Source organism: Argopecten irradians, chromosome 9, assembly GCF_041381155.1.
Source record: "Argopecten irradians isolate NY chromosome 9, Ai_NY, whole genome shotgun sequence".
Taxonomy (NCBI): domain Eukaryota; kingdom Metazoa; phylum Mollusca; class Bivalvia; order Pectinida; family Pectinidae; genus Argopecten; species Argopecten irradians.
The window spans coordinates 10,539,938-10,774,464 of record NC_091142.1 but is presented as its reverse complement, the minus strand read 5'-3'; the positions used below and the strand labels follow the sequence as shown (position 1 = coordinate 10,774,464).

General features: G+C 35.7%; 11 protein-coding genes and 1 pseudogene across 15 annotated transcripts in view; 8 read left to right on the top strand and 4 right to left on the bottom strand.

The window, feature by feature from the left end:
- Window positions 1-34,705: 34,705 nt before the first annotated feature.
- LOC138331424 (notchless protein homolog 1-like) lies at window positions 34,706-123,567 on the bottom strand. The gene is made up of 14 exons (XM_069279028.1): window positions 123,467-123,567; window positions 122,355-122,514; window positions 121,764-121,984; window positions 120,962-121,041; window positions 120,190-120,266; window positions 119,201-119,298; window positions 118,661-118,697; window positions 118,193-118,348; window positions 115,506-115,641; window positions 74,221-74,267; window positions 73,553-73,755; window positions 73,035-73,194; window positions 72,652-72,722; window positions 34,706-34,882 (listed from the first exon to the last, which is right to left on the bottom strand). The coding sequence occupies exons 1-14, from the start codon at window positions 123,469-123,471 to the stop codon at window positions 34,870-34,872; spliced, it is 1,464 nt and encodes a 487-aa protein (XP_069135129.1). The 5' UTR covers window positions 123,472-123,567; the 3' UTR covers window positions 34,706-34,869.
- On the top strand, window positions 77,546-85,849 carry LOC138331423 (uncharacterized). Of its 4 annotated transcripts, none has more exons than XM_069279024.1 (2): window positions 77,546-77,840; window positions 81,546-85,849. In XM_069279024.1, exon 2 carries the CDS (start codon window positions 81,797-81,799, stop codon window positions 83,072-83,074), a length of 1,278 nt encoding a protein of 425 aa, XP_069135125.1. In that variant the 5' UTR covers window positions 77,546-77,840; window positions 81,546-81,796; the 3' UTR covers window positions 83,075-85,849. The 4 variants fall into 4 exon arrangements, with proteins under 4 accessions (XP_069135125.1, XP_069135128.1, XP_069135127.1 ...); XM_069279027.1 differs by lacking the exon at window positions 77,546-77,840 and adding an exon at window positions 78,207-78,354; XM_069279026.1 differs by lacking the exon at window positions 77,546-77,840 and adding an exon at window positions 78,377-79,265.
- LOC138331422 (uncharacterized) lies at window positions 88,755-92,825 on the top strand (annotated as a pseudogene).
- Window positions 94,076-97,582, top strand: LOC138331420 (uncharacterized). The gene is made up of 2 exons (XM_069279022.1): window positions 94,076-94,544; window positions 95,556-97,582. Exon 2 carries the CDS (start codon window positions 95,610-95,612, stop codon window positions 96,810-96,812), a length of 1,203 nt encoding a protein of 400 aa, XP_069135123.1. The 5' UTR covers window positions 94,076-94,544; window positions 95,556-95,609; the 3' UTR covers window positions 96,813-97,582.
- Window positions 99,082-103,813, top strand: LOC138331425 (uncharacterized). The gene is made up of 2 exons (XM_069279029.1): window positions 99,082-99,406; window positions 100,150-103,813. The coding sequence occupies exon 2, from the start codon at window positions 100,230-100,232 to the stop codon at window positions 101,406-101,408; it is 1,179 nt and encodes a 392-aa protein (XP_069135130.1). The 5' UTR covers window positions 99,082-99,406; window positions 100,150-100,229; the 3' UTR covers window positions 101,409-103,813.
- On the top strand, window positions 110,121-114,729 carry LOC138331419 (uncharacterized). Its single transcript, XM_069279021.1, has 2 exons — window positions 110,121-110,495; window positions 112,100-114,729. Exon 2 carries the CDS (start codon window positions 112,131-112,133, stop codon window positions 113,709-113,711), a length of 1,581 nt encoding a protein of 526 aa, XP_069135122.1. The 5' UTR covers window positions 110,121-110,495; window positions 112,100-112,130; the 3' UTR covers window positions 113,712-114,729.
- A 166-nt stretch (window positions 123,568-123,733) lies between the features above and the next one.
- On the top strand, window positions 123,734-130,945 carry LOC138331426 (large ribosomal subunit protein uL18m-like). Its single transcript, XM_069279030.1, has 6 exons — window positions 123,734-123,892; window positions 126,122-126,206; window positions 126,531-126,608; window positions 127,721-127,834; window positions 128,409-128,529; window positions 130,740-130,945. The coding sequence occupies exons 1-6, from the start codon at window positions 123,820-123,822 to the stop codon at window positions 130,890-130,892; spliced, it is 624 nt and encodes a 207-aa protein (XP_069135131.1). The 5' UTR covers window positions 123,734-123,819; the 3' UTR covers window positions 130,893-130,945.
- Window positions 130,946-132,517: 1,572 nt separating this feature from the next.
- LOC138331417 (mitogen-activated protein kinase 7-like) lies at window positions 132,518-150,562 on the bottom strand. Of its 2 annotated transcripts, XM_069279019.1 has the most exons (10): window positions 150,490-150,562; window positions 147,689-148,346; window positions 146,491-146,676; window positions 144,255-144,362; window positions 142,508-142,719; window positions 141,735-142,227; window positions 140,916-141,047; window positions 134,005-135,589; window positions 133,354-133,469; window positions 132,518-133,232 (listed from the first exon to the last, which is right to left on the bottom strand). In XM_069279019.1, exons 2-10 carry the CDS (start codon window positions 148,230-148,232, stop codon window positions 133,189-133,191), a joined length of 3,420 nt encoding a protein of 1,139 aa, XP_069135120.1. In that variant the 5' UTR covers window positions 148,233-148,346; window positions 150,490-150,562; the 3' UTR covers window positions 132,518-133,188. The 2 variants fall into 2 exon arrangements, with proteins under 2 accessions (XP_069135120.1, XP_069135119.1); XM_069279018.1 differs by lacking the exons at window positions 132,518-133,232; window positions 150,490-150,562 and adding an exon at window positions 150,175-150,358 and having other exon boundaries at window positions 133,240-133,469.
- A 4,133-nt stretch (window positions 150,563-154,695) lies between these two features.
- On the bottom strand, window positions 154,696-158,162 carry LOC138331416 (transcription elongation factor SPT4-like). The gene is made up of 4 exons (XM_069279017.1): window positions 158,035-158,162; window positions 157,121-157,227; window positions 156,202-156,257; window positions 154,696-155,510 (listed from the first exon to the last, which is right to left on the bottom strand). The coding sequence occupies exons 1-4, from the start codon at window positions 158,104-158,106 to the stop codon at window positions 155,383-155,385; spliced, it is 363 nt and encodes a 120-aa protein (XP_069135118.1). The 5' UTR covers window positions 158,107-158,162; the 3' UTR covers window positions 154,696-155,382.
- Window positions 158,163-158,380: 218 nt separating this feature from the next.
- Window positions 158,381-206,107, top strand: LOC138330520 (ATP-binding cassette sub-family C member 9-like). The gene is made up of 34 exons (XM_069278088.1): window positions 158,381-159,367; window positions 160,028-160,207; window positions 160,651-160,707; window positions 161,179-161,445; window positions 161,989-162,144; window positions 162,570-162,725; window positions 163,286-163,420; window positions 163,947-164,109; window positions 164,444-164,484; window positions 165,036-165,287; window positions 165,798-166,011; window positions 166,499-166,699; window positions 167,777-167,882; window positions 168,494-168,589; window positions 169,756-169,840; window positions 170,941-171,021; window positions 171,688-171,825; window positions 172,228-172,355; window positions 175,841-175,958; window positions 176,348-176,501; window positions 177,778-178,025; window positions 178,563-178,723; window positions 179,501-179,570; window positions 180,268-180,425; window positions 181,145-181,237; window positions 182,430-182,532; window positions 183,146-183,259; window positions 187,234-187,354; window positions 187,815-187,854; window positions 193,355-193,654; window positions 194,997-195,100; window positions 196,995-197,044; window positions 198,418-198,564; window positions 199,037-206,107. Exons 1-34 carry the CDS (start codon window positions 158,804-158,806, stop codon window positions 199,175-199,177), a joined length of 5,142 nt encoding a protein of 1,713 aa, XP_069134189.1. The 5' UTR covers window positions 158,381-158,803; the 3' UTR covers window positions 199,178-206,107.
- A 1,772-nt stretch (window positions 206,108-207,879) lies between these two features.
- On the bottom strand, window positions 207,880-211,294 carry LOC138330519 (sex peptide receptor-related protein 2-like). Its single transcript, XM_069278087.1, has 2 exons — window positions 211,268-211,294; window positions 207,880-209,268 (listed from the first exon to the last, which is right to left on the bottom strand). Exons 1-2 carry the CDS (start codon window positions 211,292-211,294, stop codon window positions 207,880-207,882), a joined length of 1,416 nt encoding a protein of 471 aa, XP_069134188.1.
- A 2,528-nt stretch (window positions 211,295-213,822) lies between these two features.
- The window catches only part of LOC138331415 (protein HIRA-like), a 22,160-nt gene continuing 1,455 nt past the window's right edge, over window positions 213,823-234,527 (top strand). Inside the window, exons 1-27 of the mRNA XM_069279016.1 lie at window positions 213,823-213,972; window positions 215,662-215,724; window positions 216,244-216,354; window positions 216,840-216,930; window positions 217,048-217,136; window positions 217,481-217,576; window positions 217,806-217,888; window positions 218,475-218,552; window positions 219,528-219,695; window positions 220,386-220,436; window positions 220,603-220,659; window positions 221,026-221,096; window positions 221,506-221,611; window positions 222,297-222,530; window positions 222,877-222,968; window positions 223,351-223,606; window positions 224,137-224,222; window positions 224,534-224,687; window positions 225,249-225,344; window positions 225,883-226,043; window positions 226,729-226,890; window positions 227,387-227,445; window positions 228,071-228,173; window positions 228,856-228,978; window positions 232,010-232,173; window positions 232,996-233,087; window positions 233,856-234,527. The exon at window positions 233,856-234,527 is cut by the window's right edge and continues 1,455 nt beyond it. Coding sequence (XP_069135117.1) covers window positions 213,936-213,972; window positions 215,662-215,724; window positions 216,244-216,354; window positions 216,840-216,930; window positions 217,048-217,136; window positions 217,481-217,576; window positions 217,806-217,888; window positions 218,475-218,552; window positions 219,528-219,695; window positions 220,386-220,436; window positions 220,603-220,659; window positions 221,026-221,096; window positions 221,506-221,611; window positions 222,297-222,530; window positions 222,877-222,968; window positions 223,351-223,606; window positions 224,137-224,222; window positions 224,534-224,687; window positions 225,249-225,344; window positions 225,883-226,043; window positions 226,729-226,890; window positions 227,387-227,445; window positions 228,071-228,173; window positions 228,856-228,978; window positions 232,010-232,173; window positions 232,996-233,087; window positions 233,856-233,969 — 2,997 coding nt within the window. The 5' untranslated portion in view covers window positions 213,823-213,935 and the 3' untranslated portion in view covers window positions 233,970-234,527. The remainder of the gene's footprint in view (window positions 213,973-215,661; window positions 215,725-216,243; window positions 216,355-216,839; window positions 216,931-217,047; window positions 217,137-217,480; window positions 217,577-217,805; window positions 217,889-218,474; window positions 218,553-219,527; window positions 219,696-220,385; window positions 220,437-220,602; window positions 220,660-221,025; window positions 221,097-221,505; window positions 221,612-222,296; window positions 222,531-222,876; window positions 222,969-223,350; window positions 223,607-224,136; window positions 224,223-224,533; window positions 224,688-225,248; window positions 225,345-225,882; window positions 226,044-226,728; window positions 226,891-227,386; window positions 227,446-228,070; window positions 228,174-228,855; window positions 228,979-232,009; window positions 232,174-232,995; window positions 233,088-233,855) is intronic.

Below are 234,527 nucleotides of genomic sequence, written 5' to 3'. Positions count from 1 at the left end.
CACCCGCCTTTGTCTATAACTTCATACACCGATCCCCTTCAAACAAAAAACTGCATACGATCAGTCATTTCGATGTATTGCTCCAATTTGAATTAAATAAAGCTCGGCTATTTATGTAAATTAATTACAGCTAAATATAACAACAGGAAAAAAGCAAATGCATAAAAAGTGTTGATGAACACATGTATAAATAAATAAACTAAAAATAAAATAGTTAAACAAATGTAATAAGCTCTCGTTAGTGACGACCAGAAACCTATTTACATAGAGATTGGCTATTTTTACAACCTATCAAAGCTATTCTTTTATATTCAACTAAATGTATTTAAGAGTTTATCTAAGTAAAACCTAAGCACATACAGAGGTACATCCTCCAATTTTACGATCGGCAGATGTACCTCTTTATGTGCTTAGGTGTTGTTGTTTTTTTAGATAAACTCATAAATAGTTGAATATAAAAGAATAACTTTGATATGATGCTAAAATTCAATTACTGTACCAATTAATTATAAACTTTAATTGCCAATTGACGAAGAACGGTAAGTTCTCTACATGTTCAGTGACAAAAGAACATCGTTTGACTTTTTGCATTTACAAAGAACGAAACAGCTCTATAATAGTTTAATTGGACAATTAGCTTTCTTTATTGGTGGAAATATAGCAAAGAATGAAAAACGAAAATAATTGTTCATTACATGGGTGCCGGAAGGTTCAGTTCAGTGATGTAAAGACCATAAACTCTGTTCCATGAAGGAGAGACAGCAGAGTATCTTCTCTGACAGATACAGATACAAAGTTTTGAAAATTGACGAAACACTAATCTTTTTACCAAATTAGGGAACTAAAAAGAGGGCACGGTAAGATTTCTGGAGTCATGGAAGGACAGCTAAATCTCTTAAAGATACTTTGCCGTGCTCTTTCCTCTCTCGGCCATCTTTCTCCGTAGATGCGTCAATTTTCATGTCTCAGCCAATGAAGAGAGTTTTTTTCATGTTTCTTCGTCCTTCACGAGTGCTTGAATGACGAAAGAAAAGAAAATAGTCTTCATTAGCGAAAGGACGAAAAGCTCTAAAATGCCATTGATGACGAGGCGTTTAACTCCCTCAGAAGGACGTCGAGTTATCTGTCATATAGTTTATTAAGTGTACAGAGATAGATATAAACTCTCTGGCGAATCTGAAAATAAAATTCGCCATCACGCTCCAATCCTCACGCGGATGTTTTAATGACTAGTCAGTCCTATTGACGTTCATTGACGGAGAAACATCGGCGGTGACCGATGACAGCGGGATGGAGTGGACCGCCATACACCAATATTGAGCTGCCTCGGATCTCCTGCTGCGAACCCCGCATTATATCTAGACCTGATCTATAAATATGAAATACATTTTTTTCGCTTGAAATGTTGTGCAATATCCTAGTTATTCGAGAGCTATAAACAAATTATAACACATTTGGATAGTTATGATTACAAATAGCAATTCAACCATGAGGCGATGTTCTACAAGGAGACGTCTTGGCAATAGCGTGATTTATAGTAAGAAATATGTATATTCCTCGTAACCACGTGTCATGGACTGGTGACCATGGCGTGAATATATGAAACGTAGCTAGTATGATAGGTGAATAAGAAGGTCAAAATTTTCAAACGAGAAAAAATGGAATTGTAGTGGTTTCAATTATCACCATCTGGCTTTCTGGGTATATATGATTCAGGGTAAGCATTTTCAAATTTTCGCAGATTAAGTTTCCGCGATTGTACCAATTTCTCTTGAAATCGCAAAAATATCTTTGTGGAAAGAACTTGCTACGATATTTCTTACAAGTATTTGTAGTGCTGTATGGGGGAAAAATTTAAGCAACCGACAATCCAGCTGTCTGCACAAGAAATCTAAATCGAAGGGCTTGACGCGATGCTACAGCTCATGCAAATATGCATACTAGAAAAAACCTCTACATCCTACAAGAATATTGATCAATTCTGGTCAATCGAACATGATGTGCAACTCCGATTTAGATTATTGCCAATCTGACATATTCAAAAGATATTTAACGTTGGAGAAATTGTACAAGAGTAACCTGTGGTAAAAGGCGACTAAATTTGAAATCTTGTGTTGACGTCCTATTTTTCCGAACGTCTCTAGCCTTTTGACATCGTCGTACTCTTTGATGAACGTTCACCAATCTGAGGATGGCTTTTATTGAATGGTTGACCATGGTTAAATATTACATCTTAGAAGAAACATTCTTTTTGTGTATTTCAAGATCATGGACTTTAAACTCCTTCTTGCCTTTTTCCGTCAACGAGCTGGCCTTTTTTTTTACCTCGAATTTGTTATTTTGTAAGTTACAGCTGACGTAGAGATAGTGTTTCGACTGGTTAATTAAAATACATCTTCAATGGTGATAGTCATTGTCCCAAAGATGAGCCATTCCAAAGATGGACTGGTTTTTAGAGTTGTAAAAAGGGCAACAGTTCCACTATACAAGAAGACTCAACTCGAATATACCACAGTCTCTCAAAACACACACCCGCACGTGATACACGTAGGCAGTTCATAATCATGGGTGTTAATAGGACGTTAATTTAATCAAACAAACAAGAGTTGACCGATATGCTTAGAGTTGTTTTAACCCAAATGACAAAAGCATGGCAATATGTATTAACGTATTTTACAGATGACGACTCATCCACGGCGATTTAAATACCCGTTATTGTCTTTCTATATGTATGCTTAATCGTTTTTGCGGTGATTAATATCCGTGATTCTTAAATTTAACATCCACGAAAATAATTAAGTTGGTTTATAATATTTCAACGTAAAGATAGAAAACACGAAAATACAATGATTTCACACATTAGAGTTACGGAATTGCTCGTTGTAAACACAGTTGATCGAACTGGAGACAGGTGTACAGAAGACTCGAATCTCGAGTTATAACGTAAACAATCAACACAGTAATCAAGCCAGAGAAGCCGTAATTAGCAATGTACTATTCACAAGATTAGTCGTTTAATGACGTACATGCAAAACATGTGTAAATAAATGTAGTGACTGCTCTTGAATCTGTGCACCTGTTCTTGGAGCTTAAATCTATTACTTGTGATTGAAGACGAACTTTGGCGGAGTTTGTTTAAGTTGTTGCGATATCGAGTGCCATGTGCTTGTTGATCACATTGCGTCATCACGATGCAAACCAAGCAAGCCCTTGAAGACTAATTTCAGGACGGGCCTTTATCGGCTGTCCGCTAATAGAATAGCTAATTGTGTTTTTTCAAGTTTCTTGTTTGTCACAAGTTATTATAAAGAGTCTGATGGACACACATTTGTGTGTTCGGGAAACATATGTATCAATATTAGCCGTAGGCCGCGCGGTCGAAGTGGCCCGCAAGTAAACGATAACGAGGCGACAAGCGGAATGAAGATGTGTACTAAATCAATGGTCCCTTTAGATGAAGACCTTGGGCTGGAAAGCGTGACAAAGCGGGCAACAAAAGCCTTTGACTGGTCTTTTCAGGCTCGCTGTTATTATTCAATAGGGTTAGCAAACCTGCATGTTTGCATAGTGATTATGACTGTGCCATATTCGCGTGTGCCGAGGGATGGATCGATGCCGTCGCATGTGTGTTTGCACGCGCAAAACTAAATCTCTCACACCTCTTATTTAGGAGGAATGTTGTCTTAATCGTGTCTACGATCTAGAAGCAATACATCCGAAATCGTCAGAAATCTTTGGAGACACTTAAGAAAAATTCCAGCCAAAATCTTCTATTAGAACTGTCTTACTATCTGCTCGTATCTGCATAGAAAGAGCTTCTCTCGACAATCAGGCATTTCTCATTTTAAGCAAGGACTGTTGTAAGCAATATATTACGAGAATAGAGAGAATCTAGAAACCAGAAAGAATTAAGTGTAGTAAGGTTAAAAAGCATTCACCAAGCGACAAGGCCATCATAGATTGCATGTCAAAAATCTTCTTTTTTTCCCCTCATTGGCAATAAGAAAAGAAGAAATACATACATGTACGATCATGTAATTGCAAATTTAAACGACACAGTATTTTAAGTGAGTACAATGTGACTTGGTGAGGCGTAATGTTCGATATCTATGGAAGTATGCTTATTGAACCAGCAAAATATAAAGTAGACAACAGTTACTTTTGGTGTAAGGGGAGACAATGCAATCGTTCCACAGTATTCCAAAAAAACACACAATGTATTCTGTGTGAACATCAGTGTTTTTGAGAGACCGCGGTATATTCGTGTTGCCTTCTTGTTGGATTATTTTCCTTTTATCGTACTGTCTCATGAAGCACATCGATAGAGGCACCGAAAACGGACAACGAACTAACCAGTCGTTTCGCTCCGTCTTTTCTGAGCGTTAGGTAGGAGCAGAAACTACCACGTTTAGACTCGGCCAGGAACAGTACTCAGAGCCTTCCTCACAAAGGCGAACACTCAACTCAAGGTCAAAGAGAGGCGATGTCAAGGGAGACATATGAAAGAAAAGATAAGATTCCAAATTTCGTCGCCTTATACGATCAATTCAAATGAGACAGCAGCTACAATTTATAGAAGAAAGCCACAAAATCGAAGAAGATATGCACAGATGTGACGCGCTGAAATTCATCGTACACGCACAAGTTATCATTTCAATAGGACGGAACTAAACGAAAACACCTAGTCCACTATTTTAGAGATGTTTCGCTTCTTTGAGTAATGATAATGAAACAGTAACATCAATATTACCTTGGAAAGAGCTCAGCTCCTCTGCACATATGGCATTATAAAATGCGACTGAATTTGGGATTTGACCTTTTCTACTCTTCTATGACTTACCTTCTGTTATCAGAGAAGGCGACTAAATTTAGGATTTGATCCTTTCTACTCTTCTATAACTTACCTTCTTTTATCAGAGAAGGCGACTAAATTTGGGATTTGACCATCCTATTTTCCTGAACGACTTTCCTCTGCCTGGGTTTGTTATCTGCCAGACACATAGTTGTCTCTGTAATGACATGTGTGCGAGGAAGTGCTTGGTGCATATTTTGGGAGACTGCGGTATTTTTGTGTTGCGAGTTCTTGTAATAAAGGAACTCTTGCCTTTTTTATAGTGCTTTATCACTAAAGCATGCCGCCGAAGACACCGAGCAACACACTCCACACGGTAACAGTATACGGACAGGCAAACCACTTGTCCCACTTATTTTATAGTGAGCGATAATCAAGAGCAGAAACTACTACTTTTATTGACTATGGCTTGTCTCGGCCACAGAATTCATTCTAGCCCCTGAAGCATCGAGATTGTTGCCAGGGGATAGAAACAAAAGCATTCCTCACAGTGGCGAGCGTTCAACTGGAGGCCAAAAGTGAGATGGCGAGGGAGACGTTAGGAAGAAGGGAAAAGATAAGATCCTAAATTTAGTCGCCTTTTACGTCAAGTAATGGGGGCAGCAGGTACAATTCTAACGCCTTACTTGCAAAGGTGTGTCGTTCGGTGTCTTTATACAGTATGAACTTCGGCGAGATTGTGCTTGAAACAGGACAGTAGTGCCACTATCATAAGGAGACACAACGCGAACTTACCACAGTATTTGGGGACGATGTACTTGATACATGCACTTTGCATACGCGGGAAGTCAGTGCACGGTGAAAAGTAAATGCAAAAAAACATCATTGAGTAAGGATAATCCAGGTGAACTGTCTATACTTGCGTTATATCTCGGGGAATTCCCAAGGGGTTTCCTTTTATCCGGGTAATGAATTTAACTGTTGCCACAATAACACAAATAACCACGAGGCAAATTGATAATACTGATCATTTTATGACCTCTCCCATAGGAACCCTTTCCTTGACGTTAATATACATTAATCTGGCTATAACAAACAGATTGTGATTAATTCTTAATAAGAATATAATCAACTTATGAAATAGAAGCAGATCAACTTATGAAATAGAAGCAGATCGCCGCTAAGGTGTTGGCATTTGGCACTCCCAAGGGAGGAGCTCCAGAAGGTGTCAGTTGGAGGTCTCATTTCTCCATAACGGATTCTTTGCTTTATTTGTGTAATGACGTCAACTGTACACACACCTTTTCATCTAGATTTAGACATTACGTGTGATAATGCTTGATTTTCAAATCCTACATAAAGGAAGTACATGTAGCTTAATTATTTTCCAAATGCATACAACAGACAATCTGCATTATAACAAATGTAATCTACCATATCAGTTGTCTATATACACGCGTCGTTATAATTATTTTTCTCCTAACAATGGATATGGCCTGTATTGTATACCAGAAAGTTTTCGTTGTTGCTGTTGTCGCCATTCGAAAAAACATTGTTAAAACGATTGCATAACAATTAAAATTCTGCTTCATTAAATATGAACATCGATATATCTATCTGTCAAAGCTGTAGTATGGATTCTCTGAGACCTTGATATAGATTATCCGGATATGACGTCATAGTTCCACGTGTTGTGATTGATCCAGATCGAAGTGAACGATGCTACTTATTTGCACTCTGGTTTCTCCTCACGGAGGGCTCCTCTCGCACTTCCGACAAGTCCAATAACGCGAGCAATGTCTCGCAATTGTATTGTCAATATCTAAAAACATTTGATTAATTAGAGAAGGAATTAGAGTACATCAGCGAAGCTACTGACCAAAAGAAGCAGCCAAGGAATCGAATACATTTTTTTTCTGACCGGAATGAAAGGAGAATGAAGGCGTGTGTGTGTGAGCAGTTATTAATATAAACTAAAATAATATTTCAAATAATTAATTGAATTTTATACACCACTATGGAGAATTTTGGTATAGGCTTAACCTGTTATCTAATCCATTTAAATGTATTTGCATATAATAAAATTTGTTGAAATGAAAATAGCAACAGAACACGACTTTCATAACATGCAATCGCAATATCCCGAGAGAAATTTTTGACAATCTTTGGAAATTACTACAATAATTAAAAAAAAGTCTGGACATTTCTCCAGATATTGCGATTGTCCATGGCCACATACAATACCGTCATCGCATTGTCGAACATTTCAATATCTAAGATACTATATCAATTGATATACAGAATATGTATCCTTTTGCTTTATTAAGTTTAACGTTCAACAAGTAGCCAGGATAATGACGTCCCATGTGTGCAATACGTTGCGGTATATGTACTTTTTGAAATGAAACAAAAAATAGCTTCTTTTCGGATAATTCGAACTGGTCCATCAATATTTATCTAATTTTGTTCGAACTAACCGAAGATTAACCGTAAACTAGATTTGATCAACATTAGAATTCGCAATTTCCATTTCGAGTACGCACCAAGTCATGTTCTCAAAATGACGTTCGCTATTGTAAACTCCTCGACATTTCTTTGTGTTTCTAAACGCCTTTATTTCAAAATATTCACTTGTTAACACATTTACCTGACAAGATAGACTAATGCTTAGCTAATTAATTTTAAAATAATACCAATAATATAAGTACAGGCTCGTATAAGCACTATCACTAAGATCAAATAAGACACGGAGAAGGGGTTGTTTTTATAGATTCAAGTCAAGCTAAAACCTAATATGATCAAACTAAATCCGTCTTTCGTTAATTAAGGATATTTCTGGATTGCTATTTCTGGTTATTAATGCCATTCGCCGCAGCGTTTTCCTTCTCAGAAACCACTGCAGACATGCGCAGAACTTGCCATGCGTTGTAGATTGATAGTATTAACCTTTCAGCGTCTATGGCTGCGAATTCATCTGAATTCAAGAAACGCTGTTAATTAGATTCGGGAGTTTCCAATTAATTTTTCATCCAAAAAAGGAACAGAATGTGTTTCATTAGATTTTGGTTTCGATGAAATTCGATTTGGCCATGTGTAAAATATATTTTCAATTTTTCAGCTGATATTAAAGTGAGCTGTTTTTCATTGGTACCACTACAATTGTATTCGAATTCCTGATTTTCAGCACATAACTCCATTTCCTTTGATCAATTTTATGAATTTAATGGTGCTTCTGCCTAAATTTTCGAGATGTACAACATTATAATCAAAAATAGAAACAATATTACATCGAACATTTGTCTAGTTGGACGTTAGAATTGTACCTGCTGCACTTTTTGCCCCTCCCCCTCCCCAGGGGGCTGTGGGAGGGGCCAAAAAGGGTAAAATTGACTAAAATTTTAAAAATCTTCTTCTCAACTCACAGTTGTGGTAGAATCAAATACTCTTGGTCACAAAGGCGACTTAATTTAGGATTTTATATGTTCTCTTCTACTTTTTTTCTTCTTGCCATTGCCTCATTTTTTGTTTTGAGTTGATCGCTCGCCACTGCGAGGAAGGCTCTGGATTCTGTTTCGTTCAAAAAGTCTATTCTTTACGTGATTTGGAAGGCCCTGCGGGTAGGACGTTATAATTTGTCCTGCTGCCGCTATTGCACAATCGTAAAAGGCGACTTTTCTCTTCTTTCTAACTACTTTTGTTCTTTTATTCTAACGTTTCCCTTGACACCGCTTCACGTTTGGCCTTCTGTTGAGCGCTCGCCACGTGCACTGTGAGATAGACTCTTTGTTCTGTCTCCTGGCAGAAACACACCAAAGTCTATACAAGTGGTAGTTTCTGCTCCAGTAGGACGACACGTTGGCACGTTGTCGGTATAATGTGACCAGGTCGTGTTGCTTGATATACATGTAGCAATATTAAAAGAGTTCCGCTTTGTATGCCACAGTTTCCCAAAACACTACTACAAACTACACACACGCTTCACACCGTATACACGGGAGACCGTCCTTACACGATAGGATGTTAATTTAATCAAACAAACAAGTGCTATGACAATAACATACACTGTATGAAGACATCCAGCAACTTGATGTGGTTTTATTTTATTTTTCAATCACAGACGTTCTCAGTTTTCTCTTTATCTATTACTATTTCCATCTTCCCTTCCCCGATATTGCTTTACTTCTTTTTTCCACATTCAAGTTCTATTCGGTTCCACTATTCAATAGCTAACTTTCGTTTATCGTAAATGTACTTGACTTCGCTATCCATTCCTTGTAGTCTCCCTCCAGTAAAACCCTAGTCGTTAATTATATTTTCTCATCCACCGACAATTGGTTCTAAGTTATTATTGTTACAGATGTATTCATTGTGTTAATTTCGGGCTATCGAAGCTACTTACTTGAATCATATTTTTTTTTATTTCCTTGGGAACTCCACAGTTAATGGCCTGGTGCACGTGTTTGGAGACACTTAGTCCCATTGATGGACCCATGGACATGCGCGTGTCTTAAAGAGGACGGATAAAGACTCACAATATGTTATGCATTCCAACAAGATAAGAAATTTGCATAATTTGAACGTGATGATAGACGTTAACATGACTAAATGGTATGAGGACAACGGACGAAATCTCGTATCGTAGTGAAGATCTCGCGGTCATAGGGAGAAGTCGTTCGTCATTCATCGGTAAAAGTCGGAGATAAGATCGTTGTTGATGCTAATGGTGTAACTCGCGGTAATGGAGATGGACCTGTATTGTTAAATTTTCCTTTACAAATTACAGCTTGTAATTTACTCACGAGATATCGTTCTAATCTTGTTCTCAGGAAAGTTTGATAGTTCTAATCATGTTGCCGAGAAAGCTTGAATGACGAATATTTCCATCAGGGTTTTCCTTTGTAATCCTTTTGTCAGCAACAGAGTGTCTCAGAGGATCAACTAATTCCGGGTTTGTAGGAATTCGCTGATATGGTATCTCGATATCGACTTTCATGTTACTAACTGAAGCTTACACAAATGTATACTCAATGTAGCTGGCAAATTCAGAGTGTTAGTTTCAAACAGTTCCATGTATCTTTACGTACATTCCTGAATAATACCGAATCAAATAATGATGAATCGAATACATGTAAACAGATTTTACGCAGCAAGAATTCGTAACATCAATGGGACTCATTATGTTATATTTATATATATATATTATAATTATAGTGCAATTACATAACCCTAAGCTTAAGGCGAAAGAATTGTACCTGCTGCCCCTATTGCATGATCGTAAAAGGCAACCAAATTTTGGATATTGTCTTTTCTTTCTAGCTTACCTTCTTATTTTTTCGCCTTCTGGTTGAGCGCTCGCCCCAGTGAGGAAAGTTTTGGGTTCTGTCCCCTGGCTGAGACAAACCATAGTCTATAAAAATCAAACAAACAAAGCGTTTTAGACTTGGACCTGCTGCCCCGAATTCTTGATCGTAAAAGGCGACTAAATTTAAGATAATACCATTCCTATTCTGTATACAACTTTCTTCCTAACTTCTCCCCTGATACAGCCTCCCTTTTATCCTTCAGTTGAGCACCCCTGTGAGGCAGACTCTGGGTTCTGTCCCCTGGCAGAGACACCTCATTGTCTATACAATAAATAGATTTGCTTAGCGCTTACCCTAAACGGAGTGGGACGACTGATGTGTCTATTGGGTCATGTACTTCAGTGAAATATCACTACAAAAAGACAAAATTCAAAGAGTCAAAACACATTCATACTGAAGTCTGCAATATTGGACGAGACTTAGCAAGGCAGTCTTAGAATATTAACAGGTCTAGACCAAGATAAAACTTTTTGAATGCTGGGCCAAGACGAGAAGTTGAAAATTTCCATCGGTTGTCAGTGTTCTAGTGCAGTAATTTTACGTGCAAAATTCTGTGTTTTTTCAGCTGCTTTTATGATACCGTTTCCAACGAGCGCGATTTTGAGCTCCTATATTCGATGATATTGCAACCCTTGAATGGTGTATAAAAACGGTCTTTCCAGGAGATGGCCTCGTAAATTAGGACTTAATCAATGAAATAGATTCTTCATCCCTGACAGGGGCGACATCACCATGGGATGCTTCAATTAATTACCAGCCAGTAAAAATCTCAACATTTAATTTGTTGCCGTCGTAAAGCTCTCGTCAGAATGTGAAATACTGTCGGATTGTTGGTTATAATGCCTGTTTGGCCATAAATGGACAGTGCAACCAAGATTTAATGCTCGAATACATCAACACGCAGACCTTCGCCCGCGAATATAGGACTTTCGCCATATCTCTTTATTATATGTAAACATGTTCCAAATTATCACTGGTAAAAACACGAGACGTGTACAAGAATCATCAAATTCAACCGGAAGTGTGGACGATTATCTCAAGAGGGTGATCATAGGGAACTAAAGATGCTTTCCTTTTTCTAGCAGTTGCGGAACAAATGGTACACGGTTTTTGCAATGCAGCAGCGACGTATATCGATTTCACAAATACATTTCTAGTGTCAGAAGGAGATGGTAGGTCAGCGTACACTCGGGCATGTGGCGACATTAAATGTAATGTGCTGCGAAATACTCGTTTACGGAAAGTACCGAAGGTTCTCGATTGCGAAACAAACAGAGATGACGTTGCTGCGATAACGAAGCTCTACACGACAGACGGTTGTCATGTCGAGCGTGGAGTTTCCTCTTTGCTTTATTAAGTTTGGGTGCAATGCCCTTTAGATTGGTACCTTTGTACAACCACGGACTAGCTATATAGCCATTAATGCCTGTATACAAAATCCGTCCATCAACAATTAATTTAATTCTTCATAAATCTTTAGATTTTTTTATAACTATTTTCTTTATAAAATGTACCTTTAATGATCATTGAATTCTTTGTAGAATTTTGAAAAAAAAGGATATTAACAATGCACACATTTTTTGTGGGATTTCCTTTAACATTCATAAATGATTAATTTACACCATTTCTGATACATACGAAAGGAGGCAAATTTCCTTTAAAACATGCCTCCATATGATCTACCATTATATTTACAGTCTCATCACTATAATAGTGTTCATCCACCGAAAGTAGTTATAGTGATATGCGTATTTAGGGATATATACCCGTGTTTTGTAACAAGACACTCCCCTGGAGTAATGTACCGTGAGAGAGTACGGCTACATAGATGTAAACATACCCAAGGAGATATAGACTTGAATTTGTCGGTCAATTACGGCCGGACAATACCCTTTTGTCTGGGTATGTATATTGTTATACCTATCTTTACGTGGCATACATAGGCTCCAGTTATACAGATAGCGAAACATATCAGCAATATTTTCTTTGTTTTTTTTTTTTTTTTTTTACTGTACGTATAATACTTTATGTTATGATAATGTAATATTATGATAATGTTTTTACTTATAAAAATGTTAAATGTGTCAGATATTCTGCAATCATGTAGTCCGCTTCGTACTGTTTCCAAATACAATGACATGGATACAGTCTTTCCTTTTGTGACGTCATACCGAAGAATATGACACGATTAGAGGGATAGCAGGTACTATCCCTCATCCTGTTTGGTCCCCACTTGACTTCAATTGTCATATGTGTACTATTAACTAACATATTCTCATAGAACACATATACCCTAAAATCTTGGTTTCAGGCTTATTTTCAAGCCCGTTCTATTTTCGAATTCATTAACCCTGTAAGGCGTGCACATGAGACCATTCATGGGTATGATATTAACTACACGTTAGATAACGCCCGGCTTATTCTTTAGATAAATTTCAAATTTACAAATAATCCGAGGTAATTATTTTCAGCCTTATAGAGATTTTAGGGTATCTTTGTTTTCGCGGTTTTCAGACTGAAAGTGTCCTACTTTTTGAGGGGTTCTGGTTCTAGTTTTTTTCTTCATATGTTTCCTCCGGTATTGCCCAAACAATAGTTTCCAATTAGATCGCAAAATAACGAAACAACTTGCCCTTTTATACATTACTTTCATCTCGTTTAAGCGGTATTCAATGCGACGTCTTTAGAACAATATGGCGGCACCCACATGAAAGATACGCTTCGAATTCAAAATTTAAAATTATTTTCTATCTTGATAGCATAACGGATATACAAAAGCAACACTAAAAAGTTCCAAATTCATTTGAATATATAATGTATCAAATTTCAATTAATATCATGAATCTATTATGTCCTGTTTTCATCAAAAAAGAACAAAAATATTCTAATGATAAATGCAATGCATCGGATCGCCATCTTGGATCCAAGTGGTTCGCTTGAAGAAACAAACCACTTGTACCGGTTCGTTCTATTGGCCCATCGCGTTTCATAACAGATAGAGAGGATCAGTACCAGTGTAACTGGTACAAACCTGCAAATGGAACCCGCGGTTAATTATTTTCCAAACAATTGAACGTTTGCGCCGAGGTGATGCCATCAGTCCTCACGTTAGTACGGTTGTTTTTCTTTTGTGACACTATAAATCTCTAGTAAATGCCAAAGGTCTAACAATTATTCTTTTAAACCATCAAAGGTGTTTGCCAAGGACATATCTTTGGCCCTCGCATTTTCTCTGTTTTTTTTATTACAAAAATAAATCCCTACTAAATAATTTCACTTCCGCTTCCTAGAAAGTGCCATTTAGCCAATGGAAAACATTTTGATTATCTGAAATCTGTTTTAGCGTAAAATGTTTAGTACATTCAAACAACATATGTTGGATATCAATTCTTTTTTCATGAATACGTGTTCGGATAATTGATCGCTGTCCTGTTTATAATAAAAAAAAATTAAATAGATCCGGAGTTCGTTTTATATCAAACAAAACGATTGTTTTTCAATAAAGCACATTAAGCATTCCATTTGATTCATAAATAATTGAAATTTGAATATTTTAATGAATCTGATATGTTCTACACATATCACTAGCACTTTAGCTACATAAAAAGTACATTAAGTTTGCATAAATATCAGAAATATTATTGATAAGCTATCAAATGTACACGTCACATGTTGGGCCATGACAGATGGCCAATGAAAAAACAATGTATCCCTATGTAAATTTTGTTAAGCGAGGTCGTCTACCTTGAAAACAATACCTTCATGTGGTGCAAACGAACTTTAATCAAATTTCTATTTTAGAAACTTACATTAGTTTTGTGGTTTTATAGATCAAAAGCAGTCAACAATTTTATGAAAGACCAAATGAGTGAAATTTCGGAAAATGGTAACCGATACTGGTAGACCGGAAATTAAAAGTATTATATAATAAAGGAACGAGAAAGTCGATGATCTCACCAAGTCCGGATTGAATATGGAAATCACACCCGCACTTTTTCTAATGACATTCCAATGCTATTATCAAACACACTGAGGTTTAATTACAAGAATCGTGATCGTGACGGCTTTTCACTCCCTGTGTGTACTCATTTCTTATGAATGGCTTCAATTTCAGTCCGGCGAGCGTTGACCATTCAAAGTAAACAGGTGACCACGGTACAATCAAGATACCTACAATGTACAAACCGAATCACTGAATAGATTTTATGCAGACCGGTGGTATTTTGTTTCTGAACTTTTAGCACGGATACGTTCCAACGTGTAATACAGAAAGAAAACGTAGGTGAGTTGTCCAAAATTCTTCCCGCGCAAATATCTGTATGCGATTGATTCCCGGATTAGAAATTAATGCAAGTTGAAAATGTTAATTGTTGTTTTCGAAATAAATATTGGATGTAGAATACACGTGTATCCATCAAGTTTTCATGAATATTTTCTGTAATGCAATTTTTCCAAGATGGTATGTTCTCAATCACATTGTCTAGATTGGCCACGAGTCCCAAAGTTATTGATAAGATTTTCTCAGCAAAATTCTTATACTGAAGATTACCTAGTTTCAAACGTAGAAATCAGACATGACGCAGAGACAGAATCATAATTTATAGTGGCGGTTTTTGATATTCTAGAGACTGGTGACCACGGGGCCAGTCTACATTAAGGCCTAGTGACTCTGCTAAATCTACGAAACCAGATCCATTCCAAACGATTGTTTAATTTGTTTATCGGCCCAATATGGACAGTGTCATTTTGGACACCATTCAAAAAGAAACGATCCAAAGTAATTTCTCTTTACATACGACGATAGAAGAATTGCTCCATCAGGTATACTGTGAAATGGAAATAATTCAATTTTGCGTGTTATGAGCATTTTCATTGGCATAAAAATTTTATCAGCCCATAAAGGAAAAAATGGTGTCGCCGTTTGTAACGTTTCTTCTGATTGGCTGAGATGACAGCGTAATGATTTCATAGACAAAAGAGTCCCAAAATGAATTTTGAATGTTGAAGAGATTATCTTTAGTAAATTGAATTATAAGGATTAATTTGAATATATTTTCTATGTTATGGAGATACAACACAAAAATCTGAGTATGCTCTCATCATAAACCACTTCGCGGTTTATTTAGAGTACACTCAGATTTTTGTGTTATGTCTCCATAACGTAAAGATCTATTCAAGTTAATCCTTAAATATTTTAGTGATACAGAAGCTCTTTGGTAACAGTTGAACTTGCTTTGCGACCAAATCAACTTGTTTCTTACTTTGGTCTACCGAAAGCATGACGGTGACATTTTGGCTCTCTGCATGCTCATCCTTGTATCAGTGCCTTGCTATGTTGATCTGTTCTTATTTTATGGGAGGTTTATATACAGGGTTTGGCGTATAGTGCTGCTATATGTGTTGAGTTCCTGGGGATATATTGGATCCAGATCAAAACTGAAATTTGCTGAATTGTGCCGGTATCAAAACATCACAATGAGAATAGAACCAGGAGCTCCGGAATATCAAACGCTATTTAATCATTAGACGACGCCAGCCATATAACTAAGGTCCGCATAAAGATCCAAACAAAATTCCTAATCATTGAACAACAGAATTTTGTATATAACAAGGTGAAGACGAACTTAAAAAATATTTTATTATACCTTTGCAACGGAATCCCATTCGACATTGCAATATAAAACGAATGATTACGAAGTCTCTGTCACCGCTCAACCATTAGTACACAGTCTATTGTGATTGCGTTGCCCCAGCAAACTAAACCATATCTATTATGTATTCTGTAATACCACAACACCGAGAGGTCGTGTAAGTTTATACTCTTGAAGTGTGGACTTGTTCCGTCGGGTGAAATTGGACCTTGAATGCTTGGTTGATTCCATCAAAATCCGGATTTTCATGTCCTATCGCGCGCCAGATCTTACAAGGAACAACCGTTACGCTGCACGGCAAACAAAAGGCACAAAGGGTTGCACAACTTAAGAAACAAGTGGGCCTTTGAACCTGCCACGCCTTCCTAGCGCCAAACCTTCGCCCTGTCTGCTGTATGCTGTGCTATCAAAGCCAAAACTATCCAAAGACGCTCTTTGCCTAGTAAGACCATTGTTATGCTGTAGCTATTTTCATGGATGTTTGACCTATGTTTTTGATTTTTTTTTTTCGTTGTGTTAAATGCTTTTTAGATCGGAGCAGTGTAATTCTGGCCCGCGGTGTCTGCAGTTTGAGGGGCGTAACAAGAGTAATATGAAACTTCAGACAATCTCTTTGTATCGTGGTATTACGAAATATTGACTTATTTTGGTTTGATTGATCGATCGTACTCCCTTAGAAGTTGGCGTAATCGCGTAGTTATCATTTCAGATGTCAAAAATAAAATATTTCATTCACAAATAGGCATTTCTAATGATGGTTTTACGTTTTCAGTCAAAATTATTTATCTTACTTCCACATTCTCCATATATCATCTTGTGTCTGCGTGCGTCTTCTGATAAGCAATTGAACGTCTGCATGTAAAACATGATATTTCTAATGATACATGTAGTTGTTTTTCAATCAAAATTATCTATCTTCCTTCTACCTCATGCATCGCGTCATTTTAGGATACAATTTCTGATAAACAATTGAACGTCTGCATGCTAAACATGATACTCTCCAGCTGATTCACAAACCCTCGTATCAAATCTCGTGATGTCCGTGTTTTGACACACGATACGTGCCTGCGGCCGGAAGTACTTGTCAGTGATGTTTTAGACGGTATCGCCACGTGTGGAGCTTCGGCTTTATCACGAAATCAGTTTTGAATTCTTCCAACGAATGGAGTCTGGTCTCAAACCCCTAACACGTACGTGGCGCTCCTCACCGTCATCTACGTACACGTCACGGAGCGTCACAAGATTATGTTACACGTGCTCCTGGCGAGCAGCACGTGATGTTCTGGTTCCCCCAATGACCACAAGAGATCAGCGCGTGATGCTCGGAATCGCTAATCGCATACGACGTCTCAAGGGAAGTTTGCCTCGTCCAAACTCTCTAGACTATATCATGGCCTTTCAGCATGTTTTTGGATTCAACTTCTTCGCTAAGACCTGAGTATTATTTGCGTGATTTGAATGATGTATATTTTTTAAAAAGAAAATATTCTTTTGAGGGAACAGATATACAATTCATGCATAGATGCTTCTCTTATTTATGAGAAACACATGGTCTAAAGATACTTATTACAGATTTGTATCATTTCTTGGATTATATCATTGCGAAAGCCAGTTAGAGACGTCTCTCTGTATAAAAGGGTATTGTACGGCTAACGCGAAAGCGCTTATACAATTATGTTTTGATACATGCTACAAGTATATGATTACCCTGTTGTTTTGAAAACACCAGACATTACCTGTAACAGTTTATATGTCTTGATTGATGCAATTGTTGATATATTGACATTAGATATTTTGTAAAGAAATAAAGCCTGTTATAAACAACTATGTGTTAAGCGTCCAGGTATGTAATTGTGTATTAGAGTGTACATGTTGTACCGATCTTCTATATACACTACAAAGTGAAACAGTTCGTGTCACAGCAAACATTATCCTTACCACATCGTGGCCTGTGACATAACCCGGACCGACAGCGGCCCACCCTGACCTTACCCGTCAATCTAACTGTACATACCACCCTGGTCGCCGGCACAAGTCAAACGAAGCACGAATATCGCGCTAATGGCACGAATGTGGCGGTGATTGCAGCGTACCGCATCATTCAGGCACGAAACATCACACTTATGTGACAGTTCAGCGCCAGCTATTGGTGGAAGGTTGTTAATTACTGTGTACAACCATCTGTTTTCAAGTTTCATATTTCAAACAAAAAAAGTAATGGCGTCATCTTCAGATAATGTCAGTCCTGCAACAGGGAAAATCTGTCTTTTGTAAACAATAGTCTTATTAAAGGCAAGGAACTACTATTCTTAGGAAACAATATACCATTCCAGTAGCAAGGAAGTACTTTCTTAAAAAAAGTTATCTTTTGATGAGGAGACACCGCCTTTAGGAAGCAACAGAGCAATGATACGAGGAAGCGCCATCTTTAAGAAAAAAGCAATGATAAGGTGACGCCATCTTAAGGAAACAACAGAACGATGGTTAGGTGACGCCATATTTAGGAAACAACAAAACAATGGTAAGGTGGCGCCATCTTTAGGAAACAACAAAACAATGATAAGGTGGCGCCATCTTTAGGAAACAACAAAACAATGATAAGGTGGCGCCATCTTTAGGAAACAACAAAACAATGATAAGGTGGCGCCATCTTTAGGAAACAACAGAACAATGATATGGTGGTGCCATCTTTAGGAAACAACAGAGCAATGGTAAGGTGACGCCATATTTAGGAAACAACAAAACAATGATAAGGTGACACAATCTTCAGGTAACAACAGATCAAAGATAAGGTGGCGCCATTTTAGGAAACAACAGAGCAAAGAAAATACGTCACTTCTAGGAAACAACAGAACAATGATATGGTGGCGCCATCTTTAGGAGACAAGAGAGCAACGAAATGAATGTTGCACACAAACATTTATGCCATGCAATGCACTGTCCTCAAAGTTGTTGTTGTCTGAACGCGCGTAAAGGGTTCAAGTAGAAAGAGCACTTTATCAAACGGGTACCTTATCACTAAGAAGAATATTTGTTTACAAAGGACATTTCACAAGCCTTTCGGCAGAATTTTATTAATAAAAGTTGCTGAATTGTAATATATCTTCTCGATTGGATAAGTCGTTTTTTCCTTCCATGAATTAATATGAAATGTCTTCTTTACTATGATCGACCGAAATGTAGTTACAGTCGATTTTAAGCATATTTTTACCCATAATTTCCGCAGACGTCACTTTAAAAACGAATACATGAGAGTCTGGTGTTGTGGCGTGGACCAAACATGGTATCCAACGCCACACTGGGACCAAAGGAATAAAGAGCCCGTTAGTAGGGTTTAATAACCGTCCATGTGATATTTATTAACATTTGATAGGGCTGAATAACGACAACTTACATAGATCTATGGGCGACACCTGTCGGGGACGGGTACCCGCTACATCCGGGCCTCAGCACGTGAGGTGGGCGTGGCGACCAGATACCTAAAGAGGCCATCGACTTTCTTATCGGGTAAATTATAATACGATGTTTCAATTGAAGCTTTATTACCTAAATTATCGCATCTTAAGACAGGTATTTCAGCCTAGGACTTTCAAAGTCAGTGTAATGTTATTTATGGGCGAGCGACCGCTTAGGGCCCTGGGACGGACGGAGAACCAGCCATTTGAAACGTCCCCTTTCAAGTGAAAAGGAGCGCTACATTTAAAGGTAATAAATGGTGTTTATTTCCACATAAAACGAGAAACGGCATGCGTAATTCTTTGATCAAGGTTCGGCAATCTCCGGTTGTTAAATTTATCCCCGGTTAGAGGCCTGAGGAGGAACACCTCGTTCTCGACACCGGATGCCAGTATCAGCTATTGAATAAGCAAGTGACAGAAATCGATCGATAAAAGAAACGCAGATTGAAATTGAAAGAAAAAAACTCTACATGTTTTCGATTGTTTTGCAGAGGCGGACATACCTAAACGGATATCATCTTGATCGAATCGGCGTTAATAGTAACAGTAATAAGAATTGTTATTTACGCAAAATAAGTAATTCTGGATACTGCTGAACGAATAGTGGAATCATACCATAGCCACCATGCTTTCATGATCAGGAAGACATAATGTCTTTATCCACAAACCTACATCTGCAATCATAGGGCGTGTTTTTGTCTTTAATATTATAAACTTATTTGATAACGTGGTGTTTTTTTTTGCAATATTATTGCATATTATGATTTTCCATCGTTGCTTTTGAAGGCCTTGAAATACTCAATAGTAGATATGAAATCTTCTCTATTTTATTCAACACGAATGATTGTATGTTTCTCTACGCATATCATTATGCAAAGAGTATTAAAATGAATTTGGATTTGAAGATTGTAGCGCTACAGAAAAGTGGTTAGAGCGAAACCAAAAACACAATTGGCTGAAGTTCTTGCGATTTAAACTATTTACGAACGACCCGTTCGACGTCTATGAAGCCGCTGCCGTCATCAAGCGTTCGCATGGACGATATCGCCTAACATGGGGGAAGCGGGTCATAACCCAACAACCTGACAGCGGCTATAGTTCACAACGTTCGCAAGAGAAAGTGTAAGGTATTTTCTAATTGTAGTGATTTGTTGTGTTGTGGGTAATTTGTTAGCCTGTGATCTCTGACGGAAGCTGAACGTAATCGGTGGGATGAGTGGCTGTCGGTACAGGGACTGGATATCACCTCTCGTCATCCTTCCTTTCATCTTCTAATCAGCACAGAACTGTATCGTCATAACTGAAATAAGCGAGGTCTAATTGTGACAGGCGAATGTCACTCTACCAGGCCGAGATTCTTTTGAAAGCATACTGGTAAAATCGGGTCACAGCCATGATAGGATGTGGTAAACGCAAATGTTATCAATCAACTTACGGTTTTACCGGTTACGTGTAGTCTGTAGTCGTAGTTATAACTGTACAGAATGGTGCATGAACGATGAAAATCAAAATCATGATACTAATTAAAGATTGGACGAACACGTAGATGTCTTTATAAAGTCAAACCACACGACAGTTTACTAGATATCATTTGGCGCCATGCTTCAATGAGCACATTTAAAAGGACAAGAGGATACGTTAGCGTATACTAAACAATACTCGTAGTACTTGACATTTCTTTGATATTACAGTATCGTCGGTTATTTCCACGGTATGAAAATTTCGCGATTTTGCTGTAGTTATTTATATTCCATCCGTTATTCAATTTGTTGCGGGTTTTTTTTCGCGACCATAGCCAATGCATCGCGAAACAACATATACTGTATCACGCACAGAATATTTATTTTTAATACATGTTATAAATTGTACAGACAGAAAAGATTCTTGAATTTATTTTAATTAGATATGGTTCAACTCCAAATCTTACTCCAAGAGTCATTGCATCAATGGCATGTTTCTGCATCTTAAATATTCAGCGAAAGAACTCAAACAATATATATAGTAAGTATTCGAATACGCCATGCTTTGAAACACGAGGTGAAGTATTTTTATACAAAAATTTTTTTTTTTTTAAAGTTAGATACTCTTGAAACCTTCAAATACGATATCCCTTTAAAATAATTAGCTTTGTAGATTTTTACTTTGAGACATTAAGGGTGAATATTTGTGTGACGTAATATATCTAGCAGGTGTACAGATGAACATTCCTTCTAAGTTGTCTAATTAGTTAAAGGAAGATGTTATCAGATATAGACTATTTGTTCCTAGACCGCATGAATCCTGTTGCAACACTGCTGTGATACAGGTGAGGAGATGAGTGAAGTACAAAAGAAAAAATGACTAACCACAAACTCCTCAGATCTACAGACGCTGACGAGGAAAAAACCCGAGGAATCTTTTGACTCTAGGCTGAGCCGACAACTAGTAAACCACAAAGACGATTGGATCTATGATAAAAGTGATAATCCTGTTTGAAAGTGTCCGACACAAGCTGACTCGTAATCGGCAAAAACTGGTGAAAAAAATGTTTGGATTCCGAGAAGAACTGATAAAAAGATCTAAGCATATCTACATGCATCAAAAAGGTCAATATTAAAATCACCAGACTAAACATCCTGGATCACATCGATTACATTAGGGCTTGGTTACAGCGAAAATATGCAAAATTTGTATTGTATTCTTAACACATAGTTTTTAACGATAGTGAAAGCAAGCACGTATAGAAATATGACTGCTTCGAACAGCTGTTTCGTTCTTCCTGTGACGCTAATTATAGATATAAAGAATAAGACGAGACTAAAAGCGTACATCGGTCAAACAAAAAATCACCATTCAGTATAGATAAGAAATGCCCTTAGCGAGAAATGTTTGATTTCTCACTTCCTTAAGGAAAAACATACCAAAGAAATCAAAACGTTTATAATATAATTTTGCATATTGTCATTGAATACATTCAGCAGTGGTCATGTAAAAGGATAAAAAAGAATATTGCAATACTTACCTTTCTGTTTACAGGAAGTTATTAACATTAAAACTGACGTCTTATTCTTTCAGGAGTCCTTGAATAAACAAAATACGTCCTGAATAAGACATTTTTGTACATTCCTTTTTGTTTATAAGCTGACTCGGATTTAACCTATACAATGTATTTCTATAGCGAGTATCATCGCCGAAGCAAAAAGTAGACACTTAAACCTCCGGAATATCTGAATTCGTTTTGCTGCTAATCTAAATTGATTTCTGTGCATGTGTATGTATAATTTTAAAATGATATTTTTCTGTGTTAAATTAATGTTCGGTGTCGTGTCGGTACTACGTATAGCAAAAATAACACACATTTCTAAAACACATTTGTTAAATAATTTGTATGATTCTACATTTACTTTGTTTTAATTCATTTGGGTACACTATTTGCTAATTTTGACTGCAAGATGACATCAGCCATCAAAACAAAAAATATAATTCAGCCTTTGTGAAAAAAGATATAGTCATTGACTTGGGCAACTATGACTAAATAAGTAGTGTAGATTTGTCCGCCTATCTGACACCTGTTACTGCATAGATTGTCACAATTGCCGACCCGAGGCTTTTCAAATCAAATGATATCCATAGTACTTTCCTACCAACAAATATAGTAATATTTCAAAGGGATTTGGTCTTGTCGCATCCGCAATCTTATCGTAAATATAGCTCGAACACTTTTCACAGCTATCCGCGGTATGACAAACTCGCTTTCATCTCCTTCATCCCAAAAGGAAACACTTGTAATTTTAGCACATCCTTAAACAATAAGAATAAGCAAGCTGTCGATTACTTATATTTCAAAGGATTTTTTTAAAGTTACAAACGGAAATTTCTGTGTGTTAAAAAGACACTAGTTTTTGTGTTAATGAAATACAAAGTATCATATCCTTTCTTATAAATGTAAAATATTTGTATATGAATATCATGTACATTTCAAAGGATTTTTGTTTCAAAAGTTACAAGCGGAACTTTCTGGATGTTAAAATGACACTCGTTTTGTATAATAATGTACATAGCATCATCTCCTTTCTTATAAGTGTAAAATACCTTTATATGATTGTTATTCGACCTTCTGCTGATAGATATGATACTGTTGTGTGTTTTTTTATGATTTCGGTATACATGTCATTTCATCCTGTCAACAATTAATTGTTTTTGTTAATTCAAGAACTGAAACATTCCACACACCAGTAGAGTAATACATGTCGCTTAAATTTCGCTCAAGTCTAAAATCAACTGGACATTAAAATGTGGCATAATTAAATATATTCCGGAAAATATGTCGTTACACTAATGTAAGTATGTATCGTGGCCCCGTCAACTTCATATTAATCATGATCTGGCTTAAATAACATCCCTTCACTTATAATGCTCCATAAGAAAGCATTACAGAAGTTAATGGATGGTTTTTTTCCAGCAAGAACATACCACAGTCTCCCAAAACATGCACATACCTCATACACGCAAGGTACCACACACACACACACACACACACCCTCACACACACGTGTCTCTATACTTATTAAAAGTAATCTAATCAACAAATCAACTAACCTATCACCAGGTGGATATTTTTTTCTTTATTTCGCGTTTTCTTCTACATTGTCATAGCCCAATTTCATTAACATTCCTTAATTTATTGAAATTCATTAAAGACAATTCAGTGAGGCTAATTCTGTTACTTAAGCACGAAGCAAAATATGACATGAATGTATCGTTGTATATTTCTTATGAAACATATAACAAGAAATATTGACAAATCGCACGATATTATTAAGTATTTTGATTGATATCGATGAAATTCCAAATCGTTGATCAATACGATTAAACATGCTTTACCCATACCCGAGCCAAAGTCACGTACGTTAAACAAATGCAATACATAACCACTGAGGAGTTGATGAAGTTATATTTAGACAGAAACATGCACCAACATGCACCTAATAACGTAAACACACTACTTCAAGCGCGATTTGAGTAGTTCTATACAAATTATTTTAACTACACTGGCAATGATCAGGGATCGGCATACAAGGCATCTGACCACTATGTGTAATGGCGGGCAGCAAGCGAGTTTGAACACCACTTCACAAACATTTCACTACAGTGGGCTTATCTGGCATATCACAGTAAAATCAACTAATCTAATTTAGAACTGGTTTGTTTCCGATATACAAAAATGTATATGCAAATTTTAATGTACTCTAAGACTGAATTGTCCTTTTAACTTAAAATGTTCCTCACGAACAGAAGATAATAAAAGTTCCTTGAAATCTCTCTTAACTAATGTTATGCTTTCTCATGAAAAAAATGAAAAGGTTTAAGTGAAGAACTTTCGTTAAGGGATGTCTGCGTTCCAGTCCTGCAAAAACAAATCACTTCTGGACTAGTACCTAAAATACTCCACCAATGACATCTAAACCTCCACACACTCGACATGTTCCCATGCTATATTCATCAAGTGGATCTTCCTTCCTCGATTGTTTTGGCGCCGTCCACTACAATCTTCAAAGGTGCGGCGACAAAGAGCTCAAAACCACACGACTATTCACTGATCACGAATTTACTTCATATGTAATTATGGAATGATTTTGCAGAAAATAAGTCGATTGTATACTGCACTTTTTAATAGGCATCGTCTGACATTAAAGGTTTTATTGTTTCTCTGCCTTGATAATTTTTGTCTCTGCGACATATCTGATCTTAAGTTTCAAACTAGGGGAAGATATTTAAGTATTTGAATTTTGTTGAGAAAATATAATCAAATAATCACAAATTCACTTTGTATGTCACTGTGGAATTATCATGCACAAAAGTCGATTGTATACTGTATTTAACAATCAAAGGATTGTTAGATTGCATTAATTGGAGATATACATATTGTAAATTCAATCTGCCACTCAGAATGCATTTATATCTCCAATAAATGCAATCTAATAATCCTTTAATTCTTATATTTACATTTTACTTTTTAGATCAAAGTTAAACATAATTTAGATGCAAGTGAACATTTGAATTTCCCGCTTCAGCCATTTAACCTGAACAGCCAAGTTCAATGTGTTAAAAATATTCCATATAAAAAATTAAAAAGATAACAAAATTTCAATGTTTTTCGATAGCTTTTCAGTTTACTTTCTAATATAATAATATACAGACATTAAAAAAATCATAAGTTTCATAACCAAAATGGTTCATTCAACTACAATGTCAATTTTCCCGCGCGGACTCATGGTGTCAGTAAACAAGACTTACATCCATTTATGTAGATATTACTACACCACGTCTAGGCTGCATTTATTGGCTCATAATGCAAATCAAGATAAACCATTAGTGTAATGGGAGTCGCAGTGGCAAAATGTAAATATTTTCTAATAGTCTTCATTTCACTTGAAGATTTTCATGTTGACGGAGCCCTTCCCGGAACCAGTTGGGTGACTTCTAGGAACAATTACTCAGCTATCTGCTAATATATGCATTGAAACACACTTGATATTTAGTAAAGGTTGAACGTTCATTTACAAAAATTCCCATGTGTTGAAATTTCCACATATTGTCCTCAGTCCCAAAAATCACTTTGAAACAGTCTCTGCTTCTCTACATGAAATACTCACACGAACAACAATTCCAAAGTTCTTTACAATTTACATACCTCTGACTGCCCAAAGGAATATGGACATCCATCCTCGACTGGAACATATTTGTAGTATATGATCTATGATTCAGCTTAGGCGTCATGAATCTTTTTCATGACTCCTTCATTCTGTCAAGCAGTCTTTTTTAGGAAACAAGACCAATTAGAAATGTCTGTTTTTTCTGTGAGAAACCACTACCATCATCCAAGATGCTTCCAGTTCCCAGAAGTCCAAATTCTTCGACGCCTAATCAAAAACATCGCGTAGTAGTCCAGAAATATGACAAATTAAGACCTTGTCTTTTCACCTCTTAGGTTTTTCTATGATGATGATTTTGACGAAGATGTTCCCTTCTATGACATCCATGAAGACATATATATGTATATATAAATCCTGTCTTGACATTACGTAACCTCCTTGACTCTTTCCAAAATGGCTCGCTTGTACCAAAGGTGGCAGTTTTATTTTTCTTCTCTGCCAATTCCATGTATTGAAAATAGTTAGTTTGGGCAATAAATACATCATAGGCAGATTTCAAGTGAATGGCAATACTGTGGTTCGATGACCATGGTCCAGTTTCACGAACATTCCTTTACTTATGCAAACCATGATTTTATACTCTTCATAGCACATTATGCAGAGATTATCAATTTTGTTTTTATATAAGCCATGAAATTGCAGTCTTTTGCTTCCACGTGGTTACTGACGTTCCGATCACTTGGCGACGTAAAATTGTTTTTAGTCGATAATTATTCTGTTGGTATTTTTTTTAAAGATTCGCTTAGCTTTTCGTGTAGTTGGTTAGCAATGAATGTATATCGTTGTTTCTGTTATAATTTCATTGTAATTCTACTGAACGTGCATTTATATTATGTAATAATCTGCGATATTAATTGCCGCTTTTAAAGCAACTATATCTTGTAGATCAACAACTTAATATTGTAAAATTTGTAATATGATGGAAACGCTGTTTTTATATCCAACGATCTATCTTGTCTTAATATTTATAACAATGATTATTAATCAATTTAACCATATAATCAATTTTAACTTCTTCGCTCAATTGTAATAAATGAATTATACATAAATATAAAAGTCTTAGTATTAACAAAATAAACTTTAATATGTAGATATATTCATATCATTGGCTTTCAACAGAGATTTTAATAGTTAAATTAAATGATCTATGTCTCTGATTTCACTAAATCAATATCATTTTTTAATCTACTTAAAATGCACTTAATAAAACCAATTCCTATGAATTATATATAAACATTAATATTAACACCATAAAAAAACTGTAGATAGATTCATGTAATTGGATTTAATAAATACTTAAATCCATTTCATATCTTGAATTTCAAATAACCCGTTCTTGTTGTGATCAATTTCTTGCTTGTTTACTCGTTTGGTGTAAAATATAAGTATCTGATAACCCATTTTATCCGTTTACGTTATTAGAATACATTCTTCATTCACAATGAACTTAGAAATACGTAGCAAAGTCAATAGTTCTCCGATTGGCTTTAATGTATGCGAATGCTAACACTCTTTGAAGCTTTAAAGCGAAGTGCGTTCGGAACACAGATAGAAGCTTTTAAAGCTATCAGACAAGAGATCTTTATTATTAGGGAGATTAATGCAAATCGAATGTTAGCTTTCCGAACAAAATAGATGTTTTAATGGATTGTAACATTAAAAGATATTTTAGTGAAAGGCATTTATTTAGACTTTGAAATAAAACGTAAAAAAATCTTAACTGTGACTACTTGATGATAGCAGCAATTTAATAATACGATTAAGTAGTTATTAAAGTAAAATAATTTTCAAGTTCATACCTTGTTAGTTTTCATAAAGATTAAAAGATATACCTTGTATTTATAGATAAAGCAAACACCCCTGTGATGCAGTAATGAACTCTCCCTGTCTTTGATAAAGGAAGAGTCCAAATATGTTTAGGGTGGGTTGGTAAATGCACTAACGGTTCGGGAATAACCCCGTACCTAAAGCACTAATGTCAAAGATATTATCAAATTTGTGATAATATAGTCAATAATAAGTATCTACAGGATGTTTAAAATACCTTTTGGATGAGAGTAGTAAAAATACAAATGTCATTCAAGTACAAAGGGAAATCCTGAATTCCATTGCGTCCTTGAAAATTGTATTTGAGAATAAGGTGGTCAATGAGGAAACTTGAAAACATCCAATAAGAGATGCTTAAGATTGAACGTTTCTTACAAAAGGGAAAGATTAATACTAGGGAATTTAAAGGTATATGTGCCAAAACCGGGCGATAAGTTTTGACATGTATTTTTTCTTCAGTAATCTATTGAAAACCATTATGTTCTATGAATTAAGCTATGAAAATCATTTAACTGAACAGACAAATATGTATAATACCTTATAAACATAAACTACATCACATATTTTATTGAAAAAATATTTATTTTTATGCCTGATGTATGTTTGGATGTTGTCAAAATGTCGGTAACATTTTCTAGTGAATAACATATTAGCTCTTCTTGATTAGTGAGTAAGAAAAATACGGCGCACATCGGGTATAATGTCAAGATAGAATTTCTGTTCAGAAGGCAAGTGAAATCTTATTAAGGAGTTCGTAATAACTCCTGCAATACTAGTTGATACTTTCAAGTTATTTCTTTCTTTAGGTAAATATATCGATGATGCTGGTCGCTGAAACCTTGTGCAGACCACTTAATGATATGGAGTACGCATTATGGCAAACCCCATCCTTACCTACTGAGGATGAACTATTCTAAGTCAATTCCGTCTTATAAAGGGCCAAAAGCCTCGAGTGGGCAAGGGCCAACATATCCCTTCTTTGTTAAATGTCAGTAGGGTCAATAAGGGCCAATATCTCCTGTCTAACTAAGAAGCCAAGGAGTGCTGCGTGCGACATTCTAAAAGGTATGATATTTGTATAATAACTATCATGTTCCCCGATCACAACAGATGTGTCCGATACAAACTTGATGGCATTAGCTAATGGCAATCTATCTCGATCTTAAACAATTTACATTTATCTTCATCCCAGACAATACATATTCAAATCTACCGACATCGACAGACATTGCTGCAGCGGTAATATTACAAGAAACACGAGAATAAACAAAGGGTGTTATCTTAGAACATATCTGTACCATTGTACTTCGAGCGGTACCACTCACGTAACAACTATATACCCCAACACTGTACCGAAAACACACGGGACATTTGCATCTTGAAAACGACACTGTATAGGAGTGTGAATTAGATTGTAGGTACACAGATGTTTCTGTTATTGTCGGACTCGTAAGTGTTGCGTGCGAAGAGTGAACAAGTGTCGAAGGCGGGCGACCATGAACAAAAAAAATCTTTAAAATAGATAACGTGATTTTTTTTTTTACATCTGATCCATTATTCAATAAAAACTTAAAACGGGAAGTTGACTTTCTGTGAAAATAACCATGTTTTAAATTGTTAATCTAAAAAGCCGTCAGAGCACTACTTTGTATACACGACTATTTCACTGAAAAAAAAACAAAAGGAAAAAAATGCCAATCGCAAAATCTCTGAGAAATTTTCGCCAATCTTCGGAACTGCACAATGATTTTCGAATACTGTAGGAAATTTCTCACGATGTGTTGCGATTGAACAAGGAGCATGAAACACATATCCCAACGTTTTGAAATGACAACTATATGTTTACCACTTTAAACAGATACAGGACTTATCTCTGGATGTATTTGAACAAGGCACATCTACTGTAAACCAACTATCTTTCGAGAACGATTTATTTTCGCGAATTTTTCGATCTAAGATTGTTAATCTTCACGAAGTTGATTTAAAATGGAAATCGCGAAATTTAGTAGCCGCGAAAGAAAGATGGTTTACAATATTTTATTGATCATATATAACTCTCCTAATTTTCGTTTCATTCAGAATATTTTATTGTCTGATGTTATGACCAACTTTACTGATACAGTACCAGAAATCTCCCAAAATGTTAAATTGAAATAATGAACAAAGTACGTCAAAACATTAAGATATATTTTGTTGATAATTGTACCATACCGGATTTCTTTGAAAATGGCTAAAATAGGCCGTGCCTGATGCCAAATCATTTGCATCTTATTTGCAATAAAATTTGTTGAGATGAAACTACGTTACGCTGATAAACAGAATTCTCCCGATTTGTTGCATTTAAACAAGAAACAAAAAATCTGAACCGAATGTAGGAACAACCCGATTTTACTAACATAATAACAAACTACATTGCTGACAACAGAAATCTCCTCCCTCAACATATTCCAAGATGGCTACTCCAAATCACATTACTAAAGAAATATATCCATGGCTAGGGTTTTTTTGTCAGAAGATCGTTTAAGATAAGGAAACATTTGAAAGTGAGACTTTGCACCATTTGTACAGAAGCAATGCATTACGCCATACAAGTGTGTGTTTGTCTTCTCTCACCAGTAGATACCACTAATGGACGGCCTGATAATGTCAAACTCAAAAACATAAATCACCGCTCAGATAATACAATCACAACCCAAACTACAATGTCCATTTGATGCTGAACAACAATTCGTAATTTCTTTTTTTTTCTTGCACAAATTTGAAATCCTTGCCATCTCCGTTCTTATCGGAAATTGTGTTTGACAATGGAAATTGGATTAGAAATAATTCGTCTAATATTTCGGTAATATGGCACTTATCTTTAGCAAGTAAGAGAGACACCCCTACAGACACATTTAAACTCTTCTGATTTGAAGACTGGAACAGTCCATTGTGAAACTTCAGGGGTGTATGGGTAAAGTAGTCACGGAGTTCTGTTTTACATTGTTCACTTTATTTAACTTTATCTCTTGTCCGGATGAAACTAAACCTGACAAATAGTCTGATCACGTGGTTTGATAAACGGTCGTTAAAACGGGATCTGTGATTGGTGGAAACTGTTCAGCGTCGGCTGTCACATTATAGTGTTTGGATGTAGCTATCTTCAAATATGATTGGTCGAATTGCGTCACGAAATTTTTCTCAGCGTTTGGACAATTTCTCGGAAAACCGTGTTAAATCTAAATGTTCATACTATAATTGGTTTGTCATTAAACATTGTTTATATGTGAAGCGATAAGAAATGATGAAGAATAATAAGTCTGAGAAAATAGATAAAACTGCATAGCACAGCTGTTTGTTCTTCCTGGCACTTTCTGTGATGTCTAAAGGCCACAAGCTATTACGATAGCACTGTTCATCTGAAACTCAATAAATCAAACGAAATGGCTTAAGAGGAACAATTAGATGACAAATGGTCATAGAATATAAAAGTTTAAATTCGTTTAGTGTCATTGGATAAGGAAAGCTGGTTTTGAGTATCTCAGAGCAGAATGGCATCTTCAGCGTTGTTGGGACGGTTTCAATTCAATGACAAAGGATACTAGGTGGCAACTTAATGTTTTTACTTGTTTTAAAACAATCATGTTCACGAACCAAGACATTTTATCGAATGTCGCCTATTTAAGTGGCTTCATGTTTACTTGTGGACCAGCTGATGTTTGGGGAGCCTGTGGTATAATCATAGCATCACTGGCGAGTCCTAAAGTGGCATTACTCATGTGATGCAGTAGAAATTTTGCATGCACATGCATGTATACTGGTATATTGTTACATTATTCCTTTGTATATAGACAGTATATTGTATTGTTATGATATACAGTGGTCCCTCTATAATCTCAACACTTGTGTCCTCACCCCAAACCTTCCAGATTGTGATTTTTTCGTACTGTCAGATTCAGTTGATGTTAGTCTATAATCAATCTTGTTCCTTGGCATTTCAGTTCATATTTTGAGTTGCATTATTAGGGATCCACAAATTGATTAAGATCATTAAAGACATTAAGCTAGGTTAACGATTTGTTGATGGAGTTAATGATGAGTGTGTCTGTGTCTGACATTACTTGCATGGTTGTCATTTCAGAAACGGGGGGGATATGTCAGAAACTAGTACAGGAAAACTAATTGTTCTATTGAAAATTTCGATGTACATGTTTTAATCTATAATTGTCACAATTTTTATACCAACAATGTTATATTTTGACATGCTTTCGGTACTTTGATAGCATGTACCATCTGAATAGAAATGTTTTGCGAAAATACTGTAATAATTTCCTGTTCATGGCGTGCCACCCAGTGTTTATGGCACAGAAAGTGCAATTCTGAACACAAGTTTGTGTTATGTTGATGGGGACACGTCAGAATATTGTAATGAAAAGTTACAGAATTTTATAATGTAGTTCCTGTCATTAGCAAGTGTCTATGGAATAGCCTCCATGTGCTGGGATTTGACATCATTTTCAGCCCTGTGAATTAACGCTGTACCAGAAATTGCCTGACAAAAATTTGACAGCACCAGAAATGCATTACAGATATGCGGTTGGTGTTCAAATAGGACATTAATGAAAGAGTGAGGATATTACATGGATATTTGATAATAAGTCACTGTTATCTGGACTGTCTGATCTACCTAGTGTATGGGTGTCACAGCGGAATTGGGAAGCTCAGTCATCTTCATCACACTGATGGTGAAATGTTAATAAACTCATCAAAATCTACCTGAATTATAACCAATTACAGAACTCACATCAACCATCAACCAGTTGGAAATATTCCGTCTTTGCATATTACAGAGTTAGCTCCCTTGCAGGTAGGTATCCGATTGTTACGTCATTATTTTGTGAGCACAATTCACGTCGTTTTCACCGAAACACATGACGTTACGCTCGCATACACATGACGTCACAATCATTACCTACCCGCAACAGATAACTCTGTAATGTGCAAATACGGAATTATGAGAACCACATTAAAGATGCTCCATCACAGACAAGGAATAAATGATACCCATCATCTGAACAATATCTGATGTTTTATTGGGTATTTATGTGTATAACTAACACAACAATGTATATGAAATAATTATTTTGCTTTTGGTGCGTTCACAAACAATACTTAATTCTATATAGGGCATAGTTCCATGGAGTTTTTTCCAGAAGCAATTGATTAGTGTCAATATTTTTCTTTTGAATTAAATCAGAAGCTCAAACTTTTCAATGGTGGTATGGTGTATGCAAAGTGCATATTTTTGTAACTGAAGAAAAATTCTAATTCGTCTGTTGTAGAACATCTTTAACAAATAGGCTATATAGCATAGGTTTGATGACCTGAATGATTATACTAACCAAGTTGGAAACATCATGAGAACCACTTTTACTATAACTTAGATTTGTGAATGATTATACCATCCAAGTTGGATACATCATTAGAACCACTTTTACTATAACTTAGATTTGTGAATGATTATACTAACCAAGTTGGGTACATCATGAGAACCACTTTTACTATAACTTAGATTTGTGAATGATTATACCATCCAAGTTGGGTACATCATAAGAACCACTTTTACCATAACTTAGATTTGTGAATGATTATACCATCCAAGTTGGATACATCATGAGAACCACTTTTACTATAACTTAATTAGATTTGTGAATGATTATACTAACCAAGTTGGGTACATCATAAGAACCACTTTTACTATAACTTAGATTTGTGAATGATTATACCCTCCAAGTTGGATACATCATGAGAACCACTTTTACTATAACTTAGATTTGTGAATGATTATACCATCCAAGTTGGGTACATCATGAGAACCACTTTTACTATAACTTAGATTTGTGAATGATTATACCCTCCAAGTTGGATACATCATGAGAACCACTTTTACTATAGCTTAGATTTGTGAATGATTATACCCTCCAAGTTGGATACATCATAAGAACCACTTTTACTATAGCTTAGATTTGTGAATGATTATACCCTCCAAGTTGGATACATCATGAGAACCACTTTTACTATAACTTAGATTTGTGAATGATTATACCATCCAAGTTGGATACATCATGAGAACCACTTTTACTATAACTTAGATTTGTGAATGATTATACTAACCAAGTTGGGTACATCATGAGAACCACTTTTACTATAACTTAGATTTGTGAATGATTATACCATCCAAGTTGGGTACATCATGAGAACCACTTTTACTATAACTTAGATTTGTGAATGATTATACCATCCAAGTTGGGTACATCATGAGAACCACTTTTACTATAACTTAGATTTGTGAATGATTATACCATCCAAGTTGGGTACATCATTAGAACCACTTTTACTATAACTTAGATTTGTGAATGATTATACCATCCAAGTTGGGTACATCATGAGAACCACTTTTACTATAACTTAGATTTGTGAATGATTATACCATCCAAGTACATCATGAGAACCACTTTTACTATAACTTAGATTTGTGAATGATTATACCATCCAAGTTGGGTACATCATGAGAACCACTTTTACTATAACTTAGATTTGTGAATGATTATACCATCCAAGTTGGGTACATCATGAGAACCACTTTTACTATAGCTTAGATTTGTGAATGATTATACCATCCAAGTTGTATACATCCTAAGAACCACTTTTACTGTAACTTAGAATTGTGAATGATTATACCATCCAAGTTGGGTACATCATTAGAACCACTTTTACTATAACTTAGATTTGATGTCCTGAATGATTACCCTAATTGTATCCAAATGACTATAATGTTGATTACCTCAATTAACAGTGATTTATTCACAATTAACAATGATTTATCCACAATCACTTTGAGGCTGAGTTTGACAAATGGGATAAAAAAATCTACGACAAATTTAATAGGTTTAATGTAAATGATTTATTTATACATAAACAATTACAGAGAATAAAACTTAATCATGAACAATTACACTGCATTGTGTTTAATGAAATGTAAAATGATGGTATCGCTTGTTCCTTCCAGGCCACGATTAAACAGTTTTCTGCATGATTCACTCGTTATTTCCTCCATCTGAGAAAAAAAACACAGAAAAAAATCAATAATTTAGGAAATGAATATTGACAAGATAGAATAATTTCTATGAATGTTGTTATCTAATATATAGACAGCTTGAGATGAGGGGTATAGCTTACAGAGATAGTCACAGCATCATTGATCAGGTTGCCGCGACCTTGTATGAGTCACAGTGACCTTTATATGAATCACTATGACCTTGAACTTCAGAATTTTCATTTGAACCAATAGTTGTGATTTGAAGCCTGGACATTTAAGAGCATAAATCTTGTAATCAGAATTTTCTTTGAATGCAAAAGTCGTGGTTTGAAGCTAGGGTTTTTATGAACATATATCTTGTAATATTATAATAATATCTGTTCTATTTTAATGCAATTTTTATTTAAATGAATATAAATCTAAACTATTTATTTTATGGGGAATTTCATGATATAAAATCTGGAGATATTGTGTTACCCATTATTTCCTTTTAATTTAAAGGGCCACTACCTTTCCGAAACGGCTTTTAATTTTTAAAATAGGAATGTAAAACGAGATCAATAATTTTGTAGAGTCGCAGAAGTTATTAACTATACGTTTACTAGCACACTTATCATCACTTTCAGAACTGTTTAATTAGAATAAATAAAATGTTAATTTTCATAACGCGGGTCGTTTTTTGTTTCCCGCCGTCGTCCTAAATGCCGCGCGGTAGTTGACTATCACTGCGCCAGACGGCAAAACAGCGAAATGAATCTCCACTGTTACCGTACATTAGACAGGAAATCTTGCATATGTTTGGTGTTGTAACCTCATCTTAAGCCATCGATATATATTTTCTTTCGTTATTAATGTTTTTAAGAAACCTTTAAATTTTGCTCCGGAAAGGTAGTGGGCCTTTAATATATATAAATCTGTGATTTCTATGTTTGTGGGACTCATATTTACAATTTATATATAATAGATATGGATACAGAAATAATGTAAATAGCTTTTCTCCCTTGTCTATGTACTACATATTAAATCTTTGACTTAAATTTATGGAAGTTTTATGTAATAGTATGCGATACATTTTGAGGCACATTTTAAAAGTACATTTCCGTTCCAATAAATTCTTGTTTTTATTAAAACCAATAAATTCTTGTTTTTATCACGATATGAAGCATTATTGAATCAAGTTCGTATAAACGCCTACACAGATATAACCATTAAATTTTGTATATTTGTAACACATTCCAATAAGTATTAAATAACACCAATATCCACCAACTCATATAAAACATCTAGGCTTCACAATAAAACAAAAATACTCAAAATTGGGTTATGGGGTTATAATGGGTTTTTTTTGTCCAATCAATAGCCGGGGTCATAGACAAAAGGAATAGACAATAGTATTGTATTCCTAACACAGCTCTGGGCTGGAATACTGTCAATGTAATTAAAATTAGACTTGTGTTTTAATTAGATTGGAATACTGTTTCCAGCTTCAAACTTGAAAGTGTTCAAAAACTCCAGGTTTTCATAGATAAATTCATGATAACATGAATTATTGGCATAATTATGCTTTTTAACGCAAAAAGAACAGAAGATGTCTGATTTGTGACCAGCACCATTTCTTTATTTGTTGGGAGGTGGCGGGGTGGGGGGGGGGGGGGTGTGTGCCTGGCCATTAACATAAAAATGATCTCCCAGCAGTGTGTTGAAGGGCTAAGTAACATATACATTCCTGATCAGTACAAATAAGTTACAGACTCAGATAAGACGATTTGTGTAAAGAGCTAAAAAGGAACTGCCTGACAGGTGGACAATAGGCCGTGGTCTATTAGCACTGTACCATTACACATTAGTGGGTGGTGGGGGGCTTTGATCTAGTGTGGGGTGGGACATATAGTCAACTGTAGGATAAAAGGAGAGAAGACTGTACTAGAGGAGAGCTGTTAGACAAACAGGATCAAAGGAAAGATGTAGTATTAGAGGAGGGAAAAGATGTTAGACAAGTAGGATTAGAGCAGATATGTAGTATTAGAGGAGAGAAAAGGCTGTTAGATAAGTAGGATCAAAGGAAAGATGTAGTATTAGAGGAGAGAAAAGATGTTAGACAAGTAGGATTAGAGGAAAGATGTAGTACAAAAGAGGAAAGATGTAGTATTAGAGGAGTGAAAAGACTGTTATACAAATAGGATCAGAGGAAACATGTAGTAGATGTAGGGTTAGGTGACAAACAAAATTTGTAGAATCAGAGGAGAGAAACAGACTGTTAGAGAAATAGAAGATAGCTGTATATATTTAAGGAGTTAGTGAGATGATAATGAGATGTAGAATTGGGGGTGAGATGATAATGAGATGTAGAATTAGGGGTGAGCTAATAATGAGATGTAGAATTAGGGGTGAGATGATAATGAGATGTAGAATTAGGGGTGAGATGATAATGAGATGTAGAATTAGGGGTGAGATGATAATGAGATGTAGAATTAGGGGTGAGATGATAATGAGATGTAGAATTAGGAGTGAGATGATAATGAGATGTAGAATTAGGGGTGAGATGATAATGAGATGTAGAATTAGGGGTGAGATGATAATGAGATGTAGAATTAGGAGTGAGATGATAATGAGATGTAGAATTAGGAGTGAGATGATAATGAGATGTAGAATTAGGGGTGAGATGATAATGAGATGAAGAATTAGGGGTGAGATGATAATGAGATGAAGAATTAGGGGTGAGATGATAATGAGATGAAGAATTAGGGGTGAGATGATAATGAGATGAAGAATTAGGGGTGAGATGATAATGAGATGAAGAATTAGGGGTGAGATGATAATGAGATGAAGAATTAGGGGTGAGATGATAATGAGATGAAGAATTAGGGGTGAGATGATAATGAGATGTAGAATTAGGGGTGAGATGATAATGAGATGAAGAATTAGGGGTGAGATGATAATGAGATGAAGAATTAGGGGTGAGATGATAATGAGATGAAGAATTAGGGGTGAGATGATAATGAGATGAAGAATTAGGGGTGAGATGATAATGAGATGAAGAATTAGGGTTGAGATGATAATGAGATGAAGAATTAGGGGTGAGATGATAATGAGATGAAGAATTAGGGGTGAGATGATAATGAGATGAAGAATTAGAGCTGAGATGATAATGAGATGTAGAATTAGGGGTGAGATGATAATGAGATGAAGAATTAGGGGTGATCTTGTGAAGGGGTGAGATGATAATGAGATGTAGAATTAGGGGTGAGATGATAATGAGATGTAGAATTAGGGGTGAGATGATAATGAGATGTAGAATTAGGGGTGAGATGATAATGAGATGTAGAATTAGGGGTGAGATGATAATGAGATGTAGAATTAGGGGTGAGATGATAATGAGATGAAGAATTAGGGGTGAGATGATAATGAGATGAAGAATTAGGGGTGAGATGATAATGAGATGAAGAATTAGGGGTGAGATGATAATGAGATGAAGAATTAGAGCTGAGATGATAATGAGATGTAGAATTAGGGGTGAGATGATAATGAGATGAAGAATTAGGGGTGATCTTGTGAGATGATAATGAGATGTAGAATTAGGGGTGAGATGATAATGAGATGAAGAATTAGGAGTGAGAGATGATAATGAGATGAAGAATTAGGGCTGAGATGATAATGAGATGTAGAATTAGGTGTGAGATGATAATGAGATGTAGAATTAGGAGTGAGATGATAATGAGATGTAGAATTAGGGGTGAGATGATAATGAGATGAAGAATTAGGGGTGAGATGATAATGAGATGTAGAATTAGGAGTGAGATGATAATGAGATGTAGAATTAGGGGTGAGATGATAATGAGATGAAGAATTAGGTGTGAGATGATAATGAGATGTAGAATTAGGAGTGAGATGTTAATGAGATGAAGAATTAGGTGTGAGATGATAATGAGATGAAGAAAGGATGTAGAATAGGAGTGAGATGATAATGAGATGTAGAATTAGGAGTGAGATGATAATGAGATGTAGAATTAGGAGTGAGATGATAATGAGATGTAGAATTAGGAGTGAGATGATAATGAGATGTAGAATTAGGAGTGAGATGATAATGAGATGAAGAATCAGGGAGAGAAGAAAATGAGCAGAATAATCAGAGAATGAAGACATGAACAATTGCATACAATGTACATATGTGGTATGAATAGGAACAAAGAGAGATTTAGATAATGGGAGCTATATCTACTATCATCACCTGTTATGGGTGGTATAACTAGAGTACTAAATTATAGTAATATGATGTTACAATCTCACCAAGTCCTATATTACAGGGTACATATCTCTTTGAAGTCATTCATCCTCATACACACAAGGACATAAAATCAAATTCTGGGTAGACTTCTCCTAACATTCTACAGATGTTACTTCACATTTTTTTACTTAAATCATTCATCAAAGATCAAAGCTGCACAGAAAAAATATTTTGTTTTTATCAACAATTCCAAAGAATTTTTAAGATTTGAATTACGCTCTGTGATGTTAGCCTAGCCTCAGGTTACTGGTCAACCTCTGTATTTCAACAGAAACAAAGAAAAGAAGAAAACTTAAAATGAGGGAAAAAAATTCTGTGATCAATCTCTCAGTAAGAGGTCCGTTCACATGTACTTCTTTCCATGGGAAATTTGTATGAACGGCTTCCTTCTGATATAACCTGTGAATGTTTTTGTTTAACTTATGTCACTCGCACATTTAATGTATTCAATTCTTTTGAAATCTACCGCTAAGAATTTCTGACTTTTTCTAATTCTTTCAAACTCATCTCATCAACATTCAACGAAATATAAAATCAGACGAAAATATTTGCACAACACTTTAAATTATCGTCATCATTGCAGGAATTATTCATGTAATAGCCTTTTGAAATATTAAACCGTCACTTTCGTCATTTGCAAATTATACAGTAAGTGATAATTGCATTATCATATAAAATACAGTGGATGTAGTTTCGCCGTCATGCCTAAATTTATTAGATCATAGGAAAGATGATATGAAATGGAGATAATATTCAAAAGACTAAATCGAACATGCATGACTAATTAGGACGGGAATTCCCAATGTGTATTGTAACTAAACAACTGCGTGGGTAATATCCAATCTTCCTGTTCCATTATTCAGGCAATATGAACTTTAAATAAAAAAGAAATATTAGAGGGGAAAAAAAAGGAAGAAAAATGAACCAGATGAAAAATAAAACAGGAATTAAAAAAAAATTGTCTAAATAGCTATAAAATTTCAAAAACCATGTTTTTGATAATGGATATCAGATAAACACATTTGCATATTAGAGAGTCAACAATATTTTTGTGTAAAGGGCAAAGTGAGACACAACAGCTGGTCAGTTTTCTTTATCGTACTTTTAACAAAATAATCGGGGAAGTACAAAACTGGACGATGATACAAATACCGGTATGTATATCATACCAGCATGTGGTAATGGGGAGTTGTCTATCACATGTCGTTATGGACAAATAAATCTTCCGGACAGCCATGGCAGCCATTAAAATACACTATGCTCTTTCTTCCGACATGTATGCTATATGGCAGGTTACCTCCCCTTTTTGTAACATGCTCAATATTATCCATTAATTACAGTCCCCCTCCCCTTAACATGCTCCCACCAGAACAGGTAAACCATGATTTGATACAAGTAAACCCCAATTTAATATGTTTTTTACATGTGTTACACAGAATCAATTAATGAGTTTTAAAGTTGTTTTCCATTTCCCTCAAAAAATCAGAAGAGATGTGAGGAAACAAAGAAATTTCCACACAAAAGACATCCTATTTCTTTCTGATCATTGTAAAAAATGTATTTTAAAAAAAATACTGATCAGCCGTTACCTTGTGTAATGAAAGTAAGATCCAGGTGAAATGTTAGAAAATTTGGTTGTTTTTTGTTTTGTGTGTTTTGTTTTGAAGTTTTTCTTTTAACATGTCAATGTCTGTAACAAAGTTTGCAATCTTTGAAGACTTTATATGCACATTTGTACAGTGACTTGTGATGTGTGCACACCTGAGCAATTGCATCAAATAGTACACACCTGATATTTCGTATCAAAGTGTACACACCTGAGATTTTGAATCCTAAGACTTCACAAGATGTTGCTTAACAACTGCACCTATACACACCTGTTTAATAATTAAACAAATCACCTTTACCTGTATACTAGACCTTTTGTAAAATGTAATGTCGTGAACAAAACAGTAATGAGACAGTTTTATGGGGTAGACCAGGCTATATATCTGGGACCTATGGACCAAAGTCAGGTCAAAACAACATGTTCAAGGTCATTCCAGGTAGGTCAAGGTCGTGTGTCTTTCTTACAAAGCTTTGTAAGTTATTTAATTGGCTAGAAGATTGTTTTTGATCACTAGACAAGAAATTACAAAGCTGAATACATGAATTGCTGATGTGGTATATCATTGTGTGAAATAGGTAACAGCGTCAGACCTCTGATATGGTCATTACAAGTAAAATCGAGTGACGCTAACAATATACTGTGTAATCATTTATTTTTGTTGGATTAAATTTTCTTGGAATACAAAATTAAACATTTTCATTGGGATTGAAATTTGTGGGGAGACGTTATAAGGTATACACTGTATCTTATTTAGTGGGTAACAAGATATGAAATTTCGTTGGATTAAATTTTCCTGGAATACAAAAATTTAACTTGTTCGTTGGGATTTAAATTTGTGGGGAGACGTTATAAGGTATATTTTATTTTTAGTGTAACAAGATATGAAATTTCATAGGATTAAATTTTCCTGGAATACAAAAATTTAACATGTTCGTTGGGATTTAAATTTGTGGGGAGAATTTATACAGTACATATGTCTTTTTTCATGGGTAACAAGATATGAAATTACATACATGTATACTTAACCAATAAAGAAATGTATTAAGATATCGTTACTTAAAAATAAGTAGTGAGTAGTTTTCATTGACAATACAATGATATATAGGTTAGGTTATAAAACTGTTTTGAAACAATATGTTCTTACTTTATAACTGACGTAAAACATGTACCTTACTATAGCGACCACATGTCTTCACAGTTTTTAGTGTACGTTAATGATCATGTATGTACTTTGAAAAGGATAAATTGTCATGAGGGCATAATTTCATTGCTTCAAGCCAAAAAACAACAAGAGGCCCAGAGGGCCTGTATCGCTCACCTGTTTTTTTTTTTTTTTTTTTTTTTTTTTTTTTTGTAATTATAACAAAGACTCTTACAATTAGAAAAATTAGTAAAATTGAGCTAAGTCTTATCATTTGTACAATTTTGGATCCTCACCCTATAAGGATAATGCCATTACATTATGAGCATAATGCCATGTTTAGTTGCAGAGAAAAAGTTGTTTATATGGAAATCGCCATTTTGACCACTTTTGACCCCACCCCACAGGCCCCCGGGGGATCAGCCCCATCATTTGTACAATTTTGAATCCCCACCCTATAAAGATGCTACATTTGCATTATAGATGCTATTCCATGCTTAGTTTCAGAGAAGAAGTTGTTTAAATGGAAATAGCCAAATTGACCCCTTTTGACCCCGCCCCTCAGGCCCCCAGGGGGTCAGCCCCATCATTTGTACAATTTTGAATCATCACCCTATAAGGATGCTACCATTGCATTTTGGGTGCTATCCCATGCTTAGTTTCAGAGAAGAAGTCGTTTAAATGGAAATGGGGGGTCAGTCCCATCATTTGTACAATTTTCAGTAAGTAGCCCATAAGGATGCTACCAGTCAAATTTTGTTGAAATCCGACCAGCGGTTATGGAGAAGAAGTCAATTGTTGACGGACGGACGGACGGACGGACGAATGACGGACGACAGACGACAGACGCCACGGTATGGCATAAGCTCACCTTGGTCCTTCGGACCAGGTGAGCTAAAAACCACAAAAATTAAACCCCCACAAAAATAAATAATTTCACAATATACCTATACCTTGTAGTCTAATTGCAGGTAAATTACAAATAGAATTTACTTTCCATTGAAAAGACAACAAGTTACTTTTATTAGATAGTCTGTACCGTAATTACTTTAAGAAGAGATCATATCTTATTATACATACACATCTTCCCATTATACATCATATACTTGTTCTCACAAATATATGATACTGTATTTGACCCAATGAGCGCCCATGTCCCTAAAAGCACTCCTCTCCCTTTTGAGGACTCAATTTCAATTGCCCAGGCATAAATAAAGATCAAAACTGCAATAGATTTGTCTTGTTAAAGATGCTCCACCGCCGACAGAACATAAATGATATTCATCATTTGAACAATAATTGGTATATATATATGTCTACTTAACACAAGAAATAATATAAAATGATTTATTTCGCCTTTGGTGCATGCACAATCAGTACTTCATTCCATATAGGATATAGTGCCATGGAATATTTTCGGGATGCAATTAATTATTTTGAAGTAAAATTAAAAGCTCAAACTTTTCAGTGGAGGTAACGGTGTAAAGTAAGTAACTTTTGTAACTTAAGAACAATACTTAATCGTCTGCACCTGTTTTTGATAGTGAAAAAATACCATTTGTCAGCGGTGGAGCATCTTTAAGCACTGCCTTTTCATGTTTTTTTTCAATTTTTTAAATGCCATTGGCGCTTATTGAGTCAAATATGGTATACAGAGGACAAAAATTTCATTTACTCATCATAGAGATGCCCTTGGCGCATATTGGGTCAAATACGGTATACACAGAACAAAAATTTTGCTTTCTAATCTTAGTGAGTAAACCTATTGTAAAGTGTTTCACTGGGCATATTAACTATCATAAATACATAATGATTTGTTTTAAATTGTCCCGTCAACATAATACAGCCTCTGATCATCCCGCAGAAAATGAAGCCTTGGATTGTCCCACGGAAATCATCGCCTATAACATTAGCTTTGATCTTGGTCTTCTAAAGGCTTATATTGACTGAAGTTTACCAGAGCAAGGTTGGGGAGCCCACTACAGCCTATTGATCAGACAAATTGAGGAGAAAAATATACTTTGATCAAAACTTTCCTCAAAAGGAGACAAACTGAGTGGGAGCTTTACTTATGTGTCCATCGACCAATCGGATACAACTGTGGTCAGGAAACTGATGGATCGCTTCCATTGATCCACAGATCAAACCGGCTATTGACAAATCAACCAGCAGTTTTATTCGTTTGATTTCCCCCCCAAAGAAAAAAGCAGCCGACAGCTTTGAATGATAAAAAGAGTGGCAGTTATTTTCATGTGTAAAGTACATTATTGATGTAAATAGCATAAAACAGAGGCAAATTTGTCTTCTGTATGTAGGATTTGTCAATATATCAAACATCAAACGAGGGTGTCAGCTTCATCAACAGGTCCCTGTTTTATGATTTATTAGCTTGATTTACAAAATCACATATCTATTTTGTTCCTATTATTGTGCCTGCTAACCATGCATGACTGCATTTATAGCTTCATCGACAAGTATCACGATTTGTTAGCTTGTTTGACCATATCCCAGATTAATATAATTTCTGTTATTGTGTTTTCATGACGCTAATCATCCCTGACAGCTGTACATAAGAATTGGAGAAGTTCATTATCATATTAAAAAGACAAGAGGCCCAGAGGGCCTGTATCGCTCACCTGGTTTGTAATGCCAAGCAATGTTCTGAATACAGGTTCATTGTTTCTTTTCTGAAGCAATTTTAATATTATCCTCTAAATCCCCTATTGGGCCCCACCCTTCCTGCCCCCAGGGGGGTCAGAGCCAAAATTTATACATGTTCTATTCCCCTTCCCCCAAGGATGTGTATGGCCAAATTTGGTCAGAATCCAAGCAAAACTCTAGGACAAGTAGCGATTTAAAGCTTTTACCTCTATTACCCCTATTGGGCCCCATCCGTCCTGCCCCCGGGGGGTCCAGAGCCAAAATTTATACAACTCTGTTCCCCATCCAAAAAGGATGTTTCTGGCCAAATTTGGTTACATTCCATGCAGAACTCTATGACTAGTAGCGATTTAAAGCATTTACCTCTATTTCCCCTATTGGGCCCCACCCCTCCTGCCCCCGGAGTGTCAGAGCCAAAATTTATACAAGTTCTGTTCTCCTACCCCCATGGATGTTTATGGCCAAATTTGGTTACAATCCATGCAGAACTCTAGGACAAGTAGCGATTTATAGAATTTACCTCTATTTCCCCTGTTGGGCCCCACCCCTCCAGCCCCCGGGCGGCCAGAGCAAAAATTTATACAAGTTCTGTTCCCCTTCCCCCAAGGATGTTTGTGGCCAAATTTGGTTACAATCCAATCAGAACTCTATGACTAGTAGCGATTTAAAGGATTTACCTCTATTTCCCCTATTGGCCCCCGCCCCTCCTGCATCCATACACATTAGGAAAATAAATCATGCAAAACTCTAGGACAAGTAGCGAATTATAGGATTGACCTCTATTTCCCCTATTGGGCCCCACCCGTCCTGCCCCCGGGGGGCCAGAGCCAAAATTTATACAAGTTCTGTTCCCCTTCCCCCAAGGATGTTTGTGGCTTATTTTGGTTACATTCCATGCAGAACTCTATGACTAGTAGCGATTTAAAGCATTTACCTCTATTTCCCCTATTGGGCCCCACCCCTCCTGCCCCCAGAGTGTCAGAGCCAAAATTTATACAAGTTCTGTTCTCCTACCCCCATGGATGTTTATGGCCAAATTTGGTTACAGTCCATGCAGAACTCTAGGACAAGTAGCGATTTATAGAATTTACCTCTATTTCCCCTATTGGGCCCCACCCCTCCAGCCCCCGGGCTGCCAGAGCAAAAATTTATACAAGTTCTGTTCCCCTTCCCCCAAGGATGTTTGTGGCCAAATTTGGTTACAATCCATGTAGAACTCTATGACTAGTAGCGATTTAAAGCTTTTACCTCTATTACCCCTATTGGGCCCCGCCCCTCCTGCCCTCAAGGGGTCAGAGCCAAAATTTATACAAGTTCTGTTCCCCTTCCCTCAAGGATGTTTGTGGCCAAATTTGGTTACAATTCATGTAGAACTCTAGGACTAGTAGCGATTTAAAGGATTTACCTCTATTTCCCCTATTGGGCCCCGCCCCTCCTGCCCCCGGGGGACCAGAGCCAAAATTTATACAAGTTCTGTTCCCCTTCCCCCAAGGATGTTTGTGGCCAAATTTGGTTACAATCCATGTAGAACTCTATGACTAGTTGCGATTTAAAGGATTTCCCTCTATTTCCCCTATTGGGCCCCGCCCCTCCTGCCCCCGGGGGGTCAGAGCGAAAATTTATACAAGTTCTGTTCCCCTTCCCTCAAGGATGTTTGTGGCCAAATTTGGTTACAATTCATGTAGAACTCTATGACTAGTAGCGATTTAAAGGATTTACCTCTATTTCCCCTATTGGGCCCTGCCCCTCCTGCCCCCGGGGGACCAGAGCCAAAATTTATACAAGTTCTGTTCCCCTTCCCCCAAGGATGTTTGTGGCCAAATTTGGTTACAATTCATGTAGAACTCTATGACTAGTAGCGATTTAAAGGATTTACCTCTATTTCCCCTATTGGGCCCCGCCCCTCCTGCCCCCGGGGGACCAGAGCCAAAATTTATACAAGTTCTGTTCCCCTTCCCCCAAGGATGTTTGTGGCCAAATTTGGTTACATTCCAATCAGAACTCTATGACTAGTAGCGATTTAAAGGATTTACCTCTATTTCCCCTATTGGGCCCAGCCCCTCCTACCCCCGGGGGGTCAGAGCCAAAATTTATACAAGTTCTGTTCCCCCTCCCCCAAGGATGTTTGTGGCCAAATTTGGTTACAATCCATGCAGAACTCTATGACTAGTAGCGATTTAAAGGAAATGTTGACGGACAGACGGACGACGGACGGACGACGGACGGACGACGGACGCCGCGCCATGACATAAGCTCACCGGCCCTTCGGGCCAGGTGAGCTAATAATGTTATAACTCTTGATTTACTAATATGGTACATTAATAGAGCAACTATTAAATAAAAAAGATAAACATTAAAATTTTTAATTAATATTGTACCTCGATCACCTATAATGTTCATCTGTTTTGAAATCAACGAGGATATACTTCTTTTCTGGTTCAGTGTACAAACATATTGGTTATCTGTATTTGATATGATATAATAGAGCTGACAAAGTATCTGGCTCCTTTTGGCAGGTTCTGGGTTCGAGCCCTGGTCTGGTAAAGCATTGACCCACTTTTCTTACCTTTGGTGCCTTTGACTATAAACACAGGTTTCAAGCATTGGATGTACAATTAGCCGGGATACCAGAACTAGGGTTGTGTATTGGGTATTAGGGGCAAAAACTAAAAAGCTGAGAAGAGCGGCACTATTCTGGATTAGCTAAATCACCTGCGACCAGTCGATAGCTCAATTAGTACAACATCTGACTAGTGTTCAGAGGTCTCAGGTTCAAGCCCTGGTCTGATCATGTATTTTTTTCACTGCTCTTCAAATCTAGTCAATGATGTGAAATGTGATCTGTTATAACAGTATTCATCCTGGAGTCCTCATACCAAATTACATAATTTGTGGGTGGTATATTGTGACAAATTCTCTCACCCCACAGGTGCGACAGTACCTGTACATTACAAGGCTGGATTACAGAAGTTACACCAGGGGTGTAATTATAACTTTAATACTTGAACTGTACAAAGACACTTTCCCCATCATCAGAGTTGGTGTTACACCTACTGTGAGGGTATCACACTTGATGTGACCATGAGGTACACCTCTGATTTGAGATGGAACTCGGAGCACGTGCACATTGGCAACATGGCTCTCCAAGAAGATGGCTATTATCATAAATCAACCCAACTCAATGATGATTTTTCTCTACTGTCATCACATATACAGAGTTCCTTTCTCTTTCCTAACCATTAAACTACGGTATTTAAGTTCCTGCATTCTTTTATCTGTTAGGAGATGCTGACACCTATTCTGGAAATAACAGTCCCCCTGACCTTCATCTGCCCACACACACACCTGTAACAGTGTACTATTATAGGAAATTACAAAGTTCGGACAAATTTTTCTTTGAAGAAGGTCAAAGGTCACCCGTGACTTAAGTATGCTGAGTAGGATGAATAGTATTGGATGTAGATTTTCACATTTATTTAAGCATTGATGTACGGTAACTATTTTTTAACTTCATCGGTTTATGAAAGAAATTTTGTTTGCAAACTGTTTGAATCCGCGTAGCGGATTCTCACAAAAGTTTGCAAACAAAATTTCATAACCCGATGAAGTTAAAAAATAGTTACATCAATGCATATAATTGATTTTTTAGACTACTTGATAATATAAGATACGTTTAAACGTACGATTCCATTGATTTTGCAATGGATTATTTTTTCAAATCAATAGGCAACGTTGACGTCTCTATAGTGACGTCATGATAACGTCGGGTTTTCGCGCCATTCTCGGATTTTTTCTTCATAGTATATGAAGAAAAAGGATCTGCCAATCAGAAAGTAGGATATAGTATGAAAACAAACAAGAGGCCCAGAGGGCCTGTATCGCTCACCTGGTTTTTTGTTAGTAATTATCACAAGACTCTGACAATTAGAAAAATAAGCAAAATTGACTCCCAAAGTTTAATTTTGAATCACAACCATACAATGATGCTATTGATACCATACAAATATGCTATCCAATACATAGGTTCAGAGACAAAGTAATTTATATGAAAGTAGTAGCCTAATTGACCTTTTTGACCTCGCATCTATTGCCGTCTAAGGCCCCGGGGGTCAGCCCTATCATTTGTACAATTTCAAATCCCAACCCTATAAGGATGCTACCATTGCATTATAAGTGCTCTTCCATTCTTAGTTGCAGAGAAGAAGTCATTTATATGGAAATAGCTAAATTAACCCCTTTTGACCCCACCCTTCAGGCCCCAGGGGGGTCAGCCCCATCATTTGCAAAATTTTGAATCCAAACCCTATAAGGATGTAACCATTGCATTATGAGCGTAATCCCATGTTAAGTTGCAGAGAAAAAATCATTTATATGGAAATTGACCACTTTTGACCCCGCCCCTCAGGCCCCCGGGGGTCAGCCCTATCATTTGCACAATTTGGAATCCTCACCCTATAAGGATGCTACCATTGCATTATGGGTGCTATACCATGCTTAGTTGCAGAGAAGAAGTCATTTATATGGAAATAGCCAAATTGACCCCTTTTGACCCCGCCCCTCAGGCCCCCGGGGGGTCAGCCCTATCATTTGCACAATTTTGAATCCCCACACTATAAGGATGCTACCATTGTACTATGGGTGCTATACCATGCTTAGTTTCAGAGAAGAAGTTGTTTATATGGAAATAGCCAAATTGGCCCCTTTTGACCCCGCCCCTCAGGCCCCCGGGAGGTCAGCCCCATCATTTGTACAATTTTGACTCCCCACCCAATAAGGATGGTACCATTGCATTATGGGTGCTATCCTATGCTTGTTTTCAGAGAAGAAGTCGTTTATATAGAATTAGCCAAATTGACCCCTTTTGACTCCGCCCCTCAGGCCCCCCCGGGGTCAGCCCCATCATTTGTACAATTTTGAATCCCCACCCTATAACGATACTACCATTGCATTATGAGTGCTATTCCATGCTTAGTTTCAGAGAAGAAGTCGTTTATATGGAAATAGCCAAATTGACCCCTTTTGACCCCGCCCCTCAGGCCCCAAAGGAGTCAGCCCCATCATTTGTACAATTTTGAATCCCCACCCTATAAGGATGCTACCATTGCATTATGGGTGCTATCCCATGCTTAGTTTCAGAGAAGAAGTCGTTTATATGGAAATAGCCAAATTGACCCCTTTTGGCCCCGCCCCTCAGGCCCCCGGGGGATCAGCCCCATCATTTGTACAATTTTCAGTTAGTAGCCCATAAGGATGCTACCAGTCAAATTTTGTTAAAATCTGACCAATGGTTATGGAGAAGAAGTCGATTGTTGACGGACGACGGACGACGGACAACGGACGACGGACGCCGGACGCTGCGGTATCCCATAAGCTCACCTCAGTCCTTCGGACCAGGTGAGCTAATAAAAATTAATTATAGTCATTTACACAGGGACTTGGCACAAAGTCCTTATAGTTGTTTATATAGTCCATTTCTGAATATCATTTATAAATTTTGTTTTTTAATTTCTGCTGAAGCCTGCTTCAGTTCAGGTTTTGTTAATGAACATTTCCTCTCTTTCTGATAAGTTTGGGAGCTATGTGCTACACTAGATCAAACATATCCACCTGTGGATGTTTTCTTTAGTTCATTACGTGTGTGCGATATGTCATAGGAGTGGTCCAATGTCAGGTTTATTTCCAGATCCCTGTATTACAGGCAAACTTAAAGTCTTCAAAGAGAGAAAATCACAGGCAAAGGCATCAGGTACAAAAACACATCTCAATGAGAGCCAGGCTTTTTCATTCTATGTTGATCAAAGACACAGAAAAAGATAGAAAGGATGAAATGATACAGAAGCTTTTCATTTACTGTCATCAAAGAAAGATACACAGAGAATAGAGAGGAGAGTGGGACGTCCAACCCTGCACATCAAAACTGGACTTCCCAAGCAGGTGACAGCAGCCAGCAGCAACATTACTTAGCGTTTTGTAATGATGTAGGGGACCTGTTTTGCATTGGTGTAAGGGGCAGGCTAAATACTTCCTGCCCTGGATATCAAACACAAACCTGACTCCCTTTCATTTATTTTAGTACATCAAAGGAATGCTTGATTACAGGTAAAGTGATGACAGGTAATTCTGGACGAACCTGAAGCAGAGATAGACAACTTACAGCTGGTGTAACCATGGCCTCTTAATGATGTTATGTTCACAGGAAATGTTGTGACAGGATGAAACTGTTCATTTATCAAAAGGATGCTGGAGTAAACAAAGCACTGTTGTTTTTTTCTCTAACGACTTAATCCTTGAATTCCTTGACAATTCTGATCATATTTATGTTTGTAATTGTTTGGGTTTTGTTAGTTAAATGTCTTATTAACAGCCAGGGTCATATCGGGATGTGTTAGGTTTATTGAAGAAAAGACGGAGTACTTTGAGAAAAACCACCAACCAGTGGCCAGTACCCGGCAACTGCCTCACATGGGATTCAACTCGTGACCCAGAAGTGGAGGGCCTGTGGTAATATGTCGAGACATCTTAACTACTCAGCCACAGTGTCCCCTTATTTGTAATGATTTTGAGTCAGCACTACATATTTAGAATAGATTTTGGATACCAGATGGGCTAAATCAGCTACAGGGACTTGGCACATATTCCCCATCCCCAAAGGAACAAATACTTAAATTTTATAGTAGTGTCAGATATAACATTAGGAAGATTCTTTAAAAATAAATAAATAACAACAATTTGTGATTACTCATACCATCATACTATTGCAACTTACAACTCTTACATTCATAGCAAACGTCAAAACATTTTCACACTGCAATGGGATGCAATCAGAAATATTGAAATCTCAGAAAATTGGTAACAAACACAATTTGATATACAGCTAGGAGAAATGTTGCCTGTTATTTTTATATTTAGTAAATATAATGACCTTGACCTTTGAACTGACCTGAAAAGTAACCCAAAGTAATATAGGCACTTTAGTAAGGAGGATAGTTTTGAAGATTGAGTAAATCATTCATCAAAACAAAAAGGATTATTGTACAAAAATAAATAAATGCGCTAATTTTAGAATCACCTTGACATTTAATCATCTGACATGAAAAGCAAACCCAAGGATACTTTTTTGGTAACTGATTGGAGCTTTAGAGTTTCATATTGTCCCAAGATAACTTGAATCATTGGCAAAGTAATGAACTTTTATGATTGGTAACAGATTGGATTTGGATGGGCTAAAGAGAACTTATGTTATTGCAGTAAAATCTCTGTGAGGACAACACATTGTGGCTTTCGTAGGTGACAGAACAAGTCTATCCTGAGACAGCCAATAACTGTCCTGGACTGTGTGCCAGTGATATCCTTGTGAAATACAATTAGTTTATTAGTCACTACAACAAACACCAGCAGGTTCTACAGGGGAATCAATCTATCCCTAATTAATTCAGACATTCTTTGATGCACCTAATATGTGCAGATTTTCTCTCCCCGGACACTGGTAATACATCTCATTCTGACATGATGCTCTCATGCTTCATTTCCACACTAGCCTTCATCTATGATACCCCCTTATTTATTTTCCATGACTGACAGAAATACGATTCTTCCATGTGTGAAGTTGACAGGGAAATCTGACTCCCAGGTCCAGCAGGGAGACAAAGCCTGGACATCCTATCCACCAAGGAAACAATACTCCAGCACTCTGTGTGGTGGAACAGGTAATAAAACTGTAGTGGTATCAAATACATAGCTTCCTGATCCCCAAATAATCTATATCAGAAGCAAGAGGCCTAATTGGCCTGACTCTTACAGGACAAGTAGCAAGAGGTCTAATTGGCTCAATTCTTACAGCACCAATATCAGAAACAAGAGGTCTAATTGGCCCGATACTTACAGGACCAATATCAGAAACAAGAGGTCTAATTCGCCCGATTCTTACAGCACCTATACCAGAAACAAGAGGTCTAATTGGTCCAACTCTTACAGTATTATTTTCTGCAAACAAAAGGTCTAATTGGCCTGATTCTTACAAGACCAATATCAGAAACAAGAGGCCTCATTGGTCAATATCTAAATGGCTTTTGCATATATTGCACATATTGCATTCCAGACTTCTACAGCATCAAAAACGGACTGAAAATGTCTAACTGATCCATAAGGATTACTTCAGCATAAGAAATAAGGGTTAAAATTGGTCAGATTCCTGAAAAATATCTAAAATAGGAGGTGTAAAGACATAATTAAGACTAAAATTCACCCTTTTGTCATTTCAGTGGTCTTTATAAAGACAGTTTTGACTGTATATTGAAGCACAATGTAAGAGAAAAGCACCTATCATATACAAATGGGATAAGACACAAGTTGTAAACTTATAATCTGTCTTCTCCTGTAACAAAATAATGATGATATACACATGACCGCAAATAATAGTCAAACTGATGATTGTATAAACATATCAAAACTAGCTTTAAAATAAAACTTACAGTGTATTTCAAGCATAACGAAATTTTCTTATACCCTTGTGTCTGTATAAAATATAACACACGGTCATTCACCACTTTAGGACAAACAACATTCTACCTACACCAGGTAACAGCAGATAAACAACAGTCTACCTACACCAGGTAACAGTAGATAAACAACAGTCTACACTACACAGTTAAACAGGTCTACCTACAAGGTAACAGAGATAAACAACAGTCTACCTACACCAGGTAACAGTAGATAAACAACAGTCTACCTACACCAGGTAACAGTAGATAAACAACAGTCTACCTACACCAGGTAACAGTAGATAAACAACAGTCTACCTACACCAGGTAACAGTAGATAAACAACAGTCTACCTACACCAGGTAACAGTAGATAAACAACAGTCTACCTACCAGGTAACAGTAGATAAACAACAGTCACCTACACCAGGTAACAGTAGATAAACAACAGTCCACCTACACCAGGTAACAGTAGATAAACAACAGTCTACCTACACCAGTAACAGTAGATAAACAACAGTCTACCTACACCAGGTAACAGTAGATAAACAACAGTCTACCTACACCAGGTAACAGTAGATAAACAACATCTACCTACACCAGTAACAGTAGATAAACAACAGTCTACCTACACCAGGTAACAGTAGATAAACAACAGTCTACACCAGTACACCATGTAACAGTAGATAAACAACATTCTACCTACACCAGGTAACAGTAGATAAACAACAGTCTACCTACACCATGTAACAGTAGATAAACAACAGTCTACCTACACCATGTAACAGTAGATAAACAACAGTCTACCTACACCAGGTAACAGTAGATAAACAACAGTCTACCTACACCAGGTAACAGTAGATAAACAACAGTCTACCTACACCATGTAACAGTAGATAAACAACAGTCTACCTACACCATGTAACAGTAGATAAACAACAGTCTACCTACACCAGGTAACAGTAGATAAACAACAGTCTACCTACACCAGGTAACAGTAGATAAACAACAGTCTACCTACACCAGGTAACAGTAGATAAACAACAGTCTACCTACACCAGTAACAGTAGATAAACAACAGTCTACTACACACCAGTAACAGTAGATAAACAACAGTCTACCTACACCAGGTAACAGTAGATAAACAACAGTCTACCTACACCAGGTAACAGTAGATAAACAACATTACTACACTACACCACATGTAACAGTAGATAAACAACAGTCTACCTACACCAGGTAACAGTAATAAACAACAGTCTACCTACACCAGGTAACAGATAAAAAACTCTACCTACACAGAACAGTAGATAAACAACAGTCTACCTACACCAGGTAACAGTAGATAAACAACAGTTCTACCTACACCAGTAACAGTAGATAAACAACAGTCTACCTACACCAGGTAACAGTAGATAAACAACAGTCTACCTACACCAGGTAACAGTAGATAAACAACAGTCTACCTACACCAGGTAACAGTAGATAAACAACATCTACCTACACCATGTAACAGTAGATAAACAACAGTCTACCTACACCAGGTAACAGTAAATAAACAACAGTCTACCTACACCAGGTAACAGTAGATAAACAACAGTCTACCTACACCAGGTAACAGTAGATAAACAACATTCTACCTACACCATGTAACAGTAGATAAACAACAGTCTACCTACACCAGGTAACAGTAGATAAACAACAGTCTACCTACACCAGGTAACAAAAGATAAACAACAGTCTACCTACACCATGTAACAGAAGATAAACAACAGCCTACCTACACCAGGTAACAGTAGATAAACAACAGTCTACCTACACCAGGTAACAGTAGATAAACAACAGTCTACCTACACCAGGTAACAGTAGATAAACAACAGTCTACCTACACCAGTAACAGTAGATAAACAACAGTCTACCTACACCAGGTAACAGTAGATAAACAACAGTCTACCTACACCAGGTAACAGTAGATAAACAACAGTCTACCTACACCAGGTAACAGTAGATAAACAACAGTCTACCTACACCAGGTAACAGTAGATAAACAACAGTCTACCTACACCAGGTAACAGTAGATAAACAACAGTCTACCTACACCATGTAACAGTAGATAAACAACAGTCTACCTACACCAGGTAACAGTAGATAAACAACAGTCTACCTACACCAGGTAACAGTAGATAAACAACAGTCTACCTACACCAGGTAACAGTAGATAAACAACAGTCTACCTACACCAGGTAACAGTAGATAAACAACAGTCTACCTACACCAGGTAACAGCAGATAAACAACAGTCTACCTACACCAGGTAACAGAGATAAACAACAGTCTACCTACACCAGGTAACAGTAGATAAACAACAGTCTACCTACACCAGGTAACAGCAGATAAACAACAGTCTACCTACACCAGGTAACAGCAGATAAAAACAGTCTACCTACACCAGGTAACAGTAGATAAAACAACAGTCTACCTACACCAGGTAACAGTAGATAAACAACAGTCTACCTACACCAGGTAACAGTAGATAAACAACAGTCTACCTACACCAGGTAACAGTCAACAGTCTACCTACACCAGGTAACAGTAGATAAACAACAGTCTACCTACACCAGGTAACAGTAGATAAACAACAGTCTACCTACACCAGGTAACAGTAGATAAACAACAGTCTACCTACACCAGGTAACAGTAGATAAACAACAGTCTACCTACACCAGGTAACATAAATAAACAACAGTCTACCTACACCAGGTAACAGTAGATAAACAACAGTCTACCTACACCAGGTAACAGAGATAAACAACAGTCTACCTACACCAGGTAACAGTAAGATAAACAACAGTCTACCTACACCAGGTAACAGTAGATAAACAACAGTCTACCTACACCAGGTAACAGTAGATAAACAACAGTCTACCTACACCAGGTAAACAGTAGAACATAAACAAACAACAGTCTACCTACACCAGGTAACAGTAGATAAACAACAGTCTACCTACACCAGGTAACAGTAGATAAACAACAGTCTACCTACACCAGGTAACAGTAGATAAACAACAGTCTACCTACACCAGGTAACAGTAGATAAACAACAGTCTACCTACACCAGGTAACAGTAGATAAACAACAGTCTACCTACACCAGGTAACAGTAGATAAACAACAGTCTACCTACACCAGGTAACAGTAGATAAACAACAGTCTACCTACACCAGGTAACAGTAGATAAACAACAGTCTACCTACACCAGGTAACAGTAGATAAACAACAGTCTACCTACACCAGGTAACAGTAGATAAACAACAGTCTACCTACACCAGGTAACAGTAGATAAACAACAGTCTACCTACACCAGGTAACAGTAGATAAACAACAGTCTACCTACACCATGTAACAGCAGATAAACAACAGTCTACCTACACCAGGTAACATTAGATAAACAACAGTCCACCTACACCAGGTAACAGTAGATAAACAACAGTCTACCTACACCAGGTAACAACAGATAAACAACAGTCTACCTACACCAGGTAACAGTAGATAAACAACAGTCCACCTACACCATGTAACAGTAGATAAACAACAGTCTACCTACACCATGTAACAGCAGATAAACAACAGTCTATCTACAACAGGTAACAGTAGATAAACAACAGTCTACCTACACCATGTAACAGCAGATAAACAACAGTCTACCTACACCATGTAACAGCAGATAAACAACAGTCTACTTACAACAGGTAACAACACATAAACAACAGTCTACCTACACCAGGTAACAGCAGATAAACAACAGTCTACCTACAACAGGTAACAGTAGATAAAAAACAGTCTACCTACAACAGGTAACAGTAGATAAAAAACAGTCCACCTACATCAGGTAATAGTAGACTGTCGTCAGATACTGTAATGATACGCTTTAGCTTTCAGTTGAGATTTTATCAACATTTTTTGTTTGTAAAAAAAGTCCTTCGTGTAGTTATAGATTCATGTAATTAACACTGATGCCTTCGTCATACTCAATAGATTTTCTGTCCAGACAACATTTCGCAATAAAAGAACAATGCAAAGTGCATACTTGTATCATAACACATAACGATGGTTTGTGTTCTGTAAACAATGATGAGACAGAAAGTAAATAATCTATACCTATATGTATAGTGTAGGTTTGAAGTGGAAATGTATTGTGTCTTTTTTATCAATTAAAGCTGGCATTGTGAATTTTCTGGGTTGGATTTTGTTACATCACCTATCTGGACTAATGATCGAACGTATTACCATTTAGATGGCTCATGATTTGATGGGTTTTTGCTATGATCATGAAGAATATGATTTTTAAAATATTGAAAAATGATTCACTCTTATATACCCTGAAACCCAGATCATAGAAATTTAAAATCACTAAAATTAAACTTTCTTATTTTTACTAAAATTTTGACCTATGTTAATAACCAAAGGAGAAGGTACGTTAAAACTCGAATATGGCCTCAAAATTAATTCTCCAGTAAAGAACAACATATTTTGCCATATAATAGCTGAATACATTTGCTAACACATTACATATCGAAAATATCCTGCATGTGCCAATTACGTTCACTATGACGTCATCAACATGCAGTTTCCCGCCATTTTTCATAAAAATCCTTGAAAAATCATACTTTTTGAGTGGTTTTCTCTAAAAATGAATGTGGCCGCCTTCGTGGAGCAGAAAGAGATTTTCACACTTTGTGTATCGTGTATTTACGCATATCCATGCAAAATGTAAAGTTGCTCCAAGGTGGCGGCCAAATCCATTTCAAGTCTTTTCTAACCTAAAGATGATGAATTTCTAGCAAAATTTGGCGAGAAGAGGAAAATCATCAATTTGATGACGTCATAGGTGGGACACATCGTGTACATGGTTATAAAAAAATATGTTTTGATGAATGACAAGTATGAGAGTATTTATTGATATGAAGTTGATGGGGATCAGAGTTCGGCCTGAAAAATTAAGGCCAAATACTGGTCCTATCATATCTACTCCTTTGGTAATCACAAAAGTTGGAGTTCTCAAAGAAAAGCTACCAACCTACACCTTTACTTATATAACCTGACACCTGCTCTAATGTATTCACCCTTGAAGGCACAATAGACACTTCTAAATCAAAGATTAGACCAGTCCATTATGAGATTTCAGGGGTAAATGAATTAAACCTCAAAACTGTAAACCAAGTGTTGGAAGGCAAGTGGTCAAAACCCTCCACTCTGCCACACTAGCATCAATTTAGAATTTCTATTTATTTTGTAAGACAACATTAGATTATCTGTTAGTATTCAGTTCAAATTTATATATTTTTTCACCCTTTGTCAATGTAAGCAATCAAAACTGTCACAAAGCTGACATAGACTCTGTATTAGGGTTAAAGAGACCCTTTAACAATTTTACATAAACTATAAATTATCTCCCCTTGGTGTACAATATTTTGAATAGGCAAACATTTTACAGCTCAATCTAACTGATACTTTTTATATTCTACAGACTAGATGTTTATAACTATAGATTATCTCCCCTTGGCATACAATATTTTGAATAGGCAAACATTTTATATCTCAATCTAACTGATACTCTCCATATTCTACAGACCAGATGTTTGTAAGTATAGATTATCTCCCCTTGGTGTACAATATTTCGAATAGGCAAACATTTTACAGCTCAATCTAACTGATACTTTCCATATTCTACAGACCAGATATTTATAAGTCTTAACAACTAGTTGATACAGAGTAAACTATGTACGGGCTACAGACCTCAGGGAAAATGGTATTACTTATGTCTTTTAAGTTAAAATATGCAATTAACTACATTAGGATCACCTACCTCTGCTCATGAAACAGACTGTGCTAATTAAATACTTACTGACCTCAGGTAAATCATTGACTACAGGTAAGTTCTGATGGGGTTAATTAGTACAGCAGCTTCATCAGCTAGGTGTGTACCCAGGTACCTCACCTGTACAGGCCACTTGACCACAGGGATTAGTATTACAGTGGTCAATATCGCCAATCTAATGGGGTTCTATCTAGGTGGCATCGCAAAGTCGTACTCAAGTGAGTACTTATAGGATTAGCTGATTATAGAAAATACTCAGTTGAACTTAATCATTCCCAGAAAATTATAAGCTATATTGATTATTTTTCCTTTTTCGATAAGGAACGTATATAAATAAATATTTGTACAGAATGGGATGAGTTTCATACGCTTTGGGGATATACCTATGCATACTTGCTAACTTTTTGAAAATCTCATGGGGGTAATTTCATGTGTTTAAAATTTTAACCTCAATTAAATCTACTTAGTAACCCCCTATGAAGGAATTAAAGGTTGATTTTTGCGTATTGTGCCCTGTTCTTTCTGATGGTATAGTCAGATTTTTGGCATTAAAGAATTTGAACTTACTAAAATGGGGGGTTCAAAATCGGGAGTCTCCCTCCAAAATAGGGAGAGTTGGCAATTATGCCTATGTATATAATTATTACAACAACATTCGTGTCTAAAACGTCAATCTTGTAAATGGAAGACGGGCCAGAGCTAAAATGTCCGGTATAGACAGTGTCCTATACAGAGAGGTCACTTATGTAGTAGATTACTGTAAGAATCTCTGTGTCTGTTGTATAGAGGTTTCATTATTAACAGGTTTTAATGTACCAGTCTAAACTGTATAATGTACCTGTCTAAACTGGACCATTGAATACATTCATTTTTACATGAAAGGCATTTGTAGGACAGATTTAAAATATCCTTTATAGACAGGTGTCCTGTTTATACAGGTAAATATTCAGCAGATTTTACAGTAGGAATCTGATAAACTTGTCCATTATAGACAGGTACAGTATATAGAGGTATAATAATTTATGTATGCATTTATTTTTCTTTAAGATATTATTTATGCATGCATTTATTTCTGTCAGATATTAAGTTTACCGTGTTCAATTAGAAAGTTTTGTGTATTTCTGATCATAGCCATGCAGTTTCCAGAATGATGAGAGAGTGAATTTAATTTTTTCTTCTTCTGGCTACTATATATCTGAATCTGAGTTTCAAACTAGGGGGAGTTAATCAGATAATTAGAATCCGACACCAATCCAATTTACTCCTGTTTCTTACTGACAATGGTGTGTGTATAGGTATGAACATAAAAATCTTTTATTTACAAATCCACACTGGTACCCCTCCCATAACATTTAATGCCAGTATATAGAACCTAAAGTTTAAACATTGGTCATTAAAACTGACCACATGGAAGTCCATAAATGATTAAAATAGACAGGCCAGAGTAGACTGACCAGTCCAGCTATGTGGCCGGAGAGATTCAGAAGGAAGTGACCACTGTTTAGAATGCCTGGAATGACCATTTTATGACTGGACACAAAGAAGTGGGAGACAGAGGGTCAGATTTATTGCCAGCCATGGTGATTAAAAACCCAGCAGTGTATATCACTCTATAATGGTCAAATAAATTCCAGCTGCTCCGCCTCTGGTACCCACTGACCTCTATCAGGCTTCTGATTTAGGTGATGGTCAGCTTGACCAGCTGCAGACTTATGTAATGTCCAGTTTGGTATAATGGTTCCCATGGGAACCAGACATTAATCCTGACTGGATTACTTTGTTTACAGCTTGTCTTGCTTATCCATGGTAACACAAGTACATGCCACTGTTTACCAACTTATTTTCAATTTTAATTTTTTCACATGTTCATGCCCCACTACAATTTCACAGCCATTAATTTTGATCAATATTTACATTTACAGGTAAAATGCTCTATTGTACTTGTAGTTGTTTTCTTTTATTTATTTTTGCAAATTATTATTGACTGCAAGTTGGCTTACAGAATTTCCTACCTGTGAAAACTCCTTAACCGGTTTATACTGACAACCATAAAGACATCAAAATAAATAATTGATAAAGAGTCCTTTATGCCAGGTGGTCTTTGTACACAGGTCAGTTTGTGTAGAAATGGGCAACTTGGGGCCCAAATAATTATAGAGGTGGTCTTCATACAGAGGTGGTCTTTATACAAAGGTGGTCTTTATACAAAGGTGATCTTGATACAGAGGTGGTCTTATCCCACTGGTGGTCTTTATACAGTGGTGGTCATTATACAGAGGTGATCTTGATACAGACGTGGTCTTATCACACAGGAAGTCTTTATACAGAGGTGGTCTTTATACATAGGTGGTCTTTATACAGAGATGGTCTTTATATACAAGTAGTCTTTTATACACAGGTGGTCTTTAAACACAGGTGGTCTTATCACACAGGTGGTCTTTATACAGTGGTGGTCATTATACAGAGGTGATCTTGATACAGACGTGGTCTTATCACACAGGAAGTCTTTATACAGAGGTGGTCTTTATACATAGGTGGTCTTTATACAGAGATGGTCTTTATATACAGGTAGTCTTTTATACACAGGTGGTCTTTAAACACAGGTGGTCTTATAACACAAGTGGTCTTTATACAGAGGTGGTCTTTATACAGAGATGGTGGTCAGAGCAACAAATTACTCAATATCTGGTTTGATAAATAGAAAGAAATTTGATTAAGCTAGCAAAAATTAAGGACTGGATGGCCAGATGTCTCACAGTTTTCTTAGGGAAGGGTAGGGACATTTTGACATGGTCAATCCAATTATATATATATATATATGTATGTTCCAATGAGAGAAACATTCCTGGTCTGTTTAATTTACAAAGACTTGTTGAGCTGCTAGTTAGATTTTGCTGTTTGATGAAGTGGAGAAAGCCAGAGCACCAGGAGGAAAACAACTGACCTACAGGGGTTTCAATATCAGGAGTTACCCGGTAGTTTTTGCCAGTTGAACCTGGCTGTGATACACCTGATTTGGGCTAAATTACATTAGATAGCATACAGATGATATAAAAAAAGTACCCCCTGAAATTGCCATTGTACCTCCTCTCCTGGAAGATAATGAAACCCCTGGACCTAGCTATTGTTGTAGGTGGGGGGGATGTATCCATATACAATGCAAAAAAACCTTACAATGCATTATGTTGGAGACCTTACAACTTGACCACTATGACTGTGATCATTAGTCCCATGCCACCTCCACCCCACAGGATCCAAGTCCATCTTTCCCATGCTGATCTTTATCAGTCTGTCCTTAGTTATGCTGATCTCTATCAATTAGGATAAGGTCGTTCAAAATTACTGTAAATTTGTGTAGTGACCTTGTTTATTTTATTGCTATATCTAGAATAAGCAATTTGCATCCTGTCAAGACCAGTCATGAGGGAGCTGGGTTTCACTGTTTAGGGTGCATGGGGGAAAGGTGATAAAGATTTTATAATTTTAATCTAAAAGGAGAGGAGCTTGGTATAGCCTACACATGTACACTCAATATTAATTAGGTATACTAGAAATGACAAAATGTGGACTACATTACAAGTTTGAGATGAGGTGTCTCTGCATGGTCTTCATCAATTTAACACTTTTCACTATAATTGTATCAATCAGGACTGACCAAGGGTCAAGCTGGCCAGAAAACTGTATCCTAATGAGATAAATTAACCCCATATTGCTACAAGAGGTCAGCTTGACCTGAGATGTACCCATAAAGGTGTCCTTGTCTGGAAGTGCCCTATAACTCATTTACCCCTGAAATTTCATAATGGACTGGTCTAGTCTTTGATTTGGAAGAGCCAAAATGTGTTTTCAAGGGTGAATGAATTATCACTTTTACAATGGCCTTAGATTTCAAATGAAAATCACAAGACAAAGTGAGATTTTACAAGTAGCTACAGATTATTGTAATTTATGGAACAAATCAGTCATGCTACAGAATTTCCCAAGCTCAGCTTCAAAGGTTTTAATTTTTTTTGACAAATAAGAAATTTCACCTTCTTTAAGTCTCGTAGACAATGAATGTAGACCCACTATGAATGTCTATAATTAAGACATATACAATCAAACCTATCTTAGAAACCACCTCTGTATAAAGACCACCTGCTTAACAAGACCACTTTTTCAGGGTCCCTTACTGCCAATTTCCACACAAAATGACCTACAGTCGTGGGACATAAGTATTCCTCACTGTTGTTTTTTCCCTATATATTCTATGTATTTTTACCTTTTTTCTTTGAATTTTTCTGCTCTCATCTATTGGTTGAATTCTAACAAATTTGGCTTATTTTTAGAAAATTGTCTACATTCTTAGCTCATAATATTTGCAAAATTATCCGTTACCTATCTATTGAGTAAAAACGGCGTTATATTAGAATCAAACTTTTTCGTTGCCATTTTGGTAAGAACAAAGAAGGAAATGACGTCATAAAATAAAACGGTGCACCAAAATAATGATATTTTGAAAACGGAGAATCGGAAAATTTTGAAAATATCATGAGTTCAAAGTGTAGACAATTTTCTATAAGTATGCCAAATTTGGTGATAATCTATCAATAAATGAGATCAGGAAAATTTAAAGAAAGAAAGTAAAAATACATAGAATATATAGCGAAAAAACAACAGTGACGAATACTATTGTCCTGCGACTGTATATAAAGACTGGCTAAAAAGACCATTTTTTCTTCCTCCTTTGGGTGGTCTTTATAGACAGGTTTGACTGTATATCAAATAATACTGGTAAGGGTCAAAGAAATAATATCAGCAGGATTATTCATATGACACGAGATCCCATCAAACGTAAGTCTGTAGGATACATATTATGTGATTGTGTTTCGTTTTGTGTGTCTTGATAAAGTGCAGATCGCCTCGAAAATTTGACAATTTTTTTTGTCCACATAATACCAGTAGATGCACAATTTTTTTTGTCCACATAATACCAGTAGATGCACAAATTGTTAGTCATAATAAATGTTATACCATTATATAAACCAAAGTCCTTTTGGTGGTTTTTATAGACAGGTTTGACTGAAAATAGTAGCTATCAGGGTCTGCCTGTGTTAAAATACACAATATAATTCTCCAACTCTTATAGTCCCTATAGACAATGCATTCCTTAGCATTTACCTCATGTATGAGATTTTTTATATAAGTTGGTCCCGGACACCTTGACGTCTCAGCCACCGGGGCTTTCTTAAGGATGTGACAGTCTTACAAGGCATAAAACAATAGATGTGTGGAGAAAGTAGATAAAAAATGTCTTTGTTGTGTCTTTGAAGTCCCGATGATCTCAAGCGAATCCTAAAGTTTATTTTTCAATTGAGCACATCTGGGAAGGGAAATGAATCACTATTTGTCCAGGTTCTAAAACCGATGACAAATCTGACAAATATCTGATAAAAAAAATTCAAAAACGATTGCATGGATTATAAAACGATGTAGTACTAATGCATTTTCACTAGTCAAACAGCATTTCCATTGAGAAAAAACGAGCAATTCTACCTTTATTTTCACCTGTCCAATTAGGGATGTATGATATCTCACCTGTGTCCACGTATAATCACAGGTACGCATAAACAACCTATTTGGTCTGACATACAGCAAGAATGTAACTTAATTGGGTAGAACTGATCATATATGATTGCATACAACTTCAATCAACTTCTATTTTCTCAACAACGTAGTCACTTTGTAATTTTCCTCTCATCATTTTAGAACAAATTTTCGTTTAATCAACCGGAACGTTTATGTTTTTGTAACATGATAGACAAGAATGTCTTTGATTCTGTTTGATTCTTTAACATGTTATGTGCATTTTAATTATTCATAAGTGGTGTCAAAAATAAATAATTTACTTTATTATGGCACGATTTTCTGTCCATTTTATCTGTTTTTCTCTTTTAAGACACGAATGTCTTTATTTTTCTGTTTAAGGTAAACGTCTCCCTTCTGTAATTGAAACAACAAAAAACTGATGTAATGGATCGGAACTTCTTGAAGGAAACAGAAAGTCTCTGATTGTGTTTGATCTTTCTGCTTGTATACTTTTTCAGAGAAATTTACTCCAATGAAAGTACATATATTATAGCCAATAAATTTAAAAAATACTCATGTGAAATTTTCATCATCTGAAATCACACATTCCAATTCGGACCGAACATTCAACAAGGAAACAGTTACCAACATCAATAGTTATATCAACATCTGTTTGAGTATACTGCAGACAGGTGTCAAACTTATATTTTAGATTTCACAAAATTTGAAATCAAAAGACCAAAGAATGTAAATATTCAAAATTTGCTGATGTTGAATATTAAGTTCAATACATTTTTTATAAATATTTCAAACCAAAAATTTGACGATGCCAACATTTTTCAGAAATTATATTCTTTTATGGTTGTTTTATTTGGCTTTTACCTGAACATGTTTATAATAAAAAATGAAAATTTAAGTTTGCTCTACATTTGAATTACTAGTAACATCTCACTATACATGTATGTAAAGAGTCGCCATTTAAAATCGATAAATACTGAGCAACTATGTATATGGAGTCATTACCTTTCTGTACGAAAGTGAATAATTCATACAACATGGACATTAAAGCAATAACATTATTGGTTATGGAGTTCTTTATGGCCATGACTTACAAAATGAATCAAAATCTATTCTGTTTCAAGTGTTTTCTAACGATTAAACATTTAACAGTATAAATCACTTCTACACAAACGTCACATCTGTGGTGTCACAAAAATGTTTGTAACAGATGTAAAATATACATCACAGAGAATAAAACAAAGCGCTATCACCAAGATGTTTGTACAGGGTATTTTCATACAGTGGAATTGACTTGATGTCATCCGCTTTATATCAAAATATTTTTCTTGATGCACCAATTTTTTTCTCAACGTATTCTTGTTAATGCTACATCTGTTATTATCAATTCTGGCGTCACTTTATTTGACCACTGGCATGACTTTATTTGACCTCTGGCATCACTTTATTTGACCATTAACCGCTGGCATGACTTTATTTGACCTCTGGCATCACTTTATTTGACCATTGACATTTGTTATCACTTTATTTGACCAATGACCTCTGGCATCACTTTATTTGACCTCTGGCATCACTTTATTTGACCATTAACCGCTGGCATGACTTTATTTGACCTCTGGCATCACTTTATTTGACCATTGACATTTGTTATCGCTTTATTTGACCAATGACCTCTGGCATGACTTTATTTGACCTCTGGCATGACTTTATTTGACCATTAACCGCTGGCATGACTTTATTTGACCTCTTGTATCACTTTATTTGACCAATGACCTCTGGCATGAATTATTTGACCAATGACCTCTGACATCAATTCATTTGACCTCTGGTATCACTTTATTTGGCCATTGACATCTGTTATCACTTTATTTGACCATTGACCTCTGGCATCACTTTATTTGACGATTGACCTCTGTTATCACTTTTTGACCTCTGTTATCACTTTATTTGACCAATGACCTATGGCATCACTTTATTTGACCATTGACCTCTGGCATCATTTTATTTGACCTCTGGCATCATTTTATTTGGCCATTGACCTCTTGCATCACTTTATTTGACATTGACCTCTGACACCACTTTATTTGACCTCTGGCATCACTTTATTTGACCATTGACCTCTGTTATCACATTATTTGACCAATGACCTCTGGCATCACTTTATTTGACCTCTGGCATCACTTTATTTGACCAATGACCTCTGGCATCACTTTATTTGACCTCTGGCATCACTCTGTTTGACCAATGACCTCTGGCATCACTTTATTTGACCTCTGGCATCCCCTCTGTTTGACCAATGACCTCTGGCATCACTTTATTTGACCTCTGGCATCCCCTTATTCGACCTATCATATTATAAAATTTGAGCACACTATACATATGCCTCTCTCCCCCATTTCATGGCTGGTCACAAAATGTTTACACAAGAATTTTCTGTAATGACATCGTGAGTAAGGGGAGCAAACCCTTGAAGAAAGAATGTTGTAGTTTTGTCTTAAATATTATTTTACTCTCTCCAAATATAAACATTTACATTATAAAATATCACCATCTTTTCATTAAACACATATAATGCTCAAGTATAGCTGCAATATTGTAGCTCAAAAGACTTTTAGACAGAAAATGATGTCGTCTTTAGAGCTACAATTGGTGCCTATTACTGCTAATGGAGCAAAGTAATGATTATGCAAACCATTATAAAACGTCTGTTTGCATTATATCGTACTTGTTTGATATCGCTTACCTACTCGGCAATAAAACTGAACCACATAAAATATCAAATTCTCATCGAGGCATTATTTTTTTACATAATACATATGAAGGTCTTTCTGAAGGGAATTTATACGGCAAGTCCACAAATTGTGAATTTGACGTCTTGTGAGCGGTACGGTAGATATAAAGAATGGTAGTTATGTTTGTTTTGGACAAAAATAATATGTAAATGCATGTATACGCATAAGATAATCGAAAACCGACAAAAAAGTATAGAAAACTGTGCCCGAGTGATTTTCGGAGGCAGTGCTTCACTACGACACATAGGGACCAATTCGTACCAACCGAAAGGTATAGTAGGCCGGGTACGTATATTCGTTCTAATGAATTCATCATTTTTGATGAAAGCCACTTAACCTGCTTTGCATATTGTTTGATATAGAAGCTTTTCATGGCCCCGAATAGATATGGTGACCTTACATTACAGATACTGTGACCTTTTCACCTTGACCTTTTTGACCTTCCATAGTCTAAACTGAGCGATATCTACGCATATAAACCCGGATTGTTCAATCTTATCAAATATAAATTGATTTCTTAAACCGTAAACAAATAACTTGTAAAGATTTCTGAATCTATAAACAACTGGGATACCAATCTCATCGTTTACTATGATGTCAAGTATTTGTGGACAGAGAATGTCAAGTAGTCGTGGATACCGAGTGTCAAGTGGTAGTAGATATAGACCTATTTTATCGTACGTATGTGAGGAGGCGATTACAACGACACATCACAAACATACACTACTACACAGACGTTAGATCCGCGTACAAGTGTCCAGACCAGAGTCATGAGGACGCTCATCCATGGACCTTAATAATCACATCTAAACTTATGTCAAAGTAATATCATTCCTTACATAAAAGCCTCTAACAGTATCAAACATCTACTACTGAAGGAGCACGTCAATATGTCGCCGGTTTGTTGTTGTCTATGTTTTACAGATAAACGTTCAAAACACCAGCATGTCATTGGAGTTTCTGTGAAGGGTACAGACTCACGTACGCCAATATGAATGTCAAGTCAACATATGGCACAAGAGCTGGTTAAAAACACCATATTCATGTCTGAGGGTCAAAACATTTGCTTCAAACAATATTTTTTTCTCTATACAAAGTGTTCAAAACTTGAATCCAAACATATTGTGACTTACCAGTATGTGCCCTACGATGCTGTAACGATTCAAACTTTTAAAATAGTCCATCCACTTAGTAAGTTGTAACCCAATGATACCTAAAACACCTTATTTAGTATTATGGTGGTGGTCCTTTAGACAGGTGGCCCTACACACAGGTATGATGTACATGTAACACCTTATTTGGTATTATGGTGGTGGTCTTTATAGACAGGTGGCCCTACACACAGGTATGATGTACATGTAACACCTTATTTGGTATTATGGTGGTGGTCTTTATAGACAGGTGGCCCTACACACAGGTATGATGTACATGTAACACCTTATTTGGTATTATGGTGGTGGTGGTGGTCTTTATAGACAGGTGGCCCTACACACAGGTATGATGTACATGTAACACCTTATTTGGTATTATGGTGGTGGTCTTTATAGACAGGTGGCCCTACACACAGGTATGATGTACATGTAACACCTTATTTGGTATTATGGTGGTGGTCTTTATAGACAGGTGACCCTACACACAGGTATGATGTACATGTAACACCTTATTTAGTATAATGGGGTGGTCTTTATAGACAGGTGACCTACACACAGGTATGATGTACATGTAACACCTTATTTGGTATTATGGTGGTGGTCTTTATAGACAGGTGGCCCTACACACAGGTATGATGTACATGTAACACCTTATTTGGTATTATGGTGGTGGTCTTTATAGACAGGTGGCCCTACACACAGGTATGATGTACATGTAACACCTTATTTGGTATAATGGTGGTGGTCTTTATAGACAGGTGCCTACAGACAGGTATGATGTACATGTAACACCTTATTTGGTATAATGGTGGTGGTCTTTATAGACAGGTGCCCTACACACAGGTATGATGTACATGTAACACCTTATTTGGTATAATGGTGGTGGTCTTTATAGACAGGTGGCCCTACACACAGGTATGATGTACATGTAACACCTTATTTGGTATTATGGTGGTGGTCTTTATAGACAGGTGACCCTACACACAGGTATGATGTACATGTAACACCTTATTTGGTATTATGGTGGTGGTCTTTATAGACAGGTGGCCCTACACACAGGTATGATGTACATGTAACACCTTATTTGGTATTATGGTGGTGGTCTTTATAGACAGGTGGCCCTACAGACAGGTATGATGTACATGTAACACCTTATTTGGTATCATGGTGGTGGTCTTTATAGACAGGTGGCCCTACACACAGGTATGATGTACATGTAACACCTTATTTGGTATTATGGTGGTGGTCTTTATAGACAGGTGGCCCTACACACAGGTATGATGTACATGTAACACCTTATTTGGTACTATGGTGGTGGTCTTTATAGACAGGTGGCCCTACACACAGGTATGATGTACATGTAACACCTTATTTGGTATTATGGTGGTGGTCTTTATAGACAGGTGACCCTACACACAGGTATGATGTACATGTAACACCTTATTTGGTATTATGGTGGTGGTCTTTATAGACAGGTGACCCTACACACAGGTATGATGTACATGTAACACCTTATTTGGTATTATGGTGGTGGTCTTTATAGACAGGTGACCCTACACACAGGTATGATGTACATGTAACACCTTATTTGGTATTATGGTGGTGGTCTTTATAGACAGGTGACCCTACACACAGGTATGATGTACATGTAACACCTTATTTGGTATTATGGTGGTGGTCTTTATAGACAGGTGACCCTACACACAGGTATGATGTACATGTAACACCTTATTTGGTATTATGGTGGTGGTCTTTATAGACAGGTGGCCCTACAGACAGGTATGATGTACATGTAACACCTTATTTGGTATTATGGTGGTGGTCTTTATAGACAGGTGGCCCTACACACAGGTATGATGTACATGTAACACCTTATTTGGTATTATGGTGGTGGTCTTTATAGACAGGTGGCCCTACACACAGGTATGATGTACATGTAACACCTTATTTGGTATTATGGTGGTGGTCTTTATAGACAGGTGGCCCTACACACAGGTATGATGTACATGTAACACCTTATTTGGTATTATGGTGGTGGTCTTTATAGACAGGTGACCCTACACACAGGTATGATGTACATGTAACACCTTATTTGGTATAATGGTGGTGGTCTTTATAGACAGGTGCCCTACACACAGGTATGATGTACATGTAACACCTTATTGGTATAACTTATTTGGTATTATGGTGGTGGTCTTTATAGACAGGTGACCCTACACACAGGTATGATGTACATGTAACACCTTATTTGGTATTATGGTGGTGGTCTTTATAGACAGGTGGCCCTACACACAGGTATGATGTACATGTAACACCTTATTTGGTATTATGGTGGTGGTCTTTATAGACAGGTGGCCCTACACACAGGTATGATGTACATGTAACACCTTATTTGGTATTATGGTGGTGGTCTTTATAGACAGGTGACCCTACACACAGGTATGATGTACATGTAACACCTTATTTGGTATTTGGTGGTGGTCTTTATAGACAGGTGCCCTACACACAGGTATGATGTACATGTAACACCTTATTTGGTATTATGGTGGTGGTCTTTATAGACAGGTGACCCTACACACAGGTATGATGTACATGTAACACCTTATTTGGTATATGGTGGTGGTCTTTATAGACAGGTGGCCCTACACACAGGTATGATGTACATGTAACACCTTATTTGGTATTATGGTGGTGGTCTTTATAGACAGGTGGCCCTACACACAGGTATGATGTACATGTAACACCTTATTTGGTATATATAGGTGGTGATGTACAGCACTATAGACAGGTGGCCCTACACACAGGTATGATGTACATGTAACACCTTATTTGGTATAATGGTGGTGGTCTTTATAGACAGGTGGCCCTACACACAGGTATGATGTACATGTAACACCTTATTTGGTATTATGGTGGTGGTCTTTATAGACAGGTGGCCCTACACACAGGTATGATGTACATGTAACACCTTATTTGGTATTATGGTGGTGGTCTTTATAGACAGGTGGCCCTACACACAGGTATGATGTACATGTAACACCTTATTTGGTATTATGGTGGTGGTCTTTATAGACAGGTGACCCTACACACAGGTATGATGTACATGTAACACCTTATTTGGTATTATGGTGGTGGTCTTTATAGACAGGTGACCCTACACACAGGTATGATGTACATGTAACACCTTATTTGGTATTATGGTGGTGGTCTTTATAGACAGGTGACCCTACACACAGGTATGATGTACATGTAACACCTTATTTGGTATTATGGTGGTGGTCTTTATAGACAGGTGACCCTACACACAGGTATGATGTACATGTAACACCTTATTTGGTATTATGGTGGTGGTCTTTATAGACAGGTGACCCTACACACAGGTATGATGTACATGTAACACCTTATTTGGTACTATGGTGGTGGCCTTTATAGACAGGTGGCCCTACACACAGGTATGATGTACATGTAACACCTTATTTGGTATTATGGTGGTGGTCTTTATAGACAGGTGACCCTACACACAGGTATGATGTACATGTAACACCTTATTTGGTATTATGGTGGTGGTCTTTATAGACAGGTGGCCCTACACACAGGTATGATGTACATGTAACACCTTATTTGGTATGATGTACATGTAACACCTTATTTGGTATTGGTGGTGGTCTTTATAGACAGGTGGCCCTACACACAGGTATGATGTACATGTAACACCTTATTTGGTATTATGGTGGTGGTCTTTATAGACAGGTGGCCCTACAGACAGGTATGATGTACATGTAACACCTTATTTGGTATTATGGTGGTGGTCTTTATAGACAGGTTGCCCTACAGACAGGTATGATGTACATGTAACACCTTATTTGGTATTATGGTGGTGGTCTTTATGACAGGTGCCTTACAGCCAGGTATGATGTACAAAACACCTTATTTGGTATTATGGTGTCTTAGCAAAAAGTGATTAGAAGTTTTAATTGTGTTTACTTCCAATTCATTATTTTCATTAAATGGCTCAATCTTAAATATTCATTAAGAGGGTAAGTTGTTTTACCGGCATGTAAAGTGTAACTTGTCAAAACTTGATGTCATTGGGACCAGCATATCTAACCAGTATAGACAGGTTTCCGGATTGTACAGCATTAAATTACTGGATTATACAGATTTTAATTACTATAATAAAGGAAAAACTCATTGTTTCTGTACTTACATTTTAAGAACTTTGTCTTTCCCACCACTAGCTACCCTCTGTCCATCTGGGCTCCAGTCCACAGAGTAAACCTAAATCAAGACCAACAGAGTTACCTCCCTTATAACATACTTATAGGAGTTGCTTCCCTTGAATAACCTTCTGCTTTTTGAGGTCCAATGCTATCTATATAATCAATCTCTCGTGAAGAGTTATGTTGGATAATACCATTTATCCTCTGTAATTCTTTCATTAAGAATGTGTTTCACTGTATAGATATATTATTTTCAAATTGCTATTCCACATTTATCCTGGTTTGTTTCTTAATTTTTCTGATTGTCTTGTCCAAATTATCTTACAGAGATTTAGAACAAAATAACTCCATTACAAGAGAGTGTGTTTACCTCATCAGCATGTCCAGGTAAATCAAACAACAGCTTCCTCGTCTTCACATCGAACACTTTAATGGTGGAATCTGAGCTGCCGCTACATATTAGTCGACTGTCTGCTGACCAGCCCAGTGTATACACACGGTTTACATGGCCTCGGAACGTCGCCAGGAATCTATGACAAAAAAATCGTGATCAAAATTGAAATTTTAAATAAATATGTCTGACAGTGAAAGTGGTTTTGTGTTTATCTTAAACCCAATAGGAGTTTATAGCAAGAAATTCTGCATGAAAGTTTGAATTTTCACCAAGTACTAAAGACATGTTGACTTCTGCGAGTTGAAATTTAGGATCTTATTCTGAAATATATAATAAACAAAAGCATTGAAATGATTTATCATAATTGGATAAGCTACAGGAGAAATTCTGCCCCAAAACCTGCCTCTGCTAATTTCAGCTTGTGTACATCATTGACAGAGCTATTATTATGATAAAGAATAATATAGTTTATTCTTGCATTAGTATTGACTTACTTTCCAGTCCGGCCATCCCATAATTTTACTGATTTATCGAAGGAGGCACTGGCTATAAGGCGAGTGTCCGGTGAAAACTGGACGTCATTGATGAGTTGTTGGTGACCAGTCATGCGTGCGATTGGTTTCTTATCTTCCTCAGGTCTCCATAAATACAGTGTGAAGTCATCCGAGCCAGATACTAGTCGCTCCGGTCCAGGGCCCTATGTGGAAAGGTTACACTCCATATTATCATGAAAAGAGATAAATTTCATGTGATTCTGAATTTTAAATAAATGTGAAACATCAAATCTTTGATTAATAACATTAAGTAATGTTGATGTATTCTCAATGTCAGCTGCAATATATTCTTAGCTAATTACGAAAAACATTCTACGAGTTTATTATTATTTTTGTTCATGCATGCATGAAGTTATTTTTTATTCAGACGCATGGAGAAAAGTTATTAGAAACATAGAGGCTTAACGACTTTAGATTTTGTTTGAATGAATGACATTGACCTTCATTCAAGGTCATAAATGTTTTCCAACTGTCTCCAATTGAAATGTTATCTACATCCCTGCTGTTGCATCACCAATGGATAAATTATCCAGTTGTCTCCCCTTTGACAGTAACCATATACCCTTGGAACAGAACAAAGATCTACTATAGATTATAATATACCATACCTTTGCTGCTTCATATCTCTTCTTTGCTTTCTTTGCCAGCTCTTCATCTGCAAAAGAGGATTACATTGAATCAAATTTGGGTTTAGAATTATCGTATGCTGAAGTATGACGCATATTATGCATATGATATTTGCAATACCTGGTAAATATTTTGAGGTTTACCGTACATACAATTTTTACCAATTGCATGAAATATCTAAAAAATTGTAAAAAACCTCAAGAAATAAGAAATAAAGCTTTGCAAATTTGTGAAAAGTTTTTCCTTTGTTATTTAGTTTTGTTAGAAGCCTTTTTAACACAGATTATTTTGTAAAATTGGCAACAGTTTTAACAAACGTGACAAATATATAGCATTCTTTTATCAAATTTATTACCATCAAAATTAGCGTAGGATTATTGTCATCACAAACCAATGCGTGCTGTCTAACTGATTCTACAGACAGAAATTCACTGTCTTCGCCAAAACTACCACTTTAAAGTTTTAAAGCAACCCTTTCTAACAGAGAACACATACCAAATGGTTATAACACGAATTAATTCATTCTATATCATGGTCGCAAAAGAAAATTCTATTCCTGGATCATACCGACATAGATGATATATATATTTGCCACATGAATGATACGTTGTAATATAACAATAAAGTAAAACTCATTTGTGTCAAACACGGTTGAATCGAATACATCGGATGAGTCAAATGTTTCAATATGTCCCAATTTTTTTCCTTCTTTATATCAATAAATAATGCACAAAGGAATCGAACACAATTGAATCGAATACTGCGGTTGAATTGAATACGTTTTGCGGTCTGTTCCTTCAAAAAATATACCAAAATATTCTTTTTTGTGTCAAGCATCCCGGAGTCACGCTGTCTCAGGTAAAAGTCAAGTCTCGGTCCGACTGACGGAACATGACTGATCAACCGTAGCAGTGCTAACAAACATTATTGTTTGATCAAAAAATGTTCCTGTTATATATTTATTGCCTATCTTGAACCGATATGTATGTAAAAACGCCAACCTGGAAACAGTCGGTACAGTCAGTACAACCTAGACGTCAATGTCTTCGTCAACAGTAATACACGGATGAGTCAAACCATCAGATAAGTCGAATATTTTGCTTGGTCCCTCTAACTTCGACTATCCATGTTTTTGCTAGGCCGCTTGAGAAGTAGCAGTTAGAAACGCATGTAAATCACGCCATCTTGCAGGATAGCCATGTAGCAAGAACGCTTGAATCAGACAGATGTTCGGTGTGTGACAAGCATTGACTGTTGAAGTTATATTAAAACGAATGACAAAAAACAGATCTGAATATGTACGGGATTTGGGCGCCATCTTCCTGATAAATCATGGTCATGCAGGGTTTGCATCTTTTGAGATTTTAGTGTTGAACAAGCATTCATGGTATATCTATTCTGAAAAACTGAATGACTGCTATAGTCTGGCGGATTTCCCAGCAAGTTATCAGTCATTTAATAATTTCCAATGAAATCTCATAATAAATATACTGCGGCAATGAATACATTTAGTTTCATGAGCAATTCACACCATCTTGCAGGATAGTCGTATAGCAGGAATGCTTGAATAAGCATCGGCTTTTTTTTAAATTTTAAAATAAATTAGGAAACAGACTTTAATCTGTCTGATTCGGACGCCATCTTCCTGATAAAGCATCGTCACACAGTACTTGCATCCATTCAGATTTCAGTGTAGAACAAGCATTCGAGGTAAAAGTATTCTGAATAAAGATTTTCTAGAAATGAATCGGGCATTTCGAATGAAATCTGGTTCCATTTACAGAAGAAACAAATATATCTTTAGTAGTATACCATGTTCGAGACATTACTTTTATATTTCTTATTTAATTTTGATCACCATCGTATAACAATAATAATCAGACAATGCGGAGATGCTAATTAATGGGACACGGAACATACCAAAATGCGGAATAACAGTACATACTAAAAGCGGAATGAAAATGGAAGAAAGAAAAACACAGAGAATATGAGATTAAGTTCAACATTTTTTTGCCATTTCTCTCAGCTTAGCAATATCTGCATAAAAACCTTTTTCATTTTGTTGGAAGCAAAAGTATTATTAAAACTGTTAGTCTGTATTAGACCTGGCTTAACCTTGCACTAACCCAGGTTCACAAATTATAAAATGGCTTTCAACAGAACAATTAAAATTGCAAAATAATATCAACATATCATTATTTAATTTCCATATTCTGTCCAATCAAAGGGTTAAGCTTCCGTGTAGCCCACTTAGCTTTTTGGGAAGCTAATACTTGGACTGTAGTTATAAATATTAAATCTTTTGGTCTTGAAAGATGGTATACCATTTGACTGGGGAAAAAACCAGATGGTCATACAAAATTGATTTTTCATCCTCCTAATATGCGTTCCTGTGGAAACAAATGCCTTGAACATTATAACAACTGCAAAAAACAGAATATCTCATTACTGATATAGCCAATAAATGAGATATACATGTATCTATGACAACATACAGTGGTGCTATTATTCACGGTTCAAATGACATTATACTGTTACGCCCATATGAGAAGCACTTTTTATTACAGATAACCCTAATTCTTCTTGCTCGTGATATGACATGTCAAATTCCACATAGTAGGTGATTAGAATTGGTTGTGACAGAGTGCAACAGATATAGTAAAAGTACCATTACATTAAATGGTAAATTGATGCTGTGAAAAAGTCGTTAGGCATTTCAATGCAAAATGAAGCTGCCACCGAAATAAATTGACTGTAAAATTGATAACTTCTGTGAATAACTAAGAGGTCTAGAGACCTGATATTGGGCCTGTGGCATGCTGGGTTGAAGGGCTACCAAGTTTGTTCAAATGAAGTTGATCTTCATTCAAGGTCACAGGGGTCAAACTGTCAGATGGTATAATTATGTGTTTAACTTTAATTATCAAAATATATCCAGCATCAAATATCAACAACTTTTAAACCTTTTACAAAGATAATTGCCTTAGTGACCACCTCTGTATAAAGACCAACTGCTAATTAAGACAACTTTCTTAGGGTCGCAAATGGTTATTTATAACATTATTTTATCTTTAAGACCACTTTGGCTATAGAGACCACTTTCCCTCTCGTCCATTGAGTTGCCTTTATAGACAGGTTTGACCAAATATCATATTTACACTTCACAACTGGATATTTCTGCAGTCATTAAATCTATTCTTGCCCAGAAGACAAGTACAAAGGTCACTGTGAACATTACATACATCAGACATATATACATCCAGCGTACCTAACAGGAGAAACATTTTCTCTACATAAGTTTCCTTTTTACCTACACATGACTAAATCACATGTATAACGACACACTGAGTCAGTAAATAAATGCCCCGGGGTGAGGCCGAGTGTCCCCTGGGGCGGTAGTACAACTACGTAAGGTCATTACTATTACTATATTGATCACATGACATCATCTACTCCCCAGTAAGGCAGTACTGTGGTTTTTCAGCTGTTCGGAAGGAGATGGTATCTTGGTGGAAAAAAACCATGCCTGACTGATACTCCGGAGCTCTGGATTAAAACTCTGGGTTGGAGCAAGAAGGAGCCTTAATTAACTTTCTTTTTGGTGAGTTGGTATGTATATGAACTGACCACAGTGGTCAACTTCAAGTACTAAATGCCCACTTTAGGCCATATGTAGACTACATGTACATATCAAACATACGAGTCAGACACGTACCCAGCAGCAATACATGTATTTGTATTATACAGCTATGACTTCATGTGCTTGGCTGTGATTAGGGTGATGATGTTTGTATCAGATGTTTGTATCGACAAAATCAGCCGTATTAATCTATAAATACAAAACAATGTTTTTATTTAGAATTTACATCCATGATGTTTTACAATCAGCCACGACTATCACAGTATCTAGACAGACTGGAGGAGCAGCAAGCCCTCCAGCGACCTTCTATGTTTAAATATTATGATAAACAGTAGCTGTAGTACTACAGTACATGTGCCATGTGAGTGGGGGAACATTTAATCTCAGCTGTTATTATCATAGCAGACTGTGATGATGGAGGCTGTATCAACAGCTGAGAGGGCGTGTTACCACAAGATCAGCTGATGGGGGGAAGGTATGGCAATTTGTGTGAAATTCATTTACAACGGTAGTTTGTGTTAAATTCATTTACTATGGCATATAGCTTATAGATTTATTTGTATGCATTAATTGGCCATATTTGTTTTATTTGTATTTTATATCATGTGACTGTTGTACTAAGGAGGCTATGATGGATTGTATCTATTTTATTTGAGGTTTAGTCGGTGGGGGGAGTATAGTAATTTGTGTGTCGCTTAGCTTATATATATAGATTTATAGGTTTATTTGTTGTTTTATTTGTATTTTATATCATGTGGCTGTTGTACTTAGGAGGCTATGATGGATTGTATCTGTTTTATTTGAGGTTGAGTCGGTGGGGGGAGTATAGTGATTTGTGTGTCGATTAGCTTATATATAGATTCCTTTGTATGAATAATTCTGTTTTGTTTGTATTGCATAACAAGTGGCTGAGGTTGTGAGACTATGATGGAAGATACACTATCTGAAGTTATCAGTTAAGACATCAATGATATGTATAGAGACAAAAGCCAGTAATCCAGGTTCTTTAAATAGATTTGTAAAGGGATTTTCATTTATCATTTTTGGAAATTTTCACAAATCAAGGATTTCCAGGACTCTATAGTTTCAGTATTCAATCATTTCCAGTTTACCGCAGATCATTGTGATTTCTTCTTGAATCTGGAAATCTCTGAATTCCTTATACCAAATCTAGTGATCGGATAGTCAAGCTGTAGTAGCTGAAGCTGCTATTGTGTGTGTTAGAATTCTATGTGCAATTGATGGACTAGAATTGGTGTTTAAAACCACGAGCTGAAGACGAGCGAGTTAAGACCAGGATATCAATAATTGAGGAGGAAAACATGGCCTGGTCGATGTGTGTGTTACTACAGGATGTGTATAACGGATAATTGTCTTGTACAGAAGGTATTGTGTAAGTAGGGAACAATAGAAAATCCTTAATTAAGGAAACAATACTATTGAAATTTATTTATTGTTTAAGACACAATGGACATATACCAATACATTTATGCATAGTTTTATAGAGAGTTTTATCAAATGCATTTTGATACATAATTTTAGTTTGTCCTTTTATATTTAAAAAAAAATGGAAAATATCCCAATCCAGGATGTTGCTTTGTGCGTACTGTTATGAGAAATCTAAGTAGAAGTGTCTGTTGAATTGCACGAACACCCAGAAATAACTAGGCATTAAAAGTGGGTATAAGAGAGCATGATCCCGACTTCAGGAAGTTCTTAAGCTTCAATTCTATATTTGTACTTTATCCTTATAAATAATGACTTGAATTTGACCCTCCTCGACTTCATAATATCATTCACACCATATCATAGGGTATGGACTCTCTCACCCATGGTCACTAGGAAAATATCTGATACCGTATTCGACCCAATAAGTGCCCAGGGCGTTTAAAAAATTGAAAAAATGAAAAAGGTGCTATTCAGATGAAATTATTTCAAAACTGTATGTTTTTGTGTAGTTTTGGTCTTTATTTATGCATGTGCAATTGAAATCGAGCCCTAAAAAAAGGGGGAGGGGGGCTTATAAGGACATGGGCGCTTATTGGGTCGAATACGGTAATTTATACAAGAGGCACAGGGGCCTGTTTTGATGATATGGTCAATGTCATCAAAGGTGAAGAGTTAATTTTGAATATTGTCAGAGGTTTGTATAAGATCAGTTTGAGAGTGGAAATTGTAAAATCTAAATTACAATAAATTTCATTTCGAAAGAAAAAGAGAAAACTTTTTTATTTTTTATTCTATTCTAGTACTCATTTTTTTGGAAACAGAATCCTGTATTAAATTTGAAGTCAATTTTCTATATAGCCAATTATTTTTGCATGTCAAAATTTTTGCGATTCTGAAATTTCAAAACTAGAATTTTAACAAATCAAAATTTTGCAATTTGGTTTCACTGGTAAATCAAATTCAACAAATCCTTCATATTTTATAGATCAAAATTTTGCAAAACATTTTATCCGTTCCCAAATGACCAGCTAATACGGTACAGTAAATTAATTCTAATGCCTTTCTGAGGAATATTTCGACCAAGAAGATAATTAGTGCATTTTCAGCATCAAGGCAAAAATTTACAGTAAAAGATATGGCGTGACTTACGAGGTGTGACAAAATTGACCACTACATTGAGGATTCATTTCGAGTTCTGTAGTAAAACAATACTAATTACTTCACTAGACAATGCTCTTACTTAAAACATAAATAGAACATGGAGAACAACATGCTACTGATAAATAGTAGTTCTCGGTGTTCAACAAAAATCAATGAGCGTTACTAATTATAGCCACTGGCAGCAGATGCACAGAATGTACTAGGATCTGCACAGCATATCAAATCCTTTAGAGAGCACATGTGTTTTCTATAAGCTAAAGGACACGTAAATTCCGATAAATAATCAAAACTTTAGTCCTCAAAATATGGATGATTTCTTTTTGGTAATATTATAAATGAGTATAATCTATATTAGTCCTATCTATAATAGGTATTTCTAAAGCAATGAATTCTGAAAATTCCTAATCTGGTAACTATCATTTAATTGCATACTGTCAACAATTGTTATGCATTGATATACCCAATCAATCTAGAGGCTTCATTTTCATTTTTTTGGAGGAGGGGGGAGGCATTCACCAGTTTTCTCAATTTTTACACTATTTGGAGTAAAGATAGTTCTCTGGGTCTACCCTGATTATTTCGGTGTCAGTTAACTTAAAGGTGCTCCGCCGCCGACAGAGCATAAATGATATTCATCTTTGAACAATAATTGGTGTTTAATTGTGTATATATATGCCTAATTAACACAAAAAATAACATGAAAAATTATTTCGCCTTTGGTGCATGCACAATCATTAATTTATTCCATATAGGATATAGTGACACGGAATTTTTTCAGGTGCAATTAATTATTTTTCATTTTTTTAACTTGAAGAAAAATTAGAAGCTCAAACTTTTCAATAGTGGTAATAGTGTAAAGTAGGTAACTTTTGTTACTGAAGAAAAATACTAAATCGTCTGCTCCTGTTTTTGATAATGAAAAAATTCCATTTGGCAGCGATGGAGCATCTAAATTCTGTGCTTTTGTGAATATACAACTTACCCTAGTAATTTATGGTATGTAGTAAATCTGTAACAAATTTCCCTTTCATGCATTATTGTCTTTTTCTGTTCCAGATCATTCTTCAGTGGAGACATCAGCCTGAATCATAAGAAATTTATAACATCTTCCAGGACACTGTCACAATTTATAACATCTTCCAGGACACTGACAGAACCTAAAATCTTCCAGGCTATGGACTCTCCTGGAGAACACAAAATGTTCTAGGCCACAGCTTCTCCAAGGGTTAAACTTTAATATTTGAAAAACTTGTGCAAAAAATTTGAAAACTAAAAAAATCCAATTTTGAACAAAGGAAAAAGCAGTCATGGAGTTTTCGTACATTTTACGGTTGATGGCCTTCACAACTTCGTTAATTGTAGACAGCATTGACACGATCAGTGACTGGCTGCTATACCATGATATTGTGGCCGCCAGGGAAGGTTTGGTCTTCGGCCATTTTGAGGATAGTCTGATCAAGACACAGCTTGCCTTCTCCATTCTGGGCTCGTGTTTATTTCTGTTTGAAATCGGCATGTTAGGACTGAATCTGGCACGTGATGACCTTCCCATCATCCTCTTGGATGTGGCTGCACTGCTTGTGATTTGGATGGAAGACGTCCCTCAAATCATTATCAACGTCATCATTGTAGCGTGCCGCGATCAACCAATCAGTGTGGTGCAAATCATTAAGGCCAGTGTTTGTATGTTTGGTGCGTTGATGAAACTCGTGATCGCAATTGTTCGCTTCTGCTACTGGAAGAGGAAAGAGAAGATCGGCTCGGAGGGAACTCAGCGTGTCAATAAATGGGTTAGAATTATCACGTTTCCTGGAATTCTACTGATAATTATCGGATCCGTCTTGGTGTTTACATTCACACAACTCACCTGGGACAATGCTGAAGGCAGTCTGAAGTTCCAAAACCCGCGCCGTATTCTAGATGGCGAATACAACACCAACAAATACTTCGACCAGGTCGGAGTATATGTTAACATGGCATCGCAAAATGGTGGACCAAATGTCGACATGACAACAAATGAATGGATTCGGTTGGTAGATATTGATGATTTCCGAGAAAGGAAAAGTTCAATAGTAACACATGTCGTATTTGGTTTAGGAGCTACCAAGTTTCTCTCAATACAAAAGCCACCAGGCTCCTTAGCGATAGCAAATTTCTCCGAATGCTACGTAAAAAATGGTGCATCATGGGACTTTCAGCGTTCATTAGCTGGATGTTCTATTGTGAACCAACCAACCGTATCGGCAGTTATAAAGCTGAGTTTTGTTGAACCGAAAGGGCACCTGCTATTGGGAGATATAGAGTACAATGCCCAGATCTATCAGGATACAAACTGCAACAGTGTAATCGTACCCGCCACTCCGCTACCCGAGATCTCCCTACGATACTTCAAATCGAGGCTTCCCCTTATGTCCGGGAACCATCACTTGGTGGCACAGGAAGCTTTGTCAGAGAGTAAATTTTTTTCTTCATCGTCAAACCTACAGCCAATCGATGAAATATGGAAAACCGGTTTCTTAGGCTGTAAGTTCACCGGAAAATCACAGCCGACTTATAATGGCGATATAACAGTACCATGTTTATAGACTTGTCAAACAAATACTCAATACATTGAATACATTCTAAGACTTATCAAATTTAATCTAGTTCGCATTTATACATTGTCGGAAACCTTCGGGTCACCGCTCTATTGTTTGTCCGACGATGGTATATAAAAAATGATGTTGAAAACAACTTAAAAACAACATGGAAATGGTAGAAAATATTTTTTTTAAAGTCCATTAAGCTCTTGTTTTTATTTGAAGAAAAGATCTTATCAATCAAAATACATAAGTTAAAAGCTAAGATAGTTTGTTTAAAGCTTTGTTAGTTTTATTAACTGAAACTGACATTATAGTAAACTATAGAGTGATTAGAAAAGGTAAAGGTTTTATACAAGTATTGTTAGCTTTATTTATCTATGTCAACATTAGTAAAGCTAAAATGACTAGGAGTGAATACGGTTTTACACAAGCATTGTTAGCTTTACGTTCTAATGGATTCCTGTACCACAATAGATGTGTCATTGTTTGTATCATCAGATTAGTGCTATGTAATACAATGTAAGTACCGTATTCGACCCAATAAGCGCCCAGGGCGCTTTAAAAATTGATAACAATGAAAAGGTGCTAATAAGTCGAAATTATTGCAAATCTATACCGTTTTATGTAATTTTGGTCTTTATTTATACATGGGCAATTGAAATTGAGGCCTCAAAAAGGGGGAAGGGCGCTTATAGGGACATGGGCGCTTATTGGGTCGAATACGGTATATGTAAGTGATATTTTTCCTAGTTTATTAACCTAAGCATTACCTGTTTATGATTTTGAGAGGCCAGTTTTCTGTGTCCTAGCTGGTGGCTTAGCTAATAACATCACTTAATTAGGACAAACAGAGTAAAGAGGACATCACAATCAATTTAAGAGTCTAGAGGAGTGAGGGGAGCAGGAGAGTGAGATGATTGTTGGATTTCTCAGTGTTTGACTTCCCATTTAATACTATAAGACTCTTTCATATGTGGATATGAAGGATATGGATATTCTACCCGAGGGTCACAAAATGTAGTAAAACCCGAGGCTTGCCGAGGGTTTTGCAACATTTTGTGATCCCGAGGGTAGAATATCCCTATCCTTCATATCCACTTATGAAAGAGTATTTTTCTTTCATACCACGACATTTTACTGCAATTTTACAACTATAATATCCCGCCATTTTGAAATAAATTCGGAGAAATCCACGACTGAAAGTCAATTTCCATACATGAAAAATTACGTGATATTTTCAACACAAATTCCGATGCTTGCATCTTTTATAGTAAAACCAGTCAATTTTGTGAAAATTTTTTAAAATTTTACCGAGGAAATAGATATTTTGTTGACACCGTGACGTCACGAGGCTTTATTGCATGGGTAGCCATGCAATACAGCCTCAGGCGACATGAGTGTATTGCCCTAGACCAGCCAGTATTACACATGTAGATATGAAAGAAAATTGTCACAACCATGTAAGTATAAATAATCCATAATGATAATAACCCACAAGACCTGTCATGATCAGCTGATGAAAACGTATGATGATGTAAGTTCTATAATACAAGTTTTATATTTATCTGTTTGTCACAAAAATCGCCCCTATTTCTTATCTAAGGTTAATAAAAACAAATGCTTTCTGAGAACACGGGAATTGAAGCTGGCCTCTGGCAGCTTTTAATCACCTAAGACCTTAACTATGTGGGGACTATTTTACCCATTGGGCCTCTTGAAATTCTCGAAATCCTGTATCTTACCCCTTTTAACCAAGTTTTTTCCAAATACATTCAAATGAATATAAGGTTGTACATTGTTTTATAGGATATAAAGTAATTGATAACTCACCAAAGCTTTCACAATCCAATACCGACTTCACAGAGTTATGTGCCCTTAAGTTCCACATTGGGGCATGAAGAAATATACCATATTCGACACAATAAGTGCCCCGCCCCCTTTTTTGGAATAAATTTCTCTTACTTTGACTTAAATGCAGACTGAAAATATGAAGACTGTGTTGATTTCCTTACTGAATTATTTTCCAAATTTATTAATGGCTTACTTTGTAGAATAATTTTATGAAAAGCTAGTCAAAATTTGCTTTTTTAAGCACCCCCTTATTTGCTTCAATTTTTAAGACACCTGGGTACTTATTGGGTCGAATATGGTATACATTGTACTAACCCTGGAATCACTTATTGTATGGTTGTGTGTGGATCTAGTCAGCTCATTGATATAAATATTTTTAGTGAGTTGTTTTTATATTGGCATTTCTTTTTTAACATAATACTTCCCATTAAGAGCATTTCATGATGTATTCTTCTTGGAATATTCCGTCTTTGCATATTACAGAGTTAGCTCCCTTGTGGGTAGGTATTGATTGTTACGTCATTATTTTGTGAACGCTTTTACGTCATTTTCTCTTTTTTGATAAGTATGACGTTACGCTCGCAAACACATGACGTCACAATTAATACCTACCCTCAAGGGCAGATAACTCTGTAATATGCAAATAAAGAATATATGTGTAACATACTGCAAATTAAACTATTTTCATGTGCAGTTATTTTTCACATATGGATAGGAAATTGTAAAAATAAATTTCCATGAAATTACTTCAAACACAAGTGAAGTAGAATCATAATTGTCGTGAATAAGTTGTTCAGCAGAAATATGTGAAATTAAAGTTTAAGTTAATTTTACAGTAACCTTTAATTTACAGTAATCTTTATAAATCATTGTATATCATCGCAATATAATATGTGAGAGTAAGTACATTTTTTTCACAGAACATTTTTGTGAGAGTAAGTACATTTTTTTCACAGAACATTTTTGTGCATCTATTGTCTCATTTGTCTGCATTTTCAAATTTACCAACTAAATAATTTCATGTCTTTATAAATCATCGTATGTGTTTCAAAGTGAATTAACTTATACATGTATTTAACATTTAAATATCAACTTAATCATCGTACTTCTAAACCATTTTTCTTTTTACTTTTCAACTTGTTTTATTAAATTATGTGTACATATTCTTGTTGATGTTGAGTCTTAATGTTACAGAAATTTTAATATTGAAAGATATGTGCAATGTTTATGGGTTATGAATATAATTTTTTGAGATAGATTTTAATATGTGTTCAGGAGAGAAGATCTCTAAAATATGACAATTTTTATCATCAACATGCACAAATAAGTGTATACGTGTAGTAGACAGAAATAGAAATGATTTTCAGTTACAATATTCATTATTGTCCAAGTTTTAAATTAATAAATTCATAAATATACATGAGAATTCAGATAGAAATTAATTATTCTAGACTGATAATTTTAAGTTATTGTTTAAGTTAGTGTTAAGAAGAGAATCAGTATCTAGGTAAGAAGTACAATCAAACCTGTCTATAAAGACCACCCAAGGGAAAAGGAGAAATAGTGGTCTATATATTCAAGTTGTCTTTATACACAGGTCATATTGTGTTAAAATGACCATTTGGGACCCTGAGAAAGTGGTCTTATTAAGCAGGTGATCTTTATACAGAGGTGGTCTTATTAAGCAGGTCGTCTTAATATACAGGTCAGCAATGTAGAAATAACAGTTCATTCAGGACCCAAGAGAGTGGTCTCCTCAAACAGGTAGTCTTTATACAGAGGTGGTCTTTATACAGAGGTGGTTGCTGAGGAAGATTTTACAGTGTGTATTTAATTTTTACTTTTTGCACTTTTATTATTGTTTGTTTGAATTAAAATGATTTATCAAACTTATGTTTCCTAATAAATATTTTATACCTAATCTATTGTTTAAGATATTCATTCTTTAATTTAAATTTTATTGGTTTAATGTGCTAATATAAACAGCAAGGGTCATTTAAGGTTGTATCAGGTGTAGGCGATGGAAGAAAGACAGAGTACCGGAAAACATGACCAGCGGTCAATACAGTGGCAACTGGGAATCCAGAGGTAGATGGCTTGTGGTAATATGCTGCGGCATCTTAATCACGCGGCCACTCCTGTAATTTCATTTATTTGTGCGAATTTTCCATAACAGTGGGTTATAGCTAAAGGATCCTGAGGAAAACCAAAGACTTATAGTCAGTACCTGTTAAATGTTTTTCCCCTCAACAAATGACTCAGAGGTTTAGGGGATGCTAGTGGTAGAATGTCAGGTATCTCAATCAATCAGTCACGGCTATGTCCCTGTTCATCAAGAAGTTGAGAGAGGTGTAGAATGTCAGAGGCCTTAACCACTCAGCCAACTTCACCCTGCTCAACAGATGACCAAGAGGTTGAGGGCTTCCACATATAGAATGTCAGACACCTTAACCAATAAGCCAACATGACCCTACTCAACAGATGACTAAAAGGTTGAAAACTATTAGTTGTAGAATGTCAGACACTTTAACCACTCAGCCACCCTGTCCCCTCAACAGACGACCAAGAGGTTGAAAACTACTAAGTATAGAATATCAGACACCTTAACCACTCAGCCACCTTGTCCCCTCAACAGACGACCAAGAGGTTGAAAACTATTAAGTATAGAATGTCAGACACTTTAACCACTCAGCCACCCTGTCCCCTCAACAGACGACCAAGAGGTTGAAAACTACTAAGTATAGAATATCAGACACCTTAACCACTCAGCTTCATTAGTCACAATATTTAGTACTGCTAACAAAGTCTTCAAGAAACGTTTTTCTAGAATACTATCATACTATTATAATATAAATCAGTAAGAAAGATCAGTCAAGTATATGTGTGGATGATCTCCAAGGTCAAAGGGTTCAAATAGGTAAAACCTTTAATAAAACAACTTCCCGTCAATAACTAAGAGGCCTAGAGACCAGATATTGGCTCTGTAACATACTTGGATGAAGGGTTACAAAGTTTGTTGAAATGAAAGGCCTTGACTTTTGAACTATATCCCTTCAGTATTTTAACAAATCACAATGCAGTGACATAAATGTACAAACCTAATAACTTGTTGGCATATTTTTTCTGATTGATGAATATAAGGAAGTAAATATAGTTATCAACATTAATCAGGGATGTGATTGATCCTATCAGCAGATGGAGGAAATATCTCGACTAAGGAGAGGAAACCCTCCCCTTAGTGTTTAAAAATGTCATTTTTAGATCACATCTGACATGTTTGCAAACTGTGATTTTCTCAAAAGTTTGCAAACAAAATTTATTTCATAACACTATGAAATTAAAAATAGTTACATCAATTGCTGATAATTAATTTTTCAGACTACTTAATAACGTAAAATACGTTTAAATGTACGATTCTATTGATTTTCCAATGGACTGTTTTTCTAAATCAATACCGAACGTCGACGTCTCTATTGTGACATCAAGATTACATCGGATTTTCACGCCATTCTCGGATTTTTTCTTCATAGTATATGAAGAAAAAGAATCTGCTTATCAGAGATTTAGTATGAAAACAAATAAAAAATAATTATTCATTTATATTGGTAGTTGAGATCTAATTCTAATCTACTCAGACTTTTTTTTATTCTTTCATATAGCCAGACTGTGAGGTTATATTCATTCTCTATATTATTAAATGTGACCCTATAAAGATAATTTATATTGACATTATGTCTTGATAAACAGGAAATTGAACAGCTATCTTTTAGGAGTAGTATCACAAAATATTTAAACCAAGGACTATTAGCATTCCATGGATACAGGGACCTGGGAGGTATCTGTGTATACAATGTACATTACAATGAGTATCAGGAAATCAAACATACAGTATGAGTAAGACCAGTAATAGGTGGGGCACCCTGTGTCACCCCAGGTATACGCAGGTAAAATATCCACAGGTAAGGTAATAGTACCACAGGTGATGATCCAATATTGGACCGGTGTAAACCCTGGATCTATTTGTACGTAACATGTACATTTATTTGGTCCGATTTTATTCTATATTTATATATGAGTCAAGCTATTGTCATCATTGCGAGGTAAATTGTATATAAAAATAACTGTATACTTTTACACATAGTGTCTGATGCTGCCATGTGTATACTGATGTCGACGCGATAAAAAGTGAATTTTTCCTGAAGTAAAGGAAGAGAAACTTACATCCTGGTCAATTGACCTCGTGAACAGAGAAATGCGAGACACTTGACAGACAGGATACAGCATCTGGATCTAGCTGCATAAGTTAACGCTGTATAGAGGTAAGTCTTTCATATTCTCGTTTTTATTTTATATATTTTATACATTTGCTTTCAACAATAATACTTGTACTTTATGATCAAAAACCACACATCACACTTATATTCCATATTCATGTTATATTATAATTTTTAGAAATTATTTTCCAAATTGAATTTTACCCATTTATGAGAACAAAAAAACACAACACATATGATTTTGGATCTCTTCCTGCATTGGATTAATTAACATTTATTTTTATTATTGACTTGATTACTTACATCCAATTTTGTTAATTGTACTATGAGAAAAGAAAACATGTCTAATTTCATAATTATGTCGTACATGTGTATATGTATGGTCTTTCAATCATATTAATTTTTTTATTTAATTTAATTTTAAATGATTATAGTATTATAGTGTCTTAATGTTTTAATCAGAAATTGAAAAAAAATGCTATTCTTAAAATCTTCAACACTTTTTTGGTGTAAACTGTGATAGCTTATAAGAAAGCACAAAGCCTTATACTGTTGTTGTGAACTTTAAACTTACAAGTTATAATTGTGTACAATGACAGTTTCAATCATGGATGATATTCATTCTGTTGAAAATTTAATCTAAGTTTCACATATACATATCACTAGTCCAAAGTTATTTGTTGTCAGTCTTTAAAAACCTCTGAAATTGCCTTTACCAATCCCAACTAATTACAGAAATGCCAATTCTGTATTTAAACATTAAAGAGTTATCTGCCCTTGCAGGTAGGTATGGATTGTGATGTCATGATGCAAGTTTCATTCACAAAATATATACGTCACATTATGGATACCTACCAACAAGGGAGATAATTTCCACAATTTGCAAAGACGGAATACATATAAAACAAAATATTTCTACATCTGACATTACTTTTCAACATTATCTAACTACAACAGTTAACTACAACAGTTATTATGTAATTTTTTTATTATGACTTTTTGATGAAAAAATTTTGAAGTAAAATTAAGAATTTTTTATAAAGGCTTACATTAAACCAGGTTCCAATACTTTAATGTATTTTTTCTTGATTTGCAGGTCAGAGTTGAACTTAAATGATAAAAAAGACGGAAAATTAACATCTGACATGGGTTGTTTTAAGAGTCTACGAAAGGCTGTGGTGCTACTGGTATCATTGTTTGCCGACCTTTTTGACTTTGTCAGCGATTGGTTGTTTTATTCTGACCTCGTATTTGCGAAGGATGGCCTAGTTTTCGGGGCACATGAGGAACTCATAATCAGAATGACCTTTGCGTTTTGCATTGTTGGATCTATAACCTTCATAGCAGAAATCATTTTGAATTTTCTTGAATACTACAAAGATAATGAGACTGTGGAAATAATCAGTGAATTTTTAACTTTCTTTACTTTACTAATTGAAGATCTGCCGCAAATCGCTATAAACGTCCGCATTGCCATGTGCAGAGAGGAAGCCACAAACACCATTCAAATCGTCAAGGCATCGGCGGCCATGTTTGAAGTAGTTGCAAAACTGGCTTTTGTTTGGATAAAATACTGCATTAAAAGAAGACAAGGTGCAAGGGAAACTAGCAGAATCAGAAAAGGTTTGAGTATTTTTACGACTGTCGTTCTTCTGCTCATACTTTCCCTTAGTGCTGCTATTTTCGTTCTAACTACAAACTTCAAACAGACCAAGATCGAGTTTGACAGTGACGGTTTATCGGGTGAAGAGTCTGATAAATATATACAAGGAGTTGGTATATTCATGAGAATTAATTCTTCAGAAACACATATACACAACATGGCCGACGACCAATGGATACAACTGGAAAGTTTACATGACATCACAAAACAATCGGAACCCTCTGACGGACTCGTGCTGAGCTGTATGTTCACAGCACCACCTGTAGTTTATATATGGGTACGGAGTCACTCAACCTCAGCAGTGGACACAGTATCATGTTTTAAAGAGAACTCAACAGGGATTCATAAAACTCCAGCACAAAATTGTTCAGACATCTGAATGTTACCACGGTTTCACTAAAGTTAAACTATATTCCACCAAATCGACAGCAGCCTTTAGGTGATATAGAAAGCAATGTACACGTACATCTTAACAATTGTACTCAAGAAGTTCAACCTGATATAGTGACCTTGAAATATTTCCGAGTGAAGCCAGAGGTCAAGAACACTGATATGACCTTCACCTCTACAGATAACGGTGACAAGTATAAGTATTACAGTGACCCTGGTGACCTTATGACAGTGAGAGAAGCGTGGAAGACCGGCAGACTCAGGTGTGAAAGTACTGGACGTGAAAGTCCCAGAACTAACACAGATATTCCTGTCTCTTGTTTACATTAAAACAATGGCTCTGTGTCTTCTGGACCCGATTTCTCGAAACAAAAAGCACTGACAGTCAGAACCAATTTGGATATGATGTTTAAATTCTATCTCTGACTTATAATTCTAAACAAGTTTGACTGATTTCCTATTGAAATTGAACAAATAATGCTAAAAAAATATGCTTTCGTTATATAACCTAATTATAGTAAATTTGACTCCCTTAATCTGAGACCCCAGGGCCATGAAATTCACAATTCTTGTAAAGGGCTTGAGTCCCTTCTATCAAAACTTCTGTTTTTATCCTTAAGTAACTGCCATCAAAACGTTTGATAAAAAAAAACTTTTTCAGAAATCAGGCCAGTCCTCAAGGCAGAGAGATGTGTCAGCAACATATTGTCTCCATTAAAACTCCCTGTGGTTTGTAAAAAGTCAATACACACGATGGAAAGGCCAGGGCCTTCTCAGTAAATCTCTTCAGCTGTCAGATTTTCATTTTCACTTCTGTCTGATAACTGAATTATACCTACATTATCTTATCAAGTTGTGAAATAATTTGATATACACATAGAAAAAGTCAAAAACAATAATTATCTCTGCTTAAAGTCATTGTGGTGATGTTATCTATAATTTCAACAGATTCTATAGTCAAACCTGCCTCAGCGAGTGAGTGACCACTTCTGTATACAGACCACTTACTTATAACGACCACTTTATCAGGGTCCCAAATTGTTAATTTCAAAACCATTTGCCTTAAGAAAAAGGACCACTTACCGTATTCGACCCAATAAGTGCCCATGTCCCTATAAGCGCCCCTCCCCCTTTTTGAGGCCTCAATTTCAATTGCCCATACATAAATAAGGACCAAAATTACATAAAACGGTATAAATTTGCAATAATTTTGACTTATTAGCACCTTTAAATTTTTATCAATTTTTTAAGCGCCCTGGGCGCTTATTGGGTCGAATACGGTACTTATAAGGACCACTTTATCAGGGTCCCAAATGGTTAATTTTAACACCATTTGCCTTAAAAATAAAGACCACTTGGCTATATAATAAAGACCATCTATTCTTGGTCCTTTTGTGGTTATTATAGACAGATTTGTCTTTACATTGAACATATATCAATATGATGCAATTTGTCTGTCTGTCTATCCAAAATGCTATTTAGAATACCATATATGGACATCTTATTTGATGAATCAGAATAACCTTGTTTACTTCTTACGATTACAATAAATAAATAAATCAATAAATTTATCAAACATTCATGTTTGCAAATTGTGAATCAGCAAAGCAGATCTTCACAAAAGTTAAGTGCTTATGCTTATACTCAATTTTTAAGACTACCTGATAAAATGAAATTTGTTTAAATATAAAATTCCATTGATATTCCAAGGGATTATTTTTTCAAATCAATAGCCTATGTTGATGTCTCTATTGTGACATCACAATAATGAAGGATTTTAACACCATTCTCAGATATTTCTCCAAAGAAGGAGGAAGAAAAAGAACTGCCAATCAGATTTAGTATGAAAAAAACACTTTTTCCCATTTTATCCTGTATTATAGTCTCAACAGAACCAAAACCTTTGATACATGAAAAAGACAGGTCTGTCCACTTTGACCAAAAGGTTAAAGGTTAAATATATTGTGTGTTTAAATGACCCTGGTTCTTAAAAGGATGTTAAACTAACCAAACAAACTCACCAACTTTCTGCTCTCTAACTCACCACACATAAATTTACTATTAAATATATAAAAGAGCGAGTCCAACACAGTAGTTCCTTCCAGTAATCTGAGGACGACTCCCTTAGAGTCGAAACATGTCAACAACTATCTGATTAAAAAATCAGCTTACTGGAAGGAACTACTGATTAAAAAATCAGCTTACTGGAAGGAACTACCGTGTTGGACTCGCTCTTTTATATATTTACCTGGATAACAAGTGAGGCCTCTGTATTCTTTTGAATCCACGGCCGGTTCCATCAAGAATTTCTACATTTTCCATAACCCAGGACTTTGCGCCTCTACCCCCCGTAGCACTTTACTATTAGTGTCTTGTAACCCTTAGAGAAGTCACCTCACTAAAGCCACGGACTGAAGCCATGGACTGAAACCCAGGTTGACAAGAGAATCCACAACACCGAATTTTTTTTATTTATTTAAATTTTAACATTTTTTCTTATAAAACCAATAAAGATACTTAAAATCTAAAAACTATCATTGTAGATCACATTCTGTAGATTATAACCATATCCATTAACTTATATTTTCATATTTTTTTTTCTTCAAGAAATGTCATCTAAATTTATCTATACACCTTCCATAAATGTCTATTAACAGTTTGTCCTCCCAGGAAATTCCATCCCAGGAAATTCCAGAATGTCTACCATATTACATAAGCATATTGCTATCATCATTTCTAAAAATATTGAAAAATCAGAAATGTCCTCTAAAGCCTTTACAACACCAACAAGAAATCCCCCTCATTCGTGCTTTAGTGATGGATAACAAAGATTCTTTGAAAATCAGCCTGATTTGTAATTGCACATGCAAGCATAAATGCAATAATACCGTCCAAAAGCTAAAAGGCTGTTCGGAAAAGAATCCAGAATATCTGCCATATTACATAAGCATATTGCTTTCATAACTCCTAAAAAAACTTGAAAATTTCCAAACATTAATATCACAATCTGGAAAGATAAATATAAATACAGAAATAACCAATCAATTGATAACGCTATCAGAGCTACTATAAAACAGATCGTAGTCAGGTGTCGTCACTGGTGAAGTGAGTTGGAGTTGTTGGAGACGTTAACTGCCGAGACAAATCTCCAGAAATCTGCAGAGTCGCTCCAGAAAGTATTGAGGTTAAATCCAGCAAGTATTGAGGTGAATCGGGGAAGTATCTTGAACAAGATACATAGATATCAGAACACTTCATAGACAGGCTGTAACATTCCTCTTTCACAGAGACAGAGGTAAGTAATTATTTCTCTGTAAGATGATTATGTAAACCATGGAACACCCCTGTGAGTATAATCAATAATGACATTATACTTTTTATGTTATAGTTCCATTTTCGTATAACAGCTGTTGCTATAGGTTCTTTTTCATTTTTTTTTTTTTTTTTTCATTTTTGATAAAAACTTTAAATGCACACCATAGAGATGTGATATTATAATGCCTACCGGGTACTAAAATTCTACACATAAGTTTAGCTAAATATATTAGATTAAACAATTAACCTTTAAATGATAAAGCTTGGGGAAAATGTAGATTAACTTTTATACATGCAGATAAAATCAATTTTTTGAAAAAAAAAATGAAACTGAAACTGAAAGTTTCTCGGATCTGCATAGAACAGATTAAGGGAGGCAATGCGAACTGCATACCACTGTCAATTCCTCATGTTAATGTCAGTGGGGTTTGGGGAGGATAGAACTGAAGTTTAATACTTGCAAGCTTTGATTTCCAAAAAAATGATCAAGTGAAACTGAAAGTTCAGTACAATCTGAGATCTGTATAGAACAGGTTAAGGGAAGCTACTCCAACCCACTTCATACAACTGTCAATCACTCATATTAATGTATAGCTACTTTACAGAAAATTTCATCGAATTTCAATGGAATTCAGAAAATTTCATCGAATTTCAATGGAATTCCAATGGTATTTCCTGTGGAATTCCAGTTTCCAGCGCCAGTGGAATTTTTCATGGGAATTTTCACTGGAATTTCCAGTGTCAGCGGAATTTTTCTTTTTTTAATTTCCAGTACAACTCGATTTCCAGTGGAAAACCCAGAACTACAATGGAATTCCACAGGAAAAATAAATTCCAGTTTCTGTAGGGACATGTAGATCAAGATGTTTGGAGTTTAACCTTGGAAATCACAACAAATCCTTTCAAAAAACATCATTCCCCATAAATAATAATTATCCAAAAGTGTGTTTTATTGTGTAAATTCCTCAATTTTTATTTTGTACTTTTTCAGATTGGGATCTTAACCTGCCACAAGGAACAAGAACAACTAGAGAACAAAACCATCATGGCAAATAATCGTAATTGCAAGAGGGCTGTTCTGGGCTTCGTAATCGCTGTAAACATTTTTGATTTGATCTCCGATTGGACAATTTACACAGGAGAGTTGCTGAATAAAGATGGCTTGGTGTTCGGTCCTTATGACCGCCACATTGTCGATGCTACGTTGGTTTTCTGTGTTATAGCCACAGTCACATTTGTGGTGGAATTTTTTCTGGACATTTACAACCATAACAAGAAAAGTGAAACAGTTGAACTTGCTGTGGAAATCCTCGCTGTTGTAACACTTCTAATAGAAGATCTTCCACTCATTGGGATCAACCTCCACATCGCATTTTGTCGACAAAGGGAGACAAATATTATCCAGATCATTAAGGCTTCAACCGCTATCCTAGAACCATTGGTAAAGCTAAGCATTATGGCTATCAAAATATGCAGAAACAACTGTAAACTAAAAAAGAAAATCACTGAGGCTAAAAAGATCCGACAGGTATTAAACTTCCTAATCCTAATACTTCTTGCAATTAATCTGATCCTGTCCATACTTCTTGTATTGACCACCATGTTTGATAGTCTGCGTCTCGATGAGGAAGTGAAAAACGGTTACCAGCAAGACGTTGGCATTTTCATGACAGTCCCAAACATGGCAGACAACGAGTGGATTCGGTTGACCGACCTAAAAACCATTACACAGCTATCTTCTCCAACACAGGGTCTGTTTCTGAGTGTTATGGTCACCGCAGCACCACTTCAATATATCTGGATACGGAAACACTTCCCGGGGTCACCAGAGTCTCTATCCTGTTACCATGGAAACTCCTCATCAGCCATCCTTCTTCCTCCTAATGACTGTTCTAATATATTGCCAACAACCGAAACTACGACTGTGTCTATGCGATTCACATATATTCATCCCAGCACCTACCAGCCAATGGGAGACATCCACTATAACCTAGAGGTGCGTCAGGGATTCCATCAAATTTTGACAAATGAAACTGTGTCATTGAAATATTTCAAGGTCAGACCAGCAGTGAGGAGTGACCTTGCCCTGACCACTACTGAAAATGACAGCCATTATCAGTTCTACAGAGAAGACAGTGATCTATTGTCGACACACGAAGTGTGGAAGACAGGGACGTCGCGATGTGGAAACACCGGACGTGAGTCCCCTAAACTAGACTCAGATCTGTTCGTAAGGTGTGTTTTCTGATTCCAGCAGCTTTGTTCGAAATAGTTAGTATTTATAATACATTTTAAAAGGTTGGTTTTCAGATAATTGAAATGAATCTATATAACAAAATGTATTCTCATTTATGTATCGTTTGTGAAATATTTTTGTCATAAAATTTTTCATTTCAAATCTTATTGACAAAAGTACAGTCAAATGGATTGAATGACATGCAAAGCCTATATAAATTGTTCTCAAGCTGCAATATACTGCTTAAGACCATAATTAGACCTTTATAATCCGATTTCAGAAAATCTGATTCAGTCATATGACTTAGGATTAATCCTTGGGTCATGTGACGAATCCCAATCCAGATTTTAAAAGTCCGTAGCTCATATTGACGAAAGTTAGCGCTTAAGATGACAACCAGATGGTTGTGAGTTAAACAAATTGTCCAGAGTTCCTGGGTTTCAATGACAGCTAGCTCTAAGAGAGATTATTCTCCAGTATAATAAAACCCAGACAAACTGGATAAGAGTAAATAGCAGTATTAATGATCAAATGTTGTTGTTATTGTTTTTATTTATAGTTTTATAAAAACTCTATTTTTGTTACATTTCTAAATTATTGCAATTACAAAATTCAATATATTGTTCATATTTACAATTGTTTTGTTTTCCATTTAAGAATAAATATGTTGTAATTATTTTGAATAAATTAATGTGATGATGAATTAATCCATTGTGTTGTGTTGTCGACTTAACCAATACCAGACACCACCATTTGTCCACTCATCCTAACAGGGATCAATCTAGCTCCAATTTATTACCGTTTATGGGTAAATTTCCCCTCAAGGAATGAATTCCCCTCTGGCCTAAAATTCCCCTGAATATATAAAAAAAAAATCCCCATTTTAAGCAAAAAAATGACCGTTTTTGTAACACAATTTCCCATGTGACTTATTTTTCATTATTTTTCTTAGACTTTTATTTGCAAATTTCTTCATATTTATCATACAGCTACTGCATATCTTATGATAAACTCAAATTGTTCATTATTGAGCTTAAAATCTTGCTTTACTAGATCTAAAAATAAAATTAGTTGTTTTACAGTACTTTATCATCAAAAGGAATATAATTTTGGACCAAAAAAGAAAATTAAAATTCCTCTATATTTCGCCACACCTTTCCCCTATTTTGAAAAAGGGTAGTTTCCCCCCAAAACCTAGATTGATCCCTGCCTAAGGAGAACATTGTGTTAATGAACAATTAAGTCAATTTGTTTTAGTTGATGAGCCACCTGAGCATTCCCGTACAGTGGTTTTATTTCAATTAGTTTACTTTCGCTTTATTCACATTATCACTAAAATCAGGCTTAATCGGCAAATTCAAAATATCAGCGAAATATCCAGAAATTCGTTGACATACCTAAATATTTACATTGCCACTGCACAATACCTCCATGTATATGTTACTACTAAACCCAATGTATGTTAATTTATAATATCAACACTGTCAGTTAGGCTCTGGTGTACTAAAACCTTCATCAGAGTTCAAGAGGTCATGAAAAGACTGGGTTTAAGTCAGTGTGGTAATTCACAGAAAGAATGTTAAAATATTCTTAAGATTAATCAATATAATAATGTATTCTAATTAAAATATTCAAAATGGATACCTATCATGGTACCCTATCGGACACCATTTGATATGCTAGAAAACCCCATGTACCGTATTCGACCCAATAAGCGCCCCTGGGCGCTTAAAAAATTGATAAAAATGTAAAGGTGCTAATAAGTCAAAATTATTGCAAATTTATACCGTTTTATGTAGTTTTGGTCCTTATTTATGCCTGGGCAATTGAAATTGAGGCCTCAAAAAGGGGGAGGGGCGCTTATAGGGACATGGGCGCTTATAGGGACATGGGTGCTTATTGGGTCGAATACGTTAATTATGTTACATACCAATGCATGTCAAAATTATGACAATCAATGCTTCAGAACAATAGTTTACTTTCACTACTTTCAGACACTTTAGGAGTGTTCTTGTTCAAGGACTAGAACAACCTATAATGAAGTCTCAGGGATGGATAGGTTAACACAAACAGATATGTCCTCCAAATTTGTCTTTACATATACATGGACATCTATAAAAGTCTATTCCTGATAAAAAGTTTGTCCTCTTCTACATAAACATATTGCTTTCATCACTTCTAAAAATAATTTGGAATTTTCCAAACATTTACATCACATTCTGAAAAGCTAAATATAGGTCACATTCTGGAAAACTGTGAGAAGCTAATTATAGATCTAGAAATATCTATTTATAGATAACACAGAAAACATGTAGAAATAAGTTTCAGTTTCACCATCAGAGCTAGTATAAAGGATTTCTCAGTAAGAGGTGGCGTCAGTGTTATAGTAGGTTTGAGTGGATGAAGACGTCAACTGCTGAGACAAATCTTCAGAGTCATTCCAGAAAGTATTGGGGTGCAATCCAAAAACCATTGTGATACTATATCTACGGAATATATAGCGGTGACGTCCGGAAAGTATTGTGGTACTGTAACTGCGGTTTATCAACATCGGAACATCTCATTGACAAGCTAATTATTTCTCTTTGACAAAGACATAGGTACAGGTAAGTATTTTTTTCTTTATAAGATGACACAATACAACACCATTGTGAGTAATAAGCATTTTGTTTTTTTCTGTTATAATTGCATTTCGTAAAATAGTTCTTGCTATGAGGTCTTCTTTAGTTTAGCTTTTATTTTTGGCAAAAATTTAAAATTCACACAGATCTAATATTACAGTGGCTACTACAATTTTATACACAAAAGTTATAGCTAAATATGTTAGATAACAGTTTTAGCTTCAACTAATGAAGCTAGGGTGAAATGCATGCAAGCAAAATCAATTTTTAGGAAAACCGAAAGTGAAAGTGAAACTGAAAGTTTCACAGATCTGTTTAGATCGGCAGTTTAGAACAGATTAAGGGAGGCTACTCCAACTACATACAACTGTCAAATTAATGTATAGTTATTTTACAGAAAATTTCAACGGAATTCCAGCAGTAATTCCAGTAGAATTCCAGTTTCTAGTGTCAAGGGATTTCTCATTAGAATTTCCACTGGAATTTCCAGTTTCAGTGGCTGAAAATTCCAATACATCTTAAATTATCAGAGGAAAACCCAAAATTCCAATGAAATTCCACAGGAAAACTAAATTCCAGTGAAATTTTGTGGGGACATGTAGATCAAGATATTTGGAGCTTAATCTTGAAAATCACAACGTATCCTCTCAAAAAACATCATTCCTAATAAATAATGATAGGGTGCTTCGCTTTGTAAATGTTTTGATTTTTATTTTGTACTTTTTCAGATTTGGATTACAATCCGCCATAAAGAACAAGATATAAACTGCAGAATTTCACCACCATTGGAAATTATCGTGATTGCAAGATGGCAGTTCTGGAGTTCTTATTTGCTGTAAACCTTTTAGATTTGATCTCTGATTGGTTAATTTATACAGGAGAGTTGTTAGTTAAGGATGGCTTGGTGTTCGGTCCTTATGACCGCCACATTGTTGAAGCTACGTTGGTTTTCTGTGTTATAGCCACAGTCACATTTGTGCTGGAATTCATTCTTGACTATTACAAATACAAGAAAAAGAGTGAAAGAGTTGAACTTGTTATGGAAATCTTCGCTGTTATCACACTTCTGCTAGAAGATCTTCCACTCAGTGGGATCAACCTCCACATCGTGCTTTGCCGACAAAGGACGACAAATATTTTCCAGATCATTAAGGCTTCAACCGCTATCCTCGAAGCTTTGGTGAAGCTAAGCATTATGGGTATTAAAATATGCAGAAACAGTTGTACACTAATAAAGAAAATCACTGAGGCTAAAAAGATCCGAGTGGTATTAAGTGTAATAATCCTATTTCTCCTAGCAATTAATCTGATCCTGTCCATAATTCTGTTATCTGAGACGAAGTTTGATAGTCTGCGTCTCGATGAAGAAGTAAAAAACGGTTACCTGCAAGACGTTGGCATCTTCATGACAGTCCCAAACATAGCAGACAACGAGTGGATTCGGTTGACCGACCTAAAAAACATTACACAGCTATCTTCTCCAACACAGGGTCTGTTTCTGAGTGTTATGGTCACCGCAGCACCTCTTCAATATATCTGGATACGGAAACACTACCCGGGGCCACCAGAGTCTCTATCCTGTTACCATGGAAACTCCTCATCAGTCATCCGTCTTCCTCCTAATGACTGTTCTAATATCCTCCCAACAACCGAAACTACGACTGTGTCGATGCGATTCACATATATTCATCCCAGCACCTACCAGCCAATGGGAGACATCCACTATAACCTGGAGGTGCGTCGGGAATTCCACCAAATTTTGACAAATGAAACCATGTCATTGAAATATTTCAAGGTCAGACCAGCAGTAAGGAGTGACCTAGCCCTGACCACTAAAGAAAATGACGATCATTATCGGTTCTACAGAGAAGACAGTGATCTATTGTCGACACACGAAGTGTGGAAGACAGGAACGTCGCGATGTGGAAACACCGGACGTGAGTCCCCTAAACTAGACTCAGATCTGTTTGTAAGATGTGTTTTCTGATTCCAGCAGCTTTGTTCAAAATAGTTAAGATACATTTACAAATGTGGTTTTCAGATCATTCTATCTTACAAAATGAATTCCTAGAGGTTTAGAACCAGATTCTAAATCAGTCACATGACTAAGGGTTAATCCCTGGGTCATGTGACTGAATCCCACTTCAGTCTGTAGCTCCTAACTGATCCTATTAGGGCTTAAAAAGGCGACCAGGTAGATGTTAAAAGCTACCCATGAGTAGATATCTTGTTGAGAGACTGAAGTTTCATCTATTTAAGCTTTAGAATCCTTTTCTTTCGATGGATTGTGAGTTAAACAAGTTGTCAAGAGTTCCAGGGTTTCAACCACAGCTTGTAGAGATATTATTTATAGCATTTATTCTCTGATACAATAACAGATGCAGATAAACTAGATAAGAGTAAATAACAGCTATAATGATAAAATTCTATTGTTATTGTTTCTACTATTTATATTTCATTATTTTTATAACAGATTTATTTCATCACATTTCTAAATTATTGCAATTACAAAATGTATTATTAATATTAAAGATGCTCCACCGCCGACAGAGCATAAATGATATTCATCATTTGAACAATTATTAGTATTAAATCATGTGTATATATGTCTAATTAACACAAAAATAATATAAAATAATCTATTTCGCCTTTGGTGCATGTGCAATCAGTACTTCATTTCATATAGGATATAGTGCCACGGAATTTTTTCGGGATGCAATTAATTGTTTTTCATATTTTTAAATTAAAGCTCAAACTTTTCAATGGTGGTAATGGTGTAAAGTAAGTAACTTTTGTAACTGAAGAAAAATACGAAATTGTCTGCTCCTGTTTTTGATAGTGAAAAAAATCCATTTGTCAGAGGTGCAGCATCTTTAACAATGTGCCAATCAATTTCTTACTCATTGTTTTGTTTTTAATTTAATAATTGTTGTATTTCAATGAATAAAAAGAAATCAAACTTTAAAGTTTTCAAAACCACTTCATCATATGATACATATATCATACAAAAGTTTTTTCATACTGATTCAGCATGCTATGTTATGTGTGTTAGTAGTTGTTTATTTATTTTTTGTGAGCATAAGTAATCCACGTGTATTGTCATATTATTTTATGTCCCATGTGTTTGTAAATGTGTTGTTATATGCAATAAAAGTTTAAAAAAAAAAAAATTGATATGTAAATTATAAAAAAGCAGGCATTAATGATCAAATTATATTGATGTATGTTGTGCAACAGTTATTTTTATTTATTTAAGCATTATATCTTTTGGGTTCATGAAGTGTCAAGGACATTCGTTTTCATAGAAATGAAAACAATTGTTAGTAATTTTTTATAATGCTTATAAGATAAAAATGGGGTATTAATTACGCATTCATTTGCATGCTTTTTCTCACTTTTACAATAAAACAAATTGAGTTGTGGCCCATTGATATCTTTGCCAATATAAGTTTAGCTGGCCAATGACTGTGCCACTTTTAAAATTCCCCGCGAAAATATTCTTCATGTATGACATCATAAACTTAATGTACAATTCTGTCAGTCTATGTAAAAATAAACTCAAACTTCAAAGCACTAGAAAGAAGTGTCATTTTTAACCAATAGAAATGAGTGTAACATTTTAATATAAATTATATTTTTGTAATACTCTATTTTCTTATATTTCTAAAGGAGTAGATATGATAGGACCAGTATTTGGCCTTAATTTTTCAGGCCGAAAAAAATTAACTCTGATCCCCATCAATTTCATATCAATAAATACTCTCATACTTGCCATTCATTAAAACATAATTTTTTGTAACCATGTACACGATGTGTCCCACCTATGACGTCATCAAATTGATGACTTTCCTCTTCTCGCCAAATTTTGCTAGAAATTCATCATCTTTAGGTTAGAAAAGGCTTGAAATGGATTTGGCCGCCACCTTGGAGCAACTTTACATTTTGCATGGATATGCGTAAATACACGATACACAACGTGTGAAAATCTGTTTCTGCTACAGGAAGGCGGCCACATTCATTTTTAGAGAAAACCACTCAAAAAGTATGATTTTTCCAAGGATTTTTGTGAAAAATGGCGGGAAACTGCATGTTGATGACGTCATAGTGAACATAATTGGCACATGCAGGATATTTTCGAGATGTAATGTGTTAGCAAATGTATTCAGCTGTTATATGGCAAAATATGTTGTTCTTCACTAGAGAATTAATTTTGAGGCCATATTCGAGTCTTAACATACCTTCTCCTTTATGCAATTACAAAATTCAATGTATTGTATTGTTAATGTAATTAATTAATTATGTGCCAATGATTTTTTTTTATTTATTGTTTTTTCTTCAAATTGAGAATGAACATGTAATTATTTTGAATAAATTAATGTGATGATGAAGATATCTACTGTGCTGTGTTGTTTGACTTTACGAATGCCAGACATCACCATTTGTCCACTCATCCTACAAAATGTGTTAATAGACAAGTCATTCTGATTTTGTTTATGAGACACAGAAACTTTCCTGTGCACTGTATACTAATTTTTACAAATGGTTTATTTTTTAGATATTCACCTCTTCACTAAAATCTACAAATTCTAAAACACCTGCGAAATAATGAGAAAATCATTGACATGCTTACAAACAATATACAGTTTGTAGGTCATAGGATTCTAGGAAACGATGAACCACAAAAATTAAATCCCCACAACTATCAATGGGGACAACCTACGTCACCGGAAGTGGTATCGGACACACAAAAACAATGAAAAAACGCCCGCTTCAAGATATAAATCGGCTGAAATTATGACATAAAAGCAATGCATCTTCTAAATCTATCGTGCGTCAAAGACAGTGTATTATTAGAGATTCTATGAAGCTATTAAATATCGTCAAACTAGCTCAGATAATGCAAACACCTCAACACAATATTTTTCGACAGCAGGGATATCGGTCACATTTTATTCAATAAAACGTTAAAAGTTGTAAATAAATAAAAATTTGCTGTCACAAAACCGTCCCGTTTACTAATATGTAATATATGACTGTTGAAAGAAAATATTTCATTCATTACATCTGCTAGTGGACAAACATAGACGGTGCTTAATTAGAAATTATGAAAGTGATATCGGTCACACTTAGAACTTTAGGGGTAACGGTCACATCCAAAGTTACGAAAACTGAATATTACAGCATTGTACATGTAGTCGTTATTTACGCATTCATGCAACTCCAATGGATACCCCGCCAAAATACTTTTATTTAATTGATTTTTCTAACCAACCATCAGCAAATGGTTGGCAAGCTATAAAAATAGCCTTCCCCTCATTGCTCGCCATCCGTCCGTCTTTTATATCTGTTATTTCTCTGAAAGTACTGGAGGGGTTTCATAATCCAGTTATGTATAACAGATTTCGGAATCAATCCGAAATCGATTTATTTCAATACCGCTACATGTATTTGCCAGAGAGTATAAAGGCTCTTTTTTAAATTTCATGTTTAGAAAGTCATCTTTCTTGATTCTAATAGATGGACTTGTTGCTATGGTTCAAATTCAACTTAAGCTTAATACTTAATGAACCTTTCTGGAATTTTATAAGTACTACATAGATATCTCTCTCTCTTATTGTGCATAATGGACCAATGGGAAAACGCGGTAGTCGATAACTTGAAGCTCGTTACCATGTAAACATACAATTATCAAATAACTTGTTCGATATAGATATTTTGATAATCATTTTTAACATAGGATTGTATTTATTAATGCTCATTTTTGAGACAGGTAAGATTACAAAATAATGAATATTTGGCTATCTTGAAATTATTTGACGACCATGATGCTTTAAAGCATTCATATACATATAATTACTTTTTCACTGCAACCCTTATATGTATACTTACCAACGCATTTGATTTGCTTTATTAATTTGTTTGCATATGATCATTTGTGCTATGTCATGGCGCGGCGTCCGTCGTCCGTCGTCCGTCGTCCGTCCGTCCTCCGTCCGTCAACATTTCCTTTAAATCGCTACTAGTCATAGAGTTCTGCATGGATTGTGACCAAATTTGGCCACAAACATCCTTGGGGGAAGGGGAACAGAACTTCTATAAATGTTGGCTCTGACCCCCCGGGGGCAGGAGGGGTGGAGCCCAATAGGGGAAATAGAGGTAAATCCTATAAATCGCTACTTGTCCTAGAGTTCTGCATGGATTGTGACCAAATTTGGCCACAAACATCCATGGGGGAAGGGGAACAGAACTTCTATAAATGTTGGCTCTGACCCCCTGGGGGCAGGATGGGTAGGGCCCAGTAGGTGAATTAGAGGTAAATATTCGAATTCCTTCAGAAAAGAAACAATGAACCTGTATTTAGAACATTACTTGGCATTACAAACCAGGTGAGCGATACAGGCCCTCTGGGCCTCTTGTTAAGATATATTTTAAGTACATTGTCAATCGTTACTGTGTGTTAAATCTATGGAGAAATTATTAGTGAACTGACATGCAGAACTGTACTAACGCTATCAGCTAAACAGCTAAAAACCCTCAGTGATCCTGTCTATCATGTATTCACATATTTCTCTAGCTTATCGATCAGTGTGTTTTTCCTTTTGTTTACATCGGATGCCTTTACATCTTTAAGTTTTATGTAGTTTCTTGTATATTGTCACTGCGAAGTTTTTAGATTATAATTACTTTAACACAGAAACGTACTTCAAAAGAGTACAATGGTACTCCATGGAGATGTAGTTTGTCTGCTTGGTAAGGGTTGCCTCAGTTCTACTTTGCTTCAGCAAACATTCCACGCAAAGACAATGCAAGAACAAAGGGTGTGTACAAATACATGTATAGACAAAAACGAAACAATATACAGTGTACGAATAACCAAAGTATTCAGAAAAAAAATAGTTACGATAATAGTTAATGATGTATCATGTATCTCGGTAGTATTTCCTCTTTACCTGAATGATTAGTTAGGGAAAACAACGCTGCAATATTTCAGCAATCTTTACGAAGCGACAAACCATTTCAAAATCTTGACATATTTTCGGTGAATAAAATGTGACCAATAGCCACGCAGTGGAAAAAAAGACGGACGAATGGAGAGCAATAGACGAAAAGCGATTTCAATAGCTCGCTTTACCATTTGCTGATAGGGGGTTAAAATATCGTCTACCAAGATCAAATAAATTCAACAAAAGTATTTTGGCGTCTTATCCACAGTTTTCGTAACTTTGGATGTGACCGTTACCCCTAAAGTTCTAAGTGTGACCGATATCACTTTCATAATTTCTAATTAAGCATCGTATATGATTCTCCACTATCAGATGTAATGAATGAAATATTTTCTTTCAACAGTTATATAATACATATCAGTAAACGGGACAGTTTTGTGGCAGCAAAATTTATTTATTTGCAATTTATAACGTTTTAGTGATTAAAATGTGACCGATATCCCTGCTGTCGAAAAATATTGTGTCGAGGTGTTTGCATAATCTGAGCTAGTTTGACGATATCTAATAATTTCCCAGAGTCTCTAACAATACACTGTCTTTGACGCACGATAGATTTAGAAGATGCATTGCTTTTATGTCATAATTTCAGCTGATTTTCATCTTGAAGCGGGCGTTTTTCCATTGTTTTTGTGTGCCCGATATCACTTCCGGTGACGTAGGTTGTCCCCATTGAACTATGCCTTGTATAGAAAACCACAAAATACATTAATTAACCCTGCAAATTTAAAGCACTCCAGTACTGTATTGGGCTCCTTATCAAATTGACAGAATTTACCCTAATGCAAAATTTGCACAATACTACTGCATGACCTATGAACTTTAGACCAGGGTCATACAATTACCATTTCATAGTTTGTAGGATTGGAAATTATAACCTGGATAAAAATCATTTAGAAGGATAGTATAAGCCAACCTATATCCACGACAACATATTTTTGTGTTTTCATGTCTGAAGAATTCTACAAGATGATTCAGTTTGTAATTTTAAAACATTATGATTCTAATGTGCCTATCATACTCGACCCAATAAGCGCCCATGTCTCTATAAGCGCCCCTCAACCTTTGAGGCCTCAATTTCAATTGTCCGGGCATAAATAAAGACCAAAACTATCAAAACTACAAAACTACTAAGTTTGCAATAATTTCATCTTATTAAGCACATTTTCATTTTTCAATATTAAGCACATTTTCATTTTTTCAATTTTTTAAAAGCCCTGAGAATCATAATGTTTTAAAATTATTGGGTTGAATACGGTATATTCTTGAAACCTTTTTAATGGCGTTACACATTTTTTATTTTTTCCAACTGCCATGAAATATGCAAAATTTCCTGGTTAATGGATCAGATATTAGTGCAATCTAAAAGAACTAAAACTTATACATTATATCTCTTTAATGGACAAGACAGGTAAAATAAGGATTGTCCGGGGTTATTTAAGGACAAGCCAACTAGGGTTAGGTGTTGGAAAGCTGGAGTACCCGGAGAAAAACCACCAACCTGCAGCCAGCAATTCCTACAAATGGGATTCAAACGTCCCGTACAGAGGTGGAAGGCCTGTGGTATTTTATGTCAGGACATCTTTATCACTCGGACTCTTGGCCCTTATGATAAGGAAAAATGTTCTGAGTGTGCATGTGGTGGCTTCAGAAAATGTGGTCCGTTATCAAAAATACATTAATGTACACTAATACCTGTTCTACAATCATGCTAGTCTATAAGTACTGTCAATACACACAAGAATTAAGTGACGACTTGAGGTGTCTGATCATCAAACAGAAACACGATCTCCCATCAATATCCCACACGATCAAACAATTTTATCACTTTAAGCAAATAAATGTGACAAACACAACACCATGTCAAACACAGCATCTCCAGTCGGAAGAGAGTGTGTGGGATATGCTAAAGCAGGAGCCAAAACCAATGGAGTGGTCAACTATCCAAAAGCAGTCCACACTCAATGTTGCTTAACTACGACCAACAGACACAGACACTCATCCATACAGACATAATAGCTAACTTTTAGTCAATGTGGCTGAAATACTCGTATCCATATATGGTCACATTGTATGGTCAAGGAGATAGGACAACAAGAATGGCAACATATTCCGAACCTGTAGAATCTAATTACATGTATACAAATAACAGAAAGGACTGTAGATAAGAACTTAAGCATAACAGAAATCAATGGCTAATCTGTACAGCTTGGAGATATAGGAATGCCAATATCAAAACCTGGGTGGTGTTTGATACAGATAGTAAATACATTGTGTATTTCTTTTAGATGTTTAAATCTGTGTTCTATGATTTATATACTGAATGGCCTGTAATTTTCACGAGATTGATATTTTCACAGTTTCGTGGGATATTGCCATGTTCACAAAAAATTGATAGAGTGAAAAAAATGAATTTTTTTTGCATCAACAACCATGCTTTCTAGTATTATCATTATCAGTGTATAATGATAGTCCAACATGTGTGGCAATTCTATTGTTACGGGAATAGCCGCTGGCATAGCAATGTGGGGTCATGACCCCACTTTTGGTGGGAACATATGAATGACTCGATTCCAATCAGCTGTTCAATCGAATTCGTTGACGATGACAGGAGAGAAAAAATTTGAGGTATTTTAATAAAAAATATGCAACTGTCGCAAGAATGAAAAATATTCAATTACGTGAAAAACTGTAAATATAATGAATAGAATTTTATTTTGTTGAGGTTATGGGGGGTATCATGATAATAGAGCCCGTGTAAATATTGTGTAACCCGGCTTCGCCGTGGTTACACGATTTACATATGCTCCATTATCATTATACAAAATGTACCCTCATAAACTCAACAAAATAAAAATATATTCCTTAAATACCCTTTAACAAAATTTTATAACCGCTGAAATTTTTTTTGTTTCTGGTCCAAATTGTGAAAATTTGGACCAGAAAAAACAACTGACAATACGATTCCATGCAATCTACAACAGAACCATCTATATCAATATTCATTTAAATCAGAGATTTTTGAAATTTGGACCCATTTAGAGGTCAAGATTGCCATCTTGAGTTCCCTGAAAACATACCATTAGCTATTATTACCTTGTGCAATTTGAGTTTTTTTTTATTATGGAAACCAAAAGAGAACAAACAAATATTGTGATTACTTTAGGGCTTTAAAGCAGGCCATAATTAATGCTTAAAAAGAATTTAATGTTATAGAAAAATGGTAAAAATTTTCTGACGAGCCTCAATCAGGAATGGAACCCTCAGCTTATGACGATAAACCAATGGCTATACCAACTAAGCAGAAGAAGCATGCTCCTTCAGCTGAGTGAGAGAATTTTATTGGTTTAATGTCCTATTAACACCCAAGGTTTGTTGGTGGAGGAAAGCCGGAGTACCCGGAGAAAAACCACCGGCCAGCGGTCAGTACCTATCAACTGCCCCACATGGGATTTGAACTCGCAACCAAGAGGTGGAGGGCTTGTGGTAATATGTCGAGACATCTTAACCACTCGGCCATTGCGATCCCTCTGAGCTGAGCTCTGAGTGAGAGAGATCGTATTTAACACTATGTACAAGACATACCGACCTGCACCTTTTACACTAAGTAAGACACACCGACCTGCACCTTTTACACTCACTAAGTAAGACATACCGACCTGCACCTTTTACACTAAGTAAGACACACCGACCTGCACCTTTTACAATAAGTGACAAACCAATGGCTCTACCAACTGACCCAAGGAGGCATGCTCCGTCAGCTGAGCGACAACGACCATTTCAACACTATGTCCAAGCCACAATGACCTGTTCTTTTTAAATAAATTGTTAAATCAAATCACCATAAGTCTTATCCACTACGTCAAACAGACTCGACACAACATTAGGTACAAGCTTATCATACAATAAACGCGAGTTTCAGTAATGTTCCAAGTGTGGGTACGTCGGGACCCTGGCTAGGTGAGATAGTGTCGTCAGTGACAACAATCTCTACCTTTGGTAATCACCGGCCAGTGTCACATCTGATTATAAACAGCCTCTGGAAATATACCTGGAGTTTACCTGTTCGTCAGGTAGGTGATCATAACATTATTATTATCTTTTGCTTTTTGAGTTTTTTCAAAAAAATGGAATCCAATATATTTCTTTTAATTTACATGTACAAATGTGCAAAAGACAAATTAATTTTAGCATCTGTCTCAAAAAATGTTTTTCATCCATAAAACACTGAATTTCTTTTTTTTAGGCTTATAGTCAGGTTAATTAGGTCATTAATTAATTATAGTCAGGTTAATGTTTTTTCAATTTAAAACTTATAGGTAACTATTTTGATAGAATCTAACCTAATAAAACCAGCTAGTCTGCATCCATTCACTAATATATAGCTAGCTAGCCTGAGATGACAAATTTCCTTTTCATAAATATAATCAACTGCTTAAATAACTATCACTTCGTTTGAAAATAGTAAATGTAATCATACAATATCATTTTCAGTACCACCATATGAACAAGATCAAAGATTACAAATATAGCACCAACATGTGTTTTCTGAACATGTAAGAAAGATTATTTTCAATTTTATTTTAATTATAGATAAATAAATTGTGTTTTCGCCCAATTATGGAGTTGTTTCCCCTTGTTCTGCAGGCAAGCACATTAGAGAGTATCCCATGTATTTATGCAGGATTCCAAAGCGTCACATTTTTTTCTTAGCAATTTAAATGTTATGAACTATAGCAGTACATATCATTTTATGGTAAAATGGGGTCAACTGTTCAGTTTAGCAAAATTATCGATTGTTACATAACACTTTATCTCAGAAGATTTTTTCTTAAAAAATCAAATAATATTTGTGATAAGCTTGTTTTAACCCTATCATGGGCTAAGCTTTATTTATATCTATATATAGTGTGGGTTATCATCTAGGACCTGGTCCGATCTGATAGAACTGACATGGATTAGCTACAAATATTATTAGCTCCTGACGACACGCATTACAAATCGTACAACAAAGGAACAACTTTTCTGATAAGGTTTTCAGATAATATTGATACATGTTAAACCACAACATTGAAAAGCAGGTAGGTTTTCACAAAGTTTCACCTTTCATTTACCTGTAGCAAAATCAAAATTCACTTTCAATTAGAAACTGAAATGTCCTGAGAGGCATATATTTAATGTCTTGGTTAAATTGACCTACTTAAAGAGATACTATCTGTACAAGGCCTTTCTTTTATATGCAATTCCAAGTTTAGGTCAAATTGACCTAGATTTTTGAATCTTTTCTTTCATGTTATTTTAAGGTCAAAGTATAGGTCACAGTGACCTACTTGCATAATAACAAAGGCAATTACTTTCCAGCCTCTATGAAAATTTGATCTAATATTATGTCATTCCAGTGACAGTAAGTGTAAAATATATATATAAACAGTGAACCCTCAATAACCCAAACATTTGCATTCCCAGCCGAAACAGTCCGCACTGCAAATTTTTTAGACTGCAGGATTCTGTTCATTTAGTAAATAACCCAATATGTACCCTAACATTTCCGGCCATAATGTGAATTTTCGAGCCAATGTACATCCGAATGAATGTTGGTTCAATGTATGCCTTAATATAAACTTATTATAATATATTTATTATGATTGATTAATATTTAACCTTTCATCTCCCGTAGTCGAGACAGTGGTGATTGTCCTGTAGTCGACATGAAGAGCAAGGTGGAGGATATGGAATTAGAGAGTACTCCACCACAGGGACACAGCGTATCCTCAGGTCAAAACGGCAAAAATACTGAAGGTACTAAATTATCATCGCTTGTTAAAAACACAGAGGACTCCAAAGTGAAGGACAAGAAAGATAAAGATTTGGAAAAGGCAAGGAAGTCACCCGCCATTTCATCAGAAGATGTGTCTAAGGCCTCAAGTAAGGCTGAGCATGATCCAAATATAATTGATGAAATCACAAAATTAGGACACTGTGCCAGATTAAGAAACAATTTCTGTTTCAAAACCGTAGTGTTTACAGCGGTTATGGCCCTGAACGCAGTCGACATGATCGCTGATTGGTTACTATTCCGAGACGTGTTTGAGACACAGGAAGGTCTTGTTTACGGACCTCCGGACAAAGCCATCACCTACTCCCTATTGACATTCTCTATCCTCGGAACCCTGACGTTTCTATTTGAGGTGGCGAATCTTTGGTGGGAGATCTATCGCCAGAATCCATGGATCAACTCTGATTTCGCATCAGCAATAGTGATCTGGATTGAGGATATTCCGCAAATTATCATCAACCTTTTCATTGCACTGTGTCGTGAAGAGGCCATCAGTTACTTCCAGCTGGTGAAAGCGTCCGTCATCATCGCAAGTGTCATCATCAGAATCATTGTCAGTCTCGTACAGTACTGTAGTAAAAAGAACCTCGCAGAACTAAAGGAGCATACAAAAACATCTTGTCGTCATGTGACATATCGGTTCATGATCATGATTGGATTGATTGGAATATTCTCCTGCTCAATTGCGGTTTTCTTTCTTACTCAGTTTGAGAGAACTGAAGATGGCAAAATAAAATTTAATCTGCCAAAGACTGCATTTGAAGGACTGTATGATGAGGAGCGCTACTTTAAGAACGTCAGTATGTACTTCCATCATCCTCTTATAGACTTTGGTAACGGTAACCTTGACGACGATGATGTGAACTGGATCAGACTCATCAGTCTGTATGACGTCAGGGAGAAAAACAAAGAGGTATTCAAGCTTGAATATGACCAGACTAAAACAAAAATTGTGATATGGCAGACAAACTCTGGTGGTACATTAGTCATCAATGACTGTTACACCTTAGATAGAACAGCAAAAACTGTCACACGGGGTTCTTCGTGCGCCTCACATATCAGTGGGCAAAAATCGGCTTTTATTTTCGAATTTGAATTCATCAAGAAGAAGATACCAAATTTGATATTTGGGGATGTAAGATTTAACATAATTGTAAAAGAGAATGGTCTCTGTCATCCTCCGTCGACATCCTTAGTAACCAAACTTCGGGACCGTAGAGACAAATCGACCAATCAAATACACCCAGTTATTCACTATTATCGTACGAACAATGTTAACGAGGACCATCATTTACTGTGGACAAGTGCGACCAATGGGGCCCGGTTTTACAGGAACAAGGCGGACCTAATAGATATCGCGACTGTGTGGAGGACAGGGTTTGCTTACTGTGATAGTACCGGCAGTCTGGCCCCGCATCTGTATACAGGAATTAGTGTTAACTGCAATGCTTAAAGTGACAATCCCATGATTTAGCCCTGCACATGTATACAGTGATTATTGTAATGATTTCATAGTAGAGATAGGTCCTAAACATGTATTCAGTGATTATTGTGTCAACTGCAACACAAAAAGTGATATTACTGACAAATCTTGCCCTGAAATTGTATTTATAGGAGGGGCGCGCAACTCTGCGAATGATTTCCAATAGTCTTATTATTCTCGAGAGTCAATGTTGTAACTGATCTTACATGACAAAGTCACACGTGTAAGATTCTGTTTATCACATATTTTAAGGTTATGATTTTAGTGATCTTACAATAAATGTCTACATGTTATGGTGAATCTACATAGTACACAAAAACAAATGTCTCATGTCATACAGCTATCTAGAACGTATTTACGTACCCGGCCTAATATACCTTTCGGCAGGGTACGAAATGGTCCCTATATGTCGTAGTGGAGCACTGCCTCAGAAAATCACTTGGGCACAATTTTCTATACTTTGTTGTAGGTTTCCAATTATTTTATGTGTATACATACATTTATATAATACTTTTGTCCAAAACAAACATAACGACCATTCTTAATATCTATCATACAGCTCACAAAAGGTCAAATTCACAATTTGTAGACTTGTCATATAATTTTCCTTCGCAAAAGACCATCATGTGTAAAAATAAAGTCTTGCTGTGAATTTTATATTTTATACGGCTCAGTAGTATTGCCTAGTAGATAAGTAATATATAACAAAAAGGATAAAATGCATACAGACATTTTAATATTGATTTACATGATCATTACTTCGCTCCATTAGCAGTAATAGGCACCAATTGTAGCTCTAAAGACGACACCATTATCTGTCTAAAAGTCTTTTGAGCTACAATATTGCAGCTAACAGTTATCATGATGTTCTCATGAAAGCATTAAGATATAATGATGTCCTAATATTGTGTAATTGATGCCGTCCTGAAAGTATTACTAAATAGATAAATCAAAATACAAATAAAAAGTAAAATTAAATTTGTTTGGAGATCATGTTTTTTATAGTTATTTTCATCGGTGAAATTTTTTTTGTGATTTTCATGAACATTTCCAGTAATTACAGTGGACATAATATTTCAAAATCAGCTAAAAGTGTCTATATAATGTATTTCATTAAAGTGAATAGTTGGGAAAAGAAAACCAGGCTAAATGCATTCATTAGCCTTCCAAAAGTCCTTACATATATCAAAATGATGGTCAATTTCTGTTTTGAGCACTGAAATTATGGAAAAGACCCATGTAAAGGACCTACTCCTTTAACCCAGTTCTAAAAAAAATTTGCCTAAATCTTGAAAGCGAGGCTGCGTGGAAATTTCAACACGGACATAGACAGCCAGGAGGACATTTTAGGATTCCTATAAATATAAATTCGCTTCTTCACATTCAGAGCAATTTTAGTGGGACATTTTATTTTACTATTTTATGAGAAATTATATTGAATATTTTAATATTATTTTTAACGTCTTTCGCCTGCCTTTACCCGAATATTATCTAATATTACCTCCCCTAGCACTGCAGAAGCTACTTCATTTCCTGGTATTAACAAGTAAGCAAAACCTATCTTTTTACGCATAAACACTGACAATTATCTGGTTAGGGGCATCAACAGGCAAATCCATAGCTTTAAAGCAAGGCATCCTGAATATTCAAGTGTTACAGTCACTGACGATGTGGATATTGTGGACAAGGGGAAGGTAGTGTATCTTGGGGGTCAAATGAAGTCCCTGTGTATTCCCTATATGAAATTGTTTGAATATCACTTACTTGACTCTGTAATATCTTGGTGAACTAGTCGGGCATCGGCTGGGTCAAACGCTCCCGTCCTCATCACATAATCTGTACTCAAGGTCATCGTGTTGACCCAGTGACCATGACCTTGTAACGTTCTACATAACACACCCTGAAACATTATCACACATTTCATCAAAACAGAAGTCAAATTAAGTACTCAAATATTTTTAGATTTATTTCTTAACATAAAAGACTGTGTAAAATAGTCATAGAAAACAACAGGCATCCATCACAAAAACAGTTTCTTATTTATCCTGATAGGACGTTGTAGACAAGAGATTATAATAGAGAGCAAGTGTCCAAATGTCAAATACATTAATCACTCAGCCACACTGCTCAGTTGGAAATAGTAACATGTAAACCAATATGTCCTGTTATGAAGTTTGTGGTCTGTCAGTTAAACAGTGATATATTACCTCAAGTGAAAGATTTGACTGGCCAGCAGGAGGCTTGCCGAGTAACAACCAGTCAAAATCTTTCACAAAGTCAGGTACTCATTAAAGTTGATAAGGAACAGAGTGATCTGTGCTGTAGAGGTTTTGACTATTGCCAAAAACAATTTAGTGCATTGTTATATATGAATGGCTTGGGGCAGCTATAAGATGTTGCTCTCTCAGGAAGCCATCAGCTATTACAATGAGATTCTCTTAAAACAACATTAGCTCCTAAGGGGAGATCAATCTAAATTAACAGTTGCAAACCCTCCACACCTTGAATGATCTGTTTGATGAGGAGATGTACTATCCTTACCACCTTACCAACCCCCCCCCCATCCCCCCACCCAAGCCTTCTATCATACTTAACATAATATCACCACCACATCTTGACAGTCCAGTTCTGTGAGATGTACTCTCCTAACCTCCCTCCCCACTAGACCCCTATCATCTTTACATTATCTTCCCTCCATGCTTTGATGGCCTGGTCCTGTGATATGTATTCACCTTACCCTCCCCACCACCATAAGCCCCCCCCCCATCACAGTTACATTATGGAGCCCCTCCACACCTTGATGGTCCAGTCCTTTGAGAAGTACTCTCCTTACCCCCCTCCCTCCCATCAGCCCCCTATCACACTTACATTATCTCCTCTCTAAATTTTGACGGTCCTATCCTGAGAGGAGGTATACAGAAGATCTGTCCCTCCCTCCTCACCAGCCCCTATCATACTTACATTATCTCCCCTCCACACTTTGACAGTCCTATCCTGAGAGGAGGTATATAGAAGATCTGTCCCTCCCCCTCCCCACCAGCCCCTGTCATACTTACATTACCTCCCCTCCACACTTTGACAGTCCTATTCTGAGAGGAGGTATATAGAAGATCCGTCCCTCCCTCCCCACCAGCCCCTATCATACTTACATTATCTCCCCTCCACACTTTGACAGTCCTATCCTGAGAGGAGGTATATAGAAGATCCGTCCCTCCCTCCCCACCAGCCCCTATCATACTTACATTATCTCCCCTCCACACTTTGACAGTCCTATCCTGAGAGGAGGTATATAGAAGATCCGTCCCTCCCTCCCCACCAGCCCCTATCATACTTACATTATCTCCCCTCCACACTTTGACAGTCCTATCCTGAGAGGAGGTATACAGAAAATCCGTCCCTCCCTCCCCACCAGCCCCTATCATACTTACATTATCTCCCCTCCACACTTTGACAGTCCTATCCTGAGAGGAGGTATATAGAAGATCCGTCCCTCCCTCCCCACCAGCCCCTGTCATACTTACATTACCTCCCCTCCACACTTTGACAGTCCTATCCTGAGAGGAGGTATATAGAAGATCCGTCCCTCCCTCCCCACCAGCCCGTTTCATACTTACATTATCTACCCTCCACACTTTGACAGTCCTATCCTGAGAGGAGGTACACAGAAGATCCATCCCTCCCTCCCAACCAGCCCCTATCATACTTACATTATCTCCCCTCCACACTATGACAGTTCTATCCTGAGAGGAGGTATATAGAAGATCCATCCCTCCCTCCCCATCAGCCCCTATTATACTTACATTATCTCCCCTCCGCACTTTGACAGTCCTATACTGAGAGGAGGTATACAGAAGATCTGTCCCTCCCTCCTCACCAGCCCCTATCATACTTACATTATCTCCCCTCCACACTTTGACAGTCCTATCCTGAGAGGAGGTATATAGAAGATCCGTCCCTCCCTCCCCACCAGCCCCTATCATACTTACATTATCTCCCCTCCACACTTTGACAGTCCTATCCTGAGAGGAGGTATACAGAAGATCCATCCCTCCCTCCCCACCAGCCCCTATCATACTTACATTATCTCCCCTCCACACTTTGACAGTCCTATCCTGAGAGGAGGTATATAGAAGATCCGTCCCTCCCTCCCCACCAGCCCCTATCATACTTACATTATCTCCCCTCCACACTTTGACAGTCCTATCCTGAGAGGAGGTATACAGAAGATCCATCCCTCCCTCCCAACCAGCCCCTATCATACTTACATTATCTCCCCTCCACACTATGACAGTTCTATCCTGAGAGGAGGTATATAGAAGATCCATCCCTCCCTCCCCATCAGCCCCTATTATACTTACATTATCTCCCCTCCGCACTTTGACAGTCCTATACTGAGAGGAGGTATACAGAAGATCTGTCCCTCCCTCCTCACCAGCCCCTATCATACTTACATTATCTCCCCTCCACACTTTGACAGTCCTATCCTGAGAGGAGGTATACAGAAGATCCGTCCCTCCCCATTTGACACAGGTGATTGACTGTAGATGGCCTGACAGAGTTATAGTACACTGATATAGCACTGTGTCCCAAATCTTTATCGTCCCATCCTACAACGACAAATAAACATCATTAAATACGATGCATGAAACATACAGGTTAGAATTTCAATTTTGCATAAAACTCATAAGACATCTATGATAAAGTCATAAATTACTCTTTTTTTGTTATAAATATAGTATTTTATTTGTTTGTTTGCATGTTCATTTATTCATGTGTTGTTTTGTTTTTATTCATTCATTCTTTTTATATCCATTCATTCATTTGCTATTTTTTTCTTCTAGTTACATCTGACTTTATATTGCTTATCTTTACAATTTGAAATGGTTATAATTTCTAATCAGAAGAAATTAACACTCTACCTTTGAAGCACTAGCTAAGAATCGACTTTCAGGATCTCTGAAACAAATTAAGAACATAATCAACAATGTGAGCATGACAAAAAAAATCTCAGTCAAAACCATATACCATCTTAGTGTTGGGTTCAATTCAGTTGTTGCACAAAATAACATGGGTAAGCAAAGTCTAAGACTTGTTAAGTGTTGTCTCCTCCATAGCTAGAGAACTTATATTTCTAGATTTCACATTTAAATTTTGAATTGAAATACTATCAATTCAACTTTTGAACTTATACTAAATCACTGTAAATCAACTTACAAAGATGCCAGTAATTTTCTTGTATTTTGGAATTAAAATTCTTTGTAACATTTGGAATGATATTACGCAAAGGGTTCACTGCAAAATAATTTGGTTTATGATTACATGAACTCACAAGTGTAATGGTTTACCTGAACTCACAGGTGTAAAGGTTTACATGAACTCACAAGTGTAATGGTTCACATGAACTCACAAGTGTAATGGTTTACATGAACTCACAAGTGTAAAGTTTTACATCAACTCACAAGTGTAAAGGTTTCCAGCACAGCCATGTAATCCATTGTTTGTGTCCTACTAGTGTGTTTCCTAGCTGTTTCCCAGTACCAGGGTCCCATAGACAAACCTGGAAACAGTACATCATCATTTTAACACTAACAATGATTAATACACAAGTTTAATACAGTTCTCTATACCCCTATATCACAGCTATGTAGTAGCCTCTGAGCTTTCAAAAGAAAAAATTTAACAAAATATCCTCTTGGGCTGTTGGGCCAGTTGCAACTAGAAAATTTCTTTCTTGGAAGTGAACAGTCAGAGCTGCCATTTAGGCTATGAACCATATTTTTACATTGCTACCACACATACTCATTTATCTGAGTCATTCAGACTATAAAAATCTTCTTAAAGTGATCACATTAGTGTGAAAATTATTCTTTGGATTGAATAATATCTTTGAAACTAAACAAGTAATCATGTCTGATCTAATTTGACAAAACAAAATCTGATCAAAGAAAATATCTAAATACTCTGTTTTCTTTGTTTTACATCCTTTTAACAGCTATTGTTTATCAAGAACACATTCCAATTAGGTGGCAGAGGTATCACAAAGATGGATTACTTTGGGAAAAATCACCAACCAACATCAAGCACATGGTGACTTTGCGATTAGATATTGAACTATTGATCCATTGGAAAAGAGCTTGACCACTACAGCCTCTTTATCTTCCTGATTTTTCTGAAGAATGGAGTTTGGGTTTAGTTACTTTAACATCCTATTAACAGCCAGGGTCATGTATGGACGTGCCAGGTTTGATGGTGGAGGAAAGCCGAAGAACCTGGAGAAAAACACCGACCAGTGGTCAGTTCCTGGCAACTGCCCCACTTGGAATACTAACTCATGGCCCAGAGGTGGAGGGCTTGTGGTCATATGTTGAGACATCTAAACCACCCGGCCACTGCGGACAGTAGACAACTTCATGATTTCTCTGAATAATGGTAGAATAAAACGACTTACCTGACTGTTTTTACAGCCGGATGCCAGTTTGTTCCCGCCTGGGGACCATGCTATACACAACACCCAGTGTTTATGACCTGTGGACAAATGTTGAGGTAAAGTTTACACAAAGCTAAAGGCATCGAAATATGGCAAAAAGTTTATCCTGAGATATCTGTTATGTCATTATGTCACATTCAAATATTTCTAATACATCTTCACTTTTAATAATCATTATGGAAAGAAGTGTAAAAATTTGCTGATGTATCAATTATTTTGGATCGGAGAGTTATGTATTGATGCATTGTTCATTCATGAAATATATCAAGATAATTGAAGCAATATAAATCTGAAGTTGTCTCCCTTGGCCAATCCAACTATATGCTAGAAAACAACAAATACCAACAACCAAACTGGCGCCTGTTATGATAGCTTATCAAACTGCTGAGTGACTTTTTCAAAGTCATATTATCTAAATACAAGAATGGCTTGTTAGAAATAAATAACGCGAAAGCTTTCTCCCGGTAATTTTGTGAAATCGTTACAATTTTTGGTAATAGCATACATCTATCCTTACAAATGATGCAAGTATGGCTTAGTAAACCCCTCAGTTTCAATTACTTTAGATAGTTTCGTCAGTTTTTTCCCACTTATTTGTTTAAATAAGCATAGCTTTACTGAAGGCAGCATTTTATTACAACAAACAAATGTGGACAGCTTGGTTTTTAATAACTTCTTTCATTACATCTAGGCTCAGGCTTTCGTTACATAATCCTGAAACCTTCAGCCTCACCTTTACATGTGTACTGTGGGGATTCTGTGTTGATGTCCCAGAATCTGACCGTTGTGTCCCCAGACCCACTTGCCAAATATCTACAATAATCACAAAATTCAATATCAGTTTTTCTCTATTGTACATGTGATTTACATACAAATGCAACATATGTCGCCTAAAACTTGATTATTCAAAACATCACTCTGACCAGAAAGATTGCTCTCATTCAACTGTTCAAGTATATTTCTGCATATTTTTTTTAGATACCGATACAATTCTGCTAATTCACATTTTTTGTTTTTTGGTGATGATTTGCTTATTGTTCTTAAGAAAAGCATTTGGCTCAAGATAATTCACCATAAATATGCTAACAAAATAAAACCTGGTGTGTTTTACAGCAGATGTGTCTCTATACATTAAATACATGACTATGATGTCATCTTCTGTTGTCACCAGTCCTTTATGTGGTCTATTTAATAACTTAGTACATGTTCTTGTTCTGTCTGTAGATTAGTACACTTTTCACTATACATTAGTTTTCCTGTCTATAGATTAGTTGAAACTAATTTACAGATCCAGAAACTAATCTTACAGTGAAAGATAGAGTGAGACTTTGTGAAACCTACACAGATAAATAACAATTACAGGTGTACTAATCTACAGAGGACCAAGTTCTTTGACAATAATGGGTAGTCCAAACAAAGCACTGACAAAAACTAAAGATGACACCATAGCCATATGTTTTAAGATAAAGAATTCCCTTAATGTTAAAGAAAGTTGATGAAACTGAGGCTTGAGACGTAACATAATACTATCTCACCTGCCATCAGGACTAAAGGATACTGCGATGACCGCCTCAGCATGTCCAGCAATGGTGCTAGTACAGCGAGTGACCGCTCGGACTCTGAATATAGCCTGCGGCTGATACACAATGTCCAGTACTTTTTCTGTATCCTCAAGGGCATCTTTATCCAAGGTACTGGACAGTGATGTGGTTATCTCTGTATCATTGACGAAAAAGGAATAGGGAACAGTTTCTGTCTGTGGAGGGAAATAAATAAATATGATAAGTTACTAGAATATTCTTCCTTATTCAGAAATGTCTCTTCCAAAGAGAATATATCTTTAATTATCCCTAAATAACCTTACTTGTGATCTGGTGATTATGGATCCTCTCAGTGTAATTGACCTTGACATTTTTATTGGCTCTGCTGTACATGCAGAAATTCACTTTTATATGTTAAAGATGCATTAATACATGTAAATACATGATATTTAGTACATTTGCTGATCAAATATAAGTTATACATAATGTACAATGAACACAACGAATTAAAACATTTTAAATCAACAAATATTATAGAAGAATCAAGAATGTTTCTGATCTTGATCTTCAAATTAAACCACTCACATTATTTAGGATAGCGTTGCAGATGAGTTGTAGCTTCTCAGGTGTTATGTCTACAGGTAAATCAAACGAGCTGCCAGCAACTTCACCTGTCTCACTCTTAAACTGAGCGAGGATTCTCTGTCCTGTATCGCCTTCTGCTTCACCAGAGTTTTCATTGTCACTGTACAATAGTAAATATATATATATATCTGAAACTTCTTTTCATTGTTACTGCATGTACATCAAAAAGTGAAGAGTGCATCAGTATAACGAATTCATTGACTACCTGGTTTTAGCTAAAGGATGATATACATGAAGATGCTGAATGAAAAAATTTATGCAGTGGATTTTTTTGATTGAACAGTTCCGGTTTTAAAATCTTATTTAACTTTAAGACACTCTATGAGTCTTTAATTTGACAATGTAAATTGAAATATACAAAAAGAAGGTAAATGTATTTTAATTCAAACAGGTAAAGAATTGTAGCGGAAGTGGACTGGGTCGATCATCGGTGACCAGGTAGCTCAGTCGGTAGAGCACTCGGCTAGTGTTCGGAGGGTCCCAGGTTCGAACCCGGGTCTGGCCGCTACATTTTCTCCTCTCCTGTTACAGAATTGGCACCCAAATATTAACCCACAGTCTTATTGTTTGGAATGGTCTTGTATGTCTTTCTTGACGAAGACTTCGAGAAAGGAGGGAGGAGTGTAGCGGGATCGGACTGGGTCGATTATCGGTGACCAGGTAGCTCAGTCGGTAGAGCACTCGGCTAGTGTTCGGAGGGTCCCAGGTTTGAATCCCGGTCTGGTCGCTAAATTTTCTCCTCTCCTGTTACAGAATCATTTACATTTAATATAGAAAGACAAGTTTGGCACCTCAATATACCAAGTCAAAGGTAACCATTTATTCTCATACAAAAGAGTGAAAATACACACAACTAAATGTAAACAGCATACAGTTGTGCAAGAGTCAAGATCTAGACACATGTTCTACCTGCAGACAATCAATAAATGGTCGTTCGATTATATCATACACAACACATAATTAACCAAATGGTTCGATGTGTGTCATTATGTATCCACTTAATCGTAAAACATGACCCGAAACAATGACAACACTCAGATTATAATGATTACCTCATGATTTCTCTGTTGACGTTTCTTCAAAATGTTTTACCATGTGCTTCCGGTTGAGATTTAGGGAGCAGTTATTATTTAAGAGTATCTTAAATTAGAAACATATTTATTTTTGTAAACATGGGTTGATGAATATAATTTTATTAATACATAAAATATATTATTAATAATAGATAGAAATTAAATTAACTTTGATACCGAAATAACTTTTTCGTAAAATGAAATAAAGACTACCCATTAATCAAGTCCATTGAAAGCTTGACTTTCTTGTCCTTTTACAAGCGTTTGAGCGCCGAGAGAAATCCAAGGGCAGAATCAATTTTTATCTTGCAGTTGTTACAATCCGTTACATTATGGCTTTGATACTTGGAGGAAGGCTACAGTTTCCCTTTTCAACTGGAGCTTTAACGTGTTTATGTAGAAATGGTTTGTATGCACTCTACAATAACTTTTGATAATTGTTAAGTGAGAATAAACTTTAGTTGAGTTCATATAGCAACTAACAAAGCATCTCCAGTTTTGACAGATCACTACTTGACCGACCAACACAGTCAACTACAGAACTTTCAAATCTTGATCGACTCTTTATTCTGGGCATATTTTCTGTCAGATTTAAGATTATTGAAACCTTTAACTAAAGGGATTTTTTTTGTACATCAATTAAATTACTTATCATTCAAACTAACATCATGCAGAACAACTTCCAGAAAAGAATCTTCCCCCCCCCCAAGAACAATTAAAGAATGGAACCACCTCCCCACACAAATTATATCTTCTGAAACTGTACCCTCATTCAAATCCGCAATCTCAAAACACAAATATTAATTTCCAGTTCCCACATTTCATGCTCCACAACCACTCGACATAATCTTCACCATGTTGAAGTAGGTCGATAACGGGTAGAAGTAGAAGTAAATTGGAATATTTTAACAAAATATCAAAAAAAGCTTTTATCATCTTTATCTTCTACATGAAACGATTACCAAATATATAATTTCACAAACGTACCAATGCATCACCGACAAACAAATCAACAACATTGATGGAAATGTGCAAATTATAACCATAAATAGTATTCAATGTTATCTTTTGTAATTAATTCATATGATTTACCAAGTATAACTGTTTATAGGGCTGTAACAAGTATCCGAGTACTCGAGTATTCAAGAATTATTGAGAAAGATCGGATACGAATATTCGTTACTCCTGATATTTGTGGATCGCGATCTTTCAAAAGCAAAAAATAATACCTTCTTTAATGCTGTCATAGCTCAAAAATGTAAAGGAATGTACACTGAACTTTGAAGTCTGAATATCATCAATATTTTTGAAGTACTACTTTGAAGTAGACCGAAAGTACACAAGAGCTGCGTGAAGTAAAGCTAGCAACATGTTATTTTCGTATCCAGGCTTCTTTGCAATGTTGTACTGAGTACTGAGTACTGTATATGTGAACCCCATGTCAAAAACGAAAGGTAGGCTAATTATGAGTCAAAATCATAAATCACCTGATTAAAAATAAAAACTAAAGGCCTAGAACCAAATTAAATTGTAACTACTCCTACAGATTTAAACATTTTTTTCTTAATCTCAATGTTTTTCTGTAGTTGACCAAAATAAAAGTAATAATGAAAATGTTTTGATATGGTGATAATGTAGTGTATAATGGGGATCTGTATTTTAATCAGATTGGATTTATGCCTTACCATGATAATTTATATACAGTTTACCAGTTCACAGATGGTTTGACTTTTGATTCATGTCGTAATTGATGTGCAGTAGTATTTTTGAGATGACGTCATTTCAAAATTCAAATGGTTTGATTTTTTTTTACAGTTACAGTGACTGAATCCTGCTGTACTTTACCTGTAACCCTATTGCTTAATGATAAGGAATGTAAAACTGCTAAAAATGGTTTTATTATCAATCAAACATTTATCAATTAAATAAGACCATTATTGATTTATCAATGAAAACAGTTTTATTTCATTTGAATCTTTTGCTTGTATGAATGTATCTAACTGATGAATCGTCAGCCCTGAATCGTGGATCAATCTGATTCAAATACAGATCCCCATTATACGTAGTGTATAATGGGGATCTTTATTTTAATCAGATTGATCGTGGATCGGATCAGATCGCCACATGTTAGACAATCCACAGCCCTAACTGTTTATCATACAAACATCTCTTCATCATAAGCCCCATCATCCTTGCATTGATACTCCAGGGGTTCCGATCACTTACAATCTCTACATCCCTGGACTATCTCATAGTAAAACTGAAGGCAGCTCAGGGGAACAAATCTGAACCAATCACATGTCTGCAAACAGAAGTGATCGGAGCCTCTGGAGTATCGAGGATGAAGCTCCATTTGTAAGCAACTTTAAACAGATAAAATTGGTTGGTGCATGTACATAGATAAGGTATGCTCCTGCTTGGAATGAATAATTATAGCCTGTCTCCACTTTGTTCCCAGCTGTCAGAAATCTTCCATACGGTGTTCAGAGCTACATCATCATTGCAGCTAGGTTCTACTTTATATAAATACATATCTTATTTGTAGCTTACAACTGAGTGAGAGTGAGATCATAAAATTTTAATGAAGGTTTTTTCATATATCTAATTTTTTTTTTTTTTTTTTTTTTTTTGTAGTGAGGACTTGTTCTACGTCTGTCAAGAACTCATCTCCAAATGCAGACTATAAAATTAACCCGGAATTTAGGAACAGAAACCCAAGGTAAATAGCCTGATCGTTTTGGATATTAATGTTGGTTACCAGGATCCTAAAGGTTTGATCACTGTGCTAACACATTAGACCTACATGTGTATGTTTTCAAGGAGGTGAATTACCTGGTTAAAGGAATTAAGCAGTGTGGGCATTTTTTAAGAATTTTTACAATATTTTGGAATAGGAATTGATCATTGAATTTGACAATTTCCATTGTCAGAAGTCTTTATTGTGATTTCTCTAAATCAAAGGATGACTGCTACCTGCAAATCAATATAAACAGATAATTATGTTAGAAGTATAAACCATTTATCATATATTATAAATAAACAGGAATTTGGAAAAGATGGCCCTGGCAAAGAAGACAGAAGGATGGCAGTTCCAACAAGGAGCAAGGAAGTTCTACCATCAGTAAGTTATATACCTAGACTTTTTTAATGGTCCAGGATATCTGGAAAAAGGGGACACTGGTTATCTTGACTGTAGAAGGTTCCAGAACAAAATCCAGAATTGGGTTCTGATCGGAAAAACAGAAAATCCGATAAGATTCTTCAAAATTGACTAAACATCAAATATTTTGATTGGACACAGATTCTGAGTCTAGTCCGATCAGATTACCGAGTAACTTTTCTACTTACAGTGGTCAAAGATATACACATGAACAATACTACATTTTGTGTATGAAATATGGACATTTCTCAACAGACTCTTGTTATCATAATATGGTTAATGGATTATTTTTTTGAGGGAATGTCCATAAAGCTTGAATAGGAAAAACTGCGGTAAACATATTTCCTTTGACACATGTTGACTGACATGTAATCGATTTTGGACAAGGCATGTGCATGGCAAAGTAAAATTTCACATTTGTAGCGATTGATGTATTAACAAAAAATCCACAAAGAGCTGGTGCAAAAACTTCAAGTGCTAAAATTGATAACTGTTAAAGGGACAATTCAGTCTAAGAGTACATTAAAACTTGCACATATTTCAGAAACAAACCAGTTTTAATATGGAAATTAGATCAGTTGGTTTTACTGTGATATGTCAGAAAAGCCCACTGTAGTCAAATGTATGTGAAATTTTCAATCGCCATTACACATAGTCTTGTATGCCGAACCCTGAACCTTGCCGATGTAGTAAAGAATTTTTTGTCTAGAACTAATCAAGTCACTCTTACAGTTGTGTTAACATTATTAGATGCATGTTCATATGTTGTACCTGCTTTTAAAATCGTATGGATCAACGATTTGGAATTTCAACGGTGTTAATCAAAATACTTAACAATGCTGTGGAATTTGTCACTATTTCTTGTCATGTTTCATAAGGAATGTAGAACAATACATTTATGTCATGTTTTGCTCTGTGGTTATGTAACAGAACTACATCACTGAATTGTCCCTTTTAATTATGAATGTCATTTCTACAGCATTCAGTTTATCGAAACATACCCTTTACAGACCATTTGTTATGTGATTGACTTTATCAGATTTGTAGAAAATAATTGTTTTCATCTTTTGTAGATTAAGTTTAAGAATTGCAAACAGAAAAACTACTGCAATAGTTCAACACTCCAGTGGTACATTCACCATCAAAGTGTCAACAGACAGTCCAGAAATGAAGAAAACTTTCTCAGGGTAAGTCAACTTATCGTAGTTGGACATAACATTGTTGGTTAGGCATTAAAGGAAGAAATGGATGTTTGAAAATGGAGAACTTCTGATTCTTTAGAAATTTCATTACCTTATAACATAAATAATTCATTGCATCATTATTAATTTGATGGCTGTTGGTAAGCAGAAAGAATTTAGGATAAAGAATTTAGGATAATTCCATGAAGGGGAAGCAACCTGCACAAACCTTTAGCTTTATCATTGTTTTTTGATGCCTCTTGAATATGGTATACCTATAAAAGTCAATGGTGCTTAAAATTTTTATTAGTACGTTTGAAATATTGACATTATCAGGAATTGGTGTGCTTTAATACGGGAGTTTCGAGATCCCAAAACAATGTGGGTAAAGTACAATTTACCGTCGATTAGTCCCACCTTCCGGTGATTATGACGTCACCAAACTAACGTCAGATGATGACGTCATAATCACCGGAAGGTGGGACTACTTGACTGTAAATTGTACTTTACCCACGTCGTTTGGGATCTCAATAAAAATAAATAACATCCAATATATACAATTGGTTCGTTTATATTGCAGGTCCAGGTGTAACAGAGTGACTCGAGCTTATTACCTTGGTCAGGTGATCGCTCAGCGTTGTCTCGAGGCTGGTATTACACATGTCGACTTTGAGCCTCCTGAGGGTGAAATCTCTCCATTGGTAGGTCAACTTCTGTCACGAAACTATGAATAGTGGTTGATACTTTATATGAGATTTTATGAAACAAGTCAAAAAAGCTTTTATTTTTGCGAGCCTTGAAACTTCAAGACAAGTTTTATGAAAATCCATAAGAAATGAACACAATTTACTTTTTATCACATAACAACCTTAATTTTGAAGGATTTTAACGTTTAAACACGATTAAAAAATCATAGAGAATGCCACCATTTGTTATGACTTCTTAAATTTTGATATCACATTATTGTTTTAAGATGCTCCACCGCTGACAATTGGTATTTTTTCACTATCAAAAACAGGAGCAGACGATTTAGTAATTTTGTTCAGTTACAAAAGTTACTTACTTAACACTATTACCACCATTGAAAGATTTGAGCTTCTAATTTTACTTCAAGTTGAAAATCTAAAAAATGATTAATTGCATAGGCCATTCCAATTTGATTTCTTGTTCTTCAGATTTTGGGATTTTAAAATAGGAGCGAGCGAGCAAAATTTTTTTAATTCTAAAAATATTTTGAAAGCGGAAAAAATTGGAGCGAGCGAATATTTTCACAGTATTTTTTATTAGACTTTTATGTTTATTTCTTGAAGTAACAATTACTATTAATAACAGAGTTTTTATGTTAAAATATGAGTTTTGCTGTTTTCTTCAGTGTTTTCAACATTCATAACTGTATCAAAGATGTAAAAAAAAAGAAGTCTAATGTTAAGGTATTTGCGCAGCTATTGAACATATGCTATTACACAAAATGCTTTCAATGCATGGCATACATGTATTTCAATTTTAAGACAAATCTTGACAATTTTAACATTGAATAGCAATGTTTAATACCTAAAAGGAAATAGTCAAGAAAGTTTAACTTTTTGTCAATAATTTCAATAAGTAATTTGCTGTTGACAGAGCTATCAGCAGAAACCAACAAACTAATAGAAACAATCAGGGATTAGCATTAATGGAAAATATTTTAAACCAATATAACCTCATCTGACATGTACATTCTTTCTTAGTTGTCACATAATATTGTGTGGAACTGACTATTTATTATTTATGATTTTCTCACGAAACGCAAACATGAAGGCAAATGTATGTTATATTGCCGTAGAAAGTAACACGAAGTTTGAATCTCAGTAAAATGTGTAATTTACTACCGATGTTAATTTGACCGAATAGCAGACGAATCGTCACCTAGCTAGCTGTTACTAAGTCATGCAGTCAAAACATGTTTGCAAATGCAAACTACGTGGGCCACGTGTCAAAATTCACACTGGCCAGTTCTTAAGATATAAGGCAACTGATGTGTTAATTAATTAAGCTAGAGATTGCCTTCAAATAATGGACATGCTTGATTACCGTTATTCGTTCGTAAGTCGGCCAGTCAAATCACCTGTCATGGTCGCCATTTTTAGAGTGAGATCGAACACAAAGTCTTTTAAAAGAGTTGCAGACATTGGCAAAAACAGACTGAAATGGGGACACGTCCTATTAAAAAGTATGCGTCCCTCAGTCTCTACCTCGCAGTACCACTCTGCACGTGGTGGCGGAAAAACTTGACATTTCTGTTGTTGTAAAGGTTTGCAAGACGCTTGTGGAAATGGTGACTAGTAAAAATGAACCCTATGAAAATTTGCCCGGGTTCGTCAGATTCCCGGACAAAAAAATGAGGAGCGGTAAAAAAATTATTTCATTTTTATTTCATTTTCGGAAAATAGGAGCGGGAAATCCGACGAACGAGACATTAAATTGGAATGGCCATACCGAAAAAAATCGGTGGCACTATATCCTAAATCGAATTAAGTGCTGATTGCACATGCACCTAAGGCAAAATATATTATCTTATATTATTTTTTGTGCTAATTAGACATATATACACAAGATTAAATACCAATTATTGTTCTAATGATGAATGCTATTTATGTTCTGTCGGCGGTGGAGCGTCTTTAATGTTTATATATTGACGTCACAGTGATTCCAACAAAAAAAGTGCTGTAAGTTATAATACACTATTGACATATACAAAAATATAAAAATAGGTGTCAGACAGATTATGTCATAAATACAAAATACATGTATAAAATTCTTAACTCTAAATGTTTGAAGTATTAAGTCTTGTTGGTTTTGACTTTCACACTCAAGATATCCACATACCAGGCATCTGATGATTTCATGAAACTTTATTTTCAACCTTTTTCAGAACCAAGCTTTTATCGACGGATTGGAAAAGATGAACTTGGAATTAACAGAACCCGATGTGATTAAGCCAACATACCGCCCGGGTATAGACTATAGTAAACAAAATAGATACGCCGAACGGAAAAAATACCAAGATGATTATCAAGTGGTGTGAGATGTCATTTCTGATGTAAAATTTATGTGTAATATTAAATTGTAGATACTACATTTTCTGTCTTCTTTAAGTCCTTTTGGTACATCATCCTCAATACTCCAGGTGTTACTATCACTAACGTTATATCCATAGTAATACTGAAGGCTGTTCAGGAGAAAACAAGAGATCCCGGAGTGATCTTGTCGCCAACCAAAGAATGATCTATGTCTGACAATGAAAAAAGGATCTTTTCTCTGCTTTTCAAACTTTACTATCGAAATCCAAGATTGCGACCAGTCGGCCATATTGAGGACCAATGTCTCCTAAAATGCAATATGCACAACTAGAACCCAAGTGAAACTTACATATGAAATTTGAGACAGATTCCTAAGTAATTTCTCAGAAATAGCAGTAACAAACTTCAAATACTAAAATCCAAGATGGTGGCCGGTCTGCCATCTTGTTGACTGATTGGTCCAAAAATGCAATATGCCCAACTAGAGCCCAAGAGGAACTTATAAATGAAATTTGAGACCGAACCCTTCAGAACATTCTGAGAAATAGTGGTAATAAGCATTGTTTATGGACGGACCAAGGACAAAAGGCAATTTGAGTAAGATGGTGGGCTAAAAAATAACCAATTATAGGTCTGCAAAGACTTCCTTTGAAGATTACAGAGAGAGCGACGCCCAACTTAAAAGCCACACAGTCAACCATTGTACCGTTACTAGATTCTTTTGATGTATATCAAAGGATCAATTTACCTTTTTCTGCTGCCTTCAGTTTCACTACGAGATATTCCGAGGGTGGATACAACTACAGGCTTAGTAACCCCTAGAGTATCGAGGATGGTACAACATCCAATATTGGAGACAAATTATTGACACCACCACATGACCGTGCAGTGTGACTTTATGCTTTAGGTAAAGTTTTATCAGCATCCCTTCACTTTAAATTTAAAGGAAAGAATCTATGTAAATTCCCTACATTACAGAACTTCAAGAAAGAATCTTTTGTAATTTTCCTGCATAACAGGTCTTAATGAAAGAATCTTACATAATTTTCCCTTACTTCTGTAATGCTTTTCTTAGGGAAATTTTACATTTAATAAAGGAAATCTTGGAGTTAAGGAAAATTGAAGAAACTGGGCACTATGTATATAAGGGTCATATCAACCTAGTGGATTTAGGAATAAAGATGTCACCTGACATATTCGGAGTTTGAATCCCACATTGGCAATTGTCGGTAACTGGCTGCAGGTCGGTGGTTTTTTCTCCGAACACTCCTGCTTTGCTCCATCTCCAAATCTATAGTAAATCATGCATCCTTAAATGACCCTGACTAAAACAAACACGTGAGATCACCTAAACTATACCTCTTATTGGTTATCATCGCATTTTTATCAAACGTAATGAATAATATGAAAACCTGTATTCAAATCAAACTGGCATTATGTTGTTCTTTCTATCTGGTCTCATCTGCTCCCACTTTGATACAGGTATACATTGTACATGTAGATGGAGTTCGGGTCATTTATGACGATATTTCTAGCTCCTGATATGCTCTACTTGTCCATAATCCTGTGGAAAGGGTAAACTGAACACTTCATGACAGCTGTACGAGGAAAATATAAGTCTACACATGTATATCAGCTTTTGCTTTATTATCAGACTAGTAGTTTGAACGTAATATAACTAACCGTACACAACACTTTACTGTATACAACATTTCTTGTAGATGTGGCAGTAGTTCTGTATTTCAAATTACAACCTAGATACTCTGGGACTGACACCAGACATCTACAAGGGGTCATAATGTCTAAGTCTGGTATCAGAGCCAAAGGAAACTCAGACTAAACCAGACATCTATATGTTATAATGTCTAAGTCTGGTATCAGGGCCCAAGGAAACTCGGACTACACCAGACATCTATCTGTCATAATGTTTAAGTCTGGTATCAGGGCCAAATGAAACTGAGACTAAACCAGACATATATCTTTCATAATCTCTTTTAAAGTCTTGTGTCAATGCCAGAATATCTCTGGCTAATTTCAACCATAATTGGAATAATTTTGATTTGAAATAAAGTAGAAGCAACTCTCGGAATTTGTTCATCAACCATGTGTATATGCTAAACAACCATAAATATCTATATTCATCTGTCATTTGATCGTTTCTCTCCCCTTTGCGCATAACCGACAGTTCATCTGTAAATTTGATCAAGTTATCTCCCCTTAGAACATATCACAACCATGTAAATTCCACCAATATGGCCTTGACATTGGAGTGATTTCAATCAATTCAGCCTTGACCTTGGATCAGGTGGGATACATAGAGAGGTCATTGTATGACAAGGTCATAGGTATCACAACCATGTAAATTCCACCAATATGGCCTTGACATTGGAGTGATTTCAATCAATTCAGCCTTGACCTTGGATCAGGTGGGATACATAGAGAGGTCATTGTATGACAAGGTCATAGGTGACTGGAGACTCAACTCCTGTTCCAGTGCATCCATGTCTATATTTAGATCACCGGTCACTTCCATCCAGTCAGTCAGCAGGGAGGATGACAGAGGCGAAGGTTCTGGACGGGCACTGGAAGAACAAACAACAATTCAAATGGTCAGGGCTGCAAATTAATACAGTGTACATGTAAATTATAAAAGAAGGTAATTTAAAGTTTCTGTATTAAAATGATTAGTTTTTGCTGTGGTTTCATTAAAGAACTGATCTAAGTAATTTTACAATATACAAACAGCCATATGATGTCAATTTTGCAGGCTATTTATGAAGTGTATTAAATGTATATACAAAATTTGTTGTAATTATTGACTCATAAGTATTCAATGAAGAACTCTTGCCATTTTTCTGGGTCATTGCAGTTAAAATCTATACTACACCCAAAAACTCCAGGTTTTCTGATCTTAATGTGTTCAGTTATGTTTTAAGTATGAATGAAAAAGTAAACAAAAACCATAGATAGAAATGATTTATTATTATTAAGAATTTTAACTCATTCACCCCTGAAGACACATTTAGACTCTTCCAAATCTGGAACAGTCCATAGTGAAATTTCAGGGGTGAATGAGTAAGTGGGATTTTTTATCTAGCTCTGTATATTCAGACTTACCCCACTTCCTGGGCATCTACCATTAGGGCATCCAGGTCCATCCCCACACCATATCCAGCTCCCGTACCTCGGGGGGTCAAGGCAAGGGCTGGTGGACAGGGGTCATCGACCTGTGACCTTGACAACTGTCGTGACAGAGAGGTAATCAAGTCAGGCGGGGAGTTCGCATTGAATAAAAGATGATTGGTCACTGGTTGACCGGAAACCATGGAGGAACCCTGGGAAAAATACGAATGGTGTGGCTGATTCTGCGTGGATGGCTCCTGTTTAAACGGTATCTGGGATCCACCTCCAAAGTAATGTCCTTGATTGCTGTCGTTGTCCATGGCTACTGCCGCGAATGGTATCTGATTAATATGTCCACTGAGATCCTGCACTGTGTTTAGTGACAATATGGCACCAGAGAGACCCGGGTTACTCGACTGGCTATCTGCATTACTGAGCTGGTCATCACTAGGCCTTCGACCAAACTCACTAAAAGTTGATTGCGGAGAATTCTGCTGTCCAAATAAGGACTGTGGAGATTGCTGTTGATCAAAAGTAGGCTGAGGCGACCTCTGTTGATATACGGTATCGTGTGTCCCTTGTTGTTGGTCAGAAGGACTAGGCTCCGAGTAGGACCCTAAACGCTTGTTACTATGGTCCTGTGCATCGCCATGGTAATACTCTGGTGATCCGTGTGACTGATAACTCTCCGGCGAGCTGTGATTACTATAGTCTTTATGAGGAGAAGCTGGGGACCCGTGAGAAACAGGTCCTCGAACTTGTGAGAAGGATTGGCTTTGATTTTCTTCCTGAGGAAATGATGAGATTCTATTATCACTAGGTAAACTTTCCCCTCCGGAGTTTCCAAAAGGCACTGTTGGCTGGGCTGTACTAAAAAAATGACCTTGCTGGAAATTTGTTGTTGTTGCCTGGGAATTAATTCCCAGCATTTTTAAGTTCTCAAAACTTATAGTTGAAAGGTTATTTGACATGCTTCCTGACTCTGATTTTACTCCACCTTCCATCATTCCTTGTGTTTGGACGAGATTACCCATAATGCCTTGGTTACCATGACTTCCGGCTATAAGTGAAAGTTGTTGCGTGTATGAAATATTACTTTGTTTGTTTACAGAAGACGACATCCCCTCAGCCTTGATATTTTGACCATTTTCTGCCTGTAAACTAGACATACTAGAGTCCACTGCTTGACCAGTATTTTGCATAACATCTCGAGGGAAACTGACCATTTGCGTGACACCAGACTGATGCTGACTGGATTGACCAACAGACAGTGACACATTGCCTCCTGGCAGGGTTTGTTCAGCAACTGGACCCACAGTACTGCTCGCATTACTCTGAGGGTCTGAACGAGCTTCTGCCACCTTTTTCTGGTTGGCGAGGTACTGCTGGAGGCGCTGCTGTCCCAGCGTCTGCCCAGTCTCACCGATAGATATCATGTTACAGTTAGCCGGCGGAAGGGGTGGGTTGGTTTTGGTGTCTGGTTTGGGTGCGATGGGATGATTTACTTTCTGCATCTTGGACCAGCGGTTAAGGAGTTCTCTATCAGCATCTGTGAGAAGCCCTCCAGCATCAGCAGCAGCTGTGAAAAACAACATTTTATTTTTAAATTGATTTATAAATCCTAAACAAGACAGTATATCATAAAACATTCTATATTGGACATTGTAAAATTTGATACAGAAACACTGTTTTATTTTAGTAACAAAATATGATGTCATAATCATCGGAGAGTAGGACTATTCATAGTAAATTATACTTCATCCACAAATTTTATTTTTTTTTTTTTTATAATTTTTATTTTTTTCCAATTTCATTGATACATAATATCTCATTCACACATCATCGTCCTCATCCTCATCAATTAATTCCCATCATTCACATCATCAATCATCCTTACAAAACAATAATTATCCTCACAAATAGATATCTACATCAATATTGAACACAAACAATACATGATATCATCATCATCATCATGTCATCTTCATCATTATCATCATCATCATGATATCATCATCATCCTCCATCATCAATCATCATCATCATCATCATCATCATCATCATCATCATCATCATCACAATCATCATCATCATCATCAATCATCAACAGAATCATTATCACAATCATCATCATCATCATCACCATCATATAATCAGTCATCATCATCTTCATCTTGATATCATCATAAATCATCATCATACCATCATGTTGTCGTAGATCATGATTCATTATCATCATCATCATCAACATCATTTTTTAAACATTAGTCATCATCATTATCATCATCATCATCATCTGTAACATCGTGATAAAGATTCATCATCATAAAATACTTAGCTATGATCATTCACATCAAAACATCTTATATCAATTGATAAAAACTATACAGGTACAATTTTTTTTTTTTCTTCTATTTAAAAAAAAAACCAACACAAAATGGAAATCTATATCAGACAACTGCATTCTACTCTACCATCCATACTCGCACTCAAGTCTCACTCATTCAGGTACTTGCATCGACACTCGCACTACTCATACATACCTGTAGATGAAAAGGAAAAGGAGAGAGCGAGAGATAGGGATTAGGTGGGTGGGGTACATTGATTCACGTACTATATATAATTATATTGCCAACACCCCTATATGTGTATAAGTATCTTTACTAACTCGCACTTCACAATAGTACTAAGGTTTACAGATCACACCCACACAAGCCTCACAAACCTCATCATATACACACTCGCACACCTTCACATACATGCCCTTATACACTATCAATCAAATATATTTTTGAAAATAATATTTTTTGTAAGCAAGAGAGAGAGAGCAAGCGAGAAAGAAGAGAGAGAGAGAGAGAGAGAGAGAGAGAGAGGGAGGTACATATGTTATGATGTATTATTTGGTATATTATTTATAGTAGAATGTATCGGCAAAAACTCATAGCTACATGTATGTATATGTATATAATGTGGTATGGCAATATTCATGTACATGTACCAAATACCCTGATACAAATGTATAGTAATACAAACATCTTACAGATCTAGGATAGGTTTCCATTTTCTCCAGTTTAAATCAAATTGCCTTCTGACGTCTTCATTTTTACTGTTATTTATATACTTTTGAGTTAAAAAATTGTTTTTAATTGCATTCAAAAGGGCGTTGATACTTAATGATTTGCTAAGGCATCTAGATTTGTAAATATAGTGTTTAATAACAAGTAATATTTCATTATCAACATAGCTGCAGTGTTCCGATACTATTCCGAACAGAAATGATTCCTTATTATAAGCAAATGGGATAAGAAAAATGTCCAATATGTTTTCAAATCTCTGAAGAAGTGCTTGAACCTCTACACATTCCCATAGACAGTGGACAATAGTTTCATTTACAAAATTACAGAAAGAACATAATGGACTAGGTTTTAATTTAATTTTAACAAGAAAAGTGTTAGTTACCAAAATGTGATGAATGATTCTAGCTTGAAACCATTGTAACTTGGAATTTTTGGTTACTGTGAAGGGTAATTTAAATATTTTTGACCATTTTTCCTTATCAAAATCAAACTCCTGGTTCCATTTTCTGGCCCCAGTAGGTGTAGACACTGGAGCAACCATACAGTTATAAAAATCTTTGGAGCCTTTTCTGCTCTTGAAGAAGATTTCAAACCTAAGAGGTATACTAGGCTGTGGAGGTCTTTCACACTGAAACTCAAGATTTCTCATTCTTAGAAAACGTTTAATTACATTTACAAGCCCAAGATACTGCAAAAAGTTAGTGTTAATTTGGTAGAGTTGTAAAAATTCATCAAAAGTATAGAAAGTTAAATTACGAGGATTTTTTATCAGATCATTCAAAGTAGTTATTCCTGCCCTAAACCAGTTTGGAAAGAATACATAATTGTTATTAACCAAGATATCTTTGTTATACCAAAGAGGTATTTTTAAAATAGTATCTGGTTTAACAGTGCTCATAGAATGTGTGCTATTTAAAGTATTCCAGGCTTTAAAAACATCTTTCCAAAATAAATTTTGGCAGTTTATTCTACAGAAATTAATATACTCTTTCCCACACTTAAAAAGTTTGCTAAAATCTATATTTGACTTTAGAATCAGATTCCATTTTCCAGAAGAAAATACTATTCTTCTTACCCAGCCTAACTTAAGTGAAAGAATAAAAGTATGTAGATCAATCATTTTAAGGCCACCATCTACATAATTTTGAATAAGGATATCTTTTTTAATCTTATGACATTTTCCATTCCATAAAAAATCAAATAGGAGAGTGTTGACTTGTTTAATATATTTCTCAGGTGGATTTGGCAGGGTAATAAATAGATAATTTAGTTGTGAAATTAATAGTGACTTAATGACATTGATTTTGCCTAATGGAGTCAGACTTCTTCTTTTCCAAGTATTTATAAGTGATTTAAGTTTGACTAATTTCTTATCAAAGTTCATTTTAGGAATCTGACTCAAGTCAACTGAAAAGTCTATTCCAAGGAAAGTAAACTGATCTTTACCCCACTGTAAGTTTAGGTCAGGGCGGAAAGTTACATCACTGTATTTGCATCTCCCTATCCAAATAATTTGTGTTTTACTGGTGTTGATATTCAGACCAGAGATTTTGGCAAAACTATTCAACTCGAAAATAGACTCGTTAAGCGATTGCTCTTGGCCGTTTAAAATTAGCCCAGTGTCATCTGCATACTGAACATTTAGAATTGGAACATTTTCAATATCTACCCCCTTAATATCAATATTATTTCGGATTCTTGCTGCTAGAATTTCCGCACATAGTATAAATAGATAGGGTGCAATCGGATCTCCTTGACGACATCCTCGTTGAATTTCTATATTTTCAGAAATATTGCCACCTTGATTAATTGAGGCACTTACATTATAATGAAATATTTTAACCCATTTTCTGATGTCTTCTCCAAAGTTAAAAAAATTTAATACTCTATCAATAAACCTCCAGGACACTGAATCAAATGCCTTTTCAAAATCTATTAACATTAACATACCTGGTAGGTTTTGTTCCTCTAAATATTGCATTACATCATATACTGTTCTTATATTTTCCCCGATATATCTTCCCGATAGAAATCCTGTCTGGTCTTCATTTATAATTTTTCCTAAAACTGATCTAATTCTATGAGAAATAATACCAGAAGCTATTTTATAGGTGACATTTAACAGAGTAATTGGTCTCCAGTTTTTTAAATAATGGCGTGGCTTGTTTCCCTTGGGTATACAGATTATTACACCATGTCTCTGGGTGACTGAACACTGACCTATTGAGAAACCATAGTTTAATGAACGTACAACAAAATTACCTAAAAATCCCCAGAAAACTTTAAAAAATTCTGATGTAAAACCGTCGGACCCCGGACTTTTATTGTTTTTCATACCTTTAAGAAACTGCCCAGCTTCCTCTAATGTTATTCTACCTTCTAAACAATCAGAGGTACTGTTATCTAGCTTTGGAACATTACAATTACTCAAATGAATTTCTAAGTCAGTATTTTCTACTTCCCTAAATTTATATAGGTTCTCATAAAATGACCTTACTTCTTTTAAAATATCTTCTTGCTTAGTAACAATTTCATCATTTTCTTTTTGAATTTTTGGTATAATTTTTGAAGTAAAATTTCTATTTTCTAAATTAAAAAAATATGATGTAGGTTTTTCTCCCTCTTCCACCCATTTTGCCCTAGATCTAACCAAGCTCCCCTTGATCTTTTTTAAACGAATCGATTCCAAATCTTTTTTAAGTTCCTCTAATTGCCTCTGATCTGGATTAGCTTCAGCCTCAAGAAGTGCAATAGAATTTTTTAGCTCATCTTCTCTGCGATTATTTTGCTTTTTCCTAAATGAAGAATAAGATATTGTTTTACCCCTTATTTCCATTAATAATGTTTCTAAAAATAGTTGATCATTTATTGAAAACTCTAATTCACTATCAAGAATGCAACTAAGATTATTTAAATTATAGACAGGAAGACAATATTGCAGCTTGATGTTTTTGATACAGGTTTTCACTAGGTCCAAATATTCAGAATCATACAGAAGAGAATTGTTAAATTTCCACAAACCCTTCCCCTTTTTAAACTCATTCAAAGTTAAAGATATAATCGGACTAGAGTGATCGGAGCGGTATGCAGGTTCTATTCTAGACTTGTTAATACTTGATAAAAGAGATTCTGATACAAGAAAGAAATCTAACCTAGCCTGTTTTATTGGATTTGTTCGCCGCCATGTGTAGCGTCTGGTGTCTGGATGTTGTTCCCTAAATATGTCAATAAGATTATGATTATCAATAATTTCAAGAAGTTTATCTCTAGCTGCATTATTGTTGACATGTCTATAATTGTTATCATAATCAACTAATGGATCGGAGAGTAGGACTATTCATAGTAAATTATACTTCATCCACATCATTTTGGTATCAGAAAATTGGCGTATTGTTTGTTATATGAAGAAGTCCTTGGGGGTCATTCAAAACAAGTAACTCCATTCTTTCCAGGTATGAACAAGGAATTAAACCCAGTTCATGTAGTTTTAGGTAAATATTTACATTTTCACTGCAGTCCCACTATGTAACCTTACCAAGTGCAGTTTGCAGTCATATAAACTATGAACTTCATTCGCTTTTTATCATTATCATTGTGACATTACATTTTGTCAGTGATCACGGAAAAACGGCTGTTAAAATGGCTGTTGCATCTTTATAGATGCAAAATCCCTTTGTATTTCAACACAAAATTGTAACCAAATGTAAATATAAACATTGAATGTCTTTCAGTTAGCATTCATATCCAATATGAATGCCAACTGGACAGAGCCAATTCCAACATGTCACTCTTTCCTTAGTATTCCTTACTATTACATAAGCTTTTTACCTTTCTGGTCTTTCTTCTTTTTTGTCCTCTCTAAAGCCTTTTCCTTCTTTTTCCTCCTCTTTTCTTCTCTCTCCTTCTGTCTCTGTGCTGCAGTGATCGGTTTTGGCCGGTCGTCTGTGTCTGTAGAGGATTCTGAAATCAAACAAGAACATTCATTAAGGGGATTAAATCAAACTGTACATTGTACAAATAATCTGTATTCAACCCAATAAGTCCCTCCCCCCATCCCTACAAGAGCCCCTCCCCCTTATTGAGGCCTTAATGTCACTGACCTCCAATTAAATACAGACTGAAAACGTGAAAACTGTCAGTTTCTTTAATTAATTATTTTTTTATAATGATTTATGGCCTACTTCGACAATTAATTTTATCAAAGACTGATTTGATTCTAATATATTAAACACCCTACAGTATCTACTATAATTTGAATAACAACCATATACATATGATATAAAATGATAAAGTGTCAATTATGGACAATACGGAGATTCGAGATACCAAAACCACATGGATAAAGTATTATTTACTGTCAATTAGTTCCACCTTACATTGACTATGACATTACACAAAATTTTATCAAAATATGACTCAACAAATACTGGAAGATGGGACTAATTGAGGGTAAATTGTACTTCATCCAAAACATTTTGGTATCTCGAAACTGACGTATTGTTTGCTATATATAAAGATGACCTTTAACATTGAAAAGTGTGAAAGGTCATTTAAACAAGTGATCACACAGGCATGAACAAGGAATCAAACCCAGTTCATGAAGTTTAAAGTTAAATGACCACTGTAGCATTTTAATGTTATTCTTACCATGCCTTTGTTTCTTCAGACTAGAGTTTAGTAGAGCTGCCTTCACTAAGGCCTTTGTGTCAGAGGAAATGGTCTTGTTCTCCTTCTTAACTTCCTGCTGAACCTCCTCCTTGAGGCGGGACACTGGACCAGTTTTCTGTCCATCACCCCCCTCGGACTTAGCACTTGGCATTTCTACGTCATTTGTGGGTATTTTCAGGCTCTCCTTATCCAGCGTCACTCTTTCTTCATTCTTTTTTACTGTCATTGGTCTTTTAAATTCTTCCTTTGTTGGAATTTGAGGAACAACTTGCAAGCCGTCTAACCCAGGCTTTTGATTTAAGATGTTTTGAGCATTAGAACTCTCCTGTTTTGGAGGGGAAGAGACTGTGCATGTTGATTCCCGAGGAACTGGTTTAAGACAGGCTGGGAATTTCATTACCGGGGTTTTCGGTTCGTGATAATCCATAATCTCTTTATAGATGATGTTTCGCAGCTTTGTTGTTGTCATCTCCTATGAAAATATATGGATATGACTAATTGTTTATAACAATTTCAAATGATTAGTTAAACAAAATTAAATTCTTCTATATCTATTGTATTTGACCCAAAAAGCGCCCAGGGAAAACAAAACTTGAAAAAATGAAAAGGTACATAATAGGACAAAATTATTATTAACCTTTACAGTTTTGATACTGTTTGATTTTGATCTTATAATGCCCATGCAATTTAAATGAGGCCTCAAAAGTTTTGATTACTTTAATGTCTAAAGAACAGCCAGGGTCGCTACCAACCTCATTCTCAAAATCAAAGTTAAATGTTGGCAGACATATCGGCTCATCGTCCGGGTCGTGGTATTTGTTGAGGTAGGGGTGGTTTAGGGCTTTATCGACAGAAATCCTGTCCCCGGGGTGTAGCACCAACATCTTCCCCAGAAGGTCCAGAGCCTTCTTACTGGCCTTGGGAAACAAAGTGTTCCAGGCAATGGACTCCTTCCTTCCGAGTTCTACGAGAATGGATGACAAGGTTATGGTACAATGAACATTCAGTTTAAAATTATTTAATTTATTTACATAATGATTTCCAGGAAGTAATTCACAATAATATTGAAAGTATTTCATAAGATTCAGTTTACAATTCACTATTACATTGTAAGTAGTCGTCAAATATCACAAGTGCATGATTTTGGCTTGGTGTAACTTTTCTTTGACTTTACAATTAATTTTCAATTAATTTTTTTGGGGGGGAAATGTCCATTCTGACCTAAAAATAATCAAATACTGTACGTCTTAAGGTAGCTCCATACTTTTGGAAAAACCCATGTCATTTTTTTCTAACAGGTCTTATTTTCTTGCATTTTTCATGTAGATTTCAAATCTGTAAAGATAAATGGGTGTTCTCGAACTACTTTTTGAGATATTTGAGCTTGAAATATACCATCCATGCAAATTTGCTGGCCGAAAATAGAAAAATTCATAAAACTATGTTTTCTGTAATATTAGGGTGAATGTAGTCTCGATCCTGTTGATTTTTTGTCCTAAATTTCTTACAATAGAACAATATACAAAACTATTTTATTTTTACAAATGCCAACTAATTTTTGTTATTTCCCAGGACCGTTTCTATACGTAATTACCATGTTTTGCCATATTTTCGCCCGTAAAAAATCAATGAATAGGCCAAAAAGGAAATGAAAACCCATGTCAATTTCACAATATTTGTATATGATATGCCCAAGGTAATATGTTTTTCAAATATCATATAAAAACATGGGGTCCTCGATCAAAATTTCACAATTTTGTAAGCTTGAAGTTTGTAACTCGCAACCCTACCCCCATTTCTTCTAGTGCTAAGATGGGTTATATTTGACTATTTTTTGAAAATCATGCCGCAAAAAAACATTCCACATCAGTTCATACGTTTTTTGTGATATTATATCTGGTTTATGTCTGTTTGTTTTTATGATTTTCTCCAAATTGTGTGTTTAAAGGAAATCCGTATGCGATTTTTTTAGAATTCTGGAATTTCGGTCCGGCCGGGTCCCGTCTTATGATTTATAGCGACGAAGGGCACTTCCGGTGTTTAAAAATCCATTCCCATTTACGACAGGGACCGCAAAAACCTCAGAGATAGCATATAATTTTCACTTAACTGCTTTTATTTGATTTATTTAATGATTTTAAACATTCAATATTATATGTAGACAATTTTCACCTATTGAAAAAATATCCAAGTGTGATGTCGTGGCGTATCGGAAACCATTCTGGAATTCAAAACAACCTCCGCAACTTCCGGTATAGCGTCAAATGAATTGGCGCGATTTTCAAAAGTATGGACCTACCTTAAATACAATGAATAAAATAATTCAGGACATTCATGGATAATGGTAGGAAGAAGATCTTTATATAAAGTCAGACAAGCAAAAGCTAAAAAATAATATTCTAAGATCAGATTCTTGTGCTTAAACAAATAAACAACAACATTTAGTCCACAGTCTATACGTAGCTGGAAATGTGTCCACATCCTGAACTGACCACTTACTTGTGATGAATTGTTTGATGAGATCTGACTGACATAACTGGAAGAGGCGGTCTGATGGGGAACCCAGAATTCCTACGATCAACTTTATCTGGCTTATGTAGTCTTTTCCTGTAGAAAAATAGAAATATGTAATTAAGTTGTTTTAAAATATTCTACAATGCATTTGGAAAACAACATTCCTGCTTCACAAGCCCTTCACATATAGAACAAAATAGAAGAAAAACAAGAGGCCCAGAGGGCCTGTATCGCTCACCTGGTTTTTTGTTAGTAATTATCACAAGACTCTGACAATTAGAAAAATAAGCAAAATTGACTCCCAAAGTTTAATTTTGAATACAAATATGCTATCCAATACATAGGTTCAGAGACAAAGTAATTTATATGAAAATAGTAGCCTAATTGACCTTTTTGACCTCGCATCTATTGCCGTTTAAGGCCCCGGGGGTCAGCCCTATCATTTGTACAATTTCAAATCCCAACCCTATTAGGATGCTACCATTGCATTATAAGTGCTCTTCCATTCTTAGTTGCAGAGAAGAAGTCATTTATATGGAAATAGCCAAATTGACCCCTTTTGACCCCACCCTTCAGGCCCCCGGGGGGGTCAGCCCCATCATTTGCAAAATTTTGAATCCAAACCCTATAAGGATGTAACAATTGCATTATGAGCGCAATCCCATGTTAAGTTGCAGAGAAAAAGTCATTTATATGGAAATTGACCACTTTTGACCCCGCCCCTCAGGCCCCCGGGGGTCAGCCCTATCATTTGCTCAATTTGGAATCCCCAGCCTACAAGGATGCTACCATTGCATTATGGGTGCTATACCATGCTTAGTTGCAGAGAAGTCATTTATATGGAAATAGCCAAATTGACCCCTTTTGACCCCGCCCCTCAGGCCCCCGGGGGGTCAGCCCTATCATTTGCACAATTTTGAATCCCCACCCTATAAGGATGCTACCATTGCATTATGGGTGCTATACCATGCTTAGTTTCAGAGAAGAAGTCGTTTATATGGAAATAGCCAAATTGACCCCTTTTGACCCCGCCCCTCAGGCCCCCGGGGGGTCAGCCCCATCATTTGCACAATTTGGAATCCCCACCCTATAAGGATGCTACCATTGCATTATGGGTGCTATACCATGCTTAGTTTCAGAGAAGAAGTCGTTTATATGGAAATAGCCAAATTGGCCCCTTTTGACCCCGCCCCTCAGGCCCCCGGGGGTCAGCCCCATTATTTGTACAATTTTGAATCCCCACCCTATAAGGATGCTACCATTGCATTATGGGTGCTATCCCATGCTTGGTTTCAGAGAAGAAGTCGTTTATATGGAAATAGCCAAATTGACCCCTATTGACCCCGCCCCTCAGGCCCCTCGGGGGTCAGCCCCATAATTTGTACAATTTTGAATTCCCACCCTATAACAATACTACAATTGCATTATGAGTGCTATCTAATGCTTAGTTTCAGAGAAGAAGTCGTTTATATGGAAATAGCCAAATTGACCCCATTTGACCCCGCCTCTCAGGCCCCCGTGGGGTCAGCCCCATCATTTGTACAATTTTGAATCCCCACCCTATACGAATGCTACCATTGCATTATGGGTGTTATCCCATGCTTGGTTTCAGAGAAGAAGTCGTTTATATGGAAATAGCCAAATTGACCCCTTTTGGCCCCACCCCTCAGGCCTCCGGGGGGTCAGCCCCATCATTTGTACAATTTTCAGTTAGTAGCCCATAAGGATGCTACCAGTCAAATTTTGTTGAAATCCGACCAGCGGTTATGGAGAAGAAGTCGATTGTTGACGGACGCCGGACGCCGACCGGACGCCGGATGCTGGACGACGGATGCCGGACGCCGGACGCCGGACGCTGCGGTATCTCATAAGCTCACCTCGGTCCTTTGGACCAGGTGAGCTAAAAACCAATACACTTTATTTCAGATGCAAAACAAATTGAAAATTCTCCCCCCCCCCTTCATTTAATATACATGAGGAAATTAGATAGTTGCAATTCACTGTTTTGGGCTTAGCTGCGGGGGAGGGGGGGAGGGGGAGTAATTTGCAAATTAGCTCTCTAGCCTTGCCTTTTAAAGCCTAATTCTTACAACAGCTGGCTATAATACAAGAAACCATGATTTTGATCAATTTCACAACATATTAAATCTTGATCATTTGAATGGATCTGGCAATTTAGCGAAATTAAAACCCCCGAAAACAATATTCAAATTTCTCCTACCTGGAAAGAGATGTTTGCGTCCCAGCATTTCTGCGAAGATACAACCGACGGACCACACATCCACTGCCGCTCCGTACTCCACTAATGCCAACATGATCTCCGGGGCTCGGTACCAGCGTGTCGCTACATACTGGGTCATAAAGTGATTCGGCTCCTCTGGGGACGCAGACACGCCTCGTGCCATACCTGTGACAGTAATAATGCGTAAAATCATATAATTCACTATTGTTTCTATATGTGTTTATTAGCCATCATCCTCGATACTCCAGGGGTTACTATCTCTGACGTTACATGTATCCCTGGACTATCTGATTGTAAAACTGAAGGCAACAGATCTAGAAGACACAGATCCTTTGATGTACATCAAAGTAATTGTATAACGGTACACTGTGCTTGACTGTGTTGCTGTGAAGATGGGCGTCGCTTTCTCTGTAATCTTCAAAGGAAGTCTCTAAATGTTTAAAATTGGTCATTTTTTTTCTCCTGAACTGCCTCCAGTTTGACTATGAGATATTCCAGAGGTGGATATAATGTCAGTGATAGTAACCCCTGAATTATATAGGATGATTTGTGATCAGATTAAAAGGATTAATAAAATATTTTCAAATTAATCTTCCTTTCATTGTTGAACTTCAGAAATAAGCTGACACATACCCTAGAGCCAGTTATTTTTGTGGGTAAAAATTTTCGCAATTTGCACTAAAATCGGGAAAACTGAATTTGAACAGTTTTCGAATTTTTTCATTTTTCTAAGTCCCTCAAGTGGTCTTTATAGACAGTTATGATTACGTGTACAGTCAAATCTGCCTTATCAACCACCTCTGTATAAAGATCCCCTGCTTAATAGGATCACTTTCTCAGGGTCCCAAATGGTCATTTTAACACAATATGACCTGCATATCAAGACCACTTGTGTATAAGAACCAATTTTCTTGGTCTTTATACACAAGTGGTCTGCATAGTAAGACAGGTGTAATTGCATGTATCTTGGTACGTAATCAATCTTCTCCCTCTGTGTTAGTATGATGTATCAGTCACTGAATTATTGCATTACCATATTTGACTTTTTGCAATTATTCTTATGAGTGGCTATTGAAATTTAGCCCCCCCCCCTTCCATATTTTTTCAATGTTTTAAGCACACTTGGACCCTATTGGGTCAAAGACAGTAATATACTAATATATTTTAAATACTTTACCAAAATCTCCGATCTTGAGCTGACAATCCTCGTTGACCAGGAGATTACTTGGCTTCAGGTCCCGGTGAATAACATTAGCCGAGTGGATGTACTTAAGTCCCCGAAGCAACTGGTAAAGAAAATACCTCACATGCTCTTCAGAAAGATCTTGTTTAGAATAAATAATCTTGTGAAGATCGCTTTCCATCAAATCAAACACGACATAGATGTCCTGAAAGGTCTCAAGCGATTCTTTAGGCTTGATGATGTCTCGGATAGAAATAATATTATCATGCTTAAAATGTTTTAAGATTTTGATTTCCCTGTATGTTGTTGTTCCTATTTTGCAGTAGTCGAATATTCTTGGGATTTTCTTGATCGCCACCCTGTCTTGCGACTTTCTGTGAATTGCCGAGCAGACGACACCGTAGGCTCCTATACCGATGTTTTCCACCGCCTGGTAGTTTGTATTGGTCAGGTCAAATTTCACATCCAGGGATTTCTTCTGTACCAGTGCCAACTTCTTCATCAGATTTTCATGATCATTTGGACGAAGTGACGCCATGGTTACGTCAAGGAGCTAAGCTTCTCTCTTAAAGTTTCAGTAGGAGTTTTTTATGCTTTTTTGGCACCGTGAATATCTTCTTATCTTCCTATGAGCTCCCATAATTCCTTGATTCTGAAATATATATGAATATAATATATGCAAACATATTCCACATATTTCAATTGTGAAAGATACATGTATTTCTCATGCAATGCCAATAATAGCACGACAAGACACTTTTGAAACATTAAGTCATATCTATTTGGCAAAAACAGTTTAATTGCCATTACCTTGTTTATAACCAGATATGGATATATACACTTGATGAAGTTTTCACAGTAACTTTTACTAACTTAGTAAGCTTATAAGTACATTTACTAATCTCAGCTATATCAGCATAAAAGAACAGGAGAAAATACACATGAACCTAATTGAGTGCCTCGGCTAGAAATCAAACCCAGGTCTCCTGGTGTGAAAAATATAACGGTTCTATCTACTGGCTGAGCCAATAAAGCATGTTCTGTCAGTCAAGTTACAGCTAGAGACCATATTTAACACCAAGTACAAACCACACTGACCCACTACTTTTACATCAGCATAATTACCAGTAAATGCTTAGTGGACATTGCCTGGACATTGGCTACCACATCATGCATGACTCATCACTATGATTTAGAGGATAGGTCAACCAGTAATTATAAGCTGCATAATCAGTCAGAACAATAGACCTTGAATCTGCCACCAACATAATATTATAGTGGATAGGAGCAGAGACATTCAAAGTCCTTAAAACTAGGAAAGCAGTAGGCTGATCTGAAGCCAAAAGACACTAACAGCAAGCAATAGGCCTACATTTGTACATCTACATGGAATTTTTTGGTTTCAGATCAAATTGTTATAGTGACGTCATACGTTTGTTACGTCGCTATCCGAATCCCGGCAAACGTATTTTATTTCTCCGTACCCACCTATTACAACTCGCTTCTGAAATCGGCATTCGAGCAAGTATTTCGTCTAGAACCTTTTCGAGTGTTTACTTGAAGTGTATAAATATAAAGGTGTGCCAATCGGTAAAAACTAACAAGGGTAGATGAATAACATAAAACGTTGAAAAGACCAAAATTTAAGGGGTTGTAGGAAGCAAATCGGTCATAATTTGAAAAATAATGCGGTGAGGTATACTTTTTATTGGCTTTTCGTATTGCAAATAAGCCAGTCTTCATGGAAATTCTAAAAAATTTATTTTTCCTGAGATCATTTTTTCAGAAAAAAAGAAAATATTACTATTTTTATGCAATTTTTCACTAAAATTGGGTCCGGACTTAATTTTAAAATAACGATATTTCGTTTTATTGTGGAAAACCCAGCTTATTGGATATAGTAATGAATTCTATATCACCTACTGAAGGTATGAACATGTTACAGGTATATTATTTATATGTTAAGGGGATGCTACAGGGAGGAAATATTATTTATTTAAAAATCCTTAAAATCCGGATTATTAAGTCATTTGTACATATCTTTAAGCAACCCTGGAAGAAAAATTAACCCGGTGACATATGATTTTTATGCGGTTTTTGTGATCAGGGTATACCTAAAATCAAAATATCAAAAAATGAACGAAATCCATGAGAGGAAACCAGAAGGGACGGTCTACCTTAATTCAATCAAATTGGTATAGTCATTTTAGTGTGACTATACAATATTCTAGATAAGCTCAGGTTTAGGTCTGTACTTAATTAGGACTTGATACACAGTGGATACCAGTGTGTCTGGTATTGACCATTAATCAAAAATACCATTGTGAGGTCATGACAAACTGAAGAGTGTCCCGTCCTATTTTGACATTACTTGATTAACAAGACGATTCGGCACCCCAATAAGACAGTTTCGACCAACCTTAAACCTTCTGTTAACATAGGGGAAAACTGTGACACATGCAAATAACAGCCGAACTTACTTGCCGTTGCTAGCATAAGATCCAATGTATGCCAAGAAACATCACTAGGTCTAAATGTGTTTGATCTCTATCAGTCTAACGTTGAATTCATCATTATTCCCATCAGGCGGCCGAAACGGCTTGGTCATATTATTTCCTGTACCGAAACGTCGTGATGATGCTTTCCGATTACACCGGACACATTTCACGTTATTATTATAGTACGATATCGATTGATTCGGGACTATTTTGTCGTCAGTATGAAAAAACAACGTGTCAGTAGTGTTCTTAGATTAAAGAAATATGTTGTTCATGCAGTCATAGAATCATACATACCTGTCAACACTCCGTGCATGTCTGCACCTATTCAGATTTCTGTTACTATTTTTAGCCGAGAGTCATTCTGATCACTAAAGAGGGAGAAACAAGGGAGACAACCAGTTTCAGTTGGCGGGAAATACAAACTATGAGGAAGGACTCCCGTTTCGTTTTTCTATTCATAAATTTGAATCCTAAGTACTAAATCAATAAACTTTTTAAAAGAATAACAAACATTAATATTGTTAAATGATTATTAGGTTTACTTGGTTTTTTTTAAAATTAATTATCTTTATTTTGCTCAGTCTTACAGTTGTACTCTGAAATATGTTTGTTTGCTGCATTTTTAACTAGTAATACAGAGTCAGTGGACCTCCATTTAGCGTTTTCCCAATTTAATACATATGGTGTAGTAACTCAAAGCAAAAGAGTTTCGATAATGTGCACGACCACAGCAGATCAGACCATGCCATTTCTCGCTGATTAATTTTACACCCTTGGACATATACTTCATTGAACATTAACCGCCAAATTAAACAAATTGTATCTAATGCACAGAAGTAATTAGATAATCTCCGTTGTACCAGAACTGTTTGGTGGCCTCTATAATTATGTTACAGTAACCATGTTCTATGGTACTAGTGAATTTGTCGCCTGCATAAGTGATTTGATGTCCACATGCCAGATCAGCAAATTCTCTTGGAAACAAGAGGCCCATGGGCCTTAACGGTCATCTGACTCATGGCACAAAACAACAAAGTCACAGTATAAAGTATTGGTTAACGATTAATATAAACAATACAAGGAACTCCTTAGTTGAATATGTAAGTTTCTGAAAAAGGTAAATGTCATTTGTTGAACAAACTTGGTAGCCCTTCATCCAAATATGGTCAAAACCCATTCAAGGATTAATATAAGGAGGAGTCAGATTTAAAAGCCAAATTTCAGCAAAGCTCCCATTTTGGACCTCGGCCATACTATCCCCATGGGTCTTACCTTGGTCCTTTATAAAATATGATTGTCCTTACCTAAAGTTCCCCCTTCTGAATCAACTAAAACCCCTATAGACCAATTTTCATTTTCATTGAGGTCGGAGACTGAAACTTTAAAACAGGAAGTGGGCCAGCGGCCATCTTGGAATAACAAAATCTTTACAATTATGTTTGCATGTTGTGTTCGGGCATCAATTAAAACCCCTATAGACCAATTTTCATTGAGATCGGAGACTGAAACCTTAAAATAGGAAGTGGGCCAGTGGCCATCTTGGAATACCAAAATCTTTACGAAAATGTTTGCATGGTATTCGGCATCAATTAAAACCCCTATAGACTAATTTTCATTGAGTTCGGAGACTGAAACCTTAAAACAGGAAGTGGGCCAGCGGCCATCTTGGAATACCAAAAATCTTTACAAAAATGTTTGCATGTTGTTCGGCATCAATTAAAACCCCTATAGACCAATTTTCATTGAGATCGGAGACTGAAACCTTAAAACAGGAAGTGGGCCAGCTAAAATTAAGAAAATTTGCCCTTTTGGGGCCCCACCCCTAAGTTCCCAGGGTTCAGACCAGACTCATTTATATAAAATATAATTGTGTTTCCACAATGATGTTTCACACCAAATATAGATAAAATTCATCCAAGGATGGAGGAGGAGTAGGATTTTAAAGCTAAAATTAAGAAAATTTGCCCATTTGGGGCCCCACCCTCAGCCCCTAGGGGTTGGACCATGCTCATGCATTTACATCAAATATGATTATCCTTCCGCAATAATGTTTTACACTAAATATAGATGAAATCCATCCAAGGATGAAGGAGGAGTAGGATTTTAAAGCTAACTTAAGCAAATATGCCCTTTGGGGGGCCCCACCCCTCAGCCCCTAGGGGTTGGACCACGCTCATTTATATAAAATATATGATTGTCCGTCCCCAATGATGTTTCACACCAAATATGGATGAAATCAATCCAAGCATGAAGGAGTAGTAGGATTTCAAAGCTAAAATTAAGAAAATTTGCCTTTTTGGGGCCCCACCCCTCAGCCCCTAGGTGTCGGACCAGGCTCATTTATATAAAATATGATAACCCTTCCCAAATAATGTTTCACACACTAAATATAGGTGAAATCCATCCAAGGATGAAGAAGGAGTAGGATTTAAGAGCTAAAATTAAGAAAATTTGCCCTTTTGGGGCCCCGCCCCTCTGACCCTAGGGGTCGGACCAAGCTCATTTATATAAAATATAATTGTCCTTCCCTAATGAAGCTTCACACCAAATATTGATGAAATCAACCCAAGGATGAAGGAGGAGTAGGATTTTAAATCTTAAATTAAGAACATTTGCCTTTTGGGGCCCCACCTCTCAGCCACTAGGGGTCGGACCAGGCTCTTTTATATAAAATATGATTGTCCTTCCCAAATGATGTTTCAAACCAAATATGGATGAAATCCATCCAAGGATGAAGGAGGAGTAGGATTTTAAAGCTAAAATTAAGAAAATTTGCCCATTTCGGGGCTCCACCCCTCAGCCCCTAGGGGTCGGACCAGGCTCATTTATATAAAATATGATTGCCTTTCCCCAAATAATGTTTCACACTAAATATAGATGAAATCCATCCAAGGATGAAGAAGGAGTAGGATTTTAGAGCTAAAATTAAGAAAATTTGCCCTTTTTGGGCCCCGCCCCTCTGACCCTAGGGGTCAGACCAAGCTCATTTATATAAAATATAATTCTCCTTCCCTAATGAAGCTTCACACCAAATATGGATGAAATCAACCCAAGGATGAAGGAGGAGTAGGATTTTAAAGCTTAAATTAAGAAAATTTGCCCTTTTGGGGCCCCACCCCTCAGCCCCCTAGGGGTCGGACCAGGCTCTTTTATATAAAATATGATTGTCCTTCCCCAATGATGTTTCAAACCAAATATGGATGAAATTCATCCAAGGATGAAGGAGGAGTAGGCTTTTGTATAAATAGTCTTACGCACGACGCACGGCGGACGGCGGACGGCGCACGGCGCACGGCGCACGGCAGACGGCGCACGACGACGGACAAAACACGATGACAATAGGTCATCCTGACCTTCGGTCAGATGACCTAAAAATTTGGAAATCAGTAATGTAGAGTTGAATCCAAGGAATGATCCGTTTTGACAATTTTTAAGTCCCGTAACTTTTGCAAATATTGACAGATTTTGACCAGTATTGAAACCATCCAAGATCTCAATGATATAAGAGCAATACACCAAATTTGGTTGAAATTGGACAATAAGTACTAAAGTTATGACACGGAAACATTTTCCCGGACGCCACCGACATATTCAAACCTATACAGTAGACACAAAAATTACTTCTTTTAAAATCTCACGCATCTTATGACTATGTTAACAGAGGTCAAAAAGGTCTCTACCCTTTATTACATAGATCTTGATCTTGATTAGAAAATGACCAATGAATGAACAATGACATACTGACAATGTGACTATCAGTTTCATTTTGATGAATTTGAATTTGTTCTAATTTTAGCAGTGATAAACTAGTACATCTAAGCTTGTAACAAACATTTAAGCTATCAGTTTGTAGACTATGTAAACTGATGATGCATGTATTTCACTGCTTATCTAGACTTAATTTGTGATATCTGAAGAAACATTTTAGATTTTATACACAAATTTTGCTACCCTTGCTAACCACACGATAGCAATCCATTTTTTGTTGAGACAATAAAACATAAGGTACCTGGAATTAATTTACGAATCAATTTCTGAGTTAATTTGCACAACATAATAAATTCAGACTTTCTCTTTTAAGCACGGTGCAATTTCTTTTGAATTTGAAACTGTTGTTTACATCAGAATTTATGTCCAGTACTTTAATCAGTTATAGCAAGCGAAAAAGAAATTAAACTGAATTAAGGTGATAATTAGTTCCAATAGAATGTCAACTTGCACACACGGAAATCTAATTTTCATAATCATTTTTAGTACTTTTTTTACATTGTATGGAAATGATAAACTAAAGAATTAAGAATACTTTATGGTTGTCTTTCCATATATAAAATTTAATACAAATTTTAAAGACATATTAAATTTCGTAGACAAAATCAAATGAAGTGCTAGCTTGTGTGCAAAATAACTCATAGAAAATTCTTAAATTAATACATTTTTTTTTATTTATTAATTTTTTGACAAATATTTATTTTGTTCACATAAAATGAAAGCAAGTAATCGTTATGAGCATATATTCTTTTATTTTGTTTCAAAATAATATTCATGTACAATAGCTTTTACCAAATATTTTGATGCAAAACACTTTTGTTTAATTAATGCTCAATAAAAAATAGTGAACTTTTTCTAGATGCACATGTGTTTACATGAAGTATTAAACTCACACGAAGTTTGATTCGGCAATGTCCTAAAATATGAATCCTTTTCACATTATTTATTTTTTTTCTCAAAACTGAATATACAAAACACCAATTTATTAAGCATTATTTTAAGTACTGGTAACTACTAAATTTACCTTCTATTAGTAAGCTACTAGCTTCTCAGATCATTTGAAGTTTCATAATTATCAACACAATTTAAATATTTGCACAACACTCTCCCAGAAACATTCTAATACTAATAATATTCCACACAAATATAACATAGCCAGTCATAATCTCACTTATTCTCATAATAAAGATTCTCACAAATCATGATCTCACACCAATACCTTATGGACCTATCTCACATAATGAAGTTCTCACACAAACACTCACTGACATTCACTAGATGCTTCTCACAAATGAGGCTATGCATACTCTAAATCATACAGAAATATCTTTCGTATACATTAACACTTATTACGTACAATCCAAACTTGTTTTGTTTTCATACACAACACACATCCAGGCTAAAATCTCAAAATTGTTCTCATGTCATTAGTTTCTGACTGACATCCCGCGGCCTGTACATGATTCCTTTCCTTTTCAGCTCTCGCACGACACCCGGAGGAAGACGTCCAGTCACAGACAAAGCATAACAACCCTTCACAAAACGACCTACAAAATATATATTACAAATATATAAAGCACTGAAAATGCTACAACATATCTATGAATTTGAATGATAACAGCAGAATTCCTCCTTTAAAGTTAACCTTTATCATACCTAGGTGGAAATTAGGTTCAAACAAAATATGTTTAGGCTTCATTGTCATTGCAATTGTCCAACATTTCACACAAACTTATAAGCAATTGCAGTAAGATTAATGGTAAAAATTTAATACTTGACAACTCGATCACTTAATTTATAATGCTCTGCCTATGGGTGCTGATACAATGAGTTGTTGTAAATAACAATTCTCCATTTATTAACTTGTCTACAGGTACATCATCCTCGATACTTTAGGGGTTACTATATTTGTCGTTATATCCAACCCTGGAATATTTCATAGCCAAACTGACAGCAGTTCAGCACAAATATTCTGACCGAGCACAGGCCTGCTAAGACTTCCTTTGAAGATTACAAATACAAGGATTCCCAATTTCAACTGTCAACCACAGTGTATCATTACTGAATTCTTTTGATGATCATCAAAGGATGGTTTGATCGACTACCTGTCTCATCTGTCATCACTGACGGAAACTTCAGTTTTGCTATGATATTTCAGGGAAGGATATATCAATAGAGATAGTAACCCATGTAGTATCAAGGATGCAGGTACATGGGTAATCACCCTAAGGTACATACCTATCCTTTGCCACTTGGCCACCCAACTATCTTCACTGCTCATCATAGCAACCATCCTAAAAACAGAGCATAACCATATATTATTTACTTTGCTAAATCGGTGAGTAAAAGTTACAATTTTCACATGTAAATCATGACGTAATAATGTGTCTCAAAGGATGAATATTAAACCATTTTACAATTGAACACACATTTGCTACCTAATTATGTAAATTTTTTCAATATTTATTTTATTTCTTTTTAAAATGTTTTTGGGATAATTTCAATATAAGACTATACTAAATGATAAGATACATTTGACTTTTACAAATGAATCAAAACTTTTTTTAATAACAAATCATCTCTTGATTTTAGTTTTTGTAAACATATAAGTCAATTAGATTGTATACATAAGTCACACTCCCAATTTAAAAGGGGAAAATACAGCAATTAAATAAATAATATTATGGGAATACTTGCCAACTTCAAATTATCATTAGGTAGACTGAATTACACAATTGGAATTTAAAGTCCTAACAGAAACAGGAAAGTATGCAATAAAAAGATGTTTTTCTAGACTATTTTTTTTTATACATATGTAATATTATTTTACCTGGTAATATCAAGTTGGGGTCATCAAAACATTACTATCTTATGTCCTAAATAATAAAACAGTTAATAACTTAATATCTTTAACAAACAGGTGTTAAATATGAATATGATTGTGTCAAAAATTTTCTGTTTTAAAGCAAAATCAAGAAAATAAAATTTCAGTGATTTGGCTTTAAAGACACATGGTTTATAATTATGAGGGAAACATTTCTCAAAATTTCATAATTCATTTTTATTGTGAAATATGCAGTAAATGAAACATTAGTTTATAATACAGGACAACAAAGACACAGGGTTGGCAATTTGGAAGAGCCTAGAACATACACACCCATCAAAATTTGCACTTGTACAATCATAAACTGCATCTCTGTTGTTCTTCATGTGTAAATGTTCCTCACAATTGTCACAGCCATCAAGCTCAAATTGATCAAAAGTCTGTGAACAAAACAATTTCATTACTATTCGACGATTCTCTAACTCAATAATATCAGGGACCTGTACCTACTCAATTAGGAAAACACTAGTACTACATTCATGAATCTTTTTTGAAACATGTATATTTTCAAGAGTTTTTCTTTATTGATAAAATAATAACATAAAATTGGGAAAATACAGCAACATTTCTCTAGGTGAAGGGCCTTTTTTACGGCCCCTAAAAAATAACTGTCTATTAATGAGATCGCATACCGGTAATCATATCCTAGCTGTTTTCACAATTTTAGAAATCCTCTATAACAAAAAAGGATTAATTACTCTTGAAAAATTGAATTGATATCAGGCCCATTTCTGTGCTGTTTGAATCATGTCTTGAATGTAAAATGTTACGATACGTTAAGTAGACGACGATCGCATCACTATGTTCAGTTATAAAACCTTCTACACTAACCCCCATCCCCATTTCAAATGTGTTCACCATCAAACACAGGACATAGGTACTCTCTTCGATGAAGTGTGGTCACGACAAAAAATGTGACATTAAACCGCTGGGCTCAAAACCAATGGCCAGTTGGCTACGATCCCCGACTTATACTGATCCGCCGCTCTAAGTTAAAAGGAAATTCATTCTAGCACAGTATACACAGTGATATCAGTATGGGAGATAAAGAACAAGGAAGGAAACGAAACACACCAAAATTAACCTGTGAAAAACACCAAAATTGTGAAAAACGATAATGTTGTCTATAAACATGCATGACACCTATTTAGTTTATGTAAAGATGTCATATTCTCCTGAATACCCACCTTAACAAGTGAACAGAACAAGCAGGCCCGAAGATTTCGGTTAGGATCCTTTGGAACTGTTTCGAGCGACATGTTTTTTTTTAACTACAAAAAGCGTCTGGAGGAAAATGCCACTTCCGGTAAATCGGCGCATTGATATTTAAGAAAAAAATCCTACGGTTTTATCATTTTGTTACATAAACCTATATCTCATAACCAGTTTTATTAAAGGAATAAAAGTGTGATCATTAAGTGAATTACAGTGTCGATTGACCATAGTAATCGCACCATATTTGTATAATTTATAATGTGATCATACCGGAACGCGTAGAGATAAAATTTAGGTGTTGTTCGGTCAATCAGTCATATTGACTGCAGTTGTGAATCTGTGACCTGTGCTACCAAACTAGTCATCAATTTCAGGTTATGTTGCTGCGAAATGATGACAAATCTGAAGGAGGAATGGTTCACTAGACGTTTGCAATGAAATTTACTTTTATTTCGATTGCACGACTTTAAAATCAACGATTCTTGTATTTGACAATACGCTCATGTTTCTCATTGATGTTTATCTTTTTGTGATGAGTTTCATCTAGCCATGATTCATTCATTTTGTGGGCAAATAACGGCAAGCTAAAACCCCACTGTTTGAATAATGTGAATCAACACCCTAGCATCGCTGTATAGAACCCAATATACAATATGGATTGATATACATATACATGTAGATCCTGACTCATCTTCCGGAGGATACCAGTATTTTGGATGGTACACTGATTTGACTATAAACATGGGGTTCTGTGGATCACGAGATGACGCTCTACGTGTAGACAATGGTGTGTTACAGAATGAATGTTTTGTTGACGTACTCAACATTGTACCCCATGCAATATTTCTACTGATTTGTGTGTTTATCCTAATAGTTTGGAATAGGTCCGCTTTGGGGCAGCTTCATGTAACAACATGGGTGCACTATCCTGGACATTCACTGAGATGGCTGATAACCATAACACTGGTTATAAGTTCTGGTGTTGGTGTAGCGGAGGGTGTGATGTCAGACTACATGGACTATGATACGGTCAATGTTCACACATTCCTTCCACAATGCCTGGCCCTCGCAGGTGCCATTGGTAGTATTGCTTACTACCACAATGTGGAGCAATGGAATTCACCAAGATTTCTTCTGGTGTTGATCGGCTATTGGTTGTCCATTATTGTCCTAAAATTTGTAAAAGCATTTTCGTTGTATAAAAATGATGTCACTCATGTTCATCTGCGAGTCTGGTTGACTTGGTTTGATGTGTTGCTGTACTTGATACTGCTGGCAGTTGAACTGAATGTTCTTAGAGTGCAGGTAAGTTTCATTCACATGTAGAATTAACTCATTGACCCCTTGAAATTCATAATGAGCTCTTCTAGCCTTTGAATCAGAAGAGTCCAAATGTGTCTTCAGGGATGAATGAGTTTAACCTGTCCATAAAGGACACCAAAATGGACATACCAAGTAATACCTTTATAGACAGGTGTCCATTACACAGAAGTTAGTAAAGTTAATTACACCAAATTAAATGGGCTGTTCAAGTCTGTACTTTATAGACTGATACCCTATACATGTATAATAGAAGTGTCCTTTAGATTTGTAGTAGGTTTGACTCGGTGCCTTCAAATGAAGAAAGTAAGTAAGTCTTTTGTGCAAACAATTTTTTTCGTTATAAAGTACAGCAAATATTTATATATTAGCTTTTTATATATACTTACTACTTATAATGTAGCTAGTCGCTATCACATGTACACTACAAAAAATGGATAGACAATCATAAAGTGTTTGGGGAAGCACTGATATGCCAGACTTATTATGGCAAAATACATCAAAATTGTACTAGAAAATTACAATCATCACAGAAAAGTTTATTTAAAATTCTTTTATGTAAACACACAATATGTATTTGAATTGTTTTGAAATAAAATTATGTATTTACAATAATGCCTATTGTTTTAATAATTTCTTTTCCAGAGATATGCTTTCTTTAAGAAGTACATACCAGCCCATTCATCAAAGGATCTAGGAACATCCAAGTACATACATGACCATGTCAACCTTCTCTCCAAAGCCACATTTTGGTGGCTTAACACTACTCTAATGGAGGGATATAAAACTCCATTAGAAATGGAGGATCTTGGTCCTTTACCAAAGGTAAGTGCTGATAAGTCTGAGATATGTTTAAAGATTTGTTACATGTATTCTCACTTTTTACATACTATTAATTATAAGCTAATACCAGGTTATCATTTTTATAGTGTAAAAACAATTTCATTCATTTTCATTAAATAAATCAAGTTTTAATTTATATCTCGGATAAAGATTTATATCTTGGATACAGATTTATATCTCAGATACAGATATATATCTTAGATACAGATTTCTATCTCGGATACAGATTTATATCTCGTAAATATATTACAGTATAAAATCCAGTACATCTTTGTCAATTATTTTTAACGGATCACCAGATTATGTTTCGTGCCTTGTATAAAATTAATTATGTATATATATATGTATATGTAGTACATGTATATAATGTATTATCATTGCATGATATAATTGATTACTTTTTTTTGTGTCTAATTAATTAACAGACTGAAGGTGCTGTTGCACAGTATGCCAAGTTACATGCTTCATTTGAGGAAGAAAAGGTAAGAAATAATATACATGTACTGATTGATCATAAAATAGGCTGAGAATATATATATATCATTCCCAAATAAAGCAATCTCTGAAATATCGTATTTCAAGGAAGAAAACAAAATGTACTTTATTCCCAATTTGTATTTTTATTTTATACATCATACTTTGGTTAGTTATGAATAAATAAAACAAATTTTACTTAGAAGTATGTTTGATCTTCATTTCCCATTCAGAGATGAAAAGATAGTGAGTCACTCAGGTTTTCATATACCGGTACGATGAATTCTGAGGACCTTTCCATCTTGGTGTTATATTCACTATCAATATGTATTACAGATCTAGAAATCATTGCTCATGAAATGACACCTGTTTGGAAATTTAACTTTTACTAGCGGATCTGTTGCTCCCCCAGAATTTAAGTTGTTATAGCTTTGTTGTTGTTAAAATCTGATCAATAAAAAAAGACAATTACATTTCAGTATAAAGCATCACGCAGAAACATGCCACCATCCTTCCACAAGAGCTATTTGAGAGCCTTTGGTCCTATGCTGGCGTTTGCTGGGGTATTGCGGTTGTTTGGTGTCCTGCTTTCATTCGTGGGGCCCTGGTGTATAGAACACATTGTGGACTACAGTTACAAAGTTAAGACCCAAAACAACACTACCAAGAGTGTCCCAACTGTACAGACATACGGGATCAGCAACACAACGGACAACTCCACATTCTCTACACCGACAGAGCCAAAGGTATTCATTCACTGTTTATTGTTACATGTTGGCATATCGTAGCCATAATTTCTTTATGCTGCAACCATTTACTATGTGATGTTTTGGATTTATATTTATATATATCTCTGTAATTGTTTACAAGTGTATATTGTTATAAAATTTAATGAAAATGGCATTTAATTAATGAACTTTTTTAAAGATTGTTGCAGAAGAATATCATTGTTTTAAAATTATATTGAAGAAAGTAAATTACCTAGACATACCAAATTTGACCCTATACACTTGAAATTGAAAAAAAAAAAATTAGAGAGCATTTTCAAATTTGGACTAAACTTACACATAATTATTGCACAAAGAAAGTCTTTCATTAATTTGCAAAAGAAATGAAATAGAGAAACCTACACAGTTTTCATAGTTTTAGTCTGCATTTAAGTCAAGTAAAGTGAAATTGAGGTCTCAAAAAGGGGGAGGTACACTTAAAGGGGTACTAATTGGGTCAAATACGGTACTACAGTTTGATTTTAATCAATTGTTTATTACTAAGATTATATTCTCCTATAGAACACCCTGCTGTATGTGGAAGTGTCGAGCTTTTTCTCCAATGGCTATGTGCTGTGTGTGATCTTGTTTATTGGAACACTATTGGAACACACTCTGATGCAGAACCATCACTTTATTGTCATCAGACAGGGCGTCAGGCTGAGGGCAGCTCTACAGGTCAGTAGGGTTCACAGGTCACCAAAGGTCAGGAAGGTTCAGAGGTCAAAAGTCTATTAAGGTTCACAAGTCAGTAGGGTCAGGGGTTAGTAAGGTTAACAGGTTAGTAGCCTAGTAGGGTCTCACGTCATTAAGATTCAAGGGGTCAGAAAGGTCATAGGTCAATAATCAGTAAGATTCACAAGTCAGTTACAGAGAAAAGGGGAGTGAATAGGGGTTGCTTTGTAGGGGTCAGAAATGAATTCATGGTGCCAGGTCAGGGGCTGTCCTATGACTCAGCATGATTTTACTCATTCAACCTTGAAGACACATCTAAATCAAAGACTAGACCAGTCCATTATGAAATTTCAGGTGTTGTTAACCAGTGATATTTGATTAATAAATTCATAGCAATTAATTAAGCATGTTTTCAATTTGTGTTTCAGACCATGATATTTGGTAAAGCATTAAAGTTGTCCAGTCTGGTAATCAACAGTGGAAAGATGACCGTCGGTCAGATCATGAACCATATGTCCATGGACACAGTATTTCTCATGCATCTCTTCTTCTTCATCCATTTTATCTGGGGAGGTCCATTACAGGTAAATAATTTGATACACATGTACGTGTACAACTGAAGCTCAATTTCTAAACTTTTATGAAGGTTATTGTCAATATTGTCAATCACAAAATTCTATGCTGCCAATGTAATCAAAGACATGCAATCAATGACCTTTGGAATTTGTCAATGGATTCACAATTCATGCAGATTTTCATTAACATATTTTGTGAAAAACATTGACTGCAACAGTTTTGATAGATCTGATAGGAAGCCAAGGGAAACAATTTATAGGGTTGGTCCCGAGGGAAAGAATTTTGACTTTTGACTGAAAAGGCATGAAATAACTTAGCTTCTGGTGAGAAAGACTTGTATTGAAAGAATACCGGTATTTGGGTCGATCCGGCGCGCCTGTGTTTATGACATCAACAATAAAGGCATGCAAACGTTCCGCCACGGCGAAATTACTTCATTTACATCTCTATAGAGGGTCAGGTAACAATTTTAATAGTCAGATTTTGTAATCAGATTGTATAAAGAATTGCCCAAATAAATTTTGAAACTGATAATAATGAAATCTTTTTGCTAACATTTCTGTTGTAGATTATAATTGCCCTCCTGTTGATGTACTACAAACTTGGCTGGAGTGCTGTTATAGGTGGCTCCCTGGTAATACTGGCCGCCCCTCTACAATACTTCACCGGCAATGGCCTATCCAAAATGCAGAAGAAATGTATGGTGAGTGTTTGTGTATATCAGCATTTTCCTGGTATATGTAACATTTTAATACCCTGTACTACCCATGGATGTATGATCATCTAATCGAGCTTGCATGAGACTTGACGATTGCTGACCAGCAAATTTTTGCTCTCATATATCTCTGTTAATGATGCTTCCCCGGCGACAGTGCATAAATTGTGTTTATTCATTTCTTCTCCAACATTTTACTAAAGTTTATTAGTGGCTCAAGTATATATACATGTATTACATTTATACAGCGGACCCCTGATAATCTGGACACAGAGAGTCTGGAAACTTTCAGTCTGGATGGAAATATCTACTTATTGACTAAGAACATAAAATTTGAGTCTGAAAAATTCTTAATCTTAAAGCTTTACACTGGGATCAAAGGTGTTAAGGTTTCTGAGGGTTCACATATACAGTAATTGACAAATTTGCTCAATTCTTAAACACGTTTGAATTAGAAATGCCCCTCATCAGTCTTTCATCACATACAATGAAATATGTGTTTTAATTTTTCCAGTCCAAAGCGGATAAAAGGGTAAAGAAAACAAACGAGGTTTTACAGGGGATAAGTGTCATCAAACTGTTGGCATGGGAACCGCTGTTCACCGAGAGTATCTCTGAGACTCGTACCGAGGAATTACGAAGCCTGTATTTCAACTCCTTATTCCGGGTTCTTTTATGTGAGTTTGACAAGGGTTTTTTTTTTATTATTTCTTAAAATCTTTTAGCTCCCACATTTCAAAATGAGTATGTTTAGTGTCAGTTATAATGTAATACTAAAAAGAGATCATTTAAGCTTTTTTAAAAAATAATTTAATTTTACATATTCTTCATACAATATTTTTGATAAAACATAACTTATTTAAGTTACAGTAATTTCATCAATCACGAATTGAAGTGATTGAATTGTAAGGCTTGTAGTTAAGTAAAGATTTGATAAAATATGTTATAGTTCTAGTCAAAACTGTTGTATATAATTGTGATAGTTTGATTAACATATCATCTTTTCTGCAGCTTTTATTGGCGTGGCTGTTCCTGCTATTGGTACAATGTTGGTAAGTATGTATTCTACATCGTGATTTTACCTGTACATGTATTTTAATGTTACAGATACTTTTACAGGAAAGAAAATTCAAATTTATAATAACAGTGGCTGAAATAAGATTTCACAAAGAAAATAGAGTTTATACATCCATTATAAAAACATCCAATATAAAGTGAAAATGAAAAAATTGTAACTTTCAAATGTTCAGAAATATTGTTGGTCAGATACTACGACATGATTGCAATTGTAAAATATCAAGCTAGGGGGAGAAAAAACTACAAAGAACTTATTTTGACGACGACTAAATTTTGTGTTTTCATGCCCAATGACTTTTTCCTGACAATTTAATTTAACAATTTATAGGTAAAATGCTCTATTGCACATTTTGTTGAATCTTTTTTTGTGATTATTTATGTAGGGAATTCTAATTGTTCACAGAATATGTGAAAATATGTTGCATGCGAAAAAAATTGTTTTATACTATTATAAATAACCAAAAATATAGTTCTGTAATAATATCCAATTAAGTCAGATATTAATTGTGTGTTTTGTGTATACTAGGCCTTCCTGATCCACCCTTATCTAGAGGATGAGCCGTTCACTGTGGGGAAGGCTCTCTCCACACTGTCCCTGTTCAATCTACTACAACTTCCCTGCTGGCTCATCACACATTTCATCAACACTTTCGTCACTGCTAATGTCAGCGTGAAGCGTCTTTTGCCGTATTTCTTGGCTGAGGAGGTGGAGGGACCAGGAGGGCGAGGCGCTAAGACTCATACACACAGCATAGGGGTGGAGACAAACGATCTAGATGTAAGGCCAGTTTGCACAAAGATTACAGTCTCTCTTGTGTTTGTTTTAAGTAGCTCATACATAAGATCAATTGTACAAACATATTATATTGTGGGATTAGAACTTTTAATCCGGAGGTGGAGTGCTAGTGGTAATATGTCAGAATACCTTAACCACTCGGCCAACTTGACCCCTTTTTCTCTGACCAAAATATGTTATTTTTTCTATAAATCTTAAATATCAAAATTGATAACTTTTTATATAAAAGTAAAAAGAGGTTCAATAGATATGCATATAACATATTATATTCAAAGAGATTTTTATCACCTGGTCATGAAATTGGAGGAAAACATTTATAGCTGAGAGCAGCATTGATATCAGACATTTCTAGCTAGGTGTTTGAATTAATGCTGATAGTACTGTATTTTAAAATAATTGTAAGTAATATGGGTCACTTACAGAGTCTATCATTTTTCAAAAATTTGGTTTCTAAAGTATGTCAATCTTAGTCACAATAACTTGATTACGTAGAGTATACGCCTGGGGCTGGTGGTGGACATGAGTAATGGTACCAGAAAGACGAGCTCTCTCCTGAGGAAGGACGAAGACACTAGTTCTCTTAGTTCTCTGGAGAGTACCTACTCTCGTACACCCATGCACAGTCGCCATGGCAGCCGGGCCTCGCTACTAGATGCACACGAGCCCAACAAGCGTGCTAGTATTGGTAGAACTTCAGCAGGCTCAGGTATGTTCACTATAGTTTCTTATCTATAACAGTCAACTGTCGCATACCCTATATCCAGTAATATTTTGTGGAACATGACTATGAACGCTAAAATTTGATTTGCAAATTATTGAAAAATGGTTGATTCATATAGTACCTTGTAAATCACATTGCAAAAATGAAAAACTCCTAAAATTTGATATTCAAGTTTTCAAATGAAATAGCACTTATTTTGACTCGTGTAATTATATATAATTAGCTGGTTATACGGTAGATTCAATCTATGGTCATGTGGTTGGATGATGCAGTAGTGACACTTTCATCTTCTAGCAGGGGCTCGATTCCCAGACTAAATGTGAAAGGGTAGTGGTTCACCTGCTCAATCACTTACACTTTCATCCAGTTCAGCATAGAACATAGATCAATTTAACTTGTTTCACATGAATTGTTATTTTATATTCAAATTGTAACAATGCCTAGATATGAGCCGGTTTTCTTGTTTTTACAGTCCTGACTGTGTCAGAGCCTTCCGAGACTGGTCGTCGACGTCACACGAGTGGCGTATCGACAGAAGACGAGGATGATGTTGCCGATGTCACCACGGTGATAGAGCCACGAGCAACGGTCGAGGTTGTCAGTGGTAACTTCTCCTGGGAGATGGAAAGTAAAGAACTGTTTCTGAAAAACATCAACATCAAAGTACCATCAGGTGAGTGTGAGGAATCTACAAGACAATACATGTACCGTATTTGACACAATAAGCGCTCATGTCTCTATAAGCACCCCTCCCATTTTAGAGGCCTCTATTTCGATTACCCAGGCATAAGTAAAGACCAAAACTACACAAAACTGTATAGATTTGCAATAATTTCATCTTATTAGCACCTTTTCAATTTTTCAAAAGCCTTGGGTCAAATACGGTATTTGGTTGCTTGTAAATTCATATTTGTATCAGGAAATCAAAATTTGTTATTTATAGGGAATCAATTCTAATTTGCCATGTACTATATTTCTGGACTACAGTGTTATGATTATGGGTTATATACTGGTCAGGAGTGGAGTGGTATGGGTATATATATATTAATCCGGATAATTGTTACCGGCAATTGATTATTTTTTATATGTTACTAAATATCCGGAATCTGGATGTTTCCGGATCTGGCTTATGTTTTAGTTGTGAATAAACACAAGGAACGTCAGATGAATTGATGAAGCGTGTTTGGATTGCGTTTGTAACAAATTAATGACATTTAATCAGCAGTTGCACATCCCCAGCGCTGCTACAGCAGTGGCAAAATCGTTATGGTGTTTAGATATATTACCACTTGTCCTCTACCTCTGGGTTTTGAGGTCGATTCCCACATGGGACCGTTGCCAGGCACTAGTCCTACAGTTTTGTTTTGTTTTGGGTTTTTTTCCTTCGGATACTTCAGTTTTCATTCACTGTTAAACTTTGCAAGTCTAAAAATGACCATAGTTGTTAATAGGACATAAAACAAAAAACAGCAAATGAAACAAGCAAAGTTTTGTTTTATTTTGAAATTTGTTTCTACATTGATTTTTTTTTTTGGGGGGTTTTTTTTCCTTAAAATTCTCAACAAATAGGCAGTTATATATTCTAATCTGTTAAATTATTTTAATTGTATGAAGTGTATTTCTGAAAACATCTAATCATGTATTTATGAAAACATACATTTTACATTATACATGTGTACAAACTTTGATGAATGTATTTGAATACTTACCACGTTTACAAATAAGGTAAATGTATGTTTCTTTATTTCAGGCAAATTGACCATTGTTGTTGGTCCTGTTGGGTCTGGAAAGTCCTCCCTGTTGTCTGCTATTCTAGGAGAAATGATCACTTTATCTGGCACAGTGGAGTGGAACAGGTAGGTTCTAAGGTCAAGGTCACTGTTCAAACATAGGTCGGGTCAAGGTCATTTGTTCAAATCTAGGTCAGATCAAGGTCATTTGTTCAAACATAGGTCATTTCAAGGTCATCTTAGGGGCCGCGGTTGCCGAGTGGTTAAGATGTCCCGACATATTACCACAAGCCCTCCACCTCTGGGATGCGGGTTCGAATCCCATGTGGGGCAGTTGCCAGGTACTGACCGCTGGTCGGTGGTTTTTCTCCGGGTACTCCGGCTTTCCTCCACCAACAAACCTGGCACGTCCTTACATGACCCTGGCTGTTAATAGGACGTAAAAATAAACAAACCAAACCAAATCAAGGTCATTTGTACAAGTATTGGTCAGGTCAAGGTCATTTGTTCAAATATGATTCAGTTGATGGTCAGTTCAAGGTCATGATATTCTTATCAAAATACAGACTGAGGTCAGTTTAAGACCACTTAACCAAAGAAAGTGTAGTTAACTTCATGATTCATAGAATAAGTGTTTTCATAAAACAATGTTCTTTATTTGAATATGATTATCTGTTAGTTGTTATAGGCTATAAGGATATTTTATGTATATTAATTGGAGATTTTAAATTTCACAGAGGAACAAGAAGAGCGTATGTTTCCCAGACGCCATGGTTACTGAATGCCTCCCTGAAGAACAACATCTTGTTTGGTCAGCCTTTCCAGTGGCGAAGGTAATTATGCATGTGTCATATCACATTAATAACTATAGTGTATTGAACAATGCATGGTACAGTCTTACATTATGACAAATATTTTTTTATTCAATGAAATTTAAGCATGCATTACATTTATCTTTACTACCAATATTACAGGTAGTCTGATCAAGATAAGAGTAATTTTCAAAACATTGAAATATGAATAATTACTCTTTTGGTTAGGGCTGTTTATATATTTACAATAAAGTGCCATTGTCCTGCTTAGTTATATGCAATGGACTATAAGAGATATATGGTAGGGGGGGAAGGCACTTTGAAATTGGGAGACCCACCAATAGAAGGGATTTTCAATTTTGTTGACCCCCACACATATCTAATTTTTTGTGAACAAGACCATGGCATAGAAGCCATTTAATTTTTTATTTTGCTGCGTCATCTTTTTGGATTTACATACTTTGATTTCTAGCATCACTGAAGTATATGGTGCAATTGTTGGATGTGCTACATCTATTACTAAATTTGTATAAGGTATAATCCTCGTAGAACCAGCGGAAAATCTAGTTACTAAAGATACCAAAGTATTTCTCAAACGCACTGCAAGAATAGTCATCTGGACATTCACACTTCAGCTTGTGAACTGTCACTTTTTCCTCAACTTAATACCAGTGAATTTAAATAAAGATCTGTTATTTTGCCAAAACTAATCCATTGTTTCTCTGTATCATTGTCAAGTTTGCATGAATACAATATGTTTTAGATAAATATTCTGTCATTATTGTATCAAAACACTTAGAAAATAAAATAATTGTTTTTTATTGAAGATGAACAACACATTAAATATTGTCAGAAATAAACATTTTTCTCAACAGTTATTTTTGTAGTCAGGATGACTGAGAGCAACATTATAAAACACAATTTTTGCATTTTATTTCAAAAAGTGCTTCAGATAGACCCACCCTCAGAAGTAATTTTATTGGAATGACACCCTGGCACAGAAGGGATTTTATTTTGAACCCACCATGGCACATACTATTTTTTAAAGTGCCTTCCCTGGGTGCCATATATGTTTTGCTGGAACAGCCCTTATATGCAATGGACTATAAGAGATATATACATGCAATTTATTTGGAACTTTGAAACAATAATCATTAAGTTATCCTTGGTATTTTTTTTTATTTCAGATATAATAAAGTGTTGCAGGCATGTGCATTACAGCCCGACATAGCCAGTCTACCAGCCGGGGATAACACAGAAATAGGCGAAAAGGTAGGGAGAAAAGGACAAGAAAAATACAAAGGGCACATTTTTCAAAAGCTCTAGTGATTTAAACTTTGATTAAGGTACATTATATGGATGAACTTTGGTGTTTGTAGAAAAAAAGGGAAAGTCGGTCCATCATGCATATACAGTAAAACAATTTTCACAGTAACTAAATTTTGTGATTTTAGTATCAAATAAAGTTTGCATTGGTTAGTTTTCGTGGATTCAAAAACTGAATTGAAATATCTTTTATTAGTATCAGAGTTAATTATAATTCATGGAAGTAAAGTTTTGCTTATTAAAATAAATAAAATTAATCGCACACGGATGAAATTTGGTTTACAGCATACATATATACACATGTATAGATAAGAAATTAATGTTTCAGTGGTGGGATTCTAACATTCATTATAATACAGAGGATTCCACTTATTTGAAAAAGTCATTTTCCAGAAGAAAATATTCAAATAACCGGAGTATTCGAATAGGCAGAGATGGCATTTTGCACCTCTGTTTGACCCCCCAAATACATGTGAACAGGCAAATAGATATTGTTTCGTTTACTTGATAAATACGTAAGTTATTTACACTTAAAACGAACAACAAGTAATTATTTTCGAAGTTGTAAATTGATTTAAATTGTTTAATAACAAAAAATATTCCAATATTAGATTCTTGTTTATGTTAGATGGACACGTGCATCTTAAAGAAACAGCTAAACAATCAATATCAAATGCAATAACTAAACAGAATTGAATTTCTGTATGCAATTCTGAACCTAAATAATAAACAAATTTACGTACATTTGCCGGGCAAAATGAGCTTATAATACAAAAAATGTATCAGAATATTGTTCTTATGCCATGGAGTGGGTTATTTTAGCTATACCCTCTGTCCTGCCATGTACTCCTGTTCCGTCCCATTGTATTCAGTTGCATTCCGTCCTTTCCCTCTTTGATATATAGAGGCAGGAGTATTGATGTTTAACAGATATTTTTAGTCCGGTAACAACATCTGAGGAATCGTTTGTGTTTGATATATTTGATTTAGAAACCTAAGCTGCCATGTATTGATATATTTGACCTTTGACCTCATTTGTTGAACAGGGGGTCAATCTCAGTGGAGGACAAAAGCAAAGAGTCAGTATCGCTAGAGCTCTTTACTCTAAAGCTGACACAATAATACTGGTAAGTCTGTATCATAAAAACTCTTTATTCAGGTACAATATGTGAGCATTAAATAAGCTTTGATATCAAAAATAATTAAGATCTCATCATGTTTTTAATGAGTGTATTTCTCTGAATTTGATGTAAAATTGATAAAATGAAAATATTCGTTTTACTACTATAAACATACTTGTTTACTTATTTTTATGAAATTTAATTTTAGTCCAAAAATGATTTGGATGAAGATCAGGATATAAATTTGGCAGTTTTCTGTATTAAGGACACTCAGGAAATGCAATTAGAGCATATTATCGTACTTTAGAGAAAAACACTTGAAAAATGTTAGAATAAGGTTACCGCAAAAAGTTGACATGCTGTAACAAGACTTGTAGAAACTATATTCAAGAAGAGACAATCTCAACTCGGGCAAAACCGGTTGACCACTACCTTAATAAACATCAAAAACACCCACCTCCTGCCTGTTGAGATTGTCTCTTCCTGAATATAGTTTATCCTACCTTTTCAATCCCCTGCATACCTTTGAGTATCCAGGAGGACGGCGGACGACCCATTGATCCACCAATTTAGCAACGACGACATTGGCTCTACCTCTTGGATATATGGAAGACTTGTAGGAAATATTTTGATTTTGTGTTTTCATATAAAATATATTGATCTTGTTTCCAGGACGATCCACTATCAGCCTTGGATGCCCATGTAGGAAAACACGTGTTTGAGGATGCTATCCTAAAGCGACTTTTAAGGAGGAAAAGAACAGTCATTCTAGTCACACATCATCTTCAGTATCTTAACCAGGCTAATCATGTAAGTCACGGTATTAATTGGAACAGATTTTATTTATAAAATTCACTGCAATGACATTGGCCTATATTCAATGAAACTTATATTAAAAGCGAAATCATCAACTTTCTGTTTGTTTTTCACAGCAACGTATATCCATTCATCCCTGAAATTTCATTATGAACTGTTCCAGGATCGGAATAGTTCAAATGTACAATCGTGGGTGACTAAGGTAAAACCCAACATAGAGTTCTCTTGCTTGTTTTAAAAAGATTAAGAAGCAAAAATGTGGCACTTACAGGATGTTTTTTATCAACATCAACAACAAATTGAATGTAATAGAAAGAGTAGATTTAAATACTAGATGAAATAGAATAGATGAATTACATATTGTTTGTTTAACTAATTGATTATATAATATTTTAGGTAATAGTTATGAAGGAAGGAAGCATTCAGTACCAAGGGAAGCTTGCAGATGTTAAAAAGGTAGACCCAGACCTGTACGAGTCCTGGAGGCGGGCACTAAGGGACTTCAAATCAACTCAGGAACCTAGGTAAACAATTAAAGCTGACAATGCAAGTTAAAATTATTAAAATGATTTTTTTTTTAAAACAAGTATACTTGTTGTCCAAGAATCGTTTATGAGACATTCCCCAGTTGAGGACAGCCATTTTTGTTTTACATTCCGACGACTCACCGACCCCTATATAAAGCGCATGAATCAACACACGTGCGCTCATTCGTGTACCCATACGCCTAGCAGTCCACAGTATATATCACCTACAAATAGGTAAACAAATCCCTCACCTGTAAAACTATATGGGACTTTTGTTAGCAAGAAAACATGTCAACTCCTCTAAGCTGTCATTTAGATGTTTCTCAAAATAAAATTCCAACGCAAGTGAATAGAAATCCAAACAATAATCCGTCCACATATCTCCACGTATATCATTGTACTCGATGCACTCAACTGACCATGTACACGTGACTACGTACCTGACCCGAGCGAGCGACAACTATCAAGGACACACACGTGTCGATGTACATGTACGTGTAAAACTTGGTGTATATTGAAGTGTTTTATTAGTTCGTATTGGACATATGTTGGGATATAGCTGACAACACATTCATCTATTACATCAATGAAATATTGTCAGGTGAGTACAGTGTTTATTTTCAATTTGACATTGTTATTTGCAATATCGGGGCATGTGTATCTGAGACAAGACATGTTTAGAATGACACACGTGTGTCAAGTGTCCCGTGCTTTATATAGGGGGTTGGCCAGTGAAGGTTACTAAGAAGAGCAAAAGAAAAATGGCTGCCACTTCCTTAGATACCACACTGTCATAACTAGGGGATGTCTCAGAAACAATTTTTGAAAAAAATATTTCGCTAATATATTTTTTTTTTGATTTCAAATGCATGTTTTTAACTTGCATTGTCAGCTTTAAGCAGTAGTGACCATTAACCTGGTCACTAACTAGGCTCCATCAATCTGTTTACAAAAATCTAACTTACTGAGGCAACAGACTGAGTAGGTGTATTGGAGACTTTCTATTATGGACAGAAGTTTCAAATATTTTTGTGTGTGGAAAAAAAATTGATATTGTTTGAATGCTAAGGTTTGTTCATGGTCTATGTGTTACTTGAAATATCTCAATTTTTCTTGTTGTTTCATGCCTGATGTTTGTTGTTTTATGTCCGATGTTTATTTCATCTCCAATATTTGTTGTTTTTTTTTTAGCCCACCATCATCAGATGGTGGGCTATTCAAATCGCCTTTCGTCCGTGGTCCGTCGTCCGTCCGTCCTTCCGTCCGTCCGTCCGTCCTTCCGTCCGTCCGTCCGTCCGTTAACAATTCTTGTTACCGCTATTTCTCAGAAAGTACAGAAGGGAGCTTTCTCAAATTTCACATGTAGGTTCCCCTAGGGCCCTAGTTGTGCATATTGCATTTTGGGACCAATCGGTCAACAAGATGGCCGACTGGCGGCCATCTTGGATTTTGATAGTTAAAGTTTGTTACCGCTATTTCTCAGAAAGTTTTGAAGGGATCTTTCTCAAATTTCACATGTAGGTTCCCCTAGGGCCCTAGTTGTGCATATTGCATTTTGGGACCAATCGGTCAACAAGATGGCCGACTGGCGGCCATCTTGGATTTTGATAGTTAAAGTTTGTTACCGCTATTTCTCAGAAAGTACTTAAGGGATCTGTCTCAAATTTCATATGTAGGTTCCCCTAGGGCCCTAGTTGTGCATATTGCATTTTGGGACCAATCGGTCAACAAGATGGCCGACTGGCGGCCATCTTGGATTTTGATAGTTAAAGTTTGTTACCGCTATTTCTCAGAAAGTTTTTGAAGGGATCTTTCTCAAATTTCATATGTTGGTTCTCCTAGGGCCCTAGTTGTGCATATTGCATTTTGGGACCAATCGGTCAACAAGATGGCCGACTGGCGGCCATCTTGGATTTTGATAGTTAAAGTTTGTTACCGCTATTTCTCAGAAAGTTTTGAAGGGATCTTTCTCAAATTTCATATGTTGGTTCTCCTAGGGCCCTAGTTGTGCATATTGCATTTTGGGACCAATCGGTCAACAATGATGGCCGACTGGCGGCCATCTTGGATTTTGATAGTTAAAGTTTGTTACCGCTATTTCTCAGAAAGTTTTGAAGGGATCTTTCTCAAATTTCATATGTTGGTTCTCCTAGGGCCCTAGTTGTGCATATTGCATTTTGGGACAGATCGGTCAACAAGATGGCCGACTGGCGGCCATCTTGGATTTTGATAGTTAAAGTTTGTTACCGCTATTTCTCAGAAAGTACTTAAGGGATCTTTCTCAAATATCATATGTTGGTTCTCCTAGGGCCCTAGTTGTGCATATTGCATTTTGGGACCAATCGGTCAACAATGATGGCCGACCGGCGGCCATCTTGGATTTTGATAGTTAAAGTTTGTTACCGCTATTTCCCAGAAAGTACTGAAGGGATCTTTCTCAAATTTCATATATAGGTTCCCCTAGGGCCCTAGTTGTGCATATTGCATTTTGGGACCAATCAGTCAACAAGATGGCCGACCGACTGAGGCCATCTTGGATTTTGATAGTTAAAGTTTGTTACCGCTATTTCTCAGAAAGTACTGAAGGGATCTCTCTCAAATTTCATATGCATGTTCCCCTTGAACCCTTGTTGTGCATATTGCATTTTGGGAGTGATCGGTCAACAAGATAGCCGACTGGCGGCCATCTTGGATTTTGATAGTTAAAGTTTGTTAACACTATTTCCCAGAAAGTACTGAAGGAATCTTTCTCAAATTTTATATGTAGGTTCCCCTACGACCCTAGTTATGCATATTGCATTTTGGGACAGATCGGTCAGCAAGATGATCGACAGGTAGCCATCTTGAATTTTGATAATTGAAGTTTGTTACTGCTACATATCTCAGAAAGTACTGAAAAGATCTTTCTCAAGGTTCATATATAGTATGTAGTAAAAGTTTGAAAAGCAGGGAAAAGATCCCTCTTTCTGTTGTCAGACATAGATCATTCTTTGGTGGGCGCCAAGATCCCTCTGGGATTTGTTGTTTTTTGTTTGTTGTTGTTTCATGTCCAATCTATGTTGTTGTTTCATAACTTACTTTTTCTTGTTTCTTTCCCAATATTTATTGATTTTTGTCATTGTTTCTTGCCTGATGTTTGTTGTTTCATCCCAAATTTTTTTTTATTTCATGTCCAGTTTGTTGTTTCATGTCTGACATTTGTTGTTCCATGTCTGACGTTTGTTGTTTCATGCCTGAGGTTTCATGTTTCATGCCTGAGGTTTGTTGTTTCATGCCTGTCATTTTTTTCATACCTGACGTTGGTCGTTTCATGCCTGATGTTTGTTGTTTCATACCTGACGTTTGGTGTTTCATGCATGAAGTTTGTTGTTTCATATCTGCCGTTAGTTGTTTCATACCTGTCGTTTGTTATTTTTATGCCTGTCTTTTGTTGTTTCATGCGTGATTTTTGTTGTTTCATGCCAGTTGTTTGTTGTTGACAGTCAGAAGGAGACCTTGGGGGCAGACAGTAAGGAGACAACAGAACACACAGACACTGACATTGCTTTAGTGTCAGATAACCTCCTACGACCAGAGGGTCATCGCCGACCTTCAGGACAGGTAGAGATATGCAAGCTGTAAAGACCCGGTCAAACAGTTTCCATGGCTAGAGAATTAACAATTTCCAAGCAAAAATACTTATACTGAATAATGGTGCTTTAGGCATTTCCATTGAATTTAAGGTTTTCTGGACTTGAAATAATATAGGTGAACTTTGATTTTTGTGTAGTGAAATATTGAAATGATATAATCAATGAAAATCATACTTGGTTTCATTTGATATTAATATAGCTTCTCAAAGGTAACTTTAAAATTTATACTATGATAACTTTATGCTTTAACTTCATTTTACATTGCTTATTTAGAATATACCATGTAAATACCAAAAAAAAGTTAGAATAAAGGTCAATTGGATATTGCTTGTGAATTTTAGTTTGTTTACATTTCAGATGCTGACATCTCTATCACATCGGCGGCTGTCCACACAACTCTCTAACATGGAGGAAGAAACGACGAGTCAAGAAGGTAACGAGGCAGAAGACCATCATGATAAGGGCAAGGCTACTCATAGCAGGAATACATCCATTCAGGACACGGAAACAGGTAACTATGACATGGAAACAGGTAACTATGACACGGAAACAGATAACTAAGACATGGAAACAGGTAACTATGACATGGAAACAGATAACTATGACATGGAAACAGGTAACTATGACATGGAAACAGGTAACTATGACACAGAAACAGATAACTATGACATGGAAACAGGTAACTATGACACGGAAACAGATAACTATGACATGGAAACAGGTAACTATGACATGGAAACAGGTAACTATGATACGGAAACAGGTAACTATGACATGGAAACAGGTAACTATGACATGGAAACAGGTAACTATGATACGGAAACAGGTAACTATGACATGGAAACAGGTAACTATGACACAGAAACAGGTAACTATGACATGGAAACAGGTAACTATGACACAGAAACAGATAACTATGACAAGGAAACAGGTAACTATGACACGGAAACAGGTAACTATGACATAGAAACAGGTAACTATGACACGGAAACAGATAACTATGACATGGAAACAGGTAACTATGACATGGAAACAGGTAACTATGACACAGAAACAGATAACTATGACACGGAAACAGATAACTATGACACGGAAACAGGTAACTATGACATGGAAACAGGTAACTATGACACGGAAACAGATAACTATGACATGGAAACAGGTAACTATGACATGGAAACAGGTAACTATGACATGGAAACAGATAACTATGACATGGAAACAGGTAACTATGACATGGAAACAGGTAACTATGACACAGAAACAGATAACTATGACACGGAAACAGGTAACTATGACATGGAAACAGGTAACTATGACACAGAAACAGATAACTATGACATGGAAACAGGTAACTATGACATGGAAACAGGTAACTATGACATGGAAACAGGTAACTATGACACGGAAACAGATAACTATGACATGGAAACAGGTAACTATGACATGGAAACAGATAACTATGACACGGAAACAGGTAACTATGACACAGAAACAAGTAACTATGACATGGAAACAGGTAACTATGACACGAAAACAGGTATGTATGACACAGAAACAGATAACTTTGACATGATAACAGGTAACTATGATACCAAAACAGGTAACCATAATGATATCTAATAAGATATGTATGTAAATCTATATTTAATTTGGTTATTTTAACGATTATTTGCTTACTATTTTTTTTTCGAATCAAAATGATCACTTAAGATAAACATGCCTAGAACTCCATCCAACAAATATAGGAATTTTATAAACAAAATCTAATATTGAAACCATAACAGGGAACAAAGCAGATGGAGACTCATCAGGAAAGCTGATCAAGAAGGAGCACAGAGAGATTGGGGCCGTAGCTATGGGTGTGTACCTGAGATATGCCCAGGCTTGTTTCCCTCTACTGGCAGTCCTTGTCTTATTGATATACATTACATATCATTCCTGCTTCGTGGGCAGTAACATGATTCTGGCAAAATGGACGGAAGCTGTGACGGATTTCCAGACAAGGAAGCAGCAGTCCAGTAACTTTACTGAGGTAAATCTTGGCTCGACTACACAGTTTTACAAACATTTTTAAGTTCTCTATAGGAAAGCTGGTTAAGTTTTTTTTAATTTTAATGTCCTATTAACTACCATGGTTATTTAGATTTGTTGGTTGTGGAAAGTCAGAGTATCCAGAGAAAAACCACCAACCAGCAGTCAGTGCCTGGTAACTGCTCCACATGAGATTCAAACTCGCAACCCATAGGTGGAGGCTTGGGGTTATCTGTAGGGATACCGCGGTCCCCTATAGGAAAGCATTACAGAAGTTATGGAGAATTTTTAGTTAAGGAATATTCGTGAAACTGGGCCCAGGTTTTCTGGTAACAAAATACTAACAGTACTGTATACTCTAGACCTATCAAACAAGTAATTAATTCTAGTTTGTTTTTATTTTATCAAATGGTCTTTAATATTATGCAAAGGGGGAAAAACGAGATAAATAATTATGTGTAATTTTTTATTTCATTTTGTTTTTTCAGACATTTGATAAAGGTTCATACATGCAACTGTATTCTTATTTTTCTTTCAGACATTTGATAACGGTTCATACATGCGGCTTTACTCCATACTAAACCTGACTGGTATAGGGGGAGCCATGTTAGCCAGTGGTCTACTGTACATCGCTGCGATCAAGGCGTCCAAAATACTCCATTTTTCCATGTTAGATACCATTCTCCACATACCCATCAGGTTAGTACCACATGGCTCGCACAATATAATTATAACCCACAACAAAGTTAAGGGGGTATACTGGAATTGGGTTGTTCGTCCGGCCGGCCGTCTGTTTGTAGACACAACTTTGTCAGGCGAACTCCTCCTAAACTAAAAGACAGATTTTTATCAAATTTGGTACACAGAACCCTGACATAAAGGGAAGTTGAGTAAATTATAAAGGGCTCTGCAATGTCCCCTATTAAAGGAGTTATTACTAAATTTGTGCAGCAGGGGGTATTATTCGTCCACTCTGGCAACAGTTCTAGTTGAAATTTGACTTGTATTTCCGCTCCAGTACGACACTCAACAATACACTCAGATACAACTCTCCATTTAGGGTCACCGCAACATGACCACAATGGTTAGCCAATCAGCATGTCACCGATGAAATATTCTGTGTGGTTGATTCTTGGAAGTATAAACTGCTTATAAAACGTGCAGTGATGTTCCAATTCTGGGTCAGGGGTCAAACTGAATTAACCCCGAACAAGGAGTTGTTGTTGGATCTTGTATTGAAGTGTATCGTAGAGCGTTGTAGTGGAGCTGAATTACAAGTCTGATTTTAATTATGAAAATATAATGGTAACTATTCAGTATTGGAAAAAGTTCAGAAATTATTTTTGTTTTAATAAATATACATTTGCTGGATATTATTAAAACCATTATGAACTTGGTGTATCCTACTTATTTAAGTTATCGACTGTCATTTTCTTACAACTAGTGTAATCCTGATTTTTCTTTTGTCTGTTTTAGGTTTTTTGATACTAATCCGACAGGAAGAATTTTGAATCGGTTTTCTTCAGATATGTCACAAATTGACCAGGTCAGTATTTCTGTCTATTAACAAGGATAATTGATTTATAAGTGAGAAGGATTTGTCACTCAGGGTTTTTTTTTGGACAAGTATGTTGCGAGCGCTTTTGTGTTTGTGCACTGACCATGAAGTTGGGAGACAACTGATTTTCCTTTAATATCCGCCATGCAACCTTTGATGTAACTTGCAGATGCCAGGCTTACCGTCTTACTTTCTGAAGCGGTCATTTCATGAGCTGTCGTATTTTTTTAATGAAAATTTAATACATTTTTTCTAAATCTTCTGTCCTTAAACCAAGGACTAGACATCATGAAATGTATTCAGCTTTAAATTGGTGTTTCTTTTGACTCAGTAATTGTTGAGAAAAATGGGTCTACTGACTCTAAATTAACATAGGTTGATTAATTAATTTTCTGTACATGTATTATGACCATATAATTTACATATTTTGTGGTAAAAAAAAATGCACATGGACGATCTTGAAAAGGTTAATGCAATAATACGTTCACACAATTACTAAATGATAATACATGTATCTAGTATATTAAAAATCAATAGAACTCACTATTCTTAATTAGTGCAATATTATTTTTAATTAGCGCATAATTTATTGCATATACAAAAGCTAAAATAAGGTTACCACTAAAGCATGTACTTTTACAGTATGTCATATTGAGAACCTGAAAAAACATTTTTGTTTTCACAGCACCTACCAAATACTCTGGAGAACTTGATGAAATGTTTTTTCCTGACCATCTCAGCACTCATCGTAAACAGTATCGGAACCCCGTACTTCCTTCTGGCTGTCATTCCACTCATCATACTCTACTATTGTATACAGACATTCTTCAGGGCGACCACAAGGTATGTAATTAATCGGGGATCACATGTGTAGTGGTTCAGTCACTCGGCTTTTACCTGCTCCAGGTCAGGTGTCACCTGCCCGATCATGTGGGTTTTCTCCGGTCACTCAAGTTTCCTTCCACTCTAAAACCCTTCATGTGCTTACGGTATATCAGGGCTATCAAAATTGATTTGTACAAGTTATGCATCTAGTTTTTGTAATCATTATAAAATACATATAGATGTGGTCTATAGTTTTACATAATATATAGTCTTCTAGTCCAATGGATATCAAGTAATTGGTTGGTTGGGGATGGGGGTGTTGGGGGGGTAAGGGTGTGGGGGTGGGGGTTGTGCTCCAAGGTCTGCATATCGAGTTGTGAAGGTTTTCCTACAAATTATTCTAGTCCTAGTCTAGATTAGAAGTTTGGATACCAAAAATGGGCAGCTACCAAGTACTGGCCATAGGTTGGTGGTTTTGTTTTGATGTACTCTGATCTAACCTTAGGTTTCCTCCGCTTCTAAACAGAGATAGTCTTTGAATGACCCTGTAATATGAGGAAAAACAAAACAAAAAAAGAAGATGAATGTCGTATTTGTCTTTCCATCCGTCTTTCTACATCTTCAAAAATCATGCATTTGATGGGTAGATTCTGAAAAAGGAAAATATCTCCATTTATTTATTTATTTATTTATTTTTTTTAAATGATTTTCAGTGAAAAGTATTTTTCGTTTTTCAGGGAACTCCAGAGATTAGATAGTGTAACAAAATCACCCATATTTTCACATTTCTCCGAGACACTAAATGGCCTTCAGACGATAAGAGCATACAAGTAAGTAAAAGTAATATCAACTGATTATAGGTACATAATTGTTTTACCATTACACACAATGAACTGCTGTATGTGGACTGATTTCAGTGATATCCACTTTTGGATATTGGGATTTTATCAAATTAATATTAAAATGTTCATGATCCTGATTTTATCTTCAACAAATTCTGTTGATTTCTTTATTAAATTTGCTTCGTATTTTGACCTTTTAATATTGTAAGAGTTTGTATACATGTAACACCATGTAATTGGGAATGTGTTGGTTGTTCCATTCCATATAAAATGAATAATAAATCTATTCCCGGCGACCATCTGTCAGAAATCTCCCATTCGTAATCCAGAGCTACGTCATCACAGCTAATGTTTTATAACTGCTTATTTACACCAGTTAACATTTCATGATTTTTAAAAGATGCTCCACCGCTGACAATTGGTATTTTTTCATTATCAAAAACAAGAGCAGACGATGTAGCATTTTTGTTACAAAAGTTACTTACTTTACACCATTACCACCATTAAAAAGTTTGAGCTTCTAATTTTACTTTAAGTTAGAAATATAAAAAATAATTAATTGCATCCCGAAAAAAATCCGTGACACTATATCCTATATTGAATGAAGTACTGATTGCGCATGGACCATAGGCAAAATAAATTATTTTATAATATTTTCTGTGTTAATTAGACATATATATATACATGATCAAACACCATTTTTTGTTCAAATGATGAATGTCATTTATGCTCTGTCGGCGTTGGAGCAACTTTAACTAAAATCGCGAAAATAAATGGCTCTATAGTAAAGTATCGGTAATATTATTATTCTCCTATATCAAGGTTTCTTTGCACCCGTAATTGTCATATCTAGACAGTTGACTGACCATCATCAATCAGGACTCCATCAATAAGAGTAACTACTGTATGGGTGTTTGTTATCGTATATAATCCAATACGCACCCAGGGCTGTTAAAAAAAAATGAAAAAAAAAAATGACAGAATTTCAGCTAACATTTTACAAAAATAATGCACTGAGTTAACCATCAATCAATTTACAAAAGAAATCAGGTAGAGAAACTTACAGAGTTTTCATAGTTTCACTCTGCATTTAAATCAATATATTAAAGTGAAATTGAAATCCCATCGAAAACGGGGAATTGGGTCAAATACCGTATTTATATAAATATTTTGTTTTCAGAGCCGAGGGACAGTTCCAGTGTCACGCCATACAAGCTATAAATAACAACATTACACCTCTGCTGTTTATACATTCTGTCAACCGATGGCTGGGGATTAGACTGGTATGTGTTCAAAATCTACTTCTTTCTAACCATAAACCCTAGAGTCATAATATACAAACTGTAAATACATCCTGTCAACTGGTAGCTCGGTATTGGACTGGTAGGTGTCTAAACTCTTCTTCCTAATCATAAACCCCGGAGTCATCGGATACAAGCTGTAAATATCAATACATCACTTCGTTGCCGTTAATTCATTCAGTCAACATATGGCTGGGCATTTGATAAGTGAAAAGTATGTAAAAAGAATTGATACTTTGCTGAAAATATTTTAGTGTTATTATCATGTGTCCTTAGTTCTTCAATAGTAACTTGTTACATCATAATACTATTACATTGTACAAAACTATCAACTGATTTATTTTGGAGGCAACTTAATTTCAAATTTCTATGACATTTTCACGCCGATTTTATTTTGTGGTTTTCAGTAAAAAAGGCTGTATTGCCTTAGTAATTGCATCAATTAGTTGTCTGAAATTGTTGTCGACAGTGAAATACACTGAAATTGATAGCACACGGAAATAAATTGGTTTACAGAACATCTCAATGCTAAAACAATCACACCAAGTACATTGTACTGTAAATATTTTGTCAGTATGTATTGTTTGTATTTCAGGATTATATGGGGGCTGTGGTGGTGTTCCTGGCCGCCGTGTCTAGTCTCACAGCTTGTCTGGCCGGACAGGCTACCCCTGCTTCTGTTGGTCTTAGTATTACATATGCCTTACTTGTAAGTACACACCTTCAGTATTACATATGCCTTACTTGTAAGTACACCTTCAGTATTACATATGCCTTACTTGTAAGTACACCTTCAGTATTACATATGCCTTACTTGTAAGTACACCTTCAGTATTACATATGCCTTACTTGTAAGTACACCTTCAGTATTACATATGCCTTACTTGTAAGTACACCTTCAGTATTACATATGCCTTACTTGTAAGTACACCCTCAGTATTACATATGCCTTACTTGTAAGTACACCCTCAGTATTACATATGTCTTACTTGTAAGTACACCTTCAGTATTACATATGTCTTACTTGTAAGTACACCTTCAGTATTACATATGACTTACTTGTAAGTATACCCTCAGTATTACATATGCCTTACTTGTAAGTACACCTTACTAAGTATTCAGTATTACATATGCTTACTTGTAAGTACACCTTCAGTATTACATATGACTTAATCACCTTCAGTATTACATATGTGTAAGTACACCTTCAGTATTACATATGACTTACTTGTAAGTACACCTCAGTATTACATATGTCTTACTTGTAAGTACACCCTCAGTATTACATATGTCTTACTTGTAAGTACACCTTCAGTATTACATATGTCTTACTTGTAAGTACACCTTCAGTATTACATATGTCACTTGTATACACCTCAGTATTACATATGTCTTACTTGTAAGTACACCTTCAGTATTACATATGTCTTACTTGTAAGTACACCCTCAGTATTACATATGTCTTACTTGTAAGTACACCTCAGTATTACATATGTCTTACTTGTAAGTACACCTTCAGTATTACATATGCTTACTTTGTCAGTATACATATGCCTTACTTGTAAGTAACCCTTATTACATATGCCTTACTTGTAAGTACACCTTCAGTATTACATATGCCTTACTTGTAAGTACACCCTCAGTATTACATATGTCTTACTTGTAAGTACACCTTCAGTATTACATATGTCTTACTTGTAAGTACACCTTCAGTATTACATATGCCTTACTTGTAAGTACACCCTCAGTATTACATATGCCTTACTTGTAAGTACACCCTCAGTATTACATATGCCTTACTTGTAAGTACACCCTCAGTATTACATATGCCTTACTTGTAAGTACACCCTCAGTATTACATATGCCTTACTTGTAAGTACACCCTCAGTATTACATATGCCTTACTTGTAAGTACACCCTCAGTATTACATATGCCTTACTTGTAAGTACACCTTCAGTATTACATATGCCTTACTTGTAAGTACACCTTCAGTATTACATATGCCTTACTTGTAAGTACACCCTCAGTATTACATATGCCTTACTTGTAAGTACACCTTCAGTATTACATATGCCTTACTTGTAAGTACACCCTCAGTATTACATATGCCTTACTTGTAAGTACACCTTCAGTATTACATATGCCTTACTTGTAAGTACACCCTTCAGTATTACATATGCCTTACTTGTAAGTACACCTTCAGTATTACATATGTCTTACTTGTAAGTACACCCTCAGTATTACATATGCCTTACTTGTAAGTACACCTCAGTATTACATATGTCTTACTTGTAAGTACACCCTCAGTATTACATATGTCTTACTTGTAAGTACACCCTCAGTATTACATATGCCTTACTTGTAAGTACACCCTCAGTATTACATATGCCTTACTTGTAAGTACACCCTCAGTATTACATATGTCTTACTTGTAAGTACACCTTCAGTATTACATATGCCTTACTTGTAAGTACACCCTCAGTATTACATATGTCTTACTTGTAAGTACACCTTCAGTATTACATATGTCTTACTTGTAAGTACACCCTCAGTATTACATATGTCTTACTTGTAAGTACACCTCAGTATTCATATGCTTTACATATGCTACTTGTAAGTAAATGCCTACTTGTAAGTGCACCCTCAGTATTACATATGTCTTACTTGTAAGTACACCCTCAGTATTACATATGCCTTACTTGTAAGTACACCCTCAGTATTACATATGTCTTACTTGTAAGTACACCCTCAGTATTACATATGTCTTACTTGTAAGTACACCTTCAGTATTACATATACCTTACTTGTAAGTACACCCTCAGTATTACATATGCCTTACTTGTAAGTACACCCTCAGTATTACATATGTCTTACTTGTAAGTACACCTTCAGTATTACATATGCCTTACTTGTAAGTACACCTTCAGTATTACATATGCCTTACTTGTAAGTACACCTTCAGTATTACATATGCCTTACTTGTAAGTACACCCTCAGTATTACATATGTCTTACTTGTAAGTACACCCTCAGTATTACATATGCCTTACTTGTAAGTACACCCTCAGTATTACATATGTCTTACTTGTAAGTACACCCTCAGTATTACATATGTCTTACTTGTAAGTACACCCTCAGTATTACATATGTCTTACTTGTAAGTACACCCTCAGTATTACATATGCCTTACTTGTAAGTACCACCTTCAGTATTACATATGTCTTACTTGTAAGTACACCTTCAGTATTACATATGTCTTACTTGTAAGTACACCCTCAGTATTACATATGTCTTACTTGTAAGTCACCCTTAGTATTACATATGTCTTACTTGTAAGTACACCTTCAGTATTACATATGTCTTACTTGTAAGTACACCTTCAGTATTACATATGTCCTTACTTGTAAGTACACCTCAGTATTACATATGCCTTACTTGTAAGTACACCTTCAGTATTACATATGTCTTACTTGTAAGTACACCTCAGTATTACATATCTTACTTGTAAGTACCTTACATATGCCTTACTTGTAAGTACACCTTCAGTATTACATATGCCTTACTTGTAAGTACACCTTCAGTATTACATATGCCTTACTTGTAAGTACACTTTCAGTATTACATATGCCTTACTTGTAAGTACACCTTCTATTACATATGCTTAGTATTACATTACATGCCTTACTTGTAAGTACACCTTCAGTATTATTACATATGCCTTACTTGTAAGTACACCTTCAGTATTACATATGTCTTACTTGTAAGTACACCTTCAGTATTACATATGCCTTACTTGTAAGTACACCTTCAGTATTACATATGCCTTACTTGTAAGTACACCTCAGTATTACATATGTCTTACTTGTAAGTACACCTTCAGTATTACATATGCCTTACTTGTAAGTACACCTTCAGTATTACATATGTCCTTACTTGTAAGTACACCTTCAGTATTACATATGCCTTACTTGTAAGTACACCTTCAGTATTACATATGTCCTTACTTGTAAGTACACCCTCAGTATTACATATGTCTTACTTGTAAGTACACCCTCAGTATTACATATGTCTTACTTGTAAGTACACCCTCAGTATTACATATGCCTTACTTGTAAGTACACCCTCAGTATTACATATGCCTTACTTGTAAGTACACCCTCAGTATTACATATGTCTTACTTGTAAGTACACCCTCAGTATTACATATGTCCTTACTTGTAAGTACACCCCTCAGTATTACATATGTCTTACTTGTAAGTACACCTTCAGTATTACATATGTCTTACTTGTAAGTACACCTCAGTATTACATATGCCTTACTTGTAAGTACACCCTCAGTATTACATATGTCTTACTTGTAAGTACACCCTCAGTATTACATATGTCTTACTTGTAAGTACACCTTCAGTATTACATATGCCTTACTTGTAAGTACACCCTCAGTATTACATATGTCTTACTTGTAAGTACACTCTCAGTATTACATATGCCTTACTTGTAAGTACACCTTCAGTATACTTGTAGTACAACCTTCAGTATTACATATGTACTTGTAAGTACACCTCAGTATTACATATGCAGTATTATAATTTACTTGTAAGTAAACACCCTCAGTATTACATAACTTACTTGTATACATAACTTTTTAAGAAACATGCAATGATACTTCTATGTTTATTTCAGGTTTCGTTTTATTTGAACTGGATTGTGAGACTCTCGGCCGAGACGGAAATGATGATGAATTCTGTTGAAAGAGTCGATGAATACACTAGACTCGAAACTGAACCAGTCCGACATCCTGAAGGTTAGTCTGGACAATAAGTATCGGTCAGGTCATAAAAGAGCTCTGAAATTTTTATTTATTTGTCTGTTATATTTATGTAATTACTATGTCAAATAACAGTTTTAATTGTTTATAAGAATATCATGATTTTGGTCGTGAAGGCAAAAATATCACATGTTACATTTACAGTTGACAGGAGTATTGACTGACAAGTGATAAAATATTTAAAAAAAATTAATCTGTACTTGAGTCCAAACCTTTTGATCACGGTGTTAATTTACATTTGAAATCTACATATCCATCTGCTAAAATTATATTTCATCAGAAATCATTATTTTATTTGCTGATTGTTTTTTCTGTAAAGTGCAAAAAAATAAAGATGATTAATATTGTTCATTAAAATATCAATTTTCTTATGAATACCATCATGATTTAATCTTTTCAGAAGCAAAGATTTTGATCTTTTTCATCTCCTTATTAGGTAACTTAGTTGTGGATAAAGCGTGGCCGGAGAATGGGAGATAGAAGCGTCCGTAATGAGCCTTCGTTACGAGGAAAGAAAATCTTGAGAAAGGTAAAGTGTTATACCCTGTTGTCAATGAAGCATCATTCAATCTAATGTATATCAGATACAACAGTAAATGTGGGGGCTGACATATGAAGAAAGTTTAAATCTAAAAACGACTTCGCAAAGCATCAAAGATAGTTTGGACTGGCAGAAAATGTATCAATATAAATGTGTATTATAGATACCGTCACAAATTTCATATGGGGCCTGAGGGAATGTTTTAAAAGGGTTTTGTTTTTAATGTTAAAGAACTTACTCTGTAACTAAGATTACCTCACTGAATGTAGACATCCATTACTTGTGTGTATTCCCTTCTGGAATAATTGTACAAATTAAGATGCTGAGTGGCCCCAATATGGAGATTTTCAGTAACATCCTTTATTAAAATTTTGCCTTCACTTCATGTACATACCTTGATAGTACATATTAGCAATCATGCATTATAAGGGATTTACAAAAATTTCAAGAACAAGATGATTAATTGTAGGAATACATTGTACATACATTTACTGTACACATTGTAAGTCATTTAAATTGTGGACACATTCAAAAGTGTAGTTACAATTCAACTTGTATGACTTGTCACCGTACAATCAAACATTTACAGATAGATTCTAATTACTTCTTATTATCTGTCTTTGTATAGTAATTACTTCACATTACAAATTAAATACGACTTATGAGTCAACATACAATGCATTACACATGAACTCAACATTAAACAGACTAATGCATTTCAATAATTTACTTTCATTGTCAATTTTCGAGTATAAAACACATTTATTACATTACACAATTTTTTTACTACAATACATTGCACACATTCACAGACACATTCAACAATACATTGCACACATTCACAGACTTCACAGACTACAATACATTGTACACATTGTACACATTTCACAGTGACTCAATACATTGTTGGCACATTCACAGACAATCAATACAATGGCACACGATCACTAGACTTATCAATGACAATGCACACATTCATAGAAACTACAAAACATAGCACACATACATAAACAACAATACATTGCCCACATTCACAGACTACACATACAGGTATGCACACATTCACAGAACCTACAATACAATGTGCACACAATCACCAAGACTTAAATACATTGCACACATTCAAAGACTTGCAATACATTGCACCACATTACCACAGACTACAATACATTGTGCACACATTCACAGACTACAATACAATTGGCACACATTCAAACAGACTACAATACATTGCAGCACATTACACAGACTATCAATACATTGCTGCACATTCACAGACTACAATAACCATTGCACATTCACAGACTTGTAATACAGTTGCACACACATTACAGACTACAATACATTGTACACATTCACAAGACTACAATACATTGGTGCACGATTCACACTACTACAATACATTGTACACACGATTCAAAGACTACAATACATTGTATCACATTCAAAGACTACAATACCATTGCTATTTAATCACAGAATACATTCACAGACAGACTACAATACATTGTGCACATTCACAGACTGGTTTTACAATACTTAAGTTACACATTCACAGACTACAATATAATGTACACATTCACAGACTCTACAATACATTGCACACATTTCACAACTACAATACATTGCACACATTCACAGACTACAATACATTGTACACATTCACAGACTACAATACATTGCACACATTCACAGACTACAATACATTGTCACACATTCACAGACTACAATAACATTGCACACATCATACAGACACAATACATTGTTGCACACATTCACATACTACAATACATTTGCCACACATTCACAGACTACAATACATTGCACACATTCACAGACTACAATAAATTGAGCACACATTTTACTGACCAACAGATACATAGCTGCCACACATTCACAGACTACAAATACATTGCACACATTCACAGACTGCAATATATTGCACACATTCACAGACTTACAATAACCATTGATTGTACAACAATCAACCCGACCTACAATACATGTGCACACATTCACAGACTACAATAATATTGCACACAGATATTCACAGACTACAATACAATTGCAAACACATTCGACAGACTAGCAATACATTGCACACATTCACAGACTACAATACATTGTACACATTCACAGACTACAATACATTGTGCACATTGCACAACACTATACACACCATTCACAGACTAACAATACATTGTCACAGTGCAATGTCACAGACTACAATACATTGCACACATTCAACAGACTACAATACATTAGTATACACATTCACAGATCTACAATACATTGACACATTGCATTTTTTACAGAACTGACAATACAATGCACACATTCACATACTAGACTGCATTGTGCACATAAGACTGCAATACATTGTACACATTCACAGACTACAATACATTGCACACATTCACAGACTACAATACATTGTACACATTCACAGACTACAATACATTGTACACATTCACAGACTACAATACATTGTACACATTCACAGACTACAATACATTGTAACATTCACAAACTGTACAATACATTGTACACATTCACAGACTACAATACATTGTGCACATTCACAGACTACAATACATTGCACACATTCACAGACTACAATACATTGCACACATTCATAAACTACAATACATTGCACACATTCACAGACAGAATACAATAAATTGTACACATTCACAGACTACAATACATTGCATACATTCACAGACTACAATATATTGTACACACATTCATACAGACTACAATACATTGTACACATTCACAGACTACAATACATTGTACACATTCACAGACTACAATACATGTCACACATTCACAGACTACAATACATTGTGCACATTACATTGTGCACATACAACTACATTGTACACATTCACAGACTACAATACATTGCATACATTCATAAACTACAATACAATGCACACATTCACATACTACAATACATTGTGCACATTCACAGACTACAATACATTGCTACACATTCACAGACTAACAATACATTGCACACACATTTACAGACTACAATACATTGCACACATTCACAGACTACAATACATTGCACACATTCACAGACTACAATATATTGTACACATTCACAGACTACAATACATTGCACACATTCACAGACTACATATACATTGTACACATTCACAGACTACAATACATTGCACACATTCACAGACTACAATATACATTGCACAATCACATTTTACAGACTACAATACAATCTGCATACAGTTCACATACAATACATGCACACATTCACAGACTACAATAACATTGTACACATTCACAGACTACAATACATTGCACACATTCACAGACTACAATACATTGCATACATTCACAGACTACAATACATTGCACACATTCACAGACTACAATACATTGTACACATTCACAGACTACAATACATTGTACACATTCACAGACTACAATACATTGTGCACACATTCACAGACTACAATACATGTACAACACATTCACAGACTACAATATATGCACAGACTACAATACATTGCACACATTCACAGACTACAATACATTGCACACTACATTCACAGACTACAATACAATACATTGTGCACATTCACAGACTACAATACATTGCACACATTCACAGACTACAATACATTGCACACACATTCACAGACTACAATACATTGTACACATTCACAGACTACAATACATTGCACACATTCACAGACTACAATACATTGCACACATTCACAGACTACAATACATTGTACACATTCACAGACTACAATACATTGTACACATTCACAGACTACAATACATTGCACACATTCACAGACTACAATACATTGCACACATTCACAGACTACAATACATTGTACACATTCACAGACTACAATACATTGTACACATTCACAGACTACAATACATTGTACACATTCACAGACTACAATACATTGTACACATTCACAGACTACAATACATTGCACACATTCACAGACTACAATACATTGCACACATTCACAGACTACAATACATTGCACACATTCACAGACTACAATACATTGCACACATTCACAGACTACAATACATTGTACACATTCACAGACTACAATACATTGTACACATTCACAGACTACAATACATTGTACACATTTACAGACTACAATACATTGTACACATTCACAGACTACAATACATTGTACACATTCACAGACTACAATACATTGTACACATTCACAGACTACAATACATTGTACACATTCACAGACTACAATACATTACACACATTCACAGACTACAATACATTGTACACATTCACAGACTACAATACATTGTACACATTCACAGACTACAATACATTGTACACATTCACAGACTACAATACATTGTACACATTCACAGACTACAATACATTGCACACATTCACAGACTACAATACATTGTACACATTCACAGACTACAATACATTGTACACATTCACAGACTACAATACATTGTACACATTCACAGACTACAATACATTGTACACATTCACAGACTACAATACATTGACTACACATTCACAGACTACACATACATGATACACATTCACAGACTACAATACATTGTACACATTCACAGACTACAATACATTGTACACATTCACAGACTACAATACATTGTGCACATTCACAGACTACAATACATTGCACACATTCACAGACTACAATACATTGTACACATTCACAGACTACAATACATTTCACACATTCACATTCACAGACCACAATACATTTCACACATTCACAGAATACAATATATTGTACACATTCACAGACTACAATACATTACACACATTCACATACTACAATACATTACACACATTGGAGGTCATTCTTAACTGTTTATAGCCTAACAAACCAGATCAAACTTATCATTAAAAAAATTACTGTTACATTTGTTTGACCAGAGTTGCTTCCCCTGTATACCAATCTTACCCCTGATAAACAGGATTGATTTCCCTGTAAAATCATGATTATTGACTCGCTTAGCATTTTCCCAATATAATCAGACCACTCAACAGTTCTCATAAATAGAGCTTTTTTTACTTAGAACATAGCTGTTCTTCCTGTTCATGAGCTAGTCTTCCTGTGATTAGATTATTCCTCCCAGAAGCATATAATCATAAGAGACTAACACAAAGCAAATTATCCGCTCTAACATGAGTATTCTAGTCTACAAAAGAAGGAAGAAGTTATCCCTCTTTCAATCAAGTTATTCCCCATTGTTATAGTTTTTTTCTTCTTGTAAGAAAAAGAGTTATCCCCCACGTTTCAAGTTCATTCACAGTTCCCCTCGTGTAAGAGAAGGAGTAATTCCCTTATTTCAATTCCCCCTTTTTACCATATTTCCTACTGTAAGTCCCCCTGTAGGCTTTTCAATTCTCCCTTTTACCATAGAGTTATCCCCCTTTCAATAAAGTTGAGGCTTTCAATTCTCCCTTTTTACCATATTTCCTCCTGTAAGATGAAGAGTTATCCCCCTTTCAATAAAGTTATTCCCCTTTTACAGATTGGCATCTGTGGCCGTACAGGAAGTGGTAAGTCTTCCCTTCTACTCAGTCTTTTCCGGATGATTGATATCTGCCACGGTCAGATCCTGATCGACGGAAAGGACACAATGAGGATTTCCCTCCCGGAGCTGCGGTCCAAACTCGCAATTATTCCACAGGACCCAGTTCTGTTCGCAGGGACAATCAGGTAAATTCTATTGGTCAACCCTATTTTAGTGGGAATATACCTAACTATCCATCCAGTTTCTAAGAATATCTCTGAAATGTATAACATAATTTATTAGCTCACCTGGCCCAAAGGGCCGGTGAGCTTATGTCATGGCACGGCGTCCGTTGTCCGTTGTCCGTCCGTCCGTCCATCAACATTTCCTTTAAATCACTACTAGTCATAGAGTTCTGCATGGATTGTAACCAAATTTGGCCACAAACATCCTTGGGGGAAGGGGAACAGAACTTGTATAAATTTTGGCTCTGACCCCCCAGGGGCAGGAGGGGCGGGGCCCAATAGGGAAAATAGAGGTAAATCCTATAAAACGCTACTAGTCATAGAGTTCTGCATGTATTGTGACCAAATTTGGCCACAAACATCCTTGGGGGAAGGGGAACAGAACTTGTATAAATTTTGGCTTTGACTCCCCCGGGGACAGGAGGGGCGGGGCCCATTAGGGGAAATAGAGGTAAATCCTATAAATCGCTACTTGTCCTAGAGTTCTGCATGGATTGTGACCAAATTTGGCCACAAAAATCTTTGGGAGAAGGGGAATAGAACTTGTATAAATTTTGGCTCTGACCCCCCCGGGGGCATGAGGGGGGGGGCCCAATAGGGGAATTAGAGGTAAATCCTATAAATTGCTACTTGTCCTAGAGTTCTGCATGGATTTTAACCAAATTTGGTCACAAACGTCCTTGGGAGAAGGGGAACAGAACTTGTATAAATTTTGGCTCTGACCCCCCCGTGGGCAGGAGGGGGGCCCAATAGGGGAATTTGAGGTAAATCCTATAAATCGCTACTTGTCCTAGAGCTCGAGTTCTGCATGGATTGTGACCAAATTTGGCCACAAACATCCTTGGGGAAGGGGAACAGAACTTGTATAAATTTTGGCTCTGACCCCCTGGGGGCAGGAGGGGTGGGGCCCAATAGGGGAATTAGATGTAAATATTCAAATTCCTTCAGAAAAGAAACAATGAACTTGTATTCAGAACATTACTTGGCATTACAAACCAGGTGAGCGATACAGGCCCTCTGGGCCTCTTGTTAAATCTCTCAACATACAGAAATCAATAAAGAAAGGTTTGCTTTGATTAGTCATGGTTTTCATGCTACACATGTTGAGGATGACTGATTAAGAATGAGCTTTTAATTTTCATGTTTTAATAAGACTTTTTGTCTGTGACTTGACTTTCTAAGCAGGGGCTCTACATGACTACCAATCTTTCCATCACCCACATAAAAGGTTTAATTCTAAAAATAAAGAAGGTGGAATTAGATTGACTAGGAATGATATTGTATTATGTTATTTCACTGACAGATACAACCTAAATCCAAACTCAGACATCAGTGACGAGAGGTTGTGGCTGGCCCTGGAAACAGTACAGCTCAAGGAAACCATTTCAGCCTTACCAGAAAAACTAGGTAGAACCAACATGACCTATTCCTTCTTTGCATGTTACAGAGTTATTTCCCTTGTGGGTAAGTATCAATTGTGATGTCATAATTTTATGGGCACAATGTCACTCCGTTTTCAAAAAAAAAGTATGACATTACGCTCGCAAACACATGACGTCACAATCAATACCTACCCGCAAGGGCAGATAACTCTGTAATATGCGAATACAGAATATCAAATATAGATTCTGTAGTTCTTGGCTTCTGTATCTTTGTATTACAAATAAATCTGTAAAATCATTTTTAGGTTAGTGAAAAATTGACCCAGATGTTATGTACACAGATATACAATTATTTTCTTTCATATCTACGGGTGTAATACTGGCTGGTCTAGGGCAATACACTCATGTCGCCTGAGGCTGTATTGCATGGCTACCCATACAATAAAGCCTCGTGACGTCAAGGCGTCAACAAAATTTCTATTTTCTCGATAAATGTTTTTAAAAAATTTCACAAACTTGACTGGTTTTACTATAAAAGATGCAAACAACATATTTTTTTCAAAATATCACAAATGAGTGGCAAGCCTCAGGTTTTACTACATTTTGTGACCCTCGGGTTTTACTACATTTTGTGACCCTCGGGTAGAATATCCCTATCCTTCATATCCACATATGAAAGAGTCTTATAATCTTATCCTATTTGCTTTGAATAGTATGTGACATCATGAAGGTTTCAGTAAGGAAGCCATCAGCTATTGTTTTAACATTCAAGGAGACTTGACTTGAAAAGACAGTTAGACCATGTTAACTCAATCCCATATACCATTACTCAAAAGGACTGTATTTTGTACGATCTAACCAAACTTTTCACTAAAGTCTAAATATTTGAAAAATACCAAACTTGACAGAGACAGTGGCTGAGTGGTTAAGATGTCACGACATATGACCTCAAACTCTCCACCTATGTGTTACAAGTTCAAATCCCATGTGGGACCGTTGCCATATACTGACCACTGTTCGGTGGTTTGTCTCCAGTTACTCCGGCTTTCCTCCAGCATTAAACCTGACACATCCATACATGATCCTAAAACTGAACAAACCAAACTTGAATACGGTATTTATTCTATTAGAAGCCCCACGGGCATGAATTTTTTCAAAGAGAGTTCGAGGACGTCTAATAGAACACAAAATTTCAGACTCAAAAATGTGTCAGAAAAACTATATCAAATGCACCTATACCCCAACAATGTTGTAAGTTCATTTTTGAAACATTGTTTAACAAATAAATAGGATAATTAGCCTGGATGTTTGAAAACAATTTTACTTGATCATGAGCATTGGATCATTTAGCTGGTAACTTGCTGACATGTGTACAGAAAACGACACAAGGTTGATCTCGATCCCACGATCGTGACAATTTCTAACTAGACACTTTGATAAGGCTGTGAGTTTTCTCATATCACTAGCATTTTGCCACAAAATGTGCCATTAAATCATTAGTTATTGAATTCCTAACATATCACACTACCTAAGCTTGCAATCAGCGTGTCAGAGGCCATGTCGGTAACAAAGCTGCTATGCTTGTTTACACGTAAGATCCGGCGCAGTGCATCATGGGAGCACATGGGTGAAGAAAGTGCCACAGTACATTCATATAGCAGACGCAAGAAATACTTCATACAGTGTTTTATTACCTTTACTGTGTGAGCATTTGTCATTTTGATCGGAGGTTTTGTGACTTTGACTGGAAAAATAACAAAGAAAATAGGTTGGGGGGCGTTTTATTAGAGATGGGGATTCTAATGGAATAAATAGAAGTAAAAAGAAATTGAGAAGGTTGGACGTGTTTGTTCTTGAGGCTATACACCAAGTAAATAAACAGTATCCTACTCTAAGTTCTGTGCTCTTTGTCTTTACAGATTCTTTTGTATCGGAGGGAGGAGAAAACTTCAGTGTTGGACAGAAACAGGTAATCCTCAACAGTTAATGTGTTTCTCAGGTTCATTAAACTATGTACAGTCAAACCTCGATGTATCAAAGTTCATGGGACCAACACAAAAACTTAGAAACATCGAGACTTCGAATTATTCACGGTTAAATGTTTTTACCATGACCAACTGTCACACAGTGGTAGTTGTGTACATGTCGTCTCTGTTCTGTAAACATTATAATCATTGTATTTACCACAAACAAAACAAAATAAAAATGAAGTATACAATTAATCAATGTATTGCTATCCTTAGCAATATATAATAAACAAGACTTACGTACTACCCTAACCCATGTACATGTGGTGACTATTGAGGAGATGGTTAATATTACAAAATGAATGTAAAAACAAAAACATGTTGTAAAAACGAAACTAAAAAGGAGGAACCGAAAGCACTACAATACCTACAAAATAATTCGATTTAGAATGATTGATTTGCTCTAGTATTTATGCCAAAGTTTTGGAATGTAACAGTTTGAGTATGAGTTACTAATTATGTGGCTTATTTACCATTTCGTAAATTCTACAAACCGCTACCAATGGCGGTGGCAAACATCAAAAACGACTAACTGTATCTTTGCTGTACTAATTATTTACTAACGCAGCTTGTAAAAAAACAAAGCTCCAGATATCGGCCTGATCAGTGATATTAATTACCGTGGTGATATCAAGCAAGCAACACAAGCTGTCATAATCCCTATTGCCTGGCGAAGGGCCGTCAATGACACCTAGGTGTGACAGTATGCCACCGGGCATCGGCGAACACCTGATCTATATCTGTTTTATTTGAATCGAGTGTCAGTTACCTATGATTCTATAACAAATGGTCCATGAAAAAAGTTTGATACATCGAGAACTTCAATTTATAAAACTTTGATTCATACATGGGTTAGTTAGTAATGTTATATAGCGTAGAAATTTGGGACCAAGCAAAAAGCTACAGCAAGAAAAATTGATTCATCAGAGTTCGAAACATCGAGGTTTGACTGGATTGTTATTGTCTAAAGGCTGTAATTGTATTTCAACATTTCTAGATCAGACAAGATTCTGAACTACAATGTATCAGATGGAGACAAAACAGTTTTTTATGCTTAGTCAATAAGAATGAGACCATACACTAGTTTAATTAATCAATATTTTATAATAAATTAAAATTCTCTACAGGGAAGAAAAGAAAATAATTCAGATAAAAAAAAATCCTGAGTTTTACATCTATCTGCTATATTTTAATGGACAACTCGAAGTTCAATAATTTCCTTAAGTGAGGACATGTTGATGGAATTTGACCTGTGTTTCTGTATATCATCTTGACCAAGCACAGTACTTTCAGTACTTTGATTCTGTTTTTACAGCTCTTTTGTTTGGCTCGAGCATTCCTCCGAGAAAACCAGATACTGATTCTAGATGAGGCAACAGCTTCCATAGATCTGGAGACTGACAGTAAGCTACAGAATGTGATATCCACCGCTTTCCAGCATCGCACTGTCATCACTATCGCTGTGAGTTATCTCCCCTTATAAGCTGTTCTATGTTACCCTGTTATCAACTTATCTTGATACCCTTTATATAATGAAAATAAAACAATTGTGAAAAAAGCAACACAAGTATTGTCTGATGTTACATCTTGATATTTCACTTTGTAATTTAGCTGCAAATAATTTAAATCATTCCACTCTGAAAATTTATAATGAACTGTTTCATGGTTTAAATTAGAAGAGTTCAAATGAGTCTTCAGGGGGGAATGAGTTAAATTTGAATTAAAATCATCTCTTACTATATCCTCATCCTCTGAGTGTTTAACAGAATGGAAACAGAAACATTTAACATTTGTGACTTTTTTAACTGATTTTCTATTGATCAACATAAAAAATACTTACTTTTATCTATCATTTTTTCTTTATTTTTGACTTTTATCTATCATTTTTTCATCATTTTTGACTTTTATCTATCATTTTTTCATTATTTTCTTAGCATCGCATATCAACCATACTGAAGTACGATCGAGTGTTGGTGATGGACAACGGACATATAGTGGAGCTTAATACTCCCGACAAGCTTCTGGAGGACACAGACTCACACTTTTACTCACTAGTCCACCATGCTAAAAAATAACGACCCCAAATGTTTGTCTTTATCAAGTTTAAATAGTGTTTTTATGGTATGGAGATTATTAATACCGTTTACATTTGATTTTTGTATTTATTTTAAGTGTTATGATAAAACACACATGGTAAGGGGTGGCACAGGGTGGAGGAATTTCACCTATGAAAAAAAAAAGGAAAAAATAACAGTATTGTAATTTTAAGACATACATAATTAAGGGCCAGAGACAATCCCCTTTTATCTATGTAGGCCAGGAAATTTATTAATGACCTGAGAGTTCTATAGTAGAGTCTACCTCTTCTCATTGAAAGAAAATCATACTTTTGGTCAATCCAACTTTCTTTCGCGACAATTAAATTTCACGATTTCTGTTTCTAAACATTTTCGCGGAGATTGAGTTTGGCAGATTTAAAATGAAATGAAAATACATTTGAATTTAGTTGTGTAAGTATTGTGAAAGATATCAATTCGCACAGATTAACTAATGCAAATTTAACTTGATCATGAAAAATAAATCGCAAGCGAAAGTAAGTTGGTGTTCAGTAGTCAGTAGAGCAGTAACTAATTTTACCAATTCACTTGTAAAGATGAATCTTAGTTATTTGCAATACAAGCTTCGACACAATATTCTTTTTTTATGATCAATCTGAAGATTTAGTTTCTGTTTAGTAGCAAATGTGATAATTACATGTCATGATTCAGTGCAGTCTGTGACGTTACTTGTTTTCGCTGCTAGTCATTTGGGTTTGTAAATCCCAAAATTTTACTTGTCCAACTATTTAGTCACTAGTCAAAATTAGATTTACAGTTGCTTTGCTTCAGCATTTTAGTCATGATCAATTTAATTACAATTTTCGACCCAAGTTGCTGTCTAGATGCATTGGTAAACACAAATTTTCACAAAATCATGTTGAATCTTGTAAATTTAGTACAGTTTCTGATTTTAATCGGTTGTGGAGCGACTTGTCCAATTGGACTAGTTCATTACCATTGGCACTAGTCCAACCTTAAAATTACTTGTTGTGGGCATCGGACTAGTGCTTAAAGTTACAGACTGTCATTGTGTTCTGCAAAACGTTCATAAGAAATCCTAATAAGTTGTGAATATGAGTGTTAAATTCAGCTGTAATTGAAGATTGCTCTAATGTAAAATATCTTCCCTCCCGATATTACAGATTTGTTCACTGGGTACCACCTACACAATTTTATTTAACAATTTACATTGGAATAAAAAGCAGTTATGATCCTAATAAACATAAATTACAGTTTAGTAATTTTTTAGTTGTATGCTCTGGAAATTTATTGTTGCAGAATTGTTCATAAAATTAAGATATAGCCAATCATGAATAATGATAATTCTTCGATATGCTTATCTGTTAACTTACTTACCCCGGAAGACACATTTAGGCTCTTCTACATCAAAGACAATACCAGTCTAACTTGAAATTTCAGGGGTGAATGAGTTTATGCTACCATATCTTATTTATTTCAAGTTTTTTGTAGTTCAAATTAAAATCTTACGGTACTTTTCTAGAGAGTTACTTCCCCTTTGTTGTGAGTTATCTGTCCTTGATTGTGAGTTATCTCCCTGAATTTAGTGCTTTCAAATGTTTAAAGTATTAAGGGAAGTAGTCTTATAAGTTTGTGTGAAAGTGTTATGTTAAAATGTACATGTGTTAGGGCCTGAAATATATCCGTCCATTCATAATTTGTTGCCCTAAAGTATAACACCCTTGCTCAACAAAACCTTGAAGTAAGCTTCATTACATCCTGAATATGCCGCAGCCTAAGTTGAATTGCCATCTTCTATTTCTAGAATATTACTTCCATTCATTCGATATGTAGTTCATCTACTTATTTAAGCTTTTAAATTTGGGAGATCTTTTGAGAAGATTTCTCTTCTTAGAAGAACGGAAAATAAGTAGGCCATTTGATTTGAATTTACTGTCTCTTTCTTCTAAATAGAGTGTATGTTATCATAACCATTGGCGTATCGGGAATGATTTCATAATTTGTCACACTAGTTCAGTTGGCAGTCTACTGTTTTTCTTAAAGAGAAATATTGGAGTTCTTGACTCCATAGCATTACTGGTCATTTCATTGTAAGGGTGTTATAAACGGTCGATTGGGGTAATGTGTTGTGTTTGTGAGAGTATGCAGGTTTCTGGTTGTTTTAGATTTTTAGGTTCTGTGGTTGCCATGGTGATTGAGACTGATGTTTGTGGACGATAGAATGATTTTGTTTGGGTGTGTGGTTTTCAAAATGATTCAATTCGTCATGGTAATAAAGAAATTTGGGGTGTCTGGTTGTCAAGTTGATTTAGTTTGTTGGCATCCAGTTGTCATGGTAACTTGTCAGAGTATCTTTGTGATAGAGGCTGTTGAGGTGAGTATACATGTGGTTGTTAGGGTGTTGATTTTGTGGTTGTCAAGGTGGTCTACCGCGGTAGGTTGTCGGGATATCTACAGTAGTCGGTGTGATCGAGGTTGTCCGAGTCAGCTCATGATCTGTCTGTAATTGATGTGGTTAAAGTGTGTAGACTTCAAATTTTTGGCAGATGAGATATGAAGATCTGTAACATTATCAGTAGATTTATACAAATATGTAATCAAAACATTTCTTTATAATTTATGTTTTTGCCAAAGTCAATAATTGATATAGGATTTTTATAACATTTTTTGTTACTTTAGTTTTTTTTCAATGTAAACAAGTCTGGTTGTTGTTCTATTATTTTTTTTTTGTAATGATTTGCTTTTCATACAAGTTACATTTGAAATATAGTTATATAATATACATATGTAGTTATTGTAATACATTTTTAATTTCATATATATTGTATTTATATATTTTGATCTAGATTATAGATTTAAGTTTAGAATTGTGTTGTCAAAGTAGTAAGATAATATTGTGACAATATCACTGCCTACTTTTGTTAATTTGATCCAGGTGATGATAAAGAATTAACCTGTAAGAAGACTGATGTCTTACTAAGTATATCTTGATGTAAGAACTACGTTTACTTCTAATCAAGAATCTTGTTCCACCAAATAAGCGACCCCACCCCTTTAAGTGCCCATTCCTTCTTTTTAAGGCCTCAATTTCACTTTACTGAAATTCAATACAGACTATCTGTAAAACTATGAAACTTGTGTAGGTATTTGTATTTGTTTTCTTTTGCAAAAGTTTGTAAAATTTAGTCCAAATTTGGTCCTATTAAATACCATCTATTTTTTTTTTTTTTTTTTTTTTTTTTTTCCAATTTTAAACTCTCTGGGCACTTATTGGATGCTATTGTTTGCGCTTTATTTATTTTATGCGTTTTATTTTAGACTTCAATCATTGATTATTTAGTTGTGTTTCCTTACAGATTTTGAAATTACTTTTGTTTATACCTTATTTCAATTATTCATTTATTTATTTTGTTTATTTATTTGATTGTTTTTTTATTTCATTTACCTGTCTTTTATATAACTGGTACATTTACACCTCATCAGTTATTGATAATTATCCAATGATATTGCCACCGATATTAATACTGGTTGCTCACTTAAAAACGACAGGGTTCACATGTATTAAGTTGTTGTTTTCCGAGTGATGTCTTAATTTTCACATATTTGGATTTGTGGATTTTTACTCAAGAGTTATTGCCCTTTGTTTATATTTCCATATGTCGATCATCCTCACTTTTCAGCCTATTTCTTTCAAACATGACAGATAAATATGTTTGGTATTTCTATTCACCTAATAATTGGTTAATATTATTTTTAGGGAGAAGACTTGTATAGACAATGCATGACATCTCATCCCTCTGTCATTGACAATAAAAATATTTGAAATGGAATATTATTTTTAAAAAGGCAAGTGTATAGTGCTCCTCCCTGTCACACTCCTGTTTCATTATTTTTTTTAGTGAGATATCAAATGTTTAGGTATCATTTACTGTTATTACTCCTTTGTCGGTATTACTTTATTTACATTAATTGTTTATGCATTATATGTATTCAAGCATTGTATATTTGGTTTACATGAATTCATGAATTATTTTTTTATATATCTAGTCATAGACCATTAACAATCAAAAACTTATGAAAAACATTTTTGAAAATGGTTTGTGCCTCAGTATTTATTGATGTTTAAGTTTATTTTTCAGTTTTTAAAACAGAAATATTTCATATTCATTATTTAAATTACCCGGATACATGAATTTTGAAAAAAAAAATATGAATAAAATCATGTTATTTATCAGACATCTACCTTGATATGTACAGCTTTTGCACACAAGTCCAATCTGATTAAAATTCATAACTTTGGATTCATAGAGCATCGGAAAAAAAAACCATTAGGGGACACATATAAGTGTCTGGATTTTAATGAGATTTACTTCAATTGAAAAAGTCAGCCAAATTTTAGATAAAGACCTTGTACCAATTTCTCAAAAATGCAGATTTGACTTAAGTCAAAGTTTTTTCTCCTCCTATAACTTATATGAAAAATTACGACTTACTGTAAATCAGTTTTTAGCTTAATGTTTGTTTAGCTGACATTTATATTGTTTAAACGACATTTGTTTAATTTTGCTTAAAACAGGCTGATGTGAAAATTACCTGTAGAGGTGTATTAGTATTAAACATGTGTAAAGTTCAGATCAATGTTAAGGTGTTACTACTACCAGAAATATTTGGACCTCTCACTGAAAACACATACCTTATACGACCCAATAAGCCCCCAGGGCATTTACAAAATGAAAATGTGCTTAATAAGACAAAAATTTTGCAAACCAATACAATTTTGGTCTTTATTTATGCCCGCTCAATTGAAAGTGGAGCCTCAAAAGTGGGGAGAGCGCTTATAGGGACATGGACGCTTATTGGGGAGAGTATGGTATGTTAGCCTATGGTGAATTGTATTTACATATAACAGGTATTTTGAAATTGTTAATCTTATACTGGTTATAAATGTAAGGCATATAAATTCAAAACTTCCATTATATTGCTGGACACTGCTGGAAGTATTTAATAGCTAGTTAGAAGGTGAATGTTCAAGAATTCAAATATTTTGGCCTTTCCTATGTAAGATTGAATGTATGCATATTATTTTTAGGTATCAGGTTATCATGAGTCATTAACCATATGTGCTAGGTATTGATGTAACCTTAAGTTATATATATTGTTGACCTTTATAAAAATTTCCACTGCCGTATTCGACCATCAAGCGTCCATATCCCTATAAGCGCTCCTCCCCCTTTTTAGGCCTCAATTTCACTTAAAATTAAATGCATACAGAAAATATAAAAAACACTTATTGATTTCTTTGGCAAATTGATTTACTTTTGGCAATTATTTTATGAAAGGCTAGTCCAAATTTGGTTTTATTAAGTGCCCTCTTATTTATTTCAATTTTAAACGCCCTGGGCACCTATTGGGTCGAATACGGTAACAATATTTGACCTTAAAGTTAGTAGTGGGAAGGCTGGCTTGGACCAAAACGATTGTAAAATATCTACATATATATTGTATGCAATTTAATTTCAAAATCTCAAGGTCAAAGTGAAACTGCGAAAATTCATTCAAATTTGAAGATGTAGAAAATCAAGTCATTTTCAAAAGCTAGAACTGTTGAAGTTAAATTGCCATAATTTTGTGGCACATATCCAAAACAAGAAATTGATGTTTGCACAAAAATAAATTGGTTTGCCGTTATTACTATGGAAAGAAAAACTGGTACTTCAGTTTGTGTGTACGAGCTTAATATACATCTACATGAGAATCAAAAGCATTTAGAATTATACAAACATAACTGCCAATTGTGTATTGAATGGTATATAATAATAGTCTTCTTTGAAGGTATAAACATAAGATGTTTACCTTTTACCTGATGTAAGAATTTGCATTTATATTTGGATATTATGGTGTAAGTACTGGAAACAGTATATTGGATCTAAATATTTTCGGTGCACATCATTTCATAACTTTCACATCGATATTACATTATACTGCAAATCAACTTCCTTTCATGGCTTCTAAATTTCGCTATTTTTATTTTGAAAAAAAGTTTGTAAACATTAGCATCAACAGATTTAAAAAATTTAATGAAAATTCCTTCGACCATAAGATGTAGTATTAACTTGCAGAGATCAGCTTTCACAAATCGACTTTGTCATGAAATTTGCGAAAGTACATTACACCCAAAGAAAATTGGTTTACAATAGCTCTAATAATGAATGGTGAAAATTGTGCCTGTTTAGCATATTGTGGAATATTTGTGGGTGTATTTGGCTGATGATAATGAATGTGACATGATTTATAATTCATTACATATGTACAATAATCATAAGTAAAAGTGAAAAATTAGTTCTTACACAATAAATGTTGGAAAAGAAAGTGGAAGTAAAGCAAAAGGTCGATCACAGAATGTAAAACTACACAAATGTTGATCCTGTACAAATAGTAAATTTAGTGAAAGTAAAAATGAAAAGATGATCACATACCAACAGTAACCATAGAGAAAGTGAAAGTAACATTGAAAGTTGATCACATGACATCAATAATAATCATAGGGAAAGTGAAAGTAGAAGAAAACGTTTTCGTGACTTGTATACAGTCACTAGGTAAGATGTAATGTTTTTACTAAAAAGTAAACAATATATTTTCTTTTTTTCCTCATATTGAAGGTGTGCTATTATATTATAAACCAGTCTCATTGTTGTCAATTATGTGTTCAGCCACTGGTGGCAGAATGATATTATGTAAAAATGTAAGTATTTAGATCAGACATTGCATATTCAGTAACATCAGAAATATCCCATCTGTATACAGTCATTATTCAATTGTATATGTGTCTGTGCGGTCATCTAAACAACTATGTGGGTCTTCCACAGATTTCCATGTAGTAGATAATCAAACAACATCATATCATTTGAAATAAACGAAATTACAATATTTAATGTCTTGTAGCCTTATTACAAAATTGTGCAAGAATGACAGGCTTAATTTTTTCAAGCAGAGGAACTCACTCAACTATCAATACACATAGCCAATAGGATATAATGCAAAAATCGGGACATGTGGATTCGTAAAATTCTCCTTGAATTTACTCAACAAAGACTTTATGAAAACATAATCTGGATGAATCAGGAATATTATACGTAGATATCTTAAAAGACTCCAAACATCAGTTTCAAGGTAGAGCAGCAGTTTTGTGAAGGACTGGGGAATATCGCCAAGAGGGATGTTCTAGGTGTGGATAGTCTGACAAAGTCTACTGCAACAGCTATCCTAGCCATTGATGATCTATGAGATTATCTTTAAAGATGTGTAGCAGTTTTTCGTTGCTTCTTGTCAAGTCAACAGGGCTATACAGTTGGACATCAAAAATATCTTTGTGGAATAGATCAAGACGGAAAAGGGTATCGTTTATCCAGGGGGTAGAGAAATACCATTAAAATCATCAAGGAATACCGGTCTGGGTGTTCTGGATCGTGTGTGTAGGTGGGAGAAGCTAGTGGATCTGTGAGTGAGAAAACTCTTCAGGGATCCCATGTGCTATCTTCTACTAATAAGAGACTGGTCATGATGTCTGAAAAGAAATGTGCCCTGGATGTCAAGATATCGATCTGTTCAAGAGGAGGAAAAAGGAAGATTAATGCAGAGTTGACTGACGAATACGGAAGGAATGAATAGCAAAGATAGAACTTCTCTGTAGAGGTGGATTGTCAACGACTCTCTAGACAGTCATGCTGGAGATGGTGGAGAATGAAGCCCTCGGCGCCATAGTGAAGAAAATTGCCTTGATAGATCTAAGAAAGAAAGCATAAAGAGGAACCTGTTGGATGAGATTGCGCAGATGCGACAGTAGCTGGAACCATCAGCTACTGTCCAATCTGCGCCAACCAACGGTCGGAAAGTAGGGATGATCACCCAATATACTGACCCAACATCCAAAAAGAGTTCCTGCGAACGTGTTTAAACCATCGAACAGGGGTGGACAAAGGTTAAGTAGCACTACCAACAGCTGTTTTCTGATATACTAACAAGTTTCTGGTGACTAAGACTTTAGAAGGCAAAAGGATCTTACTGAATTGGGAATCTACGAACGTTCAATGAAGCAATCGTGCACTGTTTAAACGAGAACGATTCCGACAACTAAGATTTAATGTAAACGGAGGACAGCTTCTAAAATTACTGATAGTTGGCGACGCTCTGCTTACAGGTACTGACGGAAACAGGAGCAGATCATAAGCCAATACCGACTTTCAAACATCAAAACAAAGATCTATGTCTTAAATAGACCTCATTTATTTTCAGGATCGACCAAAGAGTCGTGGAACTAAATAAGACGTGTTCACTGATCACGCAAGTTTATATGTCGATAAAATACAAATACATAAAATCGATATTTTAATTAAGTCAAACTTGTATTCAGACCGCTCTAAGAACCTATGGAAAATGACCGCGCACGACAAAATTTATATTATTATTTTCTATTACTTTCATATTTATTGTCCTAACACGTTTATTTATGGTAGCTAAATTCGTCCATGTGGCTCTACCGCTTAGGCGACCCTGCCATGCAAAGACCGACAGGACGCCATGCGAGAGGCTACACTGCGCCAAGCAAAGAACGACAATGAGTCCTGCGAATTGCGACAATCAGTCAATCAGTCCTGCGAATTGTGACAGTGCGCCATGCGACCACTTCTTTTCAGGTGAGATTATAAGTAAGATGTCATCTGATTTAATGAACTGTTATTTTTTGGTACACCGCATGTGGTGCCATTCTGGGAATTCTCAGATGTATTTTGTCGGAAAAGAACTTTCTTGTTTGAAGCATTGTCTCCGTTTTTTACCGTTTGTGTAGGACTACGTTGATCTATCACGTTTTCCAATGTGCGATATGTACTCATGTGGAGTGCCGACATGCTCCCATCTTCAGATGTGTCAGAAATGATCGAAACATTTGAAGCTTTTGAGTGAACTGTGCCGGTGTCTCTTTGTTTCTTGGAACACGTAATCATGTGATTAAAGTATGTCCGGAATTCCTCGCAGTTGACGTAATATATGACGAAATTCGAGACAAACGTCGAGATGACTATTAAATACAATACGGCCAAGATCGTTTCAAGGTCTTCCCGGCAGATAATATCAACATGAAACACCATTGATATTACATGCAAAACCACCAAAATGGATCCAGGAATTTCCAATACAAGTAATATCCCAATCACCCAGCCGATCATGACCGTCAGTTTGGCCTCTCTTCTCTGGTGATGTGCTGACGAAGATTTGCCGTGCAGAAGGTACGATCTCACCTTGGTCGCCTTCCGCAACTGGCGGATCATGATGGTGCCGAACACGATGAGAAGTATGCATGGAATGACCTTGAAGAGCAAAAGCCATACAAAGATGTGTGGAATGTATGCGATCGTGACATCGTCAATCAGAGGTTCCAAGGAACACGCTGAAATAGTTTTATTGTCTTTTAATCTTACATCAACGCTCTTTCGTTCAAACATTAAGGAGTTTATCGTTTCCGGTATAACGCAAATTGCAAAACAAATAATTGCAGCGATGACTGTTCTTTGAGTGGTACACCAGCGTCCAACTTGTAGCGGATAGGTAACGCTAAGGCAACGTTGGAACGCTAGCGTCACTGTCAAAAGGTTAGCGGTGCTATGACATATTGTGGATGCCATGTCTGTTAAGAAGTACCATATAGAGCAGAGGTCGTATGGCAAATATGACACGATGCCCATGTATACAAAAACATAGACGTAGGCAAGGGATGGAATGACAAGCGTCAACGTGTCAAATAAACAAAGCATCCCTATAAGGAGATGCGTCACGTTTCTGGACATAAAGTGTCTTTTGGCAAATATGTACAACAGGGTGCTGTTCACTGTTGCAACAATCACGGCTAACAATGGCCAGACATAACCGTAGATATAGATCTCGAAGTCGTAACGGAATATCTTATGAAAGTTTACAATAAACGTTTCCTTGTTAATGTCGTCTTCTGTCAGTATGTGGTTGACCTGACGAGAGGTCGTTCCCTGCTCCATGCCAAACTTCCCGTGCGTTCTAGTTAACGTGACTGCACTGCTCTGTCTCAGAGTTTACAATGTTGTACATTCCTGGAACCATAAAAAGATCAAATATAATGTTAACGTGACTGCACTGCTCTGTCACATACAAGTTTACCATGCTGTACATTCCTAGAACAATAAAATATGCATCATACTTATAATGTCCTTAATGAAACACATGTACATGTACAATATAACCTGTCAAAACCGATTCTTGTCTAACTTAGATCGCCGTGTACTCCGGCATAATTGTATGGCATTTTCCTTCTTAATTGATGCTAATCAAAACCTGTATAATCCGAAAAAAATGTTATACTGGATAAATATGCTAGTCCATGTGAAGTTTGGATTATTTAGTTTAAAATCATTGAGTTGCCGGACGTGTCAAATTTAGAAGGAGAGTGCAAGTTGGAGTATATTAAGAAAAAAAATATAACCACGGTTAGCCCCCAATATTGGTAAACAAGATTGGAGATTTTTGAACAATAAACATTATAATAGCTAAAGGATATTGGACTAATGAAAACGCACTATGGACTCTTTCAAACCAAGATATCTAATTATATATAAGGTCTCTTTGAAGATGCTCCACCGCCGGCAGAGCATAAAAGCTATTAATCACTTGAACAATGATTGGTGTTTAATCGTGTATATATGTCTAATTAACACAAAAAATAATATAAAATAATTTATTTTGCCCTTAGTGCATGCGCAATCAGTACTGAATTCCATATAGGATATAGTGCCAGGAATTTTTTCGGGAAGCAATTAATTATTTTTATAACTTTAACTTGAAGTTAAATTGAAAGCTCAAAATTTTCAATGGAAGTAATGGTGTAAAGTAAGTAACTTTTGTAACTGAAGAAAAAAACTAAATCGTCTGCTCGTGTTTTTGATAGTGAAAAAATATCATTTGTCAGCGGTGGAGCATCTTTGAGCTTGTGACCTTTTGCTTTAATAGTGACGCAAAAACACGAGACTTTCTATACGGTTAAAGATGCTCCACCGCCGACAGAGCATAAATGATATTCATCATTTGAACAATAATTGGTGTTTAATCGTGTATATATATGCCTAATCAACACAAAAAATAACATAAAATAATTTGTCTTGCCTTTGGTGTATGCGCAATCATTACTTCATTACATATAAGATATAGTGCCACGGAATTTTTTCGGGATCCAATTAATTATTTTTCATATTTTTAACTTGAAGTAAAATTAGAAGCTCAAACTTTTCAATGGTGGTAATGGTGTGAAGTAAGTAACTTTTTTAACTGAAGAAAAATACAAAATTGTCTGCTCCTGTTTTTGATAGTGTAAAAATACCATTTGTCAGCGGTGGAGCATCTTTAAGCGTTTGATATTGTTAATCTCGTGTTGTCAAACTGAGCAAAGAAAGTAAAAGATTTCTCCAATACACAACGAGACAATTTGGTTAAACGTATACTGGGATTTTATACACGTTGTTATACACTTTACTGTGTTAGACTTAAAAAGGACACGTTCGCGTCTTGTGATATCCAGAAACTTCTATATTGGCTGTTAACCGAGCCATTCACGTCGCAAATGTGAAATATTTTACCCTAATATCTGAAAGAAAAACGCATTATTAAAGTAGAAAATCAACTATACATAATTTCTTATGATAATGTGTATAGAATGCCATTGTGTGTTTAATTAAAGTTTCTCGCCAATGTATGGAACTTGATATTTACATACATGTATATCTTATAATTCGTCTTCCATCTAAATCCCATAGTTAATTCAGAAGGTTGTTTCAATTTGAAATACTAAATACGATTGTATGAATAGTACTATGTAGAATACGAATTTTACCGACTTTTATCTAGACCCCTAAAACGTCTAAAATGATCTGTAGCAATCTGCCGGTGGGTAGGATAATAATTTAAACTGTAACCAATTATCAGATCTCTGTGAATTGAGTTTGAATGGCTGGTTTATTTTCATCAAAGCTTAATAAAACGCCAATAAACAAAACAAACAATTATACGTACCCATGACATGTTATAAGGCCCTGCCATCATCTCGGTAGCATACTCCTATATATGTACTGGTCACAACAGTTCACCTTTCTGTGTCAGGACAGACGACGGGACAATAAACAAAAACAATTAACGTATATACTCCTCTCCGTATATCAACCGGTGTACACTAATATATGGTCAGTGTGGTGGTCATTTACCATATGGCGGAAATTTGACTGGACGAAATAAATTAAAACTTTGTTATCTTCATCATATCAATACACAAATACCATTGTTGACCCCACGGTGATATACGGAATTTAATGTTACTAATCCATCTGCAATTAGCGACGGTATATCTTATCGACCATTAAACTGACCCCCGGGCATTTAATTAACGTTCGGACAAGCACCTGTCGTGTGAGTTGGCGCGATATTTATGAACCGAGTACGTCAAACAGGTGATTAGAAACAGCAGTTGTAGGTATATATTATATATAGGTCTGTTTTCGATTATACGATTCGAAAGGTTGAACACACAGGGACCTGGCAGGAAATTTTAGCTACCAACAATATATAAATATACATACATGTATATATGGGACAAAGAAGTAATTCCAACCGTGTGGACAAAAAAAAATCAAAAAAATCGAGGCGATCTGCCACTTTATCAAGACACACACGAACACGATTACAAAATATAATACGAACAGTAATACGGGACAATGAAAGTAAACAAATATCAGTTAGCAACATAAAGGAGCGCAATTAACCCTCCGTCAAGTCATATAATTATATTCTTTCATACCTACGGGTGTAATACTGGCTGGTCCAGGGCAATACACCCATGTCGCCTGAGGCTGTATTGCATGGCTACCCATGCAATAAAGTCTTGTGACGTCACGGCGTCAACAAAATCTCTATTTCCTCGGTAAACATTTTTTTCACAAATATGACTGGTTTCACTATAAAAGATGCAAACAACAGAATTTGTGTTGAAAATATCACGTAATTTTTCATGTATGGAAAATTGACTTCCAGTCATCGATTTCTTCGAATTTATTTCAAAATGGTGGGATATTTTAGTTGTAAATTGCAATAAAACGTTGAGGTATGAAAGAAAAATACTCTTTCATAGGTTGATATGAAGGATAGGGATATTCTACCCTCGGGATCACAAAATGTCGCAAAACCCTCGGCAAGCCTCGGGTTTTACTACATTTTGTGACCCTCGGATAGAATATCCTTATCCTTCATTTCAACCTATGAAAGAGTCTTATAATATAGTGTTGGTAAAAAAAATCGTGCCAGGTCCCTATGGTTACATGTAAAGATGGATCTGGTGATTTTGTAATGTTTTCAGGCGAGTCTTGACAAAACCCTCACAGGCCTGTATTAAAAAATGCAGGTCCGTCATGATTTATGCTTGAAATGCACAAAAACGACCCTGGTCCAGATCACAGGGAGATGAGAATCAGAAACTGTTAATGTGTATCCTAGATATATATAAAAAAAATTACCACAGGGACGTGAGAATTTGATACAGTTAATATATGGACCAATACAAGTTTATCACAGGGACTGAGAATATCATAAGTTGCATACGCCAAATGACGATAGCTCCAGCTATCAGCTATTGATATACAATGTATCATATTTTAAAATCACAGGGCCGTGAGAATTAGGTACAGTTAATATTGATCTATACAAGGGTCAAAGAAGTAATATCAACAGGATTTCCCAGATGACACGGGATCCCATCAAACGTAATTAAGTCTGTAGGATACGAATTAATTACTTCAAATGGTGATACATATACAAGATTTTTTCAGAGGATGTGAACATTCTGTACATTTAATTAATGTTTAATTAGATCTTTGATAGTTTTTATCACATGGTTATGAGAATTGTGTACAGTTAAACTATCTGAATTTTTTAATGCTAGTCTTTATATCTGTCACAGGAGCGTTAGAATTTTGTACAGTTAATATGGTATATGTACAGGCTTTTGAATCTATACGGACACTTTTATATACATTTGTAATATTGTATTCATATATCTATAGAACCAAATGCCTGTGACCTATATACGGAAATATAATAAGTCACAGGGGTATGAGTATTTGGTACAATAATTTTACATCATCAATTGTGGTTTATATACTAGTCTTCATCACAGGAACGTGAGGATTTGGTAGTTAATGTATATCTGCAGAGTCTATACTGGTCTTTATCTACATACATGTATAGAAACGTACAGATGTACATAAATTGTACATGTAATACATACTATATTCAAGGATTGAGTATAATTTTAGATTTCTGTTCAATACAATATATTGTAGATCAACGTCCTTGTTGTTTCTTATTCAAATTTTAATAAAAAAATCAATATATTTATAATTATATTCGTTTTTGATGATTTCAACATCGCTGGTTATGATATAAATGATCGTGTAATGTTTATATAATACATCTATTTCCATATTAAAAGTTATCAAGTAATAGCATTGTCAACTTTGCGACATCAATCACTCCTTATATGTACAAAAGTGGGCGGAGCTTACTTGAAATCTCGTGCCAACGAGAGTGACCTTAGCAAAGATGGCGGGTGCTTGAATTTCCCGGGATTAGAAAATGATGGGACATCACAGAATAAGTTTTCGATAGTGATTCCGTGCATGCAGATCTCCTTATCATGCGGCTCCTGAAGCCAAGTTGGGTCAACCATGGTGGTATGCAATGATTGGTTTTGATTTGTTGACTGTTTTTGTTGACAGGCCTAATGAAGTGCAGAAGGTGCAAGTGTTGCTGCGCATGCACTGGTCAAATTCACGTTTTTCCGAAATAATTGAATTATTTTTCTCGTCGTTCGAGTATGCATGTTGATTTTAAGACATTAAATATACTTTATTGATATTTCATACTTTGAATTGTCTTCTATTATGTTTATCAAAACAACAGAACCGGGCCGTAGTTGGTCTTTTTCGTCCCATGTTTTTTTTTCGTCGCATCTGCAGACACCATTGTCATCTCGGATAAGTTGCTTTGTGTAAACAAGTCAACACAACAATGGTTGGCATGAACATTCTTATAGGACCCACTGGTCAATATCGACCTTTTTTCCGATCTGGCGGAATAGTGTAAACCTTTATTTATTAAAATTTAGAATTTATCTGTAGCCCTATCTCCGAGTCCGCTTTCATTTAGCCATCTGGCGATCAACTGTACTCATCTGGATTATCTACCCATCAATGTAAAATAATAAACCTCTTTCCAGCTATTTTTTGTACCTCACCATAAATTTTCTACAGGACACTATTACCTACGTGTATTTGGTCAGTTTCTTAAAAAGATAAAGACAAATTTTCACTTCTAACTCGGAAGCATGCGTCTACACAACTGTGTTCCCCCACATGTAAATTACCTGACTCGTTAAAAAACGAGCCAGGTACCTTTGGATCCCCCAAAAACAGCATGTTACAGTTTAATTTTTCTGATAAACAGCTGTCTGTGACATGCTTTACTTTAAATAATTGCAAATGATAACTGATTCAGTATAGTGTAAACAATAGTTCATAAATATTTTCGAGTGGGCGTTAGAATTGTACCTGCTGCCCCTATTGCAGGATCGTAAAAGGCAAATAAATCAAGGATCTTATCTTTTCTCTTCTTCCTAACTGACTTTATCTTTCCTAATGCCTCCCTTGGCACCACCTCACTTTTGGCCTAGAGTTGAGCGTTCGCCCCTGTGAGGAAGGCTCTGGGTTCTGTCCCCTGGCCGATACACACCAAAGTCTATAATAGTGGTAGTTTCTGCTCCTGCTTAGCGCTCAGCAAACATGGAGTGGGACGACTGGTTCGCCCGTTGTCAGTATAATATGACAGGGTGGGGTGTGTTGCTTGGTGTCTTCGGCGGCATGCTTCAGTGATATAGCACTATAAAAAGGGCAACAGTTCCACTATACAAGAAGACACAACATGAACATACTGCAGTCTCCCAAAACACGCACCTCACACTTCACACACGCTACACACTGTAAACATGGGAGGCCGTCCTTACATGACACTGGCTGTTAATAGGAAGTTAAAATAATCAAACAAACAAACAAAATCTGCAAATTTAATATCAGGAACTAGAATGACAAGATTTTCCATATAATTATATAGTTATACTGATTATTTTATGCTCGCTCCTTCGCCACACCCCAGAAAAATAAGCATACACAAACACCACCATCTACTTTAACCTTAACTGCTAAGATTCTTAACAAATAAATCCTAAAGTTTCATAAGACGGTTGATATTTGTGGAAATTGAACACCTTTGTTTTTATTTTTTGAAATAATTTTGACAATTGACGCTTCTACAACAATACATTTTGATCACAATATAGTAACCTAACTTTTGTTTTACCATTTCAGGGAAACCAATATTTTCTGTTGACATCCACCCAGATGGATCTCGTTTGGCTACTGGTGGTCAAGGTAAAGTTTTAGCCTGCTTGGTGTTAGAGCTGTACGGACCACTTATAATTATTGATGAGAATGATTTGTTTATTTCAATTAATAAGACAATTACCTTTTTATGTCGCAGAATTTTGAAAGATTATGATGCAAATAAGGCTTCGATTTCTCTAAACACACTTGAATCAATGAATTCATTTCATTACCGTATATAAATGATAGTTAAAAAAAATACTGAAGTCAGTTTATTCAAGGAATTTGTGAGCTAGGACATTTGATTTTTTTTAATTGCAGTAAATAAAGTTGAAAATTGACTACTTCCAAAACAATCTCAAGAGCTGAAACATAATGTTTATCAAATAGTCATATTCCTTTCTAACACAAGAGCATGCGCAGATATCTGCGAATTAAACACCTTCTGTACAAAGTCAGTTTTATGCTCTGTTGATCATGTTTAATCCTGTTGAAGATATTTTTGCTGTACCCCTGCAGTAGTGACATGGTCATGATGGTAGATAACTTTGTTGTGTTTGTTTGCAGGAGAAGATTCAGGGAAGGTGGCCATTTGGAACATGGGACCTATTAAAGATGAAAGGGAGGAGAAAGATGAAAATATTCCCAAGCTCCTGTGTCAGATGGATAATCACCTAGGTAACAAAGTATACTGGGCATAGTGGACCCTTCACAGGGCACAAGTCGAATCATCATTGTATATCACAATTAGCCTTCCATCTCAGGATTATTCGTTTGGAATGATACTAGTTATTAATTATAGATTCATGATCTTTTTCTTACATTCATATACATCATACCCTATATATGCACAAACTATCTGTGGCTGTCCCATCTTCTCTTGCAGCACAGGGTAATTAGGCATTGGAAACATTTCTGGTTATGAATATTCGATTGGTATGCTGTAAATTTACTCTTTTCTTTTCACAATAATTGCTATATGACATCAGTTAGTATCAATAGTTTAATTACCTTTGTAGGAAATGGAAAGTACATGTTTGAGATCTTTTGGTTTTGTCTCGTGTTGGTTTTTGTACTAATTATGATTAGCATAAAAGTTTTTATAATTGAGATGAATGTTATAAAGTTTGTGATAATCTATATATGTTGTTTCCTTTGTGTAGCTTGTGTAAACTGTGTTCGCTGGTCTAGCAGTGGGAAGTACCTAGCTTCAGCTGGAGACGATAAATTGGTCATGGTATGGCAGATATCTAAGTAAGTACACACCTAAGTTATATCATTACAAACTGGCTAATCTATCAGAATAAGCATTTAAAAATTTGAACTTTCATATCTTGATTACCACTAAACTATTATTTTGTCTGGTTACAGTTATGCAGGAGGTACTAGTGTGTTTGGTTCTGGTAAGCAGAACGTGGAGCAGTGGCGACCAGCCAGTACATTGAGGGGCCACACAGGGGGTAGGCATCTTTACTATTGAGTGTCCTTTAAACCTATTGACCCCTGGAGACACATTTGAACTTTTCTAATTCAAAGTCAGGAACAGTTCATTATGAATTTGCAGGGGAGAATGAGTACATACTACAGCCAGGAAATGTTGATATAAATTTGTATGTCCTTGACAGGTTCTCTTCCACTAAGGTCTGGTAATATTTATATTCCTCATATCCAGGTCTGGTCATTAAAGACATGCCTTATTTAACTGCAGTCAGCGAAGTAATTGTGTCAAAATAAAGCGAGTGGCAAAGGGGTCGCAGAAGAGGTAACAGGTATTAATAGAAACAATTGGTTGTTTATTTTGTAGACATCCTTGATTTGTCGTGGTCGGGCAATGACGCATGGTTAGCCACCTGCAGTGTAGATAATACTGTTATAGTATGGAATGCAGAGAAGTTTCCAGGTAAGTCACCTGGTTGTAAGTCATTCTCATTGTAAAATATATGTATAGCCAGGATTTTCGAAGAAATTGTTGTAATCGCGAAAAATTTATTTGTTGTAATTGTGAAAATTTAATACATGAAATGATAAAGTAATAGATTAATCAATTGTTCTGTTATTGCCAGATTAAAGATTTTATTTATTAAAATTAGATATTTTTTTTCTATTGAAGAATATTTTTGTGATTTCAGAACAAATAGTGATGCTGAAAGGACATAAAGGTCTAGTAAAGGGAGTGACGTGGGATCCTGTCGGCAAATACCTCGCTTCTCAGGTAGGTTATAATAGGTTACAACGGGTTGAATTTTAAAAAAAATGCTTAGTTATGGTAAGTAAGATATTAAGAAGTGTGTTTAGTAAGATCAGGGGGCGCTGTGGCCGAGTGGTTAAGATTTCTTAATAAGTGCTTCACCTCTGGGTTGCGAGTTCAAATTCCACGCAGGACAGTTGCCAGGTAATGACTGCTGGTCGATGGTCTTTCTCCATGTACTCCAGTTTTCCTCCACCAACAAACCTGGCACATTCTTAAATGACCCTGGCTGTTAAATTGATATTAAACTAATAAAACCAAAAGTAAGGTATTAAGAAGTATAGCAAGTAAGATATTAAGATTAATAAAAGAAAAATGAAAATAAAAATTTCTGCATTAAGAAAAATAAGTAAAAAGTTGTCAATGTGCTATTATTAAATTAAAGGTATAGTGAAATTATGAATTATTAACTAATATTATATTCAGTGGAAAAACAAAACTGTCCTTAGGAACACTTCTTGTTATATTCTAGACTTGGAATCATGGGATTTGATAATTAAGTGTATTATTAAAATGCTTGATAGATTGAATGGTGTCTCCTTTATTTCAGTCTGATGACCGGAGTGTGAGGATCTGGAGGACTAAGGACTGGCAGGAGGAGTCTGTGATAACAGAACCATTCCAGGAGGTTAGTAAAGTGGTAGTTTAATTAAAAATTAGACTTGTAATTCCACTCCACTACGATGCTCAACAACACGCTCTAAAACAAGATCTTAACATTTCCCTGTTCAGGGTCACATCAGCATGACCCATGGCCTAGAATCAGAACATCTCAGGACATACTAGTAGCTGTTTCTGCTTCCGAGAGATTCAACTATACCAAAAGGAACACACTGGTTGGCTCACCATAGGGGTTATGTTGAGGTGACCTCGAATAGGGAGTTGTTTGATCTTGTATTGGAGTATATCGTAGAGCATCGCAGCGGAGCGGAAATAATATAGTCTAATTTTAATTAGATCAGTAAAGTGGCGGATACTCTCCAATCACAGGGGATGACTGATTCACCTGTTGCCAGTATTGTGTTGTTTGTCAATGTAGGTAAACAAGTTGAATTGATTAGTCTTATTTCTTATATCATGAAGCGGGGATCATACAGACTCATTACAGACTATTTAAGGGCCATTTATTACCTCCCACATCAAAGTAAAGAGGGGTATTCTGGAATTAGGTTGTCCGTCTGTCTGTCTGTGGACACCAACTTTGTTCGGCGAACTCGTCCTAAACTACTTGACAGATTTTGATAAAATTTGGTACACATAACCCTGACATAAAGGGGAGATGAGTAAACTATATAGGGTTCTGTAATGTCCCCTATTAATGGAGTTATTACTAAATTTGGTCGGCCGGGGGTATTAGTCGTCCACTCAGGCACACATTAGATCATGTATTTTCCTACTGTATAGTTGCTTATATTATTAAGTTATAATTTTGTGATTTCGGGGATCCATCCAAAATCGCGAAATTTAATCCTTCTTGAAATTTATCAAAATTATGGTTTCACATATCATAGCCTGTTGTAGAAATGACCACAAATATAATTCGCAAAATTTTACAACTATGCAGTACATTGTTATTGTCACATCCTAACCTTGATTTCCCTAGTGTGGAGGTACAACTCACGTCCTGAGACTGAACTGGTCCCCAGATGGTCACTACATTGTGTCGGCTCATGCCATGAACAACTCCGGACCAGTGGCACAGATTATAGAACGAGACGGCTGGAAGTGTACGCTAGACTTCGTGGGACATCGCAAAGCTATAACCTCTGTGGTAAGGTTTCATCCCAGAATACAGTGTACCTTGTCTAAACTGGATGTCACCAGACAAACGTATTTGGCTGGTATAGCTAGGTCTCCTGATTATGCAGGTTTTACTCTAAATCAATAAGTAAAATGTCATACAAATATAGCAGTTTTCACAGGGATTCAGATTAAACAAGGGTCTAGAATACAAATATAGCAGTTTTCACAGGGATTCAGATTAAACAAGGGTCTAGAGAGTGATTTTTCATGGAGATATGAATTTACTTCTTTTACAAAATTCACAAAAATTTTGTGAATTTGAAAGAAAGTTGGTTTTCAGCTTTTCTTTTCTTTCTGATATACCATACAAGATTCGAGTCTTAAAAGATCAATATCATTTAGATGGGAAGGTGGCATTTACATCATCAGATACAGTAAATATTTTCTCCTTCAACTTTGTCATATTTATAGATAATTATTCTTCTTCCTACTACTGACAATGTCTGAAGTAATTACCATATTCGACCCAATAAGTGCCCAAGGCTTTCAAAAAAAATGAAAAGGTGCGTAAAATGACAAAATAATTGCAAACCTATACAGTTTTGGTCGTTTTTTTTATTTCATATAGGGACATGGATTGGATGCTTATCGGGTCGAATACGGTACAGATGTAGAAAAAAAAGTCTATTTTAAAAGTTAATGTTGTTTCTGATTTTAGAGGTTTAACCCGAACATATTCTCCAAGAAATCAAAGAAGTCTTCAGAAAAGGTAAACATTTTTAATCTGAATGATTGATACATGTATAGATATATTATTGATTAAATTTCCATGATTTGAAAGATTTGTCAGTGAATATTGTTGGACTGAAAACCTAAACGTAAAGTATTTGTATTAACGACAATATTGTAGTAAGATTGTTGTGTTGTATTGACAGGTTCAGCAGTACACATGTTGTGCGATTGGAAGTCGAGACAAGTCCTTATCAGTTTGGGTAAGTATGTTATTTCATTATTGTGTGTAACTAAAGAACAGTGAGATTAAGAGCAGCAGACTTGAAACTTGGTAATTGGCATGATATACCTATTAAATTACTAAATAGATAAAAGCAAAAATTTACACCTTATCATCTCTATCAACATTGAGCATCGATCTTCGACTTTCATTACAAGACAACTCATATACTTTTATACCTTTGTGTACACATACTGTCTGGTTATTTGTCTGATGAAAGTGACAGTGTACACATCGTACTAGTCATCTAAACGTCACATACGAAATATTTACTAGTTGGGTAGCAATATCATTACTAAAAATATACATAAAACATTTTGAAAACAACGAAACTCTTTTCTTTCAGTTGACTTCATTGAAAAGACCCCTAGTTGTTCTTCATGACCTGTTTACCAATTCTATTTTAGACATAACATGGTAAGTGATTTAATCTTTAGGTAAATTGTTTTGTCAAAAATTTAAGAAAAGAAATAATTAGTACTCACGATTTTCTTTGTCTTCCACCTTTAGAGTATATACCGTAGATTCAGGGCCCAGTTCCTTCAACATACTTTAATTTTAACGAATTTATTAATTTTCTATAGGAAACCATTACAAAAGTTAAGAAACAAAATCTCAAGTAAAAGTTTAATTTCACATAATTTTTTCCCAGCTTTTATGTTTGCATGTAAATTGTGAACAAGTGTGATTATGCTATTTTGAATTAACTGTAGTAGTGACTTTTGTGATGTCAACTCAGCCGTGTAGCAATAATAAATAGACAATTTGTAGATTTTTTTTATAAAAACTAAAACTAAGTGAATATTTACTTCCCACATGTCTGTAGGGGACAGAATGGAATGGAGTTGGTGGCTGGGTCCTGTGATGGAAGCATAGCCTATGTTGACTTCAGCCCAGAGGAGATTGGCGTGGCCCTGTCTCAAAAGGAAATGGTGAGTGCAAATGGTTACATTCTCTGATCCTTGTTTTTCCAGGGGTTATTATCACTGTTTTTATATCAACCCTTTGACAAAGTCATAGCAAAACTGATGTTATTTTAGGGGGAAAAACTGACCAATCAAGTTCTATTCTGTCTTTGCCTATTACAGAGTTAGCTCCCTTGCGGGTAGGTATCAATTGTTATGTCATTATTTTGTGAGTGCAATTCACGTTGTTTTCTCCGAAACATATGATGTTACGCTCTTAAACACATGACGTCACAATCAATACCCACCCGCAAGTGCAGATAACTCTGTAATATGCAAATTCGGAATAAAGACTTCTTTTGAAGATTTACAGAAAGCTACAAAACCATAAAGTGTACTATTATCTGATTCTTTTGTTGTACCTCAAAGGACTGAACTACCTGCCTAAACTTTTGCCTCGCACAGAGCCTTCAGTTTTGCTATGAAAAAGTTCAGGGGTGGATACATTGATGGTGATGATAACCCCTGGAAGTCCGAGGATGGAGACTTTGGGACAGTTTGTCATTTGTGAATTTAGTGTCACCAGTTTACTGTAGCATTTTGTATAGATGCAATTATGTACAGATTGTTAGTGTCTGGATGGATAACCAGATTTCTGTGTAGTTTAAAAGGTATTTTATACTAAAGATCAATGAAATATTTCTTTGTATAGAACATGTTTCTTGAGAAAATCTACGGAAGATGCTTGACAGCAAAAACTCAGGGTAATTCAGCCAATCAGATCATAGAATCAACTGCTCTACTGAAATTACAACAGCAGCAGAAACAGAAGCAGGAGGATGAGAAAAAACAACAACTTCTTCAGTCTAAACAGGAGACACCAGAGAAAATGGATACCTCTGGTAGTCGGTCGTCGTTAATGAATGGATTGGACGGACCTTTCAAGGTATGCAAACATGGCTAAATCTAACTTGTATATCACAGAATGAAACGTTTTCATTTACCAAGACATTAAAAATATATTATATCACCAGTATAGAAATGAAATTGAAAGTTTTACCTATATTTCAATATTTAATAGTTTGTGATGATGTAATATAAAAATGATTAATTTTGTGAAAAATAACTGAATTGTAAAAAATAACTTGACATGTCACTCACTTAAAGGACAATATTTTCTTTGAATAGTTTGTGATGATGTAATATGAAAATGATCAATTTTGTGAAAAATAACTGAATTGTAAAAAATAACTTGAAATGACACTTACTGAAAGGCCAATATTTTCTTCCAGCCAAGAGACAAACAGATAGAAACCAAGACACCTGATGGTCGACGGAGGATCACTCCGATATTTCTCTGTCCACAACCAGATGTTACTGGCAGGTCAGTAGTACAGAAAGAAGTGCGGTTTTGTTTTGCTGATTTGTTAAAAACAGAAAACTTGATTGTCAATGTTCTCATATTATATATTGGTATTAGGGTTTATTTTAAACTTTCCCCGAGTCATATTCAGCTAGAGTATTAGTAATTAGTAAAAGCTTAATGCCAAGTGGTTCTCTAGTATAGAATGGTAGGTTAACTATGCTACCCTTACATAATGTAGGGATGCAAAGTCTACTATGTCCGTCCATCAACCAACAAAAATACTTTGAATCTTTCAACCCATAAAATAATGTGTTGTAAATAGTAGTAGCTGATTCTTGTTGAATCTTTGTTGAGTTTGGATTAGTTCATGTTCTTATATCATTATTTGTAAATATTCCAGTGTGATCCCGGCCCCCTATAGTGCTGTCAGCAATAGTAGTATCAAGTTTACCACATCCAAGGATACCAGTAAGATCCGTGTGGAGAAACAGAATATAGTAACACGCCCTGGTCTTGCCTCTCCATCACCTAAATCTAACCAGACAGCTAGTATGTCCTCACCCCCCGCTGGCTCCACTCCAAAGTCCAGCAGTGAAGCCACGCCCAAATCTAGCCTCAGGGCCGAGTCGCCAAAACCAATCAACGCATCTATACAGGTAAGGAGCGATGAAAAGCTTTTGTGTTATATCACTGGATGTACAGTAAGTTCTTGGGATATTTCTAGAAAATTTTCTTGACTATCGTTGTGTAATATTCAGTTATCACCTCTTGTTAGAAGGTATTAATTGGGACTTGATGAATTTACTCCAAACCAACTTTCTTTCGCAGCTCCTAAATTTCGTACTTTTGGTTTCAAATCAAGTTCAGGGAGATAAACTTTTGTGAATGATTTATTGAGTTGACATATCTAGATACAACATTTAAGTAAACATTAATTTGTGAGGACAAACCTTTGCAAATTTACTTTGATCTGGGATTTCGCAAAAATAAACCAAATATAGAAAAAAAATTACTGCATCTTGTTTTCTTACAGAATTAGTTGAAAGATTTAAGATCTATTGAACTATTAAGTAATACCTGTTTACCAGGACAGAAAACGACTAATTAAATTAAAGATAGAATATTTTCAATAAAGTTTCTGCACCTGTTTCATTAGTTTCAATACATCATTTTGTTCATCCTCCAGCCCATGGCAGCCCTTACCCCAGTGAAGGAGAGTACAGAGAAACATGAAAAGGTCAAGTCTAAGACTCTTGTCAGCACCCCAGAGAGGTGAGAAAGTCTAGAAAGTAACAGAGATTGATCATAAAAAATTGAGAATTCTTAGAGTGTATTCGAGATAAAATCTTCACTAAATTATAGATACACGTATATCATATCAACAAACAAAAATGTGTTCTAAGCATATGGCTCATGTTTAAAGCTTCTACTTTCAGCAGTGTATTCACAAAATGATAAAAGTCAAAAGAGCTGATTTATAATGATAGGTGTTTAATAGGAAAGCAAAAGAGATAGGTGTTTAAATAGGAAAGCAAAAGAGATTGTATTGTAATCAGAATGTTTTCTGCTTTTCTCCTAAATAGACCTGAAAAGGACAGGGTGAAGGATAAGATGAAAGGGGTCAAACGTAAACATGATGGTGTTCATGGGGAACGACTGGAGCGAAGGGGTCGTCCTCGAAAGGTTGACAAGGAAAGACAACTGGCTGCTCAAATGTCATCAGTTCCTTCTACACCAGTAAGTATTGTGTATGATGTCAGTTTGTAAATTTTGTTATTCTGACAGCAAATTTAAGATCAAAATATTTTAGGTTTAGTTTAGGTGTAATGGTGATCAAGCGGTGTAGGGGTAAAGATATTTGCTGTTAACCAAGCAGGTCAGAGATTGATTCTCGGATTAAACATAGACAAATGTTTATTTCTGCAAATTAATATCTTTTATAATTCTTTTGAGCAATTGAATTCAAAGGTATATTCATTCAATTCCAAATCTGCGAAACTTATTCTCCGCGAAATATTTTGAAACGGAAATCATTCAATTTAGTTGCTGTGAATTAGAGTTTATAGTATATCACTGTCAATTAGAATTCATGAAAATAAAAACCACAGGAAAATGTTTTAACTACATATCAATTTGAAATTTACTTTTAAACTAGTTTGCGAAAGTAAATCCCCATAAAAAAGTCTTTGGTCATGGTCATGAAAAGTTGAAATGATACTTTAAATCTGTTTAAACATCTAAATTAAAGTCGCTATGAGTAAAATTTTTATTAACAGTAATATATTTTCTCTTTTTCAGCAAACCCACATAGAGAAGGAAACAATACGATACGTAGCAACAAGTTCTGATCTCAAGCTTCCAACACCATCTGTAGAAAAGTCCTTCACCAAAAATGTATGAAATACGAGACCTAACTCTTGCATCTGTGGAAATATTAATGATTTACTTCTACTTTACTGGCTACCTGGCTACGATTTACTAGATTCCATCTCATCAAGTTTAAACAATATTTTGTCATTACAACAAGAAAAGCCCTTTTCTAGTTTGAAGAAATTTGATAATTTTTAAGCAATTAGACAATAAATTTCAATGGGATTAATTCCTATACTGCATGATACCCCATAACATTTTAGTGCGATACTAGTATCTAAAGTGGTGACGGAATGTAACTCTTTGTAAAATTACCACTCAAATGACATTAGCACAGGATATAATCTTTTAGCATCATTTCATCACTAAAATACAAGTCCCGTACAAACTTTATCAGGTATCACATGGTACATCAATTAGTCCCATTTTGAAGCAGTTCGACAATTATTTTCCATTTTGAAGGAATGCTATAAACCTTTCTCACATGTTTATCAACCATGCTTAAGTTTATAGATTATTGATGTGTATATCAAAGTAAAATTGTCATTTTGATCTTCTACAGATCCAGGGTCGAACTACTGATGAGAAGTCTTCAATGTTGGAGGTAACAAATGACATTCCTCTGGGAACACACAAAGTACATCGCATCCAGCTGGTGCGGGACGGTGTACGAGAGTGGGAGCAGGTCCATACAGCCAGAGTCCTGGCTGTGGAAGGCTCCAGGTACAAATGATGTAGTGTAACATGTTTAAACCAGATGTTACCGGACTAGCCTATTCCGTCTTTGCATATTAGAGTTAGCTCCCTTGCGGGTAGGTATCGATTGTTATGTCATTATTTTATGAGCGCAATTTAGGTCATTTTCTCTGAAAAGTATGACGTTACGCTCAAAAACACATGACGTCACAATCAATACCTACCTGCAAGGGCAGATAACTCTGTAATATGCAAATATGGAATATGGCTGGTATGGCCAGGTTTCTGGATAATACAGGTTCTAATTATTATAGGTTTAGAAGGAAAATGATTTACAATTTTGTCAGAATACACAGGATCTGGATAAGACAAGAGTCAGTTTGGACAAGTTATAGTATTATCACTTTTTTACTTAATCATTGAACTAAATATTTGCTTATTTGGATCAACTGGGAGAGATAAGTTTGTAAGCTTGTGTTTTATTGGTAGGGAGTAGCTCCCAGCTGCTTTAGGATGAGTCTGTTTAGTTTGTTAATAGTTAGATCAAGTTTAATGAGATCTACAAATACTATAGTGAATTGCTCAGAACTCTCGGTTTTAAATCATACTCTTTGGACATTTCCATGAAAGTAATTTGTGCTGCTGTGTTTGAAATTGTCCTTATTGACTGTTTCTAGCAAAGTCTTGAATTATACTATTTGACTGTTTTTAGGGAAGTGATCTGTGCCGGTTGTGAAGATGGATCCGTTCATGTGTTCACAGCTTGTGGCCGTCGCCTCGTACCACAACTTGTCCTGAACTCCCGAGTATCACGACTCTCTGTAAACGGCCACTATGTGATGGCAATCTCTCAAAAAGGCAGCGTATATGTCTGGTAAAGTATTATTTTACCGAATACTGTAAACCAACATATTTTCTAATGCCATTAAATTTCTCATATGTTGCAGGCAATGAAATAAATCGCTGCAAAACAGATTAAACTACAAGTTTAATTTTGTAAACTTTGGTATGTGTAAATTTTGGTATTTAGCCAAAATACTGTAAATTTTGGTATTTAGCCATAAAATGTCAGTTGGCAAGATGATGTGATCAGTAAGTCAGTTAACAGAAGTTTACTTCGACGTACTGTATATATATTTATCATACAAATAAAAAACGAAACTAAAAATTTTAAAATATTGAAAGAATTTCAAAATATTGAAAGATTTTAATGAATATAATGAATTTAATGATTTAGACAAGATGACCAGGTCATTGCATGTTCAGCTTGGCCATATCTCTCATATATTACTTTTGTTCAGCTCTTTCTGTACCAATGATTTGAAATACTTTTCCTTTGAGCAATTAGAAATATTTACCTTACATTTCAGGAATATGCAATCTAAATCTGCTGTGATAAGAGATGTTAACCTTTCTGCAATAATGTCAGGTAAGTTATACTCATCTTATACTAATGGATACAGACTTAGCATTTTGTTTAAAGATGCTCCACCGCCGACAGAGCATAAATGGTATTTAATTAACACAAAAAATAATATAAAATAATTTCTTTTGCCTTTGGTGCATGCACAATCAATACTTCATTCCATATAGGATATAGTGCCACGGAATTTTTTCAGGATGCAAATAATTATTTTTTATATTTTTAACTTGAAGTATGATTAGAACTTCAAACTTTTCAATGGTGGTATTGGTGTAAAGTAAGTAACTTTTGTAACTGAAGAAAAATACTAAATCATCTGCTGCTGTTTTTGATAGTGAAAAAATACCATTTGTCAGCGGTGGAGCATCTTTAAGAATAGTAAAATGTTTTTTTATGCTTTCCTCTATAAAATGGCAAGGGGATTTACTATAATCCATGTCTATGTTGTCCTAATTTCTGATTCCTTGTCCTATAGATATGTCTTGTTAAAGAAGAAATAAATGAAATTGAAAACAAAAACTCAAGATTTAGAAGAGAAAATGTGTTTTATGTAATATATTGTGGTATACCTAATAAGTGAGTACATGTGTGTATTCTGGGTTGAATGATGAGGTTTGTGTATGTTTTACAGGAGAGGATAATATTACAAGGGCATCCATGACCAAGGACGGTGTTCCCATGGTAACACTATCTACACACAAGTCTTATACATTCTCACCAGATATGGCATGCTGGTAAGTAAAGCTCTTCTAACGAACATTTCTTCACTGGTATCAAATTAACAGTGGTATTCCACCTCCCTTATATAGAATTGTTTCAAAAGCAGTCTATTGAAACTGTTCTAAGCATATCTGACACTAGTTCCTCTATTACAAGAAGACAAAACACAAATATACTGCAGCCTCCCAAAACACGCTTCATACATGCAACACACCACATACATGGGGGCTGTCCTAAAATTATCCTGGCTGTTTATAGGAGTTAGACACTATCAGAGAAAGGATCTCATTCCGAGTGTTTTAACGTCTACACAGTGGGACTAGGCTCAGTTGATTATCATCAACACAAATTGCTTAGTAAAATAAATAAGTTCTGCTAAATACTTTTCAAAATGTTCTAATGCTTTCATTTTTATGTTCCTGTCATAAAATGGTAAGAACCAGTCATAATGAATTTCTTCTCAGGTTAAAAAGGTAGTTTATTAAGACTATGAATGTACCTTGTAATACTGTACGAACCTTTACTGATATATGGCACAAACCAGACAACAACCACCTAGTAAATGAACAAAACGTGCGACACCTAGCTGGAATCAGCTAACTATGGTGTCTATGAAGAGGTAACAGGTAACAGGATTTAAATGTATTTGGTGTTGTATTGACCCTTTAACTGATATAAATGTATTTGGTGTTGTAGGACATTACTATACAATAAAGATGACCCACTGCAGCACTGTTCAGATCACCATAGTTACACTCCCGCCACCTCCATACTCAGGACTCCTGGACCACTGGCCTCAATGCAGCCACTACAGGACAGGTAAGTTTGCTCGCTTAGAGACTCGTACTCCTGGACCACTGGCCTCACTTCAGCCACTACAGGACAGGTAAGTTTGCTCGCTCAGAGACTCGTACTCATGGACCACTGGCCTCACTGCAGCCACTACAGGACAGGTAAGATTGCTCGCTCAGAGACTCGTACTCCGAACAAAGAAATTTTGTCGAACAGGAACATAAATCTCATTAAAATTCAAATAAAGTGCAGAAGGTGGACAGGTGAGGTGAGCTTTGTCTGTTTATCATGTAGCAACATTAACTTCAAATTGCTACTTATCATTAAGTACTGAATGGATTTAAACCAATTTGGTGAGCTTTGTCTATTCATCATGTAGCAACATTTACTTCAAATTGCTACTTGTCATTAAGTACTGAATGGATTTAAACCGATTTGGTGAGCAATATTCTTTAATTTAATTAAAGTGCAGGAGGTATACTTTCCTCTCTTAAAGGACAGGTGAGCTTTGTCTATTCATCATGTAGCACCATTTACTTCAAATTGCTACTTGTCATTAAGTATTGAATGGATTTAAACCGATTTGGTAAGCAATATTCTTTGTGAAAGTAAACAAATTTTGCATAACTAATATTTATGACCCCTGTCAGGGACCATCAGTATGAGGTATGGATTTGAGAATGCTTTAAGATCTGAAGCACATATATCAGTACTATTGACCTTTTGTTAGGTTTAATTAAATATACACATAAAATAGTTAGTCTTATAATTGGATAATAGTTTAACATTTTCTGGATATTAAATTTAAACTTTTAAATGTTTTAGTTTTGCTAAATGTAAACAAAAGTATTTGATCTATCTCAATTTCTGTGAATCTCTTGTTCAGTGGTCCTGTTGGTCCAACCATTCCCTTATAGAATTTATACCAGCAGCCCATAGTATATAAATCCGAGTAATTCTTGGTGAAAACATTGACTAGCAAATAGAACGTTGCTAGTCAATATAATGTGTATTTTTAGGTCACCTGAGACGAAGTCTCAAGTGACCTATTCTAATCACCTTTTGTCCGTCGTCGTCCGTCGTGCGTCGTGAGTCGTGCGTCATCCGTCGTATGTCCGTAAACAATTTACATTTTCGACTTCTTCTCCAAAACTGCTGAAGCAATTTCAATGAAATTTTGCACAAACCTTCTAAGGCATAAGGCCAATCAAAATTGTGAATTATATGGTCCCCACCCCCCAGGGGGCTGTGGGAGGGGCCAAAAGGGGTAAAATTGAGTAAAATTTCAAAAATCTTCTTCTCTACTCACAGATGTGGTAGAATCAAATACTCTTCGTAGATAGAAAGGTCTTAAGGTCCTTTACAAAAATTGTGATAAGTTTACTATACCATATATTGAAAAAACACATTTTTGCGCATTATTTGGTTATTTGTAATAGGAAATGAGTCAAATGGCCATTTAATCCTATTAACACATTTTCTATGACTGACCCCCAGGGGCCTTAGGGGCGGGGTCAAAAGGGGTCAAATAGGCTAAAACTTCAAAAATCTTCTTCTGAAATTCTGGAAATGGTAGAATCAAATACTTTTCATAAATAGAAAGGTCTTAAGGTCCTTTACAAAAATTGTGAATTATATGACCCTGGGGTCTCACGTTTCCCCCTGGGGAGGGGGTCAAGTTTACTATAGTTTATATAGGGAAAACACATTTATGAGCATTTTTTGCTCAATTTTCATTGGAAACGAGTCAAACTTAGTTAGAATTATTAGCCTGAGATAGCATTTTAATATCATATCCACATTGGGTCTGGCAAACCCCCTGGGGGCAGAGGGGCTGGGCTAAAAAAGGGTCAAATAGGCTAAAACTTCAAAAATCTTCTTCTGAAATTCTGGAAATGGTAGAAACAAATACTTTTCATAAATAGAAAGGTCTTAAGGTCCTTTACAAAAATTGTGAATTATATGACCCTGGGGTCTCCTGTTTCCCCTTGGGGAGGGGGTCAAGTTTACTATAGTTTATATAGGGAAAACACATTTATGAGCATTTTTTGCTCAATTTTCATTGGAAGCGAGTCAAACTTGGTTAGAATTATTAGCCTGAGATAGCATTTTAATATCATATCCATATTGGTCCAGGCCGATCCCCTGGGGGCAGAGGGGCAGGGCCAAAAAAGGTCAAATAGGCTAAAACTTCAAAAATATTCTTTTAAAATTCTGGAAATGGTGTAATCAAATACACTTTATAGATATGAAAAGGTCTTAAAGTTTGTTTATAAAAATTGTAAATTATATGACCCTGGGGTCTCCTGTTTCCCCTTGGGGAGGGGGTCAAGTTTACTATAGTTTATATAGGAAAAACATATTAATGAGCATTTTTTGCTCAATTTTCATAGGAAATGAGTCAAACTTGGTTATGATTATTAGCCTGAGATAGCATTTTAATATCATATCCACATTGGTCCTGGCCGACGGGTTAAAAAAGGGTCAAATAGGCTAAAACTTCAAAAATCTTCTAAAATTCTGGATATAGTAGAATCAAATAATTATAGATCGAAAGGTCTTCAGGTGTTTTATAAAAACTGTGAATTTTATGATCTTGGGGTCTCACATTACCCCCTGGGGAGGGGTCAAGTTTACTTTAGTTTATATAGGAAAAACATATTTGTGAACATTTTTTGCCCAATTTTTGTAGGAAATTAGTCAAACTTGATTAGAATTATTAGCCGAAGATATAGCATTTTAACATCCATATCCGTCTTCGATGACCCCATGGGGGACCAGAGGGGCAGGACCAAACAGGGTCAAATTGATTAAAATTTCAAAAATACCTCTAAGTTCACAGGTTTGATGGAAGCAAATACTCTTCATAGTCTAAAAAGGTCAAATTTATAAATCACTGACCAACTTCAAGGCCCAGCATATAGTGTTTATATGTCTTTATTTGTTTCATTATTTGTTTCATTATATATTCTAACTCAGGTGACCGTTAAGGCCCATGGGCCTCTTGTTTTATATAGAAATTCATAAAATAAAGAAATTTCTTTTGTTATGACAACAGACTTGGGTCTCTGGCTGGACGCGTGCTGAACTCCGGACACCATCTCCAGCAGACGGCCACCATAAGTCACCTAGAATCTCAACTCATGGCCTGTATGTCCCTCCAGTCGGGATCCGAGTACAAGTTTTGGCTACACACCTACATCCGCTACATTGTCAAAGAAGGTAGGTTCAAAGTCATCCTTTAAACTAATTATGGTACTATATTCATTGCTTGACTTAACCGTTCAAAATTAAAAGAAAACTAGAATACCTGAAGAGAGTTTCTTTAAATGTACTTAATTTTGCACAATCAAATTTTAATGAAAACTTCCTTTTGAACATTAGCATAGTGTTGAGTTTGTGTACTCATTAGAATTGTTATACAGTTGTACTAAAGTTCTACAGATAATACTTTTAGCGTAAAATTTCTGGCTCAGAACACGCTAAAATATAGTATCAAAAACAGGAGCAGACGATTTTGTGTTTTTCTCTAATTACAAAAGTTACTTACTTTACACCATTACCACCATTGAAAAGTTTGAGCTTCTAATTTTACATTAAGTTAAAAATATGAAAAAGAATTAATTGCATCCTGAAAAAATTCCATGGCACTATATCTTATATAGAATGAGGTAATGTTTTTCGCATGCACCAAAGGCAAAATATATTATTTTATGTTATTTTTGTGTTAATTAAGCTTACATATACATGATTAAACACCAATTATTGTTCAAATGATGAATATCATTTATGCTCTGTCAGCGGTGGAGCATCTTTAATGTATTTATTTCTGTAATATTATTCATTCAGTTTATGCATATTGCAGTTATTGTTTTTGAGCAAAATTCGCATCAGTTTCTCTTTAAGTGTGTCATCACAATCACAAACATAAGTCACTATCCTTCATGCAAGGGCACATAACTCTGTAATATGCAAATACGGAATAATATATTTAAATGCAATGGATTAGTACAAACCTTACAATTATACAATGCTTGTTTGTAGGTTTAGAAACGAAGCTGAGAGAAGTGTGTGATGAGTTATTAGGCCCCATATATAAAAGTAAACGGAAATCATCCTGGGACACGTATGTGTTGGTGAGTATCATGTTGGAGCTAATATGTGACGTCGTCTGTCGTAACTTTTGTCTGAATCATTAGGGCCCTGAATCTCTGTATTCTTTGGAAATCATGTCGGAGCTAATATGTGATGTCGTCTGTTGTAATTTTTGTCTGAATCATTAGGGCCCTGAATCTCTGTATTCTTCGGAAATCATGTCGGAGCTAATATGTGATGTCGTCTGTCGTAATTTTTGTCTGAATCATTAGGGCCCTGAATCTCTGTATTCTTCGGAAATCATGTCGGAGCTAATATGTGATGTCGTCTGTCGTAATTTTTGTCTGAATCATTAGGGCCCTGAATCTCTGTATTCTTCGGAAATCATGTTGGAGCTAATATGTGATGTCGTCTGTCGTAATTTTTGTCTGAATCATTAGGGCCCTGAATCTCTGTATTCTTCGGAAATCATGTCGGAGCTAATATGTGATGTCGTCTGTCGTAATTTTTGTCTGAATCATTAGGGCCCTGAATCTCTGTATTTTTCGGGAGCCCTTTAGTATTATATAGTGTATATTTTCAAACCACCAGCAGAATATTTTGAAATCTACTACTGTTGTTCAAAAGTGTTAAATATTGCATGTAGAGGAATCGGTGTACTGCGAAATTAAAACACCATGAATATACTCCATTGATAAAGCAGCGAAATATGTCCCCCACGAGGTCATTAGTCATATACTGTGAAAATATATGAAAATTGCTGGATATTTGATTGATCATTAATGTATATTGATTTATTTATTTACCAGGGAATGGATAAGAGAGATCTACTACAGGAAATTCTACCTTTAATTGGTAAAAATCTGAGCCTACAGAGACTGTTCACAGAATACCAGGAACAACTGGACACAATAGACAGGTGAACACAGGTGTTTAGTATAGACAATGGACACATACAGCTGGGAGGAATTCCTGTGTAGTCAGACCCTGGCTTCACACTCCGTATAAACATAGAACATCATTCTCTGTGAAGCATCAGACTTTCTGTGGCGTTCCGCAAAATGGTTTTGTGGATTATGAGAAGATAATCTCTGCAGGATTCAACAGAAATGAATCTGGACTGTAGGAGTCATGGAAGAAAGTCTAGTGTGTTTACAAATGTTTTTAGGGAACATTTGTATTATACCATAACATATTGTATTTGCATTAAAATTGAAAGATGCCAGATAGATTCCAGATGCTCCAAAGATAAAATGTTAAGATGTGTTAAGGATGGACTCCCATCACTTTCCAAAACTTGGTTCTCAGACAACAAGGTTAGCAAAACAGATTTGATTCAGGTAAACAAGGTCTACAATCAAACTATTTAGAGATCTCGTGAATAATTTAGATGATAGTTTGGCCAAGAATATCTTGTCTGAATATTACAGGCAGTATATGGAAGAGTTTCACATTCATTACTTGCATTACCTCTAGGCCAA

What these genes read in the sequence shown, in the direction of transcription:
- LOC138330520 (XM_069278088.1), top strand. Translation starts at nt 158,804, where the DNA reads ATGGGGTTCTGTGGATCACGAGATGACGCTCTACGTGTAGACAATGGT. An exon ending in ACACAGAAATAGGCGAAAAG is followed by an intron (nt 169,841 to 170,940) that starts GTAGGGAGAAAA and finishes TTTGTTGAACAG; the next exon opens with GGGGTCAATCTCAGTGGAGG. An exon ending in TTCTTCAGGGCGACCACAAG is followed by an intron (nt 180,426 to 181,144) that starts GTATGTAATTAA and finishes TTCGTTTTTCAG; the next exon opens with GGAACTCCAGAGATTAGATA.
- LOC138331420 (XM_069279022.1), top strand. Translation starts at nt 95,610, where the DNA reads ATGGCAAATAATCGTAATTGCAAGAGGGCTGTTCTGGGCTTCGTAATC.
- LOC138331419 (XM_069279021.1), top strand. Translation starts at nt 112,131, where the DNA reads ATGAAGAGCAAGGTGGAGGATATGGAATTAGAGAGTACTCCACCACAG.
- LOC138330519 (XM_069278087.1), bottom strand. Translation starts at nt 211,294, where the DNA reads ATGGCAGGGCCTTATAACATGTCATGG. An exon ending in GGCCTTATAACATGTCATGG is followed by an intron (nt 209,269 to 211,267) that starts GTACGTATAATT and finishes ACTCTGAGACAG; the next exon opens with AGCAGTGCAGTCACGTTAAC.
- LOC138331425 (XM_069279029.1), top strand. Translation starts at nt 100,230, where the DNA reads ATGGCAGTTCTGGAGTTCTTATTTGCTGTAAACCTTTTAGATTTGATC.
- LOC138331423 (XM_069279024.1), top strand. Translation starts at nt 81,797, where the DNA reads ATGGAGTTTTCGTACATTTTACGGTTGATGGCCTTCACAACTTCGTTA.
- LOC138331417 (XM_069279019.1), bottom strand. Translation starts at nt 148,232, where the DNA reads ATGGCGTCACTTCGTCCAAATGATCATGAAAATCTGATGAAGAAGTTG. An exon ending in GCTCAAGATCGGAGATTTTG is followed by an intron (nt 146,677 to 147,688) that starts GTAAAGTATTTA and finishes TTACTGTCACAG; the next exon opens with GTATGGCACGAGGCGTGTCT. An exon ending in ACTTTGATTTTGAGAATGAG is followed by an intron (nt 142,228 to 142,507) that starts GTTGGTAGCGAC and finishes ATATTTTCATAG; the next exon opens with GAGATGACAACAACAAAGCT.
- LOC138331426 (XM_069279030.1), top strand. Translation starts at nt 123,820, where the DNA reads ATGGCTTTGATACTTGGAGGAAGGCTACAGTTTCCCTTTTCAACTGGA. An exon ending in AACGTGTTTATGTAGAAATG is followed by an intron (nt 123,893 to 126,121) that starts GTTTGTATGCAC and finishes TTTTTTTTGTAG; the next exon opens with TGAGGACTTGTTCTACGTCT. An exon ending in AGGGTGAAATCTCTCCATTG is followed by an intron (nt 128,530 to 130,739) that starts GTAGGTCAACTT and finishes AACCTTTTTCAG; the next exon opens with AACCAAGCTTTTATCGACGG.
- LOC138331416 (XM_069279017.1), bottom strand. Translation starts at nt 158,106, where the DNA reads ATGTCGCTCGAAACAGTTCCAAAGGATCCTAACCGAAATCTTCGGGCC. An exon ending in ACAAGTGCAAATTTTGATGG is followed by an intron (nt 156,258 to 157,120) that starts GTGTGTATGTTC and finishes CTCTGTTTTTAG; the next exon opens with GATGGTTGCTATGATGAGCA. An exon ending in GGCCAAGTGGCAAAGGATAG is followed by an intron (nt 155,511 to 156,201) that starts GTATGTACCTTA and finishes TATATTTTGTAG; the next exon opens with GTCGTTTTGTGAAGGGTTGT.
- LOC138331424 (XM_069279028.1), bottom strand. An exon ending in CCGGCTGTAAAAACAGTCAG is followed by an intron (nt 119,299 to 120,189) that starts GTAAGTCGTTTT and finishes TACTGTTTCCAG; the next exon opens with GTTTGTCTATGGGACCCTGG. An exon ending in TGGGATGGCCGGACTGGAAA is followed by an intron (nt 73,195 to 73,552) that starts GTAAGTCAATAC and finishes TTTTTGTCATAG; the next exon opens with ATTCCTGGCGACGTTCCGAG.